The 268303-nt window shown below is 40.6% G+C and overlaps 4 protein-coding genes, 4 long non-coding RNA genes and 1 pseudogene across 70 annotated transcripts, besides 15 other annotated features; 6 read left to right on the forward strand and 3 right to left on the reverse strand.

Annotated features, from left to right (window-relative positions):
• Positions 1 to 18792: 18792 nt before the first annotated feature.
• Positions 18793 to 54301, reverse strand: PKD2L2-DT (PKD2L2 divergent transcript). 2 transcript variants are annotated; one of them, XR_007058950.1, is made up of 5 exons: positions 54129 to 54301; positions 53142 to 53270; positions 45290 to 48603; positions 24038 to 24245; positions 18793 to 23463 (listed from the first exon to the last, which is right to left on the reverse strand). It is a non-coding gene; the product is annotated as a PKD2L2 divergent transcript (long non-coding RNA). The 2 variants fall into 2 exon arrangements; XR_948815.3 differs by lacking the exon at positions 45290 to 48603.
• LOC107986368 (uncharacterized) lies at positions 20844 to 27596 on the forward strand. The gene is made up of 7 exons (XR_007058951.1): positions 20844 to 20920; positions 21332 to 21449; positions 22147 to 22209; positions 24114 to 24199; positions 25131 to 25262; positions 25523 to 25542; positions 26871 to 27596. It is a non-coding gene; the product is annotated as an uncharacterized LOC107986368 (long non-coding RNA).
• Positions 23315 to 23394: an enhancer, noted in NCBI's record as "active region_23188". NCBI's record gives its function as "activates an Ori minimal core promoter by ATAC-STARR-seq in GM12878 lymphoblastoid cells {active_cell/tissue: GM12878}" and the evidence as "EXISTENCE:reporter gene assay evidence [ECO:0000049][PMID:35858748]".
• Positions 23425 to 23474: an enhancer, noted in NCBI's record as "active region_23189". NCBI's record gives its function as "activates an Ori minimal core promoter by ATAC-STARR-seq in GM12878 lymphoblastoid cells {active_cell/tissue: GM12878}" and the evidence as "EXISTENCE:reporter gene assay evidence [ECO:0000049][PMID:35858748]".
• Positions 28906 to 29072: a silencer, noted in NCBI's record as "fragment chr5:137199613-137199779 (GRCh37/hg19 assembly coordinates)". NCBI's record gives its function as "represses an EF-1alpha promoter that drives an FKBP-Casp9 reporter gene in an ReSE screen in HepG2 liver carcinoma cells {active_cell/tissue: HepG2}" and the evidence as "EXISTENCE:reporter gene assay evidence [ECO:0000049][PMID:32094911]".
• On the forward strand, positions 32842 to 52833 carry MYOT (myotilin). 4 transcript variants are annotated; one of them, NM_001300911.2, is made up of 11 exons: positions 32842 to 32935; positions 35423 to 35507; positions 35859 to 35989; positions 40811 to 40985; positions 42502 to 42603; positions 45798 to 45847; positions 46955 to 47087; positions 48366 to 48573; positions 51030 to 51195; positions 51846 to 51979; positions 52195 to 52833. In NM_001300911.2, exons 3-11 carry the CDS (start codon positions 35979 to 35981, stop codon positions 52365 to 52367), a joined length of 1152 nt encoding a protein of 383 aa, NP_001287840.1. In that variant the 5' UTR covers positions 32842 to 32935; positions 35423 to 35507; positions 35859 to 35978; the 3' UTR covers positions 52368 to 52833. The 4 variants fall into 4 exon arrangements, with proteins under 4 accessions (NP_001287840.1, NP_006781.1, NP_001129412.1 ...); NM_006790.3 differs by having other exon boundaries at positions 35423 to 35989; NM_001135940.2 differs by lacking the exon at positions 35859 to 35989.
• PKD2L2 (polycystin 2 like 2, transient receptor potential cation channel) lies at positions 54439 to 107729 on the forward strand. 8 transcript variants are annotated; one of them, NM_001300921.2, is made up of 15 exons: positions 54439 to 54504; positions 55463 to 55564; positions 57462 to 57595; positions 59335 to 59591; positions 64498 to 64719; positions 71188 to 71416; positions 72724 to 72894; positions 73747 to 73928; positions 86618 to 86738; positions 88402 to 88503; positions 90022 to 90086; positions 90857 to 90911; positions 100779 to 100891; positions 101302 to 101409; positions 107366 to 107729. In NM_001300921.2, the coding sequence occupies exons 1-14, from the start codon at positions 54474 to 54476 to the stop codon at positions 101390 to 101392; spliced, it is 1875 nt and encodes a 624-aa protein (NP_001287850.1). In that variant the 5' UTR covers positions 54439 to 54473; the 3' UTR covers positions 101393 to 101409; positions 107366 to 107729. The 8 variants fall into 8 exon arrangements, with proteins under 8 accessions (NP_001287850.1, NP_001245377.1, NP_055201.2 ...); NM_001258448.2 differs by lacking the exon at positions 107366 to 107729 and adding an exon at positions 105072 to 105466 and having other exon boundaries at positions 72790 to 72894; NM_014386.4 differs by lacking the exons at positions 101302 to 101409; positions 107366 to 107729 and adding an exon at positions 105072 to 105466.
• FAM13B (family with sequence similarity 13 member B) lies at positions 102942 to 217160 on the reverse strand. 46 transcript variants are annotated; one of them, XM_024446107.2, is made up of 25 exons: positions 216860 to 216934; positions 186013 to 186179; positions 184863 to 184959; positions 183937 to 184128; positions 183284 to 183496; positions 176750 to 176927; positions 175990 to 176131; positions 171972 to 172129; positions 153256 to 153297; positions 152443 to 152598; positions 150239 to 150371; positions 127387 to 127451; positions 125148 to 125196; positions 124598 to 124745; positions 121459 to 121524; positions 119148 to 119358; positions 118318 to 118447; positions 117610 to 117691; positions 113937 to 114166; positions 111210 to 111293; positions 110884 to 110979; positions 108115 to 108198; positions 107857 to 108020; positions 106926 to 107027; positions 102942 to 105330 (listed from the first exon to the last, which is right to left on the reverse strand). In XM_024446107.2, exons 4-25 carry the CDS (start codon positions 184091 to 184093, stop codon positions 105207 to 105209), a joined length of 2814 nt encoding a protein of 937 aa, XP_024301875.1. In that variant the 5' UTR covers positions 184094 to 184128; positions 184863 to 184959; positions 186013 to 186179; positions 216860 to 216934; the 3' UTR covers positions 102942 to 105206. The 46 variants fall into 46 exon arrangements, 39 of the variants coding, with proteins under 39 accessions (XP_024301875.1, XP_011541750.1, XP_011541751.1 ...); XM_011543448.2 differs by lacking the exons at positions 184863 to 184959; positions 216860 to 216934 and adding exons at positions 198755 to 198851; positions 198983 to 199011; XM_011543449.2 differs by lacking the exon at positions 216860 to 216934 and adding an exon at positions 197764 to 198061.
• Positions 119189 to 119389: a silencer, noted in NCBI's record as "peak5488 fragment used in MPRA reporter construct". NCBI's record gives its function as "represses an SCP1 promoter by STARR-seq MPRAs in K562 erythroleukemia cells {active_cell/tissue: K562}" and the evidence as "EXISTENCE:reporter gene assay evidence [ECO:0000049][PMID:32103011]".
• Positions 167711 to 167890: a silencer, noted in NCBI's record as "fragment chr5:137338418-137338597 (GRCh37/hg19 assembly coordinates)". NCBI's record gives its function as "represses an EF-1alpha promoter that drives an FKBP-Casp9 reporter gene in an ReSE screen in K562 erythroleukemia cells {active_cell/tissue: K562}" and the evidence as "EXISTENCE:reporter gene assay evidence [ECO:0000049][PMID:32094911]".
• Positions 193923 to 194052: an enhancer, noted in NCBI's record as "active region_23190". NCBI's record gives its function as "activates an Ori minimal core promoter by ATAC-STARR-seq in GM12878 lymphoblastoid cells {active_cell/tissue: GM12878}" and the evidence as "EXISTENCE:reporter gene assay evidence [ECO:0000049][PMID:35858748]".
• Positions 195374 to 195875: an enhancer, noted in NCBI's record as "H3K4me1 hESC enhancer chr5:137366081-137366582 (GRCh37/hg19 assembly coordinates)". NCBI's record gives its function as "activates a minimal SCP1, AML or CMV promoter by ChIP-STARR-seq in naive H9 embryonic stem cells {active_cell/tissue: H9 hESC(naive)}" and the evidence as "EXISTENCE:reporter gene assay evidence [ECO:0000049][PMID:30033119]".
• Positions 197090 to 197149: an enhancer, noted in NCBI's record as "active region_23191". NCBI's record gives its function as "activates an Ori minimal core promoter by ATAC-STARR-seq in GM12878 lymphoblastoid cells {active_cell/tissue: GM12878}" and the evidence as "EXISTENCE:reporter gene assay evidence [ECO:0000049][PMID:35858748]".
• Positions 197250 to 198133: an enhancer, noted in NCBI's record as "NANOG-H3K27ac-H3K4me1 hESC enhancer chr5:137367957-137368840 (GRCh37/hg19 assembly coordinates)". NCBI's record gives its function as "activates a minimal SCP1, AML or CMV promoter by ChIP-STARR-seq in primed H9 embryonic stem cells {active_cell/tissue: H9 hESC(primed)}" and the evidence as "EXISTENCE:reporter gene assay evidence [ECO:0000049][PMID:30033119]".
• Positions 197640 to 197709: a silencer, noted in NCBI's record as "silent region_16385". NCBI's record gives its function as "represses an Ori minimal core promoter by ATAC-STARR-seq in GM12878 lymphoblastoid cells {active_cell/tissue: GM12878}" and the evidence as "EXISTENCE:reporter gene assay evidence [ECO:0000049][PMID:35858748]".
• Positions 197720 to 197769: a silencer, noted in NCBI's record as "silent region_16386". NCBI's record gives its function as "represses an Ori minimal core promoter by ATAC-STARR-seq in GM12878 lymphoblastoid cells {active_cell/tissue: GM12878}" and the evidence as "EXISTENCE:reporter gene assay evidence [ECO:0000049][PMID:35858748]".
• FAM13B-AS1 (FAM13B antisense RNA 1) lies at positions 197756 to 203915 on the forward strand. Its single transcript, NR_037900.2, has 2 exons — positions 197756 to 197934; positions 201175 to 203915. It is a non-coding gene; the product is annotated as an FAM13B antisense RNA 1 (long non-coding RNA).
• On the forward strand, positions 198121 to 199655 carry LOC124901077 (uncharacterized). The gene is made up of 2 exons (XR_007058952.1): positions 198121 to 198233; positions 198477 to 199655. It is a non-coding gene; the product is annotated as an uncharacterized LOC124901077 (long non-coding RNA).
• Positions 201241 to 201450: an enhancer, noted in NCBI's record as "active region_23192". NCBI's record gives its function as "activates an Ori minimal core promoter by ATAC-STARR-seq in GM12878 lymphoblastoid cells {active_cell/tissue: GM12878}" and the evidence as "EXISTENCE:reporter gene assay evidence [ECO:0000049][PMID:35858748]".
• Positions 234337 to 234440, reverse strand: RNU6-1148P (RNA, U6 small nuclear 1148, pseudogene; annotated as a pseudogene).
• WNT8A (Wnt family member 8A) lies at positions 242349 to 257347 on the forward strand. 7 transcript variants are annotated; one of them, XM_047417692.1, is made up of 8 exons: positions 242349 to 242482; positions 243861 to 243924; positions 244859 to 245073; positions 249232 to 249265; positions 249480 to 249618; positions 252788 to 252913; positions 253909 to 254051; positions 255510 to 256523. In XM_047417692.1, the coding sequence occupies exons 6-8, from the start codon at positions 252835 to 252837 to the stop codon at positions 256053 to 256055; spliced, it is 768 nt and encodes a 255-aa protein (XP_047273648.1). In that variant the 5' UTR covers positions 242349 to 242482; positions 243861 to 243924; positions 244859 to 245073; positions 249232 to 249265; positions 249480 to 249618; positions 252788 to 252834; the 3' UTR covers positions 256056 to 256523. The 7 variants fall into 7 exon arrangements, 6 of the variants coding, with proteins under 6 accessions (XP_047273648.1, XP_016865315.1, XP_047273649.1 ...); NR_125351.2 differs by lacking the exons at positions 242349 to 242482; positions 243861 to 243924; positions 244859 to 245073 and adding exons at positions 249015 to 249139; positions 257073 to 257347 and having other exon boundaries at positions 255510 to 256038; positions 256341 to 256523; XM_017009826.2 differs by lacking the exon at positions 244859 to 245073.
• Positions 255237 to 255775: an enhancer, noted in NCBI's record as "H3K4me1 hESC enhancer chr5:137425944-137426482 (GRCh37/hg19 assembly coordinates)". NCBI's record gives its function as "activates a minimal SCP1, AML or CMV promoter by ChIP-STARR-seq in naive H9 embryonic stem cells {active_cell/tissue: H9 hESC(naive)}" and the evidence as "EXISTENCE:reporter gene assay evidence [ECO:0000049][PMID:30033119]".
• Positions 259808 to 260740: an enhancer, noted in NCBI's record as "OCT4-NANOG-H3K27ac-H3K4me1 hESC enhancer chr5:137430515-137431447 (GRCh37/hg19 assembly coordinates)". NCBI's record gives its function as "activates a minimal SCP1, AML or CMV promoter by ChIP-STARR-seq in naive and primed H9 embryonic stem cells {active_cell/tissue: H9 hESC(naive and primed)}" and the evidence as "EXISTENCE:reporter gene assay evidence [ECO:0000049][PMID:30033119]".
• Positions 266254 to 266446: a silencer, noted in NCBI's record as "fragment chr5:137436961-137437153 (GRCh37/hg19 assembly coordinates)". NCBI's record gives its function as "represses an EF-1alpha promoter that drives an FKBP-Casp9 reporter gene in an ReSE screen in HepG2 liver carcinoma cells {active_cell/tissue: HepG2}" and the evidence as "EXISTENCE:reporter gene assay evidence [ECO:0000049][PMID:32094911]".

The following is a 268303-nucleotide window of genomic DNA, read 5'->3' on the forward strand; positions in this document are numbered from 1 at the left end:
AAACCAAACAGACAACGTGGAGGTTGTGAGTATCTTTGAAACGAAGGCTGCTGGTTAACTGGGTTTTCTCATATCATATTGATCCTACAGATGAGGAAAATCAAACGTTCTTAATTCCTTGGGAGCAGGAAAGAGAATACAATCCTGATGATTTTAACTTATAGGAAACCAGTATAGTGGCTTCTTACTTCCAGTCTCAGGACCAAACACATTCATTCACTCACACACACATTCATCAATAAAGACTTAACTAATGTCTATTATTTAAGAACTAAGCAAAATGCAGGAGAGGACTCAAAGATAGACTGGAGCTCAATATTTCCTGGCTCCAAACATCTGCAGCTGTTAAAGGTCCTGCACTGGGCCAGGCACGATGGCTCACGCCTGTAATCCCAGCACTTTGGGAGGCTGAGGTGGGTGGATCACCTGAGGTCAGGAGTTCGAGACCAGCATGGCCAACATAGCGAAACCCCATCTCTACTAAAAAATACAAAATTAGCTGGGCATGCCGGCGTGCACCTGTAATCTCAGCTACTCAGGAGGCTGAGGCAGGAGAATCACTTGAACCCAGGAGGCGGAGGTTGCAGTGAGCCAAGATCATGCCATTGCACTCCAGCCTAGGCGACAAGAGCAAAACTCCGTCTCAAAAAAAAAAGAAAAGAAAAGTTCCTGGACTGCCCAACACTCCTCTTTTTGGTCAGTGTACTTCTGAGAAGCCAGTGCCAATCTCGGTGAGTGGGAGACTAGAAAAAGGAGAAGTTTCCATATTTGTCCTTTCATTCTCTTCATTGCTACTGGGGGCCTTGACTCTGCCCTGGGGAGGCCAGGTAGAATCTGCTGCTGACTTTAAGCCTGGAAATGACAAACAGTAGAGAAAGACAAAGAGAAAACCTACTGATATAGCCAGAAGGAAAGGAAGAGTGTTGTGCGGAAAAAAAGAGAAGGGTAACAAAAGGAGAACAGTTAACAGCTGATCTCTACCAGGGATTATGGGAAGATTCTGACTCACCTTTTAGAGCTCAGCTCCGAAGACTGAGAGTCAATACCTACCTATGAAGGATCCCTAGAAGAGGAGACTGAATTTAAAAGTCTGTTGTGTGCATTATGCTGAACACAAGGAAAGGGGTGGAGGCAGAATAAACATTATTGAATACCTACTGATCTCGCCTTCTATCTCACAGATTCAGTCAAAAAACAGGAAACCCAAGGAATTTGTTTTTGTGTGCTCGGTCTGTGGTTGATTTTTTTTCTTCCATATTTTCCAAATTTTCTATAATGAGAATGCATATTTTGTACAAATATTTAAATAAACTTTATTTAAACAAACAGAACAAACTTCCCAAACTTTCCCCAGAGAAATGGATCCGACTGTTCACTGCTGACTATATGGACTATGAAATCACAGAGCTCCCAGGGATCTTAGCAACAACTGCTGCCAGAGTCTCAATCTGTTGGCTTCTCTGAGTCTAGCAGTTAATAAGAGGATAAGAACATCTGCCTTCCTTACAGGCTTGTTGTGATCACAAGATAAATGTGTGAAAGCATTTTGTGAGCATCAAGGACTTAATCAGTGTGAGACAGTATTATTCCAGTTAAATGCAACTTGCTCTAAAACTAAAAGAAAGTAGGTTCAGATATAAAGAAGGTAGGGATTTGCATGGATTTCCTCCCATTTTAGTTCACATGAGATCCATAGGTTAATTATAACTGGCTAAGGCTTTCTGCTCAGGACATTTGAAGTAATAACAGAAGAGGAATTCAGTGATAAGAATCCTTAACTCCACATCAGGGAACCTGGATCACGGTGCAATCTTCAGGTCCTAGAGAACTGATTTCCTGAGATGCCTTCCCACCTTTCCAACTCTGTTAAAATCTGACCCCTTGGGGGAAACACTGAAACCCAACTGACAGAAGAGAACTAGCAAAAATATATTTGAAGCTAGAAGAAATCAAATTATTTCCCCTGAGATTGACTCTGAGTTTGGTTTTGAGTTCTCACCTTGATGTACTTAGCTATCTCCTAGAGGAGTTGGATGGACTAACTAACTTAAACCTGGCAAGAAGCAGCAATAGGTATATCAGGACAAGGGCTAAGGACTTTTACTGACACTAGTTTATGGCCAAATCTATTTCTCATTCTGGCTCCTATTTATGCAGTGCATTAGGAGAACAGATGATGTCAACACCACCAGGCAGACAAGTTATCTCAATGCTCAGTTCCTGGCAGAAGAATTTGTGCCCTGATTTATTTTTAGTGCTTTTCTACCTTAGTAATCCAGTCAGCTGAAGAAGAGCCAGCAATCTATTCTTGGAGCACACCCATTTATTTATTCCTTAGCAATTAGCAATACATTTAGTCACCTAGGTAAGAATCTACTAGGAGTTTGGGGTCTCATCATTTGCAAACTTACAAAGACCACACAGGATCATTACCCCAATCCAAGTGTAAGTGTGGGCCTCACTATTTCATTAGTAGAAACCTTTTATTCAGGGAGAAAAACAAAGAAAGAGAGGCCGCTAACAAAATCAGGTATGCATAGCCTATCATTTTATCAGCAGGGTGGAGGTTGGGGTGAAAAGTAGGAACTCTACTTCATCTTTTATAAAATGTTAGACCTTAAGTTAAGGCACACATTTAGCTTATCATAAGCTTCAAACTGGACTGTTGCTAGGAGTTCACAACAAACAGTTCCTTTTTACCAAGATGCAGAAAGTGAAATATCAAAAGACTAATCAGCCATTTCCACATCTTTACATTTGGATTTAACCCCAAATATTTAATTTTATTTCAATCTCATACAGCTTGTGAGGACAGACTTATTCAACATCAGCTGTCCTCATATTTAAAAGCTTCACCACAAAGATAAAATTAGAATCAAGTGAGGATCATATTCCTCAGCAAGAATTCTGCTCTATGTCCCACTGATGCCCCAAGCCACAACTGACAAATCAAATACCAGCATTATTGTTGTTTTTCTTAGACACTTCCTAAGCAGCCATAGTATGATAGAAACTGTATAGATAACAAAAAGAGGCAGGATCACTAAACTCATAGAATTATACCCATGGGTATAAATTTATTTCCAAGGTTATTTATCAGCAAAGTGGGAGGAAAGTATGTACTGTCTGGACGGAGCTGGGAGTGACTGGGAAGTCAACTATCACAAAACCCCTTTTTATTGTTGGTACTTTCCACTTCAGGAATTTTCCAAACTTGGATGAGGTTCAAATTAGACTAAAGACTGGGTAAAGTACAACTGTTAACACCAAATGTCATCATCTTGGTATTAGACATTGGTGTGACAATGTATTATATTTTAAAAAATGAAAAAGAATCTCAAGATTTTAAACTATTAGTTGTTGAACAATCACCTTTAATGGAGTCTAATTGTAAAAATGTAGCTGTAAAAATACATCGTTAATGTTCTGTGTTCAATTTGGAGGCATTTTACCAGAGGGGAAAATAATTCAGTTCTCAACAGGCATTTTACAAGAAGGAAAAGCAGAAGCAACCAATAAACACATAAAAGATGCACAGCCTCACTTATGACGAAAAATAAAGCAAGTTTACAAAACAATGGGATATATTATAAGAAGCATTGAGGAAGTTATTCTCAAATAACTACTGAGAATGTACCATTTAATAAAAGGGCAATTTAGCTGTAACTATTAAAATATAAAATGAATATTATTTTATCCCCTGTAATTCCACTATAGTATGATCCCATTTGTGAAAAAAATAAAATTATACACAGAGCTGAATATGCAGATAAATTTTCTGTATAGATATACAAGAAACTGTTAATAGTAGAAATTGGGGATTTGGAAAGGTCAGTTGTACCTTTCACTTTGTACCTTCGGTACTCTGAATTTTTAGAATTTTTGTCCTTAAGCATTTACTACTTTTATTTTTAAAAATATTTTTGCAGTAATAGGTTTATTTCAATTTTCAGGAAAATTCATTTGTGTGGATCACCCAAGTCCCTAAAAATGCCTTATGCATCAAAAGAATTAAATTATACTCAGTAGTTTTAGCACTGACTGTATTTTGCTATATCCTAAGTTTCTGACATTGGTAATTCCTGTATGTTCTGTAGAATAAGCCAGAACTCCATTCACTTACTAGGACAGATAACAAAGAAGGAACTTTTATTTTGAAAGTGGATTTGACCTCCCAGGATATATTTCTTCACACCCTGGTATCATGTCAATGATTAGAAAACATTTCATGTCAGGCAATTATAAGTACAATACTCTGAGCACACCAAATACTCCAAGACATTCATACCAAATTCCCACAAGATATTTTTCCAAGACCTCTGGCCCCAGGTTCAAGAAGGCAAGAATGTCACACTGAGTAAATGGCAGGCAAGCATGTTTTGATATGTGAAAGCCCTCTGTAAATTACTAAATGGAACAGAAATTTAGATAGTAGAATGTTAGTATATTTTGTTGGGGCTACTGCCTTACCTGATCTCACCAAGCATCAGACTGGGTGGGATAACTACTTGAACTATCTGCATTGTGAAATTATACTAAACAGAAAAGCTCTCCATAGGTATAGGCTCATGTAGCAACTTTAATTTCATTCTCTCACTTTTGGCAGACCCTGTAGACAGGACGGACACTCCCTGATATTACTTTTGAGTGTGTGTTCATGTAGATTTAAAAAAATAGACTTCAGGTGCATAATTAATCATATTTTGTATTATTAACATGCATGGTACTCTTCTACTTTATTTTATTTACTGGTTCATTTCCTTATTTATTTTAATAATATAACAAATCCAGTGAATCAATTACTCAAACCCAAGAACTACAACAATAACAATAATTCACATCATCTGTTTACTTCTCCCTTATCTCTTCCCCTTACTTTCCCCCAATTGTAACCACTATCCTATATTTTGTGTTTATCATGTCCTTGCTTTTTAAATAGTCTCATCAAGGATATATTATTGCATCTTAAGCTGAAATAGGATAATTAAGCAGAATGAATTCCTTCATTCACCATTAACATTACAAGGATCCTGCATTAAACACTCTAGGAAATACACAGATGCTTGAAACAGCAGAGGACTGTATTTGGCACTCAATACATTTTGATAAATTGGATCTAGAAATTTACCGTATTTTATGACTGCATCCTTAAATAAGCAAGGGATTTGCAGGGATCTCTTGGAATTTGGGCGGACTAAAGAGATTTGTGATCCAAACAACTCCTTATTCTCACCCAGGGACAGTCTGTAAAGCAGGTAGCTTCTCTATTGCCAGTGCCCTCCTCTCTCCTTCCTGCAACTTTTTCTCATTTGGCATTAAGGGCCAGGAGTTGAGTCTCTCCTACTAAATACCTAATATAAAACTTCTAGCGCATCTGTCCTATACATGATGACAGATAAATCTCCCTTAAGTACAGGTCCTATCATGTCACTCTCTACCCAGTATAGAAAACTACAATGATTCTTTTACATAGAATATCACCTAAATCCTTACCTTGGCATTCAAGGCTCTTTGAGATCTGATCTTCCCTGTCAAACTGACTTGCTATTCCCTATGCATGCCTTACATTTTAACCAATGCTAAGACTTTATTCAGCTATTTGCCAAAGTGTAGTCTGTGGACCAGCAGCATCATGGACCAGCAGCATCTATTTTACCTAGGAGTTGGTAAGAAATCCCAGACATACTAAATCAGAATCTGCATTCTAACAAGATTTTGGAATGATGCATATACATGTTAAATTTTGAGAATCACTGTAAAACTATCAAGTGGTTTTCCATGGTACTTGAGAAGCTGTTATTATTATTTCTTTCCCTGCTGAATATGTGAGCACTTAGAAAGCAAAAGATCAGCCAGGCGAAGGGGCTCACGCCTGTAACCCCAGCACTTTGGGAGGCTAAGGCAGGCAGATCACAAGGTCAGGAGTTTGAGACCATCCTGGCCAATATGGTGAAACAATCTCTACTAAAATACAATCTCTACTAAAAATACGAAAAAATTAGCCAGGTGTGGTGGCACATGCCTGTAATACAGCTACTCAGGAGGCTGAGGCAGGAGAATTCCTTGAATCCAGCAGGCGGAGCTTGCAGTGAGCTGAGATCGCGCCACTGCACTCCAGCCTGGGCAACAGAGTAAGACTCCGTCTCAAAAAATAAAAAATAAAAAAATAAAATAAAATAAACAAAGCAAAAGGTTATCCAAATTATGTGCCTAAAATATGTTGTCTACACACCCGTAATCCCAGCAGTTTGGTAGGCTGAAGCAGGCAGATCGCTTGAGCCTAGGAGATGGAGACCAGCCTCAGCAACAGGGCAAAACCCTGTTTCTACAAAAAAAAAATTAGCCAGGCGTTGTGGCGCACGCCTGTAGTCCCAGCTACTCAGGAGGCTGAGGTGGGGAGGATGGCTTGAGTCTGGGAGGTTGAGGCTGCAGTGAGTGCCACTGCACTCAAGTCTGGGCAACAGAGCGAGAACCTGTCTCAATAAATAAATAAAATATCTGTCTAGCCATCAGAAACAAAGGAATACACTGAGTGGATACTTCATAAATATCTATAGCTTGACTAATTTTGTTCCTGATTTCAGCTAAAAAGGTAACTAAAATCATAATCTTTCACTCTATTGTCTGACAAATGAGGTGCACCATAGACATCACATCCACATAAACGCACATAGGCAAACACACATACACAGGGTCTTCTATAGATAGAATTTTTAACAGGAAAGCAACTTGCAAAAGAAAGCGATATTAAAGCCTGCCATGAAAATCAAAGCTGTTTTCAATCAACTGGACAAAATCCCTTTAAATTCCCTTTAAACTGAAATTGAGGGTCTATATGTACTTGATGGACTGTGAGGTTATATGGGGCTCTAATATTCAATAATTATGTGACCCTAGGGAACATTGCTTCTGCACTGTCCCAGAAGTGACTGTAGGGACCAGTGACAGCCCTGAGATTAAGACTGAAGCTATAAAGCCTGACTGCTTCTCTCAGTGCTCTCTAAGTCCCAGCTTCTCTATAATCTCCCCAAAATGCTACTGCTCTTCGCATGTATTTATTATCATGACCACTCAGCCCCCCAGCCCCGCTTCCTCGCACTTCAAACTGCCCCTTGCCTCCATGAGCTTGTCACTGTCCCCCTTCTCTCCCCCTCTGTGCCTCAGCTTCTCAGTCTCTCGCACAGATCAGTACTGCCAAGGTGGCGAGGAGCTAAATTAAACTGTACTAGTGGAAGAGGGTAAGGGAAAAAAGATATAGTGCTAACCTGTCCCGATCATCCTCTTCCCCTCCCCTTGTAGAATTCATTTATTTTTCTTTCTCTCTCTCTTTTTTTTTTTAAAGATTCAGGGGTACATGTTCAGGTTTGTTACGTGGATATATTGCGTGATGCTGAGAGAACTGCAGTGGGGTGTCATCATATCATTTTCTGTAGTGAGGCGGCTGGACCTAGTGAGAATTTGCCCTTTGGGTATTGTAAATATCTTTATTTCCTGAACATAGTTTCAGTTCTGTCTCTGGCAAGGCCTCCAAAGTGAGTCTTGGGGCTTTGACCCAAAGCTATTTCACATCCAAAAAATTGAATCAACACATTTATCACGCATCTCGCTCATATTTTGGAAACAGATTTTTACACACTGTCTAGTTCAACTAACTGCAATGCCACATATATCTTCTTATGTATCTAAGCAATAAACATAGACCATTCTCAGAGTTAAGTTTCTGACCCAGTGTTCTGCATATGAGAAGGTTATTGGTGGAAATCTGTTTACATCCTTAAGAGAGTCCTGCTAAACCCAAAGCCTAGTTACAAAGTAGAACCACAATGAGATACCATCTCATGCCAGTTAGAATGGCGATCATTAAAAAGTCAGGAAACAACAGATGTTGCAGAGGATGTGAAGAAATAGGAATGCTTTTACACTGTTGGTGGGAGTGTAAATTAGTTCAACCATTGTGGAAGACAGTGTGGCGATTCCTCAAGGATCTAGAACCAGAAATACCACTTGACCCAGCAATGCCATTACTGGGTATATACCCCAAGGATTATAAATCATTCTGCTATAAAGACACATGCACATGTATGTTTATTGCAGCATTATTCACAATAGCAAAGACTTGGAACCAACCCAAATGCCCATCAATGATAGACTGGATAAAGAAAATGTGGCACATATACACCATGGAACACTATGCAGCTATAAAAAGAATGAGTTCATGTCCTTTGTAGGGACATGGATGAAGCTGGAAACCATCATTCTCAGCAAACTAACACCGGAACAGAAAACCAAACACTGCATGTTCTCACTCATAATTGAGAGTTGAACAATGAGAACACATGGACATAGGGAGGGGAACATCACATACCGGGGCCTGTTGTGGGGTCGGGGGCTAGGGGAGGGATAGCGTTAGGAGAAATACCTAATGTAGGTGACGGGTTGATGGATACAGCAAACAACCATGGCATGTGTATACCTATGTAACAAACCTGCACATTCTGTACATGTATTCCAGAACTTAAAGTATAATTTTAAAAAAAAGAAGAAGTTTGGACTTTAAGAACATGTGTAAAAATAAAGGTTCATCTGGACAGAAAAATAAAGAAAGTAGAACTTCAGGCTTTTCATTACAGCCTAGGTCCCCTTTCCTCTTATTTCCCAAGAAGTACACATTATGAGATTTACTCACACAGGTCAGGGAAGTACTTAAAGGAAGATCTCTCTGCTCTAGGGATGAACTGTGTGGATTTTATTCCTGGCTCCACAGCTTACTAGCCATGTGACTCTGGGCAATTTGTGTAAACCCTCTAAGCTCATGTTTCCTTTCTTGTAAAATGGGAATGATAATATCCCTAGATATTGGAGTTGTTGTGAGGAGTGAATGAGATTATGTATATAAAGTGGTTAGTACAGTGCCTAGGTGATTAACTCCATTTCACAGTTATTAAAAATTAAGGTCAGAGGGTTGTTGTGAATGATCTTTTTTTTTTTTTTTAATTTGCAAAGCCCGCTTAATGCTACAGATTCTCCTCTCTAGGACTCTTCTACTTGCACACATCTCTAGCACATGACACTGTCCATGTGGGAGGTAACCTGACTCCCAGCTAACGACAGTATGGGGTCTTAGCTGTCCTTATGCACGCAGTGTTCCTCTGGGCAATAACTCTGTGTATGTATGCATGGCTAACAGAAATGGAATAGCCCCTTTTAAAAATTGGGCGTGACTTTATAACATAAAAACTTATGTACTAAATCCAGTGGCATCAAAAAGGACAAACAGGCTGAGAACAGTGGGCTCACACATGTAATCCCAACACTCTGGGAGGGAGGGATGGGAGGATTGCTTGAACCCAGGAGTTCAAGACCAGCCCAAGCAACATAGCAAAAGTCCATGTCCACAAAAAAAAAGTTTAAAAATTAGCTGAACATGGTGGCATGAGCCTATAGTCCAACTACTCAGGAGGCTGAGGAGGGAGGATCACTTGAGCTCAGGAGTTCAAGGTTTCAGTGAGCTATATTATCGTAATACTGCACTCCAGCTTGGGTGACAAAGTGAGACCCCATTTCAAAAAAAACAAAAACAAAAAAAAGACAAACATCCTTTTCCTATTTTAGGTGACATGTCAAAGGAAATAGAAGTTTGAGGGTTAAATATCAAAGTATTTTCTGCATTCAGCAGGACGTAAAAGACATCTAATCTCCCCTACCTCTAAGATGATGTCTCTGCTTCAGAATGCCACCACTGGAGAGGGTGCCATTGGGGTTCAAGCAATGGCTCTTCCTAAAGACAAATGAAGGGGTGAAATGTGTTTATGAAGAAATGTGTGTCTTTAAACCAGTCTATCAGAGATAAGAATAAAACAAGTCAGTTTTGATGTGGGCTTGAGGAAGTGATAGGTTTGGAGGGCTAGTTCTAAAGGAAGAAAACACTATAATGTGTGTGTAGGAAAGGGTTCTGGGGAGGGGCAGACAGAAGAGGTGAGGAGAGCTTGCAAAATATAAACTATATCAGTCAGCAGTTCTGCCAAAAGCTGGATTTGAAGTTGTTTGTTGCTTCTGGGACAGGAAGGCTCTTAACTGTAGGCAACTTTTCTCCTGTCATCTCTCATCAGCATGATCACTACAAGTGTTAGAGAGTGAGACCCAGGAAGCAGTGTAGACTATTCACTTGGAATATGGGCCCCCCACCATCACTGTTCCTCTCCTTTGCCCTAGGGCCAGGTCAATTTCAACATTTCACCCTCAAATAAGAAAAAAAGATCATAAACACAATCTTTAGCTAAATTTGAAAGTTCCCTAACAAAACAAAGTGAAAAGTAGCTTGCCACATCATTCAACTTTTTATCTTAGTATTTGAACCCTAAGGCCTGAATTTTTTATAAAGAAGAATTCTACAAATTGGGTCTTTTAAAGCTAGTTCCTCTATTGTCAAAAGAACAACTGGGGAAAGACAGTCTTTTAAGAGATGGTTCTTGGAACATTTTATTTTGGTGCCCTAAGCCCTCATGTGAGAGATCTACTACCAGGAGGTCACTATCCTGTGAGCTCAAGCCACATGGAGATCACTGAAAGATGAGACACCAAGTTGGGGACTGGGGTGAACTGACAAAGATGGCACAAAGGTGCCATACATGTGAGTGAAGAAACCATCTGGGAAATGCATAATCTAGTCCCAGCTGTCAACACTTGGATCAGAGATGAACTGCTCAGCCAGCTCTTCTCAAATTCCTAAACTAAAACATTAAGCCACAGGAGAAAGACCATATGCCCCAGAAGAGCCCTCCAGTGAGCAAGATTTTAAAGATATGCCCCAGTTGTTTCTAATTCCACTAGGATTTCAGTATCAAGGGAAAGAAGTAGTAACATTCATAACTCATGACAGGCATCATATCCTTTGATGGAGAAGCTGTCTGAGAAAGGCCATGAACAATGTGGACTTTGACAACAAGAAAACAAGTACAGTAAGGGTTGAGCTACATAGATATTCAAATAGAAATGCATCTTTTGTAACAACTTCATAGAGTAAATGGTTTTATATAAAAATACAATTTAGATATAGGAACCATGAGAACCAGGACAGTAAGTATTTTAATCTAACATGGAGAGACATATGATTAACAATCACAAGACAGACCTCCTCTTTGGCACTTTGTAAAATCAAAAAATTTGACAAAACACTGGGGACAAGACAAAACTCTAAATGTGATGAAGTAAAATTTCCAGTCACGTAGAAAATAGCTCACCCTTGACATCAGTTTAATGTGTTGAAAATTTTTTAAAAGTGATTTCTTTTTCCCGAAAGCAAGCAAGCAAGAAAACAAAAGGTACAGAGACCAATGTGAAGGCTGTATGCTAATAAATTGAGAGATATGAAATAATTAAAATCTACTTTTGTTAGAAAATGGTCTAGATCAACTGGGGAAGAAATAGTGAGATGCATCTTTAGAATCTCCCATGTATCAAGCTTCCTTAAGAACTTTTCAAAACTGTCACCAAAATACTCAGTTGATGTCAAATATCATCATCTTCTTGAGCAGCTTGAGTATGTTCACAAAACAGATGCATTTATTTTTGCAGGGACTAATATTACAGTCACAGTGGTGACTGTGAACTGACACAGTGGGCCACAGCAGAAGCTGGATTTGTTCAGAAACTGATGAAAACCATCTCATACACACAAAACTCACAACTCCTTTACTGACTTAATTCACATACCTCTTTCCTCAACTATTTGTTCTCCCTCCACCCCTGTTAGGTGTAATAGAAAATAAAAAATGGCCAGGTGCAGTGGCACACACCTGAAGTCTCAGCTGCTCCAGAGGCTGAGGTGAAGATTGCTTGAAGCCAGGAGTTTGAGGCTGTAGTGTGCTAGGATCACCCATATGAACAGCTACTGCACTCCAGCCTGGGCAACATGGCAAGATCCTGTCTCTTAAAAAATAAAAAAATTAAAAATGAATAAAGTAATTAAATTGTTAAAATCTTTCACAATATCTGGTGCTTTATGGACACTTTGAATTATCTTTATGTGAATAAAGGTTACCTAGTATGGCATCTGTTACCAAATAGAAGATAAATAAATATGCAAACACTAAATCTCCAGCCTGTGCTACCTACCTAGCAAGACTCCATTTCTACAAAAAAAAAAAAAAAAATTAGCGAGGCATAGTGGCACATGCCTGTAGTCCTAGCTACTGGGGAGGCTGAGGTGGGAGGATCACTTAAGCCCAGGAGTTCAAGGTTGCAGTAACATATGGTCGTGCCACTGCACTCCAGACTGGGTGACAGAGTAAGACCCTGTCTCTAAAATCAAAACAAAACAAAAACACTAAATAATAAAATAGGCAAGCAAAAGAAAATAAATGGAACAACACAATAAACTCTCCAACAAATCAAAATAACTTAAGCAACATTTTAAAAGAATGCAGAGTTTAGGTTATTGTATGAATTTAAAATATTCTCACTAATGTGACATTTTAATACATTTAAAATACTGTACATTGCTAAACCTGCTTTATCTTACTTCTCTTTCCTCTTTTTTTCCGAATGAAGCTACTGTCAAATTCTTCAGTTGTTCACTTTTAAATAGATCTAATGTCCTATTTTTCAGACCACTGAACCTATATAATATCCATGAAGCTAGTATAACTCTGCAGACATCCTAGCTATTCAGGCAATGTTATAAAGGCATCATCATTGTTCATTTGTCTGATCTCTATGTATCTTGTCATCTTTCCAGGGTAAGATTGCCAAGGTCTTGGACTCTTCATTTGGTGGAGTCTAATTCTGTTCTCTTTACAAAGAGCTAGGGTTACACTCAGCAAAGGTTACCATTTACGTGAGACATGAAGCCGGCTAGCGTAACGCATCACCAAAGTAAAACCCCTGGCTATTTTTTCCCTCAAGGACATCCCCAGTGCCACATAAAATCAAGAAAGAACACTTCAGGATAGGTCACACGTAGGGCCTGCATGTACTATGAACCCACACTTTCATTTTTATATTCTGGAGTGCGCTATTTTCAGAACAGTCAGACAAAGGGGTATTTTTCCTTTTGAAAAATCTCCTTTTCTCTCCCCTAGAGGAAAATACATGAGAATCAAATGTAAGAGACTACAGTGGCTTTAGCAAGAGAAGCCAATATTTAAGGGTGAGCTTTCTTTTAGAAATTATTCCTTTTTGTGTTTGGCTTTGCTTTATCATTTACTCAAATTAGTTATCAAAGATTTTTAATAAATAAATAATATTTTAAATTGTTTCAGTAATTTCTAAGACTCAGCTCATTATCTTTCAAACCTCTGCATTCTGAAGTGGCAGTCAAAGCCAGTGCCCTAAGTGCTGACTGCTTTTGCTTTAAGCACTAACGTTCATCTTTCTTTCTCTTATCCTCGGATGGAAATTCATCTACTCTGGTAATTCTGAAAATTGGAGATTTTAAAGCATGATCGGGCTTCGAGATTTTTTTTAAATGTTTAAAAATAGCAAATATTAAACCTAGAAGAAACCTTAGGGACCATCTCACTTCTGATATAACTGAGACCCCAAAAGTCTTGCCCAAATCATAACTAATAAACGACAGCCATAAAACAGAATCCAGATTGCCTTAATCTTGAATTAGTGCTCTCTTTCACCATATTACTTGATCTTTCTATATTTTTATCCATTTCAGATACAGATTATATAACTCAGCAATATGCCCAAAGTAAGATTCAGGGCATTTCTTTGTTCCATTAGTCATCACTGTCTTTTTTCATTGGTTGGAAGATCAGGGACAGGAAACAGGAAACTCCTTCTTGGCCTCCCCACCCCATGGATTAAATGGTAGCAGGGGCTGCCTGGTGCCTTGCCCATGAAGCTTGACTATTCATGCTTAGAAGGAGGAGCATCATGAACATTAAGAAACCAGGTACAAAGACCCTTCTCTTTATAAAGATTGAATTTTCTCTTTTTTGTTTTCATTAGCTTAAGGATATAAAACAATTTCAAGGTGGCAAAAGCCTGAATTCCACACACCACCAAAACTATTCTGCTCATCTTTTCCAGCTATTCCTTTGAGATGTGCCAGGAGCTTAGAGGATGTTTTATCCTCTTGCACCAACTGACCTTACACATTTACTTATAAGGCATGTTTCTTCCAAAAAGTTCCAGAAGTTTCATATATACTCTCTCATATGCTTCCCCCACAGGGGGAAGCATTTCATTTTTATTTTTTTGCCATAGCCAAAGTTTCCCTGTTGTTTCCAGGGTTTCTTTCCAGAGTTTGATGCTTAAAGTTTAGACTCTCTGGAAGTCACAAACATTCCCAAATGAAGTCTCAACCAATACTGCCAACAAAGCCAACTTATTCATTCAACAATTACTTATTGAGCATCTCCTGTGTGCCTGGCACTATTCCAGACACTAGGGATTCAAGAGTGAACAAAACAGACTAAATATCCATCATCATGGAGCTTACATACAAAATAAAAGTTTTGTTTTTTGTTTTTTTTTTTAGATGGAGTCTCGCTCTGTCGCCCAGGGTGGAGTGCAGTGGCGCAATCTCGGCTCACTACAATCTCCGCCTCCTGGGTTCACGCCATTCTCCTGCCTCAGCCTCCCGAGTAGCTGGGACTACAGGCGCCCGCCACCACGCCCGGCTAATTTTTTTGTATTGTTAGTAGAGACGGGGTTTCACTGTGTAAGCCAGGATGGTCTTGATCTCCTGACCTCGTGATCCACCCACCTTGGCCTCCCAAAGTGCTGGGATTACAGGCGTGAGCACCGCGCCCGGCCATAAAAGTACTTTTAAGTCCTTTTAAAAGTAAAGTCCTTCTGGGACTTTAATGGACTGTCTGGTAATGGATGTTCTGGTAATGGACTGTTCCCTTACTCACTGAATTCAGAACCATAAACACATTCTAATCTAATAAAAGATTTAAAAAAATTACAGTCTCAACTACTCAGAATAATATCCACAGTTTTGAATTTATCGAGTAATAAAGAGTCCATTTGCTATAAACCTGCATGGATTGCGCTATAAGACAAGAGACTCAGATTCTAATCTTGACTCTTCTACCAACAGATTGCATGACCTTGAACAAATAACATACTCTCTCTGAACCTTACTTTTGTTTTCCAAAGATGTAAGGCAAGAAGATTTCTCATGTCATCTCTTGCTCTGTAATCATAGGATTGGTTAACCTCACCTAAGATGACTGGTGTAATACTAGGATTTACTGCCAAGGTCAAAAGAGGAGGAATCCTTCTATATCAATTGCTTTTATTTGTCAGGCGGGGTTAAGGAAAACAGCAGAAGGCAACATACACCTCCTAGGAAAATGTAGTATCTCCCTGTGCAATAATCTGCGAAATCAACCAACTCCACACCTATGTGTTCAACAGTAGGCCAGACACTTTGTGGATAGGAGACACATTACATATTAAAAGATCCCTGATCTTAAGGAATTTCCAAAGAAAGTACATGATAATAGATTATTTAAAACAAAAGTGTATTATAGAAGTTCTAAGTTCACAAGAGAAGAAATATCAAGGAGGCCTAGATTAGTAACCTCTGAGGAAGGGTAGACTATCCCCTGGATCTCCATATAACAACCATCATCACAATAATAATAGCAGCTAACATTCATTGAGCGCTTGATATGTATCATATATAAACTAAGTGCTTTTGTAAGCCACCTAACCCTAGAAATAAACACTACTATTGTGTCTTTTTAACCGATAAGGATCATGAGACTTAGAGGGAAACCTAACGTACCTAACAGTAAATGCAAACAATCTGACGCCAGAGTATTCCACACCATCTAATGGTCATGGGCTGCTTGCCTCACCCTCGAGATAAAGGTACAAGCCACAGTATCTGGCACACAGTTTAATGTTCCGTGAATGTTACTTAATGCCCTTCTCTATCCATCCCCCACTACCATTCACCCTCAACCCTCATCTCACATACATACCTCATTCTAAACATTCTTCAAAATTCAGTTGAAGGTCCACACTGACCTTCTTAGACCAATCAAGCTTCTTTCTCCTTATTTCTAGCACTTACTTCTCAAAGCCTTCCAGGTCATCATGCACTGTCTTGTGATGTCACTGGCATGATTTAATGTCTTATGACATTAATGTTTCTTATGTCTTATGATATTATTAAGATGAACCTATATTATTATTCATCTTTTGCACTACTGACCTTCTCATATAATTTAATTGTGTCAGTTAACTCCAAAATCCTTTGTGTTGTTCCTGGAGTCTTAGTAAAAAAGGCATGAGGAAGCATTCACCAATGCAAGAGTTTGACTGTGAAGTTTTCATTTTTAGAAAAATGATCCAAGTCAAGCAAATGCAGCTAGCATGTCAAAGTTTGATTCCACCCTGTTTAGAGAATATGTAGATATAGGTTCTTTCTGTTTGTGCCTAATTTTAGACATAAAAGTAATCTATGCATGTTTATAATACTCTATCTCATGCATGTTCACAGAACTGAATTTATCTTCTTCTGAACTACTGAGAATACTATCTGTTCTTTGAAAATGAAAAAACTGGCCAGGCATGGTAGCTCACATCTGTAATCCCAGCACTTTGGGAGGCTGAGGCAGGTGGATCACCTGAGGTCAGGAGTTCAAGACCAGCCCAATCAACTTGGTGAAACCCTGTCTCTACTAAAAATACAAAAAAATTCACCAAGCATGGTGGCACATGCCTGTAATCCCAGTTACTCAGGAGGCTAAAGCAGGAAAATAGCTTGAACCAAGGAGGCAGAAGTTGCAGTGAGCCAAGATCACACCACTGCACTCCAGCCTGGGCAACAGAGCGAGACACCATCTCAAAAAAAAAAAAAAAAAGAAGAAGAAGAAGAAAATGAAAAAATTAACTCTTACAAAAACAAAAGGCAGCTTCAGTTCACAGATTTATTTTAATCTTATGAATTTATTATAAAATACTACATACATAGGAAAGAGTTAATATAATATATATGTACAGTTTAAATAATAATAAAAGGTACATTCTATACCCACTATCTACCTTAACAAATAAAACATGAAGTAGCATTAGTAAATCTTTTTACATCACCTAAGTTTTAGTCTAAAGCAAATTAAGCCTGATACGGTAATACAACTTCAAGATGATAAAGGGTTTTTAAAGACTGAAAAGAGCCACCAAGTATTAAGAGATTATATATTGAGATTAGGAGGAGATTAGATAAATCTAGTTCTAATAATGGTATCAAACACTATATATAAAAGACTTTTAAGTGGGAACCAATTTTTTTTCATTAAAGCATTGTTGTGTAATGCAAACTTATGACCTAAATTTTCTCGAATAGTTAGTTTTAGATATTCTATTTCCATAAACCAATGACTTTCTGGAAATTACCATATTTTGTTATTTAGGCTAATCTACATCTTCCAATCGACCTCTCCTACATGGAAATAATATAAAAGTTCTTTGTGGGGCCATGTGACCTAAATGTTGGTTTGAGGAAATAAATCATCATAGTGTAAAAAAAGTATCAGGCCACAAGTTTAGGAGATCCTAACTCTAATGTCTATTGAATTATTGGCTCTGTAAGAGCCAAATCATGAATGAAATCCTATTCACGACTGCCACAAAAAGAATAAAATACCTAGGAAGACAACTAATGGGAAGTGAAGGGCGTATTCAAGGAGAACTCCAAACCACTGCTCAAAGAAATCAGAAAGGACACAAACGAATGGAAAAATATTCCATTCTCATGGATAGGAAGAATCAATATGTAAAAATGGCCATACTGCCCAAAGCAATTTATAGATTCAATGCTATTCCCATTAAACTACCATTGACATTCTTCACAAAATTAGAAAAAAAAAATTTAAAAATTCATATGAAACCCAAAAAGAGCCCAAATACCAAAGACAATCCTAAGCAAGAAGAATAAAGCTGGAGGTATCACACTACCCAACTTCCAATTACACTACAAGGCTACAGTAACCAAAACAGCATGGTATGGTACAAGAACAGACAGATATACCAATGGAACAGAATAGAGAACCTGCTAGCGAGGTTGTGGAGAAAAAAGAATGCTTTTACACTGTTAGTGGAAGTGTAAATTGTTCAACCACTGTGGAAGACAGTGTAGCAATTCTTCAAAGACCTAGAGGCAGAAATACCATTTGACCCAGCCACCCCATTACTGGGTATATACCCAAAGGAATATAAATCATTCTATTATAAAGATACATGCACATGTATATTCATTGCAGCACTATTCACAATAGCAAAGACATGGAATCAACCTAAATGCCCACCAATAATAGACTGGATAAAGAAAATGTGGTACATATACACCATGGAATACTATGCAGCCATAAAAAGGAACAAGATCATGTCCTTTGCAGGGACATTGATGGAGCTGGAAGCCATTATCCTCAGCAAACTAATGCAGGAACAGAAAACCAAATACCACATGTTCTCACTTATAAGTGGGAGCTGAATGATGAGAACACATGGACACACTGAGGGTAACAACACACACTAGGGCCTGTTGGAGAATGAGGGGTGGGAGGAGGGAGAGCATCAGGAAGAACAGCTAATCGATGCTGGGCCTAATACCTAGGTGATGGAATGATCTGTGCAGCAAACCACCATGGCACATGTTTACCTATGTAACAAACCTACACATCTTGTACATGTACCCCAGAACTTAAAATAAAACTTGGAAATAAAAAAAAGAAAATATATTTGAAAAAAAGAATTTTTGAGGAAAATATAAATGATGGAAGTTTATTCTGGAGAGACAGAAAAACTGAATGAACCAGTCACTTTAGAAGATATTGAGAAAGTTTTATTAACCCTTTAGGAAAGCTCATGGTTCAGAATGGTGCCATCTAATAAAAATATAATGCCTATCAGAAAAGAGAACAGCAAATATATAATTTTAAATTTTCTAATGGTAACACTAAAATTACAAAAAGGAACAGGTAAAATTAATTTTAATAATATGTTTTAACACAACATATATAAAAGATTATCATTTCAACGTGCAATCAATATAAAAATTCATTTTGCAGCCGGGCATAGTGGCTCATGCCTGTAATCCCAGCACTTTGGGAGACTGAGACAGGAAGATCACTTGAGGTCAGGAGTTTGAGACCAGCCTGGCCAACATGGTGAAACCCCTTCTCTACAAAAAATACAAAAAAAAAAAAAAAAAATTAGCTGCGTGTGGTGGCACACCTGTAATGCCAGCTACTCAGGATGCTAAGGCAGGAGAATCGCTTGAACCCAGGAGGCAGAGGTTGCAGTGGGCAGAGATCGCATCACTGCACTTCAGATTGGGCAACAGAGCAAGACTCCATCTCAACAATAAGAATAATAATAATAATTTTACCTTTTTTGGTACTTAGTCTTTAAAACTGTATTTTGCATTAAAACATTGGAATTTAGTTGCTAAATTTTCATTTAAAATACTTCATGTATTTAAATTGTATGCAATTTATAAAAAGTAGATTCATATACCTAGACTGTTCTAAACACACTTAGAAGTTTTCCTAAACTGAAAATGAATATTTAGATATAAATTCAATTTAATGAAAATAAAATTTTAAATTAAAAAATTACTGGCTCTGAGGTGAGCTCTAAACTTTCAGTTAGCTAACACAGCAACACAACCAATATTAAGACTAATAGTGTCTATGAGGAAAAATTAAACTAGTATCGTGGGAGACGCTCAATTATTCCTGGTACTAACAACTGAAATACATTTCTCTAGTAAATCATCATGGAGATAATAGGAACACTGACAACATCTGCTATGGTCCAAATGCTGACGTCCCCCCAAAATTCACATGTTGAAACCTAATATTCAAATGTGATAGCATTAAGAACTGGGGCCTTTGGGAAGTGATTAAGTCATGAGGACTCCACTCTCATGAATGGGATTAGTATCCTTATAAAAGAGACTTGAGGGAATTCCCTTGCCCCTTCTACCATGTGAGGTCACAGCAACAAGGCACCATTTACGAAGGAGACAGCTCTCACCAAATACTAAATCTGCTGGTGCCTTGGTCTTGGACTTCTCAGCCTCCAGAACTGTGAGCAATAAATTTCTATTGTTTACAAATTACCCAGTAAGGTATTTTAAAGGGTATCATAGCAAGCCTGAACAGACTAAGATAACATCCTTCCTTATAGTAAGCATAGCAATGTGTTTCAATATATTTCTTACTATAACAAATATTCTGAAGACTTCAGACCAAAACACAAATTCACAGATACTAATTTATGCCCTCTGAAATAATGTTTTTGAGAAATGACTCAATACCTCCTCTGGGCACAAGTGCTATAACTCTATAAAGGTAAACATCTGGATTTCTAAAATGGAGAATGCTAAAGTAGTTCCATCCTGAGTTAAGAATTCAGTTGTTCTGGGCAGGGCATGGTGGCTCACACCTATAATCCCAGCATTTTGGGAGGCTGAGGCAGCAGATCATGTGAGGTCAGGAATTCAAGACCAGCCTGACCAACATGGTGAAACCCCATCTCTACTAAAAATACAAAAATTAGCCAGACATGGTGGTGCAGCCTGTAGTCCCAGCTACTCAGGAGGCTGACGTGGGAGGATCGCTTGAACCCGGAAGGTAGAGGTTGCAGTGTGCCAGGATTACACCACTGCACTCAAGCCTGGGCAACAAAGCGAGACTCCATCTAAAAAGAAAAAAATAATAAAAATAAAATAAAATAAAAAGAATCCAGATGTTCTGGATTAACCTGTCTGTAACCGATACCTGCTGCTAGTCCGAGTGTAAATACAATACACTGGAACTAAATTGTATTAAAACCCAATGAGATTTAGAACAAATCTATTTTTTCTCTTTCTTGCAGGTGCTCAGGGAAGTAAGGAAGTTTTATCTCTGGAATTGTGGTTGAAATGTGCTACAGAAATTTCAGGGTAAGTGCAGAATCTCATGTGGATGTGCATTTGTTGCGTGTGAATATAGTGAAAGTTCCACTTTAAAAAATACCAAAAAAAAAAAAAAAACCTAAGACTTTGCAGACAAACTTTTAAGTGATTATTTGCTTTATAGGTTATTTCTTCTAGACAACGTGTTTCATAACACACCCTGATTACCAGACTGAGACAAAAGAAATTTAAAGTGAAACAATTAGGAACCATAATCCACTAATAATTGGTTAAAAAGGCAAAAAAAGTATTAAAATGATTATGCAAATGTAGAGAAATTTAAGAATTATAGGTAAAAATGTGTGCTACATTCAAATGTGTATACAGTGAGGCATTTCTATCAAAGTCGCCTCTAATCTTTCTTTCACTTGACGGTGTTTGGTTTTGTTTCCCCCACAGGATAAAGAAGAAAACCACTAGAGTTTCTCTGACCATCAGCTCCCCAACGAATGAAACCTCCAACAACAGATCAAGTTACTCTAACTTAGTTCAACAACTGTATATTAATCCCTAGAGGGTAAGTTCAGTTTTAAGCCTTCTGAGAGGGTCTTAGTAATGGAGACATAGGCCCAAGAAAAAGGAGTCAATGCAGTTTTCTTAAGAAGTATACAAGAAGAAAGCCTCTAGCTGCATGAACTCAAAAGAACAAGAAAGAAATCCATAGGTTTCAGAAATAACTCCATGGTAGCTCTATGGCTTGGCCCTTTGTTTGTGTGCCAGATAAGGGACAGTTGGTTTCTAGGAACTTGTTCCCATAAGAGAATATTCCAACTATCCGAGGAATGAATTCCCTTTTAATTTAAAAAAAAAGCGGGGGAGGGAGATGCTTTTTTGGAAATCTAAAAGATCCAAGAAGAGCAATTGTATGGAGGAAGAAAAAAAATTTAGTAAAATTTAAACTTTTTTTAAATGTTTAATATATAGTATCTAAATACTTGCCAATATGCATTTCCCAAATATAATTGCCCAGTGTTGTATTTCTCCATCTCAGCTAATGGAATGCTGAAGGATAAAGAAGCAAGTGTAGCACACTGGAGCAAATACCCAAACTGACACTGAAATTAGAAGCATCATGCTTTTCATAAAGGAAAGTTAAGGTGTGGTCAGTAGCAGCTAGAACTGAGCCCGTCAGTTTCTGGCAACCATGGACCTGAGTTTCAGGGCTTTGACAGTATGAGTGACAGCACCATGTTCTCTTTTATTCCTTAAACCAGATGCAGAGTCCCTGCAGCAGCCTGTCAGGATCCACTTGTGTAGTACCCTCTGTGTTTACCAAGGTAACCTCTCCATACTGCATGATGGAGTTTAGATTTTATAAGTAAGTTTTAGACATTAGTGAAGCGGTGAGAAGAAAAAAAGGGGAAATCAGAAAGGATTTCAGAGATTATTATCACGTTATATATGAGAAAAAATGAGGCTGAAAAGGGGTGAAATGATTTGCTCAGTGTCACAGAGCAATTCATGGTTTACCCTGTGCTCTTTAGACTTCTGCTCTGTGGCCGTCCTCCACCTCTGGAGGGCAATGCTTAGACTGTCCCCTCCAAGGAGACTGCTTTGCCTGACCTCAAAATATAGTCAAATTCTCTTAACTAGCCATAAAATGCCATTCTGAAGAAGTCAACAAGCAAAGTAGTAACTAAGTCCTGATTAGGTCACAGCCAGGAATCACTATCTTCCCTCTCACCCACTGGAAATAGCACAATTCAATCACCCCGGTCAAACCAAAACTAGGGCTAAGCCTTCTCTGGGCTCTCTGTCTCCCAATTACCAAACCTGGCAGAATTGGAATCAATGCCCATTGCTGGCTCAAAGTATGAAATGCAGGGCAGGGATTTAATCTGTACCAGATACAGGATGGGAGACAAACAAAACAATGTCATTAAGAGTAAGTGACATTGCTATTGATTCTGGAAGCTTGTTTTCAACAGATGCTGTCACGTACATGTCTGTTATTTCTACAAGTCTCTCCTGCTGCATTCCTTCCCTATAAGATGCCTGAGACCTCTGGGCATCAAGCCTGAGGGTTAGGCTGGTCCTTAGTCTAACCTGTAGAAAGACCTCAGATTCCCGCTCTCTGGTCTCACTGCCAAGTTATAATCTGAAATATCATTCTAGATTCCAGGGTACTCTGGGGTTGCAGGTAGAGGGAGGAGAAAGATCAGGATTTAAGGGGTAAATTTAACATAAATGCCATCCATTCATTTATACATTGTGATACTAAACTAGCTAAAAACACTTTTTATATATCTGTATAACTCTTACTCTTTACAGGAAGTTTTCAGACCTTTGTGAAATGAACCTCAAAACCCCACATATTTTGCTAGCCCTATTTCATAGACAAAGAACCTGAGTTCCAGAGAAGTTAATAGTCTTTTCCAAGTTCCTATAACCAGCTTCAATCAGCCAGTGGCAGAGTTAATATTTTGGCCCAAGTTCCCTAATTCAGGGCTCTTAAGAAATTACAACATAGTACTCACTTCGTTATCCAGTTTCACTTTCTGTGGTTTCAATAACCCACGGTCAACTGCAGTCTGAAAATAGATGAGTAGAGTATAATAAGATATTTTAAGAGAAAGAGAGAGAGAGAGAACACATTCACATAACTCTTATTACAGTATACTGGTATAATTGTTCTATTTTATTAGTTATTGTTGTTAATCTCTTACTATGACTAATTTATAAATTAAACTTTATCATAGGTGTGTATTACAGGAAAAAACACAGTGTACACAGGTTTCAGTACTATCCATGGTCTCGGGCATCCACTGAGGGTCTTGGAATGTGTCCCCTGCAGATAAGGGGTGATTACTGTACTGCCCATGCTACTGTGACCAATAATAAAGACTAAATCTGTGACTAGATATGTACTCAACAAAATAAATATAACAACAGAAGGAGTGTTCAACCAATCTGTTTTCTAATTTGAATAAAATGGCTCTTGGCCAAGTGAAATAATAACTTTCTCATTAAATATAATTCTATGAAGATAAAAATAATTTACACCTGACTGTAAAGCACACTACAAAGCCCAAAAGAATGCCCGACAGCGCCTTAAGATACAGTCAGCTGTCAATAATTATGATTTAAAAAAAGATGCACTCTTACTGCAAATGGCATTTCAAATCATTGTAGATGGTATAACAGTTTCTTCCATCCTCTGAACTCTGTGTTTGTTCTTCAGCATCTTCAAGACATCCCTACAACCAGAGGTCAGTTGGTCATGTTTGAATGCGGAATCCAGGCCACAGCCACAGTTCAAGTTCACTGGTACAGAGAGAACGTGCAGATAGCCAACTCAGATGACTTTCGGATTCTGAGGAAAAGTATCATGATAAGCCTTTCAATTGTTTTTAATTCCAGTTAACCTTGAAGTCTACTTCCTGTTTTAAAGTTTAATTGCTGATTTTTTTTAAAGGCTTAAAGATTTGTGCTGGTAAACAATTATTATCTCAAATCCAAATGATTTCTCAACAATAACCAACAAAGAAAACTGTTTTGATGAAAGAGTAATTTTCATAGCTGTGAAAAGATTGGTTTATCATCATAAATTAATCTTATTTTCATAATGAGTTCTTGACATATAAACAAAAAGAAATATGAGAATAAACATATTTCTTAAAGGGTAAAAACATAAAAAAACTGATGCATAACTTTTTACTTTATTGGGTAATTTTCCTACAAGATAATTAATTTGGAGAAAGGTAGTAAGTATAATGATCTATCTCATGCTAAACAATGAATTTATACTTTATAAACAATTTCTCATTTAATCCTCACATAAACATTTTGAAATATGTGTTATTATCCTCATTGTTAAATAACTGAAATTAGAAATACAAAAAAATCTTGCTCAAGGACACAAGGCTAGTAAATGCTGTAGCCAGTGTTCAAATCCAAGATAGTTCTTACGCCAAATGAAGAAAATATACTCATTTAAATATTAATTCAAAATAACTAAATATTTACACATCATATATAGGGAAAAAATCTTTTTATTACACAAAGGATATGATATTTCTGTTAAAATAACATTTATTGCATTGTTGAAAATAAAGTAATACAAATTTGTAATAAACCTGGAAAATACATAACATGAAAAAATTAAAAATAGAGAAAACCATTATTAACCTTTCATGTATTTTTCTACAGTAATGCTACAGTATTTTTATAATGTAATATTCCATTTTATTTTAATCAGAGAAATTAGGAAAAAATGATTCTCTTCGGTGAAAAAGGCCACCTCAGTATTAGTGTGTTCAACAGTGGTTCATATTCAGAGAAGATATAGTCATCTGGTCTAATCTTCACATTAGGGATGAAGAAAGTCTGGGTAAGTAAAGTAATTTTCACAAGGTCACAGAGCAATTTAGTGATAAAAGCAGAACTAAAATCAAGTTCTTCTACCCTGCCACTTATTCATTCCTTTATGCACCTTTTCTGAGTTTCTGAAGAATTTACTTACCGTCTGTGACTCCAGATTAGTCAATTTTGTATTTGTTTCCAGGTATTTCTCATATACATATGGCCCCTTCTCCCAACTAAATTATCATCACTTAAATTCTCTCTCTTTTTTCTTGTTTTATCTTTCAGAAGTTTATCATCCATTCCTGGTAAGTATAATTTCTTAAAATCTTGAAAATTGATTAAATCAACATTAGCATCAGAAGACATTGTCCCCTAAGTCACTCTTGCCTTCATGAGCTCTTTTGAGGCTCCCCTACATCAACTCTTGAACTGACACAACAGAAGAAGCAAGACAGCTGGGATTTATCAGTGTTTTTATTCATATATTTATTCATTCAACATAGGTTTACTGAGTACAGACTAATGGTTAGTCTCTGTTCTTGGTATTAAGGAGACAGCAATGAACCAGACTGACAAGGTCCCCACTCTCAAAGAATATGCATTCTCCCTGTAATCCCACTTGGTTTAGGATTTGTGACTCGTGAACTTTATACAGAAGCAATAAGGAGATGTCCTGACATCGAACATCCAAACTGCTCACTGTCCAAGAAGTAGTTGTGGTGACCATCACACTGTGGCCATCTCTGTATTAACATGAGGTCTAAGCGTGATGGTAGTGATAATTTCTAGTTCAGTTCAGAATATGTTTCCATAGGACTAAAGCTACAGAAATCTAGAAATCAAGGAATAAAATGTAATCCCTGCTTTCAAGGATTTCATAGTCTAGTAGAGAAAACAAACATGTCTAAGAGGCAGTTGATAAGAACCATGATGGGACTGTTTAAGACTTTTTTTTAATTTTATTGATATATATTAGAGGTACATATTTTCAAGGTATATGTAATAATATATTCATATAATGAAATCAGGGTAAATGAGATATGCATCACCTAAATTACTTTTCTTTACACTAGAAACATTCAAATTATTCTCTTCTAGCTATTTTGAAATGTACAATTAATGGGGTTTTTTGTTTTGTTTTGTTTTTTGAGATGTAGTCTGGCTCTGTCGCCCAGTCTGGAGTGCAGTGGCACGATCTCAGCTCACTACAATCTCCACCTCCTGGGTTCAAATGATTCTCCTGCCTCAGCCTCCTGATTAGCTGGAACTACAGGTGCCCGCCACCACACCTGGCTAATTTTTCTAATTTTTTAGTAGAGACAGGGTTTCGCCATGCTGGCCAGGCTGGTCTCAAACTTCTGACCTCAGGTGATCTGCTGCCTTGGCCTCCCAAAGTGCTGGGATTACAGGCATGAGCCACTGCGCCCAGCCAATGGGGTTGTATTTTTAAGATTTATCTTTATGAGCCCACTGAGAAGAGAAAATACCTAATCAGATGGATTTTTTTTTTAATCTCAGGAATAATCTATTTATTCCTAGTACCTACTCTCCCCAACATCCTCCCACACTATATGTTTGTTACCTTGGGGCATCCAAATACAGTAATCAAGTTGAATTTCTTCTCTTTCCACAGGAAGTCTGCACCTTGATTATCACAGAAGCATTTCCTGAAGACTCTGAGGAGTTCAAGTGTATTGCAGAAAATGAGGCTGGCACTGCAGCTTCTGCAACAAACTCTTAGTTTCCCCAGGTAATAACTCTTCAAAATCTCTTTGCTACAATTCAGCCCTGAGCCAAAAGGAAGAGTCTTTGTTTCCATCTGAACTCATGATTAATTATATTTTTGAAAGAAAGTAGTAGAGAAATCAGAGCGTCCTCCCAAGTTATCCATGAGCAAATTTTCTCCAAAACTGGCCTCCTCTCTCTGGAGCACCAAAAGCTACACAAAGGACACAAATCCAAACGATACCCCCATAAACTTTATGCCAATTACTCCTGAACCAGCCAGTCATAATGAACATGAGATCCAGTTTCCAAAGAAGGATTTCTGTACCATCAGTGGAAATACTTTTGAGCTACAAGCACAATAGTAAAGGGAGACAGACCCAACATTCATTCATTCAACAAATATTCCTGGTTCTGTAGATAGATCATGACAAAGCTCCTGTCCTCAGGGAGTTTGCATTCTGACATGAGTCACTTTATGTCGGTCCTCCCTTGCTTTTCAGTATGCATTTCACCATGGCTGAAATATTAAGCCCTGTGCTTAGATTCACAGTTAAGGGTTTATTACACAGATTTATTGAAAAAAAAAATCAGGCCAGGCACGGTGACTCACACCTGTAATCTTAGAACTTTGGGAGGCCGAGGCAGGTGGATCACTTGAGGTCAGGAGTTCAAGACCAGCCTGGCCAACATGGTGAAACTTCGTCTCTACTAAAAATAAAAAATAAAAAAATTAGTTGGGCATGGTGATGTGCACCTGTAGTCCCAGCTATTTAGAAGACTGAGGCACCAGAATTGCTTGAACCAGAAGGTGGAGGTTGCAGTGAGCCAAGATCATGACACTGCACTCCAGCCTGAGCGACAGAGCGAGACTCTGTCTCCAAAAAAAAAACAAAAAGGAAAAGAAAAATCAATACTGAAATAACACAAGATTTTAAAGAAGTGGAATCTCTTCCCAAAATAGAATTCGGTGTCCTATCTCAATATAAAAATGTAAAACATTTTGTGATACAGGTTTCTTCTTTATCCATGAAGAAAAACAGACCTTAGAATAAAAACAGAAATGTCCTTGTGTTTGGAAAACAAACCTACAAATGTAAAGATAATTCAGTTAAGTGAATTTTCCTACCAGGTTATGTTTAAAACAACACAATCCATCACCATTTGCTACTTCTCCACCCCCCAACACAAACCTCAAATCAAAATATTGTTTAAAAAATAACCTAGGGGCTTGGTGTGGTGGCTCATGCCTGTAATCCCAGCACTTTGGGGGGCCAAGGCGGGCAGATCACCTGAGGTCAGGAGTTCAAGACCAGCCTGACCAACATGGTGAAACACCATCTCTACTAAAAATACAAAAATTATCCGGGCATGGTGGCACATGCCTGTAATCCCAGCTACTTGGGAGGCTGAGGCATGAGAATCGCTTGAACCCAAGAGGCAGAGGTTGCAAGGAGCCAAGATCAGACTACTGCACTCCAGCCTGGGTGACAGAGCGTGCTGGGCTTGCCTTGGGAAGATGGCCAATACTGATTATCTAAATTTTTTCTAAGTACCTGTGTTTAATAGTGAGCCTTTGGGAGGCTAGGCGGGAGGATCATGAGGTCAGAAGTTTGAGAACAGCCTGACCAACATGGTGAAACCCCGTCTGTACTAAAAATACGAAAATTAGCCGAGCCAAGTGTCATGGCACACGCCTGTAATCCCAGCTATTCAGGAGGCTGAGGCAGGAGAATCACTTGAACCCGGGAGGCGGAGGTTGCAGTGAGCTGAGATTGCGCCACTGCACTCCAACCTGGGCAACAGAGCAAGACACTGTCTCAAACACACACACACACACACACACACACACACACAAATAGTGAGCCTAGGTCAGGCACAGTGGCTTACACCCATAATCCCAGCACTTTGGGAGCCTGAGGTGGGCGGATTGCTTGAGCCCAGAAGTTCTAGACCAGCCTGGGCAACATAGTGAGACCCCATCTCTACAAAAATATGCAAAAATTAGCTGGGTGTGGTGGCTCATGTCTGTAGTCTCAGCTACTTGGGATGCTGAAGTGGGAGGATGGCTTGAGCTGGGGAGGTCAGGGCTGTAAGTGAGCTGTGATCTCACCACTGCACTCCAGCCTGGAAGGCAGAGCAAGACCCTGTCTTTAAAAAAAAAAAAAAAAGAAAGAAAAAAAAAGTGAGCCTTTAAAGCTTTAAAAGGCACGGTTGCTCACACATGTAATTCCAACACTTCGGGACGCTGTGGCAGGAGGATCACTTGAGCATAGGAGTTTGAGGCTGCAACAGATATGAATCATGCCACTGCACTTCAACCTGGGAGTCCAAGTGGGACCCCATCTCAAAAACAAAAATAAGCAAATAAATAAAACTTTAAAAGACCTTGAATTTATAAGTTAGTATCTTTCATAACACATGACCATCTTCATTAGTAAAATCACCTATGGAGAAAACTATTGGGTAAATATTCCATAAAAGTTAACAAGTTTTTATTGAGTGTCTACTATGAGCCACACTGCGTTAGGCCAAGATAAATAAGTAGTAAACAGTCCCTCTCTCAGAAACATTTTAATCTAGTTAAGGAGATAAACCTACAGAATGTCCATTATATGACTTCCCATTTCACTTGAGTCTCTCATCAATCGTCTGATTTAGGTTGGTAAACCTTGTACTACTCTTTTTTTTTTTTTTTTTGTGAGTCTGGGTTACAAGTCTTGCTGTGTCACCCAGGCTGGAGTGCAGTGGTGTGATCATGGTTCACTGCAGCCTCAAAATCCTGGGCTCAAGCGATTTTCCCACCTCAGCCTCCCATGTAGCTGGGACTACAGAAATGCGCCAACATGCCTAGCCTCATTTTTCGATTAGTTATTAAAGCTCAAAGTTTAAGCAACTTGTTTAAGGCTACACAGCATGTATGTGGTGGAGTGGGCCCTCACACTCAGGTCTCCAAAAACAGATAACAAAAGGTAAATATGTCTAGAAAGTTGTAGAGCATTAGCCAAATTAATGTTATCATTTGTATTCTTTAACTCCAAACCCGATGGATTCCATTATTATTTCTTGCTTGAGAATAATATAAGATTGAGTCAAATGTTAGACTGGATATTTCAAATTACAAATGCTACAATGGGATTCCCTTTCATTATATATCTATGCAGAACTTTAATAACCACAGTGAATTTGTGTGAACTAAAATAAAACTTTCTTCACTCCTTAGTTCTTCCATCCTCAATGTGACGTTTTCCTTTTCAGTTGATATAGCAGAAATGAGTTTCATCACACACATCTGACCTCCGAATTTAAAAGAAGTTCACAGCACCATTTTTTTTTTACAATGGCATATATATCTTATATTTTTGAAAGACAAGAGCTATATATGAAGAGGGAAGAATGAGAGACAGTTAAATAGCTACCCTGTTTCTGAAACTGACGATAGACAAGGAATCCCTTAACATGTAACAGGAAAGGTTTCAGTGAGATAGTAGGAAGTTACTATATTTTGTAAGGCATTTGAATAATTTACTGAAGGCCCTTACTGATAATTTAGAAAAAGAAATGGAAAAGGTTGTCTTTGTGAGCAGGTTGTAGTAAAAGTTCACCCATCTGGCATTGTAATAATTCCAGTCTTAAGAGTCTATGATTTTTCTCAAATAGGCAATTAAACCATTCAAATAGCTATATTTGTGAGGAAACAAACCACCATTCAAAAAAGCAAATCAAACATTAAAAGGCAGGAACAAACAGATTTACAGTAGATTATTAATATAGCCCCTGACTACTGAGAATGGTATCATAAAAGAGGACCTACTTACCTTTCCTAAATCATCCCTTGATCCCATTATAGCAAAAACTTTAGCCTTGACGTACCATGAAGGCTATCACATGTAACACACGGTAACCTGGGTTGTATCTTACAAAGACCTAGAGAAGAGGCAAAGCTTGAAAGACAAAGAGTAAGCAGAACTAAATTCTTCCTCGAGTGTAGTATGCTTAGAACCTGCTGTAGGCAAAATTGGGAATTTAGCAGGTTGTCCTGGATGTCTTCCCTACTTGGCTGGTGAGGTATACCTCAAACTTTTAGTGCAGAGAGACCTCAAATCTATTATTTCCTTTTCCATGCCCTAATCAAACCCTGTTCTCCAGCAGAACCAAATGTCAGTCACATATACCACATTTAAAATTGCTTAGAATAGATAGGCTGGGCATGTGGTTTATGCCTATAATTCCAGTGCTTTGAGAAGCCGACGTGGAGGATCGCTTGAGGCAAGGAGTTTGAGACCAGCTTGGGCAACATAGCGAAACTCTGTCTGTCCAAAAAATTTTAAAATTAGCTGGGTATAGTGCTGCATGCCTATAGCCCTAGCTACTTGAAAGTCTGCAGAGGAAGGATCTCTTGAGCCCAGGAGTTTGAGGCTGCAGTGAGTTCTGATCATATCACTGCACTCCAGCCTGGGTGACAGAGTAAGACCCTGTCTCTAAAAAAAAACTAATAATAAAATAAAATGCTTGAAGGAGTGTCTTACTCATAATAAATGCTATATATTGGCTATTATTACTTTTATCCTATCACTTGCATTTGTATTTTAAGTCTCTCTAATTTAGATGGAAAGGTTTTGTCTGTATTACTGGAATTTGAAATATCAGTGAACAGATGTTGAAGAATATTTTGGGAGACTCCTGAAATAAGACTTTGTAGGCAACCACCTACTCACCAAGTCTAGCATGCTTTTTCTACTAAGGGCTGCACGCCCAGGCAGAAATTATCAAGCTTTCTTTGAACACCAAAGAAAGGTACACCTACTTGGCCAGCTGTGAAGGATTTTATATGGCTCATATGTGCTCAAACATCTATTTGCTGGATTCTAATATACATGTTAATTCAATCAAGATTGGGGTATCTACCCATGAGGGAGGGGAACTGAAGCCACCCCATGGAGATAATTCTACTCCCTTGGCCCAATCCTCATGCCACCTACCCTACTTCACCACATTTGCTGATTCGACATTTTATTCTTCTGCAATTATTTACTTCCCTGCACAAAAATGGAAATCTAAATACCATGATGGTCTCTGTGACAAAAAGTGAAAGGAAACTAACTGTTAGGAATAAAGGGAGATGAACATGCATTGACAGCTCTAATTATATAGATTGCTTATTTGTTTGGTTGTTTCTTAAGTGTTTCAAAACTCTTTCAGAATAAAAGTACTAGGCAAAAGGGGCATATGCCATACAGATTCAGAAAACTTGCTCAAGAAACACCATCATGTTTTTCCACCTCCCTACCTTCCCAGTGACATGTCACTATGACCTCGGTCTCCTGCTTTGCCCAGACTGCCCTCCACCTCGGAACAAACTGCTAGTACTGAGAGACCTCAAATCTATTATTGAATCCTACTCTCATTAGGCAAAAGAAAAAAGACTTCAGATGAAGAATTATGCAATACAAATCAATTGGGAGCCCATCTATCACTGGTCTTATTCCTGGAGAAGTCTTAGTATAATAGATAGAAGAACTCCACTCTTGAAATATTATTTTCCCTTTAGTCCTCTCTCTTAAACTGGGAAAATTCAAAGTCCCCACCATAATAAAGAAATAAGAGGGTTTTTTTTCTATTTTTCCCATTTCCCTATTCACTGCCCTTCCCTCACATGAGCTTGCTAAAGTTCATAGTCAAAATTCACGTCTGAAATAAAGAGGCTTGCAAAAGAAGCTCATGTAATCCCACTCCTTAAATACCACTAAGACACGTGAGATATTGTTTAGATTGTGGACTCTTACTTTGACATGCCAGCATAGGTAGATGGACAGGCAAGCACATCAGATGTCACTGTTTGGCAGCTGATAAAAGTCAGTGGTGCTATAATACTAAGCACAGAGCCACTAGATTAGTCTGTGAGGGAAGGAGATGCCTCTTCCTTCCCTTCAATAGTGGGTTAAACCCAGCTGGCACCCTCTGGAACTACGGGTAAGTCCCTTCTTTATTCCTACTACACTTTTAGGTCTTGTTTTTGTTTTTTGTCCAAATCAGATGAGTGTATACAAAGATGATTTTCAGATAAAAAGTTTGAAAGCCACAACATTATAATGGTATTACACAAAAATTTAAAGAGAAAGCGACTCATTCATTTCATTGAGACTGGAAGGCATTATACAAATGATAGAAGGAAAGATAGCTGTGTGTCATTATTTTTAAATCACCATTTTTCCTTGAAAAGGGACACTTGATCTGATGTAATTGTGGTGATGTCTTATGAACGCAACATATCCTCTATCAGTCTTCTGTGCAAGTCTATGCTATATTAGAGACAGGAAAAAAATGTTAAGATTTTTTAAAAAGGAGACTGAATAGTACTTTATTTATAAAAATCTTTGAAATTCATTTAACATTATTTGGAATAAAATGACCCTGTCATATAACAGAATCTATTATAGAATTAAATTGTTGAACAGTAACTACAAACATAAAGAAAATACAGGATCACCTGCGTAAATGTCTGCATAAAATTTTGACACATGGATAAAATGAAACTTATGAAATAACATATTTTTAATTGGGCTTTTAAAAATATCACTAATTATTAACAATGTAGGCCAATATCAACATGTACAAGACAGTTGCCATTCTGAAAATATATGTAAAGAAAAAAAGAGAACTGTTTCTGGAAAATATCTACTATTTCATAAGCGGTTTATTCCTTGCTATCTGAAATGAGTCTCAATAATGTACCTGCCCAGAAAGAAATTTAGGAATCAAACTCTGGATTCAATTCTGCAACAGACTGAATAAACCGATAACTACAAAACTACTTGCCTTGAAATAGACTTTTTTTTTAGATCTACTCAAGGCCCTCCTTCAGGATGTTTTTCCCCAACAATTTAAATGCCTAAAGTAGTTCATTTCTAAAATGCATTCTAGTTTAATGTATTTGTGTTCATAAACTTGAAATTAAGGAATATTTAACTTTTTAAGTATTCTTTCTCAATAGCGTCTTTCTCTTGGCTGTTTAGTTGCATTTCTGTTTTTTCCTAAAATTGCTAGTTTTAATTTAACTCTAAACTACATAGGCAACTTTGAAATACTATTTTTTGAAGGTATCCTATTATTTAGGATGAAACTCTTTGGTCTGGAAAAGTTTTATTAACATTTTATCCAAGACAGTAACTAAAATAATTAGAAGACTTCGTTTCAATGATGACAAACAATTTGGTTAATTTTTCAGTTAAAAGTTTGATTTGTCATTATCTCAGTATTGGCTTATACCAGATGAAACAAAATAGGCAAATGTATTTTGAATCAATTTATCTGATATTTTCAATGAAAACAGGATTAGTGTGAAAACAATTTATAGGACTAGTCTTTGTGTGTAATGTCTATATATAGTCCCGCTTAGGTTTACCATACTAATGGAAAAAAAATCAGAGACAAATATAATCCTTCAAGGTTGATTTTCATGGCAAATGTTTCATCTGAGAAAAAATGAGGATGTACTGTAGGAAGGCAGGAGGCCCACTACAGAGCTAAGTAGGAGGAATGGCACCTGTCTTTTCTTGGTAAGGTATAGACTAGTTTCATATGTGTCTTATTTACTTCTATGCTTCCTGTTTGCCATTTGAAAAGAAAAAGTAAAAGAGCTAAAGCAATTTCAAAATTAGTCTGAGATCTCCAAAGGTGTGGCAAAAAAAAGAAAAAAAAGACCAAAAAACAAAATTAGTCTAAAATACATACTAAACAAATAATAAAAAGTAAAACTCTAGATAATTAAAAGAACATCAAGACCAACAACTAGGAAGTATAATCTAAAAATAACAGAATTATAAGGTATGATTCTGTTTAAAAATACATAATAAAAACAGAAAAATGTATAAGTGGCTCTGGAATGCAGCCTGTAACATATGTTCTACACAAACATATACACACAGTCACTCCTTAATTAATATCTAGTTTAGTAATATGGTCAATTTGGAATCAAGGAGAGAAAAAGAAGCAGTGAATTGTAAGGTTAAAAAGCAATCCACTCAGCTGGGTGCGGGGGCTCATACCTGTAACTCCAGCACCAAGGGGGGCTGAGGCGGGAGGATTGCTTGCAGCTAAGAGTTTAAGACTAGTCTAGGCAACATAGTGAAACCCTGTCTCTACTAAAAAAAAAAAAAAAAAAGAAAGAAAGAAAAAAAGAAAAATTAGCCAGGCGTGGTGGCTTATATGTGTAGTCCTTACTCTGGAGGGTGCAGTGGAAGGATCGCTTGTGCCCAGGAGTTGGAGGGGCTACAGTGAGCTATGTTCGCCTGGGCGATTAAGCAAGACACACACACACACACACACACACACACACACACACACAAAAGGAAGGAAGGAAAGAAAGGAAAAGAAAAAGCACATCAGATCTGAAAGATGTCAAATAAACAATGTTATTGTTTAAGCAAATATTGTAACAATTATTTTCTCCTTTTGAAGGAACAATATTCTTCAAGAGAAGGTCACTCTACCAAAGCCAGGAGCACAGTATTCTCAGGATCTCAACAAGGAAGAGCAGACCAAGGTTGCTTCTGATTCCTTACAACCTTCCGTAATTCCAGGCTTGTGGCCCCAAATTCAGGGCCCCACCCTTCCAGGAACAAATCATTATAGTAATAATTTGCCTTCATCTTCCATATACCAACTAAGCATGTTTAACTACGAACGTCCAAAACACTTCATCCAGTCCCAAAACCCATGTGGCTCCAGATTGCAGCCTCCTGGACCAGAAACCTCCAGCTTCTCTAGCCAGACCAAACAGTCTTCCATTATCATCCAGCCCCGCCAGTGTACAGAGCAAAGATTTTCTGCCTCCTCAACACTGAGCTCTCACATCACCATGTCCTCCTCTGCTTTCCCTGCTTCTCCCCAGCAGCATGCTGGCTCCAACCCAGGCCAAAGGGTTACAACCACCTATAACCAGTCCCCAGCCAGCTTCCTCAGCTCCATATTACCATCACAGCCTGATTACAATAGCAGTAAAATCCCTTCCGCTATGGATTCCAAGTAAGTGAATTTTTATATACCGCATGTACAGTGAACTTATATCTGAGGAGTTTGCGAGGGGGTAGGAGTTTTGGGGGTATGCTGCAGTTCATTCTTTACTATCTAAAAAGGCAATGTGACCTTACAGTCTCATTCCATAGTTCTACTAGAACATGCTGAACCAGGGTACTGGCAATAAGAGGTCATCTGACTATTCTCCAGTGTCCAAGCTGCGCTGAATCCAATTACCTATTACCCCATAAAATTATTTACCCATTATTTTCCATCTTTGAAAAAAATAATTTCTCACATACCAAAGAACAATGAACTTTTCCTTTAGTTCTAAGCTAAGCTCCTCATGCTGTAAATTTAATTCCTCTGGTTCTGGGCTTGGCTAAGATGAACACCTGTCTGCTCTTCTTCAGATAGGATTTCCTCTCACATAAGCAGAGGCTATTAAGTTTCTTCTCAGTCTTTTCTTCCTATCCCTTTTCCCCTCTAATCCTGAATATCCACTTGGCTGAAAAATTTTTAAATTAACAAATAAAAAAACCTGGAACTCAGACCCTGGAATGTATACATTTTCCTTACTGTGATCAGAAGAAGGAAGGCCTGAATAGATGAAGGCTTATGACCTTACGGTTTCGTTTGGTAATTAAAACCACACCTTGTTCAAATTAGTTGGGTTGATCTAAATACAGGGACTAATACTGGGGCCTTATGTAAACATGTGCTATTTCCACTACCCTAAGACTGTCCTAGGAGAACCTAGTATGAAAAAGGAGATGGTGGTTATGCTTTTTTTAAAACATGAACTGAATACCTTGTGCTTATGCAAACTATTGGCTATCAGCTTTCCTGTTCCTTGGCTGGCTGGAACATCAGAGAATTAAATCAGAGGCATCTCAAAAATTGTCTGATGGAATATGTTTTGTTGCAGGCTTACTAATACATTCACTCAACTCTGCTAATTTCTCGCAGTCTTCTCTAGAGGCTAATTTTTCTACAAACTCCTATTATTGGTGACAACTTTGGAAATCTAGTTGAACTGCCTATAGCAATTCAACTTGCAAAAAAAAACCTTTTCAATATTTTAAAAAATAAAAATCAGGAAAACCAAAAACATTTGTTAGAATCCTATAGATATTAAGTTGAACCATTTGAAATGGCTGATAGTCAACTGTTTTTGACCTACAAAAATGGCATTCTCACAGGTTTAACCTAATATTTTAAAAGGATGTTTTTAATAATTGAGAGCCCTTTCTTTCTCTTCCCTCCCAAATTCCCTTTATAATATATAGATCTTTCTTGGTTATATTTACCCAGATGATCATTTTCCATCTAGCTTTCTATTATTTCCATATTTCCTATATTAGCATTTTAAAATCTAGAAGAATTTTTTGTTTTTCTTAGTAAAGTCTTTCAATCATATTTCAAATTACTGCCCAGAAAAGAAAGTGATCAAAGACTTAAGAAAAGAGAAAGGCAAAAACATAATAAGAAATAAAGCCTAGGAGGTCCCCAAACCAGAGATCAAAGATCCACTTTAGCTGTTCCATTTTCAGCAACCACAGATAACTCTTTAATCTTCCCATAGCTACTTGATACCCATTTCGTGTCCAGCTGTGCAGAGTGGAAAGCCCTGGCCCTTTGAACATTTGTGCACAACTCCCTCGTTATTATGGGCTCCAGTTCGCCCTGACTTCCAAAATAATCCCTTGGATTCTGACCTAGAGAAATTTGAAAGCTTTATTTAGATTTTCATCAATAGGAAGCTCTTAGGCAAACATTTTACCCAGTTGATCAAACCACAGACTGAAAACTGAGGGGAACTCAATTGTTCCTTCCAAAAAGCTTGCTATGTGAAATTCAGCAAGCACTTTACCTACCCAGTGCTTCAATTTTCTGGTCTGTAGCAATATTAAAGAGTTAGGTAATTAATGATAGAGAAAGGACCTATAAAGCAGTGTGCAAACGTACTATTAGTTTGTAAATGGGAGCATTTATCAAGTCGTAACACTTAATCCACCTAAACTGGGAATAATGAGAGTATTCAGTGAACAAAGTGACTGAGGTTACATATACATCAGTGATTCTCAGGATTGGTTTTGATAATCCTTCAGGACTTCTCAGATATATTCAGAATTTCCCAGATATGACAAGTCTAAAAACAATTATTTAATGCTAATTCACATTAACAAATGTGTGACTTATAAAGATGATAAGCTAGCATTTTTAAAAAAAAAAAAAACAGTAGGCTAGGCCAGGTGTGGCTCACACCTGTAATCCCAGCACTTTGGGAGGCCAAGGTGGATGGATCACCCAAGGTCAGGAGTTTGAGACCAGCCTGGCCAACATGGTGAAACCCTGTCTCTACTAAAAAAAAAATACAAAAAAATTAGCAGGGTGTTGTGGCAGGCACCTATAATCCCAGCTACCTGGGAGGCTGAGGCATGAGAATCGCTTAAACCCGGGAGACATAGAGAGAGGCAGAGGTTGCAGTGAGCCAAGTCCATGCCATTGCACTCCAGCCTGGACAACAAGAATGAAACTCCGTCTCAAAAAAAAAAAAGTGGTCTATTATAATTCTATACGATTGAAAAAATATGAGATCTATAAGGCCAAAGAGATTTTGACACTTTGATCTAGGAATTCAATCTTTAAAAAAAAAATCGCTATTTTAAAAAACATTTTGTTTGGCTATTAACTGAACAAATCAGACTTTAAAAATTTATATAGACAACCATAAAGATCTTAAGACCTGAAATGTCAGGAGAGGAAATGTGTATCATTAGCTTTCAATAGAGTGTCCTGAATACTATGAAAATCACTCATTCACTCAACTGATAGTATCTCCTATACCCATGCTCTGTGTTCGTGGATATAAATGATATAATGATAACAAATAAGACATATTTTTTCTCCAGAATGTTTACAATCTAATGATTACTAACCAAGTTCCCAAAGCCAGTAAAAATTAAAACTCTGGCCCTACTTGGAGGAAATACATTTATACTTAGCTCACAAGTCCTTTTAATGATCCTTGAGAATATTTGGAAAGGATCATTTCAGAGAAGAGACCAAGATTGTCTCATCTGGATAGCCAGAGAACATTTATTATAATAATGGTAAAATACTCATTGAGGGCAGTGGCTAGTTTCCTCACATTAAATAGATTAATAAAGATTAGTCCCTGCAGGCCGGGTGCGGTGGCTCAAGCCTGTAATCCCAGAACTTTGGGAGGCCCAGGCAGGCAGATTACCAGAGGTCAGCAGTTTGAGACCAGCCTGGCCAACATGGCAAAACCCCGTCTCTACTAAAAATTCAAAAATTAGCTGAGCATGGTGGCGGGTGCCTGTAATCCCAGCTACTTGGGAGGCTGAGACAGGAGAATCACCTGAACCCGGGAGGCAGAGGTTGCAGTGAGCCGAGATCGCGCCACTGCACTCCAGCCTGGGCAACAGAGCGGGACTCCATCTCAAAAAAATAAATAAAAATTAAAAATAAAGATTAGCCCCTGCAGGGCTCTGAATGGATAAACTAGGTAAAAACTGAATAAAGCACTGTGATACATTTAAGCTACCTAACAGATCTAAAAATACAGGACTCTCTAAATACCACCCTATCCTCTATCAGAATCAACAAGGGAAATACGGGAGGGGCAAGGACATCATAGAAAAAATTTAGGATCAAAATTTGAAATAAAGACTTTATTTGCTTTTTTCCAGTTTACATTTCTTTCTCCTTCCTCAAATCATCCCATTTTTTCTCTAAAAATCACTTCAGTAGTATTGAAGAAACTGTCATTACTTTAGAAGTTATTTGCTGTTATATAGTGCCATACTTGGATTTTCTAGAATATGAAATTAATAGGAATTGGAAATTACAGGAAAGTCAATGACTGTGTAGACTCCATTCAAAGCAAAAGATTATTCACTAAAAGCCAGTGGTGTGCTGGTAAATGTCTAACAATCACTGGACAAAAGAGCCATTATTTGTGATATTTACCGATTTCCCTGGTGTAAATATTTCCACCACAACCAATTTCAAACTATAACATGAAATCATAGGAAGCTGGGAAAAGATGCTAAAAATCAGCCCATATGAACCAGCTCCAGAATACCACCACTTAATATCTACCCATAAATCAAACAAGAAATTCGGTCATCGTAGCTATAACAAAGAACAAAATTACGTCCTTTGCAGCAACACGGATGCAGCTTGAGGCCACTATCCTAAGCAAACTAACACAGAAACAGAAAATAAAATAGAGCATGTTCTCATTTATAAGTGGGAGCTAAACATTGGGTACATATGAACACAAAGATGAAAACAATAAACACTGGAGATCCCGAAAGCAGGGAAAGAGGTGGAAAAGGGTTCAAAAACTAACTATCAGGTACTATGTTCACCTCTTGGGTGACAGAATCATTAGAAGGCCAAACCCCAGCATCATACAATATACCCATGTAACAAACATGCACATGTACTCCCAGAATCTAAAAAAAAATTTTATTAAAGAAATTACTCATAAGATTGGAAGAGCTCTCAAGCTGCCACTAACTAGACTTACTCTCACATTCCTTAGGGAATATCTTCAAGGAAGGACATCCTCCTTATGTCTAATCTAAATTCTTCCTCCTGACACTTAATTTCCATTTGCCAAAAGGAAAAAAAAAAGATAGTAACCATTCTTATAAAATATTTCTTGACTGTTATTAGGGCAATTTGTTTTTAATAATACTAGTAGTACTAAGTGGTAAACTCAACATATCTAAAGGTAATTTGCAAAATGAGGCCAAGACCTTCTTTTTAAAAATCTTTTCTTTTTCCTTTTTAAAGCTATCAACAGTCCTCAGCTGGCCAACCTATAAATGCAAAGCCATCCCAAACTGCAAATGCTAAGCCCATACCAAGAACTCCTGATCATGAAATACAAGGATCAAAAGAAGCTTTGATTCAAGATTTGGAAAGAAAGCTGAAATGCAAGGACACCCTTCTTCATAATGGAAATCAAGTGGGCAAGATGTCTATTTTGTACAAAAGGCCAATTAAACTATAAAATCTAATTTTAATAAGGAAGTTCTAGCTCACAGATCTAGGTCCATATATCAACAAGGAATAAGATTATCTAAAAAGAAGGAATATTTGGGCCCTATTCCATTTCTCTCTGCATGAAATCACCTCTTGGTTTACAGTAGTAAAAGAATGAAGCAAATGAAAAATGTATCTGAATGGTTTAATGAAATTTTTCTGTTATTAAATATTACCCTCTCATAAAATATGTCTGATGCCCAAATAGCTATTAGGAATTACTGTCAAGTCAACTTAGTGTACTTTGATGTATAACACTGACAGGTAATTATTGCTATAATTCTTATCATGTAGTCCTTATTGTGTATATTATATTAGTAACTTATCTTTAAACAGTACTATATGCCTTTAATACAAATACATTTAGCCTATCAGTTGGACTGCTCTCAATCAGAAGTTAGTACAATCAAATATTCAGTGCTCATTTAATAAAAGTTACTTCTGGCTGGGTGCAGTGGCTCACGTCTGTAATCCCAGCACTTTGGGAGGCCAAGGCAGGTGGATCACCAAGGTTAGGAGTTCGAGAACAGCCAGACCAATATGGTGAAACTCCATCTCTACTAAAAATAAAAAATTAGCCAGGTGTGGTGGCATGCACCTGTAGTTCCAGCTACTTAGGAGGCTGAGAAAGGAGAATTGCTTGAACCCAGGAGGCGTAGGTCGCCATGAGCCAAGATCGTGCCACTGCACTCCAGCCTGGGCGACAGAGTGAGACTCTGTCTCAAAAATTAATTAATTAAAATTAAATAAAAATTACTTCTGAATGTGAGCACATGAAGTATTATATTCAAAAACAAAGCTGACTGGAACATGCAGAACAACGGAGGAAAGGGTTGAATTTCCCTTTACTTAGGAGATCCTTATTTAAGAGTGATTATGCTTGCCTGTCATAGGAGCAAAAAGAAAGCCTAAGTGAACCTTTACTGCAAGTGAGGGAAATGGTACTAGAATAGAAGGAAAATGCTTTGAATGGAAGAAAAGACTTTAAAAAAAAAAAAATAGAATCAGCCGAGCGCAGTGGCTCACGCCTATAATCCCAGCACTTGGGGAGGCCGAGGCGGGTGGATCACAAGGTCAGGAGATCAAGACCATCCTGGCTGACACAGTGAAACCCCGTCTCTACTAAAAATACAAAAAATTAGCTGGGCATTGTGGCAGGCGCCTGTAGTCCCAGCTACTCAGGAGGCTGAGGCAGGAGAATGGCGTGAACCCAGGAGGCGGAGGTTGCAGTGAGCCGAGATTGTGCCACTGCACTCCAGCCTGGGCGACGGAGTAAGACTCCGTCTCAAAAAAAAAAAAAAAAAAAAAAAATAGAATCTATCATTCAATAGATAGAACTATGCTTCTTTGAAGTTCTGACCTATAGTAGTGGTTTTAAGGTAAACCTGTACAAACATCTTTTATTAAATCTAATTACTGTCTCAATAAATTCTCTAAAGCGTCTAACATATGAAGAGAAGATGGCTCGCAGATTGCTAGGACCACAGAATGCAGCTGCTGTGTTTCAAGCTCAGGATGACAGTGGTGCACAAGACTCGCAGGTAAGTTAAAATGCTCTAAGTGGAGTATTTTTATTCTGTGCGATTTTTAAATGTCTGCTTTTCTAAATGCTTATAAATAGCATCTGAAATAAAAGTCGGTCAGTTCCATCCACCACTGGATACATAAAGAGGCCATGATAAACATATATACATAATTTTACCACATTTTACCCCATTTTCTGGTAGTTCTAATACCTGGATACACAACGTCACAAAATCAAAACACAAGAAGTCTAATGGTATTATTTTTTATCAGGACATTTATGGGTCAGTTAGACCTAGGACTCTCTATGGTGTCTACACGGACAGGGAATATATGGGTTGTGAACCTCCAATAGGACAGAAATTAAGATTATAAATGAAAGTAATTATAACCTTTCTCATAAGCTGTTTAACATTTCAATGTTTTAAAATATACTTGTGGTACTAATGAAACATCCAATTCCTTTTGTTATATTCCTGTTTTCAAAAAATGCTTTCTGAAAACCAAAAAAAACCCCTCATGAGTAATTGTTCTAAGATTAACAAATGTATCCTTTCCAAGAAGGGTTTAACTTTATGGTGGCACATCCCACAGGTTTGCACCTGATCGATTTTTTTTTTTTTTTTTTTGAGACAGTCTTGCTCTGTCACCCAGGCAGGCTGGAGTGCAGTGGCACAATCTCAGCACACTGCAAACTCCACCTCCCAGGTTCAAGTGATTCTCCTGCCTCAGCCTCTCAAGTAGCTGGGATTACAGGCGCACACCATCAGGCCCAGCTAATTTTTGTATTTTTAGTAGAGATGGGGTTTCACCATGCTGGCCAGGCTGGAACGCCTCGGCCTCCAAAAGTGCTAGGATTATAGGCATGAGCCACCACGCCTGGCCTCAACTTGATTTTAACAAGTAAACTTAACCCCAAAGAAAAATGTACAGTTGGTGGCTGGGCACAGTGGCTCACGCCTGTAATCCCAGCACTTTGGGAGGCCGAGGTGGGTGGATCACGAGGTCAAGAGATCGAGGGGATGCTGGCCAAAATGGTGAAACCCAGTCTCTACTAAAAATACAAAAATTAGCTGGGCGTGGTGGCCTGCGCCTGTAGTCCCAGCTACTCAGGAGGCTGAGGCAGAAGAATCGCTTGAACCCGTGAGATGGAGGTTGCAGTGAGCCAAAATCATGCCACTGCACTCCAGCCTGGGTGAGAGAGAGACTCCATCTCAAACACAAAAAAGAAAAAAGAAAAATGTTCAGTTGGACAGGTAGACTGAATGTTAGCACTCTTTCTTCCTTCATAGTTACCTTCCATTCCCTCCAAAAAGTCCACAAGAAACTGGGAGCCAAAGAGATTAAACCAGGAACACAAATATTCCTAGCTTCCAAATGTAGAAAACTGAAATTCAGTTTTTTTTTTCCAACATCTACTTCCCAAGTTCAAGTGATTCTCGTGCCTCAGACTCCCAAATAGATGGGACTATAGGTGCGCACACCGTGCTGGCTAGTTTTTGTATTTTTTAGCAGAGACGGTGATTTCACCATGTTACCCAGGCTGGTCTCAAACTCCTGAGCTCAAGTGATCTGCCTACCTCAGCCTCCCAAAGTGCTGGGATTACAGGCATGAGCCACCACACCTGGCCTTTGAAATTAAGTTTTTTGGTTCTGTTTGATGCAACTACACCTACTAAAAAGGATGGAAGAGGGTCTACCAGAGCAAGAACTAGAAACTGAAAAGAGAACTTAAATTTATTTTTGGCTACTAAACAGTTCATGAATTCGTTCATTCAACTAATTTACATGGAGAACCTACTTGTATGTTGGGCTCTGCACTTGGTATGGAAGATTATAGCAAAAATGAGACACAAACTCATCACTATTAGGGGAATTACTCAAAGCAATATTATACTGATGATGGTTCATCTTTTTTTTTTTTTTTTTTTTTTTTTTGAGACGGAGTCTTGCTCTGTCACCCAGGCTGGAGTACAATGGCGCGATCTCGGCTCACTGCAAGCTCCGCCTCCCGGGTCCATGCCGTTCTCCTGCCTCAGCCTCCCGAGTAGCTGGGACTACAGGCACCTGCCACCACACCCGGCTTTTTTTTTTTTTTTTTTTTTGTATTTTTAGTAGAGACAGGATTTCACCTTGTTACCCAGGATGGTCTCGATCTCCTGACCTCATGATCCACCTGCCTCGGCCTCCCAAAGTGCTAGGATTACAGGCGTGAGCCACTGTGCCCAGCCTGGATATTTTTAATTGGATTACTTTTACTTTACCAAAAAATTAGTTGATTTGTTTGATCACTGAATTGACCAGTTGTCTTGATATTTTGCTTAGAGAACCTTAAGGCTAGCCAAAAATTGTTACAGAGTTGTAAGACTTTTGCCTTAAAAATGACAAAATACATTAGCTAAATAGATTCATCCCAAAGCAAATTATTTGTACTCAGATCTTGTGTGCTCCTACAGAGCTTTGGGTAGGGACTGTGTTTTCCACTTTGTATCTCCCACTGTGCTAAGCACAGTGAAACGCAAAATACACACTACTTAATCAATTAGTTCTCTTATAATTTTCATAAATCCCTGATTTTATTCTCAAATAGAAATAATTTTCTGCTGTTCGGATATAAATCCTAAAAGATGTCTGCTTAAATACAACTTTATTAAACAGGAATTAATGCTATTTTACAAAGCTTTTTCAAAGCCTTACACATACCTTTCGTGGAGTCCATCAGGATTTTGTGCCACGAGCTAAAAAGAGAAGAATTTTCCAGTCTAATATGTGTTTACTGCTGTTGGTGCCACTTTTGAGCAGCAGGCATAATACCCTGCAGCTACTGCCAATACAAGTGACTTCATGTCTATTCCTGTTTTACTAAAGGACAATCTGTACTCTGTGCTCCCATTTCAAATGCACCAGGGAGACACATCACCCTTTGTCATAAAATAGTCATCTGAAAAATGAACCACCATCAATTCCAAGTCTAGCTAATTTTCATAAATAATACTTGTTGAATAGTCCCATTAATTCTGGGCTTCTTGCTAGAGTGGTAGTATGTTAGTGCACTGTACTTTAAGGGCTTAAAAGCTGAATATATAGAACTTACCAGGGCTGTTCAAATACAGCCAAAATAGGAATGTTCCTTTCAACTGTAACTACTTAATTCTGCTTCATTCAAGCTAACAATTGCATGTAAACATTCTTACTTTGTTTTAATTTCAAGCAACACAACTCAGAACATGCGCGACTGCAAGTTCCTACATCACAAGTAAGGTAAAAAATTTTAATTTTAAAGAAATGTATGTTTTCCTATCTAAAATATTTTCAGCTTAAAAATGTAATATTTATAAAGCCCTCGAGCCTACTCTATACCTTTTGAAAAATACAATGTGTATTTTCTAATGTCTGAGAAGATGACCAAAATTTTGACGTTCATCATCAAAACTATCACAGGGGAATTTTTTAATGTTTTGGTCAAATAAGCCAGGATCATGCTTCTATATTAAACAATTTTCTCATGACAATGGAGACCTAATTCTTATTATACAATCTTTGGTGGTAAGAATAATCTGCTGGGTACTGGGCATTTTAATAGACCATTTCTTCATCAATTCATGGCACTGTAAAAGAGAAACTAAGATGTACAATTTGTACCAGATGTTTCTAAATTGCTACCATTTCTAATAGTCATCAAATATGCCACAGGTAAATACAGCCCTAAGGCCTCTCTTCATTGTTATTACACTATCAGATCAAACAGTAGATTCTGTGGTTTCAAATTTGATGGCTAGGCTGGACGCAGTGGCTCACACCTGTAATCCCAGTACTTTGGAAGGCCGAGGTGGGTAGATCACCTGAGGTCAGGAGTTCAAGACCAGGCTGACCAACATAGTGAAACCCCATCTCTACTAAAAATACAAAATTAGCCAGGCGTAGTGGCACATGCCTGTAATCCCAGCTACTCGGGAGGCTGAGGTAAGAGAATCACTTGAACCCAAGAAGCGGAGGTTGGTATAACTGAAATACCACATCTCTGAATATAACTATATACATGTTCACACCACCACTATAGAAAAACGTCAAAAACTTAATTTGGATATTTTTATTTATTTATTTATCTTTGAGACAGACTCTCACTCTGTCATCCAGGCTGGAGTGCAGCGACGCGATCTCGGCTCACTGCAACCTCCGCCTCCCGGGTTCAAGCGATTCTCCTGCCTTAGCCTCCTGAGTGAGCTGAGATTGGGCCACTGTACTCCAGCCTGGGCAACAAGAGTGAAACTCCATTGAAAAAAAAAAATTGATGGCTAAACTATATTTGTGCAAAATGAAAAGCAATGATAATATTTACGCATAGTTGTTACCAAAATATTCTTGTAGAAGTAGATCAACCTCAAGGGGAGATGTGAATGATCAGGATGCAATCCAGGAGAAATTTTACCCACCACGTTTCATTCAAGTGCCAGAGAACATGTCGATTGATGAAGGAAGATTCTGCAGAATGGACTTCAAAGTAAGAGAAGGGTTCAAAAGTACTGGGGGAAAATTAACAATGGGATACTAAGTTTTGAAAAATGTTCTTTTCCTACTTCATAGCTTGCAAAGCAGTACGTACAATGGACAAGAACACAAATTCTGAAGTCAAACTGATGTGGGTTTGAATTCTGGCTCTGCCATCCTCCAGCTAAGCAACCTTAGACAAGTCATTTAACCTCTCTGTGCTTTTGTCTCCTCATCTGTAAAATGGGATAACAAATACCCCAAAAAATTATGAGGATTAATTGAGTGGATAGGTATACCTAATAAATACTTTTATAAGTGAAGCTATCAGAACAATATAATTTTTAAAGTACAATGCCCTTTTTTTTTTTTTTGAGACAGGGTCTTGCTCTGTCACCCAGGCTGGAGTGCAATGGCACAATCGCAGCTCACTGCAACCTGTCTCCCAGGCTCAAGCCATCATCCCAACTCAGCCTCCCTAGTAGCTGAAACTACAGACGCGTGCCACCATGCCCAGCTAGTCTAGAACTCCTGGGTTCAAGGCGATCCACTCACCTTGGCTTCCCAAAGTGCTGGGATTACAGGCGTGAGCCACTGTGCCCAGCCTTAAAGTATAATGTCTCTCCAATTCTCCTCTATCAAGAAATTCAAGCCACCCTGCTTTCTCTTGGCCTAAAAGAGTCCCTCAGACTAGAAAAGCTCTTTAGAAGAGGTTATATTTTTATTATCCTTATTTTGGAGAACTTTTCCTTATAAAATTTTTTTTCCAGATTCCTTATGAACTCAAGTTAGTGTTAAAGCTTTGGATTCCACTGTTAACAGTTTATGTAAAAACACTTAACAAATTGCCATTTATATGCCAAACTATAGCTCAAGAACACTCTGTTTTAGAAAAATTACGCATTAGATCAGGAAGCCTCATATATATGTGCCTCTGGGACTTCATTTGCAGTCACATTTAGCCAGAAAAGCAATGACTTCTATATTCCTTATGGAAACCAATGTAACATAAATTAATGTTCTAAATATAGAAATTAAGAGTTCATAAAGAGACTGAGGTTGCATGTAAAAGAGTTATGGTTTGAGACAGTCTAAAAATACTATGTTAATTTCAAGGATCTTATTTCCAATGTTTTGTTTAAAAAATTATAAATACTTTTGAGCTCTTGCTTTGCATTTCAATCGCAAACCCACTCAGATACGGGAACTGTTTAAATTCATATATGGACAAATAGGTTTCAGTGATGCAATACTTTAAAATTCTGCCATCTCCTTGTGTTTTTCTTTCTAGGTGAGTGGACTGCCAGCTCCTGATGTGTCATGGTATCTAAATGGAAGAACAGTTCAATCAGATGATTTGCACAAAATGATAGTGTCTGAGAAGGGTCTTCATTCACTCATCTTTGAAGTAGTCAGAGCTTCAGATGCAGGGGCTTATGCATGTGTTGCCAAGAATAGAGCAGGAGAAGCCACCTTCACTGTGCAGCTGGATGTCCTTGGTAAGCCTCCAAAGAGACCCTTGAGAATTCCTTAAAATCCAGAAGTATTGAAAAAAAGAAAGTATTTTAAAAGAAAAGCCCAGCAGACTTCATATTTAAGGTTAATGTCTATACAACCTATTGGAATGTCCATTTTTATCTACAAACCACAGGAAAAAATATATATATATACACACACATACATACATATATAGATATGTGAAGGAAAGTCAGTGAAACTAGAATGACAGATCTATCACCAAAGCTTTTCTGGAAAGAAAATAAATCATACAATTTTAGACAAACCAAATAATGAAGCATAAGCATTTCTAGACGTAACTATAGAGTCTCAAAATGAAAATCTTAGTCTAATCATTTCTCTGGTCTTTGTTTCTCCAAAATGAGGATAATAAAAATAACCAATCTGACTCACAGTATTACAGAATTATCATAATCTGTCAAACGTTAAATACATAGTTTAAAAGTGAAGAGTAGGCTGGGTATAGTGACTCAGGCCTGTAATCCCAACACTTTAAGAGGCGCCAAGGTGGAAGGATCACTTGAGCCAAGGAGTTTGAGACCAGCCAGGGTAACAAATAGCAAGATCTTCTTTGTCTCTACAAAAAATAAAAAAATTAGCTGGGCATAGTGGTGCACACCTATAGTCCCAGCTACTAGAGAGGCTAAGGCAGGAGGATAACTTGAGCCTGGAGTTTGAGGTTTCAGTGAGCTATGATTGCACCACTGTACTCCGGCCTGGGTGACACAGTCAGACCTTGTTTAAAAAAATTTCTTAAAAAATCAAGAGTAAATATCAACTTTTAGCCTTAGACTATGTCCTTTTTACTAGGAAACTAATGTCTAATTATAACCAAAACAGGCCTACTTGCTTTAGAAAACAGGTATGGCTACATTTATGTCTCAAATCTGTCTTAAGTAGAGCAGTTCTTATAAAACTGGTGTCTGGTTTTTAAATTTTACACTTTAAGTGCTTTAAATATACAAGTTGAGTATCCCTAATCCAAAAATCTGAAATCTTTAAGATGCTCCAAAATCGACATGACACACAAAGGAAGTGTTCATTAGAGCATTCTGGATTTTCAGGTTAAGAATGCTCAACAAGTATAACGCTAATATTCTAAAATAAAAAAAAAATCAGAAATCCAAAACACTTCTGGTCCCAAGCATTTCAGATAATGGATACTCAACCCATACCATATTTTTAATACTTTAAGCCATTGTATATTGCATAAGAGATATTTTGCTATAATTCACTATTTATTATACAGAAGTTTGATCAGGTTAAAGGATAAACTATTTTCTTGAGTTTATATTCTACCCAGATCAATACAAAATCTTTAAGATTATTCAATAATATACCAAAGGGCCTCAATCTCAGGGGAAAAACTAGTGGGCTGGAAATTTTCAAAAACACATACAATTTAAGTGATTAAAGTTTAGACAAATCCTATTTGTACCAATGGCTTCAGAAATACTACAATAGTAGAGCTGAAAGAGATCTTGGCTGCCATCCGTTTAATCTCATTTCTCCTTCAGAAAAACCAGGGTTATGGTACTGAACTATCGTTTCCTGTCTCCCCTCAGGTAGCTGAAAATAAGGTCATAATAATTACTGATATTCCCACATTCCTTCAGAGTTTACAAAGTATCTCTTTGTTTATTATCTCATTTGTTCCTTACAATTATTTTGTGTGGTAGACACAACAGTCACTACTACCGGGATTTTTTTTTTATAACAATAGATAAAACTGAGACTCAGAGAAACTAAACAAAATTTTACCAATTTGGCATGGCTCATGGAGCCAATAGGTAATTTGAACCCAAGCTGTCTGATACTCTTTCCATCACTCATGCTGCCTCCCTGTAGATGAGATGATAAAGAATATAACTTAAATTTGGGCCAGGCACGGTGGCTCATGACTGTAATCCCAACACTTTAGGAGGCTGAGGTGGGCAGATCACTTGAGGCCAGGAGTTAGAGATCAGCCTGGCTAACATGGCAAAACTCTGTGTCCACTAAAAAAAATACAAAAATTAGTTGGGTGTGGTGCACACCTGTAATCCCAGCTACTCAGGAGGCTGTGGCAGGAGACTTCCTTGAACCTGGGAGGCGGAGGTTGCAGTGAACCAAGATCACGCCACTGCGCTCCAGCCTGGGCAAAAGAGCGAGACTCTGTCTCAAAAAAAAAAAAAAAAAAAAAAAAAAAAAAGAATATGACTTTAGTTTGAATGAAATATAATTATCTGATTATCAATTCAATGCATCATTACATTAGAGTTTAGAATTCTGAATGGTATAACAAAATAGTACTGCATGTCTTTTTTACTGAGTTTCTTTCTGTTGCTGTTGCTTTTTAACATTTTAATATCAACATACAAATTTCATAATACCTTGGTTTGATTTAATACCTTTTTTATAATATTTCAAATACTTGAATTTTTGTATTAATATATAGCAAAAGAACATAAAAGAGCACCAATGTTTATCTACAAACCACAGAGCAAAAAAGTTTTAGAGGGAGATTCAGTGAAACTAGAATGCCAGATCTCGGCTATACCTCCACCAAAGCTTTTCTGGAAAAGAAATAATGAAATGGTACAATTCAACACTGACCGAATAAGGTAGGATATGTATTTCTAGACTTACTATAGTTTATTTGGGTGAATCCAGTTATACTTTTTAACATGCATTATAAATGGCATGCATTTATCTCAATTTGTCTAGTTTTTAAAACACTAAAGAATAATATAATAAAATATATATTAGATAAAAATGTAAGAAAACTTCAGTAAGCCAGATTCCACTAATCAGAAATGTAAGGCATAAAGTAGACTAGGATTTATCTTTTTATCAACGATGATGAAAGATGGCCCAAGGAAATAAATGACATAAACAAGATTAAAGGGGGATGTTTTCTTTTCTTTTCTTTCTTTACAAAAAGCTTCAGCCTTTATTAAACAAAGGAGGAGGTAGGAGACAGATAACGGAACAGGTCAGGACCCCTCCATTCCCCTATACATACGCATAAATACAAACACAGACACACCCGAGTGAATGACAGGGACCATCAGGGGACAGATTGAAGAGCAGAGGGAGACAGCACCCAAGGGGGGATGTTTAATTCAAGAAAACCAATAGCTATTTGGCAATAAATAGATACAGCTTTGGAATTTTCAAATGTTTTTTTCTTCCTAGTCTGACTGTTGGTCAGAGACATCCACTTCACAGAAATAATTCCTGTACTTTCATTTCTTAAAAATTTTTATTTCAGCTTATATCAAGATAACACTGGAAGAGTTACTTTACTGATAAAAGATGTAAACAAGAAAGATGCTGGGTGGTATACTGTGTCAGCAGTTAATGAAGCTGGAGTGACTACATGTAACACAAGATTAGACGTTACGGGTATGTCATACTATTAACCAAAGTATTATAAGGGATTTAACTAGGAAGATTTAATAAGAAATGAAAATCCCAGCAGAGTATAAAATTTGAGATATTTTCCCCATATATAATCAGTTTTGGTTCTTTTTTCTTTTCCTGTCTGATAATAAATACCTAGTGTGACCAATTTGGTTAGAACAGGTTTTCTGAATCAACTTTTATGTGATCTATTTCAGCACGTCCAAACCAAACTCTTCCAGCTCCTAAGCAGTTACGGGTTCGACCAACATTCAGCAAATATTTAGCACTTAATGGGAAAGGTTTGAATGTAAAACAAGCTTTTAACCCAGAAGGAGAATTTCAGCGTTTGGCAGCTCAATCTGGACTCTATGAAAGTGAAGAACTTTAATAACTTTACCAACATTGGAAAACAGCCAACTACACCATTAGTAATATATTTGATTACATTTTTTTGAAATTAATCCATAGCTGTATTAACAGATTATGGTTTTAATTAGGTAATATAGTTAATATATATTTATAATATTATTTATCCTTTGACTCTTGCACATTCTATGTACCCCTCCGATTTGTGAAGCCTACAGGAAATCTGGGTATATGGATTTGTAACTGCAGAAGACTATCTTAAAATACAGGATTTTAACATTTAAGTCATGCACATTTAACAATTACAGGTTATAAATTAGTATCAACTTTTTAAACACATCTAATGCTTGTAATAACGTTTACTGGTACTGCTTTCTAAATACTGTTTTACCCGTTTTCTCTTGTAGGAATACTAACATGGTATAGATTATCTGAGTGTTCCACAGTTGTATGTCAAAAGAAAATAAAATTCAAATATTTAAAACGGACTGTCTCCTCTTCACAAAAGTCTAGATCTGTAAAATAAAACTCCACTCAGCAAAACCTATGAATAACAAGTTCCAAAAGAGCAATGTTATATTCTAGAACAGTGTGAAGCTCACTTACAGCTCAGCCAATTCCTCTAGAAACTAAGCTAGACTTGCCATGGTTTGCACTTCAAAGGCAATCACAAGAACTTAAATCATGACTGAATCTACTGAATTTGTGATTTTGTTTTAACCAAACAGGTTTCTAATTCTTCAGGATTTTTCAGTCTGTTATGCTCAAAGGAATAAGAATAGTCTCTAGAGATTACCTGCTTAATTCTCATAGTTAATGTAAATTTGACAGCCCGGTAGTCCCAGCTGCTGGGAGAGGTTGAGCTGGGGATCCCTTAAGATCAGGAGTTTGAGGCCAGACTGGGAAATATAGCGAGACTCCATCTCTAAAAAAAAAAAAATTATGTAAATTTGATTACCTATATATGGGTGTTTTTCCTCTAATAATTTCAATTTCAGATAATCTGTTACTTTAGAAAGCATAATTTTGTGAACAGCTGAGAGTCCCAGTACAGGAAAGCCCAAATCCTTTTGTTAAAACTATTCTAAAGCTTTTTTTCCTCTCGGGCTTCTAGTTCACTGGCTGTCAGCCTTTTGCGAGGCCTCTCCTGTTCCTCTCATCGATGGTAGTTTTTGACCCTCACTACTGTGTGGCCGTTTTGCTTTTTATCTACACATAAAACAGCATTTATCGACAGCAGTCTACATCTCTTTCAGGGAAATAACAAAAGTGGCTTTATCTTTTACTTTCAAAACTGGTTAGTGGTTTTCTTTGCAGGTTTCCCTGGGGCCTTTGGACTGGATTCCATTTTATTTTCCTTTTTATCAACACGAGAATCCGTCCTGGTCTTACATCCTGGAGGGCTTTTGGCTGCCTTAATTTACAGCCAAATTAGTTTGGCCTTTTCTATAGCTGGTTTACCAACCTTCTCATCTTTGCAAAGCTTCTGGGTCAGATGTGGGTCTGGGCCCCAGGACTCCTGTGTCGGCCTGACCTTTCACATAATCACTGCAGAGTTTTTCATCTATTTTTACATCACGGGGGCAGGGGAGTGGAAGCTACTTCCAGCAACAGCTCTCGGTTAATAACCAGTTTCTGCAAGTAGCAGCAGCAGCAGCAGCGTAGGGTCACGGTTAGGAATTTGGGCTTGGGCATCCAAGACTTGGCCCCAACTTCCAGTGAATTACTTCATTTCTCAGCTTCTCGGTTTCTTCAGGCCTAAAATGAGGACAAAAATACCTACCTTTCACGGAGGTGGATGTGGAGACTAACAAGGCGATAAATGTTAAAGGTATTCGAGAGAGAGAAGCCCGTGATAATGAATGACTACGATTTTTAAGCCCACAGCCAGGTTATTCCCAGAAGTTGGCCCTCCGCACCAGACCCCAGCAGCCCGCAGCCCGCCTCGGGCGAAAGGCCTCCCGGGCTCCTGCGGCGCAGCCGCGCTGACGACTTGTCGAGTAGCTCGCCGCCCTGGAGGAGCTGGGGGCTCGCGCAGGCGTCAGAGCCGGGCAGCGCGCGCCGCAAGACTAGCGCGCAAGCGCCGCGGCCTCAGGCGAACGAACGGGCGGTGTAGTGCAGGTCCGCCATGGCTGAGGCGTCACGGTGGCACCGAGGCGGTGAGGGGTCCTCTTAAGGAGTGGGAGGGACAGGGGCGATTTGGCAGTTCCAGACACCCTGAAAGGAACTCTGCGGCCCCAAATTCGTTTGAGAGATGTGACTGCCGACACCTTTAGCCCTCACAGCCTCCCCTGGGGAAGCGGAGAGGGACAGATGGTCCCATTGCACAGACGGGAAAACTGAAGCCCTGAGCGAGGTGGCGCTCGCCTCTTGCCGGAGGCTCGAGCTGGGCGTTGTCACCTGTCGAGTGACCGTCGCTAGGCCGGTCTCTAAAGTCCTTGGTTGATCTGGGGAGTCGTGACCTTGACAGAATTCAAGCCGAGGTGTTTTTCCCCTGTCCAGCAGAAACCAGCCTTCCCAAGAAGCTGTATTGAGGGTGGAGAAAACGGTTAGGACAGATGAGAGGTTTTACTTGTTTCGTATTTTGCTTTTTCATCTTAAGACTGGCGAGAAGACATCATGATATAAAATCTGTTAGTGGCCGGGCGCAGTGGCTCAAGCCTGTAATCCCAACACTTTGGGAGGCCGAGGCGGGCGGATCACAAGGTCAAGAGATCGAGACCATCCTGGCCAACATGGTGAAACCCCATCTCTACTAAAAATACGAAAATTAGCTGGGTGTGGTGGCGCGCGCCTGTAGTCCCAGCTACTCGGGAGGCTGAGGCAGGAGAATCGCTTGAACCGGGGAGGCGGAGGCTGCAGTGAGACGAGATCGCGTCACTGAACTCCAGCCTGGCGACAGAGCTAGACTCCGTCTCAAAAAAAAAATCTGTTATTAATAGTATATAGTAAAAAAATTATCCCTGCCTCGTAAAACTAAGAATTGAAAAATAGCCAGAAGCTATTGGAGCTTTCCTCCCCGCAGTGTAAGGACTAAAAGTGGCTGTGGTTTTTCCATTGTTGTCACTTATAAATTACATAATAATGTAAAGAAAAATTTTGTCTTATATCTCACAGGGGCTTCGAAACATAAGTTGCATTACAGAAAGGAAGTAGAAATTACAACCACACTTCAGGAATTGTTACTCTACTTTATTTTTTTAATAAACCTATGTATATGTAAGTACACAGATATAAAGATGCTGTTTGTTTGAACTAAGAAGTTAAAATGTGGAGATGAAAAATAAAACATACAAACTTCAAAACCACAGGCTGTCAGGCTACTAAAACTCAAAATACAGTGACACGTTTAAACATAATCTTAAATTCATTTAGATTCATTTCATTTAGAAATTGACTATTTTCAGTTCTTAAGGGGCAAAATTTTACATCGCAAATGTAAGAAGCTTCCATAGTCAATACTGACTGAATTAGAATTATTCCTTTCATTTGGCAGTTCTGTCTTGAGCATAATTCATCCCTTGGGTTGGCAACTGCAATTTGATTTTGTTTAGAGTCATATAGACACATCAGCTGAGTTTCATAAATCAAAGTACAAATGAGGCCAAAGTTCATCTTGGTGTCTGCCATTAGCTTGGTTCTTTTCACTGACCTATTGCAGTTAAAAAAATAGTTTGTGCTGAGTCAATGCAAATAATTAAGGAGGACTGGGAAAACATCTCAACCTGCATTCCTCCTACCTGTGGGTCAATAGCATTGGCTTAATATGCAAAGAGGAGTATTAAAGAGCATTTGTCGATGGCACCCAACATAACAGTAGATGAAAGCTCACTGGCAGTATTGTCTCATGTTGGTATGTGCTACACACTGGCAATTGTATAGCAATTAAGTAATTAATTGGTGTTGTAGGGGTGAGTTTGAGTCTGCTCTTGATTGAAAAGACAACTATAAAATTAGCCAGGTGTGGTGGCACACCCCTGTAGTCCTAGCTACTGAGAAGGCTGAGGTGGAGGATTGCTTGAGCACAGGAGGTCGAGGCTGCAGTGAACTGTGATTGCAACGACTGCACTTCAGCCTGGGTGACAGGCTGAGACCCTGTCCCAAGGAAAAAAAAAAAAAAGATAACTGTAGGCAACTTTATAAATTAAGATATCTTAGACTGCTTTATAAAAGCTTGGTTATGAAAACTACATGCTTACTACAGAACATTTGGAAAATGTAAAAATGTAAGTAAAAAGATCATTTATAATCCCATTATTCAGAGATTTTTAAAGAACACTTTTTTTAATATAATACAGCAACCTGAATCTCCATTTATAATGTGATTTTTTTTCTTTTTTTTTTCTTTTTTGAGACAGTCTCGCTCTGTCACCCAGGCTGGAGTACAGTGGCTCACTGCAACCTCCACCTCCTGAGTTCAAGCGATTCTCCTGCCTCAGCCTCCGGAGTAGCTGGGATTACAGGCCTGTGCCACCACGCCCGGCTAATTTTGTATGTTTTTAGTAGAGACAGGGTTTTCACCATGTTGGTCAGTCTGGTCTCGAACTCCTGATCTCAGGTGATCCACCCACCTCAGCCTCCCAAAGTTCTGGGATTATGGGTGCAACACCACGCCCCGCCACTAGTTAATATTTTTAAAAACTCATCATGTGCCAAAACACAGTTTAAAATGTTCTGTGTGCATCATCTCACTTCTCACAACAAAACTAGGGGGTAAGAGATACTATCCCTGTGATGGGACTCACACCCTTATCTGTCTGAATTCAAAGTCCATGTAACCTTAACCACTCACCATACTATATTGCCTTACTCTCATGTAGAGAAAAAGTCAACTTGCAGAATAGTGTGTATAATGTGTCCTCATTTTTGTAAAGATAAAATTATTTTCTTTATAAATGTGTATGCATAAAGAAATGTCTGAAGAATATTTGCCAGACTAATTCTAGAAACCACATCCTACTTTTTATATTTCTAGTTTAGATTTTTTAAATTATTACTTTTATAATTAGATTAATAAAGTTTAATTTTCAAAATTGAGAAAAAAATGTAACATTTTTAATCCTGATAAGCTGAGTTTTTAAATGTAAATTATTAAACAAAAAATTATTCTCCTTAGTGACTTTTGGGATGGTAAACCCACATATGTATTACTTAAACAAGGTTATGTCATCTCTATTTTTGGACACTTCTGTGCCTGGTGAAGAAAGAACCAACTTTAAGTCCATTCGCAGCATAACTGATTTTTGGAAGGTAAAGTATCTTGTGACTGTGGATGAAGTAGATTTAGGTAGTCCATGAACCCTTGGCATACACAGTGGGCACTCAATGAATATCTTTTGAAGAAATGAATAAAAATAAATGTCATTTCTTTAAACTATTAGAAACAACCAACCAGTAAGTGTTTTTGAGAGCCTGTGTTCTCAGTTTGATACTATTCTTGTAATTTTTTAAAAAATTTTTTTGGCCAGGCACGGTGGCTCATGCCTGTAATCCCAGTACTTTGGGAGGCCAAGGCGGGTGGATCACCTGAGGTCAGGAGTTCAAGACCAGCCTGACCAACTTGGTGAAACCTCGTCTCTACTAAAAAATACAAACATTAGCCAGGCATGGTGACAGCCACCTGTAATCCCGGGAGGTGGAGGTTACAGTGAGCCAAGATCATGCCATTGCACTCCAGCCTGGGCAACAGAGCTAGGCTCCATCTCAAAAAAAAAATTTTTTTTGATTTTTTTAGACATTCTCATTTCATTTGTTAAATAGAAGACTTGCATCTACTATGTGAGGGTTAGGATCTAGTCTATAATTGTGTATAGTGAAATTTACTTTTAAAAATTTCTTTAATTGCCCAGAAAGTGTAATATATGTGGTTTTGGCATAAAACCTTTACTGTTTATATGTGTTACAGTAAGGTACAGTATATAATAAAATTTATATATAAGAATATAATTTCATGGTGTTTTTACTTACGTAAGGGAATCATTCCTTCAGCAGTGGAATAGACTTGCTTTTTCCATTACATTTAACATAGCAACATGCTCACATTATGAAGAAAGAACAGTTAAGGGGACAGCAGTTTCAGCTATCCCAGGTCACAAAACCTGGCATATGCACATTGGGGCATATAAGGACAAGGCAGAGAACGCTTCCAGTGGTGATGACAATTTAGTTGCATTTTGAAGCATGAATCAGGGATGGGTATTTTAGGAAGAAGGAACAATATGTTCTATAAGTAATTCTACATGTGGAGCTATGTTTGGTATTGTGAGCATATGGAAGATGAGGTGGAAAAGACCAAATTATGAATTGGACAGAGTTCATATCATGAATGCTGTGCAGGAATTTGAAACTTATCAAGGAGACACGGTCATTTCCTGGAAGAGGGCAAGTGTGAGATGAGGGCTAAATGATCCTAGACGGTTGGTTTAGGCTAGGTGAAATAGGAAACAATAATAAAAGAGGTGGAGGTCACCTTGCCACTTTGTTATTGTGTTTTCTGAAGCATGTATGTGGCCAATGGCAGAGAAGACAAAGGGAGGAAGTAAATGAACCCTGGGCTTGGGTTCATCTTAGAACGATCAGCAAGGGCCAGAGCCAGGAGTAGCAGGCACCATGGCCAGAGTCGGGGAGGAGGGTTGGGAGGAGGGGTACAGACAACTTTGGAGTGAAATCATGATGTGTGGCTATGACCAGCTCTGATACTCATGTATTGGAAGAAAATTTTCGATTTACTCATATAAGGAGAGAAGAAGGGCTATGGGATTCCATAAGTTAATGCTTGTAAAGTGCTTAGAGCAGTGCCTAGTACACAGTACGTGCTTAATGAGTGTTAACCATCCACAGTAGCTTCATTAGCATTACCATTACCATTAATGGTAGCTTGGTCAATAGTTTGATTTTCATACTCAAAATCTCTTATGCATAATGTTATGAATGTAGATTCTGTTGACATGAAAATATTTTTCCCATGACATTTGTTTTTCTCTGTGGAGTTTATGGAAGGACCCCTTTTGGAAGGTCTGTACTGGGATTCATGGTACAATAACCAGCAGCTGTATAATTTAAAGAACAGCAGTCGCATCTACTATGAAAATATACTTCTAGGAGTTCCCAGAGTTCGTCAACTAAAAGTCCGCAACAACACATGCAAAGTCTATTCATCTTTTCAGTCTTTGATGAGTGAATGTTATGGCAAATATACTTCTGCAAATGAAGACCTCTCTAATTTTGGCCTTCAAATTAATACTGAGTAAGTAGCATAAAATTATACTGTAACTTTTTCTAGCATTTACTGTTGTATCTTTTAGATATGTGTCTTCCAAGTAACACCAGCTGGGTCCTGGAAGGGTAAGGAAACTGTTTCAACAATAGTAAAAAAGGAAGATGTGGAGATAGCAGTGTTTAGAAAAGGAAGGGTGAACCTATTATTTTTTGTTTACTTTAGGATGCAAAGTGTTTTCTTTTTTCTGACTTTGGTATATGAACTGCTTAGTCATATTGGACACAGGGCAAAGCATCCATTTTTGCTTCTAAAATGGTCAATTAATCTGCTTTTCTGGCTGTGGCTAGATGCCCACAACACATCCCCAAGACAATCTGGGATCCTTAGTGGGTGTCTTAGGTGTGCTCTGTCACTTTCCTCCTCTCTCATTCTGGCTTCCTTCAGTGATTTTTTTCTGTTGCTGCCCCTACTAAAATGGGGCAGTTATGCTCTACAGGGACTGCATCTGATGATGCTTTACAAAGATGCTATGGCCATTGTGTTTCAAAGTGACTGAGGCTAGTGCTGGTGTAGACTCGTGTACACTTTATATTGAAAATGTGAGGCTGGACATGGTGGCTCACACCTGTAATCCCAGCACTTTGGGAAGCCAAGGAAGGAGGATTGCTTGAGGGCAGGAGTTCGAGACTAGTCTGGGCAACATACTGAGACCTAGTCTCTACAGAAAATTTAAAAATTAGCCAGGTGTGGTGGGGCTTGCTTACCTGTAGTCCAAGATACTCGGGAGGCTGATCCAGGAGGATCACTTGAGCCCAGGAGGTTGAAGCTGCAGCAAGCTATGATCACACCACTGCACTCCAGCCTGGGCGACAGAGGGAGACCTTGTCCCTAAAAAAAAAAAAAAAAAAAAAGGAAGGAAGGAAATGTGAAAACGCAGTGCCACTGGCACTGCCTCTCCTTGACACAGAAGCTGCTGGTATCAGTGCAGTGCACACTTTGTGCTTTTAGAGCTTTATGAAAACCATTGGCTCACGCCTGTAATCCTAGCACTTTGAGAGGCTGAGGCAGGTGGATTATTTGAGTTCAGGAGTTTGAGACAAGACTGGCCAACATGGTGAAACCCCATCTCTACTAAAAATACAAAAATTAGTCAGGTATGGTAGCAAGCACCTGTAGTCCCAGCTACTCAGGAGACTAAGGCACAAGAATCACTTGAACCCAGAAGGCGAAGGTTGTGGTGAACTGAGATCATGCCACTGCGCTCTGGCCTGGACGGTAGTGTGAGACACAGTCTCAAAAAAAAAAAAAAAAAGGCCAAGTGTGGTGGCTCACACCTGTAATCCCAGCACTTTGGGAGGCCGAGGCGGGCGGATCACCTGAGGTCAGGAGTTCAAGACCAGCCTGGCCAACATGGTGAAACCCCATCTCTACTAAAAATACAAAAATTAGCCAAGCATGGTGGCACATGCCTGTAATCCCAGCTACTTGGGAGGCTGAGACAGGAAAATCGCTTGAACCCAGGAGGCACAGGTTGCATTGAGCCAAGATCGGACCACTACACTCCAGCCTGGGCAATAAAGAGCAAAACTCCGTCTCAAAAAAAAAAAAAAATTGAGAAGAGAATAGACATTTTTTGTAATTTGATATTTATTAAAGTGATACAAATATCTACAAAGGCCTACCCTTTCCTACTCATAATTTCCACTCTCCAGAAGCAGCTACTTTTAACTCTTTTATAGTTGTTTCTTCTGGTATATACTTTGTCTTTCTAAATTACATTCTCATACTGCTACCTTATACTTGATTTTACAGTTGTGTTTTGGCTTTGTTTTTGTTTTTTTCGTTAGGGGCAGGATCTCACTCTCTTGCTCAGGCTGCAGTGCAGTGGTGTAATCATTGTTCACTGCAGCTTCAAACTCCTGACTCAGGCAATCCTCCTGCCTCAGTCTGCTGAGTAGCAGCTAGGACTACAGGAATACACCACCACACCTGACTAGTTTTTCATTTTTTGTAGAAACAGGGTCTTTCTATGTTACCCAGGCTGGTCTCAAATTCCTGGCCTCAAGTAATCCTCCTGCCTTGCTCTCCCGAAGAGCTGGAATTACAGGTGTGAGCCACTGCGCCTGGCCTCTATTGTTTTTCTGTCTTGGAAGGTGATGCGTCATATAGCTCTCTTATGCTACCCCTCTACACACACTCTTCCTGTTCCTCTTAGCATCTCAATATAGTTATATCATAATTATTGTCAATCATTAGTCAATGTTTATATTATAAATATGAATAGTGATTATATTTCCTTTCTTGAACAACCTGTCTTGAACTCCCAGGATTAATCATTGCTGGGTTTTTTTTTTTAACTTGTTTCTTCTTTGTATGAGTTTGTAGTGTTCCTGAGGACTTGTATGATTCTTATAAATCGAATACATTCATAAGTATGATGATACATTATTATATTATTATTATTATTATTATTATTATTATTATTATTATTATTGAGACAGGGTCTTGCTCTGTTGCCCAAGCTGGAGTTCAGTGAAGATCATAGCTCACTGCAGCCTTGACCTCCGGGGCTCAAGCAATCCTCCTGCCTCAGCCTCCCAAGTAGCTGGGACTACAGGCACATGCCACCACACCCAGATAATTTTTGTGTTTTCTGCAGAAATGGGATATCACCATGTTGCCCAGGCTGGTCTCGAACTCCTGGGCTCAAGCAATTCACCCGCCTCGGCCTCCCAAAGTGCTGGAATTACAGGTGTGCACTATCACACCCAGCCCATTCTCTTAACTATTACAGTACTATTCACTTTCTTTCAACCCCAAATTACAAGATAAAGCAATTATTTACACCTTTTAAATTGGAATCCTAAGACTAATCTTTTAAGAATTTTAATATTCCAAATTCTCATAACAAGTACAAATACTTTATTAAATACCAAAATTAACACTATCAATTAGGTTTATTTTATAATCTCTGTACTGGAATTGTGAATTAATATCTGTTAATCCTCAACAATGAAAAAAGAATCAATTTGTCCTTGTCTAAAATGTAAAATTCACTAATTAAAAACAAAAAATTGGAAGCTAGGAGAGATCTGGTGTAACAGATCTTCCTGTTTCCACTTAATAGTCATGTGTGGAAAACACTCAAAAATACAACTATGGAAGTTTCATTAAAACATAGGTACTTTTTCCTAGTGGTGTCTCTTTCCCTCCCTGCTGAAACATAGTGTTATTAGTAGAACAGGTTTAAGCAGTGCATCTTTGAATAACCTTTCAAATCTGTTTTTGGGGAACTGAATAGAGAGACTGAAATGAGGAATCAAAGCTTTCTTTTTTTGGATATCCTGTAATTAAATTAAAAAATAAAAAGAAGAAACAAAAAAAAAATTTTTTTTTTTTTTTGAGACAGAGTCTCACTCTGTCACCCAGACTGGAGTGCAGTGGCGCAGTCTTGGCTCACTGCAGCCCCCGCCTCCTGGGTTCAAGAGATTCTCATGCCTCAGCCTCCCAAATAGGTGGTATAACAGGCATGCGCCACCACGCCCAGCTAATTTTTGTATTTTTAGTAGAGATGGGGTTTCACCATGTTGGCCAGGCTGGTCTCAAACTCCTGGCCTCAAGTAATCCGCCCACCTCAGTCTCCCAAAGTGCTGGGATTACAGGCATGAGCCATTGCACGGGATCCAAAATTTAGTTATACACAGTTTACTTTGATTTTATGTTTCATTAAAATATCTACGTAACAACATGGACATTGTAACAAAGTTTTTATTGAGCATTTATAAACAATATGTTACATTTACAAGACAGATTATGAAGCATGTTTTTTACCCATTTCTGAGCCAAAACTCTTGATAGTTTTGTCCTACTCAAAAACTAAATATCTCATAACAGAAACAACCTGTTAAAGAAAAAAAACAGTCGTCATTTTCTAGATTCTAAGCTCCCTGAGACAACAGATGGATTTTTTTGTTTTTTAGAGATGGGATCTCACTATGTGACCTATGCTACAGTGCAGGGACTATTCACAGGCACCATCATCGACACTGCAGCCTCAAACTACTGGCCTCAAGCAGTCCTCTCATCTCAGCCTCCTGGGTAGCTGGGACTACAGGCATATGCCACCACAGCTAACAGATGGATTTTTTTTTTTTTTTCTGAGACAGGGTCTTACTTGGTCACCCAGGCTGGAGTGCTGGAGTGCGGTAGTGCAATCATAGCTCAGTGCGGCCTTGAACTCCGGGGCTCAAGCAGTTCTGCTTCAGACTCCTGAATAACGAGGACTACAGGCATGTGCTGCCATGCCCAGCTAATTTTTGAAAAGTTATGGATTTTTGAAAAATTATCTCATAGCACCTAGTCCAGTGGTGTTGCCCACCATATGCATTAAAAAGTAAAAACTACATTAAATCTTAATTAAATCGTAATCCTTTAATCCTTAATGCATTGTCTTGCTTTAAAATTACTAGAATACTTATGAATTTACTACTGCTTTTTAAAAAACTACTACTTTTGTTTTGGTTTTTTGTTTGTTTTTGGTTTTGTTTTTGTTTTGAGACAAGGTCTGGCTCTTTGCCTGGGCTGGAGTGCAGTGGCATGATCACAGCTCACTGCAGCTCAACCTCCCGGGCCCAAACAATCCTCCTACCTCAGTCTCCTGAGCAGGTGGGACTACAGGCACATGCCACCATGCCTGGCTAGTTTTTGTATTTTTTGTAGAGATAGGGTTTCACCACATTGCCCAGGCTGGTCTCGAACTCCTGGGCTCAAGGGATCCGCCTACCTCGGCCTCCCAAAGTGTTGGGATTACAGGCATGAGCCAGCGCACTTGGCCAAAAAACTACTACTTTTGAACCAAAGATCGATTTAAATTCTTAGAATACTTCTCAGTTGGGCTTTGTCATTTCACCATTATTCTTTTTATGTGTAACAGATGGAGATATTCTACTTCTAATACCAACTCCCCTTGGCACTGGGGATTTCTTGGTGTTTACCGAAATGGGGGATACATTTTCACTTTATCAAAATCGAAATCTGAAACCAAAAACAAGTTCATTGACCTTCGACTGAACAGCTGGATCACAAGAGGGACTAGAGTTATTTTTATTGATTTTTCCTTATATAATGCTAATGTAAATCTATTTTGTATTATCAGGTGAGTGACTCAAAACTTTTTTTCATAGACAGTGGTCAATGGCCTACAAAACTTCTTTATTAGTACAGTTGACCCTTGAACCACATGAGTTTGAACTGCACAGGTCCACTTAGATATGGATTTTTTTCAGTAAATATATTGGAAAATGTTTTGAACCTTTGTGACAATTTGAAAAAACTCCCAGACAAACCATGTAACCTAGAAATACTGAAAAAAAATTAAGAAAAAGTTAGGCATGTCATGAATGCATAAAATACCTGTAGATACTCATCTATTTTATTGTTTACTATCACAAAGTATACACAAATCTATTATAAGAAGTTAAAATTTGCCAAAACTTATGCACATAAACATATGGCACCATTTGCAGTCAAGAAAAATGTAAACAAAAGATGTAGTACTATATCATAACTGCATAAAATTAGAGTACGTACTGTACTAGTGTAAGAATTTTGTAGCCATCTCCTGTTGCTATTGCAGTGAACTCTAGTGTTATGAGTATCCATTTAAAGTGTCGTGTGATGCTCACCATCTTCACATAAGCAGTTTGTCTCTCCAGTAAATTGTGTATCTCAGTAAAAAAGTGATCTCTTATAGTTCTCGTGTGTTTTTTATCGTATTTAGTGCAATATCATGAACCTTTAATAACACCATGGGACCCATACAAAGTGCCACTAGTGATACTGGGGGTGCTCCCACAAAGTAGAGAAATATCATGACATTGAAAGAGAAAGTTGAATTACTTGATATGTATCATAAATTGATGTCTGCAGCTGCAGTTGCCCACGATTTCAAGATAAATGAATCCAGAAACTAAGGACCATTGCCCTGGAAGCAGGGGGAAGGAAAGGAAATTCATGAAGCCATCACTGCAGCTATGCCAGCAGGTGTGAAAACCTTGCCCTTTTTGCAAAATACCTTTTTATCTCATTGAAAATGCAGCTTCTATGTGAAATTCATGAAGCCATTGCTGCAGCTCTGCCAGCAGGTGTGAAAATCTTGCACTTTTTGCAAAATGCCTTTTTATCTCATTGAAAATGCAGCTTCTGTGGGAATGCAGGATTGCTGTAAGAAAGGCATACCTTTAGATTCTAAAACGATTTTTAAAAAGCAAAGTCAGCCAGGCACGGTGGCTCACGCCTATAATCCCAGCACTTTGGGAGGCCGAGGTGGGAGAATCACCTGAGGTCAGGAGTTTGAGATCAGCCTGACCAACATGGAGGAATCCCATCTCTAATAAAAATACAAAATTAGCCGGGCGTGGTGGCACAGCCTGTAATCCCAGCTACTCAGAAGGCTGAGCTGGGAGAATCGCTTGAACCTGGGAGGCAGAGGTTGTGGTGAGCCGAGATAGCGCCATTGCACTTCAGCCTGGACAACAAGAGCAAAACTGTGTCTCAAAAAAAAAAAAAGAAAGAAAGAAAGAAAAGTCATCATGTGACAACTGGTAAAAGGAAAGTGAAGGATCTAAAGTTGGAGAATTTAATGCCAGCAAAGATTGGTTTGATACTTTTAGAAAGAGGTTTCACTTTTAAAAATGTCAAGATAGCAGAAGTAGCTTTTGCCAAGCAAGTGGCAGCAGACAATATAGCAGACGTCATTTTGAAAATCATTGAGGAGAAAGGATATCTGCCTGAACAGGCTTTTAATGCAGACAATAGTGCCCTATTCTGGAAAAAAAAAAATGCCACAAAGAACATTGATTAATAAGGAAGAGAAACAAGCACAAGGATTTAAGGCAGGAAGGAATAGGCTTACTCTACTGTTTTGTGCAAATGAAGTCAGGTTTATTATCAGGACTACCCTTATCTATAAAATTGCTAACCCCCCTAACCTTGAAGGGAAAAGATAAACACCAGCTTCCAGTCTTTTGGTTGTACAACAAGAAGGCCTGGACAATGAGAACTCTTTTTCTACAATGGTTCCATTGATGCTTTTTCCAGTGGTTTACTTATCCCCAAACACAACATCTCTAATTCAGCCTCTAGATCAGGGGATCATGAGGACTTTTAAGGCTCATAACACACAGTACTCTTTAGAAAGGATTGTCGACACTGTGGAAGAGAACCCCAACAGAGAGAACACCATGAAAGTGTGGAAGGATTGCATTATTGAAGATGCCATCATCGTTATTAAAAACTGTGAAACCATCAAACCTGAAACAACAAATACCCGCTGGAGAAAACTGTTCAGATGTGCATGACTTCACAGGATTTATGACAGAGTCAATCAAAGAAATCATGAAAGAGATGTGGATATGGAAAAAAAAAAAAAGTGGGAGGGTGAAGGGTTTCAGGAAACTGATCTTGGAGAAATCAAGAGCTAATGGACACCACACCAGAGGAATTAACCTTCCAAATCAGTGCCAGATAACGAGAAGGAAAACATAGAAACAGAACAGAAAACAAATGGACATTAGACATCTGGAGAAGGGTTCCGATTATTCAAGACTGCTTTTGACTTCTTTTATGACATGGACCCTTCAATGATATAGACACAGAAACTAAAGCAAAGGGTTGAAGGAATGGTACTGTGTAAAACGTTTTTAGAAAAATGAAAAAAAAAAGTCAGAAAAATTACTATGTAAAATCTGTAAAGTTTCACTGAATGCACTCACCTCTCCTGCCTCTCTTTCTACCTCCTCCACCTCTTCCGCTCTGCCACCCCTGAGACAGCAAGACCCTCCCTTTCTCTTCCCCTCCTCCTCCTCAGCCTACTCAGTATGAGGGCAACTAGGATAAAGACCATTATGAAGACCCACTTAGTGAACAGTAAACATATTTTCTCTTCCCTATGATTTTTTTTTAGTCTGAGTCTCACTCTGTTGCCCAGGCTGGAGTGCAGTGAGCTTGGCCTGGCATAAATCAATTAGCATGGTCCATGTTAGGGAGGTGACCTAAGGTAACCCAATTAGACTAATGGGAATAATTTTTTTTTCTCTTTGGTTGGTGCTATCTCTTTAGTGACATCAATGACATATAATCACAGTTGCTGCTTGTACACAGACATCTTGGGGAAGCGTAAGATACTAAGCTAACACAAAGGAGGGCAAAACTGAAGCCATCTCAAAGAAATGGAGCTAGATCTGTTAACTTACCACAAATGGTGTCTGCTGTATCTCTGAAACTGCTGCTATGTGACAGAAATAAATTTCTTTGTTGTTTAAACCAATTTAAGTTGGGGTTTTTGGTTACAACCAAAAGTCTCCTAAATGATTCAGAGGTAAATTGCTGAGGCCCAAGTTGGGTCTTGTATCTAGCTTTTCCTAGGTAACAAACCACCTCCAAGTGTAGTGGCTTACAATAAATATTTCTCATGTGTTTACAGAGTTCAGTTGATCCAGCTGGGCTTGACTGATCTCTGTTAGGCTTGCCAATATAGCTGCCATTTGGCAGGACCCACACATGCGTCTTTAAGTTGGTTCTGCTCTACATGTATCTCATCCGTCTTCTGGGTCCAAGTTAGCCCAGGCATGTCTTTCTCATGGCAGTTGTAGAGGTCCCAAAGAGCAAGTTCTAATGTACAAACTCATTTCAAGTTTCTGCTTGCATCATATTTGTTAACATCCCATTGGCCAAAGAAATTCATGTGTTTGAGTCCAGCATCAAGGGCTGGGGCAGTACACCCTCTCCTGGGTGACAGGCCAGGCAAAAAGATGTGAAGAACTATAGCTATTTTTGCAATATACCACAGGCTCTAACATTTCTGGGATGCTGGCTGCTATTACACATTGAAATTTAAATTGTTCATTCTTGAGACAAAAATTGGTAACTTAATAAAGAAGCCATTCTGAAAGGAAACCAACAGATTTTAATGATCTGATTACAGGAGGAAATTATCGAGACTAAATGATAGCTCTTTGTAGCTGCAGAAAGACAAGAAATGAGACTACATATTCTTAAACATATAAAACTAACATATTGTATGTAATCTACATGTTCCTAAATAAATTTTGAAATAATAAAACAATGTGATGTTACTTTTCCACATTGACAGTAGAACTACATTTTTTATTTTTTTATTTTTAATTTAATTTTTGAGATGGAGTCTAGCTTGTTGCCCAGGCTGGAGTACAGTGGCATGATCTCAGCTCACTGCAACCTCTGCTTCCTGGGTTCAAGTGATTCTACTGCCTCAACCTCCTGAGTATCTGGGATTACAGGCATGTACCACCACACCCAGCTACTTTTTGTATTTTAGTAGAGACGGGGTTTCGCCATGTTGGCCAGGCTGGTTTCGAACTCCTGACCTCAGGCGATCCACCCGCCTTGGCCTCCCAAAGTGCTGGGATTACAGACGTGAGCCACCCCGCCCAGCCTACGTTGTATTTATTTTAAACCTTATGATTTTAATCTCAGCACAAGCATGAACAAATTAAAAACCCTATTAAGGGTTTATACCTCCTTCATTGGTGGGTTCAGATATGAGGGCTTCGGATGTTTTTTAAATTCAATATATAGTTGATCTTCAAACAACATGGGAGTCAGAATCAAGCACTAGCAAAGGATTTGCTCTAGAATCAAACACTTAGCAAAGGATTACCATGATTGGATCTGCCTGGGGATTTAATCAGCTTCCACTAAGTGATCTGGGGATGGGCGAAAGACTGAATTCAATTAAGATTCTGTTAGAAAAAAATGGAATAATGACTGCTAAAGAGGCAAACAACAGTGTCTACTATACACCATCTAATACTATGCCATAAAAAGAATGCGATCATATCCTTTGCAGGGACATGGATGGAGCTGGAGGCCATCATCCTTAGCAAACTAACACAGGAACAGAAAACCAAATACTGCATGTTCTCATAAGTGGGAACTAAATAATAAGAACACATGGACAGAAAAGGGGGAACAACAGACACTGGGGCCTACTTGATGGAGGAGGGTGGGAAGGAAGAGGTTCAGAAAAAAACTGTCAGGAAGTACGCTTAGTACCCAGGTGAAAAAATAATCTGTACACCAAACCCTCAAGTCGCAAGTTTACCTATATAACAAACCTGCACATGCACCCCTGAACCTAAAAGTTAAAAAAAATTTACTTTAAATCAGTGAGCCATTTTTCTCTCGTAAGTCTTACATTTTTTCCTGAATGGAATATGGAATTGGAGTTTAGGGGATTTTGCTCCCCGTGCAACAGGGAGAGTGAAACACACCATGGCCTTTAAAATATGTAAAAATGAATAAAACAAATAAACTGCCTTAAGCAGCCAATGGATATTATACCTTTTATTTTAAAGTTCTCTCAGAAAATCAGAGCTTTTTACCAACTTCATTCACCCTTCCCAACAGTCCTGATCAGGATAACATGAAGAGTACAAATTATTTTTATGTTCTAAACAAGAATGGAAGCATTGAGGTAACTGGCTTTAAGTCACATGAAGAAGCCCTTGTAATATAAGATTAAGTCCAGATTTCCTCTCTGAAAGTTTTATGCTTATTCTGTTACCTTTTAAAATGTTATTTTTTAGAAACTTCAGCAGACTTTGAAACTGTTAACTGGCGTATCTAATCAGTAGTTGTGTAGATGCATATTACTTACACCTTATCCGTTTATTTTCGTTTTTGTACAATTATCAGGCAAACTAAACAGAGTATTAATTTTTCCTTTTTTGATTAGTCTACACTTCAGATCATAATATTGAGTTTCCTTCACTTCACTCACTGCCTAGTATGTGTAAGATGTAAGTTTTATTTGTTAACTGAGGTTTTGTTTTTGTTGTTTTGGGAGCACCTTATAAGAGTACCAACATTTGCTAATATCTTTAGTAGGAATAATTAAATTGTAATATTGTGATAGAAATGCTGGTTCCTCAAATTGCCACCAATTCTTAATTATCAGAAGTTGTGGAGAACACCAGAGATACAGTGAACCTCAAAATCTTTTTATATGTAGTGTTGAATTTAATTTTTATACTTCTGTTTGCATATAGATCTTTGTATCCGCATCCAACAGAAAACATTTGCTTTAGTAGAATATGTGACCTTGACATTTAGAAGCAAGAAGCATTTCTGATAATCTAAAGAGGGAGAATGTATGTCCTCCCTCTGAAGTATTCAAAAATTATGTATATTGGGGAAGAGTTTTAACTAATAACAGTAACTAACAGTATAGCATTTTCTTGAACATATCATTCTCCTGTGGACATAAATTATATTCCCAGTTATGAACAAGCAAGCTGAACACAAAATAGAATGAATGTCTGAAAAAAAAATCACAACTTGCTTTCTCATTTACATTGGTCTTTGACCACTGTGAATATTCAGGTATAGAAAAAGTGGAGCCACTATGAAATAGGTAAATCTAGAAGATGTTTAAATTGAACCCATTTCCCCAAGGAAAAATACTTTATTAAAAAAAACTGATTATCATTAAAGCATACATAATCATTGATTGAAAATTTCACATTAAGTACTGAAATATAAATGCTTGAAATGAACAGTTGCTTTCACAAACCTGATTTTACAGATTGGTGGCAGAATTCCCTGCAACTGGAGGAATACTTACTTCATGGCAGTTTTACTCTGTGAAGCTCCTCAGATATGTTAGCTACTATGACTATTTTATTGCTTCCTGTGAAATCACATTCTGTATTTTTCTTTTTGTCTTCACAACACAAGAAGTCAAAAAAATAAAAGAATTTAAGTCTGCCTATTTCAAAAGTATTTGGAACTGGCTAGAATTGCTACTTTTGCTGGTGAGTATATATTCATGTGTATGGTTGAAGGGGATCACATCTGAACCTACCAATGAAGGAGGTGTAAAAAGACAGAATCTTCTATTCATCCAGGACTTATTTTGAAAGCTACAAGTATCAAACATAAAATGTACTGGGAATAGTACTACTAATGGGTGCCTCCAAAAGGGAGAGATCTATTTTTTTCTGATTTGGTCCTTGGGAGGGTCAGCGTAAACCTACAGGGAAAGGTGATTCCAGAAATATTACGCTTTAATGTGCACAGTAGGCCTCCCTACCCCTACTTAAAAAATGTATTACTTACAGGGCCTTGAGTTTCACCAGTCACGGGTCTTTGGGGGCAAGGTTGTTTAAAATAATCTATGTTGCCTAAATCTGTTTTCCTTCTCATAATAAATTTTGAAAAAATAGACAAAAGACAAGGCTAAGCAGAATACTGACAGGGGTGAGCAGCCAGAGGAGACCTTATGAGTCCAGAGGGCACCAGGTTTGGGGAAATAGTCCCTGAAAGAAACACCAAAGACCATCAGTTCTAGTCAATGAAATGCACTGAAATAAACAGAGATTTAGGCAGGCCGAGACAAATGTTAAGAGTTTGGTCTTAGGAACAAAGAACCAATGTTTCTGGCTTATACAATCTGATCTTTCACCCTTATTGGCCCTTAATTATAGCCAATCAAGTATTTAAGCCTTGTTTCCCAAAAACAGATTGAAGGTTTCTGAGAGTCAGAAAGCATGCCACCTACCTCTCTGGTAACTCCACTAATATCTTACAAAGGACATAACATTAAATGTTTATTTGAGCATTTGAGGCAAGAAAAGTCAAAGGAAAATTTTCATGTCAGTTATAAAACTCTGATAGCTAAAACAACCTGGTTCTGAAATACTCTTTTAAAGGGTTGTTAAAAGGTTCCAGAAGGTTTTATTTTTTGTAATTGTAAATTGTTTCTTGTAGTGTTACACGGTAGAAAATGTTTAGCTTTTAAGTATTATGTAGAGCAAAAATCCTTATGGCCTCAGAGTTACATAATCATTTTATACATTTGCGCTTTATGACGCAAAGAAACAAAGATTTAGATAGGTTAGGATGGCCAAGCAATTAATATTTTTCAACTTTATAATAATTAATGCTACCTTAAACTTGTATAAGTTGAGGGTAATTTCCATTTATGTAAAAGCATATGTCCTATCTTTCCTTCCCTCTTTGTTAAACTTTTGATGAACTTTTTTTGTGTTTCCTCATAGGCTGTAAGATATTTAGAGGTAGAGATATTCTCTAATTTAACCCTTCTTATTTTCCCATTTAGTTGTGTTTTGTGGCTGTTTCCTTCAACACATACTATAATGTACAAATTTTTCTCTTACTTGGACAGCTGTTGAAAAGTACTGAAAAATATTCAGATTTCTATTTTCTTGCATGCTGGCACATTTATTACAATAATATAATTGCTATTACCATCTTTTTTGCATGGATAAAGGTATTTATATTTCATTATATTACATAATACAAGCAGTGTAATAGCATAATGAAAAATTAAACTAAAAAGCCATGGGGAAAAAAGATTTTTTCAACTATTAAGTAATTTTAAAAGTAGTTTGGGCCAGCACAGTGGCTCATACCTGTACTCCTAGCACTTTGGAAGGCCAAGGCAGGTAGATTCTTGGCCCCAGGAGTTTGAGACCAGCCTGGGAAATCCTATCTCTACAAAAAATATCAAAAAAATATTAACTGGGTGTGGTGGTGCAAGCCTGTAGTTCCAGCTACTCTGGAGGCTGAGGTGGGAGGATCCCTTGAGCCCGTGAAGTGGAGGTTACAGTGAGCTGTAATCCCCCACTGCACTCCAGCCTGGATGACAGAAAAAAAAGAAGTTGGCCAGGCACGGTGGCTCACGCCTGTAATCCCAGCATTTTGGGAGGCTGAGGTGGGCGGATCACCTGAGCTCAGGAGATTGAGACCAGCCTGGCCAACATGGTGAAATCCTGTCTCTACTAAAAATACAAAAAATACTAGCTGGGCATGGTGGCACGTGCCTGTAATCCCAGCTACTAGGGAGGCTGAGGCAGGAGAATCACTTGAACCTAGGGGGCAGAGGTTGCAGTGAGCCGAGATCATGCCACAGCACTCCAGTCTGGGTGACAGAGTGAGACTCCATCTCAAAAAAAAAAAACAGAAGTTTGGCCTTGTAATGATTGCTGGGAAATCCTCAAACACCCATGATTATCATTAAATATCTCCTTTAATTCGAAGCAGAATTCTTCTGAAATTAATTTATTCTAAGTAATTTCATCTTTGATATTCTCCTATTTCAATTAACTTTGTTCTTTTTCAGATATTCAAATTCATAAGCTTTAACAAGACAATGTCTCAGCTGTCATCAACCTTGTCCCGTTGTGTTAAAGACATAGTAGGATTTGCCATCATGTTTTTTATAATATTCTTTGCTTATGCCCAGTTAGGATTTCTTGTTTTTGGATCACAAGTTGATGACTTTTCCACTTTTCAGAATTCCATGTAAGCTCTTAGTATAAATGTAATTATATCTTCTATATTTTCTTACAAAAAAAATTGGAAAGGTCTAACCTTCTATGATAAGTAGTAATATAAGCTTTAATATATTTAAACTTAGTTTGATATTTTCTTTTTCTTTTTATTTTTCTGGAGACAGGGTCTCATAGCTCACTGAAGCCTCAAACTTCTGGACTCAAGCTATCCTCAGCCTCCCAAGTAGCTAGGACTACAGGTGTGCACCACCACGCTTGGTTGATTACATTTTTATTATTTTTTGGTCTCACCATGTTGGCCAGGGTGGTTTTAAACTTCTGGGTTCAAGTGAACCTCCTGCCTCGGCCTCCCAAAATGCTGGGATTACAGGCATGAGCCACCAGCCTGGCTGATATTTTCACTGATGGCTAAATATCTGTCACATTCAAATTAGGATTTGACATTGAAGGAGCCAAATGGGTGACGGTGTCCATTTTTAAGGTGTTAATAGGTCAAGTTAGAAAAATAATTTTTCATTTTTCATTGGAAGTGATAATTTTACCTAAGATAATAGAAATTGTCCCCCATGTCTCTGTGGTGTTTATTCTCTGGACAAAAGAAATTTTTTTTTTTTTTTTTTTTTTTGAGACAGGGTCTCCACTCTGTCACCCAGGCTGGACTACACTGGCGTTATCACAGCTCATTGCATCCTAAAACTCCTGGGCTCAAGCAGTCCTCCCACCTCAGCCTCCCAAGTAGCTGGGTGTGCCACCACATCCAGCCAATTTTTGTATTTTTTGTAGAGATAAGGTTTAGCCATGTTGCCCAGGCTGGTCTTGAACTCCTGAGTTCAAGTGATCCTCCTGCCTCGGCCTTTCAAAAGTGCTGGGATTACAGATGTGAGCCACCACACCCAGCCAAAAGAAATCTTAAGTGTTTTCTTTAGAGGGCTCCATCTTAATATTTTTATTGATATTGACCTGATCGTCCTTTGCTAATCTGCCAAACATGTATTTTTAAAATAGCTTTAGGCTGGGTGCCATGGCACCTATAATCCCAGCATTAGGGAGGCCAAGATGGGAGAATCACTGAGGCCAGGAGTTCAAGACCAACCTGGGCAACATAGCAAGACTGCGTTTCTACAAAAAAACAAAAAACAACTAGCTGGATGTGGTGGCATATGCTTGTATTCCTAACTACTCAGGACACTGAGGCAGGAGGATCACTTGAGCCTGGGAGTTTGAGGTTACAGTGAGCTATGATCACACCACTGCACTCCAGCATGGGCAACAGAGTGAAACCCCATCTCTAAAACAATAATAATAATAATAATAATAATAATAATAATAATAATAATAAAACTTGGTAATAATTGGCATTGAATACAGATGTAATAATTTACAGAGCCTAGGAAATTTGTCTTACCGTGGGTAGTGAAGAGGAAAGGGAAGTATAAAGCACAGAACAGGTAGAGAACTTTGAAATGGGTTAATGAGAGGACGTCTGTTTTTGGTAAGGATATGTTAGGTTATTCAGATCAATCTCCTCTTGAGGACAATTTTAAAAGCTGGATGGGCCGGGTGCGATGGTTCGCGCCTGTAATGCCAGCACTTTGGGAGGCCGAGGCGGGTGGATCACCTGAGGTCAGGAGCTCAAGACCAGCCTGGCCAACATGGCGAAACTCCGTCTCTACTAAAAAAAAAATACAAAAAGATTAGCTGGGTGTGGTGGTGTATGCCTGTAATCCCAGCTACTCAGGAGGCTGAGGCAGGAGAATCCTTTAACCCGAGAGGCAGAGGTTGCAGTGAGCCAAGATCATGCCACTGCACTCCAGCCTGGGCGACAGAATGAGACTCTGTCTCAAAAAAAAAAGAAAAACAAAAAAAAAAAGCTGGATGACATAGAAAACAATGAAGAATTAATAAGAGAGTGAGTAATAACTGGGCCAAAGTCAGAAGGCAACAACCCAGAGAAGTAAGCCCAGCACCCAAAGCTATTTGCCCTGAAGGCATTTTAAAGCCCCTTTTTCAATATTTTTATGGTGATAAAATATATATAACATCAAATTTACCATTTAAACCACTTCTAAGTGTACAGTTCAGTGATATTAAGTACATTCATATTGTGCAACCATCACCACCATCTATCTCCAAATCTCTTCATCTTGGAAAATAAAAACTCTATACCAATTAAACAATAACTCCCTATTTTCCCCTTCCCTGGCCCCTGTCAGCCACCATTTTACTTTTTGTCTCTATGATTTTGATTACTCTAGGTACCACCTGTAAGTGGAATCATATGTTATTTGTCTTTTTGTGACTGGATTACTTCACTTAGCACAAATGCCCTTAAGTTTCATCCATGTTGTAGCATGTAGTCGGAATTTCCTTCCTTAGAAAGGCTGAATAATATTCCATTATATGTATATTCCACATTTTGCCTATTCATTCATCTGCCAATACACACTTGGGTTGGTTCCACATTTTAGCTATTGTGAATAACAGTGCTGTGAACATGGATGTATAAATATCTCTTCAAGACCCTCCTTTCAGTTCCTTTGGTTATATACCCAGAAGTAGAATTGCTGGATCATATGATCTATTTCCCCCTCCAGACTTATTAAGGTATAATTAAAATTATATATATTTATGCTATATGGTGTGATGTTTTGATACATGTATACATTGTGAAATGATTAAATCAGGCTGTTTAACATATCCATCACCTCTCATATTTATCATTTTTGTGGTAAGAACATTTAAGATCTACTTCCTTAGCAATTTTCAAGTATACATTATTAACTATAGTCACCATGCTATACAGTAGATCTCCAGAATTTATTCTGTCTAACTGAAATTTTACACCCATTGACATACATCTCTCAACTCCCCCTGAACTCCACCTCTCCAACCCTTAGCAATTACCGTTCTACCCTCTGCTTCTATGACTTCAACTTTTTCAGACTCCACATGTAAGTGAGATCATGCAATATTTGTCCTTCTGTGCCTTGCTTATTTCACTTAATATGATGGTCCTCCAATTTCATCCTTGTTGCAAATGACAGTATTTCCTCCTTTTCAAAGATTGAATAGTGTTCCATTGTTTATATATGCCACATTTTCTTTATCCATTTAACCATTAATAGACATGTAGGTTGATTCCCTATCTCAGCTATTGTAAACAATGCTGCAGTGACATGGGAGGGCAGATATTTCTTTCACATACTGATTTTATTTCCTTTAGATACATATACCAAGAAGTGGATTGCTGGATCATATGTTAGTCCTATTTTTAATTTTCTGAGGAGTATCAATACTGTTTGGCATAGAGGCTATACCATTTTACATTCCCACCAACAGTGTATGAAGTTTTCTTTTTGTCTCCATCCTTGATAACACTTGTTATCTTTTTGATAAGAGCCATTCTAACAGGTGTGAGGTGATATCTCATTTTGTTTTGGTTTGGTTTGAGATGGAGTCTTGCTCTGTTGCCCAGGCTGGAGTGCAGTGGCATGATCTCGGCTCACTGTAACCTCCTCTTCCTAGGTTCAAGTGATTCTCCCACCTTAGCCTCCCAAGTAGCTGGCATTACAGGCATGCACCACCACACCTGGCTAATTTTTGTATTTTTAGTAGAGATGGGGTTTTACCATGTTAGCCAGGCTGGTCTCGAACTCCTGACCTCAAGTGATCCACCAGCCTCTGTCTCCCAAAGTGCTGGGATTACAGGTGTGAGCCACCGTGCCTGGCCTAACTTGCATTTTCCTGATGATTAGTGATGTTGACCATTTTTTCATATATCTATTGGCCATTTGTGTGTCTTCTTTTGAGAAATGTCTATTCAGGTCCTTTGTCCATTTTTAAATTGGATTATTTGTTTTCTTTCTTTCTTTTTTTTTTTTTTTTGAGATGGAGTTTTGCTTTTGTTGCCCAGGCTGGAGCGCAATGGTGTGATCTCAGCTCACTGCAACCTCCGCCTCCCAGGTTCAAGTGATTCTCCTGGCTCAGCCTCCCAAGTAGCTGGGATTACAGGCATGCACCACCACGGCCGGCTAGTTTTGTATTTTTAGTGGAGACGGGGTTTCTCCATGTTGGTCAGGCCGGTCTCAAACTCCCGGCCTTCATTTTTGTGTTTTTTTAGTGGAGATGGGGTTTCACCATGTTGGCCAGGCTGGTCTGGAACTCTTGACCTCAGGTGATCCACCTGCCTCAACCTCCCAAAGTGCTGGGATTAAAGGCGTGAGCCACCGCGCCCAGCCTTCTTTTTTCTTTTTTTTTTTTTTTTTTTGAGACAGTCTCACTCTGTTGCCCAAGGTGGAGTGCAGTGGCATGATCTCAGCTCACTGCAGCCTCAACCTCCCAGGTTCAAGCAATCCTCCCACCTCAGCCTCCTGAGTAGCTGGGACTACAGGTGCATGCCACCACACCCAGCTGATTTTTAAAAATTTTTTGAAGAGACAGGATCTCATTTTGTTGCCCAGGCTGGTCTTGAACTCCTAGCCTCAAGCAATCTCCAACCTTGGACTCCCAAAGTGCTGGGATACAGCTGTGAGTCACTGTGCCCAGCCATGGCTAATTTTTTTTTTTTTTTGGGATGGAGTCTCACTCTGTCACCCAGGCTCTGAAATGCAATGGTGCCATCTCAGCTCACTGCAACCTCCACCTCCCAGGTTCAAGCGATTCTCCTGCCTCAGCCTCCAGAGTAGCTGGGACTATAGGCACATGCCACCACACCCAGCTAATTTTTGTATTTTTAGTAGAGTTGGGGTTTTGGCCATGGCTAATTTTTTAAATGTATTTTTTATTTTTATTTTTAGAAACTAGGTCTCACTATGTTGTTCAGGCTGGTTTTGAACTCCTGGCCTCAAGCAATCCTCTCACCTCAGCCTCTCAAGTAACTGGGATTAAAGGCGTGAGGAGGCACTGTGCCCAGCTTTTCTTTCTTTTTTCTTTTCCTTTTTTTTTTTTTCCCGATGAGGTCTTGCTCTGTCACTCAGGCTGGAGTGCAATGGTGTGATCCCGACTCACTGCAGCCTCCACCTCCCAGGTTCAAGCAGTCCTACCACCTCATTTTCTCAAGTAGCAGAGATTACAGTCATGCACCACCACACTTGGCTTTTTTTTTTTTTTTTTTTTTTTTTTTTTTTTTTTTTTTGATAGAGACAAGGTTTCGCCATGTTGCCAGGCTGGTCACGAACTCCTGGGCTCAAGAGACTCATCCGTCTTGGCCTCCCAAAGTGCTGGGATTACAGGCATGAGCCACCAACCCAGCCTGAAATTGCTTTCTTGATTTCTTTTTTGAATAGATCATCATTACAGGTTGAGCATTCCAAGTCTGAAAACCACAAATTTGAAATGTTCCAAAATTCAAAACTTTTTGAGTGCTGATATGACACTCAAAGAAATGCGCATTGGAGCATTCTGGATTTCAAATTTTCAGCTTTGGAATGCTCAACCAGTAAATATAATTCAAATATTCCAAAATCTAAAAAAAATCCCAAATCAAAACACTTCTGGTTCCAAGCATATCAGATAAGGTATCCTCAACCTGTAATGTATAAAAATGCTACTGTGTGTATCTTGCAACTTAATTCATTTATTCTAATAGTTTTTTGGTGGAATCTTTAAGGGTTTCTATAAATAAGGTCATATCATCTGCAAAGAAAGACAATTACTGCTTCCTTTCCAGTGTGGGTGCCTTTATTTCTTTTTCTTGCCTATTGCTCTGGCTAGGACTTTCAATACTGTATTGAATAGAAGTGGCAAGAGAGGGCATTCTTGTCTTGTTCTTGATCTTAGAAGAAAAGCTTTCAACTTTTAACCATTGAGTATGATGTTAGCTGTGGGTCTCAGATATAATGGCCTTTATTATGTTAAGGGACATTCTTTCTATACCTAATTTGTTTATAGTTTTTATCCTGAAAATACGTTGATTATCAAAATTTTTTCTGCCTCTATTAAGATAATCATATGGTTTTTATCCTTCATTTTTTAAATGTGTATCACATTTATTGATTTGTGTATGTTGAACCATCCTTGCATTGTAGGGATAAATCTCACTTGTTCATGGTATATGATCCTTTTAATATGCTGTTCAATTTGACTTGCTAGTATTTATTAAGGATTTTTGCATCTATCTTCATTAGGTATATTGGCCTGTAATTTTCTTTTCCTGTACTGTCTTTGTCTGGCTTAGGTTTCAAGGTAATGATAGCCACGTAAAATGAGTTTGGAAGCATTCCCTTCTCTTCCATTTTTGGAAGAGTTCGAAGATTGGCATTAATTCTCTTCTTTTCTTGTACTGTCTTTCTCTGACTTTGGTTTCAGGGTAATGCTGGCCATGTAAAATGAGTTTGGAAGCATTCCCTTCTCTTCCATTTTTGGAAGAGTTTGAAGATTGGCATTAATTCTTTAAATGTTTGTAGAATTTACCAGTGAAGCCAGATCCTTGGCTATTCTTTGTTGGGAGGTTTTTAATTTTAAATTTTAATTTTTATTTATTTTATTTATTTTTATTTTTTATTTGAGATGGAGTCTCACTCTGTCGCCCAGGCTGGAGTGCAGTGGCACAATCTCAGCTCACTGCAACCTCTGCCTCCCAGATTCAAGCAATTCTCCTGCCTCAGCCTCCTGAGTAGCTGGGATTACAGGCGTGCGCCACCATGCCCGGCTAATTTTTGTATTTTTAGTAGACGGGGTTTCACCATGTTGGTCAAGCTGGTATCGAACTCCTGACCTCGTGATCTACCCGCCTTGGCCTCCCAAAGGGGAGGTTTTTTATTGATGTCACAAAATTACATCTTTGTTCATTGTGTCCAAAAACAAACTGAAAAATTTTAATGCATTAGTCTCTTAAATTATGTAGAAAACAAAAATGAAGTTGCAAACTGTTGTTATAATAATACTAGCTTTTATAATTGCTCATGTATTTACCTTTACTAAGAACTGTGTTCCTTCATATGGCTTTATTATCTAGTGTTCTTTCATCTAAACTTGTAGGATTCCTTTTAGAACTTCTTGTAGGATAGATCTAGTGATAATAAACTCCTTCAGTTTTTGTTGATCTTGGAATGTCTTCATTTCTCCCTCACCAATTATGTATACACACATTTTTTTTTTCTTTTTTCTTTTTTTTAAGAGATGGAGGTCTTACTATGTTGCCAAGGCTGGTCTCAAACTTCTGGGCTCCAGTGATCCACCCACCTTGGCGTCCCAAAGTGCTGGGATCACAGGCATGAGTCATCATGCCCAGCTCATTTCTCCCTCACTTTTTTTTTTGAGACGGAGTCTCACTCTGTCACCCAGGCTGGAGTGCAGTGGCACGATCTCGGCTCACCACAACCTCTGACTCCCAGGTTCAAGCAATTCTCCTGCCTCAGTTTCCCAAGTAGCTGGGATTACAGGTGTGCACCATCATACCCAGCTAATTTTTTATATTTTTGGTAGAGATGAAGTTTCATCATGTTGGCCAGGCTGGTCTCAACCACCATGCCCGGCCTCTCCCTCACTTTTGAAGGAGAGTTTTGCCAGATATAAGATTCTTAATTGCCACTTTTCTTCTTTTTTTTTTTTTTTTTTTTTTGAGACAGAGTATTGCGCTTTCACTCAGGCTGGAGTACAGTGGTGTGATCTCAGCTCACCGCAGCCTCAATTTCCAAGGTTCAAGTGATTCTCGTGCCTCAGCCTCCCAAGTAGCTAGAGTTACAGATGCGCACCACCACACCCGGCTAATTTTTGTATTTTTAGTAGAGGCGGGGTTTTGCCATGTTAACCAGGCTGGTCTCGAATTCCTAACCCTGTGATCCACCACCTTGGCCTCCCAAAGTGCAGGGATTACAGGCGTGAGCCACTGAGCCTGGCTGCCACCTTTTTTTTTCTTTTAGCACTTTGAATATATCATTGCACTGCCTTGTAGTCTTCAAAGTTTCTGATGAGAAATATGCTGATAATCTTCTTGAGGATTCCTTGTATGTGATGAGCTGTCAAGATTCTCTGTCTTTGGCTTTTGAGTTTGACTATAATGTGTTTTGGTGTGGCTGTCTTTGAGTTCATTCTATTGGAGTTCACTGAGCTCCTTGGATGTTTAAATTCATATTGTTCATCAAACTTGGGAAGTTTTTGGCCATCATTTCTTCAAATAATCTCTCTGCACCTTTCTCTTTCTCTTATCCTTTTGGAACTTCCATAATGTGTATGTTGGTCTACTTGATGGTGTCCTGCAGGTCTCTTGGTATCTGTTCACTTTTCTTTTTTTTTTTTTTTTTGAGATGGGAATCTCACTCTGTCTCACCCAGGCTGGAGTGCAGTGGTGGGATCTTAGCTTACTGCAGACTCCGCCTGTTGGGTTCAAGCAATTCTCCTGTCTCAGTCTCCTGAGTAGCTGGGAATACAGGCATGTGCCACCACACCCATCTAATTTTGTATTTTTAGTAGAGTCTGGGTTTCACCATGTTGGCCAGGCTGGTCTGGAACTCCTGCCCTCAGGTGATCCACCTGTCTTGGACTCCTAAAGTGCTGGGATTACAAGCGTGAGCCACCCAGCCCTGTTCACTTTTCTTCTTTTTTCTGTTTCTCAGACTCAATAATGTCAATTATCCTATCTTCAAGTTCATTGATTCTTTTTTCTGCCTGCTCAAATCTTCCTTTGAATCTCTTTAGTAAATTTCTCATTTTGGTTATTATTTTTCCATCTTATATTTTTTTGTTTCTTTTTAGGTTTTCTCTTTATTGATATTTCCATTTTGTTCATGTTTTCTTATTTTATCCATGTTTTCCTTTAGTTCTTTCAGCATCTTTAAGACAGTTAAAGTCTTTGTAGTAGGTCACCATCTGGTCTTTCTCAGAGAGCGTATCTACTAGCATGCGTTTTTCTTGTTTTTGTTTTTTCCATTGAATGGCTCATATTTCCATTTCTTTGTGTATCTGGTGATTTTTTGGTGAATTTTTAGATTCAAACTTTGTATGTCTTGTGATTTTGTGATTTTTAAAAAATTCAAACCAGGCTGGGTGTGGTGGCTCACATTTTGGAGCCATTGCACTTTGGGAGCCTCCTAGCAGTTTGGGAGGCCAAGGCAAGTGGATCACTTGGGCCCAGCAGTTTGAGACCAGTCTGGGAAACTAAGGGAGACCATGTCTGTACAAAAAATAAAAAATAATAAAAATTCAAACCAGACATTTGAATCTAATAATGTGATAATTTTGAAAATCAGATTCTTCCCCTTGCCCAGGGTTTGCCATTTTTTGTTCTTATTTTTTATTTTTATAGTCTGGCTCCATGCCAAGGATCACCCTGAGTTGTGCACTTAAGGTCTTCTCAGGTTTTCCTCAGCCTATGCCTTTCCCTGGGCATGCACAATGACTTTTTAACTTACCCTTGATATGGAGTTGGTTTTGAATGTCCTATTCTTTAATGTCTGGATCCCAAAAAAGGAAAAGAGAAGAATAAAGTGAGAGGTAGGGGAAGATAACAGCCCTTTAAATCCCAAGGACATTACTTCAGCTGAAGGACGATGGTCTTGCAACAATGGAGGAGATGCAACAATGGCTGCCCACCTCAGTGTCTGCATCCCCACGATCAGAAGCAGCAATCAGCAATCACCACATAGATCCCCAATATTTGAAAGACATAGTATTTATTCCCCACATGGCTCCCATAAGCTACATGCAAGCTGCTTCACAAACATGTGCATGGATCCCAGCCATGAGGCTAATGAGTAGGGGATGCATAGCTATTGAGATAAAAGCTGAAATTGTCCAAAATTAACAGCAATTTACTGTCCAAGCCTTTCCCTGGAAGTTGCAGGCCTTCTTCAATAGACTCTAGAGTTCCAAAGTAGTACATCTGACAGATTCTGCCCATGTAATTGTTGTCTAGATGGGGACAGGGGAGAAATAAGTTTCCCATGGTTCTCTTCCACCTTCCAAGAATCTTTTTTTTTTTTTTTCCTGATCCAGACGAAATAGTTGAGAAACTGTGTTGCTGGCCATCTCTCAGGAAGGAGACAGAGGCAAGGTCCAGGGCCTGCACAATGTGTGTGTGTGTGTGTGTGTGTGAGTGTGTGTGTGTGTGTGTAGGGAGAGGACCATCTAGTCACCTTTCTATACATCAAGCAGGGAGCCTGAATTGCTACACCCTCAAGTTAAAGATGAATCTCTTGTAGTGACCCAATCAATGACTTCAAGAGAGAGACTGGAAAGTCTTATTAATGACAAATGGCATGTTCTTTTGAAACATACTTTTAGTTATTTTAATTCAATAAGGGAGAACTCTATCTAAAGTTAACAGGGCCATCAAAAAGTTACAAAACAGTATTTTCATTCAATATAACCCTGTATGTTGAGGCGTCATGGTGCTTTTAGCTTGCAAAAAAGAAACAAAATGGATAAACTAAGCTCTAATTAAGAAAAGAGACACTGTATTTGGAGCCTCCAGTTTCGATGAGATTCTAACCATTCAGTAAATGCTTCAGTTTTTGTCATTCTCCCTATTACAGAGCAGAAGTATCTTAACACTTTCCTAACAGAAAAGGGCTGAATGGAAGCTTTGGTTACTAAGCTAACATCTGGAGAGGAGAAAAGAATGAGAATGGTTCCTTCATCTTTTTTTTTTTCCCCAACTCAAAGATGAAAGATCATGGCAGAAACACTAAAACAGAACCTCTTATTCTCCTATGCCAGAAAAAATATTTGATTTGTGGTGAGACTTTCCACCAATTCCTTCCAATTCAGTATTTTCTCTATCTTATGTAGGAAAGCATTACAAACCAGTATTAAAAGCAAGATAAATACTTTAGGTATGATTTGGTCAGGTCTCAGCTAGGTACCGTGGATGGAATCTCAGATAACTCTGAGTCCTAGGACTTCATGTAGCCCATTTCTTTGAATGCTTTTTCTTCCTTCATTAAAGCTTTTTGCTCCTTTTATGTGATTGGCAAAAGCAATAAGGGACAAGCAGGCTTTCTCCCTTTTCACTGACCAATTACGCAGTTATCAACATACGATTAAACATTTGTTTCCACGCGCCTGTAATTCCAGCACTTTGGGAGCCCAAGGCGGGTGGATCACCTAAGGTCAGGAATTTGAGACCAACCTGGTCAACGTGGTGAAATCCTGTCTCTACTAAAAATACAAAAATTAGCCAGGCATGGTGGCATGTGCCTGTCATCCCAGCTACTCAAGAGAGGCTGATGAGGCAGGAGAATCGCTTGAACCGGGAAGATGGAGATTGCAGTGAGCCAAGATCCCACCACTGCACTCCAGTCTGCGTGATAAGAGTGAAACACCGTCTCAAAAAAAAATTTTTTTCCAAATTTCCTCATAAAGAACACACACACATAATTTAAACTGATATTCCTGATACGTCCAGTGAGACCACTGCAAGTTAATAATGAGAAAATAAAATAAGATTTTCAAGTTAGAAAATTCTAATTCTACTTGTTACTACTGTGCTACTCAAAGTCTTAATTTCTTCATTTTTCATCTTTAAAATTAGAAAAAGGAAGGTTTGAAATATTTTAAGTGGTATTTCATATCAAACCAGGCTATCAAAGAGGGTAAAATAGGGCCGGGCACAGTGGCTCATGCTTGTAATCCCAGCACTTTGGGAGGTTAAGGCAGGTGGATCATGAGGTCAGGAGTTCGAGACCAGCCTGGACAAGATGGTGAAACCCCATCTCTACTAAAAATACAAAAATTAGCTGGGCGTGGTGGCACACGCCTGTAGTCCCAGCTACTCAGGAGGCTGAGGCAGGAGAATTGCTTGAACCCGGGAGGCAGAGGTTGTGGTGAGCCGAGATCGTGCCATTGCACTCCAGCCTGGGCGACAAGAGCGAAACTCCATCTAAAAAAAAAAAAAAATCACAAAGAGGGTAAAATAAACCTTAGGATCATGTTGAGTATTATTATCAGCACTTGAGACTAGCAAGTGACAAATTGTTGGCATCCCTATTTTATCAGAATTTAAGAGTTGGTTAAGACAAAAATTCACTTCACTGACATTAGAAAGTTTAGGGCTCTTGGGTCTAAACCTTCTACAAGTTGAAAAATCACTTGTTGAACCAATTCAAAGTTCTAATGTTTAGAAGGGCACAGGCACAGCCGGCCAAGGAGGCCACTGCCAAAACCAGTTAGTAAACAGGTATCTCAGGTTCAAATGTTATAGGTGGGCTGGGTGTGGTGGCTCATGCCTGTAATCCCAGCACTTTGGGAGGCCGAGGTGGGCGGATCACTTGAGGCCAGGAGTTTGAGATCAGCCTGGCCAACATGGTGAGGCTGTCTCTACTAAAAATACAAAAAAAGTAGCTGGGCATGGTGGTGCACACCTGTAATCCCAGCTACTTGGGAGTCTGAGGCAGGAGTATTGCCTGAACCTGGAAGACAGAGGTTGCAGTGAGCCGAGATAGCACCACTGCACTCTAGCCTGGGCGACAGAGTTTGACTGTCTCAAAGAAAAAAAAAAAAAAGTTATAGATGAACACTGAGTTCACATTCATTAAAGCGGTCATTTCCTACATTACCTATTCAGCTATCGAGGTACCTTAAGTCTTTCCTTTAGGGGAATTTTCTACATCCAATTTTACACAACTCTGTACTAACATAATTAAAGTCAGAAAGCATATACCATATGCTGCTAGATATCCTCTTAGAGACATTAGTAACTCCCATCAGTTGTCATGTATGTACATAAAGGTATATATTTTCTACTGTTTTTCTTTCTTAAAGATTTGCACAATTTCGAATTGTTCTTGGAGATTTTAATTTTGCTGGTATTCAGCAAGCCAATCCTATCTTGGGACCCATTTACTTCATCACTTTCATCTTTTTTGTGTTCTTTGTCCTGCTGGTAAGAATAATACATATTCCTTTCATTTCTTACTTTTTAGAATAAAAAGTAAAATTACTCATTTAGAATAAACTATTATTTCTGCTCAGCTGTCAGAGTACTTTACATTTATTGAGAATTGTGTGGATCCCTAGTAATCCAGGTTCACTAGTCCAGTGACTGTTTTCAAGTTGCAGAATGTAATCACAGTAGTTAATTTCTGGGTGTTTTAGACGGGAATGTGCTAAATCCTTCACATAAATAATTGGAATGTCCCAAGTCTCTTCAGGCTGGGACAATGCATGCCATGAGTCATGAATGTGGCCATTAATATTCTGCCCATATTGCAATGGCTTTTGGCCCTTACAGCTAAACACTTACCACGTTGTGGTTTTCAGGAGTTATCAGGATGGATCTCTCACATGCACTCAGAACAAGTCTATTTGGGCCTCCTAACCAAGGAATCTTGCCTTTCTAGTTAAGGCACTGTACTGTCCTCCATGAAAACACTTTTTGTCAGGCACGGAAGTTATCCCCTGGTGACAGACAAGAGTCTTAGGGTGACAGAGCTGGGCCACAGTGAAAGGTGAGCTGGTGGGGTAAGAATATCCTTTCTACATTTGTGTTATCTGGACATTAGTAGTTGCAGGAGCTGTAGTAAGACTGTAAATTTAAACAGCTTCATAGAATTAAAAAACAACAGTAACAACAAACATCCTTGGCTGGACGCAGTGGCTCACACCTACAATCCTTGCACTTTGGGAGGCAGAGGCAGGCGGATCGCTTGAGCTCAGGAGTTCAAGACCAGCCTGGGCAACATGACGAAATGCTGTCTCTACTAAAAATACAAAAATTAGCTAGGCGTGGTGATGTACACCTATAATCCCAGCTACTTGGGTGGCTGGGGCATGAGAATCGCTTGAACCTGGGAGTGGGAAGCTGCAATGAGCTGAGATCGCACAACTGCACTCCAGCCTGGGCAACAGGGTGGGACCCTGTCTCAAAAACAAACAAAAAAATGCCCTTATGAACACATAATTATTCATTCTAAATTTTCTTCCATTATGTAATATTAATTTGTGTATATATAACCAGTTCATATGCATTCTTTTACATTCTGCTTTTCTCATTTGCCATAAACATATTTGCCCATACCCACACACTACACATTTTCTATTCTACTTTATTGTCTGCATAGTCATCTCCCCATTTTTGAGCATATGGGTTATATGGGTTACTTTTAAAATTTGATTTTTTTTGTTGTTTTTCCTTTTTCTTTTCTTTTTTTTTTTTTTAGACGGAGTCTTGCTCTGTCACCCGGGCTGGAGTGCAGTGGTGCGATCTCACTCGGCTCACTGCAACCTCCACCTCCTGGGTTCAAGAGATTCTCCTGCCTCCACCTCCCGAGTAGCTGGGACTACAGGTGTGCACCACCACGCCTGGCTAATTTTTGTATTTTTAGTAGAGACAGGGTTTTGCCATGTTGGCCAGGCTGATCTTGAACTCCTGTCCTCAAGTGATTCACTCACCTTGGTCTCCTGGGTGCTGGGATTACAGGCGTGAGCCACCGCACCTGGCCTACTTTTAAAATTTAAATATAATTTTACAAACCCAAAACTTGTTAAAGTCATTAACATTTAAACTAAATTTTTATTGAAATAATTATTTGAATACTTATCCCTAGAATATGTTCTTGGCAATTATTAATGATACCTATTCTGAAGTGAAAGCTGACTATTCAATAGGCAGAAGGCTAGATTTTGAACTTGGCAAAATGATTAAACAGGTAAGTCAAATTTCTTTCCTAATTAGAATTCTAAGACAAACCTCATATAGTTTATCCTCTTGTAGTTTGAATACCACTTAATTCCAAGTGGTCGTGCTCTCCCCACTCCCACCCCATCCCATCCCCAGGGTTTGTTTTGTGTTTTGATCCAGTGTTACTCATATTCGCATTATTTCATTATTACAGAAGTGAGATATGCTCTCTGACTTCAAAAATGTAGCCAAAATTATTTCAGAGTTCAATATATCAAATAGTTATTGAGTGATTTCCTAAATGCAAAGCGCTGCTGAGTATTATAATAAAACCCTCTCTTCCTTCCGGAAAGTTTTTGCTCTGAATGCTGTTAAATTTCTATCAACAATCTAAACTCAGAACTCCATGTGTCGTCTTCCTCATTTTCCTGTTTCTGTTCATGGCTACACTATCCTCTCAAGTCACTCCTGGCTCAAAAACCATGAAAAGAATTTGTTTCCTTGTCCCTTATATAGTCTATTGTCACGGCACATGTATAGTTTATCTCTGCAGTTCTTGCTTACATTTGTGGAATACTTTAAATTCTAACTGCCACCACTAGATGAGGCTTTCAGTACTTTTCGCCCAGCCTTCACTATGGTAACATTTCCTGACTATTCTAGCCTCTTCCCTGTGCCAGTCCAGATGTGATTATCAGTTTCCCTAATCCTGTCAAGTCCGAATTCCTTACCTGAATATTCCAAATCCTCAAGTCTCACAGTCCTAACCTGTCTTCATTAACTATAATTTTACTATAGTCTCTACCTTTCTGCCTCTATTTACAATACTGTATGTCCCGGCTAATCTGTTTTGTGACGCTTATTCTCTCTCCTCTGAGCCTCTGCTCAAGTCATTCTCTGACCCCGGAAATATTCCTACAGCTCTTCTCTCTTGCTACCATTCTATTCTTCAAAAAGTGGAATCTGTCCTGTCCTCTTCTCAGTATCTACCTCAGTTTGAGCTGTAGCAGAGTTATATGTGTACCAGTCACATCTCCCCTGCCAGTTTGGCCATCTCTGCATGCCCCATGTTTCTAAAGCATAGCACTTCACAGAGAAGAGGTCCTAGTAGCTGCAGGGTTAGTGGGGTTTACGAACTTTGTCCAAGAACTAATCTGTAAAACAAACCAAAAAAACTGTAAAGCTATCCCCCAATTAGTTTGCTTTTTTCCCCATCTTTTATCACTTGAATATGATGTTGGTTATATTCATTAAAAGTGTTAACATCCTTAACGCAATACATGTTAACGCTTTTTAAAGATTTTTGCTTTTTCCAAGTTCCAGAGTAATGCCCCCAACAGAAGAACCCCTTTTGGGTTTTCACCAGCAGGCGTAAACCATATGTAGCAATGAGGTGAAAGAAGGATAATCATAGCATTTACCTCCACAGTCCTTTAGGGTAGCAATCCAGAGGGACAAGCATTCCATATTTATTTTACTTTGATAAAACATTAATAATCAAGGATATATTTTAATGCATTTTCAAACTATTTTAAATTATGCCCAGAGTTACAAAAATGTTCTCGAGAAATTCAGACTGAAGAAAGCTCAAAAAGATGAAGACAAGAAAACGTAAGATGACTTCTCTCAAATGTTTAACTTACCATTTTAAAGTTCCACATTATATGAGAACCTTATAAGGTTTTTTTTGTTTTTTGTTTGTTTGTTTGTTTTAAATAGAGATGGGGTTTCACCATGTTGGTCAGACTGGTCTCAAACTCCTGACCTCAGGTGATCCCAAAGTGTTGGGATTACAGGCGTGAGCCACCGTGCCTGGCCATGAATAAGGTTTTAATTGCAAAACCACCACCAACCTATGTGGCGATTCTAAATACACCCAGTACACCCAGGAGTGCCTCCTAATTTCTGAGGACATCATGAAATTCTAGCTAATTTAAAATTAATATAATGCCTGCCATCCTACTCAGAAAAAGCTGTAAGAGAAAGCTGGAGGGGACCATAAAGTCCCTCTAAAAAGGTTAGAAACAATTTTAGTCTAAATTAAATGCATTTATTTGGCTATAAAAATAAAAACATTTACACACAATACTTACGGACAATACTTATACTTACACTGTATTTACACTTGTATTTATTAAATGACTTTGGTGTCAAAATACTTCCCAAACCCAGAACTCTGGCAGTGGAACATAAACATTTTTTTCACAGTTAATGACATATGATACTCTGAAGAGCTTGTTAATGATCACATTTTCCAAATAATTAGCATTATCAGGAAGAAATATTATTCAGATCCTTACTACAGATCCGATTGTACTTTATGGTGGCATTTCCTTTCTTATTGTCATTTGCCTCTGACTTTTATTTTATATTCTCAATAGCAAAGGCAGCGGAGATTTGGCTGAACAAGCCAGAAGAGAAGGCTTTGACGAAAATGTAAGATTTTAATTTTTTTCATAAACACTAGTGGTAGCTGTATTAGAAATATGCTCACAAAAACGCTCTGGTTAAGAATTGAAATGATTTGCTGTTTTTCAGAATAGTAATTGTCATCTCCAAATAAATCTCCCAGAATCTAGATCCTTTCATGTTTAGGACAAACCATTTGGATTTCAGATGCTTCCTCTCTCCTACCTGTACTCTCAGCCAGATACGTAATCCTACAGGTGTACACTCACTGTGTGAATATCACACTGGGTATTCATAGTGAGATATTTGATGACTTGATAACTTTTCTCTTCTAATCACTAATGTGATGAATTACTTTAACAATTTTGTATTTCAAAAATTGTAATATGTAACATATATCTGACAATAGCAGAATTTAAGGAACATATATGTTCCTTAAATATACTATTACCACTACCACTTAAAAAAAAAAAAGTGAACCATTGCTCTACTTCTGGTCACCACCTCTCCCCTCTAAATGCTCAGAAAGAAGGCAGCAGAATCAGGAGACTGTAATAAGCAAGCAAATAAATATTGAAGTTCTCATTTTCGGATAAAGGAATTATACAAATGGAAAGGCTGAAGGTGAACTTTGTGGTGCTGGATTGGAATCTAGATCTATTTGCGTACATACATGTATTTTCTAGCTCTGTCCAATCCACTATGAGGGCTAGAATGACACCCTAGTAGCAATGAGCACTAGTACCCAGATCTTGGCTTCCAAATAGCATTCTCCTCTAAAACCAACTGGGGCTCCTTCGAGGTCTCGCTAATTCCAGGGCTGGAAAGTACAGCTGCCTCTTGAACAACATGGGTTTGAACTGCACAGGTCCACTTAAATGCGTAATGTTTTAACCTGGATCAAAAATTTAGTATTTGCGGGCTAAGGAGGGCTGACTTTTCCCTATATGTGGGTTCTGCAGGGCCGACTGTGAGACTTGAGTATATGCAGATTTTGGTGTACTTTGGGGTCTTGGAACCAATCCCCCATGTATACCAAAGGACAACTATACAAGATGAGTCTGGAATAGCTTATTGAGACATAAAGTAAAACTGCTCAAAGAATGATGGAGTATCTGTTAAAAGAATCAGTTTAAGGAGCTCAAGCTGGCCAAATTTGAGAATATTTAAGCATTATGATGAATAATGATTCATAACCCATTGAATAAAAGGATTCCATGAATGAGACGTTTACAGACCTCTCCACCAAATACTTATTACAAAAAGAAAAGCAGTCATGTTAGGGTGGAGAAAGTCTAACAGCACCTTAATCAAGTAAGTGACCACTATCAACACTGAAACAAATGGAAATTATATGCTGCCTGATAGGAGGCCATGAGAATTAGCATCCTTTCTGTGACATCCTTGTCAAAGACATATAATCTTAACCTAAATCATGACAAAATTTAAATTGAGGGACATTCTACAAAATAACTGGCCTGTTCTTCAAAAGTGTCAAGTCATGAAGTCAAGGTAAAGCTGAGGAACTATTCCAGATTAAATGAGATTAAAATGATATGTCAAGTAAATACAATACATAATCATGGACTGGATAATTTTCCTATAAAGGCATCATTGGGGCAACTGATAAACTTGAAAGAGAAACAGAGGATTAGATGGTAATAATCTATGAATATTAATTTTTTATTCTGATGGTTATACTATAATTATAAAAGAGGATGTCCTTGTATGCAGGAAATACAGACTGAAGTATTCAGGGATGATGGAGCATTCGTGTTGGTGGCTTTCAAATACTTCAGGAGGAAAAAATATTTGTATTGTTCTTGTAACTTGTATCTAAATTTGGTATTTGTTTTTGAGACCAAACCCAGATAATTTTTGTATTTTTAGTAGAGACCAGGTTTCACTACGTTGGCCAGGCTGGTCTCGAACTCTTTACCTCCTGCCTGGCCTAAATTTGATATTCTTTAAAAAAAATCAGGCCGGGTGCGGTGGCTCACGCCTGTAATCCCAGCACTTTGGGAGGTGGAGGTAGACCATTCCTGAAATAGAAGGTGACGTGAATTGAAAGACATACTGTGTATATGGGAAACTTTACCTAGAATGGTCAATAAGAGGCTTATCCAAGTAAAATTTGGGTTTACTTAAAGAAAATCAGGTTAGCATAACAACATTCAACCATAAATCAACAGAAGAACACCTACAATATATTCAAGGAAAGAAAATGTAAACCAAGGAATTTTATATTCAGCAAAGCTGCGCTTCAAATATAAAGGCTCAAACATGCCTGAAGTCAGGAAATACTATCGTCTTTCTAAGGATTCTATTAGAGGATGAGCATCAGCCAACCAAGAGATGACTGGAGAGGCTGGGCGAGCTGGCTCACACCTGTAATCCCAGCACTTTGGGAGGATCACTTGAGCCCAGTAGTTTGAGACCAGCCTGGACAACATGGTGAAACCCTGTCTCTACAAAAAGTACAAAAAAAAAAAAAAAAAAAAGTTAAAGAATATCATTTAGAATTAATAAACCAGTAAGAAACATAATACGACAAGGTTAGCTCTGTTGCCCAGCATGGAGTGCAGTGGCATGATCACAGCTCACTGCAGCCTCGACCTCCATGGGCTCAGGTGATCCTCCCACCTCAGCTTCCCAAGTAGCTGGGACTACAGGCATGCGCCATCACACCCAGCTAAATTTTGTGTTTTTTGTACAGATGAGGTTTCACCATGCTACCCAGGCTGGTCTCGAGCTTCCGGGCTCAAGTGATCCACCCGCCTTGGCCTTCCAAAGTCTTGGGATTACAGCTGTGAGCCACTGGGCCCAGGCTTTTCTTTTTTAAAATTACATAGTGATGGCATCTCACTGTGTTGCCCAGGCTGGCCTTGAACTTCTGGCCTTGAGCGATCCTCCCGCCTTGGCCTCTGAAAGTGTTGGGATTACAGGCATGAGCGAGCCACTGTGCCCAGCCCTATTTTATTGATTTTAAAACACATTTTTTTTCACATTTTAACATCTGTGAAATCAGAATGTGTTTTATAATTAATGGTCAAAGTTTAATTGACATTTTTTACCTAAGTGGTACATGAAATAATGTTATGTCTTACAAAAGACGTCATCTCTCACATACAATGAAAAATAACATTATTGAATATAATTGGGTAGTAGAGGAGAGGACAATGAAGAAGAATTTACAAGCTAATTTGCTTGTTGATCATAGCAGGGAAACAAAGCAAGAAAGGGAGGACTAAGGGTATATAAAAAGATACACAAAGATGGCCGGGCGCAATGGCTCATGCCTGTAATTCCAGCACTTTGGGAGGCTGAGGCGGGTGGATCACCTGAGGTTGGGAGTTTGAGACCAGCCTGACAAACATGGAGAAACCCTGTCTCTACTAAAAATTAAAAATTAGCTGGGCATGGTGGCTCATGCCTGTAATCCCAGCTACTTGGGAGGCTGAGGCAGGAGAACTGCTTGAACCTGGGAGGCGGAGGTTGCGGTGAGCCGAGATCGGGTCATTGCACTCCAGCCTCGGTGACAAGAGCGAAACTCCATCTCAAAAAAAAAAAAAGATATACAAAGACAAACCAATAGAACAAAAATACATATATTTCTATAGGACAAAATTGCCAAAAAAAAAAAAAAAAAAAAAAAAACAGACCACACGGTAAAAGACTTAAAATATAAATATAAAACAGTATAACTGCAACCAGATATATCTAACATAAATACATGCAAATAAGCTTAATTTACTTAAAAAGAAAAATATTTTCATCCAGCAAAGCTGTGCTTCAAATATAAAGGCTCGAACATGCAAGAACTTAGGGAATACTATCATCTTTCTAAGGATTCTACTAGAGGACAGATGACATTTGAATCACAAAGCAAACCCAGTTCTATGCTATATCCTAAAATATATACTTAAAGAGATTCCAAAATGTTAAATATAAAAGCATGATCAAAGACCTAAAAGGCAAACAAAAGATATCAGGGGACACAACTGAATATAAATCAAAGGATTCTAGACAAAAAGCTCCAAATGACCTAAAGTCTAAACTTTATGAGGCTAAGATTAATTTTATCAGTTATGAATATCTATGCACCAAACAGAGTATCAACTTTAATAAAGATTACTGGATTTTAAAAAGGAGAAATAGGAACACACAAAAAAAACAAAGAACAGATCAAGAAAAACAAACGGATTAAAAAGCCCAAAACAATATAATAAATAAGATGATCGTACAGTTGTATATTAAGTTCTGTACTCTCAGAAAATACCCCTCCTTTTTAAAAACTCATTCATAAAAACTGCTCACCTATTGGGCCACAAGGAAATCCTCAATACATTCCAAAAGTTAATGCAGAAAAAAATTCTATGAAAACAACATAATAAAAATGTTAGTAACAAAATCAGAAAATGAAAAAATTCTTTGACTAAAAAATATCAAAACTCTCTATTAAATGACTCGAGTCAAAGAAGAAATACAGGCCGGGTGCAGTGGCTCATGCCTGTAATCCCAGCACTTTGGGAGGCTGAGGTGGGCGGATCATGAGGTCAGGAGTTCGAGACCAGCCTGACCAACATGGTAAAACCCCATCTCTATTAAAAATACAAAAATTAGCCGGGTGTGGTGGCACACGCCTATAATCCCAGCTACTCAGGAGGCTGAGGCAGGTGAACACCGGGAGGTGGAGGTTGCAGTCAGCCAAGATCACGCCACTGTACCAATCCAGCCTGGGTGACAAAGTGAGACTCCATCTAAAAAAAAAAAAAAAAAGAAAATGAAATCATAGAATTCCAAGAAAACAAAATAATAAAAACACCATGTAGCAGAATCTGAGATAAAGTAAAAAAAAAATACTCAGAGGAAAATTAAGTCTTAAATTTATCAATAAAAATAAAAGAATGTAAAGAAGTGAATGTTAGAATTTTCAAAAAAATGATAAATACCAAGAAAAAAGTTATTAAGATTAAAGTAGAATGAGTTATAAACAATAGTAGTAGTATAAATAAATCAAAAGGCTAGTTCCTTGCAAACATCAGTGAAAAGAAATCACTAGGTAACTAGTGGAATAAAGGAGAGAAAGCATAAACATACAAAGTAAGAAATTACAATGGGGGAAATAAGAAATGGAAGGAATTAAAAGATCTCACTAATAGACTTTTTTGTATAACTCTATGAAAATAACATTTGAAAAACTGAATGAAATGGGCAATATTTCTATGAAAATAAAATTTATCAAAACTGAGCCCAGAAGATAAAAAGCCTAAACAAATCCATTCTGTAGAAGAAATGAAGTCATCAAAGAGCTGTCTCCAAAATCAATCAGACGGTCTTCACAAGGAAATTCTACAAGATTTTAAGGAGCAAACAGTTTCAAGCTATTTAAGCTATTCCTCTTTGCCCTAGCAAAGAGAAAAAAGAAAATGCCCTGGCAAAGAGAAAAGAAAAACTCCCAAATTACGTTTATGAAACTACTATATATTGTGCCAAAAACAGGAAATCTCATGTATACATCTTAAAGCAAAAATCCTAAATATTAGCAGATAGAATCTAACAGCACACAATAATATATGAAGATTCAGATAGTATTTATTTTAGGCATGAAAAGATGGTTCAAAATTGGGTAATCAACTAATCAACGTAATTCATTGCATTAAAAAAGGAAAACTGCATGATCATTTTCCACAAATGCTGGGTATTTTATAAGTTTCAACACCCAATCTTGAGGGGAAAAATAAAAATCAATGATATTTCCTTGATATGATAAAAACATTGATCTTATCCTCTTCACCTTACTTAATAGGAAAACATTGAACATGTCAGGGACAAGATAGTGATGTATTGGAGGGGTAAAGTCAAAACAATTAGATAAGAGAACTACATTAGAGGTATTTCTAATTGAAAAAAGTAAAACTGCCTTTACTTATGATTCTCTTCAATTTTCTAGGTATATGATGATCTGAAAAATTACAATAAAAAGATAATTAGGTAAACTGGTAGGAAAAATAATTTACATAAATGTCATATATGCAAACATCAATTGGTTTGGTAAAAATTATAATAGAAGACCTTATTTGTAACAGCAACAAAGTAGAAAATGCCCAGCAATTAACAAAATGTTCAAAACCAAGATAAAAAACTTTAAACATTCCTTAAAGACACAAAAATACCGGGCATGGTGGTTCATACCTGTAATCCCAGCACTTTGGGACACTTGAGGCGGGTGGATCACTTGAGGTCAGGAGTTTGGTGAACATGGTGAAACCCCATCTCTACTAAAAAATACAAAATTAGCCAGGCGTGGTGGTGTGCACCTGTAATCCCAGCTACTTGGGAGGCTGAGGCAGGAGAATTGCTTGAACCCAGGAGGTGGAGGTTGCAGTGAGCCAAGATCACGCCACTGCACTCCAGCCTGGACAACAAGAGCGAAACTCTGTCTCAAAAAAAAAAAGACACAAAAATACACCTGACCAAATGAGAAAACGTACTACATCTAACAATCAGAGCCCACTCAGAAAGAAACCATAATATGTATTTCAAATAGAGAAAATATACTACAGTGAATTGATTACTACACAGGTATTAAAAGACAGAAAAAAGTGAAATGATAACACTGAGACAACTCATAAATAATGACTGCAGGAAGAGGTTACCACTCCTAGGGCTAAGATTACAAAAGGTGGTGTTACTAGAACCTACTATCTTAGAGAAGGGGCTTGTGGAGCTGTTGCTCAGTCCTGTGATGAGAAGGTACCTCACTGCTGCTGCTGATAAAGGTTAAGTATTCTTTATCCAAAATGCTTGGGACCCAGAAGTGTTTTAGAGTTCAGATTTTTTTTGGATGTTGGAATATCTGCATTATATACCTACTGGTTCCGCATTCCTAATTCAAAAATTTGAAATCCAAAATGCTCCAGTGAGCATTTCCTTTGAGAGTCATCGAGGTGCTAAAGTTTTGGATTTTGAACACTTCAGATTTCCGATTAGGGATACTCAATCTGTACTTCTTGAGTGGGTGTGATGAGGCTGCTTCTGAGTATGCCAAAAGCAGCTAGATGCTACAGCTAGAGCCACTGTTGCTGGAGATAACTACCATTGCATAAGCAGTGCCAATAGAAACAGAACAAAAAACAAAACAAACCAAAAAAAAAAAAAAAACCCACGACCTTTCTCCCCTCTATCCTGCAAATACTGGCAGAATCTAACAGGAATCCAGGTATTAACAGTTTAGGGAATGAAGCTTACAAAGCCTAAAACCCAACATCACAGAGTATAAGAGGGTAAATTTTGAGCTGAACAGTTGGTCCATTCCACTCCTGTGGCATACACATTTGCACTTCCATAAAATGATGATTCCAAGCTTCTATCCAGTAAGATCAAACTATCCTTTATACAAATGAAGGTACTTTCACCTTCTCCCTAAAAAGGGAGAAGCAAAGTCCCAACAGTAATTGTATCCATCTGTGGATATTATGACCTCTTCTAGTTGAATCACAATTCCTTAAGAATACTTTGCAACCTAATGTTTAAACTACAGTTAGCCACCACCAGTATTCCTTAGATAAAGGAGAAAGAAAATATACACATAACAAGCAAAGAAGGAAATAGGAATAGGGCTACAGTCTTTGTTTCTGTAACAGATTACAAGGCTACAGTTGGTATTTATAACTTCCTTCTCCTACCCATTCCGTATCATTCCCTTTGCCTACAGCCAAGAGCTCAGCCAGCTGCATTAGGAATAACCTTAATTAGTTCAGAATCTGAACTCTCAGTGGTCCTGCCTTTAACAGAATGCTGTGGTTTCCCATTACCTTTTACTTTTGGACATCTAAGTATTAAGAGGCATACCAGAGAATCCCTTGGGCACAGTCTGCTCTGTGCTAGTTTGTGGCAGTAATCCAATTTCCCCTTGGTAATTCGCATCAATCACCTCAACACATAAATAACCACTTCTTTCCCTGCTGGTTCTGTAGGCATGAGGAATCCCAAACGGTCAAGTGGCAGTCTCAAATTCAGTTTAAGTCAATTGTTGTGCCCCTTGGTGGAAGCATGCAATCTATGAGGGTCTATTTCTTTGGGTCTCCCCTGCTACCAATTATTCATCAGTTAAGAGTTGTCAGAAAAACAGAAATCACTTAGGTAATTTAAAAAGAGGGAGTTTGGTATACAGAATTTGCTTCTGAGATATTGCAGGAGTGTAAGGGCCAATATGAACATGAAGATCATCCAGAGACAACTAACTGCAGGAGGCAGCTACCACAAGGGAAGGTGGTAGGGCGAGCAGGACGTAGGAGCTTGGAGCAAGGGTCACCAAAGAGTTGGTGCTCAGCTTATGAGGAAAGGTACCACTTTCCTCTAAGTGTCAAGGAAGGCTTCACAAAAAGAGTGATGGCTGAGACGGGTTTTTAAAATAAGTTTACTATGCATAGTCTATTTTACTTTTATTACTAATACATCCACTTTATAATTGGCCTGGTCATTTAGAAATGGTTTCAGGGACTACCACTTTAGCACATTAAAAGTATTAGTAAATGAGCCAAACCATGGGTGCTATAATGTGTCCAAAACAAAACTAGGATTGAAAGCCATCCTTTCCTACTTCGAATATGTTCGTTTAAGGCTGGGCGCGGTGGCTCGCACCTGTAATCCCAGCACGTTGGAAGGCCGACGCAGGCGGATTACTTGAGGCTGGGAGTTCAAGACCAGCCTGGCCAACATGGCGAAACCCGTCTCTACTAAAAAAAAATACAAAAATTAGCCAGATGTGGTGGTGCACGCCTGTAATCCCAGCTACTCGGGAGGCTGAGGAAGGAGAATCCTTTGAACCCGGGAGGGGTGGTTAGCATTCAACTTCCACATCGAATGCTAAGATTGTGCCACTGCACTGCAGCCTGGGTGACAGAGTGGGAGGCTGCAGTGAGCCGAGATCGTGCCACTGCACTCCAGCCTGGGTGACAGAGTGAGACTGTCACACACACACACAAAAGAAAAAAAAATGTTGGTTTAAAGAAAGGCACTCTCTAAGATAGTTTCTCTGACCAGAAGAGTACACACTTATCAAGCAACCACAGAGTGTATGGCACTAGGCATCACCATCCTCTCTGAGGAAGGTAATCATAACCCTTATAAAGGGATCCACTTTGCTACCTAGCATTATTGCTGGAGCAGGGAAGTATCATACAAATTTACTGAGAAGGTTTTGAATCACATCTGGGTGCATTGTCTCCTCTTTACCTTTTTCTAGTGCTATGGTTATTTTCCACAACACACAGGCCCTTTTTATCTGTAGCTGGGAAAAGGGTATTTGGACACTGTAAGGAAAGCAGGTGGTAGTGAGAACAGTGCACAGGAAGGTTCAGCAATACAAATTTTGTGGTACAAAGGGCTTGTTTTTGGATACGTAGACAGACTGGAGTACACACATTGACTAACCAATGCAGTAATTACAAAGAGGGGGTTTTGAAGTCATCTGACTGAGAAGCTGCTGGGAAGGCCAAAAATACCCACAGATACACTTTGAATCTAATTACTAGTTACATTTGCTAAATAACAGAGGTACAGAAAGAACATCTTAGCTTTGATCACAAGAAAGAGAAAATAATTTAGATGGAGATGCTAAAGGGAAAAGGCAGTGAAATGTAATTTATAATTTGTTTACAAAGCTTCCCTAACTATGCTAGACAGCAATTACACCAATCAAGTCCTCTGAAGTGACTTTGCTGATGCACAGATCTAAAATCTAGGCAGGGCAAAAAGTCAGCAGGGCTCAAAATCTGAGGGCTGGAGAGGAGAACAGCTTAAGATCCTCAATCCTGTGATGCTTGTGTGCCAAAGACTTGAAATAGAGAACTAAAGATTGCAGCCTTTACTTGTCCTCTACCCTGACAGGAGATTCAAAACGCAGAGCAGATGAAAAAATGGAAAGAGAGGCTTGAGAAAAAGTATTATTCTATGGAAATTCAAGATGACTACCAGCCTGTCACTCAAGAAGAATTTCGAGAGTAAGCTTATGTTCTAACCAGACTATTATGGGATATCATGACATGCGCATTAAGGACATGAGTTAAACACATTATTTTCCTGAACCCAAAACTTTACTCTATTAGGATGCCTTTATTTACTTTCTATCCAGTTTTAAAGTTGCATATGACTCCATTTGCTTACAAGGTGAGAAGCTTTTGATTACATCCCTGTTATCTCTAAATAACAGAAACTGCCATCTATATTTGATTTGCATAACAGATCCTGTTCTCCACATAGCTTTAGAATATTAGATCTATAACTGGCCACAAGAGGCATGTTTTAGGAGCTTACAATTCTATCTTCCCAAAGCATTTCGCACTAGTAACTTGCTGTCTATACATGAAAGTTTATTACTGACTCATTCTCTACTTCCTTCGAAATTTTCTAGACTTTTTTTATATGCTGTGGAGCTGGAGAAGGAATTACACTACATCAATTTGAAGCTAAATCAAGTGGTGAGAAAGGTTTCAGCTCTATAGTATTGAGACAAGTGGAGGTAAGAATCTGTGATGCAATCATTGAGCATTTCTTTTTTTTTTTTTGAGACGGAGTCTCGCTCTAACGCCCAGGCTGGAGTGCAGTGGCGTGGTCTCGGCTCACTGCAAACTCCACCTCCCGGGTTCAAGCGATTCTCCTGCCTCAGCCTCCCGAGTAGCTGGGACTACAGGCATCCGCCACCGTGCCCAGCTAATTTTTTGTATTTTTAGTAGAGACGAGGTTTCACTGTGTCAGCCAGGATCGTCTCGATCTCCTGACCTCGTGATCCACCCGCCTTGGCCTCCCAAAGTGCTGGGATGACAGGCGTGAGCCACCGCACCCAGCCCATTGAGCATTTCTTATTCATGTATTACTTCATAAACTTGTGCCCTTTTCAGGCACACTTTAAAAAGTACTCAACAACCTATCATCAAACTATCCTTAGGGTCAGAATGAAGTGCCTCTGACAGGGACTCACTATACAATCCATGCATATTATGACAAGCCTCCAGTATACACACACTGGTACAAAGGATTTTATAATGAGGTTTATTATCAAATTCTAGAAAAGTGAAAGTACAAGAAAATGCTTCTAGTTCAGGCGGCAGGTCTCCAGTAGTTCAGTCAGTAGGTAGAGAAAGACAGTTTTCTCATAGTTACAGAGTAGAAAAACTATTGATGCTATCAAGTGCGTCAGGTACCATGTTCTGAATTCCTTTGGCCACAGATAAATTAATAAAGGCTTAGGATTCTGGGAAACCATTATATAAGACCCAAGTAAAGTAACCTCCCTCCATTCTTTAGAATTTGAAGCCTTCTGGAAAAAGCCAAAGTGTAGAACAAACTCCCCAGCCACCTACAGAAATCTCACTAACATCTTCAAACTGGAAATTTACCTAGACCATTTCTAAGGTGTAATGCATTTAAGGTTTCCCAAAAATAAAATACAGAGCAGGGTAGGCGTATCACTGTCATAAGTTATGTTTGGAAAGTGTAAATGAGGATGCTGTAACAGCCTTATTTGGAGGGTTGGAAAGTTGTGTGTGGCTGGCATTTTGGAAATTGGAGAGAAACTCTTCTAATTTTTCTAGGCTATGTAAGCCCCCCTACGATAGCCATATGTTCTCTTAGCCCAAGCAACATCATTTGACCTCAGCACTCAACTTCCACATTGATGCTCAATAGTTCCTGAATTTTAAAACTCAAATATAAAGACATTTTTAGATTACTACTCACCTTCCTCAGGACAAGCTCTTCTCTTAAGAGACTGTACATCCAGTGTTCTTAATAGGATAATTCATTGTAACAAGAAATGCTAACTGTTCTCTCTGCGGCTTCTCCCTAGATCTGCACAAGGGAATGAACAACATGGCCTTTCCCTGTCTTACCATTTCCCAGAGTTGTAGCCAGCCAAATAGTTTAGTGACCCTGTTGTTCCCTACCATCGCCCCTGGGTGGGATCATTTAAACAAAGCCTAAGCTGAGGGAACACTTGAGGTCTTTTTTTTTTTTTTAAGCCCAGTGGAAAAACAAACATACATTTACAATGACTTAGAACTTTCAAGTTCTTTTATTATAAAAGTCTGTACAATGAAGTGCCAGACACAGCAATGCCATTATACTGGTGGACATATATATCTATATATTATTTGTATATAGATATACAGTTTTTATTTGTACCAAAGTAAAACTATCACCAACTGCCTAATTCTACCAGCTACTGCTCAACTATGACACACAATACTGTCACAGAGCATAAGTGCTGCCATGCCACTTTTACATATTCTACTCACAGCCAAACATTAACATTGAATAACATATTGAAGCAGCTGTTAATTCTAAAATGAAACCAGTCAGACCACTGACTTATAAAAATATGGTACTCATATAGATTTAGCATTATAAAGAAGGAATATATTATTTAAAACATTTAAATAGTGCATATGGACATTTTTGCATGTGGTATATAAAATAAAACATTCATATAAGATACACAGTGCACATAAAATTAGATGTTTGGATACACTCCTATCTGGAGACTGAAGGAAATTATCTGAAATGTACACTGCATGATGGATTCAAATAAAAATGATACATCTTTTGGTATTTTCAATTTCACTTTTCTAGGTATACATTATGAATAACCTAGTTGTATCAAAAGGAAACCACACAAAAAGGGCAGGATTTAGTGCTTTTCTTTATTCCCCAACTACACATTCACTACCAGGTTTTCCCTCACCCCCCACCCCCCAGAAAAAGGCATTGCACACACGGGTGAAATGTGAAGTACTAGAACTGCTATTTATTATCAAACTACTTCATGTGCTTACTATGTAATAGTGCCAGAAGTCTGAGGTTCATGCTTCCCTCACCTTATTAAAGGATGTTGCAAAATTCCATTTTTATATGGAATAAATTGTTAATATTAGCTAGTTAAGAAAACCATGCATGAGTCATTGCATGCAAAACATGGGTATAGTCAAAGTGAGACAGTCATCAATCCAAAAAAGCACCAGAAAAAAAAGTTAACACTTAGATTAAGCCTGACCCAAATCTGCTGTTGTACTGTTAGCACAAATGAAGTCACCATTCTGTAACAATGATTAGCAGAATGATACCGAGACAGTACCTGAAGAAAAGCCATGCAAAGCCAAAGGAAAAAAAGATATGCTAAGAGTATATGACAAGGGGCATACCACTACACATCCTGTAAACAGCTGCTTTAAACAGCATGTTATGATTGACCAAAGGGTGGTCCCTTAAGAGGGCGTTGTTGTCGTTGTTTTGGTATGGATTTTGCTGATTAAAATAGGAGGGGAAAAAAAAAAAGATAACCCCCTGAAGGTACATGTGAAAATGCAGTGGTAGAGCCCTTGTTAAGAACAGATTTACTTTAGGCATAATATTTTGCTGATTTAAGCCCATTGATTGAACACACAAATCTGAGCACCATCAGAGTTCCTACATACTGACATGGCTATTTTCTCACATTATCTGGAGGTGGGTTGGGGAATAGCGCGGATCTGATCCAGACAAATCACACCATTGCCAGCGGATAAACAGTAACTCAGGAAACAGTAACTGAAGTCCCATAGGCAGCATGTGGTATGATTCAGTTCTGTGTGTGATGTGTGGTGTGTGTTTTCAATATACTAAGCGAGGTCACCTTTTGGTCTACCAACTGTTATCTTCATCCGGGAGCTGTGTGACCAGCGAATTGCAAAATTTTACTAACATACTACCTGTGAGAAGATGTCACTTTGGGAATTAAACAGAAAGGTGTTCCATAGTACGACTTGAAATCTCAGTTTGATTTTGGTTTTCTAGGAAAACAGAGAACACAGTTGCGTATGTGCACTTTTATAGGCTTTTCTTTCAAATTTTCAGTCATTCTGTAAGAAAAAGGCAACAGAAGAATTCAGTATGAAGATTTTCCTCCAATTTTCTTCAGTAATGAGAAACAAAAAGTTGGTAATAACAAAAAGCTTGCATTTCCAAAGTTCTTGAAGTTGAAAGGATAAAATTCCAGTCTTTTGCTAAAAGGATGTATCTGTAGTACAAAACAATGAAGTAAACCATATGTTTGCTAAAGGTGGAGAGGACAGTCTGTGGTTAATATGGAACATCACTTACGCTCCCTTGAGAGGGCCTACTTACTCTCCCATCATTTGTTTTGTTTAGTGGCACCACAACCAAGTACAAAATGAGATTCTCTGAGTGCCTGACAAAACGAATTTAAGTACCAGCCAAGTACACACGATGATAGCTTCAAGGAATACAACTGACTTTATGATATGAATTTTCAAGGAACGTATCTTATATGGATTTTGAAGAATCTTGTTTGCTTATAAGAACTTCAAGAAGCCTAAGCTTGGCTTTAATTTTCTTGTACTCTCTGTACTCCTCAAGCACTGGAACACGATCCTCTTTCTGGGCATTCCTAGGGGAGAAAATAAAATTTGTAATGTTCTAGAGATCATTTGGAAAAAAAGATCCAAAAGTTGTCTTAATATGAGACATACTGTTACTAAACATAAGTTCAAATAAAAAGTTGTTCTGTTAAAAAAAAAAAAAAAGGTTATTGAACTAATACCCTCATCCCCAAGGAACACTTCTAAAATTTTTGATGGACTTCTCTACTGATAGATTAAATGATGCTATACTTATAAATAATCAACATAGATAACTGGAGGAAACCCAGTATTTTAACAGGACATCCAGTGCTAGACTCTGCCAGGTCTGTGAGTGTCTATTAAGTGTTGGAGGCTACACTGAGTCATTTAATACATTTAGTTAACTGCGGCTCCAGTGAATTGAGATGTAAAAGTAAACTATCTTATCTGCAACAAGAGTAATTTTCTAACTTTATAGTAATGACCCAATGCAATTCAGTTTAATCGCTAGCTAAAGCATCAAACTATCCTAACTATAAGCAAAATTTTCTCCCAATAATACAATGAAACAGTAGACACTTGGAAAAATGCATTTCTGCACTTCAATTTATTTATTTATTTTGAGACAGAGCCTTGCTCTGTCGCCCAGGCTGGAGTGCAGTGGCGACATCTCAGCTCGCTGCAAGCTCCGCCTCCCGGATTCACGCCATTCTCCTGCCTCAGCCTCTAGAGTAGCTGGAACTACAGGTGCCCGCCACCACGCCTGCCTAATTTTTTTTGTATTTTTCGGTAGAGACAGGGTTTCACTGTGTTAGCCAGGATGGTCTTGATCTCCTGACCTCGTGATCCACCCGCCTCAGCCTCCCAAAGTGCTGGTATTACAGACGTGAGCCACTGCGCCTGGCCCACTTCAGATTTTTTTTTAACCATATGTGCCAACCTATATAGGAGACTCACAAAGCAAAGGGAATTAAAGTACAGATATTTTAGAATTTGTAATATTAGCTATCAGCTTGGTAAGATAACCCAGCTACTTAGAAAAATGTTTCTCAGGCCTGAGATAACTGAACCCAAACTTCTGGCCACCATCAGAACTGGAATGTATTTTTCTTAGTTTTTAAAAAGAGCCCTTCCAAGTCAACTGTGCATTACCTAGTTAGATAAAGGCATGTGCCATACTGTATTATAGGAGCCACATGCCTGGCACACTGTTAGACACCTTGGAAACGGGCAACCTCAACACACAGTATGAACACAATGGTCTCAGTATAAAATAAAAAATCCAAACTAGTTAAGGATACCACTCCTGTCATGGGATCCTTTCTAAAATAAGAGATATCTCATTTCACAACCACTCCCAAAAGGGTAAGGATGTAGAATTAAAGAATATAAAATCACTGCAATACAACCAAGGCTCCCTAGGACAATCCGAAAATAGTTAATCAGATGTTGTTTACACTGGCTGTGACTATTCCTGGCCATTAAAAGCAGGGCCTCAGAGCATAAAGGAATGTTTTAAAATTTTTCAGTGCTAGCATCCTATATGCACAATTTCTAATCCCACGTATTCCATTATTTCAACATATGGTCAGTTTGTGAGTTAGAGAAGAAAGATGACTCAATTTTGTGATGCTCAACAAACCTTCCATTTTGTTGATAAAATGCTTCTTCAAATTCCCGCAACGTTTTGCGTAGTTTCTTTTTTTCAGCTCTGGCTTTCCAAAGTTGTTCCAATAATTCAGGCCTAGAATTGAAATGGTAAAATACTGAAGGGCACACTTGATTCATTATATTCTTAAGAGAGGTTCTATTTCTGGCTGCAAATTAAAAGTGGCTGGGGAACTGTTAGGTCTACCAATGCCTAAGCTCCACTGCAAACCAATGAAATCAGAATAGCTGAAGGACTCAAGCATCAGTACTTTAAAATCTTCCCAGTGAAGTCAGGGCTCAGAACCAGTGACATACACCATATCATCCAAAGGTAAAGAAGTGGATATAGAACAAAAAGATCAACTCGCAACTAGTTCCTGTACTTTGTTATAAATCAACTGTAGGATTTTATTTGTTTGTTTCCTTTTTTAGAGACAGAGTCTCACTCTGTCGCCCAGGCTGGAACAGCGGTGCGACAGTGGCCTCAACATCCTCCAAACAGAGAATCAAGTGATCCTCTTGCCTCAGCCTCCCAAGTATCTGGGACTACACGCGAACACCACCACCCCTGGCTAATTTAAACAAAATTTTTATACAGTCTGGGTCCCACTATATTGCCCAGGCTGGTCTTGAACTCCTGGCCTCAAGGGATCCTCCTGCCTCAGCTTCAAAAACTGCTGGGATTATAGGCATGAGCCACTGTGCCTGGCTAGATTTTTTTTTAATTTTTGAAATACAGTAATGTTTTATTTAAAAATGGGAATGACAATAAATATTTGCAAATCACACTTGAAAAGCATGTGTCCTTTGATAAATTCTTGATTCATCTCCTATTAATTCCTTAATACTCATTTAACATCAAATTTCTTGGCATATACATTTTATTATAAAAATAGGCTAAAATCACAAATCAGCATACATACATAGAAGCTGCTCGAGAACTTGACAATCGGAGATCCAGAGCCAGTTTTTCTTGATTTTCTTCAACATCAGATTCAGAGTTTTCTAATGAAGACTGTACCTGTACTGCAGTTTTCAACATATCACCTAACTCAGAGGACAGATTAACACCATCTTCTTCTTCCTCCTAAAAAGATATCCAAACAGAGAATCAAACATGCCTTGTCTTTGAACTCTTCCCTTAGGGAAGGGATCAGATAATTATTTCTTTAAAGGATTACCTTGATTTCTTCAAAAAAATGTGCAGTTTCTCCTTCTATGATTGGCTGTAACATCTGACCCCTTCGCTTGGTGGATGGAGATCCCTATAACAATCAATAATATAAATAGTTTTACATTTTAAGTATTCAAAGTGTCCAGTGAAGCTTCCCTTCATTATGTTACGAATCTTCAACTTTATTTTCAAAATCTTAAACATTTGCTTTAAATCTTTTTAGGAATTGCTTACATTTATTTTTGCTTATATTTTTATTTATGCACAAGGAAGATAATAATTTATGTCTAGAAAAGTCTGAAAGAGCTCATACAACAGATATTTTAAAAATTCTAAATGGGCCAGGCACGGTGGCTAACGCCTGTAATCCCAGCACTTTGGGAGGCCAAGGCAGGCGGATCACAGGTAAGGAGATCGAGACCATCCTGGCTAACACGGTGAAAGCCCGCCTCTACTAAAAATACAAAAAATTAGCCAGGCGTGGTGGCACGCACCTGTAGTCCCAGCTACTCAGGAGGCTGAGGCAGGGGAATTGCTTGAACCCCAGGAGGTGGAGGTTGCAGTGAGCCAAGTTGTACCACCACACTCCAGCCTGGGCAACAGACCAAGACTCTGCCTCAAAAAAAAAATTCTAAATGATAAGAACATACATATAGTTTAATGGGAAGCACTTTTCTTTTTAAAAATAGGTATCAACTTTTTTGGTTTGAGGACCATTCTATACTCTTTTTTAAAAATAACTTTATTAAGATATAATTATATATCATAAAATTCACCCTTTTAAAATGTATAATTTGGTGGTTTTTAGTATATTTACCAAGTTGTGCAACTATCTCCACTAATTTCGGAACGTTTCATTACCTCAGAAGAAACTCTGTGCCCATTAGCTGTTACTCATTTGCCTTCTCCGCCTAGCCCTTGGTAACCACTAATCTAAATTCTGTCTCTATGGTCTTGCCTATTCTAAATATTTCATACAAATGGGATCATATAATATGTGCCCCTTTGTGTCAGGCTTCTCTCATTCAGCTTGTTTCCAAGGTTCACCCATGTTGTGGCATCTATTATTATTTCATTGTTTTTTATGGCTGAAGAGTATTTTGAGTGTACGGGTTACCACATCTTATTTACTCATTCATCTGCTGACATTCGACTCAGCAATCCCATCACTAGGTATATATATCCAAAAGAAAACAAATCATTCTACCAAAAACAACACATGCAGTCACATGGTTATCCACAGCACTATTCACAATAGCAAAGTCATGAAATCAGGTGCCCATCAACAGTGGATTGGATAAAGAAAATGTGGTACATATACGCCATGAAATATTATACAGCCATAAAAAAGAACAAAATCGGCAGGGCACGGTGGCTCATGCCTGTAATCCCAGCACTTTGGAAGGCCGAGGCAGGTGGATGACAAGGTCAGGAGTTCAAGACCAGCCTGGCCAAGATGGTGAAACCCTGTCTCTACTAAAAAATTAGCTGGGTGTGGTGGTGGGTGCCTGTAATCCCAGCTACTTGGGAGGCTGAGGTGAAAAATTGCTTGAACCCGGGAGGCGGAGGTTGCAGTGAGCTGAGATCACACCACTGCACTCCAGCCTGGATGACAGAGCGAGACTCCATCTCAAAAACAAAAAAAAAAAAAAACAAAATCATGTCCTTTGGGATAACACGGATGTAGGTGGAGGCCATTATCCTAAACAAATTAATAAATGAACAGCAAACCAAATACTGAATGTGCTCATCTATAAGTGGGAGCTAAACATCGGGTACTCATGGACATAAAAAAAAGGCAACAACAGACAATGTGGACTACTAGAGGGGGAAGGGAGGGAGGGGGGCAAGGAATGAAAAATGTTGTGCACTATGCTCAGTACCTAGGTGACAGGATTATTTGTACCCCAAACCTCAGCATCAAGCAATACACCCAGGTAATTAAACTGCACATATACCCCTTGAATCTAAAATAAAAGTTAGGAAAAAAAAAAGAAAGTCACCAGGCAGTCATCACCTAAAGGAAGCTGCCATGCAAGTAGCTGTCTACATAAAAATAGCCTGAAAGCCACAGCAAACCAGAAGGTTCAGTGAATTAATTCATAGGAAATAATGTAAAATGGGCTACATGCTGTTTTCTATTTGAACCCAAGACCAATCTATCTACAGTCATACTATCTAAAGGTTAATTTGGGGACAGCACTTAATATGCATTTAAACACTAAAGTTTTCATTTTTCTTTAAAAATGCACACAAATACCAATAAGCATTATTTTAAGTGACTTCTTCTCATTAAAAAGATTAACTTATTTTAAAAGTCAGCTTATATCATTATGCAAATAAAAGGACATCATCATGGCCACCACAAAACTGATGCATTTTCAACGACATGAATTTAAATGGAAAGAAACTAGACAAGGAGTCTGAATGAGTTTCCCATTCTGCTTCTGTCACTTACAAAGTAGATTAGGCACATCACTCACTGCCTAAGCCTCAGTTTCATCACCTGTGAAATGATGCTATCATATTCTACCTGCTGTGATTTTACTTGTCAGGATTTAATGACATAAGCATACATAAAAATGCTTACACAAGTGTCTGGGATATACTAGCAGACATTATTAGTTTCCTATTTTAAAATCAGTAATCTCACCTTACAGTGACAATTATTTCTGTCTTGGCTGTGTATTTCTCCAATATACCACAATAATAATTTTTTTTGGGAAGAGTACATCTTGATAAAATGAACCAGAGAATTATTGCTTATTTTACTTACAAGGACAGGAGTGATGCTAGCTCTTGTCAGCATTTGTTTTACAAGCCTGTATCTATCATAGAGAGGTTTAACAATGTGCCTTTCTTCCTTGGTCACCTGAAGCAAGAAAAAAAAGAAATTGTCTAGTCATCACAAATCTAAAATGTCCAAAACATTAAACAATGACTTATTCGCCCAATTTCAAATTTTATATTAAATACATAGGCAATCCCCCAATTGTAGGAAATAATGCTCAAAAAACAGCCCTGAAGAATGTAGGCCACAAAATTGATTCATGTTCTTTTTTAAGACATAAAATCAAATCTTTTTAGCAAGAGAGATATTACCGGCCTTCCATGTTGACTTTCATAGTAAAGAAGACTTTTCTGAAGAGAAGCTTTCTCTTCTACCAAATGATCTTTGGTCATTTTCTGGAATTAAACAAAAAAAATAACAAAATACAAAAAAAAAAAAACAAAAACAAAAAAACTCCACTGGCACCATTAATATTCTCCTCACTCCCACAATGTAAATAATTAGGTAGAAAGGGCAGACGATCAACAGTCTAGCCCAGGCCTTTGCTTGCAGATTTGCAGGCAAAATTTTCAGTCTCCTGTACAATTTGCTCTTATAATAAGTAGGTACCAACCCCTTTGATGGCTTTACATTTTATCTGAATAGATTATGAATATGGCTTGGGTAAATTACCTAACCTCTTTGTATTCAACATCCTCATCTGTAAAATGGGAATACTTCGTTCTACCTTAAAGGGCTCTAAAGAGGACTATTTATGAGTTCTATGTAAAGTATTTGCAACACTGCCTACCTAGCACAGAGTAAACATACATAACTGCTTGCTATTTCATTTAATGTTGTTGGCATTTTATTGGCATTAAGATGAGTGGGCATGCATGCGCATGTGCATACACACATAGGTTTTATAATACAATATTTATTCTAAACCATTAAGAAAATCTGGAAGCAGTATAGTGGAAAGATCCTGGAAAAAGCTCAACAATGTCCATTTGTGACCTCATACTTCTCTATTACCTCCATTTCCCTTCATCTGAGTTGGCACATTCTTTATACTGCAATACTCTTCTCACAGCTTTTAGTAGTCTAATTAGCAGAGTAAGCAATGCTTCCCAAATTCATTTGTCCACAAACAAGCTCCATAGACAAATAAATATGGTAAGTCTCGCATACTCTACTAATTAAAACAAACTTGTCCCCTTCGTTCTATAGGATCAACTATTAACACCTGAATGTGTGTTCCACAGAATATCCTTTAACACTAGACCAAATAATCTCTCTACTTATTCCCAGGACTCATTAATACCACCCTGGTCTCTCATGAGAGTAAAATTGAAGATTAAAAAAAAATTCACTGGATAACATCTTGCTATAACAAATATAACTTTAGATTACACACATTCAGTAGAGGATAGCTGAGTGTAGTCTGTCAAATACTGTGATTTCAACCTCAAGCTTGAATCAGTCTTAAACCAAAGATAATACATTTGCATAAAGTTGTAGCAGGTAGGGGAATATTTATTCTAACATAAAACTTAAAACTAAAAGAAAGGGCTTGGTGCTGTGGTTCACACCTATAATCTCAGCAATTAAGGCCATGAGTTTGAGCCCAGCCTGGGCAACATAGTGAGACACGATTTCTACCAAAACAATTTTTCTACAAAAAAAAATTTCTTTTTTTTTTTTGAGACGAGGTCTCGCTCTGTTGCCCAGGCTTGAGTGCAATGGTGCAATCCTGGCTCACCGCAACCTCCGTCTCCCAGGTTCAAGCAATTCTTCTGCCTCAGCCTCTGGAGTAGCTGGATTACAGGCATGTGCCACCACAACCTGCTAATTTCTTTGTGTATTTTTAGTAGAGATGGGGTTTCATCATGTTGGCCAGGCTGGTCTCGAACTCCTGACCTCAGGTGATCCACCCACCTCGGCCTCCCAAAGTGCTGGGATTACAGGCGTGAGGCACCGCGCCTGGCCAAAAGAAATTTTTTTTTAAGCAAAAGAAAAGTTAAGAGGGGAAGAGATGAGAATGACTAATTCAGCTCTGTTCAAGGGAAAGAAAGACTCCAATATTTGGATCATGAGAGAGGTGTACTCTGTTGTCAAGATAAGAGTTCCACATTAGGACTATTACCTAGATAAAAGTTCACCTGAGACCATCTACTCTCTCCATTCTCCAAGCAAATCTCATCCAATATAAGATTAGGTTGCCAAGTGCTTTGATCAGGACTGCCCTAGGCACAGGCTTTACTGGGGAAGAATAATGGCTCTTCAAAAAAAAAAAAAATCATTTAATCCTCATAACAACCATATCAAGTTAGTATTAATGGACATAATCACGTCAATATACATTATAGGATTGTTGAAGGGGCTGAGTGGCATAATGCATAAAATATAACCAGCCAACGTGGGGCATAAGCTAGGAGCTCAATACATACAGCTATTAAGACACAAGGACAGGATTCAAGCTAAGGTCTGTAGGTCTGTTTCATGCTTTATTTATTTATTTATTTATTTACTTATTTTCTCACTCTGTCATCCAGGCTGGAGGCACAGCTCACTGCAGTCCTAATCTCCCGGGCTCCATTGATCCTCCCACCTCAGCCTTCCAAGTAACTGGAACTACAGGTGCATACTACCACATCCAGCTAATTTTTAAATTTTATTTGTAGAGACAGGGTCTCACTTTGTTGCTCAGGCTGGTCTCGAACTCCTGGGCTCAGGCAATCCTCCTGCCTCGACCTCTGAAATTGCTGGAATTGAGGCATGAGCTACCTGTTTCATGCTCTTTATACACTCATCTTGCCAACTGACTCCAACATAAATGAACTCATCAGCATTCTAGTTTTTTCAGTTTTATTATGATTCAATTCTTGAAGTATTTGGCACTTCTGTTATGCTGATTAAATCATGTTTCTGAATCTGCAAAGATGGGGAGCAGATTCAGGAAAATCAGACTACCTAGACATCTCTACCCTGCTATAGTAATTATTTTGTTTCAGGAATTCTAAAGGCTAATCTGGGCAAAAATCATAGCTCAAGATTACCTTGATATCTTCTGGAAGACACCTCTCAATACGTTTTTCTTTCAGTCTTTTAAGAATAAGTTCAAGGGTTGCTTCTTTAGATGGTTTTTTCTCCTTCTGAATGACCTTGGGTTCATCTTCATTCTCTTCATCTTCATGGTCTAGAGAAGAGCCAAAGCTTTTTGGAAGTGTGTTACTACGTGGACGTGTCTGAGGTACAAATTCTCCATCAGAATTTTTGTGTTTTGCATCTACATGTCAGAAATAAGGACAGATCAGTAATAATTGGTTTTAGCTTTGACCGGGTCAAAGAATAAGCAAAATACACAACAAGAAAGTATACATTAACAGCACACAGACTTAGATATTTCAAAGCCAAATAAAACATTTAAGAAGCAAAAAACAGCAAGACAGCTATTCTAGGCTGGGTGTGGTGGCTCACACCTGTAATCCCAGAACTTTGAGAGGCTGAAGCAGAAGGACTGCTTGAGCCCAGGAGTTTGAGACTAGCCTGGACAACAGAGTGAGACCCCATCTCTACAAAAAATTTTTTAAATTAGCCAAGGCTGGGTGTGGTGGCTCACGCCTATAATCACAGCACTTTGGGATGCCAAGGTGGGTGGATCACTTGAGGTCAGGAGTTCGAGACCAGCCTGGTCCACATGGCAAAACCCCGTCTCTACTAAAAATACAAAAGTTAGCCAGGTGTGGTGTCATGTGCCTGTACCTGGTGGCACACACCTGTAATCCCAGCTACTCAGGAGGCTGAGGCAGGAGAATCACTTGAATCCAGAAGGCGGAGGTTGCAGTGAGCCAACATCAGCCAATGCACTCCAGCCTGGGTGAGACAGTGAGACTCTGTCTCAAAAAAAAAAAAAAAAGCTGAGCACTGTGGCACATGCCTGTAAGTCCCAGCTACTTGGGAGGCTGGGGTGGGAAGACCACATTGAGCCTGGGAGGCTCAGGCTGCAGTAAACTGAGACTGCACCACTGCAATGCAGCCTGGGCAACAGAGTCAGACCCTGTCTCAAAAAAACACAAAAACAACAACAAAAAAAGAGAGAACAAGCTATTATTTTTATATCCATAGAGAGCCTATTATTGAATAAAATGCTCTGATGGGCATGGGAGATACAGAAGAAAACAAAACAGACATGGTTCCTGTTCTTGTGGAGCATATATTCAGAGAAGGAAAACAATAACCAAATACTCAGATTAGTAAAATAACTTTAAAGAATGCTATGATCTATAGGTAAAACAGGGTAGAGTCACAGCGCTAAAAGGAGTATAATTTGTGGAGGAACAACTACATTGGACGGGATTGACAAAGAAGACCTCTCTGAATAGTATCATCCTGGTAGAATACGGAATAAGGAGCTTGTCTAGCACAAAGGATTTAGTGGAAGGGCATCTGTCCCCAGTGAGGCAATAGCCAGTGTGAAGGTCCTAAAGCTTGGCAAGTTTGAGGAACAGAAAAGAGATGAAAGTGATAAAATCGGCCAAGGGCAGACTGTGCAAGGCCTTGAAAACCACAGTAAGGAGTTTTGACTTTATTCTAGGTGGAAGCCCACTGAAGGGCTTGAAAAAGAAAGTAGTAAGACTATTTATTTTTCTTTTTGAGACAGGGTCTTGCCCTGTCACCCTGGCTGGAGTACAGTGGCACAAACATGGCTCACTGCAGCCTTGACCTCCTAGGCCTAAGTGGTCCTCCTGCCTCAGCCTCCAGAGTAGCTGGGACCCAGGCTAACATGACTTTTTTAAAGATAATTCTGACTACCATGCAGCAGACGGACTACAGAGCAGTAAAAGTGAAAGAAAATGGGAAAATTAGGAGGCCAATGCTAGACAATTTAATGGTATCAACTACTAATAAAATCAAGGTAATAATTTTCACTGATGACTGGAAATTGGCATTAAACAAGGAAATCTTTAACAGAAGTATAGGGGAAAATTAAGTGATACTCTAAAGAGGAGTTAAGAGACATTATCTTGGCCGGGTGAGGTGGCTCACGCCTGTAATCCCAGCACTGTGGGAGGCCAAGGCAGACAGATGGCTTGAGCCCAGGAGTTTTGAGACCAGCCTGGGCAACATGGTGCAATGCCATCTCTACTAAGAATACAAAAAAATTAGCTGGGCATGGTGGCATGTGCCTGTAGTCCCAGCTACTCGGGATGCTGAGGTGGGAGGATCGCTTCAGCCCGGGAGGTGGAAGCTGCAATGAGCTAAGATCGTGCCACTGCACTCCAGGGCAACAGAGTAAAACCCTGTCTCAAACAAAAAAAAAAAAAAAAAAAAAAAAGGAGAGAGAGAGAGGCAAACATTATCTTAACCACAAGAATATAAACTCCATGACAGCAGGGACTCTGTCTGTCTTGTTCACTGCTATATCCCTAGTTGTCTACAAAGTATTTAGTACCTCAGAAATACTTAACACTTTACTGGGCTGGGCACGGTGGCTCATACTTGTAATCCCCACACTTTGCAAGACCGAGGTGGGAGAACTGCTGAAGGCCAGAAGTTTGAGACCAATCCAGGCACAAAGCAAGACCCCAACTCTATACAAAATTTTAAAAAATTACCTGGGTGTGGCAGTGCATGTCTGTAGTCCTAGCTACTCTTGAGGCTGAGGTGGAAGGATCACTTGAGCTCACCAGTTCAAGGCTGCAGTGAGCCATGACCATGCTACCACACTTCAACCTCGATGACAGAGCAAGATTCTGTCTCAAAAAAATAAAAAATATATATTTTTTTATTTTTATAGGCCAGGTGCAGTGGCTCACACCTATAATCCCAGCACTTTGGGAGGCTGAGGCAGGGGGATCGCTTGAGCCCAAGAGTTCGAGACCAGCCTGGGCAACATGGCAAAACCCCATCCCTACTAAAATTACAAAAATTAGCTGGGCTTGGTGGCGTGCACCTGTAATCCCAGCTACTCGGGAGGCTAAGGCACAAGAATCACTTGAACCCAGGAGGCAGAGGTTGCAGTGAGCTGAGATGGCGTCACTGAATTCCAGCCTGGACAACAGAGTGAGACTCTGTCTCGAAAAAATTAGAAATAAAAATAAAAATAAAAACTTTATTGAGTAAATTTAAACCAAAGTGATGCTCCAGATAATAAACCCCTATTTTGCATAATTTTTAAAGTAATAATTATTAAAACACATACTCACTAAACATCCACAAACTAAATATACTTCAACAATTACTATACTGGTTTGACACCCAGAAATGCAATGCCTAGTTTATCATTCAAGAGTTACAATTTAGTCTTTGTGGTATAAACGAGTCACTGTGATTAGACATTCTTAGTCTTAGATGAAAATACCTACCAAAAAATCTTAATGAAATATCCAACAAAACTCAAAGCTGCTTAATATCTGAAATATATTTTAGATAAACTTTATAACATCAGTTCACTTATTAATATACAATCTCAGGTATCTTTCAAAAAGATATTACTAATAAAAACACAAAAAAGACATTTAAAATATAATACAGAACTACAGTACTGTACTATAACACAGTACTACAGTATGCAATTTTGACCCTAATAAAACAAAAAAAGGTAACTTTTATTTTTGTCAAACAGTGCCCAAGATTTAAAATTATCAAAAGTTGTATTTGTGATTCTCAGACATTAATATAAAAAAATTTTTAAAATGCAAATATATTACAAAATGGCACATAATATACCTTTAATTTGCTTCCGCAGTTTTGTAAGCTCTGTCATCCATTTTAATACCTTTGGATTGGCAGCAATATCACTGTAGGAGGGCTGAAAAATTATGGAGCAGAATCACTGACACTTGTGATAAGCAATAGTTACATTAATTTATGTCCAAATAGTATTTTACAATTCCCACAGCAAAGACTGCTCAATTCTCATTTCATCTTATTTTAATTAGATAGGGCAGGATATTAAGTCAAGTTCTCCCAAGGTAAGGTCTCGTAACTGGCAGAAGCCAGATTTGAATATGGGTCTTCTGACTCCAAGTACAGGACTCTTTCCACTTCATATGTTCTAACTATTAAAATTCTCTTTCCCCTCCTCCACTCCATCCCTCACAAACTCCCTCTCCTCCCCACTTGGTACTTGTAGTTTTTGATAGAGCAGAAATAGCAGTAACATGATTTGTCAATGTAAAGTATTTGCTTTAAAAATTCTAAAAGCTGCTTTGCCAGTGGAAATATAAAGATGCCACGGTGCAAATGGCAAGAATACTGGCCTGGAAGTCAGGAGACCAAGGAGTTATATAATCTCAGATCTACATGATCACTGTTCCTCCGGGTATCTCAGATTTGTTACCTTTCTCACACAGATCTAAACTAATGCTTTTGAAAAACTATCCTCTCAGTTCTAATATTAGATTAAGCTCACTCTGGGGAATGCTACAAACCTACCTTGCTATTTCTTTCCCTTTCAAACTGTTCCTCAAATTGTCTGATTTTCTTCTGAAGTTTCTTGACCAGCTGATAAGGTGTTCTGTCCTCTCTCTTTTCATCTTTTGAACTAAAGGATGATCTTCGAATTCTGAATTAAAACAAAAGGCCAACACTGTTAAATTTTCAAGTACCAACACTGTATCTCTTATTGCCCTGACATGGCACTATTAGCAATAAGTAAATCTTAAAGGTAAAAATAAGTCCCTAACACTAAAGGACAGGTAGTATAAAGAAACACTGTAATGTTACAGACCACAAATTTAGCTAATACAAGTGGTGATGAAAACAGTTTGGAATCATTTAAAACTGGTTTGGACAAAGGCAGCAAAGAAACAAAGATACCTAGCAGCTCAGAGCTCTTGTAACTGTTCAAACTGCATAACAAAGTTTTTGACATTCAGATCCATTTAAAGCTTTGATAAAAAAAGATTAGGAACTGCTCAGCACCATTTGCTGCTTCCTTTACAGAGCTCTGTATTTCAGCGATGAATACATAAATAAATGAATAATACACCACGAGAAAATGTCTATTTGAGAGCAAACTTCAAACGCTACACCTCACTGAACTCAGCAGGGTCAAAAAAAACCAAAACTTACAAAAATGTGCTCTATAAAATCAGTGAGAAAGCTCTGAATTCTATGTCTAGAAGACTCAATCTCTCTCTTTTTTTTTTTTTTTTTTTGAGATGGAGTTTCACTATTGAAGCCCAGGCTGGAAGACTAAATCTCTCAAAAGACTTGGGTACATAATAGGAATTGCCTCTTGTAAGTACATAAAAATCATATACCTAGTAAAAGACAGTGCTTTAGATGAGGAATCCAACTTTTCTGGATCATGTAGGAAACGCTGGCTTTGACCAAAATCTAAACTGCGGTGTGATAATACTGGAGGACAGTCCTCTTCCAAGGGGTGATGATTCATTCTTCCAGCTTGTGGAGACAGCTGAGCTTCTCCAGACTCAGAGTCCTCCTGCCAAGACTTAAAAGCAGGAAATGGCTCTATAAAACAAACACAAAGAATAGTACCATGGGTCTCTTGATTCCACGTGGGAAAAAAGTCACAAAATATCAGCTATGTGTTCCTTAAATCATATCATTATGTAGTGGTTCATATATACATACACACATACACACACACACACACACATACATGTGTGTGTGTATATATATATATATATAATCTTCATAAAGCCTACTATAGTTTAAAATTATTCAAGCTTCACTTTTTAGTCCAGAGTTCAATTTTTTTTTTTTGAGATAAGGTCTCGCTCTGCTGCCCAGGCTCTGGAATTCAGTGTCATGATGGTGGCTCACTGCAGCCTCGACCTTCTAGGCTCAAGCAATCCTCCCACCTTAGCCTCCCGAGTAGCTGGGACTACAGGCGCTTGCCACTACGCCTGACTAATTTTCTTTTTTTTGTTGTTGGTAGAGACGAGGTCTCACTATGTTGGCCAGGCTGGTCTTGAACTGCTAGGCTCAAGTGATCCTCCCATCTCAGCCTCTCAGTGTGCAGGGATTACAGGCATGAGCCACTGTGCCCAGCCCAGAGTTCTATTTCCATATAAATTTAAATTTCTGAACCCAGTGGCAAAGCAAGAAAGGACATTGTCAAGCTCTTTAAAACTCAATTTAATTCTAAAGATGTTATTTAATATAATTCTGAACTTTTCAAAAGATGTTTTATTTACAAATGTTAGTTTTCAAGTAGGGGAAAACCAGAAACAGCAAGAACTGAACAGTTCTTTCTTAGAAATTTAATTTAAAAGCCAAATGATGTCAGGTGTATGACCTGTCCCTCACTGTCAAATAGCTATATTAAGAAAAAGTGGGAGCTGTTCCCCATGTTACATGGAACACTCACCAAATGGAGTTCTCTGACTTTAGAAGAATTCTAATATTCCCAAAGGAGGAGCTAATTCACCTGACAGCACCTGGCCTCTAACATTAAACTGTGATGGTTATCTTCTGCTACAGGATTCCTATGTATAATATATATTTTAATAATACCCAACAGTGTTACTAAGACAAAACTTAATAGCACTAGGCCTTCTTAAGCACATTTACTTTACTGCAGTTATCCTGTATGCCCTCAAATGAAAGCTATGTTAATACATTTGATGTCTTTGCAAATATAATGTTTGATTACATATAGAACACATACAGATCATACACACAATCCACAAATATACCCCAAATACAACATTAAGCACAGGAGGGAAAGAAAAAATTCCCATCTACACATTAGCTTTTTATTTATTTATTTATTTTTTTAGAGATGGAGTCTTGCTCTGTCACCCAGGCTGGAGTGCAGTGGCACGATCTTGACTCACTGCAACCTCTGCCTCCTGGGTTCAAGCGATTCTCCTGCCTCAGCCTCCCAAGGAGCTGGTGTTACAGGCGCCTGCTACCATGTTTGGCTAATATTTGTATTTTTAGTTGAGATGGGGTTTCACCATGTTGGCCAGGCTGGTTACGAACTCCTGACCTCAAGTGATCCGCCTGCCTCGGCCTCCCAAAGTGCTAGGATTACAAGCGTGAGCCACCACGCCCGGCAGCTTTTTTTTAAGTAACTACACTTAAAAATTTTGATGCTATTGGCTATTAGCAATAGCGAAAATGAATGCAAAGAGGGCTTGACAGTGTCAAAATTCAAGAGTGATGTTTTCTTTTTCCTCACACAATAGCTAAGATCGCTGCTTTAGTAATTTAGTTTAACTTTATGCATTAGCAATTTAAAGCATTACCTTTCCTTTCAAAATAATAAGAACATAATTTAGTTTGTTTTTGAAGCCCAGATCAATCTGAGAATTAAAAATTGGGTACAAAGCGTGCAATCCCACAATAAACCCAACAATAAAGTGATTTTCAAAGCAACCCTTGTACCTGTGCCCCAGCAAATAAGTAACTGGTAGTAAACATTTTATGAGAAATATCCTATTTTAAGAAAAGACAAAAGTAATAGCAATTTTTTCTGGGTTCACTTTGAACCCAGAACAGTTTTCCTAAGATATGGGGACAGCAGGAGAAGGGCTTAATAAAAAGACAAACAAAGTGAACCATAAAAGGCAAAAAAACTAAACTATGGTGAACCATACTTACCCTCCCCATCTCTCTGCAGATGCATTGTTTTGAAATCAATGAGGGGAAAAGTGATAGGGCATGACGCTAATAAAATGGAAAAAATGGCAAAAAATACTAAAGTGAACACACAGCACAGTCAGAACAAACCATACACATAACACAAAGCCAAAGATACCAAAAACATTTCCCTAAAACCAGTTAGGCATTCTGTTCAAAAACGTTATTAAAAGAAATCACTACTAACTAGATTTTAACAAACACAAACATAACATTTCCATTTCAGCAAGCAATGCAAAAAAGGGGGGGGAAAACTCAAAGTCGTGCTATTTTATTAAAACTCAAACATAAAACTGAAGAAATGGAAATTCTTAAGCAGGTACTGTTTGAAGCTTTTCAGTGTAAATGATTTTAAAGGAAAATATCTCCCTTAGTTTGCTCTTTGAAAAAATCCTACTGCATTTCATTCCAGAGTTAGCAGGAGAGAATCTGAAGATGGTATCCACTTCCATTAAAAGTCAAAACTTTGCAAACAGCTGCTACAAATTCATACTGGTGACAGTCATGTGCTACCTGCTTGCTAACTACTACTGCATTCTGCTATTTTTCTTATCCTTTGAGGAAAAAACAAAACAGAAACTATGTACTTAGGAATAGTGACATAGGGCTCTATTTGGAGTCATCCCACTTCTCTACAAAGAGTCACATCAAACAAAGCATGTCTGATTCCAAGGTATCCAGGGTCTAAAGTAAGTTGGTCTCTTAAATAAATAAGACTTTTTCATTTAGAATATCCTAACTCCTGGCCGGGCACGGTGGCTCACACCTGTAATCTCAGCACTTTGGGAGGCCAAGGCGGGCGGATCACCCGAGGCCGGGAGTTTGAGACCAGCCTGACCAACACAGAGAAACTCCGTCTCTACTAAAATACAAAATTAGCCGGGTGTAGTGGCACATGTCTGTAATCCCAGCTACTCAGGAGGCTGAGGCAGGAGAATTGCTTGAACCTGCGAGGCGGAAGTTGCGGTGAGCTGAGATCGCCCCACTGCACTCCAGCCTGGGCAACAAGAGCAAAACTCCGTCTCAAAAAAAAAAAAAAAAAAAAAAATTGGAGGAATATCCTAACTCCAATCAATGTTTGCATTAGTGACAAAGTTAGAAGAAACAACATGGTCTACAAACAGCCACTCTACAAAGCACATGCACAGTTCATGGCTGGGAAGTTCGCTCAGGTGTCTGTAACTGTCGGCTTTCTGAAAGTTGCGGACCCCTATTTCTGGAAGAACAAGTAGGGGACCTACATAGACTTGTTTAGGCTGTTGAACCAGGGCAGCTCAGGCACTGAAAATCAGGCATCAGCAGCCTACAGGTTACCTCCTTTATCTATACCAAGGTATAGGTGCTGGATTCTGACATGGAAAAAAAAGACAGTCCAGTATCAGGTTCTCTTTCAGGGAGACTCAAGAACGCTGACGCTAGACAGAGAAGGTCTATCCTCTTCAGACAATGAAAAACAATTATTCTTCTATGTTTAAAATTTAATCAGGACTCCCAGGCCAAAGATCATAAAGAACTATTTATCTGCATCTTCTAATAGGAAGAAACAAAAGTGCTTTATCAGAATCCAAGCTGCTTCCTTTGAAGACTCATTTCCTAGCAATGCTGCAAGGGATGCTCTGTCGACCACCATTCCTTTTATTTCAGCCACAATAAATAACAAAAAAGAACATTTAATCTTCAACTGCCACCAGTATGCTAACATATCCCCCAACACTGGGAAGCATCTTCATAAATTCCAGATGTCCTGAATAACCCAGAACAAAGCAAATTAAAGACAACTTTCTAATTTAGTCTAAGTTAAAACAGATAATATGCCACTGGGCATGCCAAACATCTAGACCTATATAAAAAGGAGGGTGGGGAGGAGATGGCAATAAAAATTGGCACAGACAATGACTTGGTTGGGGCTCTTAAAAAAAAATGCCTAGACCTTAAAAAAAAAAACAAGACCCACACACACTCCATTTGCGATCAGGTGAGTACACTTAAACAGTGCCAAAAGGAGTCCGTGGCACTGGCATTAGAATTCCTGTTATTGCCAGTGTATGTCAACAGATACTTGCCAAAGGTGAGACAACCCAGGGATCTTCATCCAAGTGAATGAATATGTAACTATCCTTAAGATTCTTGAGTTATCTCATTGTCTCTTTACCAAAGTGTATGATCCAGAAAAACTCCTAGATCCAAATTTATTGCTTGATTCCCACCCCCACTCAACATTTTATTTGAAAGTTTACAAATACATAGCAAAATTGAAAGAACTTTACACTGAATATCCATATACCAATCACAATCTACCATTAACATTCTACTATACTTGCTTTATAACATTTATCCATCCCATTAACCATCTTATTTTTTTCATGGATTTCAGAGTAAACTGCAGGTATCAGTAAATTTCCCCATAAACACTCCAGCATGCAAATCATCCACTGAAGTTCAGCATTTGTTTACAGTTTTTTATCCTCTTGAAGTAAAAAGAGAACTTTATATACAAAGAAACACAAAAATCTATGTATTTGCTGAGTTTTGAGAAATGCATATACCCATGTTGTTTGCTTGTTAAATTTTAACTTCTCTCCTTTGTGCAAATTTTTAGAGTCCCCTGCACCATACCTTCATAACCTAAGACAGAAATACAGGAATATGGTACAATATTTGTTTAGAAGTACCCTTGAAGGTCATTTTTCAAAAAAGTACTACTGATGATACTAAGGACAAGGTAATTATACACGCTCTGCTTAAACTGGTGAGATCCCTAAGCCTTAACATACTGGGCTTCCAAAGACTAGGAGATAGCACCTGATTTAAATATTAACAAAAACGTATGCTGGGTGACTTTTTAAAAAAATCAGTTCTAACATCCATTTTCAAAGCTGTTGATGGATCAGACAAGAACTTCTAGTTCATATGAGATGCTGCCCCAAAATCTCAGTGTGTTTCACTAAAAACACCCACTTGTTCATCTTACATGAAAGGGAGAACAGAAGATCAAGATGAATAAGGTTATCCAGAAAAGGGCTGTAGTCTTATCATTGCTTAGGGTAATTTCGGTTACAAGTAACATTATCAGGAAAATAATGCGTGTGGGTAAAATTACCTTCCCATTTATCACCATCAGAAACATTCTTCAGATCTAAATGTGGAATACTGACACACGCTGCTTCCCCTTGAACACCAACACTCTGACCTCCTGGTACTTCTGATTCAGTGTTGGCATTCAAATCACATATCTTGCTACTAGAATCCTGTATTTTAAAATAAAGAATATATTTCACAACTACGGAAGCTTTTCACACCCAGCTTAAACACATCCAGCACATATCCAAGTGTAGTCTTCATTAGTTTACTGTGCCTATACAGCCAACTGTCCCACTCCCACTGTGCAAACTATTTTCAAATATAAACATGCAGTTTTAGAATATGTCTTATTGGAAGACAAGTTTGGATCCCAAATTCAGGAAAGTGTTTTCACAACCAAGTCTCTTGTAACCAAAAGTGGCAAATTAAGTTGCTGTTTAACTGTAAAATATTTGGTAAGAGTATTTATATTTAAATCTTTAAACCTAGCTAACCCACATTAAAGACCAGACATAACAGTTTAAACCTAGGCAAGTTTTTAAAGACTAAGACAAAAAAATAGTTCTTACCAGAATCAAGTGTGACAATTTATCACTGTCAAATAACAAATATTCTTCCCTAAAAATACAAGTAAAGTTGTTAGTATATTAAGAATAAAAAGGCTACTATCATTATATATTTCTTACCTAGATTCCTCTACTCCATAACACAGTTAGCATTTACAATGTGCGAGGAGAAAATGCCAACTGGACACATGCCCATTCTTTGGAGCCCTATATCTGAAAAATCACACAATACTGAAAAGATCCACAGAATCACTTCGGGTTTAGAAAAATCAAGTAACAATCCCTACTCCACCCCACAAACCACAGCAAAAAAGAAAAACCTTTATAAAATGAAAACTAAAATCCACAGTAAGTAGAAACCCAAAAGAATGAATGTATAATAAAGATTTTATAAAATAAATGTTTTAACCAAATAAACAGCTCTATTCTCTCCATTCTTGAGACTTTCAAAGAAAACTTTTTAAAAAGGTATCACTATGTCTTTTACTTTAAACTTGACTGTATTCTATCACAAGGATACTACTTCCAATCAGAGAAGGTTACTACTTCCAAACCTTTCCCTCCTCAAAATATAACAGTAACATACTAAAAGGAAATTTTAAAAAATTTCAGTCCACCTTTTACTTCCCCAGAAAAACTAACCCTTATTTAGAACAAGTGTTATAGCAAGCTGTCGTAAGTGATCTGTACCTATTTTACCAGTCAAGAGAGCACCTGCTATTATACAGTAGATTATCAATATGCCTACTGGGGGAAAGTTCTTTTCCCCAAAGACACAGTGGCAATTTACAATGACACATCGAGATGTCACTTCTAACCGGCCATAACAGAGTATGCACTCAGGAGACATGCCTTGATCTAAATATTGCAAGTCATCTTCTCATACAGATAATTACCTTATTCTTGCTGAGAATAAGAAATGAACTAAATGCTCTGTTAAGCTTAAAGGCATTCCTTTGCTTAGAGTAGGAGCAAATGGTAGGATGAGTAATTACTACCTTAGCAGCCTAAAAGACCTAATCACCTACATTTGAGAAGCATGAATGTTAAACATACAAAATGTAATCCACCTAACCAAGGTACTCTGGATCTAAAAACCAGTTTGCTAACTTATACACAGTTGAAGTTGAAGAGGAGAGAGCTTTTTCCAAAAACAACAACAACAACAACAACAACAACAACAACAGAAGAGTCCTCACTAAATGGGTCCTTATTGTTCTACCAAATCCAGATGTCACTATTCTGGGGGTGCCTGTTAATGTTGTTAATTTTATATCTTCAGCCCATAGCTCCAATACTTCCTGGGCTGGAAGAGGATGATTCCTGCCTCCTGAAAGGAAGGACAAGGAACTGCTATAAGGAAATCTGTGGACCTTCAGAGTATGGGGAGGCTCCAGAGACGTGGCTCCAAAGAATTTGCTTACCCTTAAAGAACAGGCTTCCTACTTATAATTAAAAGAAACAATAGAATACAAATATGTCCTGGCCAACAGGCTGTCAGCAAATTAGTATACTGTCTGGGATCTCTCAATATTTACAATCTAGCCTGCAACTTCATTACTGAAGTGTTTTCAGAATCTCAAATCACCTTCCTAAGAAAGTTATACTTTTTGGCAGCATCTTGAAGACTGATGCAAAGGGTAACAAGAACCCAAATCTTACTCTGTGATTTAAAACATTCTAGAAAGCTTCTATTCAAAGAGGCTATCTATTGAGACTCTACATTAGTCGAAATACTCATTGCCTCCAGTATTTCTCTACCATTACAGCCAGCCAAAGAGGTTAAAAAAGCACCAGCTGCCTAAGAGTGTACTGAGACACACCAAGGATAAATTCAAAGAGGAAGAAAAACATCCTATACATATTTGTTGAATCAAATACAGTATCTCTCAGTTAGTTATACACAGTTACAAGATCATGAATTAACTCACTGACAGGTATACTCAGAATATCAGTAAATTCCCAATTGTTCCACAATCAACTGAAAGATTTAAATGTCTCCAAAAAGGCTGTTTTTCCCTCTGAATGTTTTCCAAGTTATAACTACTGTCTGAACCTGTACAAATCCAAACATTTATGGGTATTTAATATCCTTTATGCCTACCATTATAACAAGAAGGCTGTTTAAGATTATCTAAACTATATATTTATAATGGACATTCATCTAAAAAAATCACCTCAAAAATCTGTGAAGAGCTCCAATTCTCAAAATGATTAATTAGCAACAAGAAAAAATGCTTACCTCTCAAGACAGCCATCTTCACTATCACCACGGTCACTGCATGGCTCTAACAATATACCTACAGACTGACAAAAAGAACACTACCATGTATTAATGGAGCTCCCAATACTCAGATAAGAGAAGTTGCCAATCTAAATTAGGATATTAGAATACAGATTAGTCAAACACCCCTAATTAGCTATCATTTATAATAGTCTGTAGTACTTAGCATCTCTTTTTACAGAGAGTAATTTATCTTCCCTCAAAACCTGGGTCATATGAAGTATAGCAGGTACTCTGCATTTCTCTCTATTAGGTAATATGTATCACCACTACCATCCTTCTTCCTTAGAATTATCTCCTCCAAAATGATGGTCTTCTGATCCTGCTTGCCAACTGCTGCTTGCTTTATTTCTCCTCAGCTACAAAGATACAAGTTTGGTGACTTCTTGTAGGTAAGATAGGAGTCATAGAGGAGTTCACTAGATTCCTTTGTATATTTGAAGTAATAACTATTTTCCACAAAGAAAGTCCCCACATGAGAAAACTCTCCCATTTTCCAACGAGCTTAGTGACACCATCTCATCCCTATTCCCCCCCAAACTAAAAACCTACCAAGTCTAATACAAATACCCAGAGAATTACTACAAAATACATGAACGTTGTGGTGTTTTTGATGATCACCTTTCAAATCAACAAAAGGTTCCATACTTCCTAGACTCTCTGATTCTTCTTTAGAAAGTAAGTACCACTTGTCCAGCTTTGTTTAGCGTGAAAGAAGGTCCACAAGAATCTGCAAAAAAAGCTGTTAAAATACTAGTCCCTTTTCAAACTACACATCTGTGAGGCTGTCTCATATGCTTCAACAAAACAATGTAACAGCAACAGACTTAAATGCAGAAGCATATACAAGAATCCAGCTGTCTTCTGTAAGTCAAACAGGTATCAACAATATTTCTAGCTATGTAAAACAATGCCACTCCTCAAACTTAAAAAATTTTATGAAAACAGTTATCTATTGTGGAAAAGAGCAACCTTACTTATGTTACCATAAATGAGTTTGTTAAATTAATGTTTTTTAAATTTACCAGTTTTAATTCCTAATATGGTAAATCCTAACAGATATACCTATGTAAACAAAAGCTCTTTGGGATCTTCAATATTTTTAAGAGTATGAATGAGTCCCTGAGACCCAAAGTGTGAGAACCACTGATACAGAAATCAGACTTCGGTAACTTTTATGATCAATAACAGGTGTCCCCAACCCCTGGACCGGTACCGATCGCTAGCCTGTTAAGAACCAGGCCACACAGCAGGAGGTGAGCAGCTGGGGGAGTGGGGAGTGAGCACTATGGCATGAGCTCCGCGCCTCCAGTCATATGAGTGCTGGCATTAGATTCTCAGAGGCATGGACCCTATTGTGAGCTGTGCAAACAAGGGATCTAGGTTGTGTTCCTTATGAGAATCTAACTAATGCTTTGATGATGTGAGGTAGAACAGTTTCATCCCAAAACCCCAACCCCCTATCCACCATCCATGGAAAAACTGTTGTCCACAAAACCAGTCCCTGGTTCCAAAAATGTTGGGGATCTCTGCTCTAGAAGATAGCTTTACATTCTGAAGGTTTCTGGGCACATGAAATAACCATTACCCAGACCAAATATTTAATTTTTATTTATTTACTTAAAAAAATTTTTTGAGACAGTCTCACTCTGTCATCCAGGCCAGAGTGAGGCTCATGCAGGTTCACTGCAAACTCCATCTCCTGGGTTCAAGCGATTCTCCTGCCTCAGCCTCCCGAGTAGCTGGGACTACAGGTGTGGTGCCAGGACACCTGGCTAATTGTTTTGTATTTTTAGCAGAGATGGGGTTTCAGCATGTTGAATAGGGTAATTTTTTTGTAATTTTAGTAGAGATGGGTTTCGGCATGTTGGCCAGGCTGGTCTTGAACTCCTGACCTCAAGTGATCCATCTGTCTTCAGCCTCCCAAAGTCCTGGGATTACAGGCATGAGCCACTGTGCACAACCAGACCCAATATTTAAAATGAACCTTGGGGCCAGGCACAGTGGCTCACACCTGTAATCCCAGCACTTTGGGAGGCTGAGGCGAGCAAATCACTTGAGATCAGGAGTTTGAGACCAGCCTGGCCAACATGGCGAAACCCCATCTCCACTAAAAATACAAAAATTAGCCGGGCGTGGTAGCACACACCTGTAGTCCCAGCTACTCGGGAGACTGAGACAGGAGAATTGCTTGAACCCAGGAAGCAAAGGCTGCAGTGAGCCAAGATTGCACCACTGCACTCCAGTCTGGGTGACAGTACAAGACTCCGTCACAAACAAACAAACAGAACCTTGGTATCTCACTCAAAAGAACCAAATTCAAGCCCTAGCTCTGCCTTTCTCATCACAAATATGAGAATAACAATAATTTACTTGACTACCTCAGAGTTACCACAGAGAATCAAAAGAAATAGCTTATAAGAAAAACCATCTATATTGGCCAGGCACAGAGGCTCACACTTGTAATCCCAACACTTTGGGAGGCCAAGGCGGATGGATCACTTGAGGTCAGGAGTTCAAGACCAGCCTGGCCAACATGGTGAAATCCCGTCTACTAAAAATACAAAAATCAGCCAGGTGCAGTAGTGTGCGCCTGTAATCCCAGCTACTCAGGAGGCTGAGGCACAAGAATCACTTGAACCCAGTGGGGAGGAGCAGATTGCGGTGAGTGGAGACTGTGCCACTGCACTCCAGCCTGGGTGACAGAGCGAGCCTCTGTTTCAAAAAAATATAAAATATATAAATAAAATAAAATATCAGCAGGCAAAATAACCCATACCTTCTCCCCACTTCCTCCCATGTGCCCTTCCACAAACATTAAGGTCTGCAAAGGAAAGCTAAGGTGCTCTGGTCTCAATTCAGGTAAGTTAGAGAGCTTTGGCAGTGGCGGTGGCAGTGGCAGCAGCAGGAGGAGCAGCAGATACAGCACAGTCATATTAGCAATATCTTAGGAGCTATCGGAGATTACTGCCAAGAGTTAATTAAAACCTGACAGGCATTTCCGGTAATTCCTCTGGTCTCCATCCCTTCCTTAGGGGTCCATAATTGGTGCACCCACCTTGCTTAGTTCTGCATCTTCCCATTTCTCTCATTTACCTTTGGCTCAAGCATGCTAGTTACTTCTATTAAATAGGCTACATATCTCCACTCCATTCTGTACCTTGCATTTGCTGAACAAACACTCAATAAATTGCATATTGATATACTTCTATCTAGCCTACTCTCTCTCTTCTACTGAATTAATATGATCAAAACTGATGAGGTCTTAAGACTAGTACACGTCAAATTTATAGCCTTCTCTTCCTCTTGACTATCTACTAGAGTTTATAAATACTTCTGGCCTCCACTTCTGAAAGGAGATAAAACAGTTTCTCAGTGTTTGCAAGGTATGAATAATTCTAAGTTTTGAAGGGGCACCATCAATGAAGGTACCCTGAAATGAATGGATTTTACTGATGATAAATCCAGGTATTTTGATGTGAGTTCTAATCAGGCTATTCAACTTCATACACTTTTTTTTTTCACCTTCATACACTTTCAACTCCCAAAATATTGATTACTGTACAACTTATACCTATTCAAAATCTATAGTGAATAATCTCTTTGTATCAGATAAAACTCCTAAATATTTACTACAGAATCTAGTAGCACATTAAAAAAAAAATTCTATTTTGCAAAAACCTACTAGATAAGCTTATCCAAAATATAGGCCGGGTGTGGTGGCTCATGCCTGTAATCCCAGCACTTTGGGAGGCTGAGGTGGGCGGATCACCTGAGGTCAGGCGTTCAAGACCAGCCTGGCCAATATGGCGAAACCTCGTCTCTACTAAAAATACAAAAATTAGCTGGGCGTGGTGGTACACGCCTGTAATCCCAGCTACATGGGAGGCTGAGGCAGGAGAATCACTTGAACCCAGGAGGCGGAGGTTGCAGTGAGCCGAGATTGCACCACTGCACTCCAGCCTGGGTGACAGAGACTCCGTCTCAAAAAAAAAAAAGAAAGAAATAGATTTTATATATATATATATATATATATATATATAGAGAGAGAGAGAGAGAGAGAGAGAGAGAGAGAGAGGGAAAGAGAGAGAGAAACTCTTAAAACTCAACAATAAGAAAACAATCCAATTTAAAAACGGGCAAAAGACCTGAATAAACACCTCATTAAAGAAGATATACACATAGCATATGAAAAACTTATCATCGTATGTCATTAGGAAACTCAAAATTTAAACAAGATACCATTACACATCTATCAGAATGGCCAAAATCCAAAACACTAACACTACCAAATACTGGCAAGAATGTGGCACTGTCACTCATTGCTGGTGAATGAATGAGAAACACACTCAACTGATTTGAAACACCACTTTTATTACAAATGTATCCAGGCATTTAGTTTATAATAAAGGTGGCATTTCATATTGGTGGGAAAAGGATATATTATACAAAAAATTACGGTGTTGGGATATCTAGGTAAACATGTAGGACAAACAGCTGAATCTGCTCTTCACATCTTACACCATGATAAATTCCAAATGGGTCAAATATTCAAATGTAGAAAATGAAACCATAGAAGTATTTTTTTAAAAGAAGAAAGTTAGCTTATAATCTCAGAATAGGGAAGGCCTTCCCAACTATTAAAACCTAAAATCTTAAAAAAGGGAAAAAAAAAAAGACGATAAAGTTTAACACCATCAAAAATGACTTTAAGTAGTCAAAAGACAAAAAACTGGAAACAAATATTTGCGACTGATCGTTAAGAAAGTAGGTAGTTCCTTAATAAATAAAAAATATGGCCAGGCACGGTGGCTTATGCCTGTAATCCCAGCCCTTTGAGAGGCCGAGGTGGGTGGATCACAAGGTCAGGAGTTCAAGACCAGCCTGGCCAAGATGGTGAAACCCGGTCTCTAGTAAAAATACAAAAGTTAGCTGGGCGTGGTGGCAGGTGCCTGCAATCCTAGCTACTCGGGAGGCTGAGGCAGAGAACTGCTTGAACCCAGGAGGCGGAGGTTGCAGTGGGCTGAGATCGCACCACTGCACTTCAACCTGGGAGACAAACCGAGACTCTGTCTCAAAAAAAAAATGTACAAACCAAAAAGGAAAAATACCATCAACCCAACAGAAAAATGTGGATGTGGACAACTGGAAACAGAAAAGACGAGACCCATCATGGTGGCTCACATCTGTAATTCCAGTATTTTCAGAGGCTGAGGTGGGAGAATTGCTTGAAGCCAGGAGTTCAAGACCAGCCCAGGCAACAAAGTGAGACTCCTTCTCTGTAAAAAAATTAAAAATTAGCCAGGTGTGATGGCATGCCCCTGTAGTCACAGCTGCTTGGTAAGGTGAGGTGGGAGGATTGCTTGAGCCTGGGAGGCTGAGATTGCAGTGAGCTGTGATCATGCCACTGCACTGCAGCCTGGGTGACTAAAGCAAGACCCTGTCTCAAAAAATAGAATAAAAAGACTTAACATTTCTATAAAAATGTCAATGTAGGCCAGGCGCGGTGGCTCACACCTGTAATCCCAGCACTTTTGGAGGCTGAGGAGGGCGGATCACGAAGTCAGGAGTTCGAGACCAACCTGATCAACATGGTGAAACCCCGTCTCTACTAAAAATACAAAAATTAGCCAGGCGTAGTGGCGTGTGCCTATAATCCCAGCTACTCGGGAGGCTGAGGCAGGAGAATCGCTTGAACCCGGGAGGCAGAGGTTGCAGTGAGCTGAGATCACGCCATTGCACTCCAATCTGGGCGACAGAGCAAGACTGTCTCAAAAAAAAAAAAAAAGTCAATGTAAAAGAAAGTCACAATGTAAGTTTCCACTAAAAAAAAAAAGTACAAAAATTAGCTAGGTGTGGTGGCACACACTTTTAATCCCGGCTACTTGGGAGGCTGAGGCATGAGACTCACTTGAATCTGGGAGGTAGAGGCTGCAGCAAACCGAGATCATGCCACTGCACTCTAGCCTGGGCAAGACTGAGACTCTGTCTCAAAAAAAAAAAAAAAAAAAATTCTTAAGATTAATTTCAGCCTGGCTAACCAATACATTATAGGACTGTGGTTTATGTAGCACCTAGTACTACAGTTTATGTAGATCACATAAAGCTGTTTATGTGATCAGCTTTGAAACATTAAAAAGCAATTTGTGGGGGGAGGAGCCAAGATGGCCGAATAGGAACGGCTCTGGTCTACAGCTCCCAGCGTGAGCGACGCAAAAGACGGGTGATTTCTGCATTTCCATCTGAGGTACCGGGTTCATCTCACTAGGGAGTGCCAGACAGTGGGCGCAGGTCAGTGGGTGCGTGCATCGTGCGCGAGCCAAAGCAGGGCGAGGCATTGCCTCACTCGGGAAGCGCAAGGGGTCAGGGAGTTCCCTTTCCTAGTCAAAGAAAGTGGTGACAGACGGCACCTAGAAAATTGGGTCACTCCCACCTGAATACTACGCTTTTCCGACGGGCTTAAAAAACGGCACACCAGGACATTATATCCCGCACCTGGCTTGGAGGGTCCTACACCCACAGAGTCTCGCTGATTGCTACCACAGCAGTCTGAGATCAAACTGCAAGGCGGCAGCGAGGCTGGGGGAAGGGTGCCCGCCATTGCCCAGGCTTGCTTAGGTAAACAAAGCAGCCGGGAAGCTCTAACTGGGTGGAGCCCACCACAGCTCAAGGAGGCCTGCCTGCCTCTGTAGGCTCCACCTCTGGGGGGCAGGGCACAGACAAACAAAAAGACAGCAGTAACCTCTGCAGACTTAAATGTCCCTGTCTGACAGCATTGAAGAGAGCAGTGGTTCTCCCAGCACGCAGCTGGAGATCTGAGAACGGGCAGACTGCCTCCTCAAGTGGGTCCCTGACCCTTGACCCCCAAGCAGCCTAACTGGGAGGCACCCCCAGCAGGGGCAGACTGACACCTCACACGGCCGGGTGCTCCAACAGACCTGCAGCTGAGGGTCCTGTCTGTTAGAAGGAAAACTAACAAACAGAAAGGACATCCACACCAAAAACCCATCTGTACATCACCATCATCAAAGGCCAAAGGTAGATAAAACCACAAAGATGGGGAAAAAACAGAGCAGAAAAACTGGAAACTCTAAAAAGCAGAGCACCTCTCCTCCTCCAAAGGAACGCAGTTCCTCACCAGCAACGGAACAAAGCTGGACGGAGAATGACTTTGACGACCTGAGAGAAGAAGGCTTCAGACGATCAAACTACTCCAAGCTACGGGAGGACATTCAAACCAAAGGCAAAGAAGTTGAAAACTTTGAAAAAAATTTAGAAGAATGTATAACTAGAATAACCAATACAGAGAAGTGCTTAAAGGAGCTGATGTAGCTGAAAACCAAGGCTCGAGAACTACGTGAAGAATGCAGAAGCCTCAGGAGCCGATGCAATCAACTGGAAGAAGGGGTATCAGTGATGGAAGATCAAATGAATGAAATGAAGCGAGAAGGGAAGTTTAGAGAAAAAAGAATAAAAAGAAATGAGCAAAGCCTCCAAGAAATATGGGACTATGTGAAAAGACCAAATCTACGTCTGATTGGTGTACCTGCAAGTGACGGGGAGAATGGAACCAAGTTGGAAAACATTCTGCAGGATATTATCCAGGAGAACTTCCCCAATCTAGCAAGGCAGGCCAACGTTCAGATTCAGGAAATACAGAGAACGCCACAAAGATACTCCTCGAGAAGAGCAACACCAAGACACATAATTGTCAGATTCACCAAAGTTGAAACGAAGGAAAAAATGTTAAGGGCAGCCAGAGAGAAAGGTCGGGTTACCCTCAAAGGGAAGCCCATCAGACTAACAGCGGATCTCTCAGCAGAAACTCTACAAGGCAGAAGAGAGTGGGGGCCAATATTCAACATTCTTAAACAAAAGAATTTTCAACCCAGAATTTCATATCCAGCCAAACTAAGCTTCATAAGTGAAGGAGAAATAAAATACTTTACAGACAAGCAAATGCTGAGAGATTCTGTCACCACCAGGCCTGCCCTAAAAGAGCTCCTGAAGGAAGCGCTAAACATGGAAAGGAACAACCGGTACCAGCCACTGCAAAATCATGCCAAAATGTAAAGACCATCGAGACTAGGAAGAAACTGTGTCAATTAACAAGCAAAATAATGAGCTAACATCATAATGACAGGATCAAATTCACACATAACAATATTAACTTTAAATGTAAATGGGCTAAATGCTCCAATTAAAGGGCACAGACTGGCAAATTGGACAAAGGGTCAAGACCCATCAGTGTGCTGTATTCAGGAAACCCATCTCACGGGCAAAGACACACACAGGCTCAAAATAAAAGGATGGAGGAAGATCTACCAAGCAAATGGAAAACAAAAAAAGGCAGGGGTTGCAATCCTAGTCTCTGATAAAACAGACTTTAAACCAACAAAGATCAAAAGAGACAAAGAAGGCCATTACTTAATGGTAAAGGGATCAATTCAACAAGAAGAGCTAACTATCCTAAATATATATGCACCCAATACAGGAGCACCCAGATTCATAAAGCAAGTCCTGAGTGACCTACAAAGAGACTTAGACTTCCACACATTAATAATGGGAGACTTTAACACCCCACTGTCAACATTAGACAGATCAACGAGACAGAAAGTTAACAAGGATACCCAGGAATTGAACTCAGCTCTGCACCAAGCGGACCTTATAGACATCTACAGAACTCTCCACCCCAAATCAACAGAATATACATTTTTTTCAGCACCACACCAGACCTATTCCAAAATTGACCACATAGTTGGAAGTAAAGCTCTCCTCAGCAAATGTAAAAGAACAGAAATTATAACAAACTATCTCTCAGACCACAGTGCAATCAAACTAGAACTCAGGATTAAGAATCTCACTCAAAACTGCTCAACTACATGGCAACTGAACAACCTGCTCCTGAATGACTACTGGGTACATAACAAAATGAAGGCAGAAATAAAGATGTTCTTTGAAACCAACGAGAACAAAGACACAACATACCAGAATCTCTGGGACACATTCAAAGCAGTGTGTAGAGGGAAATTTATAGCACTAAATGTCCACAAGAGAAAGCAGGAAAGATCTAAAATTGACACCCTAACATCACAATTAAAAGAACTAGAAAAGCAAGAGCAAACACATTCAAAAGCTAGCAGAAGGCAAGAAATAACTAAAATCAGAGTAGAACTGAAGGAAATAGAGATACAAAAAACCCTTCAAAAAATTAACGAATCCAGGAGCTGGTTTTTTGAAAGGATCAACAAAATTGATAGACCGCTAGCAAGACTAATAAAGAAAAAAAGAGAGAAGAATCAAATAGACGCAATAAAAAATGATAAAGGGGATATCACCACCAATCCCACAGAAATACAAACTACCATCAGAGAATACTACAAACACCTGTATGCAAATAAACTAGAAAATCTAGAAGAAATGGATAAATTCTTCAACACATACACTCTCCCAAGACTAAACCAGGAAGAAGTTGAATCTCTGAATAGACCAAGAACAGGAGCTGAAATTGTGGCAATAATCAATAGCTTACCAACCAAAAAGAGTCCAGGACCAGATGGATTCACAGCCGAATTCTACCAGAGGTACAAGGAGGAACTGGTACCATTCCTTCTGAAACTATTCCAATCAACAGAAAAAGAGGGAATCCTCCCTAACTCATTTTATGAGGCCAGCATCATCCTGATACCAAAGCCAGGCAGAGACACAACCAAAAAAGAGAATTTTAGACCAATATCCTTGATGAACATTGATGCAAAAATCCTCAATAAAATACTGGCAAACCGAATCCAGCAGCACATCAAAAAGCTTATCCACCATGATCAAGTGGGCTTCATCCCTGGGATGCAAGGCTGGTTCAATATACACAAATCAATAAATGTAATCCAGCATATAAACAGAACCAAAGACAAAAACCACGATTATCTCAATAGATGCAGAAAAGGCCTTTGACAAAATTCAACAACCTTCATGCTAAAAACTCTCAATAAATTAGGTATTGATGGGACGTATCTCAAAATAATAAGAGCTATCTATGACAAACCCACAGCCAATATCATACTGAATGGGCAAAAACTGGAAGCATTCCCTTTGAAAAATGGCACAAGACAGGGATGCCCTCTCTCACCACTCCTATTCAACATAGTGTTGGAAGTTCTGGCCAGGGCAATTAGGCAGGAGAAGGAAATAAAAGGTATTCAATTAGGAAAAGAGGAAGTCAAATTGTCCCGGTTTGCAGACGACATGATTGTATATCTAGAAAACCCCATTGTCTCAGCCCAAAATCTCCTTAAGCTGATAAGCAACTTCAGCAAAGTCTCAGGATACAAAATCAATGTACAAAAATCACAAGCTTTCTTATACACCAACAACAGACAAACAGAGCCAAATCATGAGTGAACTCCCATTCACAATTGCTTCAAAGAGAATAAAATACCTAGGAATCCAACTTACAAGGGATGTGAAGGACCTCTTCAAGGAGAACTACAAACCACTGCTCAAGGAAATAAAAGAGGATACAAACAAATGGAAGAACATTCCATGCTCATGGGTAGGAAGAATCGATATCATGAAAATGGCCATACTGCCCAAGGTAATTTATAGATTCAATGCCATCCCCATCAAGCTACCAATGACTTTCTTCACAGAATTGGAAAAAACTACTTTTAAGTCCATATGGAACCAAAAAACAGCCCACATCGCCAAGTCAATCCTGAGCCAAAAGAACAAAGCTGGAGGCATCACACTACCTGACTTCAAACTATACTATAAGGCTACAGTAATCAAAACAGCATGGTACTGGTACCAAAACAGAGATATAGATCAATGGAACAGAACATAGCCCTCAGAAATAATGCTGCATATCTACAACTATCTGATCTTTGACAAACCTGACAAAAACAAGCAATGGGGAAAGGATTCCCTATTTAATAAATGGTGCTGGGAAAACAGGCTAGCCATATGTAGAAAGCTGAAACTGGATCCCTTCCTTACACCTTATACAAAAATCAATTCAAGATGGATTAAAGACTTAAACGTTAGACCTAAAACCATAAAAACCCCAGAAGAAAACCTAGGCATTACCATTCAGGACATAGGCATGGGCAAGGACTTCATGTCTAAAACACTAAAAGCAACGGCAACAAAAGCCAAAATTGACAAATGGGATCTGATTAAAGAGCTTCTGCACAGCAAAAGAAACTACCATCAGAGTGAACAGGCAACCTACAGAATGGGAGAAAATTTTCACAACCTACTCATCTGACAAAGGGCTAATATCCAGAATCTACAATGAACTCAAACAAATTTACAAGAAAAAAACAAACAACCCCATCAAAAAGTGGGCAAAGGACATGAACAGACACTTCTCAAAAGAAGACATTTATGCAGCCAAAAAACACATGAAAAAATGCTCACCATCACTGGCCATCAGAGAAATGCAAATCAAAACCACAATGAGATACCATTTCACACCAGTTAGAATGGCAATCATTAAAAAGTCAGGAAACAACAGGTGCTGGAGAGGATGTGGAGAAATAGGAACACTTTTACACTGTTGGTGGGACTGTAAACTAGTTCAACCATTGTGGAAGTCAGTGTGGCGATTCCTCAGGGATCTAGAACTAGAAATACCATTTGACCCAGCCATCCCATTACTGGGTTTATACCCAAAGGACTATAAATCATGCTGCTATAAAGACACATGCACACGTATGTTTATTGCAGCATTATTCACAATAGCAAAGACTTGGAACCAACCCAAATGTCCAACAATGATAGACTGGATTAAGAAAATGTGGCACATATACACCATGGAATACTATACTATGCGCCATAAAAAATGATGAGTTCATGTCCTTTGCAGGGACATGGATGAAATTGGAAATCATCATTCTCAGTAAACTATCGCAAGAACAAAAAACCAAACACCGCATATTCTCACTCATAGGTGGGAATTGAACAATGAGAACACATGGACACAGGAAGGGGAACATCACACTCTGGAGACTGTTGTGGGGTGGGGGGAGGGGGGAGGGATAGCATTGGGAGATATACCTAATGCTAGATGACGAGTTAGTGGGTGCAGCGCACCAGCATGGCACATGTATACATATGTAACTAACCTGCACATTGTGCACATGTACCCTAAAACTTAAAGTATAATAATAATAAATAAAAAAAAGAAAAAAAAAGAAGTGCAACCATACAGCATTTCTCCAAAAAAAAAAAAAAAGCAAGCAATTTGTTTTCCTTACACTGCAAGTCAATTTCAGAGAAAACAAATCTCCAACATTATCTTTTATGTCTAAAATGTTGATCTCCTTACAATATTCTAGCCCAGGTGTTGGCAAACTACAGCATACTAGACAAATCCAACCTGTTGCCAGTTTTTGCATGGTCACTTGGCTAAGAAGGGTTTCTACGTTTTTAATGATTGTGGGTAGAAGGGAGAATCAAAAGAATAATGATATTCTGTGAAGTGAAAATGACACAAAATTCAATTTTAGTGTCCATAAATTAAATTTTATTGGAACACAGCCATGCTCATTTCTTACGGTTTTTTCTGGCTGCGTCCATGCTACAATAGCAGAGTTAAGTAGTTGTGGCAGAGACTATATACCCACAATGCCTAAAATATTTACTGTGTAGACCTTTACACAAAGTTTGCTGACTCCTGCTCTATCTAGCCTTACACTTTCCTAGACACAAGTTACTTTCTACGAAAGCCACTTGAATCACGCCATGCCATAATACACTTGAAACTCATACATCCTGTCCAACTAATATTCCCCTCTTCTGCAACTTCTTCACCTTACTGTCACCGCTTGAAAACTTCATTCTAAATTTCTAATCCACCCAACACGCACTCTGTACCCTGGCTAACTATTTCAAAGCTATTTAGTCAATGCCCTAACCAATGTGGTCTAGTTTATGACCAGCTTTCTGTCCTCCAGACAGACAGATGCTACAATAAAATGTGTCACTTAACGTACCTTCCTAGTTGGCTCACTACAAATTCATGTCATCAAACTTCAGTTAGACCTCCATTGGTTCTCAAACATCTGGTGACTCAGTTCTGTCTGATTTCTCCCCACAGAGACTCCTGCAAAACTACCTATTTCTTCAGATCCAAACCCAATTCCTGTCTCCTCACCCTCTGCAAATGCATTTCATTTTAAAATGGTCAAAGCCATCTGAATTAAGTCCCCAAAACACCTCTCGCTTAAAAAAATATTCTATATATCCCCTTTTACTGAAGATTAAAAGTAGCCTCTCCTATTTAGGAATAGTCACTCAACTTGCACACTGAATCACCTTTCTTCCATCTCTCACTCCCAACCCCCTCTATGCAGTGTTCCCCTAACTACCCTGGGTTTTTTTTTTTCTTTCTGACATTTTTTAGTCTCTCCCTATCTAGTGAGTGATTCCTACTGACATGCTCAAATCTCCATCCTGTATCAAGAAAGCAGAAATGGGGGACGGGAGTGGGGAAGGGGGGAATATCTCTTCCACAACCAGACTGCTCAACTCTTCCTTTTTTTTTTTTTTTGAGACAGTCTTGCTCTGTTGCCCAGGCTGGAGTGCAGTGGCGCGATCTCCGCCTCCCGGGTTCATGCCATTCTGCCTCAGCCTCCCAAGTAGCTGGGACTACAGGCGCCTGCCACCACGCCTGGCTAATTTTTCGTATTTTTGTAGAGATGGGGTTTCACCATGTTAGCCAGGATGGTCTCCATCTCCTGACTTCGTGATCCACCCACCTCGGCCTCCCAAAGTGCTGGGATTACAGGCGTGAACCACCATGCCTGGCCTTCTCTTTCCTTTTAATTTCAATGCAAAACTTGTGCAAAAGGCATTCCACACACTGCAGCTTCTACCTACTCACCTGATATTCATTCTCAACCATGAAATCCTCTACCTACCAAAGCTCCTCTTTCTTTACCAATAATTTCTATCACTAAATGCAATAAATTTTCTTTAATTGGAATTTTTTGCTTAAATTATTTGATTATAAATCAGAGAAACTGTTGGAAACCTAAATATAAGAACATATGAAGAAAAGTAAAATCATCCATAACCTATCAGCCAGAAGGCCACTGTTGTTGCAGGAAGTCAGGGACCCCGAATGGAGGGACCAGCTGAAGCCATGGCAGAAGAACGTGGATTGTGAAGATTTCATGGACATTTATTAGTTCCCCAAATTAATACTTTTATAATTTCTTATGCCTGTCTTTACTGCTATCTTTGAACATAAATTGTGAAGATTTCATGGACGCTTATCACCTCCCCAATCAATACCCTTGTGATTTCCTATGCCTGTCTTTACTTTAATCTCTTAATCCCATCATTTTTGTAAACTGAGGAGGATGTATTTCGCCTCAGGACCCTGTGATGATTGTATTAACTGCACAAATTGTAGAGCAAGTGTGTTTGAACAATATGAAATCTGGGCACCTTGAAAAAAGAACAGGATAACAGCAATGTTCAGGGAACAAGAGAGATAACCTTAAACTCTGACTGCCGGTGAGCCAGGTGGAACAGTGCCATATTTCTCTTCTTTCAAAAGCAAATGGGAGAAATATCGCTGAATTCTTTTTCTCAGCAAGGAATACCCCTGAGAAAGAGAATGCACCCCTGAGGGTAGGTCTCTGAAATGGCCTCCTTGGGTGTGGCCATCTTCTATGGTCAAGACTGTAGGGATGAAATAAGCCCCAGTCTCCCATAGCGCTCCCAGGCTTATTAGGACGAGGAAATTCCCGCCTAATAAATTTTGGTCAGACCGGTTGCTCTCAAACCCTGTCTCCTGATAAGATGTTATCAATGACAACGTGTGCCTGAAACTTCATCAGCAATTTTAATTTCACCCCAGTCCTGTGGTCCTGTGATCTCGCCCTGCCTCCATTTGCCTTGTGATATTCTATTACCTTGTGAAGCATGTGATCTCTGTGACCCACACCCTATTCATACACTCCCTCTCCTTTTGAAAATCCCTAATAAAAACTTGCTGGTTTTACAGCTTGGGGGGCATCACAGAACCTACGAACATGTGATGTCTCCCCCGGATGCCCAGCTTTAAAATTTCTCTCTTTTGTACTCTGTCCCTTTATTTCTCAACCCAGCCAATGCTTAGGGAAAATAGAAAAGAACCTACATGACTATCGGGAGCAGGTTCCCTGATATCTCAAAGTGCTGGGATTACAGCTGGGATTACAGGCATGAACCACCATGCCTGGCCTTCTCTTTCCTTTTAATTTCAATGCAAAACTTGTGCAAAAGGCATTCCACACACTGCAGCTTCTACCTACTCACCTGATATTCATTCTCAACCATGAAATCCTCTACCTACCAAAGCTCCTCTTTCTTTACCAATAATTTCTATCACTAAATCCAATAAATTTTCTTTAATTATTTGATTATAAATCAGAGAAACTGTTGGAAACATAAATATAAGGACATATGAAGAAAAGTAAAATCATCCACAATCTATCAGACAGAAGGCCACTGTGAATATTCTGACTTGGCCTTTTGACTATGTGCCACACACACATGCAGTGCATGCACACAAAGAAATTGGGACTGCATTAGCTTTAGTAATCTACACTTGGTTTTGTATGTTTTGTTTTTTGTTTTTTGTTTTTTTTTCAAAATAACTTTACCTCACAACTATTACTTGGGCCTTTAAAATAATTTTAAATGACTCAACTATATCCTATGATATGGATATACTATGATTTATCTAATCATTTTCCATTTAGGACTTTTTGTGTTTCCCATTTTTTTTTCCGATGAAGAAACCCCCAGTAAGAATTCTAGTAGAAAAATCTTTGCATACACCTCTGATTTGTATGTATTTCCTTAGGAAAGAGTCCTAGATTTTGAAATTTCTGGATCAAAGGTTTAAGGTCTTTTGTTCTTACTGTTAATGTGTTTTCCAGGAAGTTTACAGCAATTTATACTTCCGATGTCTGTATAAGACCACTTACCTTAACCTACCCTCACCAGCATTAAATATATTGTTCCTGGGTATTCTTAAATTTTTTGTTCAACAGCAAAGGCAAAGAAAAAAAAAAAGCCATTTCATTAGACTTTTAACCACCCTAGCAAGCAAATAAAATTAAACTTACTCTTCTTATTTTTGTACCTTTGCCTCCCACCACCTTTTTTCCTCCTTTTACCTCTCTATTTTGACCAACTTTCAGACTCAGGAAAAAATCCCATCCTCTTTGACATTCCCAACTGCTATGGTCATGGCTGCTTTTTTTCCTCCAAAGAGCTAGAATACAGAGGTTCCCCAAGGGTTTCTTCAATCCCCGTTTATTCTATTCAAGTCACTGCTTTGGCAATGGCATTCACTCACAGACAAAATGAGCCTCCACCACCAGCCACAGCTCAAGACCTGAACATCTGCTTCATATAAACCACCTTGATATTCCAGTTCTGCAACACTGACCTCTTTTCCAATCTCTTAGTGTCTGTGTTTCTTACCCCAGTTTGCACCTAAATCTTAATCATTTTCACCTTTGGAATTTTCTCTATTTTTCCTTCCTTCCCTAGGGCTCACAGTTCAGACTTTTTTTTTTTTTTTTTGAGACAGGGTCTTACTCTTTCACCCAGGCTGGAGTGCAGTGGCATAATCTCAGCTCACTGCAACCTCCTCCTCCTGGGTTCAAGAGATTCTCCAGCCTCAGCCTCCCGAGTAGCTGGGATTACAAGCATGTGCCATCATGCCCCGCTAATTTTTGTATTTTTAGTAGAGATGCGTTTTCACCATGTTGGCCAGGCTGGTCTCGAACTCCTGACCTCAGGTGATCTGCCCACCTTGGCCTCCCAAAGTGCAAGGATTACAGGCATGAGCCACCATGCCCACCAGCTCAGATATTTTAAGTGCTCGCCAAATACAGTGCAAAAAGCCTACTGATTGTTGTTGTCCTTACCCCCAGTCTTTCCCACAAACTTTTTATGACTACTACAAAAAACCTTCTTCCTAAAATACAGATCTGGGTACATCATTCCCTCTGCTTCAAAGTTTTCTATATTTTTCTTCTACTGAGAAAATCTACAATTCTTAAGATAGTATTCCAGGCTCTACGTATGACCCAAATCTACCAATATTCCAGAATTATCTTCTACTATATATCCTCCCACAATACCCTGAGTTCTACAAGTAGCTCTGTTTCATTAACATTCAACATTACCCTGTAATCTTTACTTATACTATTCATTTTAGTTTCTTTCACAAATCTTGAACCAAATCCAGCCCTATAAAAAGCCAAGTTCAAAATCCCCCTCATTCCAAGACCTTCCATAACTACCCTGGCCAGAAGTTCTTTCCTCTCTTCTGCAAGACTATAGTGCCCTAATAGCACTAGTCATATTCTGTATTAGAAAGTATGTGCATGTACAACCTAGATTATCAAGTCATTGAAAACTTAAATCGACCAGGCACGGTGGCTCACGCCTATAATCCCAGCACTTTGGGAGGCCAAGGCGCGAGGATCACCTGAGGTCAGGAGTTTGAGACTAGCCTGATCAATAAGGAGAAATCCTGTCTCTACTAAAAAAAAAAAAAAAAAAAAAAAATTAGCCGGGCGTGGTGGCACATGCCTGTAATCCCAGGTACACAAGAGGCTGAGGCAGGAGAATCACTTGAACCTAGGAGACGGAGGTTGCACTGAGCCCACATCACACGACTGCACTCTAGCCGGGGCGACAAGAATGAAACTCCGTCTCAAGAAAAAAAAAAAAAAGAAAGAAAACTTAAATCAGGTATTTTTGCTTATACTGTCCAAGTAAACAGGTATTATTGTGTATTGCCCAACTGAACTAACTTATTCAAATAATAAGAGTATCACTGAACTTCTTAGCTGGGGTTGGGGGGAAGAAATGGTGACAGGTTTTTCAAGGCCAAGAACCCATCATTCATAAAGGTTTCCTAAAAACAATTTTAGAAAGAATTAGTTCCTGCTCTCTTTATAAAGTAATTGATACACTAATTTCTTTTTTTTTTTTTTTTTTTTGAGACAGGGTCTCACTCTGTCACCCAGGCTGCAGTGCAGTGGCACGATCTCAGCTCACTGCAACCTCCACCTCCCAGGCTCAAGCAATCCTCCCACCTAAGCCTCCCAAGTAGCTGGGACTACAGGCGTACGCCACCTAGCCTGGCTAATTTTTATTTTTGTAGAGACGGGGTTTCACCATGTTGCCCAGGCTGGCCTTGAACTCCTGGGCTCAAGCGATCCACCTGCCTCAGCCTCCCAAAGTGCTAGGATTACAGGCGTAAGCCACTGCGCCCAGCCTAATACACCAATTTCATTCAACAAATTATTTACCGAGTTGTTTACTAGCTTACTATGTGCCAGATGCTATTCTGGTCTTACATCAACAAATGCTTAATGAATACCTACTAAGTGTTCTAGATAATAGGGATGTAATAAAGAACAAAACAGACAAAAATTTCAGCCCTCATAAAGTTTTTTTTTTTTCTTCAAAGACAGGGTCTCACCGTGTCGCCCAGGCTGAACTGCAGTGGTGTGATCACCACGCACTGCAGCCTTACCTCCTGGGCTCAGGTGATCTTCCCACCTCAGCCTCCCAAGTAGCTGGGACCACAGGGGAGCACCACTACACCTGGCTATTTTTTTTTTTTTTTTTTTTTTTTTTTTTACCATTTTTGTACAGATGGGTTCTCCTCCTTACATTGCACAGGCAGGTTTCAAACTCCCAGGCTCAAATGACGCTCTCACCATGACCTCCCAAAGTGCTAGGATTACAGGCATGAGCCACTGTGAGTAGCCCCATGAAGTTTTAATCTAATAGTGGGAGACAGACAATAAACAGACTAGTAATATAAAAGAAATGGCTGGGCATGGTGCCTGATGCTTGTAATCCCAACACTTTAGGAGACTGAGGTAGGAAAATCGCTTGAGGCCAGGAGTTTGAGGTTACAGTGAGTATGATCATACCACTGCACTCCAGCCTGGGAAAGAGTGAGACCTTGTCTCTAAAAATAAAAATTAAAAGATATATAAAATAATTATAACACTATCTAAAGTGGGGAGGGGGCCAGGTGCAGTGGCTCACGCCTGTAATCCCAGCACTTTGGGAAGCTGAGGCACACAGATCACTTGAGGTCAGGAGTTTGAGACCAGCCTGGCCAACACTGTGAAACCCCGTCTCTACTAAAAATACAAAAATTAGCCGGGCGTGGTGGCACATGCCTGTAATCCCAGCTACCTGGGAGGCTGAGGCAGGAGAATGGCTTGAACCTGGGGGGCAGAGGCTGTACTGTGCCGAGACTGTGCCACTGCACTCCAGCCTGGGCAACAGAGACAGACTCCATCTCAGGAAAAAAAAAAAAAGTGCGGCGGAATGCGAAGCAGGGAAAAAGGACAAAAAGTTCAGAGACTGGAGTGGGTGGGTAAGTGGGAGGGCCTGCCATAAACAGACAGTGATGAGGAGATTTGGTAAAACTGAGGAAGTATCTGCAAGACTAGGTAAGAATGTAAGCTAAGGAGATATCCACAAATAAGCAATCCAGATAGGACTTATGATTTAGCTGTCTCAATCCTGACTATCACAGCCAATATTCCGTAGTGCCTATAGCTATATTTTGATAGCTAGAAGGCACTGGAAGGTTTTAGGAAGAGAAGTGGCATTATCTAATTTTCCTCTTAAAAGGATCATTCTGGCTCAGTGTTGAGAACATACCATCAAGAAACAAAGATGAGGAGATTAATTAGGAGGCAATATTAATCCAGGTGAGAGGATGGCAGTAGAAACAGTAAAAAGTGGTCAGACTTATCTTCTGAAGTAAGTCATAAAACCTTTGGCTGGGCGTGGTGGCTCAGGCCTATAATCCCAGCACTTTGGGAGGCCACGGCAGGCAGATCACCTGAGGTCAGGAGCTCGAGACCAGTCTGGCCAACATAGTGAAACTCTGTCTCAACTAAAAATACAAAAAATTAGCCGGGCATGGTGGCAGGCACCTGTAATCTCAGCTACTCGGGAGGCAGAGGTTGTGGTGAGCTGAGATTGTGCCACTGCTCCAGCCTGGGCAAGAAGAGCGAAACTCCATCTCAAAAACAACAACAACAACAACAACAACCTTCATTCCAGAAGTATCTACCCTATACCTGGATGAAAGGAATGCCCTTATCTCTGAATACACAGGGACATAGAAAAGAATCTGAACAAACAGGCCTTGGTTAATGAGCCGCCCTTTATTTATCATCCTCTTTGTCTAATTATTCATCCGCACCACTGTCCACTTTTCATCAAACCAAAGCATTAAAATACACAGGTGTGTCTGTTTCTGTGGGTCTTGATTTCTGAAGGTGTTCATGTCATGTAAAACTTACATTAAATAAATGTGCATGCTTTTCTCTTGTTAATGTCTTCTGTTACAGATGCCTCAGCTATGAACCTAATGATGGGTAAGGAAAGAAATCTTTCCTACTCAACAGATGCTTGGTAAAAATATACCAGTGGAAATGCTGGGTGCCTAGTTGGATATAGCAATCTAAAGTTCCAAAACAGGTCTGGACTCGAGATACAAATTTGGGAATCAGTAGCACATAGATGGTAGGTAGAGCCATTAGACTAAACAAGATTACCAAGGAAGTGAATAAAAATAAGCAATCTGAGAAATGGGCCCTGGGCCATTCCAAATTTAAGAGATTCAGAAGAGGAAGAGCAATCAGCAGAGGGGAATGAGAAAGAACAGCCAGTGTAGGTAAAAAAAAAAAAAAAAAAAAAAAAAAAAAAAAAAAAAAACCGAGTGAGATATCCTGAATGCCAAGTGAAAAAAGTATATCAAGGTAGTGGGAGTAATTAATTGAATCAAACCTTGCTGTTAGGTCAAGTAAAACATTCAACAGACATCACTGGTGACTTGCAAAAGCTATTTCAGAGGAATGAATGGTCGGAGGAAAGGATCACTGCAGTGAATTTAAGAGAGAATGGGAGGAGAAGAGTTAAAGAAAAGAGACACAGACAATTCTTCCAGCAATTCTATTTATAAAGGGAAGCAGAGAAATCAGGGTGTATGTGCTAGAATGGGATGGGGGGAGTCGAGAGAGGGTTTTTTCTGAACTTGGAAGAAATAACAGTATAAATGTTTTACACTGATGGGAATGACTAGGTAGACAGGCAGAAACTGATAATCCAGGAAAGGGCAAGAGGACAACTATAGAAGCAATAACTGAAAAGCTGTTCATCTAATACACCCAAGTCTGTGAAACTAACAGTGGCAGCTTAACTTCTTTGAAATGTCTTCTAGTTTATAAAATAATTTTATAATATGTTCACATCTTTTTATCATAATCCTCTAATATAGGTATTACCCCCACTTATTTAGAGAAAAGCAAAATGCAGTTCAGAAGTCAGGTAACTTGGCCAAAGTCACACTGATACTGAACAAAGGCAGAATACAAAACCTAAGTCTTCCTACTCTAAATTCCTCTTTAGCCCTACTTTAGTGGATGGTTTAGAATGAAAATATACTGAGGAAACCCACCTTATCTATTAATTTAGCATCTTATTTTTAAAAGTAGTATCAAAATTACATTTTGAATGTCTTAGATGCTGCTTTTTACATTTAATGGCAATTATATTAAAAAAAGTTACTAACAAATGTGACAGTGACAATAATTTAGTCATTATTACAACAATGTTCCTAGGTTTCTGCTAATCAAGAAAGGATGCCAACAGTGGAGGTTCAGAACATGCCACACCAAATTATTCCTCTTTGGCATAAGGATTATTTTCAGCTTATTATTTTCAGAAATAGCAAACACAGGATAATACAGAGAAGTTACCCTTTTATAAAAGAAATTTTCATCTGTAGTAGAAATCTCCATTTCTACGGGTGTCTCCTCTCTGTACGAGCAAGAGAAAGATGACTCTAAATCACTAAAAACTACCAATCTTGAGAGCTAACCTTAACTTTGCTTACAGTGCTTTTCCTGGTCATCTCATTACAACTAGGTCTCCCCAACACCCTTTTTTCCTTTGTTTCAGGACATGATGGTATTTAAGCCACCTCTGAGAGATTTACTCACTTCCCCCGAGTATCTCCCATGTATATATGAGGTATACATGTCTTAAAACTTGTTTTTCTCTTGTTAACCAATATTCTGTTACAGGGATCTATCCCATCCTAAGAAGTGTATGAGAATATTATATGTTCTCCCCTATACCATGTTCTTCAGCAAAACTCCTAAGAAATACGGAAGCTGTCTTAAAAATAACAAAAGTCAACCATAATACCACCTAGCTACCTCTGCTGACATCATGATTTCTAGGAAAATAATTTAAAATAAGTTGTTTTTTTTTTTCTTTTTTTTGAGATGGAGTCTCACTCTGTCGCCCAGGCTGGAGTGCAATGGCGCAATCTTGGCTCACTGCAAGCTCTGCCTCCTGGGTTCATGCCTTTCTCCTGCCTCAGCCTCCCCGGTAGCTGGGATTACAGGCGCCCACCACCACGCCCGGCTAATTTTTTTGTATTTTTAGTAGAGATGGGGGTTCACCATGTTAGCCAGGATGGTCTCGATCTCCTGACCTCATGATCTGCCCGCCTTGGCCTCCCAAAGTGCTGGGATTACAGGCGTGAGCCACCACACCCAGCCAATAAGTTGTTTTATACTTCTCTACCCAGTGATGTTTCCTAAACTCTGAAACAATGTATATTCTTGGGGATTTATAATTGAGACAATTAAGTGTATCAGCAAAATACTGAACTATAACTTCTGGCATCAAAGAAACACATGAAGCAATCAAAGTTGTACATCTAACACATATTTTTGACATTCCTTACCTGGGTATTTTCTTCATTCTCAAATACACAATCTTGCTGCATAGCTTCATTGTCTAAATTAGTGCTAGCCACAGGTTTTGAACAGTCTCTGTTACTTTCACTGGCATTAATAATATCATCAGCAATATCAATCCTAGGGATGAAGTTTAAAAATCAGATCAGGCCAAATGTTGAGTGTGTAATGCCTTTACTTTAAAATAAGTAAATATCAATAATGATCTGAAACTTTTACTTGTTAAAGAAAATGTGTACCTTTCACAAAAATCCACACTTTTATCTTGCTAAATTAGATTATTAAATCTGCTATGTTTTTGTCTCCTCGGGATGTTGTGAGGGACCATGTTATCCCCTCTAAAAATGTTCATAAGCGAATAAATAGCTTTTAAAATAATTTATGGGCCGAAATAATCATTTCCCTTGTAAATGCACACTCTCACATAATAATGACACATCTGTCCTGATCAAATACAAGTCCAGTACTAGACACTACAGTGTCCAACACCTTATCAAGTAAAACAGAAATAGCTTCCTACTGCAGAGTTGTCATCTTACAGTTTAGAATATCCAAAACACTGCAGTTTTTGTTTCAAAGATGATACCACTACCCTCAATAGAACATGTGTTCCCCAGTGGTGAAAATAAGACTATCACCTGAGCAATGGGTATAGGTTTACAGGATCCCTAGCTAAGCTAAGGACAAACTCCAAGAAATCTGCTTACATCCTTTGAAACATTTTCCCACTATTTCTAACACTTAGATACTGATTTTTTCCTTCACATTCTGCCCAAATACTCCCAATAGATCCAGTTGTATACATGCTTTTTTTTTTAATGTTTTTCTTTCTCTTTTCTTTCCCTCTCCCGCCTTTTCCCAGTTGTATGCATTCTAATCATGCCTTCAAAGTACACAAACCAAGGCCATCAAATAGAGCTGCACTGGCTGGCAGTGCCATCCATGGCACGCTTGCAATTGTACTATATGGTATTCCAAAAATAAACATTCCCAGCACTGGTTTTCACATCCATTTACATTTTTCATTTTATATTTGATAGCTATTCTAGTTAGCCCTTTTAAAAACTGTCTTAAAAAAAAAACCACTCCCCAATTATCTTTTTTTTTCCTTTACCTTCCTATGAATCTTCTAGATTTGGGTACATTTTTCTCATCTTCCCCCCCCCAAAAAAAATTGATATATGAAAAACATGAAATCACTGCACCACGGTCTCTGAGGGAGGCACACAGGTATCCTGAAATACAGGACTGAAGTAATAGAAAACAAAGAGAGGCTTTCCTTCATTTAAAGGTAACAGGTCAGATGAAGAGTGGAGTAACATCATGCATTATAAGTACTTTTAACTAATACACATTTAAATACAGGTTGATTATTCCTTGTCGGAAAAGCTTCGGACCAGAAGTGTTTCAGATTTGTTTTGTTTGTTTTCAGATTTTGGAATATTTGCCAGTTAGCAACTGGCTCATAAATTATTTTAAAAGCCATTCATTTGCTTATGAAAATTTTCAGAGAGCATGACAAACAAGGTCCCTCACAACATCCCAAGGAGAGGTGCCAGACTGGCATCCCTAATCTGAAAATCCAAAATCTAAAATGCTCAAATGAGCATTTCTTCTGAGTATCATGTCAGTGCTCAAAGTTTTGGATTTGGGAGCACTTCAGATTTTGGATTTTTGGATTAGGGATGCTCAACCTGTATTAAGAGTTAATCTAACAAAAACATAAGCAGGGGAGAGGCTGGTGGGAAGGGATAACTATTTAAATAGCAAAGGATGATTCTGCCCACCATTTCACTCAATGATTATATGCACTATAGTGATATCAATCTGCTGCCCCTGTAACTGTCTGTCTAGATCACTCTGTTGCAGAGTCTAATTTTTTAAAGTTATTTTTCATACAACATAATTCCTAAAGGTAAGCTTGTTACTTCATTCGATGTTCAGGGGAAAAAAAACAACAAAAAACAAACAAACCTGTATTGGACTTAATAAAACATATATTATGAAAAAAGTGATGAGATATCCAGTGTTAAGTATGGATGTATATACAAGTATATATACAAAGTCACTTTTCACAAACAACTTTCAGAAATCTCCAAGAAAGATGAGATCCTGTTATTTAAGTAGCAATACAGTTTTAAGATAAAACAATTTTATAACATTTAATAAACAACAGTAAAATGTTTCTTACTGGTTATTAGATCCTTCCCCATCACAATGAATACTTTCTGCTTCATTATTACACACCACACTTTGCTGTTGTAAATTCTTAAGATCATGATCTATGCTGCTCTGAAGATCAAAAAGGTGCTGTTCCACAGCTGCTCTAATTGTTCTTTCTAAAATACTACAAAACAACACGTTTTAGTAAGAAGCAGTCACTCTAACTGGATATCTGGTGACACAGACATAAATGCTAAAACCTATGACCAGTAAAACTATTATGGTACTTAAATGGGTAAACCAAAGTGTAAAAAGAAATACATAAAAGGAATACATGATACTGGCTTAAGTTTTAAAAGTAAAATTTACCCAAACAGACAATCATATACAAATCAACCATAATGTCACTATTATTACTGGGATGGGAAAGATCAGTTGTCCCTATAATTCACTCCTCACTACACAGAAAACCACTAAATAAGGCTTTTCAAAGCTATACTTATAAAGCAAAATAACCTACTAACAGCAAAATGAAAGAAACCATGAGTACTGCTCACACTTCTTATGTAAAGTCTACTTTTTTAAAACTTATATTCTATGAACATTTTTCAATTATTTCAGAGGATTCAAAAAAACCATCTGAAGAAAGCTCATCTTTATTTTGTATAGTAATGCAATGGGTTTCTTCTTCATTTGTTCCTATCACAGTACATAAAAAACTAGTTTACTGCCTGTGTACAGTCTTTCCTCTAAAGTGAGCACAAGTACATTATTTTCATTTCTACAGCTTAGTAGTATTTTAAAATCTTAAAAATTTGTCTTCTATAAATATACTACTTACTCTGTAGAGGCTGGTAGGATGCTGATGGGAGATATATGGGTGCTGCAATCAAAGAAAGAAATTAGCTATAAAAATGTTCAATACTTAATAACTACAAAATGTGCTGAAATCTGCCATATTTGCACTACCTTGACACAACCAGGAGAGCACATACTAAGTGTTGTATTCTTGTTTACATATCAAGTTGGAAATATTTTCTGAATCTGGTTGGTAAAGCTTTCAAATATTAACCAAAGAAAATAAATTTGGAAAAACGTATCACTAACAAGACCAAAAATTTTAAAGTTAGAATTCATTATGAGCTAGGACCATTACATGCATTTATCTCTCATTTAATAACTTTCAATACCCAAGGAGTTACAATTATTTCCCCCTTTCCACAAAAGTGAAGCTCAAAGATGTTAATTAACTTGGCCAAATGCATATGGCCATGGGTTGGGTACCCCAAAGCCCCTGCTATTAACAAAGATGCTCTACTGCCTTCTACAACAAAAAAAAGTGACTAAAAACAAAAACACACACCACAGCATGAGCACCTCTCACAGATGATGAACCTAATTTTCTAAAGAAACTATTTTTCACACAAAAAGACCCCCAAATATATATACTTGTGGGGGTGAGAGTGGGACAACTACTTTCTCTGGTGCTCAGGTGGAGAAAAACTGATCTATTTCCAAAGCTGGAGGGAAAATTAGTTGTACTGGATTTAGGTGAACAGTAGTATTAGCCATTGATGAATACAGGTAATTTTTAAAAAATCATTTATCAGATAAAAGATAAGGTATGTTTAAATGGCACTGTGTGCCTAAGCACATCATCACAGCCAACACTTAGCCATAGGGAGGAGTGACCCTGCCTTCTTGACCTGAACACCACATCTGTAGCTACCTTGTCATTTTTTAAACGTAAATTAGTTTTATGAAGATCCTCCAAAATGTGGCAATACAATCTCTAACCAAAATGCAGAACAAACGCTATGAAGTTAGTATTGTCAGGATCCACTGCAGGAAACCAAATGAGTATCATTTACCATTCATTCACTCAGCAATCTTCATGTCTCTCAGTAGCGAAGTGAACAAATGCTTTATCAAACAACAGTAAGCCCTCTTGGTCTGACACACATAACCCCTCCTACATATAAAAATATTTTTTGTTAACTGCCAGTATCATGCTAGTTTCCAATGAATGGATTATTTATGGTTCTAAAGGCCTTCATGCTGATCGTCTCCAGGGAAGTGTTTACCAATATTCACACTTAAAGATTTTTCTGACTAGGTGTAGTGGTTCATGCCTGTAATCCCAGCACTTTGGGAGACCGAAGCTGGAGGTTCACTTGAAACCAGGAATTCAAGACCAGCCTGGGCAACATAGCGAGATCCCATCTCTACAAAAAAAATAAAAATCAGCCAGGCATGATGATGGTGCATGCCTGTAGTCCTAGCTACTTAGGAGGCTGAGGCAGGAAGATCGCTTGAGCCCAGGGAGGTTGCAGTGAGCTGTGGTCGTGCCACTGCACTCCTGCCTGGGTGACAGAAAGACACCCTGTCTCAAAAAAAAGAAAGAAAAATAAAACAACTAAAGTTTTTTGGAACTTCATTTCTGAAATCCAAAAAAGCTGGGGGGAAAAAACCCCAAAACATGGTACAAAGAAGAGTGTAGCCATCATCAGTTTATTTCTAGCGGTTTCCTGTGAGCTAAAAGTTAAATATTTATTGATTTCTGTAGAAAAAAAACAAAAAGTAAAAAGATAAATGAGGCTTTCCCTGAAGAGTCTTAACATGAACTAGGATATTAAATCATTTTCTGATATTTTGCTCTAATACACTATTGCTTACATATTTACATTTCGGTGATCAGCTGCTATTAAATTACAAAAGTTAAATCTTTATGTGGTGCGATCTGTTTTATTTTCCTTGATAATATTTGCAATCTCTACTAAACTTAGATAATTCCTTGCCTATCGAGAAATATTCATTTTATTTTTAATATCTAATTATAATCCACTGACAATGTGGCATACTGAATGGTGTGGGGAAAAATCTATAAATTGAACACTCTTAGCCATTTAATTTGTGATCTCTGGTAAGCTTTTGCTTTATCTTATACCAAATCCTGAAGAAGCTCTCTAATTCTCAACTACTTACTTCATCAGTCTGTTACTAAAGCTTTATATAATGTTTTAATTCTTGGTAGGGCTTATATCCTCTCTGTTCTTTCTCAGATTTGCCCTTGTTAGTCATCTGCTCATTTTCCCAGAGGAATTTTCTCACCCTTTTTTGTCAGATTAGATTATCAATAAAATGTTAGTAGGTAAATGGATACAAGATATTTCATAAAGAATTAAATAACCAAAAAGAAAAATAATCAACCTAACTAGATATACAAGTTTAAAATAAGGAGCCAGGTGCCAGTGGCTCATGCCTCAAGTCCCAGCTACTCAGGAGGCTGAGTCAGGAGGATCACTTGAGCCCAGGAGTTTGAGGCCACCCTGGGCAACATAGCGAGACCCCCATCTCAAAAAAAATAAACAAATAAGGATTAAAATAAAATTTATATATATTTCTGCTGATGTCAATATAGTATATTGACAAAGGCTATGAAACTGGCATGCATGTTGCTAGTGGGAAGGTTAATGAGTAAAAATTTCTTATGGAAATCTATTTAGTAATGCATTTCAAAGAGCTCTAAAAATGTGCACACACTTTGACTCAGAAAGTCTGAGACTCTATCAAAAAGGGTTTATCAAATCTACCACAATTTATCCTAGATACAAAAGGGGAGGATGGATTTTATACCATAAAGTATTCTCTGTAGCATTTTTCCAATATTATAAAACTTCTCAAAAATACAGAAAAGTGAAAATAAACTGTATAAGAACACCTATAGCCCCAACATTTAAAGTCTATAATTAACATTTTACTATATTTGCAGAATTATTTTTAAGAAAGAAATATCAGCAAATGAATATATAAAATGGACCAGGATAAATACAATGGACTGTTGTGAAATCATTGGTGCTCATTAAGATTAGAAAATAATATCAGAAATTGTCTTTATATGTGTAAGCATAAACAACGTGTGCAACTATGTACCAAAATGGCTTCATTTAATAATGTGTTTTTATAACTATAAACAAAGGCAAATATACTAAGCCAGAATTTGGGAGCTCTCTTACAGCATCTCTAGAGCAGGGATGTCATCCATGGACCACTTGTATCAGAATCTCCTGAAGTGACAGTGTTATTTTGTTGGAGATCTATACTTTATCCCAAACCTCAAATACCATAAAGCCAAAGTAAATAAAATAGTATGGCACCCACACAAAAAAATAGGCAGACAGAAAAGAAAAACAACCATCATATGCACTTCATTTAGAACAAAAGGTTGTGTACAGAAAGCAGGGAAATGGCAGTGTTTTAAAAAATGAATGAGATACAATTTGGTATCCATATGGGAAAAGTTTACTTGGCCCCAACCTCACACATGAGAGATAAAATCAATTCTGGGTAGATTGTAGATCTAAACATGAAAGGTAAAATAATAAAGCTGTAAGAAGATAATGTGGAAATGTTTACTTAGGAAAAGATTTCTTAAACATGACACAAAAAGCATTAACCACAGGAGGAAAAGAGTGATAAATTTGATTAAAATTAGCAACTTTTTTTTGAGACAGGGTCTCACTTTGTCACCCAGGCTAGAGTGCAGTGGCACAAACAAAGCTCACTACAGCCTCCACGTCCGTCTCAAGGGATTCTCCTGCCTCAGACCGCCAAATAAGTGGGACTACAGGCACATGCCCAGCTAACTTTTGTAATTTTTGTAGAGGCAGGGTTTCATCATGTTGCCCAGGCTGGTCTCAAACTCCAGAGCTCAAGTGATCCTCCCGCCTCAGCTTCCCCAAGTGCTAGGATTACAGGTGTGAGCCATCGTGCTCAGCCAGGAACCATTTTTTATATAATAAAAAATAATAAAATTTTTAAAACCTATTTTTAATATAAATTTTTAAAGTCTCCTGACAAAGAATTGAAAAAAAAAAAAGGCCAGGTGCAGTGGCTCATGCCTGTAATCTCAGCACTTTGGGAGGCTAAGGCGGGCAGATCACCTGAGGTCGGGAGTTAGAGGCCAGCCTGACCAACATGGAGAAACCCCGTCTCTACTAAAAATACAAAAATTAGCCGCGCATGGTGACGCATGCCTGTAATCCCAGCTACTCGGGAGGCTGAGGCAGGGGAATCACTTGAACCCGGGAGGAAGAGGTTGTGGTGAGTCGAGATCATGTCATTGCACTCTAGCCTGGGCAACGAGAGCGAAATTCTGCCTCAAAAAATAAAAAATAAAAAAAAACCTCCAATGAACCACTAAAGTTCACAAAAGTAGGAATCAGCCAAAACACATATGAAAAGGGGGAGGGCTCTTATTAAAGTGACAATGAAATACTGTTATATGCTCACAAGATTAGTTAATGCCAAGTGTTGGCAAGGATGTGAAACAACTGTCACACACTGTTAGTAGGGATGTAAACTGGAATAAGTACGTTGAATAATTAGGGAATACTTACTAAAACTGAAGACAGGTGTTAATGTCTTCATCTGCATGCACATGTACACTAGAAGATGTGTATAAGAACGTATATAATACTACTATTAATAAGTCACAAAGTAAAAAAATTGAATTGTCCACCAACAGCAAAATGGATAATTGTGGTGTAATCATACAAGAGGATACTTTACAACGATATGAGCCACAGTGACATGCAGCAGCATGGATAAATCTCAAACTTACACAGTGAAAAAAATCACCGTTCAGTGAAAGAAACCAGATCAAGAATTTACATATAAGCTGATTTCATTTTCATAAAGCTCTAAAACATACAAGGAAGTGATTGCTATAATGTCCACATAGTAATCACCTTAGTAGGGAGGGAGGGGATGAGGATTTTGAGAGCCACTGGGGTGCTGTCAGTTTATTCACAGATGTGTGTGGTTACAAGGATATTTGCTTCTAACTTGTTTTGCTATACATTTACTTTATGCCCATTTCTGTAGTATGATTTACTTTCCAATACAAAATGAGGCCAGCCACGGCAGCTCATGCCTGTAATCCCAGCACTTCAGGAGGCCAGGGCAGAGGATAACTTGAGGCCAGGAGTTTGAGGCCAGCCTGGGCAACATAGCAAAACCGCATCTATTTTTTTAATTAAAAAATTAAGTTTTTAATAAAGCAAAGAGGCTGAGCATGGTGGCTCATGCCTATAACCAGCACTTTGGGAGGCTGAGGCGGGCAGATCACTTGAGGTCAAGAGTTCGAGAGCAGCCGGGCCTACAAGATGAAACCTCGTATCTACTAAAAAAAAATACAAAAAAATTAGCTAGGCATGGTGGTGTGCGCCTGTAGTTCCAGTTACTCGGGAGGCTGAGGCAGGAGAATCGCTTGAACCCAGGAGGCGGAGGTCGCAGTGAGCTGAGATCCCACGACTGCACTCCAGCCTGGGTGACAGAGCAAGACTCCGCCTCAAAATAAATAAATAAATAGAATAAAATAAAACAAGGAAAAAAGCTTTTTAAAAAGGTAGATTCCAAGTTCCCACTCCAAATCTCTAAAGTAGGGCCCAAGAGTCTACATTTTTAACAAATGCCAATGATGATTCTTATCCATAGTAGTAAGTTTGAGAAACACTGGCCTAGGTCTATATCCAGCCTCCAAAAAGAATAAAGTTTAATAAAATTTCCAGTTATTCAAAGGAGACAAAAAGAGGCAAAAGTTCCAGTGGCCTTAAATTGAATAGATCACAAGGTAGTTGATCTTTTTTGCTTCCTAACCCTTTTAATTGCTACTGAAAACTACAAGTATATATAAAAGTAGTGATCAGCAAGCTCGATTATTACTGCAAGAGTAAAGATTCTTTAGCCCTGAAGAATATGCTGGGACAATCAAATAAACAGCTCCTTTTAATAAGGAGCCTCCCACCAGCCATAGTAAACAAATCAAATAAATAGATTTTCTACTTTAAGAGTCAGGTTGTCACCCACAAGGCTACATACAAAATGAATTGTACAACTTTGTTCTCTGAGCTTCTGAAGGACAAAAAGGACTGACTTAGCTTTCAGATTTCACAGATTTTAATTATTCTTTATTTTCATACTTTAGTCAAATCCTGTGGGTAAAAAGCCCTGATATATCAGCCAGGGCTCACACACACCAATAGAAATAAAAAAGATATATCAATATAGTTATGCATCTGCAGCTAAAATATATAGATATCACAGGGATGTGAGAGCTAAAATAAAGACACAAGAAAAATAACTGCTGAGAAATTTCAGGTCAAGTTACATAGGTACTATAGGCAGATGCCATAAAGACCACATAAAAATGCTAATTGTATTCATTCAACCCCTAGACAAGGAAGCCTTGACTAGAAAGACAAACAATAAATCACAGGGGACATATATATTTTAAAGTCATCAGTCAAGCACAACATTGAAGACTATAGTCATTCCCTGACATTTTATCCCTTCTGCTATTAACTCTATTTTCAAATCTGCCTACGATGACATAATCATCTTGAGAACATAAGATCAATCTTGCAACCACTTACTCCAGTCACTAATATTTTGTATCCAAATAAAATAAGAAACTACTATTATTTTAATTTCCCAATTGTAAATATTTAATGCTACAAACGATATTTCAATAAAAGTATTGCAGTTCAGCCTCAACTGACTCTGGTAAAGATCACTTTACCAGTGCAACACAGCCTTGGAAACCATTCTGAATACCCTGGCACCTTCCAACAAAAACATCAGGTAAAGACTTCATTGAAAGCACAGTAAAGGAAGGTGATAGGCTTATAAAAACTGCTGAGCAATTATTAGTGCTGAGTCCTACACACAGTAGAGCTGTGCTACACTCTGCAGTTTAAACGGAAAAAGACTGCAACATGAGGTCACTACTGACAAGGAGGTACCCAATCAAGAGTCTACAATTTTTTTCCTCATTACTTTGCAACTTTTCAGGAGGTGGACAAAGAGGAACAAACTTTTTAATCTAGCTAGACTTCTCTCAAAAATATATAAGCCTAATCCAATATAAGTGGAGAAACCAATCTGTTTTCATTAATCAAACTACTATAACCAGGGACATAAATTATAAATATGAAATTACTAAAATATGCAAAATAGTGCTATTGTTCAATTATCCAATTTGAGAAAAGCATTTATGGTTAACGTTTCAAGTCTAAAAATTGGATAGCTTCCAGATGAGTCATGCTAGAACTATACCAAAATTACCATTTAAAAAACTATGGTTTTGAAAAATGAACATATAAAACAAAACAAAAATAATAACCTCATGCTCCTTTAAAACCAAAAGCAAAAATCCTTTCCTAACTTTCCCCATCAACTTAGGAGTATTTTATACCTATGACAAGAGTATATCAAAAGATTTCTCACTGTTACAAAGTTAGTCAATAAGTTATATATAACAAGTCTTTAAAATATCAAAGGCATCATTTACAGGAGACGGAAAAGAGGGAGAGAACCTGTCAATATTTATCATGTGCTAGTACTTAAAACATTTTTTTTAACTCTAATAAAATTTCCTCATGACCCAGAGCATAAATTCTACTTGTTACTGCCCAACATTTCTGGTACTTCCACCAAAGTATGACTTCCTTTTTACACTCAAGTGGAACCTGGATATTGAAAATGTGAACTGATAAAATCTGTCAACTGAAATATTTTGCAAACTGTATGACTCGATGAAAGAAAAGAAAAAAGATACTACTACAGTCCGCATACCCCTCTAGTCAACTGAAGGCATATTTTCTCAGTAGGGGATCCACAGAATGAAGTGGAAACCAGTTTTTTGTTTTTTGTTTTTTTGAGACAGAGTCTTGCACTCTCACCCAGGCTGGAGTGCAGTGGCACAATCTTGGCTCACTGCAAGCTCTGCCTCCCGGGTTCATGCCATTCTCCTGCCTCAGCCTCCCGAACAGCTGGGACTACAGGCGCCGGCCACCACGCCTGGCTAATTTTTTTTTTGTATTTTTAGTAGAGACGGGGTTTCACCACGTTAGCCAGGATGGTCTCGATCTCCTGACCTTGTGATCTGCCCATCTCAGCCTCCCAAAGTGCTGGGATTACAGGCGTGAGCCACGGCGCCTGGCCAGAAACCAGTCTTAAAACCCTAAACCCATGGCTCTTCCTAAATCACTTACACCTTCTTTCCTGCACCTTATCTAAAATTGAACCATCAGAAACCAATGAACTCACAAGAATGAAGCCCTAACATCAGCAACCCACAAAGAGAGTTTCAATTTTTCATCTTTCTTTTTTTTTGGAGATGGAGTCTCACCCTGTCGCCCAGACTGGAGTGCAATGTGCAATCTCAGCTCACTGAAACCTCCACCTTCCGCGTTCAAGCGATTCTCCTGCCTCACCCTCCCGAGTAGCTGGGATTACAGGCGCTCACCAACATGCTCAGCTAATTTTTTGTATCTTTAGTACAGACGGGGTTTCACTATGTTGGCCAGGCTGGTCTCGAACTCCTGATGACCTCGTGATCCACCCTCCTTGGCCTCACAAAGTGCTGGATTACTGGCATGAGCCACTGAGCCCAGCCCAATTTTTCATCTTTCTAAATTGAGTTTTAGGAAGGCATCAGAAGCACAACTTTAAATGAACTTTATAACACGAAGTAATTTTTTTTGGCTTGTGGTTTCTTAAGCATGAGCATAAATTAAAAATTACCTAAACCTCAAGCCAAAATAAACTTTCCCAATACAACACAGGAAAAAGATTACAAAGCACAGGGAAGAAAAGGTAAAAGCTCTTTTAGAACTCTCCTTTCTCTCTTCACATTTTTTAAAGGTAAAAATTCCCCTAAAATTTGTACATTTAAATATAAAGCTAAATGAGGCCAGATGCCGTGGCTCACACCCGTAATCCCAGCACTTTGGGAGGCCGAGGCAGGTGGATCACGAGGCCAGGAGTTCAAGGGCAGCCTGCCCAACATGGTGAAACCCCATCTCTACTAAAATTACAAAAAATTAGCTGGGCCTGGTGGCAGGCACCTGTAATCCCAGCTACTTGGGAGGCTGAGGCAGGAGAATCACTTGAACCCGGGAGGCGGAGGTTGCGGTGAGCTGAGATCGTGCCATTGCACTCCAGCCTGGACAACAAGAGCGAAACTCCATCTCAAAAAATATATATATATATAATATATATAAAGCTAAATGATAAACATGTGGATATAAAACAACAATTTAGAAACAATCTTGAGATTTCCATGGACTTCATGGATAAGAACCTCAGGATCAATCAAACAAAACTACTGCTTTTTCATGCACCCTAGGCTGCTCACACCCCAAACTCCACCATTTTTTCCACTCTGAAGACAGCTTAAATCTTAACAAAACATAGCTAATGACAACTGCAGAAATAACAGATACATGAACAGACCAATCAATACAACTCACAAGCAAACATTTAAACCACTGGTTCTCAAAAAGAGGTCTATAAACCTGAGAGTCTTCAAAACCGTCTATGAAAGAGTTAGAAGTACCTTCATACTGTATGCCTTTTTCACTGTGCTGACATTTGCATGTTTTCAAATTTCTTAAATTGGGAGGCCATCAGGCTGAGATGGCTCCAGTGCCTTGGCTTCCTACATAAGTGAACTGAAACCCAATGTCAACAGTAAGATGACTAATCAAAACCCACCAACTAACCTCTAACTAGGAACTTTCCACTGTATCATATCCAAATAAGGCAAATGCCTACCCAATCAAGTTATTTCTTTACTTCTGCTTTCAGCCTATAAAAGCCCCAATGCTCAGGCTGCTAAAGTGGAGCACTCTGAACCTCCTCTGGTTTTGACTGCTGCCTGATTCATGAATCCTTTAATGCTCAAATAAACTTAAAATTGTTGTTTAAAGTTTTCAACAATGATGATGCAAAATCAATGGTAGAAAAAGCTGCTTGGGGTCTTAGCATAAGTCCAGACAAGTAATACTGTGGCCACTGCATTCTTCCTCACCAGCCACTTGAAACTTTTTAAAAAGGGGCCAGTCCGTGACAGAGAAGCAGAAAACAATGATTAATTTCATCTTACTCCTTGAGTACATTTCTTTTTTAATATTCAGTGTAAAAGGGAAGTACTCATAAAGCACTTCTGCAGCATAACTTACCTTGTTGAGAGCTAAACTAATCACTTTTATTACGGAATACCATTTTTACTTGAAAGACTAACATCTAAACCATGGTTATTAGGACTTGAACACTGGCAGACATTTTCTCAGAAACGACTAAGACTCTAAGAAAAACTGACAATATAAAATTTGAATTTTCAAGCAAAAATCAAAATTCTGGAAAACCTGTATCCTCCTCCATAAGCTCAAAAACACCTGAATACTTAAAGATGCTTCTGATGCAATCAACAGTGATATTAAAGAATGTGAACTTTAACAAATGTGCCAACTATCTGGAAGATTACAGAACTCAGTGAAGCAATCTTTTCCAAATGACCAATATACCATATCCCATCCCCATCATGGTCCTCTTCCCTGGGTCACCGGGGCAGCCCCATCCTTTGAACGGTGGAGGTAGCCACCCCTAGGGCTCACACACTCTGTGCTCTGGTAGAGATGGTGCTGCCTGTTATCACACCAGAGCCATACCTAAAGTGGCAGAAGAGTATGGTACCAGGCATAATGGAATCTTGCCAAGGTCCCCAAGGTCCCCCATCATTGGTGGCCCCTCCTTTGCATTTAGGGCCTCCTCGCAGGCCCTTGCACTCAAGGCCTGTAATTGATTTCTGAATTGCCTTCAGGGTCTTTTTTTTTTTTTGTCTTTTTTTTTTTGAGACAGGGTCCCACTTAGTTGCCCAGGCTGGAGTGCAGTGGCACAATCATGGCTCACTGTAGCCTGGACCTCCCATGCTCAAGCAATCCTCCCACCTCAGCCTCTTGAGTCACTGGGACCACAGCACATGACACTATGCCCAGCTCATTTTAAAAAATTTTCTGGCCAGGCGCAGTGGCTCATGCCTGTAACCCCAGCACTTTGGGAGGCTGAAGTGGGCAGATCATGAGGTCAGGAGTTTGAGACCAGCCTGGCCAACATGGTGAAACCCCATCTCTACTAAAAATACAAAAATTAGCCAGGTGTGGTGGCACGCACCTGTAGTCCCAGCTACTCAGGAGGCTGAGGCAGAAGAATCGCTTGAACCCAGGAGGCGGAGGCTGCAGTGAGCCGAGATCACACCACTGCACTCCAGCCTGGGTGAGTGCAAGACCTTCCAGCCTCTATCCATTACCCAGTTCCAAAGCAACTTCCATATTTTAGGTATTTGTTACAGCAACACCCACTCCTCAGCACCAATTTTCTTAGTCCATTCACATTACTATAACAAAATGCCATACACTAGGAAACAACAGAAATGTATTTCTCACAGTTCTAGAGGCTGAGAAGTCTGAGATCAAGGCAGCAGCAGATTCAGTGTCTGATGAGGGCCCATTGATAGACTTTTCACTGTGTTACCACTGAGTGAAAGGGCTAAGGAGTCTTCTCTCAGGCTTTTTATAAGGGTTCCAGTCTAACTCATGAGGACCCCACCCCCATGGCCTAATAACCTCCCAAAGGCCCCACTTCCTAATACCAAAACTTCCAGATCATAGCAGCAACAGATTAAATGCAGAAGAAAATGTAAGAATCCTTCACGATAGAAATTCAAGAGGTTTGCAAAAATGTAAAACATTGCTACTAAAAAAGTTTAGGGAATTAGAAAACACAATTACTTTTCATTTAAAAAAAATTACACTAATATGTGATAGGTTTATTGTTACTTTAAAACACTAAATAAGGCCCAGTAATCCCAGCACTTTAAGGAGACTAAGGCTGGAGAATCACTTGCGCCTGGGAGCTTGAGACTGGCCTGGGCAACGTAACGAGACCTTGTATTTACAACAAATATAAAATATTAGTCAGGCATGGTGCTGCATGCCTGTAGTCCTAGCTATTCATCAAGCTGAGGTGGGAGGATTGCTTGAGCCTGAAAGGTCAAGGCTGTAGTGAGTCATGATCATGCCACTGCACTCCAGCCTGGGTGACACAGCAAGACCCTGTCTCAAAAAAATAAAAAATTAACTAAATAATTTTTTCTCAGTTTTAATTCCTAATATAAACACCAATAGATATAACAAACTGAAACAAAAGTTCTTTAGGGTGCCCAATAATTTTTAAGTGTGTAAGGGGATTGTATAACCAAAATATCTGAGAAGCATTAACTTAAAACTAATAAAGGAGAAAGACTTTATTAATAAAAATCCACGAGGTCATAAATAGTTACATTTTAGCTACAAACAGAAGCACCCAGGCCGGGAGAGGTGGCTTATGCCTATAATCAATCCCAACACTTTGGGAGGCCGAAGTAGGCAGATCACTTGAAGCCAGGAGTTCGAGACCAGCCTGGCCAACATGGTGAAACCCCATCCCTATTAAGATTACAAAAATTAGTCAGGTGTGGTGGCGCACATCTGTGGACCCAGCTACTTGGGTGGCTGAGGCGCAATAATCCCTTAACTCTGAAAGCAGAGGTTGCAGTGAGCCAAGATTGTGCCACTGCCCTCCAGCCTGGGCGACAGAGCAAGACACTGTCTCAAAAAACAAAAAACAAAAAAAAAAAAAACAGCATCTTTCCAAACTACAACTTGGCAAAGAAATACTCCCTGTAGTTAAATATTCTCAGTTTTTATTTCTAATATGGTAAATACCAATAAGTATAGTCCACATTAACATAAGCTCATTGGAGTCCTCAATAACTTTTTATAAGGGTACTAATGTTTGTGACCAAAAGTTTGAGAAATGCTAACTTAAATCATCCCCCAAGTGTTTATTTCTCTTAGGATTCCAACATACTTTCCTAGGCTACTTCTGAAGAGAAATACAAAGCAGGCTACCTAATATTTCCAATAAATGTTTGCAAATTACTTCATAGGAATACTCAAAAAGATGACATGTTAATTACGAAAAGTTCAATCTCCAGTTTCAAATTCATTAAGAGCTCCCTATATACTAGGCCCTATGCATTCTAGGGAAATTTCTCCCTGACTTTCCTTTCATCCAAGGTAGATAATCAAACAATATATTTTATATTTCTTCTGTCTCAGAACACTGACACATTTGCTATATATGTAATTTTAATCATATTAAATTGAACATTCAAGAAAATTCCATCTTCCTTCTAAAGCTCCATTTATTCAACAAGTAATACTTTACTGAGTGCCTATTCTGTAGCAGGCACTATCCTAAGTGTTATAAATACATAAGTAAACATAATCCTGCTGTCTCATGGTTTACTTTCTAGTGATGGAAGACAGACAATAACAATAATACATGTATGTTAGATGGTTATAACAGTTATGAACAAAACAGAACAGGGTAAGGGAGATCAAGAATGGAGGATGAGGAGGTTATCACTGATACAGTGACATTTGAGCAAAGAATTGAACATACTGAGAGAACCATGCAGCTATCTAGTGGCACATCTATCCATATAGAAGAACAGTCCAGTGCAAAGGCTCAAGTAGAACATGACTGGTGAATTAAAGAATTTTGTTATGGCCAAAGGAGAATGACCAAAGAGAGAGCAGGCAAGAGATAAAGGAAAAACGGGTACAGCAGTTAGAGGTGGGATGGGGCAGACTATGTATGCAGAACCTTACAGGCCATTTAAGAATTTTGGCTCCTTCAATAGAGAGACATTAAAGGGATTTAACCAAAGGAATGAAACGCTCTTACCTCTCTGAAGAGTTCAGAGAAAAATAATATAATAAATGATCTTAGTTTTTAAAACAACAGACATGTTATACTAATGAAATCAGCTAGACTCAGCAAAGTACTTTTATAATTTTTAAGAAACAAGAATAAAAAGCTTAAGTGGATTGCTGGGGATTAGAAATAATATACTTCAATGGAAGTTGGGTGCAGTGGCTCACACCTGTTATCCCAACACTTTGAAAGGCCGAGACGGGTGGATCACTAGAGATCAGGAGTTCAAGAGACCAGCCTGGCCAATGTGGTGAAACCTTGTCTCTACTAAAAATACAAAACTTAGCCAGGCATGGTGGTGGGCGCCTGTAATCCCAGCTACTCAGGAGACTGAGGCAGTAGAATTGAGAACCCAGGAGGCAGAGGTTGCAGTGAGCCGAGATCACGCTACTGCACTCCAGCCCAGCCTGGGCAACAGAGTGAAACTCCATGTGAAAACAAACAAAAAACAAACAGATATCCTTGTTTAGCAGAGAGACATGCAAAAATAAATATCTCTAAAAATATATTTAAAAACCCTAATCATTCTTTCTGAAAGGCTGATCAAACAAATCTGTTCCCTCTATTTTTTTTTTTTTTTTTTTGAGACAGAATCTCACTTTGTCACCCAGGCTGGAGTGCAGGGGCGACATCTCGGCTCACTGCAAGCTCTGCCTCCCGGGTTCACGCCATTCTCCTGCCTCAGCCTCCCGAGTAGCTGGGAATACAGGTGCCCGCCACCACACCCGGCTAATTTTTTTTTTTTTTTGTATTTTTAGTAGAGACGGGGTTTCACCATGTTAGCCAGGATGGTCTCGATCTCCTGACCTCGTGATCTGCCTGCCTCAGCCTCCCAAAGTGCTGGGATTACAGGTGTGAGCCACCGCGCCGGGCCTGTTCCCTCTAACTAGCTGTGTGCTTCATTCCACTTCAATTTTTCATTTGCTTATCTCTCATTAAGCACTTATGAAATGGCATGCATTTTTATTTACTTTTAATTTCATAGAGGACACACCTATAAACAACTTCAATCTTTAGCCTCTATCTCAAGCAGTAATAACAACCGTAAAAATAAGTTGCCAAATGAATGTAAAACTAGGTAATTTATAAAAATTTTTTAATATGAGCATCTTTAATAACAAATAGAATATAAATTGACCACAGTCTAGAAGGTACTACACACCGTGGATATTTTTACTTTCAAGAGAAGAGTTAAATTATTAACATTTTCATAAATAAATAAATGTCAACTAAAAAAACAGCAGGTACCTCTACTCTCATGACATGTAAAGGGTTTTATTTACCTGAAAAGTACTATAATGAAGCAATAGATACCACCAAAAAAGTAGTCATGGGTACTTTTTAATCTTTATACACTTTATCAGCCAAAACTAAAATAAAAAGGAAATGTATAGATATTAACCGAAACACATAAATATTACTAAATCTAGAAGACCACAATGGTAGACATATCTGTTTCTGCTGCCTAATATCCCTACCCCAACATTTTGGTAATAGCCCTGTTTTCCCATGGGAAACTAGCTCCTCCCTCCATCCCGCACCGTCCTCAGAGACACATAAATCACAATGACCAGTTCCACGCTGGCCATGGGAATAGAGACACCTAACTAAATTTAGGGCAGACCCTCTCCCGACCACCCCACAGCTATGTGCTCCAAAGCAGAATAACAGACAGACGGAGGCAGTCAGAACTCTCACAGCAATAGCCACATGCTGAAGAGATTATTACATGCCTCTGTGTTTCTAAATTTCACAGAGCTGCCCATGTTCTTATCTTTGCATTTCGATTTGACTGTAGCCCAGAATCCTTCTTATTAATAAACTGCTTTTTCTATACTTTAACCAGAATCTGTTCCTAGGAGCTGCAATTAAAGAATCCTAACAACTGGCCAGGCGTGGTAGCTCACACCTGTAATCCCAGCACTTTGGGAGGCTGAGGTGGGCAGATCACCTGAAGTCAGGAGTTTGAGACCAGCCTGGCCAACATGGTGAAATCCCGTCTCTACTAAAAATACAAAAATTAGCCAGCCACGGTGGTGCGGGCCTGTAATCCCAGCTAATCGGGAGGCTGAGGCCAGAGAATCGCTTGAACTCAGGAGGTGGAGGATGCAGTGAGCCGAGATCACACCACTGCACTCCAGCCTGGGCAACAGAGCGCAACTCCATCTCAAAAAAAAAAACAAAACTGACAACCACTAAATCTCCAATGACTGTGTTGGAGCAAAGGAGGATCCTCTACAAAACCAGACAGATGATCGAAGAGAAGCTATTAGTAATATGTATTTGAAACCATACTTAGCCTTGCTGGTAATTACATAAATAAAAATACTTAATGAATTCACTTGTCTAAATCAGCACTGTCCAAAAGAAATTCTACAATGATAGAAATGTTCTATATCTGCACTGCCCAACATGATAGTCACTTGCCACACGTGTGGCTACTGAGCACTTGAAATGTAGGTGGCACAAATATGGAAGGAATTTTAAAATTTTATTTAATTTCAGTTCGTTTAAGTTTACATTTAAATACACACAAGTGGCCGGGCACAGTGGCTCACACCTGTAAGCCCAGGAGCTCAAGGCCACCTTGGGTGACATGCCGAAACCCCATCTCTACAAAACATACAAAACCTAGCTGGGCATGGTAGCGAGCACCTGTGGTCCCAGCTACACAGGAGGCTGAGGCAGGACTGCTTGAGCCCAAGAGGTAGAGGCTATACATGAGCTGTGATTGTGCCACTGCACTCCAGACTGGATGACAGAGCGAGAGACCCTGTCATTAAATAATAATAAATACACAGAAGGAGCTAATGGCCACCTTATTGGAGAGCAGAGCTCTAAATTAACAAAATTAGAGGCCGGGTGCAGTGGCTCACTCCTGCAATCCCAGCACTCTGGGAGGCCAAGGCAAGCGGATCACTTGAGGCCAGGAGTTTGAGACCAGCCTGGGCAACATGGTGAAACTCCATCTCTCCTAAAATACAAAAGTTAGCTGGGCATGGTGATGCGTGCCTATAGTCTCAGCTACTTGGGAAGCTAAGGCATGAGAATCACTTGAACCCGGGAGACAGAGGTTGCAGTGAGCCGAGATTGTGCCATTGCACTCCTGCCTGGGTGACAGGGTGAGACTCTGGTCTCAAAAAATAGTAATAAATTAATTAATTAACAAAATTTAAAACACCCATTTAAATCTATTGCTGTAAGGTCCTCAAGAAAATACTGTTAATGACAGTGTAAACTGGGTCACGTCCTTTAAGCAGTCTGGAAATATTTATCAAAAGCCAGAGAAAGGTTCACTCTTCAATTCCAGTAAATGTATCCAAATAATTTAGAAGGAGGAAAAAAGGGCCAAACAACAAAGGTATTTTTTTTTTTTAGTAGCAGTACAGTACTGACAAGCTAGCTGAAACAACTCAAAATATCAAGAAAAAAGAATGTTAGAATACAGTTAAATATCTGAACATATAGATAATATTTTAATATATAATTAAAATACAGTTAAGAAACCATCAAAAAATAAATTAGAAGGTCATGTAAACACACATAAAAGCAAAAACAGAATGTTAAATCGGGCAACAGAGAGAATAAACATGTTAATATAACAGAATTATGATCCTGTTTGAAGAAACCATAGATAATATAAAGATCCAGAGGCCTACAGAGAAATGTAATAATTGTGTTTAGCAGCATTTAAAATTACTTCATAATTTTCCTAAATGGCAATAGATAGCTCTTCCCTTAGATATTACCAGTTACTTTTAAATGACATTTTGCTTTCTGACTCAAATTATTATTTCCTCTTCTTTTTTTTTTTTTTGAGACGGAGTTTTGCTCTGTCGCCCAGGCTGGAGTGCAGTGGCGCGATCTCGACTCACTGCAAGCTCCGCCTCCCGGGTTCATGCCATTCTCCTGCCTCAGCCTCCCGTGTAGCTGGGACTACAGGCGCGCGCCACCATGCCCGGCTAATTTTTGTATTTTTAGTAGAGACGGGGTTTCACCGTGTTAGCCAGGATGGTCTCGATCTCCTGACCTCATGATCTGCCCGTCTCGGCCTCCCAAAGTGCTGAGATTACAGGCGTCAGCCACCGCGCCCGGCCTATTTCCTCTTCTTTTTAACCACCCTTCCACTGAACACAAATTAAATGAAAAATATCTAGTGGACTAAATATATAGCTGGATCCTCCTAAGTAGAAAGGGTTAGTAAACCATGGAGCTTTACGGAGAACGAGCATAGAATTTAGCAGACCTAAAGATACATATGGGGAGTATGACAATGTAAACTGGGTTACATCCTTTAAGTAGTCTGGAAATATTTATCAAAAGCCACAGAAAGGTTCACTCTTTCTCTTGAGTTCTCTAAAGCTTCCTAAATAGTGTGCCCAGTGGTCCCAGCTATGTGCTGGGATAGGGTCTTCAGCCTACCACATTTATCGAATTTACCCAGCATGCCATGTAAATATTATCATTTTGTACATGAAAAGAATTGGAAAGCACTATCTTAATGGATCAGAGTTCCATCCTTACAGCCTAGTTACAACTAATTGTAGCCTGGAAACGGGATATACAAGTCAATTCAGTCACTGTATCCTTCTCTAACGATGCTACTTCCAGAGGTTCTGAAATTTTATCCAGCCCAATTAATAAGCTAATACAAAACCAACTTTAACAAGAAATATTTGTAAGAAGTTATGTTTTTGAAAAAAGGTATTAACACTAATAACTGAAAATTCCTTAGCAAGACTGCATCTTTAAATTTTACTTCTTGCTCTTTTTCACACACAAATGCCAAACTTTCACATATAGTTACAGTTTGTGTTTCTGAATGCTGGAGTGAGTTTACACTTAGAATGAAATACTCAAAAGCTAAAGTTCATTCAACTGAGCTATTACCTTGTTGCCGTAACACTATTTGATTCCAGGATGTTTTCAGTCATCCTTAATTGTACCACCTCTGGCATGTCATTTGATTTTTCTGCACCCTCTTCTGGAAGTTCTTCAATATGTTCCAGCTTTTCATCTTCCTCTTCTTCCTCAGAAAGTTCATTAACCTATATAAATAAAAAGAAATTCAGAATTAAAATGTAATGAAACCGTTAACACATCTAAGACATACTATTCTATGAAAATTTTAAACACAAACAACTCATTTTTATTTCCTCATTTCCTAGGACCAATCTCTCTTATGGAGTAAGTAACTGTCAACTTTTTCATATCAAAATAAAATTGCAACCAGACAAATGTAACATTTTGAAGCAGGATTAGTGTATCACTAGTTGCAAATTAGTATATTAGTATATTGCAAAATTAGTATATCTAGGAATATAAGTAAGCCTGTAAGGTATAGTTAACATTAAGAAAACTTAATTTTCTAACTAGTTTCGTAAATGTAACACTTACAACAGACTTTTAATTGATCTGATTTTCCAGGTGCCTTAAACAAGTCATTTTAATATAGTAAGTGTGAAAAAAGAAGCGCAAAAAAAATGTTGCCTTAAGATGTTAGCTACATTTTAGAAAATGTCAGCTAACTTCTAAGTGATTCAGATTGAATTATTCATGAAGAGATGGAATCCTATAACAAGGAAGAACTCATATTTTGACCAGTAAGCACAAGTCAAGGTTATAATTATCTTGCTAGCAGGAGCTCTAAAATGTCCTCCATTATGAAACTGGCTACGTAGGTAATCACTCTAATAAAAAGATACTGAAATATTAGAGAAGGAAAACCAGCAAAATATTTTCAAATGAGTTTTTAAGTTATCCCAAAGAAGAAACTATCTATAGAATTGCTTAATATAAACTAATACTAGTCATTAAAGACTCTGAGCAATGCAAGTATGCTTTTTCTCCATGCTAGAAAAATGCAATAGAAATATCTAGAATAAATGTGTTTACTACTACATGTAACAGTGGTGTTTTTCCTGATGGACAAATACAGTTACTAGAATACTATCAGAAAGTAAAACTGCAACCAAAAGAAAAGTCATTACACTGTGATATTCTATCACACTCCTAATCAACAAGTACAGAGTGCCTATTTTAAAGTATAATACAGGTTGGGTATGGTCGGTGGCTCACACCTATAATCCCAGCACTTTTGAGAGGCTGAGGGGGTTGGAACCCTTGAACCCAGGAGTTCCAGACCAGCCTGGGCAACGTGGTGAAACCTTGTCTCTACAAAAAAATACAAAAATTAGCCAGGCATGGTGGCATGTGCTTGTAGTCCCAGCTACTTGAGAGACTGAGGTAGGAGAATCACTTGGGCCCAGGAGGTCGGGGCTGCAGAGAGACGCGATTGTGACACTGCACTCCAACTTGGGTGACAGAGTAAGATTTGGTTTCGAAATTAAATAAAGTATAATACAGTAGTTAAAAGCTAGGCCTCAGAGGCAGAAATACCTATATTCACACATCCCTACTTGTCCCTAACTTTCTCTGGCAACTTACTTAACTTGTCCAAGTCTTAAGTATAAAATGGAGATGCTATACTAACTACCTCACAGAGCTGGTTGAAAGGATTAATATATGTAACCTCTTCAGCAATGTCTATACATAATAAGCAATAATGCCTATCATTATAACTGAAATTGTTGTCATTTCTTTAATAGCATAGATCCTAGCTTCTACATGTAACATCACTTTTTATATAAATGAAGAGAGTATCCACCATCCAAACTACCTAAAGCAGGAGGTCTCAACCACAGGTCTATCAAGCTCACTAGTCAGATGGGTCACTAAAAAGTCATTATTAACAATAGTTAGGCCAGGCGCGGTGGCCCATGCCTTTAATCCCAGAACTTTGGGAGGCCAAGGTGGGTGGATCACTTGAGGGCAGAAGATCGAGACCAGCCTGGCCAACATGGCAAAATCCAACCTATACTAAAAATACAAAAATTAGCCGGATGTGGTGGCATGTGCCCGTAATCCCAGCTACTTGGAAGGCTGAAACAGAATTGCCTGAACCCAGGAGGCAGAGGTTGCAGTGAGCCAAGATCGCACCACTGCACTCCAGCCTGGGAAACACAGCAAGACTTTGTCTCAAAAACAAAAACAAAAATAAAAACAAAACAGTTAGTGAACCATTAAGTTCACATGTAAAGTACATGCAGCAGATTCTGTATAATTCGTTGTGTTTATAAATGTCTTTCCTAGTCTATCCCACATCATGTATAATGCTAATGAAAAGGACTGAAAAATCACTGGCCTAAGTGATTAACTGAGAGGTAAGATTTCAACACAAAGGTGAAAATCTCAAATGATAGATCAGGTTTTAAAGTAGATCTAATGGGAAATTATCCTCTTTCCCCATCTACGTATTTTATTAACTAGTGAAAGTTGAGAGGATGTACTTAATATCCATCTGGTAATCTAAGCAAGGAAACACTGGCCAAAAAAAAAAAAAGTTTTCAGAAGTATAAAAGGGGACCAGGTGCAGTGGCTCATGCTTGTAACCCCAGCACTTTGGGAGGTAGAGGTGGGTGGATCACCCGAGGCCTGGAGTTCGAGACGAGTCTGGCCAACATGGCGAAAGCCTGTCTCTACTAAAAATACAAAAATTAGCCAGGCATGGTGGCGAGCGCCTGTCATCCCAGCTACTCGAGAGGCTGGGGCAGGAGAATTGCTTGAACCTGGGAGACAGGGGTTGCAGTGAGCCAAGATCACACCATTGCACTCCAGCTTGGGCGACAGAGCGAGACTGTCTCAAAAAAAAAAAAAAAAAAAGGGTTGGGGCAGGGGTGGGAATTATTGTGGTTGATTAATAAAAGCCTGGGCACAACAGCAAAATATCAAAAAAAATTTTTAAAGAAGGCTTTTAAAACTGAGAATAAAAACTTATTCAGTTCACACCTTTTTGGTACAGAGATACTATTATTTCAACATTTTTGTTTGTTTGTTTTTAAGATGGAGTCTTGCTCTGTCGGTCAGGCTGAAGTGCAGTGCTACGATCTTGGCTCACTGCAACCTCCGCCTCCCAGGTTCAAGCAATTCTCCTGCCTCAGCCTCTCCAGTAGCTGGGATTACAGGCACATGCCCCTATGCCTGGCTAATTTTTATATTTTTAGTACAGACAGTGTTTCACCATGTTGGCCGGGCTGGTCTCAAACCCCTGACCTCAGCTGATCCACCCACCTCAGCCTCCCACAGTGCTGGGATTACAGGCATGAGCCACCACGCCTGGCCTATTTTAACATGTTATATCACACTTTTTAAAATCATTTTGTGGGGCCAGGTGTGGTGGCTAACACCTGTAATACCAACACTTTGGAAGGCCAAGGCAGGAGGACTGCTTGAGGCCAAGAGTTCAAGACCAACCTGGGCGACATAAGAAGACCCTGTCTCTATAAATAATAAAACAATTTTTTAAAAGATTATAATGTAACCTCAGAAAGAGATTTTAATATTCTAGAGTCACCAGAATTTAAAAATTACCTGCCACTTAAACTATTAATATCCAGATGCTTCCCATTAGTGACAATTATACTATTGTGTTGATTTGCTCTATTATTGAAGAAAAACTTCAAATTTTTAAAAATGTGTACCGAATCTTTCCCTCTACTTTAAATTTCTCACCCCTTGCCTATATTCCTCTATGCTAGCAGTTTCTCTGCAAAAAACCAAAACACTGCATTATCCTTACAAAATAAACAATAGGAAAAGAAACAAAAAATCTCTACCATATACTCTAATTTTAATGCCTTTTCCTTATTAATCAAATTATGGAGGACAGGATGTTGTTCAGGAAAAAAATCATGAATGTGCCACCTACTGATTACATATAATAACCAAGATAATTACTTCCAGGTCAGATTTAAATTCCACTTATGTCTGTGGCAAGTCTTTAAGAGCATATTATTCTTAAAAAAAAAAAAAAAAAAAAAAATTATCCCTCCAAATAGAATATTCTCACCTGTTCAGTAATTGAACTCAAATCATTAGATGAAAAATCTTCCTCTTCATTCTCAAAAAACTCATAGTAGTTTTCCAGAAGTCCAGCCATTATCCTGCTCACTATTTCTTGCTCTTTCATGTCTTCCACATCTGTGTAAATGCTAAGAATAGAAGTCCAAATTGAATTGAGAGTTCTTAAATCAATCACAGGTAAAGGTAGAAGACAACCAATGAGATACTTTATGAACATGGGCAATTTATGTTACCATTCTGTGCTTCCATTCTCCCATCTGTAAAACCTACCTAATTTGTACCCTGTTCACAAAAATGCTGTAAGAATTAATCATATCTACTATAAAAAATAATTGTTCATCAAGCAACCTGCGATCCTTGGGAGACAATATAATGATTCCATTTCACATATCTAATTTTTCTTTTTTTTTTTTATGAGATGGAGTCTCGCTCTGTCACCCAGGCTGGAGTGCATTGGCGCGATCTCGGCTCACTGCAAGCTCCGCCTCCCCGGGTTCACGCCATTCTCCTGTCTCAGCCTCCCGAGCAGCTGGGACTACAGGCACCCGCCACCATGCCCAGCTAGTTTTTTTATTTTTAGTAGAGACGGGGTTTCACCGTGTTAGCCAGGATGGTCTCAATCTCCTGACCTTGTGATCCGCCCGCATCAGCCTCCCAAAGTGCTGGGATTACAGGCATGAGCCACCGTGCCCGGCCTCACATATCTAATTTTTAAAAATTAAACAAAAATTTTTTAAACAACTTACTGGAAGACATCTGGACCAAAGACAGCAGCCAAAGAATTTGCGGACCAAATTTCTTCATGATGTGATGCTACATTGGCTAAAAATCTACACAGAAACTTTAACAAACTATAATTAACAGGTGGAAGCTGTTGCAAGAGGAACCTCAACTTTCTTCCAAATTCATCTTCATTATTATAATCTATAAAACAATAATAACAGGTTTTTTTCAATAAAGGAAAAAGCAAAGCTCTGATATTTTGCCAGGTTCACATTACTCCACCCACATCACCTTTTTAATACAACAATTCAAAACCTCTTCACTTCCTCTACTGGGGCCAAATGCCTTAGGGCTTTGTATTTCACTTATGAAATGGAGAAGAGGTGGAGAAGAGGAGCTGGAAAAAAGGAACTCAATCCCTTAATTGCTGGAGGATGTTTTCCTCATCTATTACTCATTGGCCCCAATTCTCTTTTTTTTTTTTTTTTTTTTTTAATTCTCATCCTACTGTCTCCAGCATGACTGTACCTGTGTTTCCACACTAGTGCCAACTATAAGAAGTCAAAATGCACTGGCCATGCCAGACAATACAAACCACTAGTGAGCAAAGCAGAGATGCAATTTGAGGGGCTAATAGTATCAGTGATACCTTTCAGCTTAGATGAAAGTAAAAAGAAGGAAAGAAAAAGGTAACAGTGTGATTTTCTTCTCCTGGCGTCCTAAAATAAACAATTAACTTCAGCAATATCAGTATAACTAAATTAAAAGGTCTTTCATTTCTCGTCTGTTTTTCTCCTCTAAATTCATGTTGGTTTCTGCTTATCAAGTAAACTTTATCACACAAGTTAGGCCTTGTATTTATCGTGTCAATGAGTTTTCATTAACAGAAACTAGACCCGTATTCATTCCACTAATTGGTGAGGATCCCATTTGGGAGAAATAAGTGCTCAGAGGTCCTCTCGAAATGAAGTGATTTATTGTGCTACATGAGTAAAAATCAATTAAATTATGTTTCATTTTGTATTTTTCCGCAGGTTCTTAAAATTATTTTACTGAAAAACTCCTGGTAAAAGGTTACGGTCATGATATTAACTATCTCTGCAAAATAACACTAGTCTAAAAAGTTTATCAGGAAATAGGACTCCAGTACTATGTTGATTCAAAAAAAAAAAAATTTGGCCTTGTATGGTGGCTCATGCCTGTAATCCCAGCACTTTGAGAGGCTGAGACAGGCGCATCACCTGAGCTCAGGAGTTCGAGTCCAGCCTGGGCAACATCACGAAACCCCGTTCTACCAAAAATACAAAAATTAGCTGAGTGTACTGGCACACACATGTGCTCCCAGCTACTCAGGAGGCTGAGGTGAGAGGATGGCTTGAGCCTGGGAGGCAGTGGTTGCAGTAAGCCGAGATCGTGCCACTGCACTTCAGCCTGGGTGACAGAGTGAGACCCTGTCTCAAAAAGAAAAAAAAAAAGGCTGGGCGCGGTGGCTCACGCCTGTAATCCCAGCACTTTGGGAGGCCGAGACAGGTGGATCATAAGGTCAGGAGATCGAGACCATCCTGGCTAACACAGTGAAATCCCATCTCTACTAAAAATACAAAAAATTAGCTGGGTGTGTTGGCGGGTGCCTGTAGTCCCAGCTACTCAGGAGACTGAGGCAGGAGAATGGCGTGAACCCAGGAGGCAGAGCTTGCAGTGAGCCGAGATTGCACCACTGCACTCCAGCCTGGGGGACAGAGCAAGACTCCATCTCCAAAAAAAAAAAAAAAATTTTAAGTTTATCAGGAAAGGCTACAGTCACATGAGTTTTACTTAAAATTTAAAATGCAACCAATAACAACTCTTCTATACTTTGTAATATTACCAGCTGTCCATTCAAATGTACCAGTACTTCAATTTTAAAATCAGACAGAATAGTCCCTGGATTAATGTTTAAATCACTGGACCTATAACTGATGAGAAATTTTAACAACCTAAGCATTCAGCAGAAAATTATTATAGAAATCACATATCAAAAATGCAAGCACTTAATATTATCAATATAATGAAGATACCAACACTTGACAAATTCTACCTAACATTCTCTCCAGCTCTGTGGCACTTAATGTCTAGCATACCTATCCATATGTTTATTTTTATCATCTACTTTACCATCTTCCCTTATCCCCTATAGCATTTTAGTTCTGTGAGCGCAGAGATATTTTTTTCTTTGAGACAGGCTGTCGCTCCAGGCTGGAGTGCAGTGGCATGATCACTGAGGCCCACCACAGCCTCAACCTCCCAGGCCCAAGCGATCCTCCCACGTCAACTTCCTAGGTAACTAGAACCACAAGCAAATGCCACCACAGCTGGCTATTTTTTGAAGTTTCTGTAACAACAGGGTCTCCCTATGTTGCCCAGACTGGTCTAGAACTCCTAGGCTCAAGTGATCCTCCCGCCTCAGCCTCCCAAAGTGCTGGGATTACAGGCGTGAGTCCCCACGCCCAGCCATGAGGGCAGAGATTTTCATCTAGTTTTTTTCAGTGCTGAGTTCTCAGTATCTGGAGCAAGGGTCCCCAGCCGGGGCTGCAGACCAGTCTGTGGCCTGTTAGGAACTGGGCCATACAGCAGGAGGTGAGCAGCAAGTCAGATCAGTGGCGGCATTAGATTCTCATAGGAGCAAGAATGCTACTGTGAACTATGCATGCAAGGGATCTAGATGTACATTCTTTATGAGAATCTGATGCCTAATGATCTGAGTTGGAACAGTTTCATCCCAAAACCATTCCTCCTCTCCATCAGTGGAAAAACTGTCTTCCACAAAACCAGTCCCTGGTGTCAAAAAGGTTGGGGATTGCTGATCTAGAGCACTGCCTAGCACACAGCAGATGTTCAATAAACATTAGTTGAATTCACTGAATGAATACACAATAACTGAAAAAAGATGTTGAACATACTACACCATTTGACTTGAGGTGGTAAGCTTGTGGGCAATACTGTTTTTATTTGAAATACTATCCACATTATCCAAAGTTTTGTTTGGCTACATTTCCTCTACACATTTGTACCTATACTGGCCTGTGTCTGAAGTCTTCAAATAAGGCAGAGAAGCATTTCAAAATACATTAAATATATACATACTTGCTTAAATTTCTTTCCTTTGGAGTCTAATTTCTAGTTAAATCATATCCAAGGAAAATAATGTATGTATCAGAGAAGTTTCCCCTAACAATTCCTTCAAGTACTGTAACATTTTTTGGAAATGTTCTAACTAATCCACAAAACTGCTAGCTATGTTTTCTATCAAAACACAATGTATAAGCAGTTGGACTAACCATTATGGTCTAACCCAGAAGTTGTCAACATCTGACAATGAACGGTTGTCATGACTTTGGGGAAGACAGTGCCTTTGGTAGAGGTCAGGGATGCTGCTAAACATCCTAAGGTACACAACTCCCCATCACAAAAAATTATCAAGCCCAAAATCAACAGTACCAAGGCTGTGAAACCCTAGTCTAAATAAAAGGTTTAACCACACCAGTGGATGCACTGTCCAGCTACCACAGAAAAATGAAACCACTTTTTAAAAACAAAAGCTGAAATGCAACTGCAACAGTGCTTCTTCCATGATCTTAAAAGCAATTAACTGTCATGTATTTGTGAATATTAAAATATTATCATATTATTTATCTACAGCTGGGTGCCATGGCTCATGCCTGTAATTCCAGCACTCTGGGAGGCCAAGGTGGGCAGATCACTTGAGGTCAGGAGTTCGAGATCAGCCTGGCCAACATGGTGAAACCCCATCTCTACTAAAAATACAAAAAGTAGCTGGGTATGGTAGCACACACCTGTAGTCCCTGCTACTCAGGAGGCTGAAGCATGAGAATCACTTGAACCTGGGAGGCAGAGGTTGCAGTGGGCCAAGATGGTCCCACTGCACTCCAGCCTGGGTGACAGAGCAAGACTCTGTCTCAAAGAATAAAAGAAACAAACAAAATTATCTACAGTAAATGAAGAGAGGAAACTTTGTTCAGAGATCTAGACACCTTCCCAAAATAACTAAATGAATGAATGATCAGATGATATTACAACATAAATGCAAATATCACCCCAAATACTACCATACCTAGCTGCACAGCTATTAAAGAAACGGGTGTATATGTGCACACATACATACACATGCTAATGATTATCTATGTATAAGTGGAAAATAGAAGAAAACAGTGAATTTCTCATATTAAACATGAAAGCACTTATTGACCATAAGCATTTTTGCTTTTTTTTGCACATCTCTTTTGCAAATTTTTGCATATCTTAAATTCCTTCACAAGTGAATGTTAGCATAAGAATAAGTAACAAGATGCGTATTGTAATTCCATGAATATCAACACAGTACATGGTGCTGTCATAATTTTAAATGAAAACCAGGCCATGGCTAAGACTGAAACTTTTTCAAATAGGGTAAATGCGCAATTTTTGAAAGAAAAGAAGGGGTAGGATTGGTTTACAATTTATGACCAGAAAGTTGTGTCTTTGAAGAGGAACTTAGTTGTCCCAACAGTACATGATGCTGTCATAATTTTAAATGAAAACCAGGCCAGGTACAATGGCTCACTCCTATAATCCCAGTGCTTTGGGAAACTGAGACAGTTTGGGAAACTGAGACAGGAGGATCACTTGAGCTCAGGAGTTCAAGACCTGCTTGGGCAACATAGCAAGATCTTGTCTCTACAAAACATAAAAAATTTTAAAAAATTAGCCAGGCATGGTGGTGCGCGCCTGTAGTCCCAGCTACTCAAGAGGCTGAGGCGAGAGGATCACTTGAGCCCTGGAGATCAAGACTGTAGTGAACTAGGATCACACCACTGCACTCCAGCCTGGGCGACAGAGCAAGGACATTTCAAAAAAACAACAACAACGAATAAATGAAAACCAACTGAAATGACAATCCTAGTGAAAAATAAATAGCTTCTGATAGATTCTACCAGTGAGTCAATGACTTTGCTTCCATTAAATCTCACTGCAATTATTAATTTATAAATTTTCATTCAGGACTGAAAGATTATCTGACTCTTGGAACTTTAAATATGTGTCTGCAATTCAGCTAACAGAGGGAACATGGAAACCTATCACTATAAAGAGAATGGCTCTAGAGTTATTTTAAAAGGCTCAAAAAACCTTTACCATATTGGTTTCGGTTCATATTTAATAAATGCAAAATGCTTATTATGTGTCTCAACATAAACATTTGAAAAAATTCCTGTAATAATAAAATGGATTCAAAAATTCAAAACAAAAAAGCGTAATTTTGGGGGGAGAAAAATTAAAGTGATGCATTGAAAAAAGGGTAGCCTTACTAATAACATTTCGTTTTAAAACCTGTTTTTTGATCCAGATTATAGAGTAAAAGAACAGAACTGAATCAGGTTACCCCTTCCTGAATATAGCAAGTTCAAAGTAAGCCTTATGATTTAGCTGTACAGAAAACATGTGTAAGAGGGTCACAGAACGTCTTTGCATTGACCTTTATACATAAATCAAAGACATCCAACTAACTTAGGCTCACAGTTTAAAATTTAAGAAAAAGACGGATAAACACTTTCGAAAGAAAATATACCTTCTCTGACAACATAATACTTAAGGATATATACACACATATTATAGAATGCCCAGCTGTGATAGAGATAGGCATAAAGGAAGTAGTTATAATTTCTTAGCATAACTGAATTTCTTTAGAAGCCCCGATTCAAAAAATAAATGAACTCCATAATACCAAAAAAGCCTGAAAGGGTAATTTTAAAATTCAAGAAATATATAACTCTATATGCCAACTTTACACATTTTCCTATATAATGAAGCATGTCCCTCCATTACATATACATGAATACCATTTGGCTCTAGGAACAGAAGCATTTCCTCACTTCTTGGTTCTTTGACCTTTCTGCTGCCTCTACCATTATTTTTCCTGTTCCTGTTCCACTCTAGCTAAGCACTACTTTTTAGTCACCACCAAAAAAACCTAACAAAGATACATCTTTTTTTGTTTCTTTAGCTTAGAGTCTAATGTTCAATTTGATATTCATTTCCTTTAGCTAAGTGTTCAAGAACAAGTTTTAGGTATATTCAAAGCCTAGAATCAAAGTTGTCTTCTTCCTTTTGCTAGGAAATTCTATCAAACCAGGGATAAGTAACCCTAATAGTGGTAATATCACCACTAAGCAACACCTTTGGCTACTATTGGACATTGTGCCACCACACACATTACCTTACATAAATTTCTCTTCTTTCTTTTTGATGACCCCTCCTACTCCTTGTTCTTGTCTCCTCCCTTTCCTCTTCTTCACCCTGTTTCTTAGGCTAATAAAACCAATCACAAAAAGTAAATAGTACTAGAGGGATCCCGGAAGTTGCCTTTCCTATGACAAGATCATACAACCCCAAAAAGCAAATGAGAAAATAACAAATTAATCTCTAAAATACTATACTTACTGTTTACATGTCAAGATTTCTAAAAGGTAAAGACTAGGAAATTAACAACAAATGACCAATTGATAAGTATCAAATTATGTTACCTTGAGAAAGCTGCATCAAGTGAATATGTAAACTGCCAGGGATAACAGGTTCAGGAAGTTCTTGAAGAAAAAATCTAAGAAGGCTAATAGCTGAGGGAACATCTGCTTCCTTAACCAAATCCACCTCTTCTCCGCTGTCGTATCTCTGCCGAAGCCACTCCACTGTCTCAGCATTTCCATTGACTTGAAAAAGTCCTTGTTGCTCCAGACCTCCTACGTTAGTTCAAGGCAATCATTCAATAAGCTGCAATGTCAACTGCTTGACCATATATATTCATTCTCCAATTAACTTAAAATACTCATACTTTTGGAAAGCCTTTCTTGGCTCCCCTGACTTGTCTAAAAACCTTCAAATTATACATCTAGAAACATACTATCTCTGTTCTAAGGGATATTCTATTTTATCCCACCCCTTATATCCATTAAAAATATTCCTATCACCCCCACTAAAACTTGTTCTAGGCTGGGCAACTGTCATTTCTAAGTATATGAATTTAAGTAAAAATCACACTAAAACATTAAAAAGAATTTCTAGTTTTTCCTATGTTTTGGACTTTCCATATTAAAAAAAAAAATTAAAAATCCAAGGTCAAAAAGGTGTAAGTTGTGTTTATTAAAACAAAAGCTAGCCCTCAAAGTAAGGAAATGTATACCATGTTCCTCAATATAGTCCACAACGTGGCGGACTATGAATGGAACCTCATTGTCTGGATGTCCTCCCTGCTGCAGCTCATCAAGTGGAATTCCAAATATTTTGTTAGCAAGAACGGAGTTGCAGTTACTCAAGGAAGGGGAGGAGCTCTTCCTCATATCTTTTTTGCAGCCAGAAATCAAAGCTGTCTTTTCTGCCAAATGAAAGACAAAAAAAAAAGACTATAATGATTAACAGGTGGCAATATGACTAGATACATTAAAGAAAAATGCTTTACACCTGAATGTGTTCTCATCTATTTAAATGTTCCAGTTAGCAGGCCCATAGTGTGTTCTACAGATGAAGTTCAGTACAATTACCTAAACATATTCCCTATTACGAAGAGTTAGTGCTGAATGCTCCCTTTAGTGTTTGCATACTTATCAAACAATAGCAAAGTTAATCATCAAAGATTTAGCAAGAGGCATTAATGTCCCAAAGACAAATTAAGGAGCAAATTTGGCTCCAAGAAAACCTTTACTGAACAAGCTTATTAATGACACAGGTAAATCCAAACCCGTTCTGGACTGTGCCATATAAAGCTCATCTAACCCCTCAATTCATAAGCCCAAACAGGAGAGAATCCTTTTTAGAAAGTGCAGATCTAATAACCACTTTTTATAAATGATGGGCTAATAAGAACAAGATTAATGAGTTCTTATTTCTACATGATAAAGCAGCTGTAATAAATTTTTTTTTTTTTTTGAGACGGAGTCTCGCTCTGTTGCCCAGGCTGCAGTGCAGTGGCATGATCTCGGCTCACTGCAAGCTCTGCCTCCTAGGTTCATGCCATTCTCCTGCCTCAGCCTCCCAAGTAGCTGGGACTACAGGTGCCTGCCACCACGCCCGGCTAATTTTTTTGTATTTTTAGTAGAGATGGGGTTTCACCGTGTTAGCCAGGATGGTCTCCATCTCCTGACCTCGTGATCTGCCCGTCTCGGCCCCCAAAGTGCTGGGATTACAGGCGTTAGCCACCGCACCCGGCCTGTAATACATTTTTATAAAAAAGAAATTTTTCATTTCTGGACATCAACTTTCAATAAGAGATGTCCTTTTATCAACACTGTTATTTCTTTTTATTTTTTGAGACAGAGTTTCGCTCTTTTTGCCCAGGCTGGAGTGCAATGGTGCAATCTTGGCTCACTGCAACATTCACCGCCTGGGTTCAGGCGGTTCTCCTGCCTCAGCCTCCCATGTAGCTGGGATTACAGGTGTGCGCCACCACGCCCGGCTAATTTTGTATTTTTAGTAGAGACGGGGTTTCACCATGTTGGCCAGGCTGGTCTTGAACTCCTGACCTCATGTGATCAGCCAGCCTCAGCCTCCAAAGCGCTGGGATTATAGGCACAAGCCGTTGTGCCTGTCCTTAACACTGTTATTTCATAATTATCCAAAAGAAAAATTTTCAGAGCCATCTAGTTCAGAAGAAATAGTTATTTGTCCTAATTTTGTAGGAATTGTGATCAGTAAAGAAGTGGGAGAAAACAATGTCTCAGATGGCCATTTCCAATATCTGACACATCAGAGAACAAGTAATCCTAAGAAAAATTTATTTTCTAAAATAAACACATTACACATTTATTACTTTACGTAGGAAAAGAGTATTTGTAAAAGAAAGAAAAACTCAAAGGTTGATAATGAACAAAATGACACCAGCTGGTATTTTTTCCATCACCCTAGAAAAACAATTTCTTTCTCACTGCAAGAGAAAAAAAGCAAATCACAAAAATAAGTCTACTAAAATTCCTAAGTTTACAAAAATAAGGTCCACTGGATCAAGTGTATACCCACTGGATCAAGAATGTCACAACATGACTAGGAAACAATGCAGCCAACTTAAAAGAAAAAATTAACTTAAGGATAGCAAAATGCCATACATTTACATAGTCTCAGACAAGCAACATCCATTCTTCAATGTATCTGGTGCCAGCTAAGAACTATAAAACCTCAAGTTAAATCAAATAGCAGCTACAGGGGCAAGTTCCAAAATCTCTATGGATTTATAGAGCACGAGATAGTTACCATTTTGAAAACTTACCTTTCAGTACTTAAATACCTAAGTTTAAAAAATGGCTTCTGCACCAGCTACCCTCACTGAGCAAGCATTCTTTTGTCATTTATGGCTGTTTGAGATTATGGCAGAAGATCAGCCTGTAGTTCCTCATTGAAGAAATGCAGAACTCGATCAGTACTTCAGCAGTTAATCTACAAGACAAAAACAATTATTTCAATTTCCCACATCTTTAACTGTCAGAAGAGACTATTAATAGAAGCAGCAGTACAGTCCTCTTAAGAGGTTACCTATATTGAAAGGTATTCTTCTGTCTGAAAAATCTATCTGTAACCTAAAGGCAAAACCTTGCAACGGTTTCAGATGATGATGGAAAATTGGAGAAGAATCTTCCTGCTGAAGATAAATAAATAAACGAATTGCAAAGGAGGATATGTGACAGGACACATCTTCAAGGACTACACCATTCAAATAATCCATTTTCCTCAATTATGTGTGGACACCCTACCCCATCCCATTCCTTCCTCATTTCCTCACATACTCAGAACTAAACATGGAAGTATTTTCAAAAGATCAAAGAATCAAAGATATGATTTAAGCTTGCTACTATACTTAAGTACTTTCTTCTTTTTTTTGTATACAACATAGTGGTTGCCTGAGCTCCCTAATTTAGAGAAGCGATAGCATATGTTGGAAAAGAGCAAAAAGAACAGTCCCAGAAAGATTTAGATTCAATTAATAACTCCGTCATTTTGTAGACACATGATGGTGAACAACTTCCATGTCTCTGAGCCTAGGTTTCTTTATATAAAACAAGAAACTACCTGTACAGGCCAGGTGCATTGGCTCATGGCTATAATCCCAGCACTATGAGAGGCCAAGGTGGGAGGATCACTTGAGCCCAGGAGTTTGAGACCAGCCTGGGCAATATAGTGAGACCCCATCTCTACAAAAAAATTTAGAAATTAGCCAGGTATAGTAGTGCCTGTAGTCCCAGCTACTTGGAAGGCTGAGGCAGGAGGATCACTTCTGCCAGGAGGTGGAGGCTGCAATGGGTTGTGTTTGCACCACTGCACTCCAGCCCGGGCAACAAAGTGAGATCCTGTCTCAAAAAAAAAAAAAAAAAAAAAAGAATAATACCTGTACAGCTGTTAAGTTTAGTTTAACTGAGATAACATAGGTATGCAGTAGATAGAGAACCAGTCTCCTCTCTCTTCTTTGCATAATGCTAAAAGACCAGCAATTAGACTAGAGAGAGAGAGAAGAACTTGTTTGGCAAAGTGTTTAATATTTGGTCTCATCATCCTTTGTGAATTCTAATGGTATCATTATCCTCTGTGAATTCTAGTCATCTATTAACAAATCTTTTAATAAGCTCAGTAAACTACACTGCAGGACTCTGCCCAAGAAGCTTCAGGTAAGCAGAAGAGTAATATTAATCAGTGTGGTTTTCAAAGAAGTGTTATTAGTAACATACACCTCCAGGAGAAACATTAAAAACTGAAGGGAAGGAAAACCACATTCCCATAACAAATCTTTTAGTTGATTATTAGTTGCAAAACATCCTGAAATGCCTGCTAAGACATGTAGTTAATCTACCTATCTATCCATTTGAAAACAATTTCGAAGTTAACTTCAGAGATAAGTTATTTAACAGACTTACACTAAAAGTCAAGCTGATATCCTCATGACATAAAGGGGGATTTGCTTGATGTACTATAAATGAAAACTCACTACAAAAGTCTGTCAGGGAGCAAGTTTTATACATCACTAAAATGGCTACTCAGTGTTTAGAATGCCTTGTTAATGAAATCAAGAAGCTATTTTCTTTTTTTTTTTTTTCGAGACAGGGTCTCACTCTGTCACCCAGGCTGGAGTGCAGTGGTGCAATTATGGCTCACTGCAGCCTCAAACTCCTGGACCCAAGCAATCCCCTGCCTCAGCCTCCCAAATTGCTGGGCCTACATGTACACACCACCATACCCAGCTGTATTTTTAGTAGAGAGGAAGTCTCATGTTGCCCAGGTTGGTCTCAGACTCCTGGCCTCAAGCAATCCCTCCCACCTTGCTGGGATTACAGGTGTGAGCCACTGCTCCCAGTCAGGAGCCTATTATCTCATCTCATGACCTCTACTACCTGCAACCTCTAACTAGACAACCTGAAAGCATATTTTTCTAAGGTGAGGCTGGGTAGGAATCTATGAATTCATCAGTAAAAATTTACCCTTGATACTAGGAAAACAATCGGAGGCATCAACCTTTCTGACGACAAGTTTCTCTTTCTCCTGAGGATGTTGACGGATATAGCAGCAACAAACATTAAATGAGCAGTTATGATATGCCAGGCAGTTCCATGCACTTTACATGTATTAAGGTATTCTTTAACCCTTAATTAGACATTGCAAGGCTCACCAATTTACCCACAGTCCACCCAGATAATAAGGGTCAGAGGCAGAATATGAAACCAGAGAATGTGATTCTCAAAGTCCTTGAGCTCTTAATCACTATACTATTTTTTCATGTAAATTATCACAATTTATAGTATGATAGAATGTCACATTCTGGCGCTCAAACTGGCCATAGTCTTTTTCTTTTTTTGAGACAGGCTGGAGTACAGTGGCATATGCGATCACAGCTCACTGCAGCCTCAACCTCCCCAGACCTACGTGATCCTCCTACCTCAGCCTCTTGAGTAGCTAGGACTACAGGCGTGGGCCACCACACCCGGCTAATTTTTGTAAAAATGAGGTTTCACCACATTGCCCAGGCTGGTCTTGAACTCCTGGGCTCAGGCAATCCACCCACTTCAGCCTCCCAAGGTCCTGGGATTACAGGCATGATCCACCATGCCCGGCCTCAAAGTCTTATATACATTTTAGGTCATCACTTACTTCTAGCTTGCGAACAGGTACTTCCAGAGGGCAGGCCTATGGTCCAAACCCCAGGAGCCAATCTTTCACTTGGGACTTGTATCTAGAGCACATTGCTGAGAACTCTCAGACTGGAGAGTGGCCCAAGGTAACATTTCTGCAAACTGCAAAGTAGTTGACATTATTTAGTCCTGTTTCCTACCCCTTTTCAGAGCTTAAATCACATAAATATTCCCTTCACATCTGTGGTGGGTTGAATAGTGTCCCCCCCAAACCTCATGTCCACCAAGAACCTCATAATGTGACTTTATCTGGAAATAAGGTCTTTGCAGGTGTAATTAGTTAAGGATCTCAAGAGGAAATCATCCTAGATTTAGGGCAGGCCCTAAATCCAATGACTCATGCCCTTATAAGAAGAGGACAAGATACACAGAGACACACAGAGAGAAAGAAGAGCATGTGAAGACAGGGAGAAACTGGAGTTATGCTGCCAGAAGCCAAGAAATGCCAGGAACTACCAGAAGCTGGAAGAGGCAAAGAAAGATTCTCCCCTAGAATCTGCCCTGTGGACACTTCCTTTTGGGCTTCTACCCTCCTCAACTGTGAGAAAAAACTTCCTACTATTTTAGAGCCACCTAGTTTGTAGCAATTTGTCATGAAAGTCCTAGAAAATGAATGCAACACCTAAACTACAATATTACATTCTAAAAAAAAAAAAGAAAAAAAAGGAAAACAGCAGCAGGCACCGTACAAAAATATACCAAAAAGATCTAATAAAATGTCCTAGCAGATAGAATCAATAAAATGTCGAGAAAGCAGTTCAATAAAAGGATTGACACAAGAGAATACAATGTGTGGACTTTCAAAATAACCAAGTATTTCCAAAAGCATACTGTTATAAATCTAAACAGCAAAATTTATACACACACACACACACACAGAGAGAGAGAGAGAGAGAGAGAAAGAGAGAGAGAGAGAGTTTTTTGAGTTTGTTTTTTTTGTTTGTTTTTTTTTTGAGACAGAGTCTTACTCTGTCACCCAGGCTAGAGTGCAGTGGCATGATCTCAGCTCACTGCAACCTCTGTCTCCTGGGCTCAAGCGATTCTCGTGCCTCAGCCTCCTGAGTAGTAGAGATCATAGGCACGTGCCACCATGCACGGCTAATTTTTTTGTATTTTTTGGTAGAGATGGAGTTTCACCACGTTGGCCAGGCTGGTATCGAACTCCTGACCTCAGGTGATCTGCACACCTCGGCATTACAGGCATGAGCCACCACTCCCAGCCCCAAACAGCAAAATTATTTTAAATACAAGTGACAGTTGCCTAGCATGGTGTTATTGACAAGGAATAGGAAATTACATTGAATTTTACATCATATACCTCACCATGAGATAACAGTGATTACAAACAAAGCCATATATATATATATATATATATGTATTTTTTTTTTTTTTTTTTTTGAGTTGAGGTCTCACCCTGTTGCCCAGGCTGGAGTACAGTGGCCCAATCATGCAGCCTCAAACTCCTGGGCTCAAGCAAACCTCCCACCTCAGCCTCCTAAATCACTGGGATTACAGGCATGAGTCACTACTCCCGGCTCAGAAACAATGCAATTAAACACCAATTATCAATAAAGTTGGGTGACATTCAAGAAAGTGCATCTTCATACACCAGCTATCAACCTAAGTTCTACAGGGACTCAAGGTACTTTTGCATTCCATTCAATTTCATTTACATATACAAAAATACACATACATAGTAGCAGCACACACACCCCTTTTTCCCCCCATGGGCTGAAAAATTTAATATTGTTGAAATATCCATACAATCCAAAGTGGTCTACAGATTCAATGCACTCCCCATCAAAATTACAATGACATTCTTCAAAGAAACTGAAAAAGCAACCGTAAATTTTGTACAAAAGCATAAAAACCCTGATTAACACAAACAATCCTGAAGAAAATGAACAGAGCTGGAGGCATCACACTAGCCAACTTACAAATATACTACAGAGCTATATTAACCAAAACAGCATCTACAATCAACTGATTTTTGACAAATGAAACGTACCTTTCTTAATAGCACAGAATCTTTACACTTTAACTATCTACTAAAATTAGTAGTAAGGGGCTTTTAAAAAGGGGTAGAGCACCAATATCAATACTATAGATAATAATAGCAGACAGCATTTGCTGAGCTCTTACAATATGCCAGGCACTATTTCAAAGACTTTAACTATATCAACTCATTTAATCCTTACAACAACCCTAAAGGAGGCAAATACTTTCATTATATCCATTTTACTGATGAGAAAACTGAAACACAGAACTTTTTGAGGTGATGAAAATGTTCTATGTCATAACTGTGGCAGTGATAGTTACATATGAATATATTTATTAAAACGTATTGAGCTGGACATGCTGTTGTATATAAACCATACTTCAACAAAGCTGAAGAAAATGAAAAAAGAGGCCAGGCATGATGGTTCACACCCGTAATCCCAGCTCTTTGGGAGGCCGAGGTGGGCAGATCACTCGAGCTCCAGAGTTCGAGACCAGCCTGGGCAACATGGCAAAACCCCGTTTCTACAAAAAAGTACAAAAATTAGCTGGGCATGATGTCATGCGCCTGCAGTCCCAGCTACTCGGGAGGCTGAGGTGGAAGGATCACTGGAGCCCAGGGAGGTAGAGGCTTCCAGTGAGCTGTGATCATGCCACTGAACTCCAGCGTGGGCACCAGAGAGGGACCGTGTCTCAAAAAAAAAAAAAAAAAAAAAAAAAAATTGGTCAGGCACTGTGGCTCACACCTGTAATCCCAGCACTTTGGGAGGTCGAGACGGGTGGATCACCCAAGATCAGGAGTTCAAGACCAGCCTGGCCAACATGGTAAAACCCTATCTCTACTAAAAGTAAAAAATTAGCTGAGCATGGTGGCACACGCCTTTAATCACAGCTACTCAGGAGGCTGAGACAGGAGAATCGCTTGAACCCGGGAGGCGGAGGTTACAGTGAGCCGAGATCGCGCCATTGCACTCCAGCCTGGGCAACAAAGAAAGACTCCATCTCAAATAAATAAATAAATAAATAAATAAATAAATAAATAAATAAATAAATTAGCGAAGTGTGGTGGCACACACCTGTAGTCCCAGCTACTCAGGAGGCTGAGATGGAAGAATTTCTAGAGCCCAGGAGTTTGAGGCTGTAGCGAGCTGTGACTGCACCACTGCACTGGGCCTGGGCAACAGAATGACTCAAAAAGATGTGCCAAGAAAAAGTGCCACATTGAAGTAAAAAAGTTCTACCTTCAAATAGAATAGGAAGAAACAATAAAACTCACATTTGCCCAAATGCTTTGACAAAATAGGATACAATTCACATAGAAAGGTTTAAAAGAGCTATCTCACTACTTGTTAAAGCCAAAAAACTACATAAATACATCCCTATTATCACTGGTATACAAAGTCAGAAAAGCCAGCAGGAAGCTGGGTCTCAATAAAGATGATAGAGATTTATAAGTTTGTAGACTATTGCTAATTTGACTTTACATCATTAAACCAAAACTAAAAGAAAATAAACTTATGCCTGCTCTAGACATTCAGCTTCTTACTAGCTGGGGCTCCAAATAATTCACTGAAGCAAAAGGCACCTCTTTCATTCTAACTGAACAAGTATGGTACAACAAAAGTGGCAAATATGCTAACTTAGTGGTTCCCTCCTGGCCTGAGAAACTGACCAAAGCATAATTTGTCTGACATACTTAACAGAAAAGCTGAACGAATGTCTCAATAGTGCATAAACTTACCTATCAAATGTTCATAGACGCTACTTTGATCAGTGATACGGTTTGGCTCTGTGTCCCCACCTAAATCTCATCTAGAATTGTAATCCTCACGTGTGGAGAGAAGGAGGTGATTGGATCATGGAGGCAGTTTCTCCCATGCTGTTCTCGTGACAGTGAGTTCTCATGAGAGCTGATGGTTTTATAAGGGGCTCTTCCCCCTTCACTTCCTACAAAGGCTCTCTTGCCTGCTGCCATGTAAGACATGCCTGCGTCCCCTTCCACTATGATTGTAAGTTTCCTGGAGCCTCCCCAGCCATGTAGAACTGTGAAACAATTAAACCTCTTTTCTTTATTCTGGCAGTTCTTTATAGCAGTGTGAGAATGGACTAACACAATCAGGAAAACACCAAATCACTTAATCTGTTATTAAGTTCATACTGGCTTGGCCATTAAGTAATTTATCAGATACAAAGTATAACTAATACAGAATTCAGGACTAGAAAGTTTTTAAATTAAAGAGGGCTCTATTGCTTAAAAGATTGGGAATTTCACTGCTTTAAAAAATAAAACCAAAAAAAAGAGTAGAAGCTATTTCTTGCAACAACGTGGGAAATATTAATATACCTTTTCTCCACTGAAAACATGCACAGGCAAGGCCTACTAGACTGATAAGAGTAAGAAGACTAGTTTATCATTTTTCATAGCTCGTTAATACGAAACTACAATACACTTCATTTTTTCAGGTAAGGGGTATTATGCGTAATTCTACAACTTGGTCTAGCCAGATAGGTCCCCTGAGATTAAAACATTTCTCTTTTTGCACAGACTTGTATAAAAACTGAAAAAAAAAGGGAAGCTGGTACATGAACAAAAAAGCAGTGGTTAAACTTTTTTTGTATATCTTCCCCACTAGATTGTGAACTTTGACCATAAAATACGCAAAAAATGGCCAAGTGCAGTGGCTCCTGCCTATAATCCCAACACTTTGGGATGCTGAGGTGGGCAGATCACCAGAGGTCAGGAATTCAAGACCAGCCTGGCCAACATGATGAAACCCCATTTCTACTAAAAATACAAAATTAGGCCAGGTGCAGTGGCTCACGCCTATAAATGCCAGCACTTTGGGAGGCCAAGGCAGGCGGATCACCTGAGGTCAGGAGTTTGAGACCAGCGTGGCCAACATGGTGAAACCCCATCGCTACAAGAAATACAAAAATTAGCCAGGCATGGTGGCACATGCCTGTGGTCCCAGCTACTTGGGAGGATGAGGCAGGAGAATCGCTCGAAGCCAGGAGACGGAGGTTGCAGTGAGCCGAGATCGCCGCCATTGCACTCCAGCCAGGGGGACAAGAACGAGACTTCGTCTCAAAAAAAAGAAAAAAAAAATGACTTCATTTTTGTTTCCCCAGTTGAACACTAAATAGCAGAACCCCAATACTGAAACTGATGCTACCATTTCCAGTGTACTTTCCAGTTCACTCTCCAACTGAATCCTCCAACCATCCGGTGAAATAAGGAGAATGGATTACCCTTCCTTTTCTCAGAAGAGGAAGCAAGCTCAGAGAGCTGAAGAAACTGGTTCAAAGTTACTGAATTAGCAACTAGAACTCTAAGTCTACTATCTTACAAGTAGATGCCCCTTCTAGGCAACAACTACAATTCTCAGTGAAAATTTTGTTTAAAATGTCACTGAAATACATGAAGCCACACCAAGAGTAATTCATAAAGCACTTAAATACTTTGTAGTTGCTGGAAATGTTTTGCAGTTGCTGGCCAAAGATCATTATGGAAATACTACTAGAATATTTCCTCTCAATAGAAAAAGAGAATATTTTACAACAGTAATAGTTTCAAAGTGATTCTACAACCAATCATAATGCAGTCTGCTTTTGCTATTGAAAAAAACTCCCATCTTACCTAATTCTAAATTTCAGCTCCTTTACACCTTTCCAAACACTAAATCCAACGTGACCAGTGTTTGCTCCAAATTAGGACCATAGAGAACCTCCTCCACCTCCCTGCTCACCCCAATGCAAAATGATATTCAGCACCTACTATGTCAATCAACAAGCAGTTTTCAGTTTTATTTTTACTTTTACTTTTCAATTGTAAAGAGCAGCAGCTTGACACACAAAAGCAAAAAGTAGAGAAATATTTTCAAGAATAGGTAAACAAAACTGAACTTTTTCTATTCTGTTCCTGAAAAGGGCAATAATAGAAACTTGACAGACATCGCTCTTAAAATTAAAGCAAGAGATAAGAATCTTTATACATTATATATACAAGGAAAAGAAAATATACACTAGAAGCTAGGTAATAACTTGAAATAAAAGACTTGCAATATTTCCTTCTCTAGTAGAAATCTAGTAAATGTCATCAAATTATCTTGTCAGCTTACCACATTTTCCTCAGCCTAGGTCTTTTATACTTGCTAGTTCACTGACCTGGAACACTCTCCCACGCTTCCTCCTTCCTATCATCAGTTCAAGTCCCATCCTTGGAGAGGCTTTCTTCAACCCACTCAAACTAATGGTCTCATTTATTAATTTATCTAGGGTGTGGCGTTCCTTGGCTCCAAAATATTCATCACAGGTTTCTTGTTTTGTTTTTTGAGACAGGGTCTCACTCTGTCCCCCAGGCTGGAATGCAATGGCATCATCACAGCTCACTGCAGCCTCAAACTCCTGGGCTCAAGCAATCCTCCCACCTCAGCTCCCTGAGCAGCTGGGACAACAGGAGCATGCCACCATGCCTGGCTTTTTTTTTTTTTTTTTCTGTAAAGAGAGTCTCCCTATGTTGCCCAGGCTGGCCTCAAACTCCTAAGCTCAACTGATCCTCCAGCCTTAGCCTCCCAAAGTGCTGGGATTACAGGCGTGAGCCTGGCTTACCACAAGTTTTATTACATATTCATTTTGTGTTTGTTTAATGTCTGTTTCTACCAACAGAGTATAAGCTCTCCAAAGTCCACCAGTGGGTTTTTAAAAAAATACATTTATTAAGGTATAATTTACACACTAAAATTTGCACTTCAGCCTGGGCAACAAGAATGAAACTCCGTCCCCCCCCCCCAAAAAAAAAAATTGAACGTAAGGCTGGGCAAGGTGGCAAGGTGGCTCACACCTGTAATCCCAGCACTTTGGGAGGCAGAAGCAGGCAGATCATCTGAGGTCAGGAGTTTGAGACCAGCCTGGGCAACATGGCAAAACCCCGTCTTACAAAAAATACAAAAATTAGTCAGGCGCAGTGGCAAGCACCGGTAGTCCTAGCTACTCGGGAGGCTAAGTCAGAAGAATCGTTAGAACCTGGGAGGCAGAGGTTGCAGTCAGCCGAGATTGCACCACTGCACTCCAGCCTGGGCGACAGTGATGCCCTGTCTCAAAAAAAAAAACAAAACAGTAATTTACACTATTATAGTCCCCAAATTTAAAATTTGAATACGATGATGGAGGAGCTATGCAGCGATGGATTGAGGTTATTCATAACTGATTATAAAAGCAGTTATTTTATTGGTGGGGAAACACTGACAAGTCAACAGATTCATTTCAGCCATTTTCTCTCCTAAAACAATGACATTCTAATAAAAAAAACTAACATTTACACCACCCAATGAATTATGCCACTGCAATATGCCCTTCTACATTTTCCAAGAACTTAAGCTGTGTCACACACGTGTCTAAATTAGTAATAAAATTAAACTGGAGAAACTATTACTCCAATTTTAAAAGCAGCACGGATTAAAAAAGTAAGAAGGGGGCAAGGCACGGTGACTCACGCCTGTAATCCCAGAACTCTGGGAGGCTGAGGCAGGCGGATCACTTGAGGTCAGTTCAAGACCAGCCTGGCCAACTTAGTGAAATCTGATCTCTACCAAAAATACAAAAATTAGTCAGGCGTGGTGGCGGGCGCCTGTAGTCCCAGCTACTCAGGAGGCTGAGGCAGGAGAATCGCTTGAATCCGGGAGGAGGAGGTTGCAGTGAACCGAGATCGCTCCACTGCACTCCAGCCTGTACGACAGAGCGAAACTGTCTCAAGGAAAAAAAAAAAAAAGTAAGAAGGCGCTCCCAATGGATATACAAATAATTATCAGTCCATTCAATTCCATCAACAAGCACTTAGTAAATGCACAGTACCTGTGAGAAAACCAGGCCAACAAGCATTTCAAGGTTACCAAAAAAGGAAGGTTGAAAATAGCCTCACACTAACCCAGCTCTAAAAAGACAAATAATTCAAAACCACCCTTTAATGTCTGTCTCTCTAAACAGGTGCACCCCAGTTAATGTTAATAGTCTGCATTACTACTGGTAATGATTCTGGCTACCATTTTAGATTATCAGATCCTTCAAAGTAAATGCCCAACTTTTTTCACTGATTAGAAGGCGAAACGGGGAACCAAATGAAATAATCCACCGTCTTTCTAAAAGTCAGTTTGATTTTAACTGATTACAAACAAAAAGGGCTTAACAGTTTCCCACTGCGCAAATGTGCCAACCGATTCCTACAACCTCATCTAGGAAACCAGGCGTGCCACGCGAACCCTAATGCTATACAAAGTGTCCCCCTCCAGCCTGGCCTATGCAGAGCGCATTCTAGACAAGGCCCCAGTGCACCAACAGCCCAATTTTGGCTATATTCTCTGAGCGATTTAAGGAAGTCCGCAACCACTCATCTCACGTGACCTTAAAAAGGGGCGCAGTTGAGCCCAGAATAAAACACACTCCTTTTTCTTCTACATCAACTTCACTGCCCAGCATGAAGGAAGTGGGCGGGGAAGAGGCGCAGCGCCAGCGGGCAGGAGAGGTCAGCAAAGAAACGTGGGGTGTCGCGCCATCTACTCTGGAGGGGCTGGAGGTGAGGGGCACGCCCGCTCAACTGCACTGCAGCCGCTGCAAATCCAAGGCTGCCACACCCCCCGGCAGCCAGGGACACGGCTTCATCTTCCTCTTTCTCCAGCGGAAAGGGGGCCCTCTCCACGGAACGCCCCACCTGCTAGAGTCCTCCACATCCCGAAACGCAACGCCCGAGAGCAGGCGCGGGTGGCAGGCGGCGCTGGGGGGCAACAGGAGGGGAAGGGCCGCGGCGACCTGCAACCCGCGCATGCGCAGATCCGGGTACCCGCCCGTTTACCTACCGTTGGAACCGCGATGCCCCGTTCCCTGGCCGCGGCCGCTTCTCCAGGACCCGCGGCGACGGCAAGAGGGCGAGAACTGAGGCCCCAAGTGGCTCCGCGGCCGAGAAGCCTCTTCCTGGGGCGGCCGCTGACGGGAGGTTAAAGCTACGGCTGTGGCGCGGGGCCAGCCCGGTAAGCGACCCCCCGGATACCCCCGGCGGTGGTGGCGACGCAGACGCGGAACAGGGGGAGAGAGTGGCGACAGAGGCGGCGGCTGAGGTGCAGAGCCTCCCTAACGGCGAGCGGGAGGAGAGCGGCTGGCGGGCGGAGGCCGGGCCGGACGTGACGTGCGTGGGAGGGGGCGGGGCAGGCCGCTGGTGGGGGCGGGGCGGCGAGGGTCCCCACCCCCACAGCATTCCGGGCAGCGGCCCTGTGTCCTGCAAGCTTGAGGACCGCGGTTCCTCTCCCACCAATTGGGGTCCTGAATTAGGGTGCGAGCAGCCAGGCGCCATCCCGGGGCGGGTTGTGGGGTCCTCGGTATGGGGAGGTTGGGAAACAGAGAGGACACTGGGGAGAGGAAAGATAAAGGGAAAATCCGGAACACAGAGATCGCTTCTGGTCTCTGCGGAGGAAGCCAGGCCCCCAGGGCGCCCATATCCAGGTGAGGAGCACAGAGACCTGAACCGAAAACCGCTGGGGGAGACCTAAGCGGTGACTTCGGTTCCCATTCCCAGAGATGTGAGTTAGATCCGGGACCACGGGGCTGCACCTGCGTCCTGCCCGCCCCCACCCTACCCCTTCACCTCAGGACCTGACCTAGACTCCAGAGAGAACAGTAAGGCTTCGGTGCCTTAGTCTGGGACTGTGGAAGTCGATAGGCTGCGGGCTTACAGGGAGCTTCGTATACTAAAATCAGCCAGCTGCGGAGGCAGAGCTGAAAGGAGGCAGAAAGAATGAGCTCTCTGAACTTGCATGGCTACCCAGACCATCCCTACAACTCCCTTGAACTCACAAGGGTATGAATATTCAGCCAATCTCTTCTTTGTTATAGTCTGTTAAGGGCTTTGAGATCTTCCATTTGGACTCCTTGACAGCCGGTAGATCAACACCTGCACAAAAAATAGCAGCCACCACAATTCAGTTGTCCCTTACCTACCTGAGCTGGAAGTTAGTAACTTGGAAAATGTAAAACAAGAACCCTCATAGAACTTGGGACAAGATTTGAAAAAAATAAAGTTACCCTATGAAATGATCTGTAAATGGGCTACAGAGGCCACAGTGTCTCCCACATTTCATCAGAGAGAGTAAACCATGTGTAACCTAAGTGTCACATACCCAGTTAATGCTGTCATAACCGAAGGGTGGGGTCCACAAAGAGTCTAAAACCAGAAGAATCTGAATAAGAATGTTCTATGAGGCTCCCAGGAACTCTGTCCAGGAACGAGGCAACTGATTCTAATGACCAGAACCAACACTTACTCTCAGGGCAGTTAAATCTTAATTCAGATTCACTCACTCATTCAACAGATACTTAGTGAATGCTTACTATGTTCTAGTCTCTTAAGATACGTCAGTAAATCCCTGCCTTCGTGGAGTTTATATCCTAGCAAACCTAAATTCTGGATCTCCGTTAAGAGCATACAAAGGCCCATACTCTGATTCCAAACTCAGCTAGTAGCCTTTCCATCATTCAGGGAGTCTCTCAAATAAATCTACATACCCAATAAGAAGGGATTGTCCAAGGCATATAACTAGGACTAGTTATACTAGCTGTACAGTTTTTGTCAATAAATTCATATCATGGTTTACAAATCGGACACTGTTCACTGGGTTGAATTGTTTTATCCGAATTAATTTCTCAGAGCCTATTTAAACTTGAGCGAAGTGAAATAAAAGTTTCCAAATCTGCCAAACAGGATCAACAGAGCCTGATTTCAGAGCAGCCCAGTGAAGATGCAGTCTGTGCATTTAGCCTTGTATCTCTCTTTAAATATCTTAAATGAAAGCTTTACCTGTGATTCCATGCTTGGAGAACAGGAGCAATATGATTGCTTCAAAAGCTTTATCATAAGTGCGTAAAAGTCTTGAGAGTAAATCCGAAGAGAGTTAAAAACCTCCTCCGCCTGCCCCACATATGCAACACAGGCTCTTGTTGACATAACTGACTGTAATAAATACTTTGCTCTGAATATGAAACCTAAGATGTAAGCTCCCAGAGGGAAGGATTCCCTTGCCTTTTTTTTTTTTTTTTTTTTTTTTTTTTTTTTGGTGAGACAAGGTCTTGCTCTGTCACTCAGGCTGGGGTCCAGTGTCTGGATTATGGCTCAATACAGCCTCAACTTCCTGGCCTCCAGCAGCATTCCTACCCTAGTCTCCTGAGTAGCTGGGACTACAGGGACATGCCACCATGCCTGGCTAATTTTAAAATTTTTTTAGAGATGGGTTTCCCTATGTTGCCCAGGCCTCTCTTGAACTCCTGGCCTCAAGTGATCCTCCCACCTCAGCCTCCCAAAGTGCTGTGATTACAGGCGTGAGCCACCGTGCCCGGCCTCCCTTGCGTTTTTATACCCTACCCACAAAGTATGGGATCTCAAAAAACAAATGAATTGATCAATGACCATTTTCCCCCTCAAAAACTGCAGAACATATTCTTGGAAGATATATTCTCTAGATCCTACTTGATAATATAAAAACAGTATGTTCAACATAGGGGCCACATGGGCTATAATTCAAAACAAACACTTTTATTTTGTATCTTTTGCCATGCCTTTCAATTTGTGCAGTGGGAGTAGATCTGTCATGTACCTAATTGAAAACTCAGGCAGGTTCCATGAGTTTTTAGGGGTTCTGTGGTCTCCTTAGGAATAGAGTCCTGTTGTCATTGAGTCACAAAGAGTGAAATGTTTTCCTCTTTTTCAGCTGGGAACAGTTGTCTCATTGCTTGCCCTAAAGAGGGGACCATAGTCATCTTTAACCTGCCTAGTCTTTCTCCTCCCGGCTTAACTAATCATAACCAAATCTGGGGAAGGCAGGGAGAAAAAGGAGCAGGAAAGTTGTTAACTTTGTATGATGGTTTGACATTCCCTGGGCATGGTAGATGCTTAAAGCTGACTTATTTTTTCATGGATACCTCAGAGACTACCACCATCCCCCTTCTCTGGTGGTTTCTCCCCCATAATTCTATTGGTCTAAGCGTAAAGCTATTTTGGCAGTTATTTACTTCTTTCCACGCACCTCCAACTACTTGTCTGTTGAAACCTGGGCATCTCTGTAAAGGCCCTGTCAGATAGGATCTGAGATGACTCTCACACTCGTCCATTTGCAAGTGACCCTTTATTGTGGGACAAGGTTGTGCACTCCGTACCCTAGGGGGTGCCATTCACATCATTCTCACTGTAGTTCTGTATGTTATTTATTTTAATGTTTTTCCAGCAGGTGGCAGTAAAGTGTTTTGTCCAAACTAAATTACAACGACTGCTTCCCAATAGATGGAAGCAAAGCGTCTGGACGAAGGAGAGCTTTTTTCTCATGGTGCTGCTGTGTTAGCCTAGTGACAGCTCTGTATGGCCCACACCTGGTCCACAGGAAGCTCTCAGGCACCTCTTGCCCGAACAAACTTGGGAGTACAGGCTAATCCCAGTGCAGATTCAACATTCCTCTACTCTGCTGCCAAAACAGCCGCCAGCCTGTGGGAGTCAGACACAGGCCCACGGTGCCCCTCAGACTGCAGGAGGTACAAGTCAAGTGCTCTGAGCAGATCCATTGAAGGCCCACTCCCTCGACTTGAAGTAAAAGGCAGGCAGGCACCTGTGGTAAGAATCACAGCTCACCAGCAACAGTCTCCAAAGACATTGTCCTCAATAATTCTGGTTTGGCCTTTTATAACTAAATAACTGAGTATTTAATCTACCTGCTTTGTCTAAATCCTCTGAAATTTCTAGAGGGGGTCTATCTCAGAAATTACTTTAGTTTTTTGGTGGATGGAGGGAAGAAGATGGTTTCTTTTATAATAATCTTGTTGCTTCAGTTAAAACAGTGGTTCTCAACTGCGACAATTTTGGGGGACCATGTGTGCAGACATTTTTGGTTTTTTTTTAAACTTTTTTTTTCCTTCTGAATTCAGGATCTGCTGAATACAGACATTTTTGATTGTCACCACTGGAGAGGTGCTATTGGCTGGTGGGAGAAGGTCAAGGATGCTGGTAAACATCCTTTACGGCACAGGACAGCCCCTACAGCAAAGAACAGCAATTCTGTTTGTTACAGAGATGAGAGAATACCTCACTAAAAGAATACTTCAAAATTACATCACTTTTTCTTCTTTTTTTCCTACAAATTCTTTACCTGTAGATGGAAACGTCACATTTCAATATATCAATAGAGTCAAAAATAGCATTTGCAATAGCTATTTGGCCAGGATGAGAAGTGACTGGTATAGACCAATCCTTTGTGTTTCCAAGACTCCTTCTGGAGATGAGGCCATGCCAGGAAAATTACTACTTGAGATAAAATTGTTATTTATTTGCAAGATGACTTTTAAGCCTGGAAAACAAGCATTCTATCCCAGCTTATCTGAACAGAGGCATTATGCCTCTCAGAAGTAAGGTCATGAGTCACATCACTGTGGAAGGAATATATCTTTGCTACAACCTGGACTGCATTCTAGATGCCAGGGAGGACCTCAGCATATCTGCCTCCCCAAGGTCACCAGTGTCACTGGAATGAGACTTGAAGTCAGGAAGTAGCTGTCTCTGCAGTTACTTTACAGATGGCTAATAATGCCCTCATTATTCACAGAGAATGCAAATGGGTTCTTCCATCCTTTACATGAGTTTGACTGAATTCATCTCTTCCAGATGTAGCAGGATGTTGAGCCCTTCCCTTGCACCATCAGTAAGGAAACTTTTAATCAGGTGTTTTCCTTACCGTTACTGATCTCCCTGAGCAAGGCTGTTTGAGTACTGGGATATAGATTAACTTGAGTTCAGTCAAGGCTGCCTTGTCTTTCTTAATACGATGTTAATAAGAAACGAGCCACCCTAGCCAGAAAAGCCAAAAAGATATATTCTATCCCCACCAATTCTATCACTTAAAAGTAAAATAGATAAAACAAACATTCCAAGTTCCAGTTCTAGCCCTGTTACTAGCCTTTTGACTCTGGTCAAGTTACTTAACTTAGTTGTACCTTAGATTCCCCATTAGTCAAATAGGGAAACAGACTTAAATGAATTGGTATGCATAAAAGTGCTTTATTAGCCATATACAATTTTTTCAGTTCCCTCTCCTATACTGCATTCAGAGGCCTAGAGAACAACCTGAAAATGTCTTGCTTTCATATCTGGATTTATTGCCAGGAATGAGGCCCAGTGTGAACACCTTTCTTGACAGAAATTGCCAAATCTTTGTCTATCTATTTGTAAATGAAAACCAAGAACCACTAAGAATTCCCCCAAACTCTCGGTGCTGGTTTTAAGATCTTCTGAGCCTTGTAAGTTACAGTAAATACAAGCACATCTCTTCCCCAATTAGAAGCATATTTACACTGCCCATTTGTAGAACAAGACATGACTGTAAATACAGATAGGAAGCCATCATTACATGCAGTCTTGTGTGCAGGGAAAAACAAGTGCATATGGAGATGAGATTGTGACTACTCTTGATTCTCACAGAGCAGTAAAATGCTATCAAATTCAGTCAAACTCAGCTAATGAATTTTCTCCTTGAGGTAGTCTCCTCTACTGGGAAGAAAGGAAGAACTAAAAACACATCAAATTTAAATCCTCTGGTAAAAGAGAAGCAACTCACCATTAGAGAGATGTATTGCTGGCTCTTCCAAGAAATGGAGTGGAAATCTTTCTGTGCCACTTTGCCCAGGACCATTGTGCCAGTGTGCAAGAATGTGTGTTTTTCATAAACAGAAAAATATCACTAGCTGCAAAGAGAAGAAACTGTTCCAGGGTGTACAAATCCCACGCCAACCTCCAAAATAATGGCAAATACTGTTCTGATCTTAGCAACCCAGAATAACCTTTGTGCCATTTATTTATTCAACACATATTTCTTGGGCAGCTATTATGGGTCAGGCACTGTGCTAGGCGATATGATCATGATCTCTGCCCTGGAAAAGCTTCATCTTACATATCTCTGGAATAAAATATTTTGGTGGAATAGAACCAAAGTTAACATAATGTGGATTTCAGCTTCTATATTCACTCATATAGCCACTGGTGCCAGTCACATCCAGTTTGGAGAGCTGGAACAATTAACAGTAAGTCTCATCTTTGCCAAGTCCACATATTTGGCCTGATAACTCAGAATTCAGTGTATGACAATAATGTAGGCCAATACTATCATCAGCTATAAGACTAATTTGTTTTGGTTTCTTTATTAAATTCCTATAATCAGCTAGATATTTTTTCCACAATCAGAACTTTTATTGTTGAAAATAAATAAATAACAAAGAATAAATATCCCTTTCTCTTCTTCCCTCTGCCTGTATCCATATAGGGGAAAGAAAAAACTGCTCTGAGATTCAGTGAGATTATGACCTTCACAAAATCATGAACTTTCTGCTGCCTTTTTAACCAGAAATCTAGGCAGGAGGGTCTCACCATTTTGCATATCCTACCTGTTCCTTACAGGCTCTAGGCTTTTGAGCCTTCCTATCATTTGACCAGCCAAGTTGCTTCTCAGCACCTTTTTTTTCCCCTTTGAGTCAGGGTCTGGGTCCAGTGGCCCAATTATAGCTCACTGCAGCCTCAGTATCCCAGGCTCAAGCAATCCTCCCACCTCAGCCTCCCAAGTATCTGGGACTACAGGCATGTGCCACCATGCCCAGCTTTTTTTTTTTTTTTTCTTAGAGACGTATTATCACTACATTGCCCAGGGTGGCCTCTAACTCCTGGGCTCAAGAGATCCTCCCACCTCGGCCTCCCAAAGTGCTGGGATTACAGGCATGAGCCACCATGCCTAGCCTTCAGGCACCTTCCATTCAGACCACATTTTCTGTGGCAAACTGACAACGCCAATGTTTGCAGTTTGCAGTTTAACTACAGCTGTATTTTTTGCCAAACATTTACACCTAACTACTCTTTTCCACTAGAGTATATAACAATTTACAGAAGCATTTAATGTTTTCTGAATCCCCAAGCTCATCAGCAGAGAAGCTCCAAAACATGAAGGTGTACATCCCTATTTTAGGCCTTCATAGAAAGAAACCAACCTGGCCGGGCACGGTGGTTCAAGCCTGTAATCCCAGCACTTTGGGAGGCCGAGGAAGGCGGATCACGAGGTCAGGAGTTCAAGACCAGCCTGACCAACATAGTGAAACCCCATCTCTACTAAAAATACAAAGTTAGCTAGGCGTAGTGGCGCATGCCTGTAATCCCAGCTACTGGGGAGGCTGAGGCAGGAGAATCATTTGAACCCAGGAGGCAGAGGTTGCAGTGAGCCGAGATTGCACCACTGCACTTCAGCCTGGCGACAGAGCAAGACTCTGTCTCAAAAAAAAAAAAAAAAAAAAAAAAAGGCCGGGCACGGTGGCTCAAGCCTGTAATCCCAGCACTTTGGGAGGCCGAGGCGGGCCGATCACAAGGTCAGGAATTCCAGACCAGCCTGGCCAATATGGTGAAACGCTGTCTCTACTAAAAATATTAAAAAAAATTAGCTCGGCATGGTGGTGCATGCCTGTGATCCCAGCTACTCAGGAGGCTGAGGCAGGAGAATTGCTTGAATCTGGGAGGCGGAGATTACCGTGAGCCGAGATCGCGCCACTGCACTCCAGCCTGGGCGACGTAGACACCGTCTCAAAAACAAAACAAACAAAAAAGAAGGAGATAATAGAATGGAGGGAAGACAATATTCAAAGAAATAGTGGCTGAACATTTTCCAGAATTGAAGGTAAATATCCTAAATTCTGGAAGACCAAAACTTGCCATGCTGAAAAGTATAAAATGCACACATAAAATTTAGTACCCAGAGAGAAAGGGGATCTTAAAATTAGGCAGCAAGAAAAGACATTAGGCCGGGCACAGTGGCTCACGCCTGTAATCCCAGCACTCTGGGAGGCCAACATGAGCAGATTGCCTGAGGTCAGGAGTTCGAGACCAGCCTGACCAACATGGCAAAACCCTGCCTCTACTAAAATTACAAAAATTAGCTGGGTGTGGTGGCACACGCCTGTAATCCCAGCTACTCGAGAGGCTAAGGCAGGAGAATCACTTGAACCTGGGAGGCAGAGGTTGCAGTGAGCTGAGATTGCGCCACTGCACTCCAGCCTAGGCAACAGAGCAAGACTCCATCTCAAAAAAAAAAAAAAAAAAGAAAAGAAAAGACACTAATCTTCAAAGAAAAGATAATTTGGCTGACAGCTGACCTTTCAATAGTAACAATAGAAGCCAAATGATACTGCAGCGTATCTTCAAAATGTTAAGAGAAAATTACCATCTTCCAGAAGGAAGATCCAAAATGCGAGAAGTAATGGTGAACAAAGAAAATTGTTTGCATGTTTGCTGTAAATCTAAACACTATCCAAAATAATGGCAACAATATCTAAATTCTACTATTGTTCAATAATTTAACATATACTATTGTGAGAGGGTAAATTAAAGTATTAGAAGGCTTTGTATTGTTTAAGAGGAGGCTAAATAAGTCTATAATTTGTTGAGTTAAATATACATGTTAAAATTTCTACATAATCAGTACAAGAAATTAAACAGTATATATAACTTCCAGTTTATTAGGGGGATAAAATAAAATAGGAAGATCTTAATTTTAAAAATGGATAAAAAATGTTTAAGGAGGACAAATAGTAAAACATTAGATAGCAGAAATAAATTCAAATATGAGTAATTACAATCAGTGTAAATATATTAATTCCTAATTAAAAGTCAAAGAGCTGGGCATGGTGGTTCACACCCATAATCCCAGCACTTTGGGAGGCCAAGGCAGGAGGATTGCTTAAGGCCAGGAGTTTGAAACCAGCCTGGGCAACATAGCAAGACCCCATCTCAAAAAAAAAAATTGGGGGTGGGGGGTGGTACTGAGACAGGAGAATCACCTGAACCTGGTAATTCAAGCCTGCAGTAAGCACCACCGCACTCCAGCCTGGGTGGCAGAGCAAGACCCTGTCTCAAAAAAAAAAAAAATATTAATAGCCAGGCACAGTGGTTTGCACCTGTAATCCCAGCTAGTCAGGAGGCTGAGGCAGGAGGATTTTTTGAGCCCGGAAGTTCAAGGTTACAGTGAACTATGACTGCACCACTGCACTCCAGCCTGCACAACAGGGGAAGACCCTGAAGTTCATAGCTGCATTTTTTATATTGGTGAAAAAAATGGAAACTCAAGCTCAGGTAGATAGCAATGATAGAATGATGAATGATTAATACAGTATGGTATCTTCATACCATGTAAACAATGAAAATGAACAAACTACAGCTACAAACAACAATGTGATGAATCACAAAAATAAATGAAAGAAGCCAGACACAAACAAATACTGTATGAATCCGTTAAAAACAGTTCAAAAGCAGGGAAAACTAAACTATCATTTTAGAAGTCAGAATTGTGGTTAAGGAGGGAAGTCTTTTTGAGGAAGGAAGAAATCAATAATAAGGAGGGGTCATGAGAAGATATTCCATTTCTTAACCTAGGGGGAAGTTGCACATATATGTTCACCTAGGGACAATTCAGTGAGCTGTACTCATGATCTGTATACTTCTCCATATGTATTTTATATTTCAAAAAGTTTAAAAATAAAAACTAGCTCCTTAAGTTTTTAAGTTTTTTCTTTAATTGAAATTAAATATAACAGTGTTTCCCAAAAAAAGCAAAACTAAATCATCATGTTTAGGGATACAAATTAGGGGAAAAACTTAAAAGAAAAAAAAAAAAAGCCAGGAAGTGACTATCATAGACATCATGATACTGGTTCTGGTTCTTCTGGGAACGAGGGGCAAGAGTTCGTGGAGACACAAAAATAAGAATGCTCTTATTCTTGATATGAGCTGTGGTGGTTACATGGGTGTTTGCTTTGTATTAAATTGACCAGGGGCCAGGCGCGGTGGGTCATGCCTATAATCCCAGCACTTTGGGAGGCTGAGGAGGGTGGACCACCTGAAGCCAGGAGTTCAAGACCAGCCTGGCTAACATGGTGAAACCCTGTTTCTACTAAAAATACAAAAAGTAGCCGGGTGTGGTGGCGCATGCCTGTAGTCCCAGCTACTCGGGAGGCTGAGGCAGAAGAATCACTCGAACCCAGGAAGTGGAGGTTACAGTGAGCTGAGATCGTGCCACTTCATCCCAGCCTGGGCAACAGAGCCAGACTCCATCTCAAATAAAAAAGAACAACAACAAAAGAAGAAATTGACCAGGCCAGCAAGAATCACTTGAGGCCAGGAATTGGAGACCAGCCTGAGCACCATAGTGAGACCCTGTCTCTATAAAAAATAAAATTAAAAATTAGCCAGGCATGGTAACACACTTGTAGTCCCAGCTACTCAGGAGGCTGAGGTGGGAGGATTGCTTGAGGCCAGGTCAAAGCTGCAGTGATCCATGATTGTGCCACTGCACTCCACCCTGGATGACAGAGAGAGACCCTGTCTCAAAAAATAAATAATAAATAAGAATAAATTATTGACCTGTGTTTACCTTGTTCGGGCATTATTCTTTTTTTTCTTTCTTTCTTTTTTTTTTTTTTTTGAGACAGAGTCTTGCTCTGTCGCCAGGCCGAAGTGCAGTGGTGCGATCTCGGCTCACTGCAACCTCCACCTCTCAGGTTCAAGCAATTCCCCTGCCTCAGCCTCCCAAGTAGCTGGGACTACAGGCGCACGCCACCACGCCCGGCTGATTTTTTGTATTTTAGTAGAGACAGGGTTTCACCATGTTGGTCAGACTGGTCTCGAACTCCTGACCTCATGATCCGCCTGCCTCGGCCTCCCAAAGTGCTGAAATTATAGGCGTCAGCCACCGCACCCGGCCTCTTTTTTTTCTTTTTTTAACAGAAATGGGATCTCTCTCTGTTGCCCAGGCTGGTCTCAAACTCCTGGGCTCAAGCAATCCTTTTGCCTCACCTTCCCAAAGTGCTGGGATTACCAGGTATGAGCCACCATACCCAGCCAGGACATTTTCTATATGAATATTGCACAATGAAAAGGGGGGTATTTTGGTATTTTTATTAGAGAAAGTGTCTCACTCCATCTCCCAGGCTGGAGTACAGTGGCTCCATTATAGCTCATGGTAGCCCAGAACTCCTGGGCTCAAGTGATCCTCCCACCTCAACCTCCTATGTAGCTGGAACTATAGGCACATGCTGTCACACCTAGCTTTTTTTATGTATTTTTTATTTTTTTGGTAGAGACAAAGTCTTGCTATGTTGCCCAGGCTGGTCTTGAACTCCTGGCCTCAAGCGATCCTCCCACTTCAGCCTCCCAAAGTGCTAGGATTACAAGCATGAGCCACTGCACCAGCCTAAAAAAGATATTTTAAAGTAAGCTTTTAAAAAAAGATAATAGGCCGGGCGCTGTGGCTCATGCCTCTATTCCCAGCACTTTGGGAGGCCAAGGTGAGCGGATCACCTGAGGTCAGGAGTTCGAGACCAGCCTGACCAATGTGGTGAAACCCAGTCTCTAATAAAAATACAAAAATTAGCCAGGCATGGTGGCACACGCCTGTAATTCCAGCTACTCAGGAGGCTGAGGCAGGAGAATCACTTGAACCCAGGGGGCGGAGGTTGCAGTGACCCAAGATCACACCATTGCACTCCAGCCTGGGCGACAGAGCAAGACTCCATCTCGAAAAAAAAAAAAAAAACGGATAATATAAGACAATGTCTTCGTGATTCTTAAATAAAACACAACCTTTTCACGGTACAGTAAGGATTGATAAATTCAGCTATTTTACATTTGACACCATTAAAAAAGTGAAAGTTCAAGCCAAAAGACTGGAAAAGTTAGCTACAAAACATTCAACCCAAAAAGGACTACTATCTACATGATATAGAGAACTTCTGGAAATAAATTTTAAATTTTTTAAAAAGACAATCTAATATGAAATTACAAAAATAAACTTTTTATAGGGATTGCATCATAAAAGGAAATCCAAATGGCCAACACATGTATGAAAAATACTCAACCACATTAGTAATCAGGGAAACGCAAACTAAAAAATACAACTTTACATCCACCATAATAAACTCGCCAGCATGGCCAAAATTAGTAAGTCTGATAGTATCAAGTGATGTGGAAGAGCAGAATCTCTTTCACTGCTAGTAGCAGTGTAAATTCTAAAATTGAAAACATAATATCTCTAGAACTAAACAGTTCCACTCCTGAGTATATACTCTGGAGATCTGTGTGCACAAAGGTAGCAGAATATAGGTATAAAAATGTTCACATCTGCATTAATTCTAATAGTCCAAAAATGGAAACAAAACACTCCAGCCACAGAAGGATAGACCATACAAGGAAATACATACAAGAATGAGAAAAGAATGAGGCCAGGCATGGTGGCTCATACCTGTAATCCTAGCCCTTTGGGAGGCTGAGGCAGGCAGATCACTTGAGCTCAGGAGTTCGAGACAAGCCTGGGTAACATGGCAAAACCCTATCTCTACAAAAAATACAAAAATTAGCCAAGCACAGTGGCACACACCTGTAATCGCAGCTACTCAGGAGGCTGAGTGGGAGGATGGTTTGAGCCTGGGAGGCAGAGGCTGCAGTGAGCCAAGACTGTACCATTGCACTTCAGCCTGGGCAACAGAGCCAGACCCCATCTCAAAAACAAAAAAAGAAAAAAAGGATGAATAAACTTAGACCTACAGGTAACCGCATTGTTGAATCATAGCAATAAAGAAGGTAAATAAAATACAAAAGAAACCTACAGAATGGCTCTTTTATAAAGTTCAAAATCAGACAAAACTAGTCAGAGGTACGTACACAGGTGGTAAAATTACAAACAGTGGCCAGACACAGTGGCTCACACCTGTAATCCCAGCACTTTGGGAGGCTGAGGCAGGTGGAGGTACTAAAAATACAAAAATTAGCCAGGCGTGGTGGTAGGTGCCTGTAATCCCAGCTACTCTGGAGGCTGAGGCAGGAGAATCACTTGAACCCAGGAGGCAGAGGTTGCAGTGAGCCAAGATGGCACCACTGCACTCCCACTTGGGCAACAAGAGTGAAATTCCATCTCAAAAAAAAAAAAAAATTATAAAGAGTATGATGTGGTTTGGCTGTGTCCCCACCCAAATCTCATCTTGAATTCTCACATGTTGTGGGAGGGATGCAGTGGGAAGTAATTGAATCACGGGGGCAAGTCTTTCCCATGCTGTTCTCGTGATAGTGAATAAGGCTCACACGATCTGGTGGTTTTTATAAGGTGGAGTTTCTCTGCACAAGCTCTCTCTTTGCTTGCTGCCATCCACATAAGATGTGACTTGCTCCTCCTTCCTTCAACCATGATTGTGAGGCCTCCCCAGGCACGTGGAACTGTTAAGTCCAATAAACCTGTTTCTTTTGTAAATTGCCCAGTCTCTGGTATGTCTTTATCAGCAGTGTGAAAATGTACTAACACAGAGTAGTAACTGCCAAGCAACTGATTACTGTAAAAGTCAGGATGGTGGTTTATCTCTAAGAAGAGAGAGGTGGTATGTGACAGACAAGAGCCACAAGGCGAGCTTTGAGGAAGGGGCATTGTCTATTTTCTCTTTCCCTAATTGGATGGTGGCTACACAGGTGTTTCCTTTAGAATTTTTCTTTTTGTGCATTTCTGTTTTCTGTCTTTCTTGTATATGTTTTCATTTTGGAATTTTAAAAGTTGGAAACAACAGGAAGTGTAAGTGGTAGTCTCTGGCCTTAGTTTGCTCCTGAAACTCAATTTGGAGCTATTGATAAATGCTGAATTAATGTCCAGAAAATACATTTAATTCAGTAGTTTAATACTATTATGAGACATTATTACTATATCAGAATAAGGGTATTTCTTCTTTTCTTTTTTTCTTTTCTTTTTTTTGAAATGGAGTCCCACTCTGTCACCCAGGCTGGAGTACAGTGGCACAATCTCAGCTCACTGCAATCTCTGCCTCCCGGGTTCAAGGAATTCTCTGCCTCAGCCTCCCGAGTAGCTGGGATTACAGGCACCCACCACCACGCCCAGCTAATTTTTGTATTTTTAGTAGAGACGGGGTTTCACCATCTTGGCCAGGCTGGTCTTGAACTCCTGACCTTATGATCCACCTGCCTCGGCCTCCCAAAGGGCTGGGATTACAGGCGTGAGCCACCGTGCCCAGCCACTTCTTTTCACTTACTCAGAAAGCAACTCAAGCTTGACAGATATGGAGTGAGCTATCTGTAGAGAAGAAACAAAAGAACAATCATTTTTAGTTGGGGGGCAGAACAAGCATGTGGCAAAGTACTACATAAAGATGGCTAGTGTAGGCAGAATAATGATGTCCCAAAGATGTCCACATTCAGACCGGGCGCGGTGGCTCATACCTGTAATCTCAGCACTTTGGGAGGCCGAGGCGGGTGGATCATGAGGTCGGGATATCAAGACAATCCTGACTAACAGGGTGAAACCCCACCTCTACTAAAAAAAAAAAAAATTAGTAGGGCGTGGTAGCACACGCCTGTAGTCCCAGCTACTCAGGAGGCTGAGGCAGGAGAATTGCTTGAACCCAGGAGGCAGAGGTTGCAGTGAGCCGAGATCACACCACTGCACTCCAGCCTGGTGACAGAGCAAGACTCCATCTCAAAAAAAAAAAAATGAAGATGTCCACATTCTATTCCCTAGAACCTGTGAATATGTTACGGCACATAACAAATGGGAATAAAGGTTATAGGCAGAATTAAAGTTGCTCAACTGACCCAGAGATGGGGAAATTATCCCGGATTATCTGGGTGGGCCCAATGTAATCACACAGGCCTTTATAAATGGAAGAGGAAGGCAGAAGACACTGGAGTGACTGGGTATGAGAATAACTCAATCTGCCATTGCTGGCTTTGAAAGTGAATGGAGGCCATGAACCAGGGAATGTGGACCACCTCTAGAAGCTAGGAAAGGCAAGCAAACAGATTCTTTCCTATAGACCCCTAGATATTCCTCTAGGGGCCTGACTTTAGCCCAGTGAGACCCACGTCAGACTGCTGACCTACAGAACTATAAAATAATACATTTGTATTGTGTTTTTAAAAAATTTTAAATAACCTTTTTATTTTAGAATAACTTTAGGTTTACAGAAAAGTTGCAAAAGATAGTACAGAGAGTTCCAAGTTTCCCCTAATGCTAGTACCTAATGCCTTTTAAAATAGAAAGAAAGAAAAAAGAAAGAAAGAAATCCAAAAAAACAAAAAACAAAACTCTAGAGCAGTTTTAGGTTTACAGAAAAATAAAGCAGAAAGTACGATTTCCCATATACCCACTGCCCCACACATACAAATCTGTGTGTTTGAGCCACTAAGTTTGTGGTAATTTGTTATAGCAATTAAAAACAAAACAAAACACTAATACAACGCCAAATGGCACTTTGGAGTACAGGGAAAGAGAGGTAGGTAATTTAGAGATGCATATATACATGGTAAAACACTAAAGAAAAATAATAATCCAAAATTCAATATAATTGTTACTTATAGTGGAGGGTACAGAACTTATAGGTGTGACCCCGCACCCCTAGGACACAGTACACTAGCCTATAAGAGGCCTCTATGTGAACTAGAAAAAAGAATTGTTTTCTGAGCAGATAATTAGAAAAATGACATATCCACTGGGTAGGAACCAGCCTATGGACCCTCAGCCTAGCACCAGGTGGTGTCTTTGTACCCAAGGAAAAAGCTCCATTTTTTAGGAGGCAAATCCCTCTCCCCTTGGTAAGGCACCTTTTTGCAGTGGCCAAATTGTACCAGCATGCTGGCCGACCCCTAGGACCTTCAGAGCTTTTGTAACATTCTAATTCTCAAGCCAAGTAGAAGGTATATAGGGTTTGTTTTTCATAATTATTTTGCAAATTGTATATATGCATTACATGCTCTTTCTCATATATTCACAATATTTTTAAAAGTATTCAGCAATGTGATGAAATATAGCATCATTGTACCCCATGCAGACCTTTGCCACTACCTCAATGTCAGTCTCCTTCTGACTACAATCTAAAAATCAGAGAATTCTGAAGGACATTAGAGTGATACATTTCTTTTTTTTTTTTTTTTTTTTTAAGGCGAAGTCACTCCTTTGCTCAGGCTGGAGTGCAGTGGTGAGATCTTGGCTCACTGCAACCTCCTCCTCCCAGGTTCAAGTGATTCTCGTGCCTCAGCCACCCGACTAGCTGGAGTTACAGGCGTGCGCCACCGCGCCCAGCTAATTTTTGTATTTTTAGTAGAGACGGGATTTTACCACATTGGCCAGGCTGGTCTCGAACTCCTGGCCTTAAGCAATCTGCCTGCCTGGGCCTCCCAAAGTGCTGGGATTACAGGCGTGAGCCACTGTGCCTGGCTTCAGAGTGATACATTTCTTGTTTTGTTTTTGTTTTTGTTTTTTCCTCAAGATAGAGTTTTGCGCTGTTGTTGCCCAGGCTGGAATACAATGGCGTGATCTCGGCTCACTACAACCTCTGCCTCCCGGGTTCAAGCGATTCTCCTGCCTCAGCCTCCTGAGTAGCTGGGACTACAGGCGTGTGCTACCACGCCCTACTAATTTTTTTTTTTTAGTAGAGGTGGGGTTTCACCCTGTTGGTCAGGCTGGTCTTGAACTGCTGACCTCAGATGATCCACCCACCTCTTCCTCCCAAAGTGCTGGGATGACAGGCGTGAGCCACCGTGCCCGGCCTAGAGTGATACATTTCTTAACTCCATGAAACCTCTTTTCATTTGGAGTAAGTTACCAAGCAAAACAGGATTTTCCATCTGTCAGCCTCCATTCCTATCTTCAATAAGTAGTTCTGTCTGTTTTCTCACTCGGATATTGTCCACAGTGCTGGGAGCTAAATGTGCAAACTACAAAAAGTTTGTGGGCACTTATAACCCAAGAAAGCTTCCAAAACCTAAAGAAAAATTTCATTATTAGGGATCCAGAATATCTAATAAAATCCGACATGTTTGGCCAGGCACAGTGGCTCATGTCTGTTATCTCAGCACTTTGGGAGGCTGAAGTGGAAGGATTGCCTGAGACTAGGAGTTAGAGACCAACCTGGGCAACAAAGTGAGCCCTTTTCTCTACAAAATAAAATAAAATAAATTTAAACATTAGCCCGGTGTGGTGGTATGTGCCCATAGTCCCAGCTTCTTGGGAGGCTTAGGTGAGGGGATCGCTTGAGTCCACAAGTTCAAGGCTACAGTAAGCTATGATCACTCAACTGTACTCCAGCCTGAGTGACAGAGTGGAGACCCTGCCTCAAAACAAATAAAAAGAGGGCCAGGCATGGTGGCTCATGCCTGTAATCCTAGCACTTTGAGAGGCCGAGGCAGGCAGATCACCTGAGATGGGGAGTTCAAGACCAGCCTGACCAACATGGAGAAACCCTGTCCCTACTAAAAATAAAAAATTGGCCAGGCGTGGTGATGCACGCCTGTAATCCCAGCTACTTGGGAGGCTGAGGCAAGAGAATCCCTTGAACCCGGGAGGCGGAGGTTGCAGCAAGCTGAGATTGGGCCACTGCACTCCAGCCTAGGCAACAAGAATGAAACTCCGTCTCAAAACAAACAAACAAACAAACAAACAAACAGACAAAACATCTGACATGCCAACCTGAAAGGAAGCAAAGAGGCAGAAAGAACTTGGAAGGTTCTATGCCAGCCCCACCATCTTGGACTCGGAGATACTACAACTCAGAGATTGCCTTGCCTCTTCCAAAGAAGCCCAAGACCTTTCTTTTTTTAAAATAGAGGACCTTGGATAGGACAAGACTACAGAAACACCTGTTAACCTCTCCCATACTGTCTACTGTCTTCAGAAGGGGTCACTTGGGTTTATTGGTCCAAAAATTCAAGCCCCAGACCATGAAGTGAAAGTTTTGCTTCTTAAATATAAGCTCTTCCCACCCTTCCAGACCCAAGAACTGTCTCTACCCAACTATGATGTTGAGTCTAGACAAGTACTTACAGAGGGCCTTACAGATAGTCTAAATTCACATCTTCACCCTTCTGTTAAATTGTTTTTACAAATACAAAAATAATACATATTTGTTCCTGATTTTTGGCACCAAAAATTATAATACATAGTCTTTAGGAAAATTCAAAGATTTAGAAGAATAAAGAAAAGCATATGTAGCATATTAGTGGGGGGGGGAGAATGAAAAGCAAAACTCTCACTTCACCCTAATCTTCCTCTACTTCCCCCAAAAGTAAACCTTCTGAAATATATCCTCTCAGACCTCTTTTCATACATTTATAAAATGTACACACACAATTATCTTTTTCTTAACATAAATAGGATCATAGTATAATACTCTAATATGCTTTTTACACATATTATTCCTTAGAAATAGATCCATATTAGTAAATTTGTTTCTAGTTTTCACTATGAAAAACAGTGCTACAATATGTTTGTATACTCATGTATATTTGTGTAGAACAGATTCCTGGAAACAAAATTGTTTAGAATTAAAGAATAACACAGTTAAAATTTAATATATGTTACCAAACCTACCTCCAAAGAGGTGTTATAAAAATATATGAGAATGACTATTTGCTTAAACTTTCACCAAAAAGGGACTTTATGTATATTTTTAGCCAATCTAATGAGCAAAAACAATGGCACACGTTATTGAACTTGCATTTCTCTAATCACAAGTGCGGTTGAGTGTTATGCTTCCTGGCCAGTTGTATTACTTAGTCAGTGAATTCTCTGTCCATTTCCATTGCCTGTTTTTCTGATTGCAACGTCTTCATTTTCATCACAAAAGTAGCAACTATATATTGAGCATCTGACTGTGCTGGTCCCTACACTATGTATTTTTAAGTAAATTATTTCTTAAAACAACCCATTTTGCAGATGAGAAATGTGAGAACCATATAGAGAGGAAATTCAAACCCTGGTCTATTTTACTCTAAAACCTGCACATTCCCCACTATATCACTATACCAAAAAGCTTCATTTTACCTAAATGTGGTAGGACCAAAGGAAAATGACTCACCCAAACACTCAGCCCTGTAGATGTCCCTTTCAGTCGGCAAGTATGGTAGGCTTTTTACCACCCTCTTCTTCCCGTCCAGAAAACAAGGTTGAAAACTGCCAAAAAAGTCTGTTCAGGCAAACTTGGCTGCCTATTATCTGTGTCCTTAGAGATAAAGAACCAGCGTCGAAGATAAAGAAAGTAGAAACACCAAGAAACATGGAGACCTTGGACCCATTCCATCCAGTATCGCAGTCAAGGCAGCAGGCTGATGGCCTGACAAGTCAGCCAGGGTTTCCAGGCACCTCCCAACACCCTCCTGCTGTGCTATAATTAAAAAAAAAAAAAAAAACCTGAGGCATGGCAAACTTTTAATCACAGGCATGAGTAACAAAGTTTAAGGTCTGGGTTTTTATAAAATCAAAATGATGGCCGGGCACGGTGGCTCACGCCTGTAATGCCAGCACTTTGGGAGGCTGAGGTGGGCGCATCATGAGGTCAGGAGATCAACACCATCCTGGCTAACACAGTGAAACCCCGTCTCTACTGAAAATACAAAAACAAAATTAGCAGGGCGTGGTGGCGGGCACCTGTAGGCCCAGCTACTCGGGAGGCTGAGGCAGGAGAAGGGCGTGAACCAGGGAGGCAGAGCTTGCAGTGAGCCGAGATCGCGCCACTGCACTCCAGCCTGGGCGACAGAGCAAGACTCAAAAAAAAAAAAAAATCAAAATGATTATTTTATAATCCTTTTATTATATAATTCAGATTGAAAGGTGTTCCTAAGAATGTCACTTTTGGCCAGGCTTGGTGACTCAAGCCTGTAATTCCAGCACTTTGGGAGGCTGAGGTGGGTGGATCGCTTGAGCCCAGGAGCTTAAGGCCAGCCTGGGCAATATGGTGAAACCCTAGTCTCTACCCAAAAAATACAAAAATTAGCTGGGCATGGTGGCACACACCTATAGTCCCAGCTACTCAGGAGGCTGAGTTGAGAGGATCACTTGAGTGTGGGGAGTTAAGGCTTCAATGGGCCATGATTGTGCCACTGCACTCCAGCCTGGGCAACTGAGTGAGATCCTATCTCAAAAAACAGAATTTCTGGCCAGGCACAGTGGCTCATGCCTGTAATCCCAGCACTTTTGGGAGGCCAAAGCAGGTGGATCACCTGAGGTCAGGAGTTCAAGGCCAGCCTGACCAACATGGTGAAACTCTGTCTCTACTAGAAATACAAAATTAGCTGGGCGTGGTAGCACATGCCTGTAATCCCAGCTACTCAGGAGGCTGAGGCAGGAGAACAGCTTGAACCCGGGAGGCGGAGGTTGCAGTGAGCCAGGGTTGTGCCATTGCACTCCAGCCTGGGCGACAAGAGCGAAACTCCATCTCAAAAAAAAGATTTTCACTTTTGTTTTTCTCAAATGTGATTAACCTAATGTGAAGTACAGGAAATGTGATTTTTCTGATTTATTGTTCATATTGATCATAATGTTCCCAAGAAAGAAAGATGGGGTAAATTATGTCTAAGAAACTGCCAAACTCCCTTCTTTTCTCCCCAAAACATTAAGCACCTATGTGATGGGTTGATAATAGTCTGAAGCTGGGATGGATATATGGAGTCACATTAAACTAGCCTTTCTACCTTCATATAATTAAAATTTTCCACCAGCTGGACACAGTGGCTCAAGCCTGGCCTGTAATCCCAACACTTTGGCCAGGAGAATCGCTTGAGTCCAGCAATTGAAGACCAGCCTGGGCAACATAGTGAGACCCCATCTCTAAAAAAAAAAAAAAAAATCCAATAAAAAATCACCCCAAAAAAAGTGCCAGGCACTGGGGTAGAACACAATGAGTAAAACAGTTTCTATTCTTTTGAGGAGCATAATCCATTTTGTTATCATGGTAACAGCTGACAAAGCACTTTCTCAAATGTATTAACTGATCATCCTGTAAACACATATTATGATTCCACGTTGATGTGGGAGCCTCCTACTTTTTGCTATGCCCTTTCTTCCTGGTCTTTCTTGTTTTCTGTGATAAATCTGTTCTAGGGAGGGTCAGATCCCTGTCAGTTGGGGGTGGGAGGGGTAGAGCGAGACCAGGATGGAAAGAAGACCTTTATCCTGTGGGTGGAGACCTGAATGGGGTTAGTTTCAGGATATCTCAGACAATATCATCAGAATCTTAAATGCCGTAGCCAACCTTTTAAACACTTAGAGTGAGCCTTTCACTTACAGATTCTTCCTTTGAATTCAGGGTGATTTTTTTTATTTTTAGACAGCTAAACTGGGTCACAGAAAAAGAGCTCCTTTCCCAGAATTACACAGAAAAATAGCATAAAATGTTATTCCCTTCGACTCCCAGAATCTCCTTCTGTGAAGTTCAACCATGAAAAGCAGGACTGATGCTTCCAGCTAAATTTTGTTTCAAATTGGTTTGATCATCTACTCTACAGAGCAACCCAGGCAGCCCATTCACCTCTGCAATGCTGTCTCCCTCAGCTCTCAGAGCCCACAGAATCTGTTCTGCTTCAGTTCTCTCTTAGAAGCCTCTACTAATTTTCCCCCACGTGGTTGTAAAGTCCTATTCATGTGTACAATGTCCACTTCTTCTTTATAAGTCAGACCTGAAAAACTTCAGAGAGTTCAACCATACTGAATATACCCTGTTGCTTCTTTGTTGTCTAATTCTCAAACGTGTAAAAAGAAGCATGAGTTTACGGCCAAAAATCAGGCTGGTTGTCAGAGACAAGCACTTGTCTATTATCCCCACTTCATCCACAATTACTTCATCCTCCCAGCCTCAGTTTCCCTGTTTACACACAGCCTAGAATCTGGTGCTTTCTCCCTCCTTGCCAGGAAGTTGATACAGATCTTGATGTAAAAGCAGGGCAAAAAGAGAGAGAGAAAAAAAAGCAGGGCCGAGGGCTCTCCAAGTTCTTTCAGAGACATAGTAAACAGTTGTTTGCTTGTCAAAGGACCTATATGGGCCACTACAGTGCAGACAACACAATTTCCCACAATGGAGGTAAGCAAAATAAAAGACCATGGACAGAGGAAAGATGACTGGAAGGAAGCCCCAGTTTTCCTTATCACCCCTCAAGCTTTGTAGGGGAGGTATAGAGGCAGTCAGCCTGACTCACAGCCAGCGCTACTGCTCCCCGGCCAAAGAGGGTTCAGAAGCGAAGGGCTGCTGGATTCAAAGGTCCTAGGCTGACAAACGTAATGGGATGTATTCATCCGAGGACTGGCAGGCTTTCCTTTCAGCTCCGGCTCCTCAGGGTATAAGTCAACTTCCTCTCACTCGTTCTCATTCCTGAGAACCCTGGGAGCTGACAGACGAATGGGGATAAGGGCCAGACTAGGAGATGCCCTTACAGCCCCAGGTAGAAGAACTGGTTCAAGATGCAGGACATCTGAGAAGAGGAAACAGATTTCCCCCCGTGGCTCCAAGCATTTCTGTAAGCACCACCTGTACCTGTCACGAGGAAAAAGCTCCTATTAGCCCTAAAACTAGCCCTCTCCACTTCCCAGCCTCTGAGAGAACGCCAAGTAATGAGAAGGGAAACCAATGAAACATGGGCTGAAAGCATTACCTCATCAGAGTGAACCCCCATTGGCTGCAATGACTCTGGACGAGGCTTGCACGCTAGTAAATTAACCCTTGTCAGGAACATAGACCTCCATGTGGGACCCCTTCCCTCCCCTACTGCTCCTTGTTTTCAAATTAGGAAAAGGGGTAGATGGGGAACAATAGACCTTTCCCTAACATTTTTCTTAGGCATAGGTAGCTATACAATGGTTATGAGGAAGTTTGTATCTCCTCTCCCCAAAATTGTTCAGTGCCTTTTGAACCAAAATGGAGCCACCTGCAACAGACTGATAAATATGGGTTACGTAGGAAGAGGCAGAGTGAATTATCAGTCGTTTTCTAAACCTACCTACCATGGAATTGTCAGAGGGGCAAAGACCAAAAAGAATAATAAAAATTAAAACACCTTGGGAAAGATTGGCAATAAATTGATCTTGTTTTTTGCAACTTATTTTTTAAGGTTATCCTCATAGGTACAGCCTCTATTTTTAATGCAAACTGCCAAAAGATATGCTAATTTTTTAAAAAAGGCAAATAGCAGACAAAAGTTTGAATTTATTACTTGAATTGCTTCATGAATAAAGTGTTCAATAAACCTGTCTTCCTACTATCAAAACTCTGTATTTGACAGAACCAAGACAAAAGATTGTTGTATGCTTCAAAAACTATGCGGCAGGCATGGTGGCTTACACCTGTAATCCCAACACTTTGGGAGTCCAGGACTGGAAGATCGCTTGAACTCAGGAGTTCGAGACCAGCCTGGGCAACATGGCAAAACTCTGTCTCTACAAAAAATACAAAACAATTCGCTGTGTGTGGTGGCACACACCTGTAGTCCCAGCTACCCGGGAGGCTGAGGTAGGAGGATCACCTGAGGCCAGGAAATTGAGGCTACAGTGAGCTGTGACTGCCCCACTGCACTCCAACCTGGGTGACAGAGTGAGACCCTTTCTATTAAAAAAAAAAAAAATTGCACTTGGTGACTAAAGTCAAGGGAGAGAAGACATCTAAGACTGACTTGATTCCCTCAAGTAAAAGTTATTAGCTCTGAGCTAAGAGCTAATTTGCAAACAAGGCGTGAAGATAACTGTAGTTGTGAATACTGAGAGCTGAGTATTTGAGAAAGAGGTCCTATGCCCATACTATAGGCAGAGGCTTTCTGGGAACATTATTATGTCTTTTATTCTAAATTGATTTAAACTTAAAATTGACCAAAATATTGTGGGGTGGTGGGGGTTGTGGTTTGTTGTTGGTGGTGATTTTTTAAAAGCTTAAAAGCACCGTTGTTTTTTTTTTTTTTGAAATGGAGTTTTGCTCTTGTTGATCAGGGTGGAGTGCAATGGCACAACCTCAGCTCACTGCAACCACCACTTCCTAGGTTCAATAGATTCTCCTGCCTCAGCCTCCCAAGTAGCTGGAATTACAGGCGCCCACCACCACACCCGGCTATTTTTTTGTATTTTTATAGTAGACATGGGGTTTCACCATGTTGGCCAGGCTGGTCTCAAACTCCTGACCAAAGATTTGTTTGTTTTTTTTTTTGAGATGGAGTCTCGCTCTGTCGCCCAGGCTGGAGTGCAGTGGCATGATCTCGGCTCACTGCAAGCTCTGCCTCCCAGCTTCACGCCATTCTCCTGCCTCAGCCTCCTGAGTAGCTGGGACTACAGGCGCCCACCACCATGCCCGGCTAATTTTTTTTGTATTCTTAGTAGAGACGGGGTTTCACCGTGTTAGCCAGGCTGGTCTCAATCTCCTGACCTTGTGATCCGCCCGCCTCTGCCTCCCAAAGTGCTGAGATTACAGGCGTAAGCCACCGCACCCGGCCTGTTTTGTTTTTTAGTGAAGTACAGTAAGTCCTCACTTAACATCAGTGATAGTTTCTTGGAAACTGTGACTTTAAGTGAAATGATGTATAACAAAACCAATTTTACCACAGGCTAATTGGTATAAACAAGAGTTAAGGCTGGGCACTTTGGCTCATGCCTGTAATCCCAACACTTTGGGAGGCTGAGGCTGTAAGATCACTTGAGCCCAGGAGTTGAAGACCAGCCTGGGCAACATAGTGAAACCCCAGCTCTACAAAAAATTAGCCAGGCATGATGGTGCACACCTATAGCACCAGCTACTTCAGAGGCTGAGGTGGGAGGATTGCTTGAGCCTGGGAGGTCAAGGCTGCAGTGAGCCATGATTGCGCTACTGCACTGAAGCCTGGGTGTAAGAGGAAGAACCTGTCTAAAAAAAAACAAAAAAGAGGTAAGTTCCTGTGGCATATTTCTTGTCACAAAAACATCACCAAACTTCGAAATAAAGACCAAAACACTTTTAATATAAAAAATTAAGATAGGCTGGGCATGGTGGCTCATGCCTGTAATCCCAGCACTTTGGGAGGCCAAGGCAGGTGGATCACTTGAGGTCAGGAGTTCAAGACCAGCCTGGCCAACATGGAGAAACCCCATCTCCACTAAAAATACAGAAATTAGCAGGGCGTGATGGTGCATGCCTGTAATCCCAGCTACTCGGGAGGCTGAGGCAGGAGAATGAGGCAGAGGTTGCAGTGAGCTGAGATCACTGCATTCCAGCCTGGGTGACTGAGAAAGACTCCATCTCAAAAAAAAAAAAAAAAGGAAGAAAAAGAAAATTTAAGATAGATATGAGCTCTACCTACATTTAAGAAAGACTCATCAAAACAAGTGAGATAATTATTACCCAGTTATTCCAGTTCAAGGTCTTGAGTAGCCAGAGCCTATCCTGGCAGCTCAGGGCACCAGGCAGGAACCAGCTCGGGACAGGATGCCATCCTGTTGCAGGGTACATTCACACACATGCTGATACTCACGCAGACTGGGTCTATGAACCTAACAGGCATGTCTTTGGGATGTAGGTAGAGACTGAGCACCTGGGGAAAACCCACACAGACATGGGGAGAATGAGCAGACTCCACACAGACAATGGCCCTGGCTGGGAACCAATATTTTTTTCCATGAACAGTAAAGGAAACATTGAAGGAAATGACATTCTGCGAGGACCTCCTATAGATTAAGACAATGACTGATTCACTTTTGCTACAGTGAAAGTCATACTCAAGTGGCCGGGCACAGTGGCTCACACCTGTAATCCCAGCGTTTTTGGAGGCCGAGGCGGGCAGATCACGAGGTCAGGAGTTCGAGACCAGCCTGATCAACATGGTGAAACCCTGTGTCTACTAAAAATACAAAAATTAGCCAGGCGTGGTGGTGTGCACCTGTAATCCCAGCTACTCAGGAGACTGAGGCAGGAGAATTGCTTGAACCTGGGAGGCGGAGCTTGCAGTGAGCTGAGATCATGTCACTGCACTCCAGCCTGGGCTATAGAGTGAGACTCCATCTCAAAAAAAAAAAAAAAAAGAAAGTCACACTCTTTCGTGGCCAGGGCTGTGTTTTAAGCCCAGCCCTGACTGCAACCAGTGGATTCCGAACCTGTTGGAGTTGTGGTAAACCCTTCCAACTGGAATTCTACAACAGAGTAATTCAATGACATTAAAATAGGACAAAAGACCAAAATCCTCTGGAAAGAACAGATTCTGACTTGAGGATATCTTGGGAAGTAAACCGTGCAGCATATAGGCCATAAGAAAGAGATAAAGGGGCTGGGCACAGTGGCTCACGCCTGTAATCCCATCTCTTTGGGAGGCCAAGGCGGGCGGATCACCTGAGGTTGGGAGTTTGAGACCAGCCTGACCAACATGGAGAAACCCCATTTCTCCTAAAAATACAAAATCTGCCAGGCATGGTGGCACATGCCTGTAATCCCAGCTACTCGGGAGGCTGAGGCAGGAGAATCACTTAAACCTGGGAGGCGGAAGTTGTGGTGAGCAGAGATCACACCATTGCACTCCAGCCTGGGCAACGAGAGCGAAAGTCCGTCCCAAAGACAAAAAAAAAAGAAAGAGACAAAGGGACCCTGAAAAAGTGATTATTCACTTTGGCAGTCACGTCCCCGGTGATCTCGGCTCTCCGGTTCAAGTGATTCTCCTGCCTCAGCCTCCTGAGTAGCTGGAGCTACAGGCGTGCGCCACCACGCCCAGCTAATTTTTGTATGTTTAGTAGAGACGGGGTTTTGCCATGTTGGCCAGGCTGGTCTCGAACTCCTGACCTCGTGATCCGTCCACCTCAGCCTCCCAAAGTGCTGGGATTACAGGCGTGAGCCACCGTGCCCAGCCGTCCCAGTTACTTATTAATGAGATATGTACACCTATTACACACTGCTCAACTTTTTACACCTTGGAATCAGATTGGACACCACCACCCTCATTTTGTGTTCCATCTTGATTTTTACAAGGTACTTGCCTTTTGTCACATCAAAACCCTGGCTTTTTGAAGATACAACATCAGGGCATAAAGGAATGTGCACAATCTAATGTTCAAATGAAATATGTTTGGTACTCAACATACGTCACCATGGTTCCCTCAAAATTTTGAAATATGCCATGGTTGTACTCATGTGAGTTCCCTGCCAAGCCTTAGGGTGCCTTGACACACAGTCTGGGAAACAGGGACATGCACTGTTTCATTTCATCCTCACAACAGACCTGCATTGTAGGTACTACACCAATTTCTTTTTTTTTTTTTTTTTGAGACAGAGTTTTGTTCTTGTTGCCCAGGCTGGAGTGCAATGGCACAATCTCGGCTCACTACAAACTCCGCCTCCCAGGTTCAAGCGATTCTCCTGCCTCAGCCTCCCAAGTAGCTGGGATTATAGGCATGCGCCACCACGCCCGGATAATTTTGCATTTTTAGTACAGATGGAGTTTCTCCATGTTGGTCAGGCTGGTCTTGAACTCCCTACCTAGGGTGATCCGCCCGCCTCGGCCTCCCAAAGTGCTGGGATTATAGGCGTGAGCCACCATGCCTGGCAAATACTACACCAGTTTTATAGATCTGGGAATTCAGGCTGAGACCAGTGAAATGGTTTTTGTTTGTTTGTTTGTTTGTTTGTTTTTTGAGACGGAGTCTCCCTCTGTCACCCAGGCTGGAGTGCAGTGGTGCGATCTCGGCTCACTGCAAGGTCTGCCTCCCAGGTGCACGCCATTCTCCTGCCTCAGCCTCCCGAGTAGCTGGGACTACAGGCGCCCGCCAATACACCCAGCTAATTTTTTGTATTTTTAGTAGAGACGGGGTTTCACCATATTAGCCAGGATAGTCTCAATCTCCTGACTTCATGTTCCGCCCATCTCGGCCTCCCAAAGTGCTGGGATTACAGGCATGAGCCACTGTGCCTGGCCGAGACCAGTGAAATAATTGTCACAGTTCACACACCTAGTAAGAGCTGGCACTGGATGTAAACTCAGGTCTACCTGACTCAGCACCCACATGCTCCTTTTGGTAGCCATGCAACTTCTTCCACCACTTTTTCAGGATATTAGACTCACAGACCGTCAGAGCTGGATGGGATCTCAGGGATGATCTGGTTCCAGCAATCTGGTTTGACAGATTAAAAAAAAAAAAAAAAAAAAAGATGCCTGAGAAGGGAAATGATTTGACCAAGATATTCAACTGTCTAAAGGCAGAGCTGAGCCTGGGCCTCCAGACTCCTGGTCTAGATCGCTTTCCCTTCCGCCAGGCTGATTCCCTATTAAATGAGAATAAGAGAAGACAGAAAGTATTCCCAAGAAGTATCTGCTCCTTAAGATGTTTTCGTGTTAGGGTTCATGTGGTTCTCAGAGGCAAATGATAGCTGTCCTTGAAGGTCAGAGGCTGTCCTCAGGGCACAACAGGTGACTCTGCTGTCCTCCCTGTAGCATCTTCCACTTGGAACCAGCTCTCCCCAAACCAACCACATTCCCACTACTGTTCTTGAGCATCCTGTCTCCATCAAGTAAAGCCCTCCCCCATCCTGAGTCCTCTCTCCTTTTAACCTCTACCCACCAGTCCAAGGCAGGGTGTTTAAAACACCTAGCAGAGGCCAGGCGCCGTGGCTCATGCCTCCCAGCACTTTGGGAGGCCAAGGCGGGTGGATCGCCTGAGGTCAGGAGTTTGAGACCAGCCTGGCCAACAAGGCAAAACCTGTCTCTACTAAAAATACAAAAATTAGCCAGGCATGTTGTTGGGCACCTGTAATCCCAGCTACTCGGGAGGCTGAGGCAGGAGAATCACTTGAACCTGGGAGGCAGAGGTTGCAGCAAGCCAAGGTTGCACCACTGCACTCCAGGCTGGGCGGCAGAGTAAAACTCTGTCACAAAAAAATAAATAAAATAAACACCTAGGAGAATGATAGCTCTGCTTCTCATTGGTCTTCCTTGCCATACTGTTGCAATAAGGAATCATTTTTGCAATAAGGAATCATTTATGCAATAAGTATATCCACAGTTTCAATATCACTGAGAACAAGCAAACTGCCAACACACCAGGCCATGCAAAGCTATATATGAAATTTCTTTTTTTTTTTTTTTTGAGACAGAGTCATGCTCTGTCACCCAGGCTGGAGTGCAGTGGCGCAATCTTGGCTCACTGCAACCTCCGCCTCCCGGGTTCAAGCAGTTCTTCTGCCTCAGCCTCCTGATTAGCTGGGATTACAGGTGCACGCCACCTTGGCCTCCCAAAGTACCAGGATTATGGGCGTGAGCCACCATGCCCGGACTCTACATCAGAAATTTCAAAAGGAATTTCATAGTTACAAGTTCTTCATGAGAACAATAGCTCCCAGAAAACACCTTCCTTGGTTCCAGGTTTACACTGAAGTTTTTCTTTTTTTTTTATTTCACAACACAGATTCTAGGATACACTGAAGTATTAAGAAAAATCGGGGCCAGGTGCGGTGGCTCACGCCTGTAATCCCAGCACTTTGGGAGGCCTAGGTGGGCAGATCACCTGAGGTCAGGAGTTCGAGACCAGCCTGACCAACATGGAGAAACCCCGTCTCTACTAAAAATACAAAAAAAAATTAGCCAGGCGTGGTGGCGCATGCCTGTAATCCCAGCGACTCGGGAGGCTGAGGCAGAAGAATTGCTTGAACCTGGGAGGCAGAGGTTGTGGTTAGCCAAGATCACGCCACTGCACTCCAGCCTGGGCAACAAGAGCAAAACTCTGTCTCAAAAAAAAAAGAGGAAAAAAAAGAAAGAAAAATCAGGCCGGGCTTGGTGGCTCATGCCTGTAATCTCAGCACTTTGGGAGGCTGAGGCAGATGGATCACCTGAAGTCAGGCATTCAAGACCACCCTGGCCAACATGGCGAAACCCTGTCTCTACTAAAAATACAAAAATTAGCTGGGCGTACTGGCCAGGGCCTGTAATCCCAGCTACTCAGGAGGCTGAGGCAGGAGAATCGCTTGAACCCAGAAGGCGGGGAGGTTGTAGTGAGCTAAGATCACGGCACTGCGCTCCAGCCTGGGCAGCAGAGTGAGACTCCATCTCAAAAAAACAAAAAAGAAAAAGAAAAATCAGCTTCAGGCTAGATGCAGTAGCTCACACCTGTAATCCCAACACTTTGGGAGGCTGAGGTGGGAGGATCACTTGAACTCGGGAGCAACATTGTGAGAACTCATCTTTACTTAAAAAAAAAAAAAAATTTAGCTGGGTGCAGTGGCTCATGCCTGTAGTCCTACCTACTTAGGAGGCTGAGGTGGGAGTATCGCTTGAGCCCAGGGGATGGAGGCTGCAGTGAACCTGACCACACCACTGCCCTCCAGCCTGAGTAACAGAACAAGACCCTGTCCCCACCACCAAAAAAAAAAAAAAAATCAACACATAAGAAAGGAGACATAGGATAGCAGATTTTCCCATCCTACCACTCACTTGGCAGCTATAAAAGAACCAGAGAAAATAGAAAATGTCTTCCTTTTCTTTCTGGTGGTGATATGTGTTCAGAACAGAAGCTCTGGATTAAATTTTTTTGTCAGTGCAAACGTAAAACTATTTCCTGGCCAAGCATTAATCCTTTCCCTTTTTGCATGCTACTCTGGAATATATCTCACATGATTTTTTTTTTTTACAAGGAGAACACCAAACATACTTTATTAGCACAAAAAAAGCAGCCATAACAAGGCACAGCAAGCAGAAACATACATTAGCAGTCAAAAGTTTAGTGTTGCATACAAATATAGCTTTTCTTTTTTGTAGCCTTGGCAATAGCCATAGGGATGTAAAATAACATGCTGTAGCAGCAGGTAAGGAAACTATGGAGCACTCACCAGTGGTACAGAGCACATTAACGAAAAGACACGCGAGTGGATTCGGCTACTTTAGTGCAAAATGTCTAGGACAGAACTGTAAATTCAGTTCAGTTACTAAGAAGCAAACACTAGAACTTGATATAACTTCCAAAAGAGCTCACTCAAGTAGTAGTACATATTATTCTAAGTGACAAAAAGGTGCTAAGTAAAGTTATTTACAGATATAATGGTTGTACAGTACCTTTTAAATCTGCAATTTAGGTTTCAGATTTTCCATTAAGAATTAACTGCACTGAAATTCTATAAATTATACTTAAGCAATTCAGCTACTCACATGAATCTTAAAGAGGCCTACATCGAAACCAAGAGCTGAAAGCACTTATTCAACAGTGGATAGCAGGACAGGCACGGTGGCTCACACCTGTAATCCCAGCACTTTGGGAGGCTGAGGCAGGCAGATCACCTGAGGCCAGGAATTCAAGACCAGCCTGGCCAACATGGGGAAACCCCGTCTCTACTAAAAATACAAAAATTAGCCAGGCATAGTGGCAGGCACCTATAGTCCCAGCTACTTGGGAGGCTGAGGCACGAGAATCACTTAAACCCTGGAGATGGCACCATGATGTCAGGATCTGGAAGAGAGAGAGGAGGAGGAGGAGGAGGAGAAGAAGAATATTCAAATAATGCTTATTGAACATGTACTATATGCCAGGCCAGGCACTGTGTTGAGGGCTTTCCATTTGTTATTTATTTTATTTGAATTTATGTTAAAAATAATGTATTTAAAAATATATGCATAGAAAACAGAATGTGTGTTTGTGTATACATGTGTATATATATAGAGAGAGAAAGGAAGTTACAAATAGTTATACAGCAAACATTCATGTTTTGAAACAAACTCAGGTCACAAAATAAAACATTGTCAGCACCTCAGAAGCTCCTGCCCCATTACAGTCCACACCTCCTTTTTAGAGGTAATCTGTATCCTGACTTTTAAATCACCTTTTCATTTTTCTTTATAATTTCACTATTGATATACTCATAAACATTCTACTGCTGAAACAGGAGACACCTTCCCTCCAGGGCCCTCCAGCCTTCATTCCAGGCTCCCTGCTGCTCTCAGGGCTGCTGCTCACACTTCCCTGTGGCCTTCTTGGCACATCCTCTGCTTTCTGGATCCCTTGCTCAATCACTTCTTGAGAAACAGGGCATGGAAAGTAAAAAGAAAAAGAAGTCAAAACTGCATCTCTGAAATGTCTTTATTGTATCCTCACATTGATTGATAGTTTGGCTCAGAATAGAATTCTAGGTTAGAAATCACTTTCCATGGGACTTTTGAAGGCATTTCTCTATTGCCTTTTAGCTTCCAATGGCACTTGTGAGAATTCTGATTTCATTCTTATTCCTGTCCGTTTGTGCATGCTCTGTTTATCCCCTCTGGATGTTTTCAGGATCAGTTCTTTCTTTCTGGTTCTGGAGTTTCAGAGTGATGACAGCTATGCTGCACTACCCATCCCCCTTTGGGAATATGGGACTTATTCCCCTAGCTTCTGTCAATGCTGCTGTAACCCGCAGCTGACAACCCTCTTTAGAGAATGCCTTGGCTGAAGAAAACTTCCAGAGCCAGCCTGCATCCAGCTACCAGCAGCATGCGGACATGAAGGCCCAGCTCCCTCATCTCAACTGGCAACAACTCTGAAGGGTCCTCCTTGCTCTAGAGCTCCCCCTGGGAGGCAGGCTGAGATCCCCCACTGGCCCTGCATCACAGCCCAACTTTTTCCTCTGCTCAGACCTGTTCCCATCCCCTTTCTTACACAGGTGATTTTCCCAAGAGTACTTTCTTATAAATGTCCTGCCTGCTACTCTCCAGCTTGAGTCTGCCTCCCGGAGAACCCAACCGGCAACTTACAACGTGCCTTGCTGGGGTCTTGTTTATATGCATCATGTGGACAAACACTAGGCTTCGTACTATTGCTAATGTTTACCTACACTGTGAGTGTGGTGGCATTATGCCCATTTTATTAGATATAGAAACTGAGGCTATCAAAGAGAATAACTGGCATAACAAGGTCACATAGTAAGTAGCTAAAATAGGATTTGAAACAAGATCTCTCTTACTACAAAACAAGTACAGTGTTCATCTCTGGAGTGGCAATGGGAGTTTTGGCCACACACTGAGTCCCAGGCTTGAGGAAGGGAAGAAGAGCAGACTGCAGAATAAGTAAAAACACAGGAGCCAAGGCCATAGCATGAACACAGTTCTCCACATTCTCTCAGTGTAAGCCACTTTGTTCCCAGAGGAGGAAAGTGCTGCTGCTGCTGCAATAGATTTGTCCCTTCAGATACCATGGCATCCACTCAAATGCAAGCTGAGTTTACTACATGAGAAGTTCTGACAAATATTGGGACAGGAGCAACTGGGAAAAAAAAAAGAAAGAAAGAAAAGAAAGATACTCGCCGGACGTGGTGGTTCAGGCCTGTAATCCCAGCACTTTTAAGAGGATGAGAAGGGCGGATCATCTGAGGTCAGGAGATGGAGACCAGCCTGGCCAACATGGTGAAACCCTGTCTCTACTAAAAATACAAAAATTAGCCGGGCATAGTGGCATGTACCTGTAGTCCCAACTACTTGGGAGGCTGAAGCAGGAGAATCACTTGAACCTAGGAGGTGGCAGTTGCAGTGAGCCGAGACCGTACCATTGCACTACAGCCTGGGTGACAAAAGTGAAACTCTGTCTCAAAAAAAAAAAAAAGGAAAAAAAAAAAGAAAGAAAAGAAAAAGAAAGATGAAGTATAGAAACAGAGGTTCTGTCTAGAGCTTTCCCCTTCTGACAAATATTTGATATTTAATTTTATTGCCAGCAAAGCTCATGGGATATTGGAAAGATTCCTTCTCTGTGGGCCTCCATTTTTCCTTTATAAAAATAAAAATGTGGCCGGGCGCGGTGGCTCACGCCTGTAATCCCAGCACTTTGGGAGGCCGAGGCGGGCGGATCACGAGGTCAGGAGATCGAGACCATCCTGGGTAACACGGTGAAACCCCGTCTCTACTAAAAATACAAAAAATTAGCCGGGCGTGGTAGCGGGCGCCTGTAGTCCCAGCTACTCGGGAGGCTGAGGCAGGAGAATGGCGTGAACCCGGGAGGCGGAGCTTGCAGTGAGCCGAGATCGCGCCACTGCACTCCAGCCTGGGCGACAGAGCGAGACTCCGTCTCAAAAAAAAAATAAAAATAAAAAAATAAAAAATAAAAATGTTAGATAAATCCTATGGGCTTTAAAAACATCCATATCGCATTGAACCTCTATTCCCAAGCCACAAGCCACAGACTTTTTTTTTTTTTTTGAGACAAGGTCTTGCTCTGTCACCCAGGCTGGAGTGCAGTAGCATGATCTAGGTTGGCATGTGGCATGATCTAGGTTGCTCACTGCAACCTCTGCCTCCTGGGTTCAAACAATTCTCATGTCTCAGCCTCCCAAGGAGCTGGAATTACAGGCATGCACCACCACGCCCAGCTAATTTTTGTGTTTTTAGTAGAGATGGGGTTTCATCATGTTGACCAGGCTGGTTTCAAACTCCTGACCTCAAGTGATCTGCCCGCCTCGGCCTCCCAAAGTGCTAGGATTACAGTCATGAGCCACCACGCCTGGCCCAAAAAATTCTTATATGAGCAATTTAGAAGGGAGCAAAGACATCGCTTCTCGGCCTTTTGGCTAAGATCAAGTGTAGAAGGGAGCAAAGACCACCTGGTGACCATCAAACAGGCTATCTGGCGGCAAAACTCCTTATCTGGGGAATTTAGAGGTAATCAAACTTCCCTAGTATCTAAAGTCAATATCTGATTCTAGGCCTCTTTCAACTTTTATAAGTAATTAAAATTTCTATACATTTCCGGAATGCCATGCTGAGACTAATTTTACAACCCTAAGCTCCCACCTTAAGGTCCATAAATGCCCCTAAGGAAAATCCACCACGCATGCTCAGTCCTCTCGCTGAGGCCCGCGCTACACCCTTTTGCGGCGTTCTTCCTTTCTATTTTTTTTTTTTTTTTTTTTTTTTGAGACGGAGTCTTGCTCTTTCACCCAGGCTGGAGTGCAGTGGCGCGATCTCGGCTCACTGCAGGCTCTGCCCCCCGGGGTTCACGCCATTCTCCTGCCTCGGCCTCCCGCGTAGCTGTGACTACAGGCGCCCGCCACCTAACCCGGCTAATTTTTTTTTTGTATTTTTAGTAGAGACGGGGTTTCACGGTGTTAGCCAGGATGGTCTCAATCTCCTGACCTCGTGATCCGCCAGTCTCGGCCTCCCAAAGTGCTGGGATTACAGGCGTGAGCCACCGCGCCCGGCCGACGTTCTTCCTTTCTAATGAACTTTCCCTTTTCAAACCTATACTGTTATAGGTAAATTCTTAACCAACCCGCGAGTCGACCACTTCCGGTGCCAGAGCTCTGGAACCTCGCCTGACAATCTGCATTTTACAGAGAAAGACACAGACACACAGAAACGTTAAATCATACTAATGAAACAGAGCTGAGACGTGAAGCTAGGCAGTCTGGCTTCAAGATTCACTCTGGGAAAGTGCAATGGAACAACTTTCCAAATTTTTTGGTTTTGATAATCTTGCCAAAAGATGGAGACCTTATAAAGCTGGCAAAAAAGCACACTTTTGGAACAGTATGTACTTAGATTTGCAACAGAGAGAAACATTTTATATTTGATGTTAATAGAAATCGAGAGATGGAAATCCTTCCTCTGGAATCCAAGTAAAATTCTTTTTTTTTTTTTTTTTTTTTGAGACTGAGTCTCGCTTCGTCCCCCAGGCTAGAGTCAGTGGCGCGATGTCGGCTCACTGCAACCTCCTTCTCCCGGGTTCAAGAGATTCTCTTGCCTCAGCCTCCCGGGTAGCTGGGACCACAGGTGCTTGCCACCACGCCCGGCTAATTTTTGTATTTTTTAGTAGAGACGGGGTTTCGCCATGTTGGTCAGGCTGCTCTCCAACTCCTGACCTCAGGTGATCCGCCCGCCTCGCCCTCCCAAAGTGCTGGGATTACAGGTGTGAGCCACCGCGCCTGGCACAAGTAAAATTCTAAATAGAAACGATAACCACGTATCATTCCAATATGACTGTATAATTAAATGGATATAATGCCAGCTGGGAGCATTGTGAAATTGTTTTTTTCTACATTTGTTATTTTGGGTTTACATACTCCTTGAAACAATCTGACAACTAGGAATAATCATCTTCAGTCTATTTTGTAGTGACAACTAATGATTATAATACACTGCTGGTATTAACTACGTCACTCACAGGAATCAGTAAGAGCGGAGGATCTGTATAGGAAAACATGCGGGTCCCTGAACCTTCAGGTGCGCCCCCTGGTGATGAGATTGGTTCTGCCCACGCTCCTGGCAAGTTCCTTGAGGGTTTCTGGATATTAGGGCAGCCAAGGCAACTTTCCAGTTTGTTCCAGCAGGGCTGGAAGTACCCTTAGATATCATCTTGTCCAGGTATACTACTTTACAATTGAGGAGGAAACTCAGGCTATGAGGAGAAGGGAGTTAATGGCAGATGCAGAGCTGAAGACTAGGCCTCCTGATGGGGTGACAGCCATCCCAGTTTTCCTGGAACGCAGGACTTTGTCCAGGGGAAAACAAGATGAGCTGGTCACTCTGCCTGTTGGTTCTGGCTGTCCAGTGCTCTTTTAAATGTCTCCAGGGAGTTGCATGGTCCCAGGTTTGGGAAGAACCTTTGTCTGTTTCCCATGACTTTCAAAATTTACACTTAAGAAGCTTCATAAATTTGCATATCATCCTTATGCAGGAGTTATGCTAATCTCTATATCATTCCAATTTTAGTATATGCACTGTCACAGCAAGCACTCCTCACAGGATTGTTAAGGGTGCCTACTGCCCATTTCCCTGCATCCCCTCTCCCTTGTTTTCTCTAGGAAAGCTGAGTTTGCAGAGGAAGGCAGGGTGATAATCACTTAGGAGTTAAGAGGGAATGTCCTCAGTTCTGGAAAATCAAGAACTCCTGCTTCCATTTCTGAGTGGAGAAAATGATGTCCAGAGAGTGAAGCAGTATCCCTCACATCACATGGAAGGTCAGAGCTGGCCTCTGAGGTGGACAGCTCCTAAAAAGAGGTGATTTCAGGGATGGCCCTGACTGCCCCTCTACACCAAACCCCTCTTCTTCCTACTGACTCAAGCCAATGATTTCATCATCAGAGTTTCATTCCTGCAGCTTAAACCAAACAAAGGCTATACTTTTATTAAATGTAAATTCTCTGTGAAAAGATTAAGAAGTTTTCCATCTCTCGGCTGGGCACAGTGGCTCACACCTGTAATCCCAGCACTTTGGGAGGCCAAGGCAGGCAGATCACCTGAGGTCGGGAGTTTGAGATCAGCCTGACCAACATGGAGAAACCCTGTCTCTACTAAAAATACAAAAAATGAGTCTGGAAAGTGAGGAGCGTCTCTGCCCGGCCGCCATCCCATCTAGGAAGTGAGGAGGGTCTCTGCCAGGCCGCCCATCGTCTGAGATGTGGGGAGCGCCTCTGCCCTGCCGCCCCGTCTGGGATGCGAGGAGCGTCTCTGCCCGGCCGCCCCGTCTGAGAAGTGAGGAGACACTCTGCCTGGCAACCGCCCCGTCTGAGAAGTGAGGAGCCCCTCCGCCCGGCAGCCACCACGTCTGGGAAGTGAGGAGCGTCTCCGCCCGGCAGGCACCCCGTCCGGGAGGGAGGTGGGGGTCAGCCCCCCGCCCGGCCAGCCGCCCCGTCCGGAAGGGAGGTGGGGGGGTTAGCCCCCCGCCCGGCCAGCCGCCCTGTCCGGGAGGGAGGTGGGGGGGTCAGCCCCCCGCCTGGCCAGCCGCCCCGTCCGGGAGGTGAGGGGCGCCTCTGCCCGGCCGCCCCTACTGGGAAGAGAGGAGCCCCTCTGCCCGGCCAGCCGCCCCGTCCGGGAGGGAGGTGGGGGGGTCAGCCCCCCACCCGGCCAGCCGCCCCGTCCAGGAGGGAGGTGGGGGGGTCAGCCCCCCGCCCGGCCAGCCGCCCCATCGGGAGGTGAGGGTTGCCTCTGCCCGGCCACCCCTACTGGGAAGTGAGGAGCCCCTCTGCCCGGCCAGCCGCCCTGTCCGGGAGGGAGGTGGGGGGGTCAGCCCCCCGCCCAGCCAGCCGCCCCGACCGGGAGGTGAGGGGCGCCTCTGCCCGGCCGCCCCTACTGGGAAGTGAGGAGCCCCTCTGCCCGGCCACCACCCCGTCTGGGAGGTGTACCCAACAGCTCATTGAGAACGGGACATGATGACAATGGCGGTTTTGTGGAATAGAAAGGGGGGAAAGGCGGGGAAAAGATTGAGAAATCGGATGGTTGCCGTGTCTGTGTGGAAAGAGGTAGACATGAGAGACTTTTCATTTTGTTCTGTACTAAGAAAAATTCTTCTGCCTTGGGATCCTGTTGATCTGTGACCTTACCCCCAACCCTGTGCTCTCTAAAACATGTGCTGTGTCCACTCAGGGTTGAATGGATTAAGGGCGGTGCAAGATGTGCTTTGTTAAACAGATGCTTGAAGGCAGCATGCTCGTTAAGAGTCATCACCACTCCCTAATCTCAAGTACCCAGGGACACAAACACTGCGGAAGGCCGCAGGGTCCTCTGCCTAGGAAAACCAGAGACCTTTGTTCACTTGTTTATCTGCTGACCTTCCCTCCACTATTGTCCTGAGACCCTGCCAAATCCCCCTCTGCGAGAAACATCCAAGAATGATCAATAAAAAAAAAAAAAAAGTTTAAAAAAAAATACAAAAAATTAGCTGGGCATGGTGGCACATGCCTGTAATCCCAGCTACTCGGGAGGCTGAGGCAGGAGAATCGCTTGAACCCAGGAGGCGAAGGTTGCAGTGAGCCAAGGTCGCGCCATTGCACTCCAGGCTGGGCAACAAGAGCGAAACTCCGTCTTAAGAAAAAAAAAGAAGTTTTCCATCTCTCTGAATGAATGACTTTCTCAGAAACTCTGACCACTTCCCTGCCTCTGCAGTGCATTCATTCTAGTCTGCGGTTCATAGCTGAGGCTCACATGCTGTTGTTGGAGACCTAGCTCTTCAACACTTTGCATTTCCTCTGCATATCCCGCTTCCATGTCATTCACAGGCTGAGGACATCTCTCCATCCGCTCCCATTATAGGGCCACATGAGTGCAGTGTCTCACAGGGTATGTCTAAACTCCTCTGCTTACTCAGGAAGACCTTCTATTGCCTGATTTGCTAAAGGATATGCTCTGGAGGGCAGGGTGCTGGTCAGCCGGTTAATAGATACATTCCCGGCATCTAACCTGGTGCCTGGTACTTAAAATACATATTTTTTGGCCGGGTGTGGTGGCTGATGCCTGTAATCTCAGCACTCTGGGAGGCTGAGGTGGACGGATCACTTGAGGTCAGGCGTTCAAGATCAGCCTGGCCAACATGGTGAAACCCTGTCTCTACTAAAAATACAAAAATTAGTTGGGTGTGATGGCAGGTGCCTGTAATCCCAGCTACTTGGGAGGCTGAGGCAGGAGAATCACTTGAACCCAGGAGGCAGAGGTTGCAGTGAGTCGAGACCATGCCATTGCACTCCAGTCTGGGCAACAAGAGTGAAACTCTGTCTCAAAAAATAATAATAATAATAAATAATAATGATATTGTTATCTTTTTCATTTTCATTTTTCTAATGATTAGTGACATTGAACATCTTTTCATATGCTTGTTGGCCATTTGTACATCACCTTTGGAGAGATGTCTATTCAAGTCATTGCCCATTTTTAAATTGTATTTTTTGTTGTTGTTGTTGAGCTGGAGGAGTAATTCCTCTCTTACATAAACTGTTCTAGATCACAGAAGAAAATTGAAAATGTATCTTTCAGTTTATGGGACTAGCAAAATCCTTTTACTAAAACCTGACAAAACTAGTTTGAAGAGAAAAAAAGCATAGACCAATCTCACTTGTGAGTAAAGAGCATAAATCCTAAATAGGATATTAGCAAAGAGAATCTAAAAATATATTAAAGGAAAAACACATGATCCATTAGGATTTAGCTCAAGATTCAAAGATTTTTCAATCTTAGGAAATGTATTAATTCATTACATTGCTGGCATTAATGGCAATAACCAGCTAGAAAATAAATCAGAAATAAAGATTCTTTATATGAAAAAGACTATAAAGGTTTTCTGAAAGACATAGAAAAAATCTGAATAAAGGGAAAGGCCTACTGTGCTACTGGATGGAAAGATTAAATATTATAAAAATGTCAATTTTCTCCTCAAATTTATCAATAAATTTAGAATAATTCCAATTATAATCTCAATGATTTTTATTTGACAATTTGATTATAAAGTTTATCTAAAAGATATAAATGTATTACACAAGAAAATTCTGGAAAAGAATAAGGAGGCACTTGTTTTATTAAATAGTAAAATATGCTATGACAAAAAAGCAAAAAAAATGCTATGATTACATAGTAGTAAAATGTGCATTTTTTTTTTATTTTTATTTTTTTGAGACTGAGTCTTACTCTGTCATCCAGCCGCTGGAGTGCTCAATCTCGGCTCACAGCAACCTCTGCTGCCTGGCTTCAGGCGATTCTCCTGCCTCAGCTTCCCAAGTAGCTGGGATTACAGATGCCTGCCACCACACCTGGCTAATTTTTGTAATTTTAGCAGAGATGGGGTTTCACCATCTTGACCAGGCTGGTCTTGAACTCCTGACCTCGTGATCCACCCGCCTTGGCCTCCTAAAGTGCTGGGATTACAGGCGTGAGCCACTGCGCCTGGTCTATTATTGTTATTGTGTTTTTTTTTTTTTGAGAGAGAGTCTCACTATGTTGCCCTGGTTGGAGTACAGTGGCACGATCTCTGCTCACTGCAACCGCCGCCTCCTGGGTTCAAGCGATTCTCATGCCTCAGCCTCCCAAGTAGCTGGGATTACAGGCATGTACCACCATGCCTGGTTAACTTTTTGCGTTTTTAGTAGAGACAGGGTTTCACCATGTTGGCCAGGCTGGTCTCGAACTCCTGGCCTCAAGTGATCCACCTGCCTCAGCTTTCTAAAATGCTGGGATTGTAAGTGCTGGGTGAGCCACCATGCCTGGCAAAAGTGTATTATTAGCAAAAGAAAAGACAAAGATACATGAAATAGAATAGCGATTCCATGGCTAAATCTATGGATGTATGAGAATTTAATAGGTGGCATTTCTCATTTTTAAAAAAATTTTAATTGTTTTTTTTTTTTTTTAAGTAGAGATGAGGTCAGCCGGGCGCAGTGGCTCACACTTGTAATCCCAGCACTTTGGGAGGCTGAGACAGGCAGATCATGAGGTCAGGAGTTTGAGACCAGCCTGGCCAACATGGGGAAACCCCGTCTCTACTAAAAATACAAAAACTAGTTGGGCGTGGTGGTATGCGCCTGTATTCCCAGCTACTCAGGAGGCTGAGGCAGGAGAATGGCTTGAACTCAGGAGGCGGAGGTTGCAGTGAGCTGAAATCGTGCCACTGCACTCCAGCCTGAGTGACAAAGCAAGACTCCATCTCAAAAAAAAAAAAAAAAAAAAAAAAGGTAGAGATGAGGTCTCGTTATGTTGACTGCGCTGGTCTTGAACTCCTGGCCTCAAGCAATCCTCCCATCTCGACCTCTCAAAGTGCTGGGATTACAGGTGTGAGCCACCATGCCCGGTCTGCAGGTAGCGTTTCAAATCAGTGGGGAAATTATAAATTATTCAATAAATTGGGTGGCAATTGCCTGCCTATATGAGGTGCAGGGGATAGACGAAAGGCAAGCCCCATATAATATACAAAAGTTAGTTACATATATAAAAGGTCTATAATTAGAGAATAAAATCACAACAAAAGAAAAAGAAAATACAGAACATTTTTATCGTATTTAAATGAGGTAGTTTGTTCTATTCATGACTCAAAACCTAGAATACTTAAAGGAATAAGTTAACCAAAACAGAAAAAAAATTTTAATTTCTTTAGAGAAAAAGACAACATATTCAAAATTAAAAGTTGGGCTGGACACAGTGGCTCATGACTGTAATACCAGCACTTTGGGAGGCTGAGGCAGGAGGATCAATTAAACTCAGGAATTTGAGATCAGCGTTGGCAACATAGTGAGACCCTATCTCTAAAAATTAGCCAGGCATAGTGGCATATGCCTATAATCCCAGCAACTTGGGAGGTTAAAGTGGGAGGATTCATTGAGCCTATGAGCTTGAGGCTACAGTGAGCTATGATCACACCACTGCACTCCAGCCAAGGTGATAGAGCATGACCCCGTCTCCAAAAAAAGAAAAAAAAAGGCAAACAATACAAAGGAAAAAAAATTTTGCAACATATTCTAATATGTTAATAATTGGCTTCCACAAATCTGTAAGAAAAATAAGTGTAAAATAAAAGTGGTCAAAAAAAAATGTGCATAATCATTCCATAGAAGAAGAAATATAAACAGATAATTAACATATAAAAAGGTGCTCCACCTCACTAATAATAAAAAAATACAAGTTAAAATTAAATATTTTTCACCTATTGAGTTATAGACTAAAAGACCTAAAAGACCTCTCTGGCAAAACTAACTAACCCTGGAAAAAAGGCTTAAAGATACTGATGCTTAGGATTCCCCAGTGAACTGGCTAGGAGCCTATCTTATGCCTCTGGAGTGAAGCACGCTATTCAACAAGCCCCATCCAGATACAAAGAGCTTTTAGTCCCTCATTATTAAGCCTGAATGCACAGCCAAGCATCACTAGACTTTTGAGAAAAGGCTCTAAGATTATAGATAAAAAGGAATTTGGAAGAAGAAATAAAACAGGAAACAAAAGTTTTAAAAATTGTATCCTTAGAGATTTAAGAGAAGATATTGCAATCATGAAATAAGAACATACTATGATAAAAAAGAAATATTCAGGCCGGGTATGGTGGTTCACACCTGTAATCCCAGTACTTTGGGAGGCCAAGGCAGGCAGATCACCTGAGGTCAGGAATTCGAGAGCAGCCTGGGCAACATGGTGAAACCCCATCTCTACTAAAAATACAAAAACTAGCCAGGTGTGGTGGTGCAGGCCTGTAATCCCAGCTATTTGAGAGGCTGAGGCAGGAGAATTGCTTGAACCCACCAGGCGGAGGTTGCAGTGAACCAAGACTGCACCACCACATCCCAGCCTGGGCGACAGAGTGAGACTCCATCTCAAAAAAAAAAAAAAAAAGAAAAAAAGAAAAAAAAGAAAGGAATATTCAGAGAGTAAGGGAAAAGGCTTAGGTATTAAGTATTTGATACAGAAATTTTTAGAAATTCAGCATAATGGTGGGAAGATAAAATTGAGGCACTCTCCTAAACAATAGAACAAAAAAATGGAAAACAGGAAATAAAAGATAAGAAACTCTCCTAAACAATAGAACAAAAAAATGGAAAACAGGAAATAAAAGTTAAGAAAATGAGAAAATTAGTGCAGGAGGTCCAATATCCCCTCCCCCTTACACATCCAGAAATAACTGTAGAGAAAGAGAACATAGAAAATTAAGGCCAGGCATGGTGGCTCACGCCTGTAATCCCAGCACTTTGAGAGGCCAAGGCAGGTGGCTCACTTGAGGTCAGGAGTTCAAGAGCTGCCAGGCTAACATGGTGAAACCCCATCTCTACTAAAAATACAAAAAATTAGCTGAGCATGGTGGCGGGCTCCTGTAATCCCAGCTACTCAGGAGGCTGAGGCACAAGAATCGCTTGAACCCCAGAGGTGGAGGTTGCAATGAGCCAAGATTGCACCACTGCACTCCAGCCTGGGTGACAGAGCAAGACCCCATCTCAAATAATAATATAATATATTAATATGTATATAGCTTGGCACACTGGTGCATACATGTAGTCCTAGCTAGTCAGAAGGCTGAGGTGGGAAGATTGCTTGAGCCCAGGAGTTTGAAGCCAGCCTGAGCAACATAGCAAGACCCCATCTTTAAAAAGAAAAAAAAATTATATATGTATATATAAACATTTATATATGCAGAGAAAAAAAATCCACACTAAACTGTTCATAATTATTACTTACAGGGAGTTGGATGTCAGAGACTCCTATTTTTTACATTACATATTTCCATGTTTTATTTAATTTTTTTGGTAACAAGCATGAATTACATTTTTTTTTTCTCGAGACGGAGTCTTGCTCCATCACTCAGGCTGGAGTGCAATGGTGTGATCTCGACTCACTGCAACCTCTGCCTCCTCAGTTCAAGCAATTCTCCTGCCTCAGCCTCCTGAGTAGCTGGGATTACAGGTGCGCACCACCACACCTGGCTAATTTTTTGTATTTTTAGTAGAGACGGGGTTTCACCATATTGGCCAGGCTGGTCTTGAACTCATGACCTCATGATCCTCCTGCCTCAGCCTCCCAAAGTGCTGGATTACAAGGGTGAGCCACCGTGCCTGGCCTATGCTTTTTTTAAAAGCGTATTTTTTGTGTGTGCACATTCAAATATGTGTTGCTTGGTTGATTGATGACTTTTTCGATTATATCTTACATCCATAAGCATAGTGCAAGTTTTTCAAAGACAAAGATCCCTTTACAAGGTTTACAGCTCAGTGCCAATCACTGGGCTGGCTATCCATTAGGCAGGTACTGGATAATGGCTAAAATTCCAGTACTGAACGCACATTATGGCAACAAAAGAGCCTGTTGTACTATTCACTGCCAGCAGATGGCAGGCCTTCATCAGAAGTCCCTTCTATGGCATTTCCTTATTTATCCCTTTCATCCTTCCAACCTTTCCAACGTTCCTTATTTCACTGTACTATTAAAAATAATTTAAACTTCTCTCTCTCTCAGACCAGAATGAGAGCTTCTACAGGATGAAAATATCTCCTAATTCATCTTGGACTCATAAGTATTGAGTATTGGCCTGAACCGAGTAGGTAAATATTTTTGGAATGAATAAATGCATATTTCTCTGAAAACTAGTAAAATCCTACAACCAGCTCCAAACCTTCTTCTTTGACAATTAATCAAGAAACATTAATTGATAACTTCTGTGTCCTATCCAGAGATGGATAGGACAGAGATGGAGGTTTAAAACAATGAGGGAATAAAAAACAAGCGGTTTTAGCCAACTGAAACCTTGTATTGGGTGAGCCCCTCCAACTCTAACTCTTCCTAGGCTAATGGTGAAGATGAGGCCTCTGCCATTTGGGTACCTCAGTCTGATGGGAGAAACACGTCCCTATCCTTGGGCGATCGCTGTGTGGCTGGGATTGGCAGGGCCCAGCCTTAGGCAGCTCCCAGATTGATGAAAGAAACATACTTGGCAACACAAAACAGATCTAGTCATGGCTTTCAGACTGATCCCCCCTCATATGCCTCTGTCCTCACAGGCCCATGCATCCAACAGACCACCAACTGATGCCATTTTCACACAGGAGGACCTCATTTCCCTCCCCACACCTGGAACCCTGAATCTGAAAGGGAAAACAGAAGTATTCCACTTTTTTTCCCAGAGCATATTGTTGGGGAACTTGGCAAGTTACTGAGGCTAAATTGAAGGGGCCAAAGGGAGGGTCAGGAGCTCAAGCAGCTGTGGCATTTGGACTGGGAGTCAAGTATCCTCAGGGGGTGAGAAGCTTCCAGGGAGGAGGGGTGGAGACCAGGGGTAGAAAATCCCTAAACTCTGCTCCCTGTCACAGCTCAGAAGAATATGCATGGAGGCTCATTCTCCCCCTGCCCCAATCCTTTATCTAATTAGCAGAGAAGTGTAAAAAGTCAGAAATCCTATCTCTTTGTCTTTTGGCATTCTCCAGTCACCTCCACCCCCTCTCTACTCCCTCTCAGCTCTTCTGCAACTTGCTCCTACAGTCTAATCAGCCCCTGTAGGCTCAGAGCCCTGCAAGGAGCCTGAGAAAGAAATGCTGAGGATCGAAGGATTTGGGAAGTTCAGTGAAAGTGCACTTTTAGAAAGAAGCACTGGCCTAGGATGTATACCTTTGCTGTTGGGTGACCAGCTATCCTGGTTTGCTCAAAACCCTCCTGGCCTTAACATTGAAAGCCTTAAACTATAGGAGACCTCTCAGTCCTGGGCAAACCAGGATGCTGGAATCCAGGCTCTCTTGGCCCCAAAACACTGTGTAACCCTCAATAAGTTCTCTCTCTATGGGACTCAGTTGCCTCCTTGTCAAATGGGACTCTCTAGTTCAGACACTCTAAGGTTCCACGAATGGCCTCTGAATTTCCTGAAACTAGGCACAGCTAGGGTGACGTTGTTATATCCTTTATTGATAATAGTCCTCAATGCTTCCCTAGGACTCCTGGAATCTCATCATCATCCTGGAACATTAGAGGTGGAAGGGGTCTTCAGGATTACCTGGTAATACCTTTCCAGAAGTGTGAATGCTTATTCATCGTATCTATTTACGTGTTCTACCTGACATTATAGATAGATACATACCTTATCTCCTGTTACTAGACAGTAAGCTCCATGAAGGCGGGTAGTAAGAGGAAAAATTAAAGCCCTGCACATCACTGAAACAATTATTGGGTGTTAAATTCCACACTTTCCACTTTACCTCCCTGTGGCCTAGAGGGAGGACACTGGGCTCCAGCGGTGTGCTGAAGGCAGCTTATACCCACTCCTGAGAGCGACTGTTGCATTTTTAGGAATTTTGCAAACTGGTTGTTAAATAAAGCCAATATTCAAAATTAAATTATATAAACTTATAATTATATTATAATTATTATTAATTATATATTAATTATATAATAATTATATAATAATTATATATTAATTATAATTATATTAAAAACAAAGGTAACAAATACTCAAAATTCATCACTTCCTAATTAGTTTGCTAAATTTCACTATCATTTATGCTGAAGGCTATTTATACCCATTATATCTATATGACAGAAATATTATATAATGATATACTACATCTCTTCCCAAGTCTACATTGGCAGTTTGCAATTCACTATGCTCTAGTATTTATACCATGAAAATTAGCAAATATTACCAATCAGGCTCCTGCCACACCCAAGCCAGTTGTTAATCATTTACCAGCACACCAGGGCTTTAGAGATACTACTATTCAATCTATCTTGTCACAGGCTCATCTGTCCCTACCATCATCTTCTGTTCTAGTCTTCAGCTCTAGATTTCCATTCCTGCAAGAGAGAAACCAAGAGTTGGATCATTACTTAAAAGCTAATGAGACAATAGAGCTGGGATTAAGGAAATTGATACACAGGTTGACTAGAAATGATTTGTAGACTTGATGTGGAATGCCTCTCACTATTCTCTCCAGGAAACCTCTGTCTGCAGTGAAAAATTTAGTCAGTCCAGCACAGGGGTCTTATGTAGATACACTCCAAAGGACTCTGAAGAAGGCATTGGTTATCCTCCAGGTATCCATCTTAAAGGCTCATCTAATCGTCAACTACAGGATTCAAAGATGTATAAGATAATTCTGGCCGGGCACAGTGGCTCACGTCTGTAATCCCAGCACTTTGGGAGGCCGAGGTGAGCAAATCCCTTGAAGCCAGGAGTTTGAGACCATCCTGTCCAACACGGTGAAACCCAGTCTCTTCTAAAAATGCAAAAATTAGCCAAGCGTGGAGGCGAGCACCTGTAATCCCAGCTACTTGGGTGGCTGAGGCATGAGAATGGCTTTGAACCCAGGAGGCAGAGGTTGTGGTGAGCTGAGATTGCACCACTGCACTCTAGCCTGGGTGACAGAGACTCCTTCTCAAAAAAAAAAAAAACAAAAAACCGCACACACAAACAAAAAAAGATAATTCCAACGCTCGCAACTGAAGAAGATAAGATTTCTGGCCTACAATCACCTCTGGGATTCATAAACTCTGTAAATCTTGTTTTTTTTTTTTTTTTTTTTTTTTGGCTAATTTTTATATTTTTAGTAGAGATGAGGTTTCTCCATGTTGGTCAGGCTGGTCTCAAACTCCTAAACTCAGGTGATTTGCCTGCCTTGGCCTCCCAAAGTGCTGGGATTACAGAATTACAGGAGTGAGCCCTGGACTTTTTTTTTAGAGACAGGGTCTCATTCTGCCATCTAGGCTAGAGTACAGTGGCGCAATCATGGCTCACTGTAGCCTCAAAGTCCTGAGCTCAGGCGATCCTCCCCACTCAGCCTCCCAAAGGGCTGGGATTATAGATGTGAGCTACCATGCCCAGCCCAGCTGGGAAAGTCTTTAGTGGTCATTCAACCTTCAACATTTTCCTCACTCCCTCATTTTGGAGATGAAGAATCTAAGTCCAGATGGTGGTAAATATCTTGCCCAAGGTCACACAACAAGCCCAGGGCTCCTGATACCTGGAGCAGAGGCCTCTCTATAAATTCTCACTTCCATTTAGAAAAACTATATGATCTTGCCGGGCGCAGTGGCTCACGCCTGTAATCCCAGCACTTTGGGAGGCCGAGACGGGTGGATCACGAGGTCAGGAGATCGAGACCATCCTGGCGAACACAGTGAAACCCTGTCTCTACTAAAAATTCAATACAGGCGGGCGCCTGTAGTCCCAGCTACTCGGGAGGCTGAGGCAGGAGAATGGCGTGAACAAGGGAGGCGGAGCTTGCAGTGAGCGGAGATCGCGCCACTGCACTGCAGCCTGGGCGACAGAGCGAGACTCTGTCTCAAAAAAAAAAAAAAAAAGAAAAACTATATGATCTTTATAGAATCTGAGCAGGAGCGAGCACAGTTTGCATACAAAAAACTATCTTCCCCTCTGCTTCCTAGAAAAAAAAGAGTATTTTTTTGTAGAGTACCAATTAAATGCCAGGTGCAGCGGAGAACACAGAAGCATAAGACCCAGTCACTCACACACAGGAAGTGAAAGCGGAGTCACTCCTAAAACTCTTTCGAGGTGGCAGGGGACTTCCTCGGAGCTATCACTAACCCAGTTCTGACCCCAGAGTGAATGCCATGGAAATCAACCCTGCTGTCTTAAGAAGTGAAAGTTAAATTAGATTCTTGATTGGGAAAAGTAGGAGACAGAGAAAAGGCCGCTGAGGCTAACTCAGTGGGCTTTTCTCGCTTAACTCAAGTCTGGGACACCTATTTTCCCCAAGCAGAGAGGCCCACAAGCAATCAAAGGAAGAGAGCTTGCGGGGGGCTGGGAGGCAGAGCTTTAGTCCATTAGGACTTTTTGTCCTCATCCTTCTGAAGAAATGAAACAAAAAACTACATACAAAATAAGAGCCCAAATTTCCTCCTAGGTTTAGCATATCTAAAATTGCTCCAAATTGCTATAAAAATTTCTAAACACTTCTATTTTTGTAATTATCTTATGTCAGAAGGACAACAGTCAGTTTGCAGACCGACGCCAAGCCTGGCCCATACTTGGAGTATGCCCTAAAGACACCTGGGGACTCTTTGGCCCCTGGAACTCCTTTGGTGGGGGGATCTCTGAGCTCCACTTCCCACCCAAACCAGGTCCAAAGTTCTGGGAAGTGATCTGGATGTTGTAATGGTCACAGGATGGAGTCAGAACTGTGACTTTCCATCTATGCTTTCCTCTGAACTTCTCTAGACTTCCTTCTCCAGCCTTAGGAAAGAGCTTCAGCAACCAAGAAGGACTTTCCCACCTTTTGTTCTAGTCCCCAAGCATACCTAATGGTGCCCACTAGGGGTCACAGGGTCTTTCGTTTGTTCATCCAGGTGCCTTCTTAAGCTCTAAGAACCGAAAGTGAACCTAAAAGACATTCCTGGCTGGGTGCGGTGGCTCATGCCTGTAATCCCAGCACTTCAGGAGGCCAAAGGCGTGTGGATCACCTGATGTCAGGAGTTTGAGACCAGCCTGGCCAACATAGGGAAACCCTGTCTCTACTAAAAGTACAAAATTAGCTGGACATGGTGGCACATGCCTGTAATCTCAGCTACTGGGGAGGCTGAGGCAGGAGAATCACTTGAACACAGAGGTGGAGGTTGCAGTAAGTTGAGATGGCACACTTGCACTCCAGCCCGGGTGACAAGAGTGAAACTCTGCCTCAAAAAATAAAATAAAATAAGGCTGGGTATGGTGGCTCACGCCTGTAATCCCAGCACTTTGGGAGGCCGAGGCAGGTGGATCACGAGATTAAGAGATCGAGACCATCCCGGCCAACATGGTGAAACCCGTCTCTACTAAAAATACAAAAATTAGCTGGGCATGGTGGCGCACACCTGTAATCCCAGCTACTCCGGAGGCTGAGGCAGGAGAATTGCTCGATCCCAGGAAGTGGAGGTTGCAGTGAGCCGAGATCATGCCACTGCACTCCAGCCTGGCGACAGAGTGAGACTCCATCTCAAAATAAATAAATAAATAAATAAATAAATAAATAAATAAATAAATAAAATAAAATAAAAGACAGATTCCCACCTAAGGAGCTGAAGTCCTAGTAACAAAGTAGTATCAGAAAGAAAGGCATCAGGGCCACGCCCAGTGGCTCATGCCTATAATCCCAGCATTTTGGGAGGCCAAGGTGGGCAGATCACTTGAGCCCAGGAGTTCAAGACCAGGCTGGCCAACTGGCGAAACCCCTTCTCTACTAAAAATACAAAATTTAGCTGGGTGTGGTGGCTGGCACCTGTAGTCTCAGATACTTGGGAGGCTGAGGTAGGAGAATCACTTGAACCCAGGAGGCAGAGGTTGTAGTGAGCTGAGATTGCACCACTGCACTCCAGCCTGGGCGACAGAGCGAGAGACTCTGTCTCAAAAAAAAAAAAAAAAGAGAAAGGCATCAGTCTTCCCAAATATAACCCTGGGTGGCCCTAAGGTTGGTTCTCAGATATATAAAAAATCAACTAACTGGAGTTGTAACCCTCAGATATAAAAGGATAGATTTGCTAGGAATTAAGGAAATTTCCCAGCAGTTGCTAGAATGTGGTGGAAGGGACTGTTGCAGAGATGGACTCTGAAGTGTTCCTGCTCCATAGTCCCACAGCTCCATCACCTCACAGCCTTGAAGGAAGTGGTAGGGATGGCGCACTCACTGGTTTAGGTAAATGAGTAGGAAGCAGCCCCAGATGGAGTTGCTTTATGATTATTAACACCTTGGGGAGGATGGCAGGACAGAGAGTGGGCTCTCACTGACAGATGAGGACACTGTAGCTCCAAGAATAGGTGACCTGCCTTCAGGGTTAAGGACCCAGCCTGCTCTGGCCTACATGATTCTGAGAAATGGGCCAAAGAAGCAGGAAGAGACAAAATTGACATATAGAAGAAAGAAATCTCACGTATAGGAGAAAAGCAGCCTCCTTCTCATTCTGGGAGGGAAGAAGGGCTGGAGGGGCTGGGCAGGGCGGGGCTTTTGGCGAAAACTGAGTCCCTCCTCCCAGATCCCCCACTGGGCCGGTGGCTCCTGCAGCCCTGCCAGTTAGGAACAAATGAGAAGAGCTGCTGATTTCCTCCCTTGGACATTCAGAATTTTCTCACATAAATACTGAGGAAGACCCTGCCCTCTCCTCACTTCTCTGGACTTGGCCCTGAGCTGGACCTGGTCCACTGGGGTAGGCAGGGCGATGGGGAACCTGTTTATGCTCTGGGCAGCTCTGGGCATATGCTGTGCTGCATTCAGTGCCTCTGCCTGGTAAGTCCTTTCCCAACCCTCACTCCTTGCCAAGGAGGCCCCCATTGTCTCATCCCCATTCACCTCTGCCTCACTTTTTCTCTTTTTGGTAGGTCAGTGAACAATTTCCTGATAACAGGTCCCAAGGTAGGATGATCTCCAGCTTCTGTTTTTACCCACTGAGGGCCCTAAGGGGACTCTTCTGGAGAAAAGAGGGGCGGGGACAGTGCCAGAGCCCCTCACCCAGAGGAACCCATGGTTGATTCTTAATGGAGAGCTGGCCCATCTGAGTCCTGCCTGCTCCCCCAACCACAGATGACCCATACCGGGCAGAAGCTCACAGCCCTTTTCCCTTTGCCAGGCCTATCTGACCTACACGACTAGTGTGGCCTTGGGTGCCCAGAGTGGCATCGAGGAGTGCAAGTTCCAGTTTGCTTGGGAACGCTGGAACTGCCCTGAAAATGCTCTTCAGCTCTCCACCCACAACAGGCTGAGAAGTGGTAAGTTTGTGTGGGACTCACCTGTACAAGGGGTATATATGTGAATGGAGTGGGGCTTGCAGTATGTGTATATGTGTGACATGTATTGCACAGTGAAATAAAAATGCTGCCAGTGACCTGCTGACCTGCCATTTCCTTGCTGTGTGGCCTTGAGTAAATTACCTACCCTCTCTCAGCCCCAGATTTGTCATTTGGGTCAGTAAGGCCAGTTCTGTTTAGTTCATCAGAAGTATCCTATGGGTTGAATGAGGTGGGTATGAGGTGTCTCTATGTATGAGATAAATGTAGGAAATTACTCTTTTTTTTTTTTCTTTTTTTGAGACGGAGTCTCACTCTGTTGCCCAGGCTGGAGTGCAATGGCGCAATCTCGGCTTACCGCAACTTCCGCCTCCGGAGTTCAAGTGATTCTCCTGCCTCAGCCTCCCGAGTAGCTGGGATTACAGGCATGCAACATGCCTGGCTAATTTTTTGTATTTTTAGTAGAGATGGGGTTTCACCATGTTGGCCAGGCTGGTCTCAAACTCCTGACCTCAGGTGATCCACCCACCTCAGCCTCCAAAAGTGCTGGGATTACAGGCGTAAGCCACCGTGCCCAGCGGAAATTACTCTATTTTTTAAATGCATGCCTATATTTGTGCGTTTGTACACACTGATCTTGCACTGAGTTGCATGAAATAAAAATGGGGAAAGGGCTGTGTGTTTGCAGCTCCTGAGGAAGTTTCACATGGCTAACTGCCATAAAATCTCAACAGAAAAGCTGAGACGTCACATTGAGTTGTGCCTCAGGTGGGGTGTGTGTCTATGTGTGTGTATGGGTGTGCACGTGCACCCATTTGTAACTGTGTGCCGTAGTTTGCATGTCATTTTTGAAGATAACATTCACCTGAGAATAGTTAGGGGAACGAGAGTAAAGAAGACGGAGAAAGTGGCTAAGCACGTGTTGGAACCATGCCTATAATCCCAGCACTTTGGAAGGCTAAGGCAGGAGGATCGCTTGAGTTCAGGAGTTCGAGACCAGCCTGGGCAACATAGCAAGACCTCGTCTCTACTAAAAATAAAAGTAAAAATATTAGCCGGCATGGTAGCATGTGCCTGTAGTCCCAGAGACCTGGAAGGCTGAGTTGGGAGGATTTCTGGAACCCAGGAGTTCAAGGATATAGTGAGCTATGATCACACCACTACACTCCTGCCTGGGTGACAGAGCAAGACCTTGTCTCAAAAAAAAAAAAAAAAAAAAAAGATGAGGTTCAAAAGAAATGTCTCCCCATGGGGTATACAGATAGAATAGGGAGTATGTAGAAATAAAATGTGACAATGTTTGTAAAGAGTTTAGTAAGATAAGAGTTCAGTAGGTGGCAGTCAGGATGATTATGATTATTACATGGCCCAAACTTCCCAGTCAGAAGCAGCAAAGGTCCTCCTCTCTCTCCTAGGCCAGCATCAAGCCCTGAGTCTCACTGCCTAAAGACTAGCAGCAGTGGCTAGTGGACAGAGGTCTAGGCTGGACTCTAAGAGGGCAAGGTCCCGATCCCAACACCACAATTGGAAAGTGGTCTTGTTCTCATCATTCTTTATTTCTTTCTTTCTTTATTTATTTTTGAGACAGGGTTTCACTTTTTTACCCAAGCTAGTTTGCAGTGGCGCGATCTTGGCTCAATGCAGCCTCTGCCTCCCAGGCTCAGGCAATTCTCCCACTTCAGCCTCCTGAGTAGCTGGGACTATAGGCATGCACCCCCATGCCCGGCTAATTTTTGTATTTTTTGTAGAGACAGGGTTTCGTCATGTTGCCCAGGCTGGTCTCGAACTCCTGAGCTCAAGCAATCCACCCAACTTAACCTCCCAAAGTGCTGGGATTACATTGGCCTCATCATTCTATCTCTGGTTTTTACTTTCCCCATTGGTTAACATAGGGATGTTCATTCCTGCCTGGATGAAGGAAGGAGGCTGAAAAAATATGCATTGTTCTTTCAAATAGAAGAGCATTGGCTGGATGCAGTGGCTCACACCTGTAATCCCAGCACTTTGGGAGGCTGAGACGGGAGGATTGCTTGCGCCCAGGAGTTCAAGTCCAGCCTGGGCAACATAGTGAGACCCTATTTCTAATACAATAATAATAGGCCAGGTGCGGTGGCTCATGCCTGTAATCCCAGCACTTTGGGAGGCCAAGGTGAGTGGATCACTTGAGCCCAGGAGTTCTAGACCACTCTGGCCAACATGGTGAAACCCCATATGTACTAAAGACCAAAAAAAAAAAAAAAAAATAGCCGGGTGTGGTAGCATGCACCTATAGTCCCAGCTACTCAGGAGGCTGAGGCACGAGAATTGCTTGAACCTGGAAGGCGGAGGTTACAGTGAGCCAAGATCGCGCTACTGCACTCCAGCCTGGACAACAGAGTAAGAGCCTATCTCAAAAAATAAAATAATAATTAAAAAAAAATAGGCCAGGCACAGTGGCTCACGCCTGTAATCCCAGCACTTTGGGAGGCCAGGCAGGTGGGTCACCTGAGATCAGGAGTTCAAGACCAGCCTGGCCAACATGGTGAAACCCCATCTCTACTAAAAATACAAAAATTAGCTGGGGGTGGTGGCATGTACCTGCTACTCAGGAGGCTGAGGCAGGAGAATCGCTTGAACCTGGGAGGCGGAGGTTGCAGAGAGCCGAGATCATGCCACTGCACCCCAGCCTGGGCAACAGAGTGAGACTCTGTCTCAAAACAAAAACAAAAACAAAAAAATGACCAGCCACAGTGGTTCACGCCTGTAATCCCAGCACTTTGGGAGGCCAAGGAGGGCAGATCATGTGGTCAAGAGATCGAGACCATCCTGGTCAACAAGGTGAAACCCCATCTCTACTAGAAATACAAAAATTAGCTGGGCATGGTGGCACGCACCTGTAGTCCCAGCCAGCTACTCAGGAGGCTGGGGCAGGAGAATTGCTTGAACCTGGGAGGCAGAGGTTGCAGTGAGCCAAGATCATGCCACTGCACTCCAGCCTGGTGACAGAGCGAGTCTCAAAAAAAAAAAAAAAAAAAAAAAAAGAAAGAAAAGCATCCTCTTAAACCCAAAGGAAGTGGGGGATAAGGGAGATAAACAGTATTATTTTTCCAAAGCCTCTGCTTTGGGTAATCAGGGTCCAGGTTTCCAGTCAGTTCCCTCTCTCTCTCCAAAGCTACCAGAGAGACTTCCTTCATACATGCTATCAGCTCTGCTGGAGTCATGTACATCATCACCAAGAACTGTAGCATGGGTGACTTCGAAAACTGTGGCTGTGATGGGTCAAACAATGGAAAAACAGGTAAGTTGAGCTTTCTAATGGGGGTGGGAAGAGGTGAGGGGCTACAGAGCTGAGTGCAGACTAAAGTCTTCCAGAGAAAGGCTGAGGGACACAGCTCCCTTAAACCTCAAGACTCCAGCAACTCCTTCAATTGTAGGATCTCCTAGCCTTACACTCTCAGAGTTGAGCCTGGGTCCATGAGTCTAGGTGTTAGCAAGTAGCTCTAAAAGCAACAAGGCAATTAGAAATGAGAAAGCCGAAGAGACTTAAAGCTAGCCCTGGTATTTCAGGCTTGGAATGGTTCATCCATAATCTAGAGCTACTCAGCAATTTACAGATTACCTAAGACACTTACTCAGATTTATCACTAATGAAGGAGGTAGTAGCCTTTACGAGATGATTGTAGAATAATGGTGCAGAATTCCAGAATGTTTGAGCTGCAGTGAACCTTTTTTTTTTTTTTTGAGATGGAGTCTCGCTCTGTCGACTAGGCTGGAGTGCAGTGGCGCGATCTCAGCTCACTGCAAACTCCACCTCCCAGGTTCACGCCATTCTCCTGCCTCAGCCTCCCGAGTAGCTGGGACTACAGGTGCCCGCCACCACACTCGGCTAATTTTTTGTATTTTTAGTAGAGATGGGGTTTCACCGTGTTAGCCAGGATGGTCTTGATCTCCTGACCTCGTGATCCGCCTGCCTTGGCCTCCCAAAGTGCTGGGATTACAGACGTGAGCCACCACGCCTGGCCAAGCTGCAGTGAACCTTTGAGAGCATCTGTTAGCCCCCAGTGTACCTACTTTTACTGTGGGTATAGAAGACTAATTGCTTATGGCTGGGAAGTGTCTGAAGGGTGGGCAGTTGGCTTTGGCAACAGGACTCCCACCCACCCCAAGCACCTCCATTTCCCTGTCTCACCTTCAGCCATAGCTTTACACTCTAGGGCTCTTGGGGGTGGTTTGGCGGGTGACTGGGACTGAGCATGGAGCTACACGGAGAACTTATTCTGTCCTTGTATATAGGAGGCCATGGCTGGATCTGGGGAGGCTGCAGCGACAATGTGGAATTTGGGGAAAGGATCTCCAAACTCTTTGTGGACAGTTTGGAGAAGGGGAAGGATGCCAGAGCCCTGATGAATCTTCACAACAACAGGGCCGGCAGACTGGTGGGTATAGGCATTGTGGCCAGTATTTCTACAGCTTCACATCTGCCCGGCCCTTCACAATTTACCAAGAGCTGTCTTATACGTTCTTTCCTCATACTACCCAGCCAGATTGAGATGGCTACCCGCATTCTCTGGATGACAAAACCAATTAAATCTGAGCCAAGTGGCTTGTCCAAGGCAACTAATAAGTGTCAGAGACAGGCAGTGAACTCAGATCTTCTCACTGAGTCCTCTTGTCATTGTATGTTCTGCTCTGCCCCTCCACACGCGGGCTTCTGAGAACACAGAACCGAGGCCTTGCTTCTATGACTTAAATTTTTATCACTTCAACTGCATGTTCTAGTAAATTAACAGGGCCTTGTTGTCCAGCCTTGTGTCCTAAAGTCTGTCTGGGCTGTGGGGAATTGGGATTGATCTAGGCTTCTCTGGAGTGTCAAACTCTCCCCCAAGACTTCTAGTGGGGTGGCAGTCTCTGGAGTATTCTGAACACAAATCTGGAAACAAGTTGGATTTAGAGCCAAAAGCATAGAAATTTCCTGTGAACCTATACCTAGATATCCTGGTTGCCCAGGGAAAGGGGGAAAGGGGTTTTTGGGCTTGGGGTTTTTTTGAGACAGGGTCTTACTCTGTCTCCCAGGCTGAAGTGCAGTGGTGCCATCTCGGCTCACTGCAGCCTCCACCTCCCAGGCTGAAGCCATCCTCCCACCTCAGCCTCCTGAGAACCTGGGACTACAGGTGCTTGCCACTATGCCCAGCTAGTTTTTGTGGGTTTTGTAGAGATGAGGTTTCCCCATATTGCCCAGGCTGGTCTTGGCCTCCTGGGCTCAAGCGATCCTCTTGCCTCAGCCTCCCAACGTCTTGGAATTATAGGCATGAGCCACCACATCCAGCCAGGAAGAGGTTTTTTAAGCAAGTACAACCATGGGTAATTCATTGCCTTGGGGGTATAAGTGTTCAGACTCAAGGAGCTCCCTCCCCTCTCAGAGAAGACCCAGAGGACAAATCCAAACCCCCCAAAATACTCTCATGCCCAGCCTCAAGACAGTAACTGTGGCTATTATCATAGTTTCCTTTATAATTTACATAGTACTTCCTTGATTATTATTATATCCAATTCTTATTCCAGCTGGGCAGATAGAGAAAAGCTTGACAAGTGATACAGTTGAGCCTGGAGCAGAGGTTTCTGGACTCTAGTAACCTTCTCAGCTCTTGCCTGGCTCTCCATCAGAATCACCCAGGGAAGCTTTAAAATCACCAGTACCAGCCCCTTCCCCACTGAATATCCTCATTGAGAAGATCTGAGGTAGGGTCGAGGAATAAATATTTTTCGTGAGCTTCCCCAAATAATTCTGATGCTCCTTTAAAGTCAAGAAACACAGCTCTAAAACATTCCCTTTAATCACTAACCTTTGGTCTTCCCTACTCAGAGCCATTCTCTTTTGTGTTCTCTCTATGAAGGCAGTGAGAGCCACCATGAAAAGGACATGCAAATGTCATGGCATCTCTGGGAGCTGCAGCATACAGACATGCTGGCTGCAGCTGGCTGAATTCCGGGAGATGGGAGACTACCTAAAGGCCAAGTATGACCAGGCGCTGAAAATTGAAATGGATAAGCGGCAGCTGAGAGCTGGGAACAGCGCCGAGGGCCACTGGGTGCCCGCTGAGGCCTTCCTTCCTAGCGCAGAGGCGGAACTGATCTTTTTAGAGGAATCACCAGATTACTGTACCTGCAATTCCAGCCTGGGCATCTATGGCACAGAGGGTCGTGAGTGCCTACAGAACAGCCACAACACATCCAGGTGGGAGCGACGTAGCTGTGGGCGCCTGTGCACTGAGTGTGGGCTGCAGGTGGAAGAGAGGAAAACTGAGGTCATAAGCAGCTGTAACTGCAAATTCCAGTGGTGCTGTACGGTCAAGTGTGACCAGTGTAGGCATGTGGTGAGCAAGTATTACTGCGCACGCTCCCCAGGCAGTGCCCAGTCCCTGGGTAAGGGCAGTGCCTGATAATACCCCACACAAGTTCACTTGATTAATTGCATCAGTGGAAGGGGACATAGCTTCTCTCTTAGAGAGAACAGATTGGAAAGCAATCGGAAAATTGCAGTTTTGGTCTGTAGTCCTCATGATATCTGCTATCAGTGGGGAAAATGGAGGCCCAAGATTCTACAGCATATTCCTGGCGGGGCTGAAATTGGAACCTGGGCCTCCTGACTTTGGCAGACCCCCATTTCATCTTTCCTGCAAACTACTTTCCCATCTTTGTGCCTGTACTTATGCAGCTTTCTACAGGGAGAGTTTGGTTTGGGGTCTATATCTAGAGGGACCTTCAAAGTATTTGTTCCTTTAAATTTCAGACCATGTCCAACCCAGCTGTGCTGCTGGGAATCAGGAGAATAGAAGCAAAAAACGAAAGAGTTCTGTTCAGACTTCTGAAGAGCAGCCTGTGGCTACAAATCTATGCTGATAAATGAGGTAAAGACCACATATCTGCCTACTGGAAAGTTTTAGAGTGTTGGATTTTTTATCCCCCAAGTATGCACTTTTGAAAAGCTCTTCCTCCAGCCTGGACAACATAGAAAGACACCATCTCTACACAAAATTTAAAAATTAGCTAGGTGTGGTGGCACTTGCCTGTAGTCCTAGATACTTGGGAGGCTGAAGTGAGAGGATCACTGGAGCCCAGGAGCTCGAGACTACAGTGAGGTGTGATTGTGCCATTGCACTCCAACCTGGGCAACAGAACTGAGACCCTGACTAAAAAATAAATAAATAAATAAATAAATAAATAAATAAATAAATAAATAAATAATAAAGAGAAAAGAAAATAAATTCTTCCCACCCACGCCTGGGGAAACCAGCACCCAGTATAACCTGGGGGTTTTTGCAGCTCATAAACCGTCTCTGGAGCCATGGAAAGGCAATCATGGCAGTCAGTGGACAGGTGACTATGACCTACCCAGACAAGGTCCCACAAGAGCGATGCTCCTCAGAGAGCTGGGGACTCTTCTGTTGTTTTCCCAGATTGAGAACTCAACTGTATTTTGCCATAAATGCTTCTAAGATATATCCAGCTGGGACTTCTATTACTCCCTTTGGAAACCTTAAGATCAAAAAGGGAATAAGAAACCCTTCTTCTGTATCCCAATAATCCACCAGGATAAAGGAGAAACTAGAAATATGCAACTCCCTTGATTTCAGTGTTTGGCAGGTAACAAAAAATTGAGACCCAGACACTGGTCAACAGGAAAACAATACAGACTCCCAGAATTAGAAAGTGTTATTTTAATGCAACCTAGGTAACTTGGGGAGTAAGGAAGCCCTTTGAACTTGGGCCATATTCAAAGTGTGTTTGCCCTCTTAACTTGGGCATCCTGGGGTGTCTGTACACCAAGACCTGGGCCCCAGGGCAAGAGACAAAAAGAGTTGTGGATTCTACCTACCTGCATTTGCACTTCCACATCTTCCAATGGTAATCTTTGGAGGAGGGGTAGTTTCCCATAAGGAGAGCCCTGGGAGCTTAGCCGCTGGTTTCCTAAATCTGAATATCTCAGCCTTGGGAATCTCTGCTGTCTGCACAGGCTTGCACCCTGCCTGGAGGAGATATTTTGAATATGTTGAATAAAAAGCAAAAATGATCACCAAAAATGGGAAAAAAACCCTAGCTTATTGTTTTAAATTAGAAAACAATTTAAGTGTTCAAAGTAGGATAAACAAGTAAATCATAACCTTACAGTAGACTATTAGCCACTAAAATATTCTTGAGAAATACTTAGTAATATGGAAAGCACGCATGATAGAATTAACTGAACAAAGTTGATTGCAAAATGGCATGTTCAGGATGAATCCAATTTTGTTTTTGTGGCAATGTGCAAATATTTGCCACTATGTGATACCAAAATAGAGTGGTTTGTTTTCCTTTTGTGTTTTTCTGTATTTTTACGTTTGCCTACAATAAATATTTTTTGTCATCAGAAAGAATTAATGTGTTATTTATTTTAATGCCAAAAAGGAATAACCAATCTTGTTTTTTAGTGAAAAGGAAGGTGAAATGTTCATGAAGGAAGCTGGCATCTCAAGAGAAACATTTAAAACTACCACAGATGTCAGAGAATAGATATAAGGACAGATACATAAAAGCGAAGCCTATGTCAAGGAAATGACAGATTTCCTCTCTGTCTCTCCTTCAATGGAAAGTTAAAAAGCACACTGCAGTAGTGACAGAGAAAGAAAATGTGTGTGGTGTGTGCTGCTTGGTGGTCATGGAAGGAGGAATGGAAATAGGCAACCAAAAGAAGATTATTTCCCTGAGGCTCAGAGAAAAAGCAAAAATAAAATTATCTAGCACAGAGGTTAAACCCTCAATAAATATAGATGTCAAAGCGTCCCACCCGAAACCTGAGTTGCGACCCTGTGCTAGAGAAATGAACACACTAGATTTCCCCCCCCCACACTAGATTCCTAACTGAATCTCCATCCAAAGAACCCAGGCACCTGAGGCTTTGACATCTTCCCCAGGACCTTACTGACATACCCCAATAATCTTGGCAGGGATTTTCAGAAGCAAAACCATCCCTGCTGCCCTGTTCAAAAGGTCATTCCAGGAGAACAAGCCTTTTGTTTACTGCGGGCTTATATCAGAGGTTTTCACCAAGAAATCTCAGGCAATGGGAATTCCTTGAAGTTTGTCTGCTGCCCCAAAAAACTCATAGTCTCCTAGTCTCTTCTCCTTCCAAGCCTTTCCCACCCTCATCCATCTTACCTTCAGAGCTATCAGTCACACCAACCAATCTTCCCACATGGACCCTGTGCCAGAAACAACAGGAATTTGGATTTCTCTACATCCATCGCCTTCCTGCCAAGGATTCATTCCAAGGCAACACAGCCTCATTCAGATTTGTCAGTTACAGCCCTATATCCCTTCCCTTTTGGTTCATCCTTAACAAGCTGGCTATCATTAAGGTGACAGAACAGTAAAACCCCGTTTCCATAGATTAAGGGCCCAAGACAGGCAGATTGGCCACGATCTGATGATGGATCTTGTAAACCTGCTGAAAAAGTGATCAATTCAATGAGGGAAACCTGTCCATGAGCCTATTCCCCTAGTTCAGTAAATCCAAGCACAGCATCACTTCGCCTGGACAATGGAATTCTGTATTTGCTCAGTCTAGATTAAAAGGAAAATATGCTTTTGGGAGGCCAAGGCGGGAGAATCACTTGAGGCCAGGAAGTTTGAGACCAGCCTGGGTAACACAGCGAGACTCGATCTCTACAACAACAACAAAAAAAAAAAAAAAAGAGGAAAGAAAGAAAAAGAGGCCAAGTGTGGTGGCTCACACCTGTAATCCCAACACTTTGGGAGGCCGAGGCAGGCAGATCACTTGAGTCCAGGAGTTAGAGACCAGCCTGGGCAACATGGCAAAACCCCTTCTCTACAAAAAATACCAAAAAGTTAGCCAGGCATGGTGGCATGCACCTGTAGTCACAACTACTCCAGAGGCTGAGGTAGCGGGATCCACTGAGCCTGGGAGGTCGAAGCTGCAGTGAGCTGTGATCACACCACTGCACTCCAGCCTGGGTGACAGAATGAGATCCTGTCTCAAAAAAAAAAAAAAAAAAGTTTTAAAACAAGAAAGAAAAAGAGAAAAAGAGAAGGAAGGAAAGAAAGAAAATAAATATGCTTATGCTTGCCAGACCCCTACAAATCTTTATCTCTTTTGTCTTTTTCTTTTCTTCCTTCTTTTCCTTCCCATCTGCTCTCTGATGTGGGCAGAATTAGGAGCTCCTAAGAAAACCCTGAGTCCTGTTCCCCGGGTCTCCTTTGGTTCACTGCCAATCTACTCAGGCTTGCTGGCAGGTGAGTAAGTGGTTAGGGAAACTAGAGTGGAAAGGAAGTAATTGATCACCTACTAAATGTCAGGTGCTTAACAGATATCGTCTCCTTCAATCCTCAGGCCAATCCAATTAAAGAGTTACAATTATTCCTTTCCAACTACTGAGGAAACTGGCTCAGAGAGAGGTTAAGCACCCCAACCTAAAATTAAATGCAGGGAGGTGAATTTAAATTCAGGCTACTACTGCCTCATAAATCCATACTCTTTCTTTTACACCACTTACACTATAGCAGTCCAGGGATCCCTGGCCACATTCTTAACCATCATGACAGTTTTGTAGAATGACTACCATTCATATGCAATGAAAGGTGTCCTCTCCTCCCTCTTCACCAAGCAAGGGAATCATATTTCTCAGCCTTTCTCCAGAATGAAGAAACCTAACTTTTGATTTGCAAAGGCCTTCCTTAGAATGATAAAGCAGAAAGCCTGGCTCCTGCTGATTTGTGGGGGCAGAATCCTGGTTCTCCAGGGGGTACCCAAAGAAAAAACTAACCATTATGGTCTACATTACAGGTCAAAGTTTCAAGAGGGAATGTCAAAGGAGGGCTGTTTATTTTAGAAGATAGAGAAAGGAAAAACAGGCTTCAGAGAAAAACGAACGTTTCTAGCCCCACATCACAAACTACTCATAATCCTATTGATGACAAAAGGCAGTGACCCTGGACCTAGATAAAGATGTTCAGATTGGGGGAAAATGAAAGCAAGGGCCAGATCAAAGGCTTCTAGAAGAGGTTAAAGACCTTTGGGTAGGAATAGAGCTCTAAACCACCCAATCCTGCAGCATTCCCTACCACTGAAGGCAAGCAGAGCCTGGAGGAGGAAAGTATCCTGCCCCTATCAGCACGTGAGATCGCAGAGGAGCAAAGAGTAGACTCCAGGGCCCTGGACAGCCTCCAAGGTTGGTGCTCTGCCTGCCCTGCTAGGCTGCCCTTCTCATGGAGCATCATCAGGAAAAGGATATGTGATGATCCAAGGAAAGAACTGAAGGAATTAGGCCAGGCGTCTGGGAGGCCTCCCACTACACTTGGTCAGCAAGCGACCAGTGAAACGATGGGCAGGGGAAGTGAGGATGTGGGTAGGAAGTGGGTGGGGAAGGCCCAGTGGTGCACCAGGTACCCAAACTCATTCCCACATTCCTCTCAGACTCTCAGGTACCCATGCATATCTGTGATGGGACTCAGTGATCTTGAGAAGGTCCCTTGTCATTTAATTGCCATCGGCTTCTTGCAGTCTATAAGAGATCACTTAATTCAGCCACCTGCTTCTTAACAGGAGAGCTCCTAAAGCCAAAAAAAAAGAGGCACACACTGTACATCCTGTTTTGAAAGACTGTCAGGAAGGGGAAAGCCAGTCCTTCCCTACCCAGGACAAAGTGCTTACCAGAGCATTTGCTCACGTCTACCCTGAATTAATACTATTACATCTTAAACTGGCGTCTCCTAGGACTTCATATTATGGATTTGAGGCCTTCAAACAGACCCATTCGCCAAAAGAAATAAGCCAATTACTTCAGTTTTTCACCAGTTGTCTCTTTTTCCCAGACTGTCTTCAGATACATGAACTTGAGTTTCTGTGAGGAGTTAGGTGGGGTATGAGTCAGACATCCTTTTCAAGCCTCAACTGCCTTCACCTCTTTCCCTCATGTGTCTGAAGAATCTATTTATTCTTGGTCTCACAGAGCTCTGATTGCCCCACTTGCATTTCTCCATGGCCAAAGTTCATTTCTTTCTTTTTTTGTTTTTGAGACAGGTTCTCACTCTGTTGCCCAGGCTGGAGTACAGTGGCATGATCATGGCTGACTGCAACCTCAAGCTTCCGGGCTCAAGGGATCCTCCCACCTCAGCCTCCTAAGTAGCTGAGACTGTAGGCATACACCACCATGCCCAGGTAAAATTTTATTTTTAATGTTCTGTAGCGATTAGGTCTCACTATGTTGCCCCAGCTGGTCTCGAACTCCTGGGCTCAAGTGATCCTCCTGCCTCAGCCTCTCAAAGTGCTTGGATTACAGGCGTGAACCACCACACCCAGCCCCAAAGTTCATTTCTAACCCCTTCCATCCCGACAAAATAACATTGATTCCCTGCTCTGTCCACTGGGATTGGGCCAGCAGAGTGGCCTCATTAGAGTCCTCCTGTGCTGGGGCTTGTGGTGGTGTGGGGACAAGAACAGGAAACTGACAATCAGGGCATCCAATCCCATGATTCACAACTGAGTACCTGAGATTTACAAATGGAGCATTGTTCTCCTGCCCACCTTACCTCTAAGCTGCTGTTGTCTGACTCATCTGCCATCTAGCCCTCCTTTATCAGTGAGGGTCTGGCCTGGCATAGTGCCTTATTTTCTCTTTTGGAATCTGGATATGCCCGACTCCAGAGTCCCCCAGACCTCTGCTTTCTCTGCCTTCCTCCAGGTGTAGCCTGCTCTCAGTTTCATCTATCCTAGTTCTTCCAATGGTAGCTCCTTACTGTGTTCACGAAAAGCTGTTGTTACAGCCCCACATCCTCAGCACTGACCACAATGTGTCAGTTAGTCTTTTATCCTCCTGACTTTGCTCAATTGTCTACTTAGGTTGGACTATGTTCAGTAATTTCACTACTCCTGGAGACTTCCTCACCCTTCTGATCACTCATTAAGGGTACCTTGACTTTTTCTCTTTTCTTTTCCTTTTCTTTGTCCTTTCCTTTCCCTTTCCCTTTTCCTTTCTTTTCTTTTCTGAGGCGGATTTTCGCTTTTGTTGCCTAGGTTGGAGTGCAATGGCAAGATCTCGGCTCACCGAAACCTCCACCTCCCGGGTTCAAGCGATTCTACTGCCTCAGCCTCCCAAGTTGCTGGGATTACAGGCATGTGCCACCGCGCCTGGCTAATTTTGTATTTTTAGTAGAGACGGGGTTTCTCCATGTTGGCCAGGCTGGTCTCAAACTCCCGACCTCAGGTTATCCTCCCGCCTCAGCCTCCCAAAGTGCTGAGATTATAGGCGTGAGCCACCGCACCCGGCTACCTTGACATTTTCTAACCTAGAGTCACCTTAACCACTGTCGTCTCCCTCTGGAATCCCCTCTAGAAGATCCCCTTAATTTATACCACTCTGTCTCCTGGCATTGGCCACATTCCTGTCTTCAGATATCCCAGGGACTCACCAATAAAAAAGAGAGAAGGCTGGGCGCGGTGGCTCACGCCTGTCATCCCAGCACTTCATGAGGCCAAGGTGGGTGGATAACCTGAGGTCAGGAGTTCAAGACCAGGCTGGCCAACACAGTGAAATCCTATCTCTACTAAAAATACAAAACTTAGGCAGGCAGCTGTAATCCCAGCTACTTGGGAGGCTGAGGCAGGAGAATCTCTTGGACCCAGGAGGCGGAGGTTGCAGTGAGCCGAGATTGTGCCACTTCACTCCAGCCTGGGTGACAGAGCGATACTCCGTCTCAAAAAAAAAAAAAAAAAATTTGCCCAGCCTGGTGGGACATACCTGTTGTCCCAGATACTCAAGAGGCTGAGGCAGGAGAATCGCTTGAACCCGGGAGGCGGAGGTTGCAGTGAGCCAAGATCACGCCACTGCACTCCAGACTAGGTGATAGAGCGAGACTCCATCTCAAAATTACAACAACAACAACAACAACAAAAATAAATAAATAAAATAAAAAAGAGATAGAAGGGCCCAGCACAATGGCTCACATCTGTAAACCCAGCACTTTGGGAGGCCAGGGTGGGCAGATTGCTTGAACCCAAGAGTTTGAGACTAGCCTGGGCAACACAGCAAAACTTTATCTCTACAAAAAACACAAAAATTAGCCAAGAAGGTCGAGCATGGTGGCTCACGCCTATAATCCCAGCAATTTGGGAGGCCGAGGCGGGTGGGTCACAAGGTCAGGAGTTCAAGACCAGCCTGGCCAAGATGGTGAAACCCCATCTCTACTAAAAATACAAAAATTAGCCAGGCATGGTGGCGGGCGCCTGTAGTCCCCAGCTGCTCGGGAGGCTGAGGCAGAGAATTGCTTGAATGCCGGAGGCGGAGATTGCAGTGAGCGAAGATTGCGCCACTGCACTCCAGCCTGGGTGACAGAGTAAGACTCCATCTCAAAAAAAAAAAAAAAAAAAATTAGCCAAGTGTGGTGGTGTGTGCCTGTAGTACCAGCTACTCAGGAGGCTGAGGCAGGAGGATTGAGCCCAGAAGGTCAAGGCTACAGTGAGCTGTGATCATGCCACAGCACTCCAACCTGGGCAACAGAATAAGACCCTGTCTCAAAAAAAAAAAAAAAAAAAAAAAAAAGAGAGAGAGAGAGAAGAAAAAGAACTCTTTTTGACCTGCTGTCTTTCCAAACTCATATTTTATTTCTTTCACCACCTAATCTCTTAAGTATGGAACCCATAACCAGGGTTCTGATTTCATTACCCATCTTTTTTTTTTTTTTTTTTTTTTTTTTCCAAATGGAGTTTCACCTTTGTTGCCCAGGCTGGAGTGCAATGGTGCAATCTTGACTCACTACAACCTCTGCCTCCTGGGTTCAAGTTATTTTCCTGCCTCTGCCTCCCAAGTAGCTGGGATTACAGGCACACACCACCACGCCCGACTAATTTTGTATTTTTTTTTTAGTAGAAACAAGGTTTCACCATGTTGGTCAGGCTGGTCTCGAACTCCTGACCTCAACTGATCCACCCACCTCAGCCTCCCAAAGTGCTGGGATTACAGGTGTGAGCCACCGTGCCCGGCCTCATTACCTACCTTTAATTGCTTGTCTTCTGTATCCCTCTCCCTCTATCCTACAGACATAGTTCTCTCTAAGTGCATCAGTGACCACTGGCTATAAATCCTCCTGCGTTTCAGACAATTCTTTCGAGCTACTCTTCTTTCTTGATCCTTAATATGAACATCACCCTCAGGTTCAGGTTGGGGTCCACTTTTTTCTCTGCTCTCACCGTGGAGAACTTATCTATTCTCAAATTCCAGTCTTATTTCTGTGCTGATGACTCCTAAATTTCCATCTCTGTGTGAGCTCTAGGCATTGCAGCTCTAATGCTTGACTGGCCGTTCTAGTTGGATGTCACAACTGATTTTCTCTCATGACTTCTATGTTTCCATCAGTGAGCTAATGAAACTTGGAGTAACTGAGGCTTACTTTTCTGAGTCGTTCCTGACTCCTCCCTTTGCTCAACTTTTCACATTTAGTCTTCTTCCTTTGGTTCGTCCTCCAAATCTATCCCTTCCCTCTATTACCTTTGCTTCCACACTGTGCTAAGATCATACCTTGTATCTGAATTTTGAACCAAGAACTGATATTCTACTTTTCAACTCTCCACCTAACACATTACTACCATATTTACTTTACTAATTCATCACATTCAATTCATTATTCACCTGATCAAAAAACAAAGCAAAACAAAAACTTCAAGTCACTAGAGAATAAAATCTAAATTCTATGGCATTTCTTTCTTGTCTTATTTTATTATTATTATTATATTTTTGTGAGAGGGAATCTCAGTCTGTTGCCCAGCCTGGAGTGCAGTGGCACAATCTCAGCTCACTGCAACCTCCACCTCCTGGGTTCAAGCGATTCTCCTGCCTCAGCCTCCCAAGTAGCTGGGACTACAGGCGCCAGCCACCATGCCCAGCTAATTTTTTTTGTATTTTTAGTAGAGAGGGGGTTTCACTATGTTGGCCAGTCTGGTCTCAAACTCCAGACCTCGTGATCCACCCGCCTCGGCCTCCCAAAGTGCTGGGATTACAGGCATGAGCCACCGTGCCTGGCCTATTCCTGCAATCTTATGCGACTATTGATACAATTTAATTTTCAGAAAATCAAGGAAGATAATTTAGCACTTTAGGAAGCCAAGGCAGTGGATCTTTTGTGGCCAGGAGCTTGAGACAAGTCTAGCCAACTTAATGAAACCCTATCTCTACTTAAAAAAAAAAAAAAAAAATACCTGGGCATGGTAGCATGTGCCTGTAGTCCCATCTACTTGGGAGGCTGAGGCACAAAAATCACTTGGCTGGGAGGTGGAGGTTGCAGGGAGCCGAGATCGTGCTACTATACTCCAGCAGCCTGGATGACAGAATGAGATTCTGTCTCAAAACCCAAACAACACATACACAAAAAAAGCCATAAAAAAACCCATACTAGATGTTATATGAAAATGGACTGGAAGGGGCAAGAGTGGAACCCTGAAGAAAAGGCAATTGTATTAGTTCAGGCAAGAGCTAATGGTGGCTTGAACTAGGATAGGAACAGAGGGAGCAGAGAGAAGGAAGGTGAGCAGTACGTTAAAAAGAGGAAGAATCAGCCAGGTGTGGTGGCTCACACCTGTAATTCCAGCACTTTGGTAGACCGAGGTAGGCAGATCATGAGGTCAGGAGTTCGAGACCAGCCTGGCCAACATGGCGAAACCCCATCTCTACTAAAAATACAAAAATTAGCTGGGTGTGGTGGTGTGCGCCTGTAATCCCAGCTACTCAGGAGGCTGAGGCAGGAGAATCACTTGAACCTGGGAGGCGGAGGTTGCAGTGAGCTGAGAACGTGCCACTGCACTCCAACCTAGGTGACAAGAGCAAGGCTCGGTCTTAAAAAAAAAAATGAGGAAGAATCAATGCAATTGCTGATAGATTAGATATGGTGGTTGAGAGAAGGTGAGGAAGCTAGATGACTCCCAGTCTTTCCAACTTTAGTAACTTGAGTGGCAGGTGTTACCAATTATGGACATAGGTGAAATGAGAGAAAACCAGATTAGGACTAACAGGAAGATGAGAATTAAGAGTTCCATTTTGGCCAGGTGTGGTGGCTCACACCTGTAATCTCAGCACTTTGGGAGGCTAAGGTGGGTGGATCACTTAAGGCCAGGAGTCCGAGTCCAAGACCAGCCTGGCCAAAATGATGAAACCCCTTCTCTACTAAAAATACAAAAATGAGCCAGGCGTGATGCTGTGTGCTTGTAATCCCAGCTATTTGGGAGGCTGAGGCAGGAGAATCACTTGAATCTGGGAGGCAGAGGTTGCAGTGAGCTGATATTGTGCCACTGCACTGCAGCCTGGGCAACAGAGTGAGACTGTTTCAAAAAAAAAAAAAGTTCCATTTTAAGCGTATCAACTTTGTAATTTTCCTGAGACATTCAAATGAAGATATCAAGCAGGTGATAGGCTAATAAGTATAGGAAATCTTGCTAAATAAACTAGAAATTTGAGAAGGAGATGCAAATTTGGGAGTCATCAATAAAGAGATATTTTCTGAAGCCATGGAAGTAAATGAGATAAGTGAAGAGTGAAGAGGGTGCAGGTTCAAGTCCTAAGAAACATCACATCTTCCCCCATCGATGCCCACAAGTGTCCATTGAAGGAGCTGAGCTGCTGAACCTCTTTCTGATTCTGAGTCTAGGTAGGTAGAGACTTGCCGGCAGGTAGGGGGAAAGATGAGCTAACCTTTGTGGGAGGCTCCCTGTCAGTTTATTCTTTCACTGAATGCCTTCTATGGGGTCAAGGATATGCTAGGCAACTGCTTAGGGACATAAAAATGAAAGTACATAATCCCTCCCAATCAAGAAATGCTCACCTGTTCTCATAACAATGTAGTATGCCAGCCTAAGCAACATAGCAAGATCTTGTCTCTACAAAAATACAAAAATCAGGCAGGTGTGGTGGTGCGCACCTGCAGTCCTAGCTACTCAGGAGGCTGAGGCAGGAGGATCACTTGAGATGGGAGATTGAGGCTGCAGTGAGCTATGATTGTACCACTGCACTCCAGCATGGGCAACAGAGCAAGATCCTGTCTCAAACAACCCAATGTAGTGTGATAAACATTCTAACAGAGGTGTGTATAGGGGCAGTGGAAACTCCGGGATGAAAGCAACCAACATCATCTGCCTGGCCTAGAACTGAAGCAAAACTCACCCAAGTGGTTAGAGCTGATGACTATTACAACGGTGCTCTGAAGCCAGAATGGCTTTCCCCACCTCTGTTTACTTCTGTGTTGTTCTAAAACAAACCCTGTACTTCCTAGGATAGAGATAAAATGATAACAGTTTGGTGAGGGCAAAAAGGAGGCTTTGGTTCTCTGACCATTGACAACAGAGAACAGACCTTTCCAATGAGTTTTAATCCGTCAGGTGTGGGGCAGGCGTGGGGGTTAGAGGAAAAACTAGAAGAGAGTGGTTTATTGCTGTTCACAAAAAAAAGCAGTAAAATACTTTGCCCTGAGCTGCGTAAGGGTCATACTCTGTATGATAAGCTATCATTTAACATGAGGAGGAAATTGAAGTTTCACTTCCTTGCTTTTGTGGCACCCCTTGAATTGGGTTGATGACTCCATTCAGTCAGCATGAGGCCTGCCTTACCAATTTTGTTTTGCAAAACAAAGCCAGTCACGGTCAAACTCAGTT

This window comes from Homo sapiens, chromosome 5 (assembly GCF_000001405.40).
Source record: "Homo sapiens chromosome 5, GRCh38.p14 Primary Assembly".
Classification (NCBI taxonomy): Eukaryota; Metazoa; Chordata; class Mammalia; order Primates; family Hominidae; genus Homo; species Homo sapiens.

What these genes read in the sequence shown, in the direction of transcription:
- FAM13B (XM_006714648.2), bottom strand. Translation starts at nt 184,093, where the DNA reads ATGAGGAAGAGCTCCTCCCCTTCCTTGAGTAACTGCAACTCCGTTCTT. An exon ending in AGTTCTCGAGCAGCTTCTAT is followed by an intron (nt 107,028 to 107,856) that starts GTATGTATGCTG and finishes TTTCAATTCTAG; the next exon opens with GCCTGAATTATTGGAACAAC. An exon ending in TTTTATCAACAAAATGGAAG is followed by an intron (nt 105,331 to 106,925) that starts GTTTGTTGAGCA and finishes TTTCTCCCCTAG; the next exon opens with GAATGCCCAGAAAGAGGATC.
- WNT8A (NM_001300938.2), top strand. Translation starts at nt 249,110, where the DNA reads ATGCTGTGCTGCATTCAGTGCCTCTGCCTGGTAAGTCCTTTCCCAACC. An exon ending in ACAACAGGGCCGGCAGACTG is followed by an intron (nt 254,052 to 255,509) that starts GTGGGTATAGGC and finishes CTCTCTATGAAG; the next exon opens with GCAGTGAGAGCCACCATGAA. An exon ending in GTGACCAGTGTAGGCATGTG is followed by an intron (nt 255,990 to 256,405) that starts GTGAGCAAGTAT and finishes TTTAAATTTCAG; the next exon opens with ACCATGTCCAACCCAGCTGT.
- MYOT (NM_006790.3), top strand. Translation starts at nt 35,634, where the DNA reads ATGTTTAACTACGAACGTCCAAAACACTTCATCCAGTCCCAAAACCCA. An exon ending in TTCTTCATAATGGAAATCAA is followed by an intron (nt 40,986 to 42,501) that starts GTGGGCAAGATG and finishes AATTCTCTAAAG; the next exon opens with CGTCTAACATATGAAGAGAA. An exon ending in TTCAACACTGACCGAATAAG is followed by an intron (nt 51,196 to 51,845) that starts GTAGGATATGTA and finishes TTTTTATTTCAG; the next exon opens with CTTATATCAAGATAACACTG.
- PKD2L2 (NM_001300921.2), top strand. Translation starts at nt 54,474, where the DNA reads ATGGCTGAGGCGTCACGGTGGCACCGAGGCG. An exon ending in GGCCTTCAAATTAATACTGA is followed by an intron (nt 59,592 to 64,497) that starts GTAAGTAGCATA and finishes TATGTGTAACAG; the next exon opens with ATGGAGATATTCTACTTCTA. An exon ending in TTGTGTTCTTTGTCCTGCTG is followed by an intron (nt 86,739 to 88,401) that starts GTAAGAATAATA and finishes ACTTATCCCTAG; the next exon opens with AATATGTTCTTGGCAATTAT.